Raw genomic sequence first — 288,358 nt, 5'->3', positions numbered from 1 at the left:
ACCTGATTGACTTCTTGTCGGAGCCCCATTTCGCAACAAAAGACAACATCTTCTGTAATTTGAAAACTGATTACAGACCTGCGGTCTTGATTTGCTTTTTTTTTTTAAAACACAAATGGAGCTTCTCTTTAGGAGTGAGCAAAAGCTTGTCCAGTTGATTCGATATGTTTCCAAGGAGGTTTCTTTGCCAACCCACTCTTAAGAATCTACTCAGTTACAGTAACTGATCTTGAAGATACAGCACAGGAGAAAAGAGCACCATCTGCATTCCATTTCCATGCATTAGGAATCCAGGCAGAATAAAGGAGATGTACCATCATAAACAGTATTTATCCCATTTTCTTGTGTATCTGTAGTGGTCTGTTAACAAATTCTAACTTTAGAGTTGGTGTAGCTGAAGTCCCAAACAGCAAAGGGCTGGGAGGATAGATGAGAACACCGTGAGTGGCCCTGAGCTCTACATTCCTATTTTGGTCAGGGAAGGGAATTTAAACAAGGATCACCAAGGCAGGGAGACCAGGTCAGTTTCCATAGAAACGACTCCTTACAGTGACTCTGAGGCATCACCCAAAGCAGCGGGGAACATTGCCGCCTCTAGTTGAAATCCACTCTCCAAGTGTGCACATCTGAAATTCCTCGCCTTTGGCCTCAGATGCTCGTCGTGAGTGGTCGTGCTTGTGAGAAAGAGCACGTGGCTCCAGAACACAAGGGGTTAGGATCTGTGTCTGTGTTATACCCCTATTGGTGAAGAGAACGGGATCTGAAATCGAACCAAAGAGGCTCCTGTCCTGGATCCAGAGCCAGAGTCTGCAGAGGGCAGTGGCCGGCAGGCAGAGTCCTGCTCACTGCCTCTTTGTGGATAGTCACAAGCTAATAAGAGCTTTTGCAGTTTCTAATGGTTGAGGAAAAATTAAAAGAATAAATCACATTATACGATGTATTAAAAAAAAAAGTCTATGAAATTTAAATTCCGTTATCTGTAAATAAAAGTTCACTGCAGTAAGACCCCGCTGATTGGTTTCCATGTTGTCTCTGGCTGAGTTAGAGCAGAGACCACGCGGCCCCCAAAGCTGACAATATTAGCTGTCTGGTCCTCTGTAGAAAAAGTGTTCTGACCCCCTCTCTAGATTCTAAACCTCTCATCTAAAAGATAAGATTAGGGGTGCCTGGGTGGCTCAGTCGGGGAAGTGTCCAACTCTTGATTTTGGCTCAGGTCATGATCTCCGGGTCATGAGATCGAGCCCCACATCAGGCTCCACACTCAGCGTGGAGTCTGCTTCTCTCTCTTTTTTCCTCCCCCTCTGCCCATCCCCCTGCCCCGGGTTAAACTTGCTCGCATGCACATGTGTACTCCCTCTCTCTCTAAATCTTTAAAAGAAAAAGGTAAAGTTACTGCTTTGTACCTCAGTTTCCTCATTTTGAGAAGAAGGGTGAGTAATAGTCCCTTCACAGGAGGTTGTGCAGATTGAGTGTGGCCATAAATGTCGGTCATGGAGCCTAGTTCTGGCACACAGTAGACACACAATAATTGCCAGTTGATGAGCGCATGACTACAGTCAGGTCACTTAAACTCAATGACTTCATCTGTGAGATGGAGCTCATATTACCTACCCCACAGGATTTTTCAAGGGATTCATGGGGTAGCCTGTCCATAACAGTACTGGACAATTGTTATTTAGCACTTACTTGACACATGTGGAAACTGAGACAAAAAATGGTTAAGTGACTTGCCAACCCACCCAGGCAGTAAATGACAGAACTGGACTGTGAAACAGGTCATATCCAGAGCCCACCACTCTCAGTAACTCTGTCCCCTAGCCTGGGCACTGGACAGGCTGTGAGTCTCTATCCATTTGCTTCCTCCTTCTCCTCCTCCTCCCTGCTCCCACATTGGCCTATTCTTCATGCCCATGTTTGACGCTACTGTCATTCTATCTTGTATGGTCGCTAGTTCCTGACATTGTTGTCTCAAGCATTCATTTATAAACGTATTATAACTGACCAAATGTGCATTTACCATCCTTCCTAAGAGGTGGTTTTCTCAAGCTTGGAAACCACATTTTTTCATCCTTGTAACCCTGTTGTCTGGCTTGGCACCTGGCCCGCTATTGGTGCTGAGTTCGTGTTTGCTAATTGAATGAATGAATGAATGAGTGAGAAAAAATGGATTTTTTGATACTGTGTGTATATTTTATTACGCTAAGTGTGTGTGGCTTCTTCCGGTGGTGTGTATTGTAAAGCATTCGGCATACAGCTGACCGGAGCGCTGACATGTGCAAAGGAACTCAGGAGCAGCCTCTGTCTGACTGGCCCCTTGAGCTTACAAGAAATTTTAAGAACACATATTAGCCTCCTTGTTGAAAAAGATCTTTTCAAGTTTGCCTCCACATCTGCTTGGCAGTTTCATTCATAGGTGCTCTTTGAAAGCCCAGCAGTATTTTTCAGGCAGAAGATGGCATTAGGAACTGCTAGGCAAGCCCTCGGATCACCCCCCTCTTGGTGATGGCTCACCCACTGGGCTTCAGCAAAAGAGCTGGGTAAGCAGTCTTGTGGGTCTGTACCGGCTCAGGATGGTCTGGCCCGGAGCTTCACAGTGGGGGTGACCATGGCCCCTCCTCGGCTGCGCATCTTTGACCTTCTGTCTGACACAGGTCCCTGAGGCTGTTCTGTGCTTTGCCCCTCCCGGACTGGAAGCAAACTCAGATGGGTGGAAAGGAATTCTGAAATTAAGCAGATCATTTCACTTCCTACCTGAGCCCCTAGAGTAAAAGAAAGCGTGACAGCAAGAATGTCATAATGACATCACAGACTCTTAGGCGGTGGAAGCTTTTAATTGACCCTGACGTGGTTAATGGGAGCATCACTACCCCTTCTGGGCAGACGTTGAAACTGAGGTCTCAGACGAAGTGACTGTACGTGGGCAGAGTTCCAGAGCCTGGAGCAGAATTTAAGTGTTCTGACTCCTGGTCCTCTAACCCAGTCTCACCACAGATGCCTCCTACATTGGAGGTGGAGATGATTCAGTCATTTCTCTATTGGACAACTATGTATCGATCACCTAGAACAAGCACTGAGGATTCAGCCTCCGAGTGAACAAGACAGATGAGGCCATGTCCCTTATTACCTTCAGTTTTATTGGGAGAGTCAGGCAATAACCATGGAAGTAAATAAATTCAGTAATTTCAGATCGTGATAAGTACTGTGATTTTTTTTTTTTTTTAACTGAGAGTAATGTGGTAGGGAGTGACTGGTACAGGTACCAGACTAAGATAAGAGGGGTCAGGGCAGGTCTGTGATGACGGGACCCTTCAGCCAAGACTTGAGCTGTAGAAGGAGGTATGAGGAGAAGACGGGAGGGAAGAGCCTTGGGGGTGGATGGGGACTTGTACTCACGGTTGGAAATGATGCAGGTGACACAATGGCAGCTGAGTCCCAGCCCTGACGGGGAACAAGGACTGTGCTGTCAGTTCCAGGGGGGCTCAGCATTCAGATTGGCAAGCTTCCCCTTCCTCTTGCTCGCAATTCCATTTCTCCCCGTCGCCCCCATCCAAAGCCCGCCTGTCTCAGCTCTTCTTTCCGACACCTGCCACGGCTGCAGCCCCCGCCCCTGGGCTTCCGTCTCCCACGCCCTTTATCTGCACTTCCCGTTTTCATCTCCTGTGCATCTCCTTCTCTGTGTTGCCTAGATTTCTGCCCATTCATCAAGACTGGGGCGTAGCCTCGTCCTCGAGATCAGGGCACTGGAGTCAGCGCAGACACTGAGTTCCAGCTTTCTAAGGTGTGATTGAGGCAACTGCTTGATCTCCCTAGAACTCCTCACCCCTAAGTGAGCCCAACTACAGTGCCTGTAGCAGAGGTTTGCTCAGAGCTGAAAAGGAAATGATAACCGTAAAGCACTTAGTTCATTGTAAGCACTCAGTAGACACAGATTAATCGTTGTTATTTTAACGTCAAATTAATGGTTATCGCATGCCTCCTGGCCAGCTGTTCACATGCCTTTATTAGTCTCCGGTGGGGGCTGTGTCTGGGCAGCCTTTGTACCTGCCTGGCCTATCCCACTCCGTGGAACAGCGGTAGTGCTCAGGACTTGTTTGGAGTGAATGGGTGAAATCTTCCTTTTGTCTGCAGATGGAAACACTATGGTGGTGTAGGACTTTAGTACCGGAAGGGACCTTAGCTGTTACTGAATGAATTCAGCTCCTTAATTTAAACAAAAGGAAACAGAGGCCAACAGGGTGTTAAAGAGTGGAGCCCAGAGTTACAACACCCATGGATGATGGATCTGAGAACGCACCTGGTTTCCTCCAGGACAGCCGTGTACTCCACTAGGAGGAGGTTACTGATAGCTCCTCTTCTCCAGGATGAGCCCAAATTTAGAAGACGTTGTCCCATTGGAAAACTCCTTTCTCTTGCACATGTTAGCCTAGTTTTTATTTGAAATAGTGGCAGGGACGGGTGCTGTTCATTTTTTTTCACCCCTAGCAGAGCACAGACCTTTGGATGGAACAGATGCTCTACACACAGGTCATAAGTGACTGGACACGTGTGGCCGCCTCACCGAGAGCTCATGTGTGTCAAAGTGTCTGTGGGCAAACTAACCTTGAGTTCAGCCTCAACATGGAATTGGGAATTGTGCTTCCTGTGTCCCAGAGTGACTTCTATAGTCTTAGCTTGCCCCAGCCCCATGGCTCATCTGATGAGGGAAGCAGTACATTTCTGCCTCCCTGGGAGGTAATATGCATTGATCCCTCCATGATTTGAAAGCTCGTGAGCATTTAAATGACACCTGGGGTTATTGATCTCAGAAGCACAGCAGACTACATTTAGAAATCATTTAATGGGCTAGGATTCATGTTCATACTTATTCCTATTCAACCAATACCAAGGAATACCTACTATGTGCCAGGTCCTCTCTCCCATCCCCAGTGGGAGTATATGAAAGACAGTGGCGTCTTCCTCATAGGGTTTGTTGGAAGGAGGGCTGAGTGAGACAATGAATGTGGAGCACGAAGCCGGGCACATTTTGGGGGGAGGGGAGGAGAGGGAATGCCCAGCACACTCTAATTCCTCAAAATACCAACTAGTAGTTACCAAATTTGTGCGTTCACAAAAATAGGATGGTGACTACGACAGTGAGGGAGAAGCAGGGGCTACACTATACTTTAAATTGTCACATTGCAAAGCTGCTTCTCTTCCTTATTTTTTCAACTTAACCTTACCATGAAATCACTTTATCTGTAAATCAGGGATGGCAGAGACGATGATGCCTAAAATCCTTCCTAGCCCCATGACAGCCTGACCACCTCTGCGTCGACAGAACCCTGCCCCCATGAGTCTCTAATAGAATTGGTCATTCTTCCTCTTTTCTTTGTCTTCCTGTTTTTACTCTTTCTTTTTTCTTTTCTTTTTTTTTTTTTCTTTTTTTTTTTTTTTTTTTTTGTCCCATTTACCTGGGTCTCACCCTTTATCATTCTGGGTCTTGAGAGCGAGAACAGGGTCTGACCCATCTTGGTTTCCACTGAATTTAACACATGGCAGGTACCGAGCAAAGGAAGGAGGAGTGAATACGTCTCTTGATTTCATTACTAACTTTACGCCTTTAAATGTGTCCCACTTTTTCGACGATTCAGTCAAAAGGAAGCTACTCTGGGGGCAAGTGGTGGCTCAGTCGGTTGAACATCAGCTTTAGGCTCAGGTCATGACCCCAGGGTCCTAGGATAGAGCCCCTTGTCCAGCTCCCTGCTCAGCAGGAAGCCTGCTTCTCCCTTTTCTCCCTGCTCATGCTCTCTGTTTCTATCTCTGTCGCTATCTCTGTCTCTCTCAAGTAAATAAATAAAATATTTAAGGAAAAAAAAAAAGGAAGCTACCCTGTATGTCTCAGGCACTTTAATATCTTGGAAGGCCTTGTAAGATATAAGTAAAAATTCAAATTTTTATGATCTCTCATCCTTCGTGGGCCTCCCTAGACCAGGAACGGAGCAGAAGCTCCACCCCACCAACTGGATCGCTTTGGGATTGATCCAGACCCACATACATCAAAGGTTGGTTATGCTTGTTGCTTATGAAAGAGCCGTACACCCTGCGGAACATGGGAAATGACCTAAAATTTGTGATGAAGCATTTAAATTGGGCAAACAGAACATTCGCTCCTCCCAACCCCTGTGTAGAGATGGACTTAATGAGCCTGTGTGTAGTTGAGATTAAAGGAGCTCAAAATCCCTCCCCTCAAACGTTCAGTACAAAGAGAGAATACGGGGGGAAATAAATGAACAGGAAGAGAGATTTCCAAACATCAAATAAAATAGCAGACACTCCATGTGTCATCTAAGATCTCGTTTCTGTTTTAGAAAAGGTTAACCCAATGTGATGTTAACCCAATGTGATGACGGTTGGCTAAGAGAAGGGGAAGCCCAGTGTAGTAGGACGTGAGCGCCTACTAGGGGCCGCAGAAGACATGACAGCCCAGCAGGGGAAAGGGAAGGACTGGTTTCAGTCTCCGCACTTGACAGATCAGGACACAGAAGCTGAAGTGGTTACGGGTTCTGCCTGATGTCACCCAAACCAGGAAGCATCTCAGCCTCAATTCACTCAGGTGTCCCAGCTCCACACGGAGGCTGTCTTCTCCCAAGCCATTCCAACAGGAGCATGAGGGATAGGACCTGAACCTGCTGGGCTCCCAAGTCCCATGTATGCCCTGGAAGGAAATAGGACCGCTTGTAAAATTAGAATATGAAAATAGAAACGGAAAAAGGAAGAAAACTTTAAGGAAAATCAAAGTAGCCCAGTGAGATCACGCTGGGTTTGGGAGGCTGTCCTTGCCCAGACTGTTTAATTGGCGTTGTATTTTGAGGGTTAGATTAAAGGAAGAAGAAAAAAGACAGTGTTCAACCTGATTTACATGAAAATGAGAAAAAGGGAAGAAAGTGGGGTATTAAAATGTGTGAGTTGAATCCTTAGATCTCTGCATTGCGAGTGGTGCTGGGTAAAACTTTTAAATTGGCTACATTGCTTTAATTGAAATATAGAATTGTAATAACACAGTGTGACAGGCACCTACTGAGGGGGGACTGCGGCTGCTCCCACCTCTCCCTGGAGCAGCAAATAACAAGGGGATGGAAAAAAAATACACACCGAGAAGCACTTGAAAGGGCTTTGTTCTTTTCCAGGCTCTTTGAGGTTTGCTTTTTGAAAAATGCAGTTTTTACCCCACATTCGCTCCAGGGTCCAATTAATCCTTACCACCCCATTCCCATTCCCAGCATGTTCTTGCCATAAAGGTATTTTGCATCAATTAGGGTGTTTGTTGTATACCGGATGAAGGAAAATAATTTGCAGAATATCCAGATTTGCCCACAAAACCCCAAATCTGTTGGTAGCCGGAACCAAACTGATGAGTGGGATGGGCATCTCGCTTCCCGCTGAGGGTTCCCTTCCGTCTCGGCATGGCTGTGATCATTTTCAAGTGTACACAGGTGGGAAGTTTATTGCAAGGGTACTTGGCTGAGAGGTAGCCCCAGGAGATGGGCTCAGGCATCAAAGAAAGATGTTCAGGAGGGCAGACTGCGATGTGATCTAGGACTGGTGGGTAGACTGCCAGTTCTGTCTCTGACCTGACCTACCAAATCCTGGCTCACCCCTTTTAGCAGGATTCACTACAGTTAGGACCATCTCGGACTTGCTCCCCCACCCCCCACCCAGCATTCTCCCAGCTTTTGCTACATTGCATCACATGCTCATGACCTCAGAATCTCGACCTTCTCCTCTTCCCATTTCCTAACCTGTATCTCAACTAAATGCCATGATGTCCAAGTGTCTGGGTGAAGTCGTCACCAGCCCCAACCTAGAGGTGCAGGCAATGCATTAGCTCCATTCTCTGTCTTTCCCCATCTGATGCCGAAACACAGGTCCCCTGAAGTATGAAGCTTTCCTCAACCTTAGTGCATGGATTCTGTGAACAGCCCTCCCTGCCTTAGCTCCCAGCACACCTTGTCTTGGTGTCAACCCCCTTTAGAGCTAAAATTAGCAAAAGTTCTTTGGGAAGTTTTAAATTGGCAGTTAGAGATGATAGTGGTGTTCCTCTTTAACTATTTGTAGGAAAGGACTAATTCTCTTCCAGTCCGTCGAGGACCAAGATATGGTTCTCCAGTGCAGGGCACACTTTCGCCTCACGGAACAGACCACGTGGGCTCCGCAGTGATGCGTCTCATCCTTGCCCTGCTCAGCAGGATGGGTCCCCTGAACACACCTCGCATGTTATACCCACCTTGCCACAGGAGTTTCTAAACCAGCATTTTCATACTTACCACAGATCAGTAATCATTTACAGACCCATTTCCAGCCTGCAGACCTCAGTGTGCCTGTTGGGGACATTATTATCTTCTCCCTGTCCAGGGCAGTTGTGCTTGTGAGGTGAGAGAGCCCACACCCTCTGAGGCCCCCTGCCTCTGGCACCACTGTTCATCCATTCGCACAAGCCAGACCTTTAGCCCCACATCTACCTGGGAGAAGTGTGCTCCAGTCGGCCTCCGGCCCGGCTCTCACCTTCCCTCCCCCCGCCCGCCATCATGTTATCTCAGCCCCTCCTCTCACCTGGACTACTGGAGGGGTCTCCTACCTGGTCTTTTCTGCAGCCTCTCTGGATCCATTTCAGTCCTTTCTGCACATTCAAGCCCCAGTGATCTCTTCCATAGAGAGCCGGTTTCTCTTCTGCTTAAAGCCTTTGATGACTTCTCTTGCTCTTCTGCTCACTAGCTTGGCCTATGGGGGAACCCAGTGCCTGCCACTTCCCTAGGTTCCCCTGTCCCCACTCGCTGCTCCCCAGCATGCCTGACTCTCCTTTCGTTCCCTATAAGCCCTCTACCTCCCCACCCTGGGCCCCCTCAGGGCCACTGCCCCTGCTGTCTTTCTGGATTCGGCAGTTCTCCCCACAACCCCAGCACAGAGCTACTCTACTCCAGGCTCTGTTCTGGGAAATTTCAAAGGGTGATCTCATTGAATCCTCACATCCCTGAGATACGATTAACCCTATTTTTGAAATGAGAAAACCGAAGTTCAGAGAGGGTAAGCAACTTACTGGGGTGGGACCTAACGCTGATTAGGGAGATCCAGACCCAGCCTGTCGATGGTGGGGTCGGGGGGTGGGCTGGAAAACCTTTTTGCGTTGAGGTTAAGGGAACGGTGCCGTATGCCTAGACAAGCCTCCTCACTACAGTGAGGCCTTCCCTCCTGGGTTTCCTTGCATTTCACTTTCTTAAGGCCACCCCCCTCCAGCTGACCCTCCTTCTTCCCTTTTAGTGGCTCATCTCATTTACGAGATAATGTTAGCATCCAGCTGTTAGCACCTGGGGATTCAGTATTAGGCAGAGCCTTTAGAACAACTAAAAAGAGCCCTATTTTATCCATTTTCTCTGGAAAGGCCTCGGTTCATGGGCTTCTGAGACCCGGTCATAATTGCAGTGGCCCTCATCTCCCCTGCTTGGGTCCTGCCATTTCAAGGAGAGAGCTCCCATCTAGGGCGTGGTCATCTGCAGCACCAGACAGAAAGCTACCAAGCGGACAATTTCCACAAGAGCCCTAGGCATATTCTGGCCTCTTAACACACGTGAATATGCAGTTAAAAATCCATTTACATGAATAAATGAACTATTCAGGAGATAAAAACCATTTTTTCCCACTTAAAATAAGAGAAAGAGGCCCCTGAACTTTGCAACTTCTTGATATCCTATACTTTGTGTCATGGGCCTCCGCTGGAAGCAAGAGCAGCTCTGAAAAAAAAGGAGAATAAAAGCCTCCTTGATGAAAATAGTTGAACGGGCAATGGCAATTGGAAAAATTCATATGCTGTAATTATAGATTTTTGTTTGTTTTAAATCCTGGCGCTCAATCTGTGAGCTCAGTTTAATAATAAAATACTAGCATTATGTATGCAAGTGCAAATTTGGTATCGTGTCAATTCCAAACACTATTTACAGAATGGAATCATTACAGTGCATTAATATAATGAAGGCAGCAGTGTAGCCTATTTCAAAATAATGTTCTTAAAACCTCACCACAGGATGGTATCTGTAGCCCTTCTCAAGAGTTTAAGCTAAACTCAAGCCATCTTAACAGGCTTTGAGCTTTGTTACTGAACTAATGTGTGCTTGGGTTCTGCTGTTAGCCATGTATATGGCAATCTTTTATGATGGCAGAGAGTAGGAAAGCGAGAAGAGGTTGGGGGGAGGCAGAGAGAGAGAGAGAGAGAGAGAAGCATCCCTGAAGGGAAGATCCTCTGGCCATGGTTTTCTGTAGGCATGCTTCTTTCACTGCAGAAATCATAGTGCTTTGGCATTTGATGGATTACCTGTCTATTACCTCACTAGATGTGGAACTCACTGAGAACGGGGCCCTTGTTTGTTTATCTTGGAAATAGTGAGTGATGTGGCGTGGTGATTAAAAACACCAGCTCTGGAGCCAGATAGCCTGGATTCAAATTGCATACCAGCTTGGTGGCTTTGCACAGGTCTCTGTGCCTTAGTTGTCTAGCTCAGAGATTTGTTACGGGTGTTAAGTAAGTGGAACCCTAGAAAGATCCCTGGCGTATAGAAAATGCATACTGAATGTCAGCTATTATCGTCATGTCTGTGCCCCTCGTGCCCTGTTCGGTGACGGGTGTGTAGAGTAGATGGCCAATAGATGCGGGAGGGGTGGAAGGAAGAATGGATGGGTGAGTGAATAAACAGCATGCCTGTAACCCACAGCGTGCATTGCTTATCTGAATCTATAGCGGTCTGTGTATTTCAGTGGCTCTGCCAGAATCCAGGCCTCTCCTTTATTGGAACTTGAGGCTGCCTGAAGATGATTGGACTTGGTTCAGATAGCTATCGGGAGAGACAAAGAGGTTTGCACATCAGGGACTAAAGTTGAGCCTCTGCGAATGTGCAAAACTGAGAATTGATGCAGAAGTCATTATTAACTCACACATTTAACAGGATGTTTGCCTTTCAACAAAGGGTGACTAATTAATGTAGCAGTTGATTATGTAGCTCCCTTAATTTGTTACTGGTTCTCAAATACCAAAGTAATTACATCATCAAAGGAGGGGGACATTTGCTAGAAAGTCAGTGTATAGAAGAGATTCAAGAAAGAATTGACTAGGGTTCAGAATCCTGCTCGGACATAGGCTATGTTGAGTCTGACTTGGCAGCAGCATATAAGTCCCTGAGTGGAAGGCAGACCCTGAGCCATGGCAAGGGCGAGAATGATGGGGTGGGCATGGCGAGTGGATAGGGAGGGTTGGGGGCAGGGCTCTTGAGATCCTGACTCTGCTGCTGACCACCTCTGGAAACAGGGCTCCTCACAGTGTCTCCCTCATGGCAAGGTAGGAAGGATTAAAGTTTGAACCGGGTCTGGTCTATGGTAGGGGCCGAACGTCACTTGGTATTTCATGATCTACCTTCTGCTTTTCTCTCCAGCCTCACGCCCTAACATTCCCCACCCCGACCCATATAGATCTTATTTCTCAGCCCAAGCCTACGAGTCCTGGCCCCTGGGGCCCAGAGATTCAGTCCCTGGGCACCCGACCGCCCTCACCCTCACCCCAGGTTGGCAAACTATTACTCATCCTGCAGATCCTAATGGAACCCAGTCTTTGCTCAAAGCATCTGCCTCCACCGGAGAGAATTGGGCCCTCCTTCCCCTATGCCACTTTGTTCCTTGAATACAGTATGTTTCCATGATTTTCAGATTGTTTTTCTCACATTTTAACATCTCTGCAAAAAGGATTGGCTTATGGTTTACAGCATTTTAGATTCAGTGTAGAGCAGCCCCTCCATTCTAGTTCATTCCAGGGCTAGTATCATCATCTGCGTGTGTCGGCACCCTGAGGGTAGAGACCACGGTGTATTACCTTTGTGCTCCCCAGCGCCTAGACAGAGCACCAGTCAGTGCCACCGAACAGTTAGAAGAATAAATGAACAGTTTAGCTAGGTGTCTGGTTCTGTTGAGTAGCAGGCTGTCTTCTGCTATGTGCTAACATTTGAAAAGTAACAACAACAGCAACAATGTAGCACTTTCTATGTGCCAGGCACCATCACAACCACTTAGTCCTCATGAGAGTCTGATGAGCTTGCTTCTATTTTTATCTTTATTTCATTTCACCTTTTATCTTCAGTTCACATCATCTTCGTTTTCATCTTCATCTCACTCCTGAAGAAACTTAGGTTAGAGAGGTTAAGCAGCTGCCCAAGACTCTGGAGTGGATGATGATGGAGCTGGGATTTGAACCCAGGTAGTCCGGCTCCAGAGCCTGCAAATCTGCCTCTTTACCCTTGACCTTGTATTGCTTGTGAAGGACTGGTTTAAAACACTGCAGCCAGCATCCAGTCTTTCCTACTGCATCATTCACTGGCTGCCTAGACAACCTGTATAATCCAGTCAAGACAGGTGCTGGATACATTTTTTGCTCATATCATTCCTCTGCCTGGAACTGTATCTGCCTTTGATTTATCATCAGTTGAAATACAGAACTGGATTCAAAGTCCATCCCATTCCAACACATCCCACCCTATAGGGAACTCCCTTTCCTTCTAACACAATATTTATAGCAGCCTTTGAAAACTATTTATGGACTGATTTATGCAAGTACAATGTACCTGTGTCAGAGTTGATGGTGTATGGGCTTGTGTTAACCCCTTTTCACCATAGGGTACCATCTACTTGGGAGAGGGGCAAGTCTTAAATATCTTTAGGGTCCTCCAAAATTCTTCCTATTCCAGAGCCCCAGAAGGAATAAGGATGAAATAAATAGATGCTGATAGATAGAGGATAAATGATAGATGGATTTCTTGTGGGAAACTACACCTGTAGTGTACAACCCACTATATTGACATTGTATTCAAGTATCATTCAAAATACGTGAGTACTCGTAGTGTTCTCAAAACTGAGCTAGTTACTATTATCCCAACAGCTACTAATACTAATAATAGCAGCTGATATTTATTGAGCACTTAGTTTTTCTCAGACATTGTGCTAAGCAATATATACATCATTTCTTTTAATCCCCACAACAACCCTATTATCTTCAGTTTCTAAGTGATAAAACTGAAGCCTGGAGATATTGAATATTATGTCCTACAAACACCGTGAGCACAAGGACTTTGTGTTTATTCATTTTTGTGTCCACCCCGCAGTTCTGGCCCTTATGAGGTCCTCAGTGAATATTTGTCAACTGAATAAACACATGAACCAATGAGTCAGTCCATTTTCTAAATGGCGATCTGGCCCCAGAGTCATAACCGTTATACTACCCTGAATCCCAACCCAATTTTATAGAGGAAGATACTTAGACTATGAGAAATAAAATCACTGTCCCAGCCCATGCAATTGAGAAATAGCTGAAGTGAAAAGCTACCCACGTCTACCCCACTGTCCTTGTTAAAGAACGTTTAGCCCAAAGATAATTGTACCATGTGAGTTATCTCTAAGGTGGAGTTAGAATGTGTCCTTTTTCGTTTCTCAAATAATATGATCCACAGGGCAGGCAACATTAGATATATACAGTATATAAACCTAAGAATTGCCCCAAATGTTGCTGATTATTATTTTGGTTTTCTGAATGGGCCCCATGATTGCTTAATGTCTGATAGAACATCCATCCTTAACTTGCAATCCTCCATTTGTCTTCTCACATCTTAAACGAGGAACAAGCCATAAGTTATGCATGATAAATCAGAGTCTTTTATATGATGCAGTTTGAATTTTTTTCCACTATGGCTTATAAAACGTTTTTATAGGATGTTAGAGGTCAAAGAGACAGTAAAGGAATGTGTCCCAGCAAATCACTTCCTTGTCCTCCAGATACAATGGGCCCCAGGAAGATGGTCATGGGTTCTGGGAACTGTTTTCAGAGAGACCTGAGTTCAAATTCCAGTTGAATCCTTATGATTTTTGTGACCTTGGTCAAGAATTTTAAGCCTGTTGTCAGTTTCCTCATTTTAAAAATTGGAATTTTAATAGTAGCCTGCATAGTTGTAAGGATTAGATATTATAGAAAAAGCCCACCACACTGGTACCAAGTGGCCAGTAATTAGAGGTGAGCTATCATTTCAAAAAGCCCGAGAGAAACTCTATTTACTTTTAATAAAGCTGAAAAGAATAATCAAGTGGAGGGGCGCCTGGGTGGCTCAGCCATTAAGTGTCTGCCTTCAGCTCAGGTCATGATCCCAGGGTCCCAAGATGGAGCCCCACATCAGGCTCCCTGCTCAGTGGGAAGTCTGCCCCCCCCCCGCCCCACCCCGGCCGCTTATGTTCCCTCTCTCGGTGTCTCTTGCTCTGTCAAATAAATAAATAATTATTTCTTTTAAAAGAATAATATTTCTACATTAGGTTAGAGTTATATCATCTCCTTGAAGTCATATTTTATAGCTTATTCAAGGAGAAGGGCTCCACGGATAGTTAACCATGTCTTTGATAAGTAAATGAAAACGTAGACAGCAGTGGACTAAAAGTCATTTGATGACATTTCTCAAAACCTGGAATACGTGGAAGCGTCCGTGGCTGGCATGGCCTGTAGGTGTTCTGCGAGTCCCAGCAATGGAAGAGACATGTGTCACCCCCCGCAGAGCCAGGGCTCCTCCGAATCTCCAGCTCCTGCCTCTAGGAGCCATGGGACTGCATCTGGCTATGAACTGAGGTGACAGCACGTCTAAGCCAAGTTCAGAGCACCAGCTGCAGCCCTCCAGTTCTTTCTCTGCTGCCTTGACAACTATAAGGCTACGGGTTGGGATCTGGAAGCAAAACCAGTATGACTGTACCTCAGAGCCCCTTCCAATCCAGGCTGGATGTGTAACTTGAATCAAAGATGAACGTGGGTGGTAATAAGTAAGCCATTGAGCTTTCATGGTTTCCTGTAGCCCATGTTAATATATTAAGCCATAGGTCTTACAGGGTACACAGGAAGTGCTACAAATTTTAATTTCCACAGGCGAAAAAAATACTTCCTTGTCCATTTTTAATTCTTATATTAATTTACCCATCCATACAGTCATCAGCCTATATTCTCAACAAGCATTTTTTTTTTAAGATTTTACTTATTTATTTGACAGACAGAGATCACAAGCAGGCAGAGAGGCAGGCAGAGAGAGAGGAGGAAGCAGGCTCCCTGCTGAGCAGAGATCCCGATGTGGGGCTCGATCCCAGGACCCTGGGATCATGACCTGAGCCGAAGGCAGAGGCTTTAACCCACTGAGCCACCCAGGCGCCCTGACTCAACAAACATTTTTAACACCTAATTAATCGCTAGATCCTAATCTGTGTGTTAAGGATATAGTCATTTAAAAGGCCCCATCACCCCTACCCTCACGGGTCCAGGATCCTGCTGGAGAAACAGACAAGAAATATCTGTGATTATAATACAACATGGTGAGGGCTCTGATAGGTAAGGGAAGTGTTACGGGAGCCCCACAGATGGACACAGATCTCCATTTGGGGTGGAGGGGATGCTTGGTGTTTGAGCTGAGACCTGGTGGAGGAATCAGAGTTCTTATTTGTTCAACAAATGATTATTAGTCAGCTACCACAGCCAGCTTATAGACACTGGGGATCTGGTGGTAAGCAAGGCAGGTAGGACGATATAAGAACACATGGAAGTGAGGAAACTAATTTCAGAGTAGTAAGTATTATGAAGTCCAGGGTACAGGGCGATGCAATAGGGATTAACTGAAAAGGGGGTACTTTAGCTGGGGTGGTTAGGGAAGGGTCCCGTGAGGAGGCGACCACGGATGGAGTTTACCAGGACCCAGTGGGTTGAAGGCCCTGAGGAGACACAGTAGGACACGGAGCCCTCAGGATGTGGATGTGGAACAGAAATACACAGCTTTGATTTTGTGTCAATATTGCTGGGACACTCAATTTTTCTATTGCTAAATTTAATTTTTCTTTCAGTTCCTTTGCCTAAAATGGGGAGTTTAAATATATCTCCTGTGGTGGAGGTGTATATTATTGGACGTGCGTATTTTTATTTTAGGCATTTCAGAAAGCAGCACTCTGAGAGGAGTAATAAGCAGAAAGCTTTTTAAGCAGAGGCTGGAACAGGAAATTGTACTCGGTGCATTTGGAAAACCCGCAGGTCGTGAGGTTAGAAAGTTCTGGGTATGAATCTCAGCCGCACCACTCCCCAGCTGGCTGGTGTTTGGCAGACAACAACCTCCCTCTACTTGAGTCTCCTCATGAATTAGCTGGGGATGGTAATAATAAGCACCCATCCCACTGACAAGTGAGGGGACTGAAATGAGATCTTGTGTGGGAGTTCTAGCATGGTGAGCAGCGCAAAGAAAACACCGAGTCAACACGCGGTCACCAGTGTCTGCTGTCACTGTTCCGGTGGCTCTCCTCCTCATCTGTGTCTTTATTATCATTGTCACTGTATTTATTTTGGGGGCAGGCAGGATTCCTCCTTGTCTTTGCGATAATTTTTATGAAAGATTTACTTGCATTTAACAAATTACATCAGATTCTTGGCGCCGGTGCACCAAGTCCCAGATTCTTATCCTGGCAGTTGAGGCCCTTTTCCATTGGTTTTCAACCAGAGTGGGTTCACCTCACCTCTCCTTATTATTAACCGGCTCTCACCTCTCACCCCCGGAGTCTTCTCCTAATTAGTTACCTCCATGCCTTTACTCAAGCAGGTCTCCACCCAACACAGTATTCTCTTTCTTGACCATCATAAAGTACATACTCCTTCCCTTCTACTCTGTGCCAGCCACTAGGGTGGGTCCTTTTCATACACCATCCCATCAAGCGTCCCCTCTGAAAAAGCAGCCGAGACGAGAGGAAGGACAGGTCCTGCCAAATCCAGGCAGGTAGGAAGTAGCGGAGGAGGAGGGCTGCTGGTGCCCATGCCCACCCACTCAGTCCTGCAGGATGGGACTGAAGACCTACTTCTTGCATCTTCCTGACCCAAGGTAAGGTGTGCACAGCCTCATGGGCCTCCGTCCACGTTGCCATAAGTAGGAAGATTGAGCCCAGCACGGATGAACCAGGGGCAGAGGGACAAACCAGCAAAGCACTCTGAAGAGACAGACTCTAGTCTCGGTGAGTCCCACCCAGTGTGAGGAACCACTGGAGGCTCGTGCCAAATCTTCTCAGCTCAGGATGGGATCCTGCCCTGGGTCCTGGTCTTGCTAAGCCATGCAGGGTAGACCCAATTCATGGGTCCAAGAGTTTTCTCCGAGCTGACTGAGTCACCCCAGCCTGAAGGAGAGTGTGAATTTTAGTAGATGGAGAAAGTATAGTTCAGTTGTGGAAATGTGTAGCCAAAGAAGGGCTTGTAATAGGAAGCTCTCAGGAGGTCAGACGTGAGGCGGATCAGGATACAGAACACAAACAATTCCAGGCAAGTGACTGAGGTAGGAGGCTGGCCACAGTGCCTGCCAGGGTGGCTAGAAGGTACTGTTCCATGACACGGAAATCGGGCACACCTACTCTCCCAGAAACCAAATCTGTAAAGCCCCATCATGGCCTGACTCCCAAACAGCCTGGCCTCGTGGGAATTAGCAGCGGGTGACCCTCGTGTGGTCTGGGGACGAAGGCCAGCCTTGAGCCCAGGCAGTGATGAGGCCCTCCAGGGGATGTCCGAGGTCCACCCACAGGACTTGCTCTTTGTTACCAGCTTTGGAAACATTTTAGGAGACATAAAGGTGACAAACTAAAATCCTGCTGATCGTAAGAAGGTGAATTTGCCATGGGCCCCTAGGGATGCGGCTGGCCGATTCCAGTAAGACTGGATGCAAGAGTCACCACTCCAACTTCCGGCCCTCTGACAGCTGTGGTGGGCAACTGAGCGGCATATCTAAGGAGCAGATCTCCACATCTGCATGTGAAAGGACAAAGGTGTTTGCATCCTGCCAAGAGAACTGCTCAGACTCCTGTAGAAGGGAGAATGTTGTAAAGTTTCAAGAGCCAAGGTTGGGCTCTGTCCCTTCCTTTGGAAGTAGCTGACAGCAGGGACTCAGCAAGTACCACAGGGATGGAGAGTTCATGAACATGGGGAAAAAAAGAAACTGCACTCAGTTAAAAAGGAAAAAAAGGAAAAGAAAAGAAAGGAAAAATGTAACTTTTAAAGATGTCAACTCCAAGGTGTTTGGCGCGTGAGCCCGCCTGACATTCCGGGCCCTCTTCTAGGCACTTAAAGAAATCATCTCCTTTGACTCCAGCTTTACAGCGTGCAATTTATTATCCCCACTTCGCAGACCAGGAAACTGAGGAAGCGAGAAGTGCAGTCATGGCCTGGGGTCCTACTGATTATTTGAAGACAGTGATTTACTCACTACCACCATTTATTGGAAGCTTACTACGAGCCCGATACTGTGTTTTATATGCATTTCATATGCGGCATCCCCCCAGTCACGCTGCAAGGGAAGTGTTACAGTGACCCCCTTTTGTAGATGAGGAGACTAAGGCTCGGTCTCACGGTGCATGTTAGGCGAGTGCGGGCACAAAATGATTTCGAGGACTGGATCCCCGGCGTTAGTCTGGGCTGGGTTCTCTGAACATGAGAATTTTGGCCTTGTGGGCTGGTACCTGCTGTTTCTGGTGCTAAGAAGGCTGAGCCAGCAAGGGAACCACACCTTTGGACCAGGAGAACCTCTCTCTCCACTACACAAGGTGTCCAGGCTCTGAATCTGGTGTACAAACTCTGCGATACAGAGAGGGAGTGAGTGGGGAGCCACCTACCTCGGCCCGAACCACTCCGTCGCTTTATGTCCTCTGTGCTGCTTACCGGAAGCTTCAGGAGCAAGCCTGAGAAAGAACAACTGGGACGTGGGGCCCAGACCTCTTTTTCCTTTCCTTCTGCAAATGACATGAGTAAAGCCCTGTCCAGCCCCTCTCGGTCACTCCCTTCCTGAACAAGAAGAAACGGACTACTTCATTTTATGTCTGGGAAAGAAAGACCCAGGGAGGACTGATTGATTGATTTTTAAGGCTAGGGAACTCAACTGTATCATTTCTAATTGTTTCTCTTCATTCTCAGAATGCAGGCACTAGGATTTACCCCCACCTCTATACCAGTCAAAGGCATCCCCCATGGGTTCCCCTGTCACCCTGTACTTGCCTCTCAGGGCACCTAAGACACCACGTTGCTGGTTCTCATGCAGGGCTCCCCACTAGACCTTGAACTCAGAAGGAGTGGGGGCCACGTCTGTTTCAGCATTGTGTAATACCGTGCTTAAAACATAGGAATTATTCAATGGATAGTTTTGTTGAATGAAGACATATGTTTATACACTGGCCATAACAATATCCCCCGAGGGTATGTCTTTACAATGGCATGGTTCCCCCAGATGCGAGTCCTTGTTCTGGGCTGGGATAGAGGGAATCAGCCTGGGTCCTCTTCTGCACCTATCCCATGTTCCAGGGGGAGAGGAATCTAAGTTAGAGTCGTCTTGATTCAGCTGAAAGAGTCAGGCCTGGGTTCAAATGGTAACTCTTTCCTCTCCTAACTAGGTAGTGTTGGGCCAGTTACAGGGTCCTCTCAAACACAGAATGACATTCTACAATAAGAGTACGTGACTGTTCTTAAAGAAACAAAACCCAAGCAAATAAACAAAAACCCAGTACTTACATGATGTTGACTAGGTGCCAGGCACTATTTTAAGAGTACGGAATACCATAATAAACTGAATACTCACACCTCCAGGAGGTCTAGGTACTCTGGTGGCACTGATTTTACAGACGAGTAAACAGGGGCACAGGAAGGCTATACACTTGCCAACGTCACATTCCTGGTAAGTGGCAAAGTCAGGATTTGCATCCAGGCAGTCTTGGTCCATTGTCCGCATTCTTAACCTCTGCGGTTAAGATGATACCAGTGATACTGGAAGAGCCCACATTTAGGGTTTAGAAGGTCCTTGAGGGTGCTGATTTCAGATCTGCTGCTTCCTGGATGTGAGTTTGGGCAGATGACTTAGCCTCTCTGGGCTCTGTAACATCCTCGTTTTATCCTAGGGATAATAAAACAAGGTAATGAATGAGATAATAAATTAGATAGAGCTTCAAAAGCTATAAAGCTCTTTGCACATGTTAAGTATGAAGTGGTTATTAACTGTTGGATGCCAGAGAGCCTTGAATGATAAAATGAGGTGCTTGCTTTATAGGCTACAGGCTGTGAAAGCATTGGGAACTTTGTATCAAAAAATGTTTATTGGGATGAAGGGATGGATGGATGGAAGGAAGGGAAGAAGGAAGGAAAGAGTTAATCAGTGTTTTAGAAGACAGAGTTCAAGTAGAAGACCCTTATGGAAGTACATATTTAAGAAGCAATATATTATCATGCTCTTGGATTTAGGAATTAGACCATCGGGTGGGAGTAGGGGTCCAATCTCAGAACTTGCACCTTCTGGCTCTTTGAACTGTAACTTTACCTGTCTGTGCCTCAGCGTCTTCCTCTGTCAAATGAATGAGAATAAAGACTTCCTTGTTGGCTTGTAATGATAATTAAATTTGATTCTATAAGAAAAGCATTGTGCTTGCAAAAGACGCTCCAAAGCGTCTGTCCCCCTATCCACTCTGGCCTAGTCCCTTGATGTTTTCCCCGTATCCACATGATACAAAACTGCTAGCTGCCTACGTTGGGGAATTAATTTCCTAAAGTAGGGAGAGGGCATCCAGAGTAAACACGCTGCATTTTCATCCTGTTGCTCACCTGCTTGCAGGTGCAAGTGGGGAGGGAGGGGCCGTTCCCTTCAGCAGGGGTCTTTGTTCTGCTGCAGTTAAAGGCGCCTCGCTAATCCTTCCGCTTCCCAGATGCTCTGGGAGCGGCTGTATTTTTAGCTCATCTCTGTTATATGCTTCACTCCAAAGACATCTTATTATTCATTTCAAAACTTGACAACTCCTATCACTCTGTCCCGCCGTTCCATTCTCATACACAAAGGGAGCACGAAATATAGCAGTCTCCAGCCAAGTTTTGCTTCTGCTCGCTTGAGTGTGGAGCAGCAAGGCTCTCTGCTGGCCCCGTTGCACGTGGACCGGACGGGGCATCTGGTGCATGTCCTGAGCTCTCCCACTAGTGCTCATCTGCCCCAGAGTGTAGACCGTGCAGGGATGTGTGTGTGCGCTTGCCCTCCAGGGTGCCGCAGACACTGTCGTCCAGAGGCAACCCAGCGGCCCCAGTGCAGTCCCGGGACCAGACTGAAGAGTGGGCAGTGGTGAATAACAGCAAGGATAAGCAAACCCAGCATTAAGTTGTTGACTCAGCAAACATTAATGAAGCCTTGACTGTGCTCCAGGATGTGTGCTAGGAGAGGGCACACACTCTGCATGAACAGAGGAGAGATCCCCTGGTGGGAGACGCTTTGAATGGCTTGGAAGTAACAGATCACATTTAGGAAGCACTTGCTGTGTTCTGGGCACCAAGCTGGGCATATCATGAATGTTCCTTCATGGAGTTCTCACGACAGCTGTGGGAAGGGGAGACAGTTGTTCCCAATACACAGGAGAGAAAGCAGAGGCACGGAAAGGGCTGCAACCTGTGAATCAAGAGGCCAGGCTTTGAGCACTGGCCCCCGAGCCTGTGTTCCTAATAAACACTCTCCTGTATGGGCTCTTCCCAGTCTGCACCCGGACTGCCTCCAGTTAGAGCATCAGAATACAGGAGAGAGCGTGCATCACCCACTTAGCCCAGGGCCTCAGCCGCACACTATATGGAGATTGTGATCACCTGTACAGTGTCCAGAGGCGAACATCCATGGACCATAAAGTGCTGAACACAGATTGTACTCAGTACCTCTGGACAGTAGAGCTGAGAGCTCCCTTCCAACTTACCCAGGGGTGACTGGGCATTTTTTTCAAAGATTTTATTTAGAGAGTGTGTGTGAATGGGGGAAGGGCATAAGGAGAGGGAGAGAATGAATTCCAAGGAGACTCCTTACCGAGCACAAAGCCCATGTGGGGCTTGATCCTACAACCTGAGGCAGAATCGAGAGCAGGACCCTTAACTGACTGAGCCACATGGGTGCCCTATGACTGGGCATTTTAAAGGGACAATGAGGGAGGGGCAATAGGAGAGGTTTCCTGGAGACAGATCGGAATAAACTTGGAAAAAATTGCAAAGTGTGGGGAGAGGAGCTGTCGGAGCACGGGAAACCTATCTGGATTGGCAGGCTGGTGCTTTACCCAAGCTTAGGCTCCTACCCTCCCGCAGCTGCTGGGAGCCGGCGGCCCGTCTTCAGGTGCTGGCTGGAACAAACAGTAAATTCTTTTGGTAGCCTCACGTTTTCTCAGGCAGGTACTTCAAGTGGGGTCATCCTTGGGATCCAGCCCTGAGCTGTCTGAAGCTACAGGCAACCACATTTTATTGTGATTCACGTTACTGCACTGTACAGCTCCTGTGTTTTTTTACAAATTGGAGCTCTGCAGCGACCCTGCATCCAGCAAGGCTATCGGTATCATTTTTCCCAAGAGCATTTGCTCATTTTGTGTCTCTTTGTCACATTTTGGTAATTCTCTAATATTTCAGACCTTTTTATTATTCTATTTGTTATGGCGATCTGGGATCTCGGATACATGATGGTACTATTGTCCCTGTTTTGGGGTGCCACTAACCGTGCCCACATAAGGTGGCAAACTTCATCAATACGGTGTGTGTTCTGCCTGCTCCACCAGCCCCCCACCCTGTCTGTCTCCCTCTCCTCCCGCCTCCCTTTCCCCTGAGACTCAACAGTACTGAACCTGGGCCAATTAATAATCCTCCCAATGGCTTAAGTGTACACGTGGAAGGAAGAGCTGTGTGACTCTCACTGTGAATAGAAGCTAGGAGTGACTAAGCTTCGTGAGGGAGGCTTGAAATCTGAGACAGGCCGAAAGCGAGGCCTCTTGTGTTGGTTAGCCAAGCTGTGAAAGCGAAGGACGAGTTCCTGCCGGAAACTGAGAGCGCTGCTCCAGGGGACACACGGATGATGAGAAGGTGGAACAGCCTTACTGCCGACGTGGAGAGTGTGTGAGCGGCCTGGATAGAAGAGCAAACCAGCCACCACATTCCCTTAAGGCAGGTCTGACCCCGAGCAAGGCCCGAGTTCTCCTCCATTCTGTGAAGGCTGAGGGAGGTGAGGAAGCTGCAGAAGGAAGGTTGGAAGCAGCCGAGGTGGGTTCGTGAGGTTTAGGGAAAGAAGCCGCCTCCATAACGTAGAAGTGCAGGGTGAAGCAGCCAGCGCCGGTGTAGACGCCGCAGCAGGTGGTCCGGAAGCTCCGGCTCGGATCATTTGTGAAGGTGGATGCACTGAACAACAGATGTTCAGTGTAGACGGAGCAGCCTTCTGTCGGGGAAGATGCCGTGTGAGACGTGCACAGCGGCAGAGGAGTCAGCGCCTGGCCTCAAAGCCTCAGCGAGCCCCTCCCACGAGCCGGGCTGACTCGCGTGGGAGGGGCTCATGCAGCTCGTGACTTTATGTTAAAGCCGGTGCCCATGTGCCATTCATGGAGCCCCAGGACCCTCAAGATATAGACCCTCAAGTATAGATAGCTAAATCTATACTTTCTGTGCTCTGTAAACAGAACAAAGCCTGGATGACAGCATACTTGTTTACAAGACGGTTTACTGAGTATTTTAAGCCCCCTGTTGAGACATCCCCAGGAAAAAAAAGATTCCTTTCAAAATATTCCTGCTCACTGACAGTACATCTGGTCACCCAAGAACCCTGATGGAGACGGACGAGGTAAGTGTTCGAATGCCTCTGACACGGCATCCGTTCTGCGGCCCATGGATCACGGAGTCATTCCGGCCTTCTGATTAAGAGATTCAGTTCATAAGCCTGTCATTGCCACAGTGATTCCTCTGGTGGCTCTGGGCAAAGTGAAATAAAAACCTTCCGGAAAGGATTCACCATCCTAGAACATCCATGATTCATGGGAAGAGGTCAGGATAGCAACATGAGCAGGAGTTTGGAAGAAGTTGGTTCCAGCCCTCATGGGCGACTCTGAGGGGTCAGGACGTCAGGGAGGAAGTGACTGCAGATGGGGCAGAAGGAGCAAGAGAACGGGAAGCGGAGGCTGAAGGTGGGACTGCGCGGCCGCCCTCTCAGGGTAAAACTTGAGGGTGAGCAGTTGCTTCTTACAGATGAACAAAGAAGGTGGTGTCCCGGGATGGAATCTACTCCCGGTGAAGATGCCGTGAAGGTGGTTGAAATGACACCAGAGGATTCGCAACATCACAGAAGCTTGGTTCATGTAGCAGAAGCAGGGTCTCAGAGGACTGACTCCAATTTTGAAAGAAGTTCTACTGTGGGTAAAATGCTATCAAATGGCATCGCGTGCTACAGAGAAATCGTTCGTGGAAGGAAGAGTCGGTCGATGCAGCCAACTTGCTGGTGGTCTAATTCTAAGGAACTGCCGCAGCCACTCCAGCCTTCAGCCATCACTGCCCTGATCAGTTGGCAGCCATCGGCATCGAGGCAGGACCTTCCCCCAGTGAAAAGATTGTGACTCGCTGAAAGCTCAGATGATGGTTAATATTCTTTAGCAATAAAGTCCTTTTTAATGAAAGTATGTGCATTGTCTTTTCAGACATACTGTTATCGCACACTTAATAGATCGCTGTATAACTCTTATATGCCCTGGGAAGCCAAAAATTCATTTGACTCGCTTTATTGTGATAATCGCCTTATTTCGGTGGTCTGGAATGGAACCTGCACTATCTCCTAGATATGTCTGTATGTTAATGTTCAAGTCTCTTAGGCGAAGGTTGAAACTTTGCCAAGAAGAGGCCACGTCAGGGGAACCTGGCTGGTGTTTGGGGAGGAAGACTTGTCGTTGGTGCGTGTCACTTTCTGTCACTTGTCTGTGTGATCCCTGTGCCCGCTCTGCTGGGCGGGCAAGCCACTGGCATTTAGTCAGGCTCATGAATGGGCACCCAGAGAAATTAAAGCTAGGTGTGTCAATATTAGGTTGTTGCAAACGGGCATCACAAGTGTTCTGCACACAGGGACAGCAGACGAGAGGCTCGGGAGGTGGTCGGGATGGGGAGCTAACCCAGCTGGGAAAGGTAAGCTGTGGGGCATCCCAGGAGCAAGGGCTTCAGTGCCACATCTTTGAGTCTTAGTTGAATCCTCAAAAGGACACGATGAACCTCCACACTTGGGCCCCGGTCTGTCTGTCCTTTGCATTGCACTGGGAAGTTGCTCTAGAAAACATGCACAAAAGGGAGATACAGAAGACCTCACACCCAAACCTCTGAACACCCGGCCTTAGAACCCCTCACCATCTTTTGAGGTTCCCTGATTCTGCTCTGGCATTTGTGCCTTGGAATGTGCTCCCCTTGCTACCTTGTAACTCCACATCTTTTGTGAATTTGCCCTCATGCCTCCTCTTCCTGGCAGCCTGCCCTCATTGCGTGCTTCCTTAGTATCTCCCTCTCTCTGAGAGTGTGCCACACCCCACACGATCATCTTCGGCACCTGGCTGTATCCTCCAGACTACGTGTTCCGGCAGGACAGGGACTGCCTGGCCGTGTATGTGCATTTCCTAGGCCCCGTGCCTCCGTGGGCCCAGCGCACCATGGGCCTTCTACGACTGCTCTCAGAAAGGACAATGGGGGCAGGAATCCAGATGGCTCAGCTCTGCACCCAGCCTGCTTTCTGGCCCTCCCAGATCCTCTGTCCTTGACACCTGCCAAGCACCTGACAGGTCATCCTGCAGTGTTCCCAGTGGCCCTCTGAGACAGCAGCTCACAAATGGAGCCCCCAAGGTCTAGTGCAGGAGTAGGACTTCCCTAGGGTCATGCAGGAGAGGAAAGAGGCAGAGCCAGGGAACGATCTAGAATCTGCCACTGACACACACACACACACACACCATGCCGTAGATGACATAAAGCTATCAGGTAGGAAAAATCCCGCAGTTTCCCAAAGCTACTAGCATGGCTAAGGGAACAAAGGCACATCATCATCACCACTACCACCACTAGCACTCTCATTCAGTGTTTCATACAACCAAATCCCCATCCTCTGGTGCCAGGAAGATTTGAATGAACTTCTGCAGGTCATGCATTATGGGCCAGGGAGCAGGGACTGTGGGGGGAGGCTGGTGGAAGGGGCCCATCTGTGGCCCTTAGACATTCTGCCAGACCATGTCCAGTCCAGAAAGCCCAGGGCAGCAGGTGGTTGACCAGGTAGAGTCACAGTCTTGCCAGGGCCCTGTTCGTGGTCCCTGCCCGATGGCCACCAGCTGGGGGAGTCTGCTTGGCTTGCTGTCCTTCCCTAGCCTGAAGGAGGACTCAGTCTGCAACTGGCTGATGGCCGAAATTCACAGCAGAGTTGAGTAGAAAGGAGCTGACAGTTCTGGGCACCCCAGTTTTTTAAAGTGGCCTTCGGGGTCCTGGATCCCTTCACCCCTGCCTGCTTTTCCCATGCTGTCTCGCACTTTCCGGCCTATTGATCCCGAACTGATCACTGTTCCCTCCCCATCATGTGTTGTTTTATGGCTTCATGTCTCTTTGTTATCCATCAGGATGGAACGTCATAATACCAGCCACCCCCCCAGTCACTAATTTTTACCTAGTCAGGCTCCTACTAATCATTGTCAACTCAGGCCAATTCCGACCCTGTTCTTACTTCCATGATGGCATGGACACACTACTCACTCTTTCATTCCGCAGATCATCCCTGAGCCCCCAGTAAGTATCAGACACTTTGTACAGTGCTGGAGATGCATGGATGAGCCGGGAACTGACACAGGGACTGCTCTCCTAGTCTTCACTGTCTAAGGGAGATGTCTTAGGTATATCACATTAACCAGGTAATCCTGAAAGTGAAGGGGTTATTCTAGACCGTGGTATTATGGGTTAAGAAGAAAGGGAGAGTGTTTTGTTTTGTTTTGTTTTTTTAAACATTAAATAAAAACACCTGACTCCCTGTCTCGCCAGAGAAGAGGAGCTCCTCAAGGGCAAGGATCTTGCCAGCTCTATCATTATGTCCCCAGCACCCAGCACAGCACCTGACACAGTTTCTGGCTCCAGGGAGATGCCCATTGCTGGAATTGAGTCATGGAGATGAGTCAGAGCTGGGCCAACAGCTCGTGGTATTTGATGCAGGAAGCACTGAGTCACGGAGCCAGGGCTCCCTACATCCACTCTCACTTGCGTGCAGCTGTCTCCAAGTCTAGCACACAGACACATGCCAGAAGGCAGGGGAAGAAGGGATAAGTGAGCAGAGAGCTGGGCAGAACCCGATGCTCACAGCTCTTAAGGAGGCACCTGAGGGACTAAAATGGGCATGAACTTGGCCATCCCACCGACTTCTCGCACCAGCTCTGAACCTCACCGTCGATTGCACACTGATTGGGCAAGTTGCTTCATCCCTCTGAGCCCTAGTTTTCTTGTCTCAGTGGGAAAATGACAGAGCCAAGGGTTAGAAGTGTATTAGTTCATGTCAATTTCCCCCCTAAAATTTTAAGGTGAGTTGAAGGAGCCAGCTGCAGGGGTGGTGCTCGGTGCATTTCCAGTGAAGGGGGCAATTTCGTACTAATTTCTTTTCCTGACAGCTCATTCTCCAAGGCAACAGCCTAACAAGTCAGAGGACCAATTAGTGTTAGAGAACCAACTGATCCTGGTACTCAGGGAGCTCAGCCCACCACCTCAGTAGTTTGGCAGTATATTTGGGGAGATGCTGCACAGTACCTTCTCATAATTGGGAAATAATTGGACAGGTGCCGCTGTAAGTTGCACAGCGGTGCACTACCCCTCAGCTCCTGTTTTAAGTAGCAAGGCCTTGCAGCAACAGGAGACTTGAAGGGCTCGCTCTCCTGCCTAGAAAAGCATGAGCAAAGCTAGCAGGAACCAGGCCTGCCCGCTCATTCTATAGATGGGAAAATGAAGGCTTATGGAGGGAGCAGATGGGGCTGGATACCGAAGATTTTGTTGTTTCACCCCTGTATTCTCTTGGCAAACCCCTCAGACACAACGGTGTGGAGAAGGCTGGCTGTATTCCTTTCCTAGGGCAGCTACAACAAATAACCATAGCTGAGAGGCTTATGCAACAGAAATGAATTGTCTCATTGCTCAGAGTCTGCAAGTCCAAGATCAAGATTTTGACAAGGTGGATTCCTTGTGAGGACTCTGGCAGAGGATCCATCCCAGGCACATCTTCTAGCTTCTGGTGGTTTGCTAACAATCTTTGATGTCCCCTGGATTTTAGAGACATCACCCCAATCTCTGACTTCATACTTTCAGGGTCTTCCTCCCATGCACATGTCTTGTCCAGATTTCCCCTTTTCATGCTGCTCAGCCATATTGAATCAGAGGCACACTATTCTAATATTACTTAATTTTAGGTAATTACACCTATAGGGGGCGCCTGGGTGTTGCAGTCAGTTAAGCGTCTGCCTTCAGCTCAGGTCATGATCTTGGGGTCCTGGGATCGAGCCCCATGTTGGGCTCTGTGCTCAGCGGGGAGTCTACTTCTCCCTTTCCCTCTGCCTCCTCCCCCCTGCTCATGCTTTCTCTTTCTCAAATAAATAAAAATCTTTTTAAAAAATGAAAGTAATTATGCCTGTAATAACACCATTTCCCTATAGAGCCACATTCTGAAGTCCCAAAGTTTAGGACTTAACCATGAATTCTGGGAGGACACAATTCAGCATGTGAGAAGGACAAGCAAGTTGGATCACAGAATCTTGGAGCTGGAGAGGAAGCACCATTTCTTAAGTATCACTAGGCGCTGGGTTGGGATACTAGGAATTTCAGCAGAATGATCATTTTAGTTCTCTCACCCAGTCTGATGGCATTCTGGATGAGCGTGCCACGGTTCAGAGAAGGGAGGTGATCTGACCCAGTTGGCACAAACAGTCCATGACAGATCTAGATTTCAGAGGCCGACCTGTGGCTGTCCAAACTCATGTGTTGCTTCAGCACCCGAGTGTCTTTGTAAAATGGATCTTAGAAACCATATGCACCACCACCACCACCAGTTACCCACCTCAACTTGTAAACGAAGGTGCCAGGACCTGAAATCCAGCTGTCTCACTCCGAATCCAGTGTTCTTTCCATTGGCTGCACTGTATTTAGTCAATGCCCTTTTTGTAAGTTTCTGTCTGGCATGCAGGACTTCATTGTGACCAAAGCAGAGGTTAATTTCAGATTGGTTATAACACAAAAAGTAATTTTCCATTAAATATAATGACCTCGTTTCTGCAGTGACTTGTAGCAAAACATGCTGTTTCATTTCCATTCATCCACCCTCATTTACCTACTTGCCATGATAATTTTATACCATAAGCTAAAATGTTGAAATCATTGGTTATATTACTAAACACCTACAATGGTTATTAGGCTTCTTCATGCAGAAAGAAACAGAAATAAAAATAAGAATTTTAGGAGAATGAGAATATGAGCAGTTAAAGTACTTTCAAAGCTGTATTCAGTGCACAGAGGCTGTGGGGCCTGGAGCCATACCTAGCAGTAATCTAGGGTTGGTCTGCCTTGTCAACAGTGAGACCCCGGGTTAGTTATGTTGGGTCCGTTATCAAAGGAACAAGACTGAGACAAAGTGAAAGTTATGTAAAGCTTTATTCTATGCCAAGCATTAGAAGTCAGACTGACCGGCCAGGGCCGTCTCAGAAGAGAGCAACCCGCCTTGGTCTTACAGGCTAGTTTTTATAGGGCACAACCGCAGACCTCTACGTATGTGGCTTTGGCTGACTGGGTGTCTTTTACCTATATGGCCTTATTTTAGCAACGGTTACCCGGAACCGATACCACTAACTGCTGAGGCATTTATTAAACAACAAAATGGCTAACCTAGGCAACATGGAGTCACTCTGGCTAAGCAGGCCCAGGTAGGCCCTAGGGGTTTAACAGGTTTTAACATGGAATTGGCCCCAACAAGTTACACAACCTCTCTGTGTCTCAGTTACTTCAGCAGCAAATGGGAAGAAACGATATGGAAGGTAGTTGTACGGAGTGGAGTAAAGGAAACTTGCATACATAGGGTGCCCCGACATGGTGCCTAGCACAGAGAAAGCACTCAGAATGGAGCCTTTTCTCTTTAATATAATGAAAATAAAATCTGAATTCTTAGGCATAATCTTCTAAGTTTTTTCCCCCACAGTTTCAGAAGTATAAATTGTGCCCATATTTCTCCAACCTGAACTTTTTTTTTTTAAGATTTTATTTATTTATTTGACAGAGGTCACAAGCAGGCAGAGAGAGAGAGAGAGAGGAGGAGGAAGCAGGCTTCCCGCTGAGCAGAGAGCCCGATGTGGGGCTCGATCCCAGGACCATGGGATCATGACCTGAGCCGAAGGCAGAGGCTTTAACCCACTGAGCCACCCAGGTGCCCCTCCAACCTGAACTTTTAAGAGTGTTGTTGTTGAAAATGGAGGTAGTGGTTGGTGTTTGTTTATGCTTGGCCATGGGAATTCAGGGAGCAAAGGGAGCTGACTTGTTGAGGTGGGTAACTGGTGGTGGTGGTACATCTGGTTTCTAAGATCCATTTTACAAAGACACTTGGGTGCTGAAGCAACACATGATTTTGGACAGCCATAGGTCAGCCTCTGAAATCTTGAACTGTAAGCACTTCAGAGCACGCTAAAGGACCCCTTATGTTTTGGACCCATGGTTGCTTGGGGCGGACTTGATAGAAGCGTTTTGTCTGCAGCCTACTTTCAGTGAAGCTCTTGAAACCATCAGTGCCTTAGTTTCTCCTGTTCTCAGAGAAAGGGAGAGAGAGTGAGAGGGAGAGAAAGAGGCACGCTAGGATCTTGTCACACTAGGATCTAGGTCTCTGACATCCCATCATGAAAACGTTCAAGCAAACAGAATGTTTCACCTTTTGCCATATTTGCTTTTTCGGACTCTCTCCCTAGAGAGGTTAGAGAGCAACAGATGACTAGATAGCTAGGTAACAATAACAGTAGGTGTGCTCATTGCTCCTGGGCCCTTTCGGCAAACGGTGGTAGGAGTCTGGTTTTAAAGTCTTGTATTCATATTGACATTTCCGAATTCACATTTAAAATTATCAGGTTATTTCTTAACTTTTCTATTTGTATCTCATTTTTCTTTCACTGAAAGGCTTGCTTTCTAGTAATGGTGTTTTTCTGTATTTGTTTTATCCTAATACGTGCCCAAAGCAAATTCAAAATTGCACTTCTAGTATTAAGGACTACTATTAACCAGGCAGAGACTTGAGTGTCGGTGAGACTTGCTTAAAGCCCAAGTATGAAGAGTCTGCCATCTACCCGATAAACCGTTAGATACCTCAAGTGATCTTCCTCATTTCCTCCCTATGAAGGAGCGAGCATTCCCATTTTACAGGTGAAGAAACTGAGGCTCAGGGAGGTAGGGTGACTTACCCGTGGCCACGAAGCCAAGATTCAGATCCCACCCTCACCCTACATGCCTTTTAGAAATGGGAACAGGGACAGCGCAATATGCAAACCACTCCAAGTCTTTAGCGGACAAGGAGACCCTTCCCTTCCACACACGTACCCCTAGGCTGGCTTTTGAGAGCCCAGACTGTTCCTTGGTCATTGCAGAGTGCCTGGTCCCAAAGGGCTTTGGGGGACGAATGTGGATTGACTAACAGAGGACAGCGAGTCCAAGGCGCCACCAATGGTGACTATGGGGAAGCCCCATCCTTAGTCATGGGATGCTGGCATCTGGTAGAACCTCAGGGTTAGGAAACTCATGTTTCACACAGAAGTCAGTTTTCCTGTTTCAGGTGGTTTTCATGTCTCTGGAGCGGAAATCTATGTTGTCGCTTTGGTGATTGCTAATTAATGAGGCACACCTGCCTCCACTTTGCCTGATAGACAAATTTGGGCCCAAATCATAGGTCTAGGATGCTCTCAGCTGGTTAACTAGCTCATCTCCCTATTTTTAGGCAAGGACTTTTTACTCACATCTTTCTGGAGCCACATGTTTATTTTGTGTGTGTGTGTGTGTGTGCTAGTTTTTATTTAAATTCCAGTTAGTTAATATACTGTATGATATTAGTTTCAGGCGTACCTTATAGCGACTCAACACTTCCACGTGGCACCTGGGGCTCATCACAGCAAATGCCCCCCTTATTCCCCATCACCTTTTTAAACCACCCCCCAGCCACCCACCTCCCATCTGGAAACCACTCGTTCGTTCTCTACAGTTCAGAGTCTGTGTCTTGGTTTGCCTCTGTCTCTTTTATTCCCCTTTACTCGTTTGTTTTGTTTCTTAAATTCACACCTGAGTGAAATCATAGGGTCTTTGTCGTCCTCCGACTAACTGACTTCACCCTAGCATTTATCCACATTGTTGCGAACGGCAAGATTTCATTCTTTTTACGGCTGAGTAATAGTCCATTGTTTATAGGCCGTACCTTCTCTTTCCATTCATCAAGGAATGACCCTTGAGCTGCTTCCATAATTTGGCTATCGTGGCTAATGCAGAGCTGCGTGTTTATCACATACATTATGAGAGCTCCTTAGAAGCTGTGTGTCCCATCTGTTGTGCTGTTATAAAATTTTAAAAAAAGGAATTAAAGAAGTGTCCAGAGCAAAACAGGACATAAGTACTTACTGAAAACAACCTCCTCATTTTAACAGCTAAGGAAGGAAAGCCTTGGTGAGGAAGACAGTCCTAGAGCCAGTGGGTTTGAGTGGGGGACTCAGGGAGAGAACTTGGACTCGGGATCCATCCTGCTGACGGACTCATTCATTCAAATGTTTCATTTAACACTATGTGCCGACAGTCTCATAGGGATAGGAAGTAGAAGGTGGTTGCCAGGGGCTGGGGGAGGAGAGGAGTCGGGTAGTGTTTAATGGTACAAACGGTCAGCTTGGGAAGACAGTCAGCTTGGGAAGTCTATAGAGATGGATGGGGTGGTGTCGAGCGTTGGGACTATACTGAATGCCGAAGAACCGGACACTTAAAAATGATTGCAATGGTCAATTGATGTTATGTCTGCTTTACCACCATAAAGAGTATATATGTACTGCTTTCTGTGTGTCAGGCGCTGTGTTTGATGCTCAGAATGAGAGGAGGGAAAGAAGATACTGTTTCGGCTACCATGGAGCCATTAGGTGTGTGTTTCCGTATCCAGATGACACATTCCACGACTGCCCCCCATGGAAAAGTCCAGGAAGCCAAGAGGACTTAGAGCATAGGAAGCTGGTCCACACTGCGGAAGTCAGGGAAGCTTTAGAGGAGAACAGACTTATCTATGCTGAGGTGTGAAGGAGGAGAAGGAACCGAGCACTGTAGGCGGACGGAATGGCCGGTGCACAACCTTGAGGTGGGAGGGTGGTGCTTGCGAGAGTCTGCGTGATGGGCAGGGTGATGGGAAGCAAGGGGGGCTGTGGTGAGAGACCCTGGGGAGGTGGACCAAAGCCCTGGCAAAGATTTTGTTCTTTATCTCAAGAGCCGTGGGCAACCTTTGATGTGGTTTCAGTTCGAGGCAGCCTTGATCAAATTTGCCAGTTTTCTCTCAGCCCCTTCATGTGTGGTAGGACGATTAGAGCAGAGAGCAGCAGAAGAGGACAACTGGGGACCGAGGCTACTGCCCTGATCTAGGCTGGAAGTAGCAGCTGCTACCTGGTTCTGATAGTGGAGAGGGAGAGGAATGGACAGAGTGAACGATATTGGGGGATGTGCTTGACAAGTCGTGGTTGTGGGGCAGAGGCCGGTGGGCTCAAGGACGACTCTAGAAACGCACAGATGGCATTGCACGCATTGTTCCCTGAGTCCAAGTCAGAAAGAAGCATCTTACGTTCTGTCTTCATTTTAATACTTACTAATATTTCATTATGTATCGAATGCTTCGTACTTATGTAATTGGTATAATTTTTTTAATTAGTATAAATAAGCAAAAAGTCAGATTCTAAAAATCACTGTAGTAATTCCACCACTCGAGACAACTCTCGTGAAGATGGTGCTGGACGTACTTCTAGACTTTTTATACACATACGTAGATATGCATATTTTTTTCCAAAAATAGGATCATATTAAACATACTGTTTTGTAATTTTTTTTTAATTCAGTGGGATGTTGTGAGTATGTTTCCATGCCGAAAATGCATACATTCCCCAGATGATTTCCAGTGACCGCGTATTACTTCATCGTTCAGCAACAAAGCAGCTCCTACAACCAGTCAGCGCTCAGCATTTCGAGTATTTCTAACTTTTCATGATTTGAACAGCCCTGCAGGGAATATCTTGTGTCCAAGCCTTTGCCCTACACATCTTATGTTATTTACAGATAATTGAATCCCTAGGAGAAGAATCACGGGTCAAAGTTTATGCATGTCTTTAAGGCTTTGAAATATACAGCCAGTCTGCCCTCCAGAAAAGTTGCACCAAATCACACTCCCACAAATAATAAAAATAACCATAATGGCCAACATCTACACAGCCCTTACTACATGCCTCACACTGTTGCAAGCCCTTTCCATCTCCTAAGTCATCAATCCTCCTAACAGGACTGTGAGAGAGTTATTATTATGACTCCCATTGAACACTTAGAAAACCAGTGCTTCCCCACACTTCTGTCTACACTGGGTATTTCCTTTTTTTTTTTTTTTTTCCCATTCTACGGGGGAGGATATGACATCTCATTTATATCTGGTATGTTTTATATGAATTAATTTAATATTTCCTACAACCTTTAAGTTTCTCTGTCATTCTTCATAACCTACGAAGAAAAGAAAATAAGGCTCGGAAAGTCAGAGCTACCCAATAGGGAAATGATAATGCTTAGATTCTGGCTCCAGAGTTTGTATCCTTCCCTCTGCTATCACACTGCCTCTTCGGCTGGAGACTAGGGTATTTGGAAACGTGGTTTTCGTCCTTGAATAAAACCTTCCAGAAGATTTCAGGATGGGAACTCAAGGAAGAATTCACTCTGACCGGCTACGTGGAACATTTGATGATGGGGTGCTCAGAGGGTGGTACAGAGGTTGCTTCCCAGCCTCATTGGCACTGTGATGCAGCAAACGCATCCAAAAATATGTTAGAAAAGAGAAAGGACTTTATAATGAGCCTGGGCCTGCCTTTGTCTTGTGAGGTTTTAACTACTGTAATTGCCTGTAGTGTGAAGTAGTGTATTTTTCATGCATCTATTTTTATTCTGTGTCTCTCTGCATATCTGCTTTTTTGTTTTGTTTTGTTTTGTTTTGTTTTTCTGTTAACTCACTTGAATCCTGGTGGGTAGACATCCCGTGAATAGTATTGCCTCGGGGAAGCGTGTACTCCCATGTACGCACACGCACACGCACACACACGCAAGTACTATGAAGGCGAAATGGGATGGAATTTATTCTTTAAAAGAAAAGCGAGCGGCAAAGTCTGAGCAGATGACTTTGCAATCCATACTGTATTTAATTGGTTGTATTGAACCATACTGCAAATTAAGTTTCCTCTGTAATTTACCCTGTCAAATGGTAACCCTCCAAACAATTTGATACCTCATTTAAACATTGGTAAATGGCTCATGGAGATGATAAGGGGAAAAAAAAAAAGATTTAATGATGAGCAGATAAGAAAGCCTCCGTTCCCAGAACGAATCCTCTGCGAAGATGTCATGAATTAACCTGTGCCATCATTCCGTGAGCATTTATTGAGCAACTACCTTGTGCAGAACATTTCCTTCAGTTGGCTTGGTTCTTCCTTCCTTCCTTCTTACACTCTTCAAATGTCATTCAGCACTTACTGTTCAAAAGTGACAGTGTTATGAGCTGGGATGAGACCAAGAAGGTAACATCCCCAAAGGAGAGAGGAAACAGGTGTGCGGATACGTTCTCTAGGTGTCCTGTTCTCAGGCCCTAGGGACCTTTGCAAGTTTACTTCTTTCTGCCTAGAATGGCCTTTGCCTGATTTTCTGTCTGCCTAGAATGGCCTTCCGCCACTTTCCTGAGAACTTCCCCTTTCTCTTCCCCTCCGAGATTCAGTTCAAGCCCAGCTCCTTTGCCACGTCTCCCCTGATGCCCTTCCCTGTCCCTGCACCAAGCCAGTGTCACACCCCATGCACGCCTTTAATATAAGCTCGTCTTACTCTCTCATGGTTGTTGGTTTCTTTGCCTGCCTATTCTGATTGCAAGGTCCTCCAGGCAGGGCCTGTGTTGTAATCCCCGGGTGGATACAGTATTACGCAGGAGACCGGGCACCTACCAGCTACTCAGTAAGGACACACGGTTTGAATAACTAGATGAAGGGGTAAACAGGAAGCAAAATGAATACATGGGAGGCATCCTGGATAGAGGAGCAAATACAGTGCCACGAGAACTAGGGACAGGAATCATCATGGAGGGGAAGGGGGCGTCAGGGAAGGTTCCTCGGACGAGGGCGCTATTAGAGCTAGGCTTCGAGCCTCTGTATGAGTTAGTCACAAGGATCACAAAAGCACAGGTGAGGGGATGAAGAGGGCCATCGGCAGAGAAAAACATTGTGAACAGTGGCACGGAGGTGGGGGGAAGTACAGAACCCAGAGGGGCAGTCCTCAGACTGTCCATGGTCTGGGTCACCGGAAGTTCAGTGGTGGGAGGAAGGTGCTCATCTGCCTCAGAATTCTTCAGTAACAACTCTCATGCCCAGAATAATGAGGAGGGTTCACAATGGGAGAAACGGACAAAGCTGTGGCAGACAAATGCTGGGTTATTAAACACTGTTTCTAAAACCAAATACCTGCTTTGATTTTTCGTAGTACTTTAGTATCTAGACCATTTTATTAAGACCTAAATAAATAAATAAATAAATAAACAACAACAACAACAAAAAACCACAAACCTCTTTTCCAAAGGAAGCATGGAAGGATGACCAGACTCTGCCTTTCCTCTCGCCTCCCCTCCCCTTCTGGTCCAGTATTCTTTCCCCATTGCAGAACAACTCATGCTGCCCCAGGAGGTCTCTGCAGAAACCCTCCTGGGATGAGGCAGTCTTCATTTCCCATGACGAAGGGCCTCGCCACGCCTTTCCAGCCTGACGGCTCAGCAGAAACCACAGACAGCCACAAGCTCCCAAGTGCTCGCTCCCAGAACATGCTGTCTTGACCTTTTTCTTTGAGATCCTTAAAGCAAAGTGTCCTTCAACCCAAACCTTCTGATTTATGACCCTCTCTGACCTCCGATACGTGCCAGAAGCCAAAACGACTTCGGCTCTGCCTCCTGGCCAGCTGTCCTCCTTCCTTGTCCCAGCCTCTCAGGGATCACGGCTTTGTTGCTGGACTGGGAAGTCCAGAAGCTGAGGAACGGAGACCCTGATCCTACATCATCTTGCTTTCTCTGTTCAGTGGCTTGTCATCCTTTGTAGAGGGAGCGGGGGCTGCATTTAAAACTGGTCCCGCCAGAACTCTCTGACCCTCGGTCTTTCCATAAACTCATTCGAACAATATGAGGTTCAGGATTCCTTTGGCTTTGATGGTGCTAAAATCTGCTTGAAAACATGGAGCAGGGACGCCTGGGTGGCTCAGTGGGTTAAGCCGCTGCCTTTGGCTCAGGTCATGATCCCAGCATCCTGGGATCGAGTCCCACATCGCGCTCCTTGCTCAGCAGGGAGCCTGCTTCTCCCTCTGCCTCTGCCTGCCACTCTATCTGCTTGTGCTCACTCTCGCTCTCTCTCTCTCTGACAAATAAATAAATAAAATCTTTAAAAAAAAAAAAAAAAAAAAAAAACATGGAGCAATTTTGAGCCTCAGTGAAGAAGTATTTGCAAGATTCTCCGGGTTGCCAGGACGAATGCCAGTAATACGACCCTATGGGTTAGCGGAATTCGGATGTATCTGTACTATGTCTGCATAGTTGAGGTTGGAGAAAGTGGAGACATATCCCCTCAATGATTCTTCGTTTCCAAATAAATGAGCCACTTTCACAGTCATCCTTTTTAACATGTCATAAAATTAACTATGGGAAAAGATAACGTTACAGATCTCTTTAGGCCCTTCAAGCATGCACAGAGCTATACTTGGCGAGGCAATATGAGGTATCATCAGGCATTAAAAATGTTTTTATTTTAAAACACTTAATGAGGATTCCCGGATAAATTAATGCCCCTCCATCTGCTGTCTTGCATCGTAGGTGATATTTTATCCTTGCACGATCATCTCCAAATCTCATTCCACCAGGAAGACTTCTAATCACAGTTTAATTTTAGAGCAATATTCTACTTGGCAATCAATAAGCTTCTGTCATCAAACTTTGCTTTAATAGGAGATGCGGATAACATTGTCCACGTTACACAGAGAGAGGAACACTTTCTGGAGAGGGGGAGAGGAAGGATGTCTATGTCTCCCACTTTCCCCTGCCGCATACCATTCTAGTTCATAGAAGCCTATAAATCAGTACCCCGTGTTGCATGTATATTAGTCTCATCAGTTTTACATCATTAACACCATGAAGAAGCCATCACCCTTTACACAGCTTTCCTCCACCAGCTAAGTACATCCTCTTAATAAAGGAAGAATAAATGTATTCTGAGTCTGTTACTAACAAACATTTCCTTCCTCACCAACTTTATCTGGGTCAGGATTCATGAGAGTTATACAATTGTCTTATGGCCGATTAGGGGCGAAGGTGGCCAGACAGGGATACCGCCCTCCAAACATGATGTCCATTGGGCAGTGGGCAACGTGACAAGGCAAGAACCTAAAGAGAGTGTCCCAAGAGTAGTCAGAGAGGTTAGTGAGTGATCAGAACCTAGAAGCTTAGGGTGCAGCAGCAAATTCCATGGCAGAAATGATTAGTGAGTTTAGAATCCTAGAAAGATGGGGCACTTGGGATTCTAGCAGAATCCTAGAAAGATGGCACCAGTCTAGAGACCTAGGGAGATGGTAGCAGTCAGCATTTCGGAAGGTCAGGGCCAGTGTCCAGAGCTAAGGTGCTAGCCACCACATGCCCACTGACCTGAGAGGCTAGCCATGTGGTTCAAGGTCCTAATGGCTAAAGGATCTGGGGTGAACCTTCTGGAACATCTATTCCAGTGATTCCCACTACTTTTGTAACTAAGTCCCCTTTGTGGTACATGTTTCCCTCCCTCCATGGACTCAGTGGCAGCGAAGAATTTTGTCCACCAAAAAAAAATGTATTTATAGTCATTCGGTTTCCTATTTGAATTATTCAAACCATAACTAAAACACTAAAGAGAATCCTCTCAAAGATGAACTAAGGAGTCCAACAGTAACCTGATGCAATTCTAAAATGAACTTGGCATTTTTATTTGCATGCACAACGGAATGTGTTGTCTTAGTTAAGGATAGTTACACATTTCTGTTTCACTTTTTGAAATGCTGAAAAGTGCTTAGGACTTCTTTTTATTACCTTTAATGACCCAAGGAGATGCTGGGCTTTGGGTTAGGAGCCACTGATCTGGTACAAACTTCTCATTGGATAGAAGAATTGACAAAGGTCCGGAGAGGTACAGTGAGTGCCTTCTGTTCACACAGTGGCTAGAATTCAAGCCTCGAAATACCTAATATAATAATAATTTTAAAAAAGACCCCTTATATAAGGACTTGAAGCACATCATAAAATGCCCAGCTGCCTATGTAAGCCTATATACAGGGTACTGTTTACTGAGGATTGCTTTAAGTAGGTTTAATGCAGGACGATGGTCACAAAGATGATCATCGCCAAGGATGGCCAGCATTATTTGTGGAGGCTTCGGCAATAAAGGCGGGAAGGTCGGTTTCAGAAGGTTTCCGAATTACTGGTCAACTACCCCAATTTACTCTTGAGTCAGCAGCTATGCGTCAAACACAGCACAAGTTTCGAGGATGACAGAGTTGAGGAAGATGGAGTCTGGTGGGGAAGACAGATAAGGAATCAGGCAAATCTATCAGAGAAGGAAGGTTTTTCAGAGCAAGATTATGGGGGCCTGTGTGTGAGGAATCGGTTAGGAATTTGGGCATCAGTAGAGACTGAAGTTTTTTTTGTTTTTTTTTTTTAAGATTTTATTTATTTGTTTGACAGAAACACAGCGAGAGAGGGAACGCAAGCAGGGAAGTGGGAAGAGCAGGTCTCTTGCTGAGCAGGGAGCCCCCCCCACCAAGTCCCAACATGGGGCTCAATCCCAGGACCCTGAGATCATGACCTGAGCCTAAGGCAGATGCTTAATGACTGAGCCACCCAAGTGCCTCAAGACTGAAGTTTTATGGAATTATATATTATTTCTGCAGGGAGAGGGAGAGCAGGCCTTGTTCTGGGGGGATTTTGCAAAGGTGGTGCTATTCAGATGTCTTTTTTTTAAGATTTTTATTTATTTATTTGAGAGACACGGAGAGAGAGAAAGAGGTGAGCAGAGGGAGAAGGAGAAGCAGAGGATCACCACCTGAGCCAAAGATACCCGCTCAAACCACTGAGCCACCCGGGTGCCCCTCAAATACCCTTTCAGAAAGGACCAGGATTCAAGCAAATGGATAGAAGAATGGGCATTGCCCACAGAGCAGCCAGCCCCTGAGAAGTCTCAGAACGAAGGAGGTCCACCTGTAGCCCAGATGGTGACTCTGTATCAGACAGAAAAAGGTGTTCGTTCCTCAAGATACTCTGTCACCATCTCTCAACTAAGGGTTGCACCCGTATGCATTGGCGGTCCTGTGGCTTTGAACGCACCCCCCACCCCCACTGCAGTCTCTGCACAGGGCACTCCTCCTGCACCGCATGCAGAGGTCCTGGTGGGGAGTTTATAAATATCCCGCCCGAGCTCCAACTGGGCTGTGTCCGGAAGCCAGCTGCAGCGGGGACCTGCCCTGCCAAATTGCGGCGACCGGCCCCGGCAAGCCGGGAGGGAGCCACTGCTACAGACGCGCCTTCAGCGTATGAGCAGTCCTGTTTATCTCTCCGGTCACGGCGCTGAGACCATGGAGGGAAACCTCCATCTCTCAAGGGCAGGCGCGGCTCTTTTTCCTTCCATCTGGACCCAACAGCTTTCCCAAAGCCCTTCGGGCTTGTTCACACGTAGCAGAAACACATCTCTTATTGATCAACAGCTCGGAGGGAAAGTCCCGTGAAATATGCTCTTCCTTTTGTCTCCGACAGGCCCTTCAGCATCATCATGCTGTTCACGAAATTTCCTACATCGCAAAGGACATCACAGATCACCGGGCCTTTGGATACGTTTGCGGGAAGGAAGGGAATCACAGATTTGTTGCCATAAAAACAGCCCAGGCGGTGAGTATCCCCATCCGAGGAGGACGCCTCTCCTCGTAGCTGTAGGGGACGGCATGTCCGGTCATGCTGTGGGTCTTTGAAGGCCACCTCTGATGGAGGACGAGGCCATGCTGATGCTCAGGCTCCCATCTCCAGAGCATAAGTAGCCTCAGAGCAAGGAAACGGCGAGCTCAGGCCCCATCCGGTCTTCTTGTTGTTTTCCTAATGTGTATTTCGTAATGACTAATTATTTCCCTTTCTGACGAAGCTGGATGGAGGCACGACTATACAAATAAGTTTCCTTGTGTTCATAGCCTCGTTTAAAAAGAAAGTAAGAGAAAACAAATAGCTGTTTTGCATAAGGCCTACCCTAATTTTATTGTATTCGAAATTACTAATAAATAAAAGCAATGCCTTTTATGCTTATGATTATTATGAATTTGCAAATATAATTAGTTGAAGAAATGAACTTTAGCCTAGATGCAATTTGCTAAACCAATATAAACAAGGTAGAATTAATTAAAGATGGAATGCTTTCAGTTTAATAGGAATAGGAAGGGCTGTGGGTTGTAGCAGGCAAAAAAAAAAAAAAAAACAAAAAACCAACAAAACAGGCCGCTCAGGCTCAGAACTGTTCCCGTACTCATGCGCTTCATCCCCCCCTTTTACTCCAGGCTGAACCTGTTATTCTGGACTTGAGAGATCTCTTTCAACTTATTTATGAATTGAAGCAAAGAGAAGAGTTGGAAAAAAAGGCACAAAAGGATAAGCAGTGCGAACAAGCTGTGTATCAGGTATACCTGCGAATTTATCGGAGTGCCAGAGAAGACTGGGCCTTAAAATAAACAGATGTGAAAACTGACAATCAGGGCTTGTCCTCCTGCTGACAAGGAGAAATAAACAAAGATGAAAGGTTCCCGTGTCAATTACAGGCACCGAAAGCAAACCATTAGAGATGATCTTTTATTCTCTGAAATTCTGGACATGCACGGGAGAGTGAAATTTTGAATTCCGAGGAAGATTTCGGGGCGGGTGGGGGGTGGTGGTGGAGTGAAGAGAAGAGACACAATTGCCTTTTTTTTTTTTTTTGCTGTTGTTAAGGGTGGGAGTAGGGTGGCTGCAAGGGTTTTCATTTCTCCTCTGTGGGTTGTTTTCTACCTGAAATGACCCAGCAGCCTCTCCTCCCCAGAGCTGGTTTCTCGGCTGTCCTGTAATTTCTGAATTCAATCTCATATCTCTCCCTTTGTTTATATCCTCTGCTTTTCAACCTCTCTTGTCTCGCTCTGCTGTAGACAATTTTGGAAGAGGATGTTGAAGATCCTGTGTACCAGGTAATTTCTGAAAACCATCGGTGTTTTTAGGATCAGGAGTGGCAAGGCCCGTGTTACAGACAGTTGGTCAGAGCCCTAAAGAGCACCCTGACCACAGAGCCTGGAGAGGGACCAAGACTAGTTTCAAGGCTGAGGGCTGCCAGCCCCTCGGGGGGTGGATTTCTATAGAAAATGAACAGAAGTTTGGTTGGCCTCAGTTACATGGGATCTGGAGTTGTGCTTCTCCCTTCTTAACCCTGCATTGACCCCCTCCACAATCTATAAATATTTGATCCCAGAGCTGGATGTTTTCGGCAGTCTCCTGAATATTCCAAGGCCATGAGGAGGCTTCTCTGACTTAGGAACTGGGGCTAGGGACTGAGTTTTGGCGACTTGGAGTACAAGCGCAAAGGGCAGTTTGTATGTTTTGGGAAGGCTGTGGGGGCAAGTCTCTGGCCCCTCTGATGAGCCAGCTCGTGCCATGGGGGCTGTTGGGAGGAGGGTAAGGGTGATCATAGAGACAGCCCAGCCCACAGTTTTCTCTGAACTCTGCAAGGTTGCCACCCAGTGGGGCTGGAGAGATGACTTGTCTAGGATCCAAGTATGTGCTCTGTACAAACAGATGCAGAAAGAAGGGAAGAGGAGGCCTCCCACCGCCAACCCCAGGAGCCCCCTCCCCGCCTCATGCTTATTCCCAAGGAGAGAAAGGAGCCAATAAATGGACTTGTTGGATGTAAAACCCTGAACTTGTATTTCTAACTGGACATACCTGGGTTATATGTGTGTTTGAAGTAGGAGTATCTAGCCTAAGTGGCTTTTAACAAAAGCCAAAGATGTGCTTAACAGCATGGCCTCATGCTAGAACGCTGAGGGCAAGGATTTGTCTAGAATATGAGCTCGGCCCCTGCTAACAGACAGCACAGAGAATGAAGAATATTGCCCTGTTTGAAACAGCCTGGTCCTTTAGAGTCTGAAACACGCACAGGGGAAAAAAAACAACAACACTGATTTTCAATACTTAAAACTAAGGATGTAAAATCAGGTGATATTTATGGGATGGGGAGATTTGGGGTTTCTAAGCACTTAAGGGCCGAGTTAGGACATTGGTCTTGAGGGAAGCAAAGGGAGGCAATCACTGTAACCCAGATTATGAAGCTGGGCCCCTAGATGTTCCTAGGAGATGTCATTTGCACTCAGCAGTGCGGAACACGCAGACATTACTGAGATCCAATGTCACTGAATAAAGAGGCCACATCTCCAGAAAGATACGCAGGGGTCCCACACATTCGCTGCTGCTTGACTGGCCTTCAGACCCTTGCTGTCTTCCTTAGCAAAGGCAGGAGCGTGCAAAGCACGTGCCTCGTTTTCAGTGATCTGCTTGCCCCTGGAAGGTGTGTTCTGTTGCGACTGTTTCTTTAATGCTCACTGTGATTTGTATCCTGAATTCCAAATGCCTTTTTTTTTTTTCCCTCTCTCTTCTTCCTCTCTGACCTTTCCTCTCTGGCCGATCCATAATAGTACATTGTGTTTGAGGCTGGACATGAGCCAATCCGTGATCCTGAAACGGAAGAAAACATTTATCAGGTATAAAATCACTTCTCTCTCCTTCCATTGCACCACTGCCTCTGGCTGTTGCACGGAGGGGTCCGCAGAACCTGGGGCGCTGCCCTCATAGGGTCACTCCGTGTCCTCAGTCATCCAGGCTTGGCCAAATACCTTCCTCTGAGTTGGCTTTTACAGATTGACCAGTACTTTCTACACCTTGCTGTGGAAATGTTCAACAGCCCATTGAGTGCAGGGTTCTGATTGCGAATGGGTCTTCACTATTTTCAATAGACTCCAGAATCAAACATTTCCACTGGAATAAAGTAATCCATTGGAGGGTTGCTGTCCCTGATAAAGGAGGGTCCTTCATTTCTCCAAAAAAGGTGCACATCAAATTTCTTTAAAAATCCAACTGCACTCCTGAAAATCAAGGACAAATTCAAAAACGCTGTTGCTAAACAGCACTGGGAATATTAACCAAATAAAAGAAAAGTACAGCTCAAGGTTTTACCCCTCCTAAAGGGAAGGTAAATTAATATTCTTAAATGTCTGCTCGTGGGAAGAGCACTGCACACACTTTGTGATTCATTTGGTTCTGACAAACATGCTATATAAAGTAGGTATTTAATCCCACTTTTACAAGGGGAAACTGAGACTCAGAGATGTTGAATAGCTTCCCGGGGGCTGCCTAGCTATGTAGAGCTGAGATCAGACCCAGTGTGAGTGAAGGCAAAACTCACACGTCCTCCCCCATACCTTTCCATCAAAGAGTTTGAGAAATTGCACTATAGCAACACATCAAACAAATATGACAGCATCCAATTTTTCACTAATTAGAATTTTAGCCTTAATTTGAAATATAAACATTATGGAGGAAGGAAAAAATTTAATGTATTTAATAAGTGATTTTAATTTTCTTAATTTACTCAGTTGTGCGGTCTGCTTTTCTGCCTTGGGCATGTATTACTTGTGTAATAAAAGTGAGACAGATTTTCAGTTTCTGTCTAATGCACAGAATTCTAAACGACCAAAGTATCATATCAGCTCTGCCGACAGCTCAGTTTAAGCCAGTCCTGTGGAATAATAATCGAAGTACTTCTCTCCACTGGGTCTGTCTGGATTGGATGCAAGTGGGAGGTTGTGGCTCTGTTTAAAATCATCGCTCACGAAGTTTCCGATCTTTACACAGAGGACTTGCATATTTGTTCTCGGTGTCAGATTTTAAATTACTACAATCTCGTGGTGTCTGAATGTGGGGCCAAAGGAGCCATTAACCAGTCATCCTCTGAAGAAAAAATACCTTTTAAGACAAAATTAGGCTCTTCAGTGCAGGGTTTCTGAATTCCGACTGAGCAGTAGTTGGCGGGGCTCCCGCTGTGCCCTGTGGGGGGGACTGTTCGGGGTGTGGGACATCCTGTATGCAGGAAGGACTGGTTTAGGCTGGCAGAGAGCTGGGCTCTAGTTCTGGCTGCTCACCAGCTACCTTTGGCTGAGTGATGGTGGGCAAGACTCTTGCCCTCTCTGAGACTCCCTTTCCCCAGTGATAAAGTAGGGGAGTAATTTCTCCATAACCCATTCTTGACATGAGAAGGAAGCAAAACCGTGAGAAGGATGTACAGAAGAGACTCTGTCCTGGGTCACACGGTGTGTGGATTCAGGGTCTTAGTCCAGGTACCAACCCAGCCATTCATCCAGCTTGTCAAGTCTCTTTCCTTCTCTGAGCCTCAGTGTACTCATCTGTAAAATGAGCAGATAAGACCAAAGGGTCTCTTAGGCCCTTTGCTGCTTTTTGCAACTCGTGCCTCATCACAGGACAGTGATTCTTGAGAGATACACGTTGGCTTGCTTTACAGGGCAGCAAGATTCTTGGAGGTGGTGTGTGTGTGAGCGTGTGTATGCCTGTGTGCGCATGCACGCACGTGTGATGTATAGCTATTTAGCATTTTTTGATTGTTGACTTCGGGCCGGCTCTGTGAATGGGGTTTACATGCAATATCTAATCTCACAACTGGCTTGAACCATCATTCCCACCTTACAGCCAGAAGAGTGGGGCTCACACAGATAAGGTGCCTTGCGCGAGGTCACAGAGCTAAGAGAGGTGGCACCCTCAAGGCACAGCTAGGTCCCTCTGACCTTGGTAAATAGATAAATCCTGAGGTTCTTTTCTGCTCAGAATATCCATGAGTGGATTCTGTGTAGGTTTCAAGTCACTATCTAAAAATCACACTTGTGTGTTAACAGTCCTGACCTCCGGATCTCCCCGTCTGTCCATCATGAGCAGGAAGGTACCATTTAAGGAAATGAATATTTTATCACCCTCTGTTCTCCTCGCTTGCTTTGCCAGTCAGCTGAGCCCCAATTTGCTTAAGGAGAGATAAGCTCGTGGACCTGAAGATAAGGCTGGGCTTTTAAGGAGCTGTGATTAGGAGCCTGGCTCCTCTTTGTGTTCTAAGAACCTAGGAGTATCCCATAGCTCTTCCTCCTGAGTAGATGCCCCTGTTTTCTTCTTCTTCTGCTTGGCCCAGGGGGGGTCTCAGATTTTCATCCATTCCGTTTTCCGGAAGGAGGCAGACCTTATCACTGGGGCGGACGAGGCACCTGGGGCCTACTCCTTGAGCTGTTTTGTGGCCTTGGATAAAGTCCATCATTTCTGTATCTTGGTCTCCTGGGCTGTAAAATGAGGGATGCTATGTCATCTGCTTCTAGAAGTGACCTGAAGGTATAAAGCACTGAGTGTATAATAGGTTCTGTGTAAATGTTTGTTCCCTTTGCTTCCTAAGAATGTCATCAGTATCCGATGCTCTTCAAGATGTCTCACGATGATGCATTAAGTGCAGTAGAACCTGACTCGCCTGCCGCCTCCTGTCGGAGAGCCTAGTGGAAAGTTGCCACCTCGCCTGATTGCTACTTAACAACTCCTGCGTGAGGGAGGGAGAGACTCTTGAGTAAATGTAACCTCTCTTTGAGGATCAGTAGTCTCATTTCCCAAACCGGATTAATGATAATGGTCTTCCTTTTTTGCATGCGTCAGAAAAAGTTATCCGTCATCTTTTTACAAACAACACAGAACCTCGAGGCACAAGGATTTTTATGCCTCACTTAACGTTGACCCTCGCAATAACTCAGGAGGATAAGAATAGCTACGATGACTATCGTTTTAAACCATAAGAAAATCAAGTCCTCCGATTCAAGGGCCGGGCCTGAGGCCAGAGCCTCCGCTTCTAAACCCGGCATTCCGGAGCGAGTTAACGACTTCCTGCGCCAGCAAGACGGCGGCCTTCCACGCGGGCACTTTTCATGTTCTTTGGTTTGAAAAATCATTTTTAATCGCCCGTGATGTATCAAGTACTGTTGTTTTAAGATGATGAGCCTCTGCTCTTACATCACTCAACCCTTAAACTGCCTCTCTAACACTATTAGGATGTTACTTAGCCGAAAGCGTCTTCTGTGCTTATGGTGGTTCCCGTATAACTTCCACAGTAATTCCACATCTGTTAACTCCTTCATTCAAATCGCAGTTCTGTATGGAGCACCTAGTGTGTGCCAGGCACGTAGAGATGGAATGGACCGCGGCATGGTCCCGACCCTCCGGGACTTTCTAGGCACCCCCTTGCATGCCTCCGACAGCTAGATGAGAAGACTAAGGTTCAGAGAACAAAGGGACCCTCTCAGATCACACAGCCTGTGGCAGAGCCGGAATCGGGAACCAGCTCTCCCGCTTCCGTTTGGTTCAGAACTGTTCTCGCTCGTTCTGCAGTGTCATGTTAGGAAATGGTCTACAGGCAGATGCGACCAGGCAGGCAGCGAGGAGAACAGGGACCAGGCTCCCTCTGGCCTTCACCCCTCAGGCACTGCTGCCGGTGTTCTGCCCTTAGCACACGCCTGGTAAATGTTTGGTGCTTAAACATTGCATAACCGGTATTTACCGATGGGGAAACAGGTAGTGAACTATTCCGCCCGGCCCCAGCTTAGAACTGCAGTGTGGTTTGACAGCTCCCGTATAAGATACAGCACATTTTATGCTCACGGGAGCAGCCCGATTTCTTTTCCACCTCCCCCGAATAAGACAAGCTCCATTCTTTCGGGGGCCATACCCCAGCTTGTTCTCCATCACTGTCCCGGGCAGTGCACAGAGCATGACGCATAATTGGCTCTTGGCCGCTTTGATTTTTTTTAGTGGAAGATCGTACCAGAGGTTACAAAGGGTACAGAGGAAGGCTCCCACCAGGTATAGAGCCAGGCGAGGCTCCCAAGAAGACATCCCAGCAGATATAAATCTTAAAGGACAAACAGGCAGATTGATATCTCACCCATGGGAGAGCCGAGCAGCCAAGCTTTTTCAATTATGCACAGTTTGGGTTTATCCGTCCTGCCGCTTCTCCATTTGCAGGGATAATTGAGAGTCAGCCGTGGTTCAGCTTGCTAAGTGCTCATAGTGAGCCGTGAATTACGGGGCACAGAAATGCAGTTCATTTGGCTCAGGAAAGGGTGAGCTAGTAAAAATACAAGTGCGGGCTGGTAATTTACTGGCCCTTGTTAGCAAGGACTCGGTAGGCATTCTTAGAGGATTCTTTTCAGATGGAGGCCCGTTATCAGGAGCAAAGAAACTATATTCTTCATTGACGACCAGCTGAGGTTTGCAAGAGCAGCTCAGAAAGTGCATCTCCATGCTCCCTTGTTGTCCTCTTTTCTGCAAGAATGCGCACAGCCTTCTGAGAGTATGGTAGTGATGTCCAAGGAAAAGATGCCATCAGAACAGCTACAGGGATGGGGTACGGGCGTGGACGGGGGGTGAGATGCAGCTGTCTGTACAGTGGAGTAGTTAAAAAGCAGAGCGCCAGGATTCCGACTCTGGCAGCCCACCTGCAGGAGCCCCTCTGGGCTTCCTTTTCCTCCTCTGCACCATGGGGGCAGTTGTCATCCTTACCCAACTGACTGGTCCCAAGAATTACATGAGAATACGTGTAAACACAAACATTCAGAACAGTGCCTGGCACACAGAAGCCACCCTGTCCATGTGAATTCATGCCGTTAGTCATAAATGTCTCATCTGGCGGCCAGAAAGAGCTAGGTTTGAATCTCATCACTTAACTAGCTTGCAGGCTTTGGAAGGGTTTCCCTAACCTCTCTGAGCCTCTCTTTCTACTATGTAAAGTGAAGATTCTGATACCAAGTTCTTAGGATTATTATAAGGGTTTTAAGTTGAGCTGATGAGAGTTCAGATAGAAAGGGGGACTCGAGGAAGGAGCCGAAATTCCTCCTTCTTCTCCTCAGTGGTAGAGTTGGCTGGTCCAAGCCTAAGAGATACTTTTTCTGTTTCCTCACTGTTGCCCACGTTTCTGATGATACATTTACCCTGAAGACATTTACCCAATGCCTACTGAGCTGTAGGCACCATGCTGGCTCTTAAGGAGCTCCCGATCTGATGAAAAGGGACACATTTGTAAAGTTACTATAGGCTGAGGCTACAGGCCATTGGAAGTTTGAGCTGTGCTGTGTTGGGAAGTATGAGTGATTGCTTGCAAGCCGGAAGGTTTCGGTGTAAAGCCCTTGATTGACTCATTAGAAAAGCATTCAACGTATCTATGGTTGTTGGTATTACAGAGTACATTCTTATACTTACATGAGGTATCAGGAGTGAAAGAAGCTACCATCCTAACACTTCACAGGATTATAGCTCCCAATAGTTTATATTTACCTTCTCCTTTCTCCTTTGATCCCCACAATAACCCACCCGAGAGGAGAGCCAAGAGCACCCATCTTATAACCATGAAGCCCAGAGAAGCTAAGTAGCCTGCTCAGGACGGTGCAGTTACCAAGTGGCCCAGTAGTGAGACCAGACGGACGAGTCAGAGGAGAGAGGGAGGGAAGAAGATGTAGATAGATTTTCAAAAGCAACTGAAATTTTCCGGATTCTCGTCTTACGCGTTTCATACCACTGATGGCCCCTTTTCTCGGAAAAAACGTTTGTGACTATCACATGGCTTATCTACAATCCCAGCAGAAGCCATTCTTGATACTGAGACCTTGATATTTGCCATATTTTAAATAACCTGGCTCTCAGTCTTTGCACCAAGCAACTTAAGCTCAGCCGCACACTCATTTTAATCGCTTTGCACGAGTCAGAGCGCCTCCCTGGGTCCCATTTCTGTCCTTGGTAAAATGAGGATTATTTCTGCCACCCCGTGAGCCCTGGGGTCTCCGCAGCCCCCTGTTCTGTGATTCTGGGAGGAGCCCAGTGGCAGTGAGCCTCTGCAAATATTTATGAAGTGGTCCACATGCTCCTCCCTCACCCAGCTGTCCCCAGGGAAGGAGCCTGGCCTGCTGTCCCTACAATCCCAGCAGCCCCTTTGATTTGGGACCCTCAGGCTTCAGGGGCCGTTCCCTTCCACACCCAGCCAGCTTGGAGTTGAAGTGGGGTTGCTTTGTTCTTCGAAAGTGGAATAGCAAAGTGTTTTAATGGTGTCGAATTTGATTTTTCCACAGGTTCCCACCAGCCAAAAGAAGGAAGGTGTTTATGATGTGCCAAAAAGTCAACCTGTAAGTGTAAGTACACCTTCTCTCTTCTGCCAGGTTCGCATAACCTGCCTTCTTAAGGAACTGTGTCTACCAGCTAAGGAAAGGAACCCCTCTTCTGGATATAAGTGTCACAACAGGTAGAGCTCTGCCGGGGTCTCCATGCCAAGGACTCCTCAGTGAGTTGGAGAGAAGGAGGCATAAGGCAGAAACGGTGGGCTGAGGAAGGGGGGCCAGTCTGGACCTGGGTCTGGCCCTATGAGCGGCAGTGAGTTGAATTGTGCAAACCACTATGTCTGAAGGCCTCAAGGTCTCAGGTGTGTGATGCCAAAAGTCTCCCACCAAAGACTTCATTATACCTGGGAAGATGGGGGCAGTGTCTTGATCCTGGGACGAGGGTCAGCCATCCAATTTGAAAAGGGTTGACAAGTCTCAGAGGGACAGCCGGAGAGGTGGCCAGGGCCTTTGTGGTGTATGTGGGTCCAGCCAGTGGACAGACCACTATAAAAAAAAGCCATGTATAGTGCAAAGAACTCTCCGCTACCTCTAGACCCCAGCAGCTGGAGGGACCTCTGTAAACGGGAAGTCGCAAGCTCTGTGACACTGCCTCATGCCACTGCTAGGCCAGGCCTGTGTATATGACCTCTGGTTGGCACTCAGAAGGTAGCTTCTGTCCACAACTTGGGAGCACCGGGAAACTTTTGCTCAGGGGGAGTGTGACTTGGCCATGGTCCTTGTGAAACGAACTAGGGTATTTAGTCACTGTTGATTTCAGCTTAATAATGGATAGAAAAAGCACAGGCTGTGAAGACAGACCCTTAGAAATTCCAGCTCTGACCCTAATAGGACGGTTGTGAGGCTGAATGATGCTATCTGGGACATTGGTTTTGGTCCTAGGCCCCACCCCGTGAGAGATATGAAAGGCACCCCTGCGTGTTTCAAGGTCAGATCGATAGGGCAGTTTGAATCCGCATTCCCAGGGAGGCCGCAGAAGGACCTAGAAATGCTTGGCCTAGAGAAAAGAAACCATAAACTTGGAGATGGGAGCACCAAGGGCCACTGGATGGAAGAGGGAGGACGCTGTTCTGTGTTGGCTGGTTCATGGAACTGAGACCAGTGAGGGGTCCTACAAGAAGGCTACCTTCCGCCTAGAGGGAGAATGACCTTCCTGAATGGTGGTCAGAGCTGTTAAGGGTAGAAATGCTGGCATATAAGGGAGTGAGCTCCCCATCACTGGAGCTGTGTGAGCAGAGGCTAGAAGATGACTGGTCAGAAAGACTACAGGGGATTCAAATGTGGAGTGGGTAGAGGGTGAAGACGAGCTCTGTTGTCCCTTCCAAACCTGAGCTGCTGTCCTCTCGAGTTGAAAGTCTTTCTGGGTTCCTACCCTCCCCTGTCCTCACTCCCCTTTTACCTGGTGAAATTTCTTCCTGTAGACGTCCATTCCTTACCCACTATCTTGCAACTGCCATACCCCACCTAACTACTGCTTGCCGTGGTTAGATTTTGCAAAAAGCATATCTGAATGCATGGCCTTCTCAAAAACTTGAGTCTACAATGTAGTAGAGAATGTACCACAATGCTGTTTGGAGAAAAAGCCATGTTTCTCCTTGAGGTCTCTGCATTTGTCAAACCTCCTTGTCACCTAGACACGGGTCTGTTTTCCATATTTCCATTTGGTTCAGCTCCCATCACACAGCTCCCCACAATTCAATTTGTGCCGGCTTAAATTGCCTCACTTGCCCTTAACAGGTTTAGATATATGAGGAAACATGCTCCATTTGCCGCCTTGGTTTTTCTGAATTTATTAACAGTCTGACCACACCATCTCCATGCTTAGTAGGTTTAAAAAAAAAAAAAAAATCCAAGCTCCTTAGCCTGCCATACACAGTACTCTGATGCTGGCCTCAGCCCGTACCTCTGGTCTACCTCCGTCCTGACCGGCCCTCCCTGCCCATCCTGCTCTCCTGCACTCTGCAGCCTCCTGAGGGAGCCACATCCTCCCCTAACATCCCATCTTAGCTTCAGGCCCTGGGGGCCCAGGGAGACTTTCTGGTCTTCTGCTCTACCCAGTGTCAGCAGATCACCCCTCCCTCTGTGCTCCACTCCATATCATTCCTCTGTTTTAACAGCACTTAGCACACAACGTTGAAACTCTTCTCCTTGCCCATCACTTCCAGGAGCTTCTCCAGGTCCCTGAACTACCAGAAGCAAGCCCAGGGCCCAGCACATAGAAGCTGGGCATGACACAGCCATGCTAGGAGTGTTTCATAAACATACAAACAACTCTGCCCTATAGAAGAAATTGATGAAAACCCTGCTTTCTTTTAAAGGGAATTAATTTCCTGTTTTTCTGACACTGGAATAGGCATTAAGTAAAGATGCTAAGGTTTTTCTTGGGAACTATCTGGGCTGCCTGAGTGGCCTGCAGAAGCTCCCAGCCCTCTGTTCCCAACAGAGTCCTAGAAGCATCTGGGTGATTCTGGCTTTTCCATAAACAGTTTCCACATTTTTAAAAGCCGAAGAGAGGTCGCCAGTCAAAAGCACCAAGGCAGGTGCTTGCATTTGGAATCCCAATTCCTGCTCTTACAACCTGTGGGACTGCTCATAAGTTCCCTTGTTTCTGTGCCTCGTTGTTCTCATCTACCAAAAAGAGTCACTGAACCCAACTTACTAAATGGTTTTGAGGAGAAGATAGCATATGTGTTGGAAACTTGATCCCACTTGCCTAAACTTCTTAGAGGTCCTTTAAATATCCCACATCCCTCCCTGTTCGGGGACCTTCCTGTCCTCCAGGCTTGCCTCTATGGACCCGCCTCTCTGGTGAGTGCGTACTCCCTAGGATGCCTCTGTGCTCTGAATATCCCTGCTGTCAGCTTGCTGTTTGCTCCTTCGCTACCTGCTCCTTAGCCAGAAGCACAAGTAAACCAAAGACAACCAAATTGTGCTTATTAAGCAGCTTCCGGGCCGTTTGGGGCCTTCCACAGGTTTCCCACAAGAAAGGAAACTGCCCTGTGGTCTGTTCCTCTAGATACCCCTGGGTTTCTTCTTCCTTGGGTCCAGGTCTGCCCAGAGCCGAGTAGGAGACTCAGTATGAGGCAGTCACTGGGGCAAACCACAAATCAGCCCCAGAGGAAATGGCCTGATCTTCAGCATCAGACCTGGGTATGCTCTCATCCGGGCCACGTACCAAGGGTCTTTGAGTATCGTTTTACATCTCTAAACCTCCGTGTCATCATCTGTAAAGAGAAAGTAGTGCCTGCCTTGTAGCTTTGTTTGAAGGCTTTATGTAAAACCCTTAACAGGGGACATGGATTAGATTAAATGAGAACATTTCAGAGTGTTGCCCTTACAAGTAATGTGCCAGCAAAGCAGGGGATTGCGAGTGTGCTAGGTAATTGCACACCTCCTCCGGGAAGCCTTCTTTGCCCCAAAGTAATAAACCACCGCCCACCCCACACTGGGAGACCTCTCTGTTCCTCTTTGCCATGACCATGATCGCAATGCGTTACTTTTTCTTAATGAATCCACATGAGCCATTGACTTTGATTTTCTTAAGGGCCTTGGGTTTGGGGTTAGTAACAGTACCTGCCTTAGAATGTTTGTGTTAAGGACTAAATGAGCTGAAGGATGTGAATCAGTACAGGGCTTGGTGCAGAGTAGGGATTAAACAGTGTGAGCTATTCTATTCTATTTGCTTCTCTTACTTTTCTATGAGCTCCTTGAGGACAGGAATCACTTTTATTCAACACTGTCTCTAAAGTTACTCCTCTGGGGAGTTGGGATCTCTTTGAGCTTTTGATGGTAGACCCTTTCCCCATGAAAAAACAAAACAGAACCAAAAAACCCACAGGTGTGCGCATGGAAATTTTTGTGGGTATGGAGCCAGTGGGATGTTTGACTGCAGCTCCAAAATGTCTGTCATAGAGCTTAGTCCCTGGCTCATTGTCACCTTCCATGGTCAGAGATCCCCTCACCAAGGTGTGACGTCAGGTGTATTGCATGATAGAGTCTGGCTCTGAAGTTAAGAGTTCGTTGCATTTCTTGTGGGTCATACCTACCTCAATGCTTCAAGTTATAGGACCGCAGTTTTGTCTTGATGAGCTGGGCTGCAGGTCCAGAGAGAAAGCCGATTCCCTCTCTTCACTCTCCTCCCCCAGCTTCCTGCATCCATGCTCTAGTTTACCCCACCAGACCCCATAACCGTGGGGTGCTGAACTGTACCTGCACTTTCCTTGTTCCCCTTTCACAGGTAATATGCTTGGATGCTTTTGTTGGCTTGTTTTGATCCAAACCTATCATGCTCCCTTTTTCTAGCAGATTTGCTCTTAGGGTCATGCTATGCTCCCCTCCACCCTTTCCTAGGACTCAGAACCAGAAGAAGGGTTATTCCCACTCACTCCCGCAAATGCACATTTCCTCTCCGCCTAGTCAAGGCAGCTGGTAGATTTGCACACAGGCTTGTTTATGTTTGTTTGTTTGTTTGTTTGTTTATGCCTGGGTCTCTGAACTCCCGATAGCACAGATGCTGACTGATAGGGAGTGTTAGCCGGCTAGAGAGACAGGAAGGAGGTTTCACTTGGGCAGAGCCTTGAAGGATGAACAGGATGTTGTAGGCCAAGTGCCTTCTGGGCATATCACCGAGGTCCTTGGGCTCCTGAGTTTCCACTGCCTCTACTTAGCAGCTCTTAGAACAGATGAATTTATCATCAGTCTCCTCAAGGAAACAAGGAACATGAAGGCAGTCTTCCTTTCTGCCAGCTGATAATGCTGCTCATGTTCTTTAGACAAACATCCTGGCCTCTCTGGGGCTGTCAGGAATGTGCAGTCCTGAGTGCAGAGGAAGGTGTCTGCTAAGCTGTCCATTACCACATCCATTATTCAGTGCTTTTTGCACTCTGCCAGTCTTTGAACATGATTCTGGTTCTGCAGGGGGACCTCAAGTGGAACAGTGCATTCCCAGGTTGCAGAAGTGCCTCTTTCAGACCCTGCTATGCCCCACAACCCTGAACTTGGTTGAGACTTAACCTTCATGGTCAACTGTTTCAATGACTCAGACCTAAACCGTAGCGTGCCTCATGTCATTGTCACATGAGAAACTCCCAGCTCCTGTCTTCTCCCCTCCCCTCCTTCCCACCGCGTAATATGCTTAAGGCTGAAAAGGAACCCTTCACCCCTTAATTGTCCAGTTTAAAACCCCATGTAGTTGTACTGAACATAAAAGGCTTTCTAATTATCAGTAATAACCAGTCAACGGACTCTAGCTGAACTTTCTTTGGCCTTCAAAAGAGAGACTCCAAAGTTTGACATAGTGGTAAACAGGAGGGACACACGCGTTGTCAAATTGATAAGCTACCATCAACATTCTTTTTTTGGGAGGGGGGGTGGAAACATGGATTCAGAAATTTGAAGGAATGATCGGACTCCCCCTGAGCTGCCTTCCTCACTTTGGGCGTGATCTGTGCCAATCACTTCAAGTTTCCGAGACTCATTTTTCTGTTCTGCAAAGTAGAAATGACCACCATCCTCTACCAACATCTCAGGGCTTTTGTGAGACTCAGGAAGCAACATGAGCATTTTCTGTGAGGATGAAGGGTTGCTTTCATGGACCCCAGGGGCGGAAAGATTGAGGGATAGTGTGTGTTAGTTGCCTCCAGTTGTTTCATAGGCTCTCCTAGGATTACAAGAAAGGCTCAAGTTTTATAACAAGAGAGGGCACATCTGTGCTTAGTATAAGGAATAAAAAATGAGACCATCTGAGCTGATTTTTCAAAGGACAGGATAGTTCTCAAAGCAGTGAGGTCCCTAGGAGCATTCCAGCAGCAGGTGAATGTTTCTGTAGGGTCCTCGTGCTATGAAGGTGAGTGCAGGAATGGATCTTAGAATTACGCATCTGTCTGCATGTTCAGTTGCCCCCATGTTTATTACATCTGGTATTTACATCATCATCTTGCTCCCACTTTCTCAGCTGCCAAGCCAGATACCCCAGAGGCCCCATTCCCATCTCCATCCTCCTCTTCCTGGCTTTCATTGCACAGCAGTAAGTGGTGACATTTCCCTATGAAGTCACTGCTCTGGCTGGAAACAAGTTTACCAAGCCTCGTAATCAAGGCACCACACTGAACAAGCATTAGGCACAGAGTTTGTACTTAGATCAGTTCCTCCTTTGTTTCCTTCTGGAGAGCTTGATATCTGCACTCTCCATCTGTCTGGTGTGTCTTGAAAAGGAGCCATGCTGGGAGAAACTGCTAGAAACCCCAGTATCCGGATCTCCAGTCCAGGCCTCCCTTCATTCCCTTTCTCCATGTCATAGCACCAGGCCACTGGGCACGCATACTGAGAGTCTACGGGAACTTGGCTGGGGAAAAAGCAGGTTGACTTTATGGAGCACATGCTGTGAGGCACAGGTAGCCTGGACTGTGGTTCCAGCCTGTCTTGTTCGGATCACAGCTGGGAGATCAGTTAACACATACGGAAGCTGAGGCTTCCAAAGGTCACATCGCTCACCCACAGTTACAAAGCTGGTAAGGGGCAGAGCCAGGAGATGAACCATTCGTTGTTCCGACTCAGGCACCCATACAATTTCCACTAAAACCTATTGCCTTTAGGACTAAAGAAAATGCCAAGCCCCCATCTCCTCTTCCTCACTGTAGACAGAAATAGTACTCAGGCTGGTTTCTGACTTCCGTTATTCATTGCTGCTGAGGCCAGTCCCCGGAGAGGCTGTGAACACCCCTTTCCCCCTTTAACCCGAGTTCCATGAGGCATGCCTGTGTCTGACTCATTCCAGACCCCTCACACTGTCTGTGCACTGTTTTCTTCATCCTGATGTTGAAAAAAATAATTGGGAACCCCAAAGAATAAATCCCAGTGAAAGCTGCCTCCCTCTGAAAATCAGGGAGCTGCTCATTTGGCCTTCCCTGCCTCCCACCCTCCAAATGCCTGTGTTTCTGTACAAGACCACTGTCCCCCAACGATCAGTATTCAGTTGATTTTGCTTGCCCTAGATTTTTTAAAAAGCTATTTTATTTATTCATTTATTAGAGTGAGCAAGTGAGAGAGCAGAACCAGGGGGAGCAGCAGAGGGAGAGAGAGAAGCAGGCTTTCAGCTGAGCAGGGAGCCCCATGTGGGGCTCGATCCCAGGACCCTGGGATCATGACCTGAGTGGAAGGCTTAACCCGCAGAGCCACCCAGGCACCCCTTCCTTGCCCTAGATTTAATTCAGTTTCCCTGCTGCAAATGTAGGAAGAGTCAATCCATTGATGTGAAGCATTGCCGAAATTCTCTGGACAACTGTTCCTACCACCCCCCACCCCTCCACCCCCCACCCCCGCCCATCCCCATCTTTCATGGCAAATAAATTTTCATTCACAATTCAGCAGTTGGTTTTTCCTTTAGTTTGAAATCTGGATCAAGATGTTTCATAATTGAATTAAATCTAGTCTGAACATTTGTCAGTTTCACTTCCTCATTAAGCACCACATTGTAGAGAAATGATAATCATCGGAGTGCAGTTAACACAGATGTCACACAAGAGGAGGTCTTCCTGAGCTAGGGGAGAGGAATCTGAATCTGCATATTCCCACGAAGGAAAAAGAAGTTGGCCCCATCTCACGTTTCTCAGGCAGGCTTTCTTATTGCAACACTTAGCAAAACCATCCTGAGATAGAATCCAAAATTCCTAGAATCTCAGAGTTAAGGAGAATGTGGAAAGCTGCTGGTTTAGCCTCCCCACCGGTGCAGGAATCCCTCCAGAACACTTGTGGTGAGCGCCAGTGAACATGGCTGCCTCTGGCCTTGGCCCCGTACCTGCAGTCCCAGACCTTCAGGACTTGTAATCCCACTGCTCAGGGGCTGAAGTTCCCTTACAACTTCTGTTCATTTATTGATTCCTTCATTCATCCCTTTGGCAAATACATACTAAGGACCTCCTACCTGGCAGAAAGTGTCCCACTCAGTAGAGATAGAGAGGTGAATAAGGCTGGCTGCTTGAGAATCTTAATGGTCTCAGGAAGGGAGATTTATGCAAATAATTGCAATCGATGTAATCCAGGTGGTAAGAGGCCTTCTAGAAGATGCTATGGGAGCACAGTGGGGAGGCAGCACCCTTTGCCAGAGGGAGTTCACAAGGTCTTCACCCAGGAGGTAGATAAAAGATGAGGGGAACTTGGCACTAGAGGAAGGTGGAACAGTATTCAGAAGAAGGAGCTGAATGTTTAAAGGCACTGAAATGTGGGAAAACACACCATATCCCAGGGGCTGAGGAAGAGTGGGGTGGTGGGACCACAGGATGCCTTCAAGGGAGCAGGAGACTAGGTGCCAGGGGAACCCAGCGCCCATGAGAGAAGGGCCTGGAATGTGGCTTAGACACGGGGATTGGCTGGGAAGCCACTGAATGTTCTCAGGTGTGGAGTGGTGCTGTTGGAGTTGCGATTCTCACCGTCACTTTGGTGGCCTGCGGCAGGTGGCTTAAGCCGATGGAGAGACTGTTAAGAAGCTAATGGGATTAACTCTGTGTATCCATCAGGATGAAGTCAGGAAAACAGAGCCCACAGGTGGTAATTTAATAGAGGGAATTTAATGTGGAGAACTTGTTACGAAGGTGTTAGAAGAGCTGCAGAGCCAAACAAGACAGTGGGGCAACCCAAATTAGTAAGTCAGAAGTTGCTCCCATCCCCAGGGCTGGAAGGACAAAGGGAGGGGCCCAGGCTACCAGCAGGCCCTGCAGCTGTTGAGGGAGCGGTCTAGCAGGAGCAGGGCCTTGGCCAGCCCAGAGGGACGAGACGTCTGGTGGAAACTGAAACCATGCACTTGACTCCACCACTGCCAGAATCCCGCCTGAAGAGAGCCAGCAAGAAATTCAGTGCTTCTCCCTTCCTCCCACCATCCAGCGTCCAACTACCATCTCCTGTTGGCCAAGTCTAAGAGGAAATAGGTTGGCAAGTGAGCTCAGGCAATGGAGCGGACAGGGATCAGCCCCCTGTCATACCACAGGGAGGGCAGGAATGGGTCTGAGGGCAAAGAGATCAAGGGATAGACAAGTAAGGACTACTGTGGGTCTAGACTGAGGTGAGACCCTGCAGACCAGGAGAGGCACGGAGGTAGGGAGGTGTATAAATTTGAGTGAATGATGGGGTAGATCTGGAAAGATCTTGCTGATGTGGGGGGTGAGAGACACTTGATGTCTATGCTACCTCCAAAGTGGCCAGCTTGGGGAGGTCACGAACCAGGCAATAGGGCCCAAACGCTGGGTCTCCTCTTCTCCGGCGCTGTCATTTATATCCGTGCTATTTTTTTTTTTTTTTAAGATTTTATTTATTTATTTGACACAGAGAGAGAGATCACAAGGAGGCAGAGAGGCAGGCAGAGAGAGAGGAGGAAGCAGGCTCCCTGCTGAGCAGAGATCCCGATGCGGGGCTCGATCCCAGGACCCTGAGATCATGACCTGAGCCCAAGGCAGAGGCTTTAACCCACTGAGCCACCCAGGCGCCCCGTATCCGTGCTATTTTTTATGTCTCTAGGTTCTAGGAGTGTTTGTAAGGTCAGCCTTTCCATCCTCTGTCTTCATTTTCTTGCCAAAGACAGTAGTCATCCCTTTCATCCCCCTCTCTGTTCTCAGTCCCTGACTCGCATTTTGGTGGTGTCACATTATCACTTAGAATGATATTTGGCTCTTTCTTCACGGTTTGGAAAACCGGGCTGTCATGAATGGAATCAAGCAGAGTTGTAGACAGCTCGCTGTTAAATCATTCCTGAAACTTCTTTTCTACAAATGCAAATGTGGAAGGGGATAAGTGCTTGCATAAGCAGTCGCCTGGCGTCCCGTTTGCTCAGTTGTGTGTTGGCAGTAATCATGTCTGGACAAAACAGGGATCGCTCCATTGCTATGTGCAGATACCTGCCACTGAGCCCCTAGAGGAATGGTCTTCAAGCTTTTAATAAAACCCCGGGACTTTTATTCAACTGAAATATCCCAGTAGCTTTATATGTAAACAGATCTTAGGGGAGTTGTGGCTGAAGCAGGGCTGGGCCTCAAGGCCTACCCACCTGGAATCCTTTACTGAAGAACAGAAGCTTCTAGAAAGGAAGAGATCCAGAGAGAGGGTGATATGAAAACCACTGTCAAAAAAAATCCACTAGTTAATTCCATGGGTGGGAGAAATGGGGTGTTCAGAAGAAAAGATCCTTCATGTTCTTTTCCATTGGCGTCTTTGTTATTCTATAATTGAATTCGTGAACACAGACCATGAGCCTCCTCTTTTGAGAGAGAGGAAAGCAGCAGAAAGAACACAAAATTTGAAGTTAATCAGAGCTTTATGCTTCTTAGCTGTACAATTAGGCAGGGTGCTTTATCTTTTGGATTGTTCAGAGTGACCGTTAGCAACATGGGCAGAGCACATGGCAGTCAACTTGGAATTACAGTTAGAGGTGTGAGCCTTTCAGCCCTGCTACTTAGGCCTTACATTTTCCTTCCTCAATTATAAGTTGTGTGAACCTGGATGGTCTGTTCACTCATAAAATGTGAGTACTGACTATGGTGCCTACCTCATAGAATTCTTCTGAGGACTGAATAAGAGGGTATGTGTATAACATATAGATCAGCACCTGGCACATAGTAAGTGCTCAATAAATGTTAGCCATAATGATTATAATAATTATTATTAATAATTATTATTATATATTATATTTTATTAATTATTAATATATATTAGTAGTAGTAGTAGTAGTAGTATGAGCTATTACGGCCATAGGACTATACCAAGTGCTTCGAGAGACAGGAGGAGGAGTCAAACCCAGCCCAATCGCTAGGGCGCTTGTGGTCTATGGGTGGGAATAACTTTGGTATATAAGGCAAGAATGCCTTTTTTTTTTTTTTTTTTAATCTTATGTTACTCACCATAAAGTATATCATTAGTTTTTGATGTAATGTTCCAAGATTCGTTGTTTGCGTATAATACCCAGTGCTCCATGCAGTACATGCCCTCCTTAATACCTATCATCGGGCTACCCCATTCCCCGACCCCCTCCCCTCTAAAACCCTCAGTTTCTCATAGTCCATAATCTCTCATGGTTCATCTCCCCCTCCGATTCCCCCTCCTTCATTTTTCCTTCCCTTCTCCTAATGTCCCCCATGCTATTCCTTATGTTCCACAAATAAGTGAAACCATATGATAATTGACTTTCTCTGCTTGACTTATTTCACTCAGCTTAATCTCCTCCAGTTTCATCCATGTTGATGCTAAAGTTGGGTATTCATCCTTTCTGATCACTGAGTAATATTCCGTTGTATATATGGACCACATCTTCTTTATCCATTCTTCTGTTGAAGGGCATCTTTGTTTTTTCCACAGTTTGGCTAGTGTGGCCATTGCTGCTATGAATATTGGGGTGCATGTGGCCCTTCTTTTCACTACTTCTGTATCTTTGGGGTAAATACCCAATAGTGCAATTGCTGGGTCATAGGTAGCTCTATTTTTAACTTTATAAAGAATCTCCAGTTTTCCAAAGTAGCTGTAACAACTTGCATTCCCACCAACAGTGTAAGAGGGTTCCCCTTTCTCCACATCCTTGCCTATATTTGTTGTTTCTTGCCTTGTCAACTTTTGCCATTCTAACTGGTTTCAGGTGGTATCTCACAATGTTTTGATTTGAATTTCCCTGATGGCTAATGACAATGAACATTTTTTTCATGTGTCTTTTAGCCATTTGTATGTCTTCTTTTCAGAGGTGTCTGCTCATGTCTTCCGCCCATTTTTTGACTTATTTGGGGATTTTTTTTGCATGTTGAGTTTGAGAAGTTCTTTATAGATCTTAGATATCAGCCCTTTGTCTGTAGTGTCATTTGAAAATATCTTCTCCCATTCCATGGGTTGCCACTTTGTTTTATTGACTGTTTCCTTTGCTATGCAGAAGCTTTTTATCTTGTTGAAGTCCCAAAAGTTCATTTTGCGTTTGTTTCCCTTGCCTTTGGAAACCTGTCTTGAAAGAAGTTGCTGTGGCCGATGTCAAAGAGGTCACTATCTATGTTCTTGTGTAGAATTTTAATGGATTCCTGTCTCACATTGAGGTCTTTGATCCATTTAGAGTTTATATTTGTGTATGGAGTAAGCGAATGGTCAAGTTTCATTCTTCTGTATATAGCTGTCCAATTTTCCCAGCACCATTTATTGAAGAGACTGTCTTTTTTCCATTGGATATTTTTTCCTGCCTTGTTGAAGAGTATTTGACCATAGAGTGCCTTTAATTCTCCATGGCTAAGCAAAGTCAACAGGATCAGTTGTAACCTGAGAGCCTGGAGTAGAGCTGAACCTGCAAGAGAGTTTCTTGGCTATGGGGTGGGGATAAGGAATATTTGTCACTACCAAAGCAAGGGACAGCAGCACTTAATGCATGACTGCAGTATTCTTCCAAACAACCATGAGAAGTAGGTCTCTCTTCTACTACGAAGGTTATTAGAGATCAGAGAAGTTAAATCACTTAGCATGCCCAGAAGAGGCATCACTAAGAATCTAAGCCAGTTCTCTCTGAACTTAAATCTAAGGTGACCTAGTTTATCATTCAAACTGGGTTACTTTGGAAAGCAAAAGGGGTCTGCTGTTAACAATGCCATCAGCACAGCCGGCATGAACAGGAGCTGTTCTTAAGCTAACCAGGATATAGGGCCACCCTACCCAAAGCCAGTGAACATTCTTCCCAACAGGGCCAACCTGTCTCAAAGACCAGAACACATGGGATTTCAAACAGAAGGCAGGAAGAGTCTGTCCCTCTTGTTCTTGGCACTCTGTAAATTGTTTACCTGGGCTGAAGCAACCACGGTACTAGCCACAAGGTAGAGGTGCCCTGATACCCTTCAGTGGGCATAAATCAGATTGTTTGGGGATGTGTTACATGGTAAAAAAAGTGGTCCAGCGGTTATCTGTTAACTGCTGCTGCTGTGAGTCCATCATTATTCCTCTAATACAGACCATTAACATTCACAGAACCTTAACTACAGCATCTCTAATGAGCACAGCTATAATATACCGTTTCCCCATAAATATCCATTGAAACTGACACTCATTCTCTCTTGGTACAGTAATTTAGCTTTTCTGGATAAATCATCACACGGAGGCCCTTTCTCTCTCCCTAACTGCCGTTATTAGTGGTTACCAAAGGATAATGAACAAACTCGAGTTGTAAAAAAGGAGAAAGAGATGAATGATCATGGAGAATTCAGAAATACATGTTGGTGACCGCTCCACCCCCAAACATGCAAAACCTGTTTTAGCCATGACTTAGAAAGGAGGCAAGAAAAGAACATTTGCTGAGCACTTGGTGGGGGCCAGGGAGCATGGGTGTTGCTTGGCAAAGCTGTAGCTGGTTCAGTGATTCACAAAGACACGTTGTCTGAACGACCATTTGTGATACTTATAAAAACTCAACTTCCTTGGCCCCACCCCCAGATCTGCTTTGGTAAGGCTCCCGTGCATGTGTGTGTGCACGTGCATGTGTGTGTGTGTGTAAAGGGAGACTGAGAAAGCTCCCCCACTGGATTCTCATACTCCACTAAGTTTATCTAGTTTAATTAACATGGAAGCTGTGATTGTCTCCATTTTATGGAGAAGACGACTGAGGTTGAGATGTAGGGGGAGAGGGCAATAAGGTCTGGTTCTGAAGGAGGCATCCCTCGCTCCTGACTTGTACATAAAGAATGGCTCTTGTGAAGGTGACATTGACTCCCATGTGACACACTCTCCCTGCCCCACCTCCCCTTGCCCGCCTTTCGGAGAGCTCTGTCAGTGCCTCATCGTGTTTCTCTCTGGCAGGTTAGCAGCTGCCCCGGTCTCTGTTACTCCTCCTTCCCACCGTTGTGTGCTGTCAGCTCAATACTCCGGCTTCATTCCTGATTTCTTGTATTTTTCCACCTCCTTGTCTCTCTGGCTATTTCTCTGTTGTTCTTTCCGTAGTCATCTAGAAATTTCCAAGTCGACCCCCAGTCGTCCTTACTTGCCATGTGGTCTGGCCAGGGTCCTCCAGAGAAGATCGGGGTGGGCTGTAGCAGGGCGGGCTCCTAAACTGCCCACTGTGGATACTCCTTCCAGAACCCTTAACTTTCTCCCTGGTCTTAAATCACAGATTGTCTGACACCTTTTGTTCCCCTCAGCATAGCTTAATAGTTAAGAGCACGTATTCCAAAGTTAGCCCACTTTGGTGAAAATTGTAACTCTACTATTTACTAGCCATATGACCTTGAGCAAGTTAAGTAATCCTTCTGTGCCTCAGTTTACTCCTCTGAAAATGAGGAGAGCAATAGCACCTACATTTGTTGGAATAATTAAAGGAATTAACATGTAAATATTAATGAAATTATTAATATATTAATTAATATATTTAATTAAATATATATATCTGTACACACAGACGAAGTTCCATCTGAACAGCAACCGTTATTATTAATTTGTCTTGCATGACTCCTGCGTGGCCAAGAAGGGATGAGGTCTTAATATTAATATTAAAACCATCCCTTCTACTTCAGACCAGAATGGACTGTCCGGGATACATTCTAGAGATAGAATGACCATTTCTTGGTTTTTTTTTTGGTTTTTTTTTAAGATTTTATTTATTTATTTGACAGAGAGAGGGGGGCAGCAAGAGGGGGAGTGGAAAAAGGAGAAGCAGGCTTCCCGCTGAGTAGGGAGCCCGATGCGGGGCTTGATCCCAGGACCTTGCAATCATGACCTGAGCCGAAGGCAGGCACCTGATGACTGAGCCACCCAGGTGCCCTAGAATTACCATCTCTTAATGAATGAGTGGATGTCACAGTGGGGGAGAGAGATGAATCAAAAGTGACTTATCCATTTGGGGGTTTTAGAAATCTATCAAAACCAGAAAAAATGATCTCAGCCATTGACCTAATCAAGGATATATGGACCAGTTTATATGAAAAAGGTCTTTCATAGAGCAGACATAGCCAGCATACAGGTAAACAAGGTCTCTGCCTGGGAGGTCCGCGCTGGATCTCATGAAATACGCCATCTTCTTGCCCTAGCTTCCTGGTCTTCAGAGAGCGGGTGTCCAGCACCAGAAAACAGGCAGGGAGAACAGCAGAGACCAGAGCAGTGATATCAGAGTAGCAAGCCTGGAGTTCCCTTGTCCCTGTAGTAGCATGCACAAAGTGTCCCTGTTGTGATTGCATAGTTTCTGTAATCCTGGAAGGTACCTCCTAGAACCAGTCTCTGCTCACTTATGCATTGTTACGTTCAGGCATTTATTCCTTCATCCATTCCACAAATACTGCCTGGTGTCCACTATGCGTCAAGTGCTGTGCTAGGCCCAGGTGCTTACAAGCCAGCCCAGGTCCCAGCCCTTGCCCAGCTCACATTCCCCTGGGGAAGGCTGCCAGCAAACAAGTTGAAAGGCAGAGCATGAGCGCAAGCCACAAAACCACACAAGATGATGTGCTGAGAAGTGAGGAGCTGCTCTTCCAACTAGGGAAATGGCCACACAAGATGATGTGCTGAGAAGTGAGGAGCTGCTCTTCCAACTAGGGAAATGGTCACAGGAGGCCTCCCTAGTGAGGTGTCACCTGAGATGAGAACTGAATTATGAGAAGAAACTGATGGGACAGGGACAGGGAAAAGCAAGGATAAGGTCATACCCCGGTGATCCACAAGGAACAGAGGGAAGCCCCGTGTTGACCAGAGCACAGCAGGAAAGGGGGAGAGCGGAAGATGAGTTCAAACACTGGGATGGGGAGCAGCCGGGCATGGACAGTCCTGCAGGCAATGATGGAGAGTTTGGATTTTATTCCAAGTGTAATGGGAGACATGGAGCATTTTAGGCACGGAAGTGAACCTAATCTGATTTAGTGCCACTGTGGGTGCTATATTGGAGATGAACTTAAGGGGCAAGAGTGAAAACAGAAGTCTAGGCCAAAGAGAATGCAGTGGAAGGGATGTGGAGAAGCAGGCAGAGCTGAGGTAGCTTCTGGAGAGAGCAATTTTTAATGAATGATTGGATGTCAGGGTATGGGAGAGGAGGGATCAAAAGTAGCTTCTGGAGAGAGTCAGCCATTTTTAATGAGTAGTTGGATGTCAGGGCATGGGAGAAGAGGGATCAAGAGTACATGTGAACATCTAAGTGCTCGAACATCTAAGTGCTAGTTGGTGGCCTTTCCAGAAATCAGAAGGCAAGGAAAGACCAGGTTGGGGGAGATCCAGAGTTCTTTGGACACGGTAAGCTTGAGAGGCCGAACAGTATAGCATAGGATCTCTTCACCAATTTCTAGCAACTGAGGGGGAGGGTGATAAGATCAGATATTGGCTCAACTTCAAGTAATAAGGAATGTCACAGATCGACTACCACCCTTTAGCCACTGATGGATCTCACTAATGGGAAGGACTTGAAGAATTCGGATGAAAATGCCAAATAAATATTAGAAGGGCCAGAAGGATAGCATATCTCTGTTTTTGTAACTTTCTTCTGGGACATCTCCCTAACATTTCTTTGAAATCAGAACAAGGGCCATTTACCCTGATTGCAAAGCCTCAGTGGGTCAAGTGACAGAGTGGATATGTCATCCTTCTAGAGTTTATAATAGTAAATGCCAAGTCTTTGTGAGTGAGCAAGTGTGTGTATGTGTGTGCATACATGTGCACACACATTCATGCCGAGCATTTGGAAACACCATATGGACTACCATACCCTCCGCTTAGTAAGTCATGCTATAACCAAGTTTCTTTCTGCTCAGTTTCCTATTCTCTTATATAAACATGTTCATCCACTCAGTCATTCTGTTGTTTTTTTTTTTTTTTAATTTGCCAATTCAATATAATTTCCTTTTGTGCACCAGTCACTGGGCTATCTAGATATTAGGAATGCAAAAATGAGTAAGATACAGTGTCCCATAAGAGGAACTTAGTCTCTACAAGGTCATATGTCTGTAGTGGAGAAGAGAGAATCAACCATTGTGAATGGACGTATGTGATGCCCAGGGGAGGATCATATAATCCCTTGTTAGGACCTTGGAGAAAGGCTTGGAAGAAGTAACTAGTCCCAAGTCTCTAAGGTTATGTTGTGGTTCTCCTGATGAGCAAGGATGGGAAAGGCAGCCAGTCATAGGGAGTAGCTTGCACCAAAACCTGAAGGTGAGAAATGTATTGAGAGACCTGTTAGGAAGACATGCAAAATTATGACATAAAGTTACAAACTATTTGTAGGTTGGGCAATTAATCAGAGACAGTTGAGGATAGCGCTCTTCTGCATTTCCTGACTTCTGATCTTTAGGCTGCCATCCCAAGTCTGTTCTCTTGGTCAGCATTGCCTCATGTGATCTTCAGAGGTCTGTGAAGGCCATTTCGCTCACTGTTTTACATATGAGCAAGCTGGGCTTTCCTTGGGGCCTTAGTATCCTTGCGGTAAAGTATGCACTATGTTTCTCTGCTCTGACTTACTGTCTCTTAGTCTATACAATTGGAAGGGGAATCATGATACGGATTTGGAGGTCCTCACTAGACACCAGGGGCCACGCCAGCAAAGCTACTCCCTGAAGCCTTATCCGAGCTAATCTTCACCATTCCTCACGCTCCAACCTGAATTGCACCCCTCCAGTTGGCCTAGCTTGACTGTCACAGCTCAGAGAAGGGACAGCATCTCTGCCTGTGCAGTGTTGGCTCAATACCCTGCTCATCGTGGGCACTCAGGAAGTTTATTAATTCTTAAACAAATGCCTTGAGGACCGAATCCAGGAATGAAGGAGTGACTAAGGAAATGAATATGCCTGAGCATATAAAATCTGCATTCTTCTAGAGAAGAAAAGGAAAAGCATTTTGCCCAGAACGGCTGTCAGAGCAGCAGGCGAAGCCCTCCTGACTATTTTTTTCCTCTGCTGTGACATCTTTCCATTTGTGACTTCCTCTGATGTGCTCCGTACTCAGCCTGAGCCTCTGCTACTCTCGCTTGATTTCCACTCCACTCAGTATTTTTTGTTACCGTCCGGGTGCCATCTGGATCCCAGGAGTAGCCTCTCCAAGAGACACAGCAGCAAAGAAAAGAGAGGGCTGACTCTCAGAGAAGGTCCCCTGCCCTCCTCCCCACGAGCGTGTGGGGATCCTGTCATCCCGCTGGCAGGAGCCGATTTCACATTACTGTGATTCTAATTCACTCCCTTTTCAAAGGACTGAACTGATGCCAAGTCTTGTTAGGACTTTTGAAAAATCTTCGAGTTTTTGCTAATGTAGAACCAGAATAATGGATTTTTTTTTTTTTAAAGGAGAGGCAATAAAGGAAAAGATCATTAAAAATAAGTAATTACCAGCTTTTGGGAAGTTGTTTCCCAGCAGCCTCCCGTCTTCTCTGCACCTCTCCACCTGCGCACGTGTATTCACTTGCTGACGACCGCTCAAGGAGCAGAGCCATTTTGCTTCCTGACAAAGGAGCTGAAGGAATAAAGGGGGACTCCACAGTCTAAAATTCTCCTTGTCAAATGGCAGCGCGTTGGGGTGAGGTCATGGGTTGGGACCAGGATCTGGAGGCTCGGAGGCTTCTAGGAGTGTGAGAGCATGAACTTCCTGCCAGTGCTCTTGTAGAAACTCAGTGGCCAGGCTGGTGTTCTCAACCCATCACTGGCCCCATTTTGGCTGCCACCATAGAAATAGCTCTACCGTGATGTCTCTTTCTGATCACTGCCTCATGACAACACTGATCCTCTCAGACCCCTCAGGATGGAGTTGGACCCCATGTGTTTCACAGTGGAGACAACAGTAGTGGGAACCACAGGCATGAGCCGTGTCGTCACTCTGAACCAAGCACTCTATACTGATAATTATCCTAGGATAATTGTCTGTTTTCTCTTCCGTCTCCCTCAAGTGAGGTTAGGTCAAGGACTGTGTCTTACCGCAGTTGCTCAGTAAATGGATGTGGGGTGAATTAGCAACTGGCTATCACAGTCATAACAGATGTCCCTGTCACCACCACTGTCACCCACATACCGGCACTGCCGTGGTGTAGGCCTCATGATCCACATCTCCTACCCCCATCACTGTTCCTGAGATCAAACGTACTTAGCTCTGAGTATCTTCTTGCGTAATCCACCCTCTGCCTGCAAATCGTGCCACCAGTTCCATCCTTATGTTTTGGGGTGGGTTTTGTTTTGTTTTTGTTTGTTTGTTTTTTCAAGAAAATAATGGCTATGTTGTAGAAAATTGGGGTGTGAAAATGTAGAGCTGCCAACTGGATTCTAAACTTGGGATGGAGAAGAAGAGTAGAGAAGAAAAGGGCATGGGGTAGGAGGGATGGATGATGGGGCCGACCCCGAGTGGTCCAGCCTCACCAGCGTTCGCACACGGGGAGAGGTATGGGCACAGGAGTCTGCCGTGTCGGTGTATCTGCTGTGGGAGGGTCATGTCACTCCTTCAGCTTCTCCGCGTGACTTTGCCCCTTCCCCTGGGATCATTGTTTCCCAGCCTTTTACAGTGGCCTGGATTCTATCTACTCTCACCTACCAAGTAAATATTCCATAGTTACCTTCCTTCGTCCCTCCCTTCCTCCCTTCTTCCCTCTTCCTTCCTTCCTTCTTCTGTCCCTCTCTTCCTCCCTCCTTCCTGCTGCTTTTCTCCCTTCTCCTTCTCTTCCTCCATTCTTCCCTCCCTCTCTCCCTCTGTCCCCCCTCTTTTTTCCCTTTCCTTTCTCCCCCTCCCTCCCCATCTCTCTCTCCCTCCCTTCCTCCCTCCGTCTTGTCACCCTCCCTTCACCTTATCCCTCTCCCTCTTTCTCCCCTTCCCCCTTTCTTCCCTTTCTGTAATTTCTGAAGGGGAAATGACATCCACTAAGATTTTATTCTGCCAGTTACGGTGCTAATTGTATTCCTACACAACAGCCTTCTTGTTGCTTCCTCTCAGCAAGCCTACACTGCCCTATTTTTTGAGGAGAAAACTAAGGTTCAGAGTGAGGAAAGAATTTCTCCAAGGAAGGGCCAATGATGAAGCAGCAGTTCGAACTGATTCTGCGTCAGACGTCCCTCTTTCCATCCCCCACCTTGCCCAGCCTAAAAACATCAAACTTCTCACCTAGAAACTTCTGTTATTTTCAAATGCAAGCAAATTGGTTTTCTTAACATTTGATTGAAATTGGGAAGAGCAAGGGTTCAGAGTCAGATTCCTGAGCCACAGCAGCTTCCTGGTCATCCACAATTAGCCCGGTCACCTTAGCACCCGGACCTTCCAAGGGGTGTCTGCCTTTCTCCTGCCACCTGAATGAATAAAGCACTAACAAATTCTTTTTACCTCCAGTCCCCATCCTGATTTTCCCCTTGCATAGTCAGAAAGACCATTTCAAACTAAATGTCCACTAAGGATGAATGAATTAAGAAAATGTGGTAGAGGGGCACCTGTGTGGCTCAGTCTGTGAAGCGTCTGCCTTCAGCTCAGGTCGTGATTTCAGAATCCTGGGACTGAGTCCTGCATCAGGCTCCCTGCTCAGCGGGGAGCCTGCTTCTCTCTCTGTCTCTGCCCTTTCCCCCATGCCCCCAGCTCATGCATTCTCTCTCTCTCTTCCTCTCAGCTCTCTCTCTCTCAAATAAATAAATAAAATATATATTTTTTAATATGGTAGATCCACATAATAGAATATTAGCCTTTAAAGGGAATTCCTGTAAAGCCTTCCATATGTGACAGCTTGGCTGAACCTTGAGGACATTACATCTAAGTCAAAGAAGCCAATTGCAAAGGACAAATACTGCATGATACCACTCATCTGAGTCTATGAGATAGCCAAACACAGAGGCAGAGGGTAGAATAGTGGTTGCAAGGGGCTGGGGGGAGGGGAAAGTAGGGTGCTGCTTTTCACCAGCAGAAGTTTTAGTTCTGCGAGATGACAAAGTCTAGAGACATGCATCACACCTGTAGTTAATAGTACCATCTCGTACTCTCTAGAATTTGTTAAGATGGGAGATCTTATGCCACAGTAAAAAGAGGTGGCAGGTTGGGGGGAGTGGGCATACAGAGGTTGTTCCATGGACCAACTTCATATTTAGGAAACCAGTTGAAAATATTTCACTGTCCAAGGATTTTCAGATGTATGGCCCTTGAAGATGTTAACTTTTCATTATAGGGTCTAAGTATTTCCCTCCCCCTCTAACTTTCTGGACAACCTCTGGGACCCTCCTGAAATGGCAGCTGGGGAAAGGAGGGCCACCACCTGCTAGAATGAGGCCCAACTTTGAGTAACTACAGGCAGCTTTTCAGTCACTACAGAGACATGTCCTCCAAGCAGCACTGATTGCTCTATGAGATTGAGACATTGGGTCCAGGAAGACCATTCAGCCCCAGATCTCAGTGGGCCTGGAAAATTCAGGCATTAAACAGGACTCCGTTCTATTGTAATGATGATGAGGCCTCCTGGACTTCCTTTGAAACATGAATCTTAATTTCCTTTAAAAAGCCCCACAAATATCTAGCACGTGCCTAGCTCAGCCATGAAAAAAAATCTTTCACACCAGAAGGTGGCTGTTTTTGCATACTGAGTTTGTTTTTGTGGTGCTGTCTAGACAGTGCAAAGAATTCTGAGAATTCTCCCATAGAAACTTTTCAATCAATACCAAAGTAGGATATTCCTTAAAAGAACAGGAAGAGACTGTATAAGGAAGCAAAATGTCCCCTATTCAGAAAATTCTCAGTCAATTGGAATTTGTTTTTTTTAAATATATATTCCTTAGAGCTGAACTGTCAACGTTAGCCACTAGCTACATATTGGCTATTTAAATTGAAATTAATTAAAGTTAAATAATTGTTTAAAAGATTGTATTTATTTATTTGACCAACAAAGATCACAAGTAGGCAGAGAAGCAGGCAGAGAGAGGGGGGGAAGCAGGCTCCCTGCTGAGCAGAGAGCCCGATGCGGAGCTTGATCCCAGGACCCTGAGATCATGACCTGAGCCGAAGGCAGAGGCTTTAAACCACTGAGCCACACAGGCACCCCCTAAGCCATTTGTTTTTAAGATTTTATTTATTTTAGAGCAAGAGAGAGTGAGTGCCATCAGGGAGAGGGGCAGAGAGGGAGAGGGAGAGGGAGAGAGAATCTGAAGCAGACTCCGCACTGAGTGCAGAGCCTGACATGGGACTTGATCCCACAACCGTGGGACCATGACCTGAGCCGAAACTATGAATCAGATGCTTAACCAGCTGAGCCACCCACGCACCCCAAAACTGAATAAAACTTAGAGCTCAGCCACACCATCCATATTTGAAGTGCTCTGTAGCCACATGGAACCACACAGGCTACCATATTGGATATTATAGACATAGAACTTCCCATCGCACCGAAAGTTCTACAGGGCAGTGGTGCTCTTGGGAGAAATAATTTATTACATTTTCCAGTCCCCATCTCAATTCCACCACTGTCCCCACTTTGTTCTTCGTTCGCCAGAGTTTTTCCTGTCTCTCTCTGCCAGAAGGTAGGAAAGCAGCTGTTTACTCTTGGCTAACGGTGATAGAAAGCTCAACTCCTAGATACCACAGAGGGAATTAGTCTTCATTAGCATGCACCTTCCGTGTTAGATCACTCACCAGGGAAAGGTACGTACATTCGAATGCCTGGAATCACTAGGTGCCTTAATCGTACCCACTTTGGTGTGGTTACAAATCACTTAATCCATTTCTCCTGAGCTTTCTAAATGGATAATTGAGTTCATTCTTCTGCAGTATTGGCTTGAGTTCTGAGTTGAGATCTAGGTGCCTTGCACCCTCCCTGCCCCGCTCCTGTTCCGCTCCCAAACTGGAATGATTGTATATCCTGGCTCTGCTCTGAGCTTTGGAAGAGTGAGGTCCGTGTGTTACTCATCTTTGTGTCTCCCGCGCCTTGCCAGAGTTTGGCATGTGAAAAGCACTTAGTGAATGTTTGTGGAAGAAATTAATTAATCCATTACGTGATCAATCAAGATGTCTTCAGTTTTCCCAGTAGGACTTTCACTAATTATTCCTACAATGCGTTCATTCCGCAGCACAGTGATTCCAAAATTTGGCTGCACACTGGAATCACCTGGGGATCTCTTAGAACCTACTGATGCCTGGACCCCACCCCAAACCCAGACAGTCCAAATCTCTGATAGTGGGGCTTAGGCATCAGTTTGGCAAAGCTCCCACCCAAGCATTACACTGTGCAGCCCGGGGTGAGATCACCACGGGATTCTGATCTGGCAGCCATGATACATTTTCATGCTCTGTGACGCGTTCACCCACCGCCCACCTCAACCACTGTCACATTCGCTGTAAGATGAACAGGAGTCTGGCCTTAGTAGTTATTTTGTTCAATTATGGGACTACAGTGTCCCCCCTCTGCTCCAAAAAGAGACTCTGGGAAGATGGACTCTCTGCGGAAGCTTTCTTTCAATGTCTTCATGAGATTCAGGCTAGAACGGTCTTGAAACAACACCAGAGAATCTCTTCTGTTAAACCCTTGCTGGAAATGTACCTGATGAGTAAATTTGAGGTCCTACTGAGTCTTGAGAAGCAGAATCCAAAGGTGCATGCATCCCATAATAATACATGTGAGAAACATATCTATAAGGGGAAAAAGAAGACTTGAAAATGAATGAACAAAAACTCTTAGTAGTAATGGTGGGTAAAGCAAGCTGGGGATTGATGGGGGGTTGGGCGGGGCACGGTGGTGGCTAGGGAATAGTTTCCACGTCCTGACCATGAGACTCAACAGGGAAGAAGTGCCCTGATGGCAGGGTCTCCCCACCGGCTGGATCAAATGCACAGGGTGTCCCTGAAGCTTGCTCCCGACAGGAGGATGGGGTTCCAAAGAATGACTGAGCCACGATTAAAAGAAGAAGGTCACCACCAGCACCGGAAACAAGAGGTGTGTCCTGGAGGGTGATTGGGCAAGACTGTGGCCAGAAGGGAGACATGAGGAATAAGACAGGGTCAAGGACAGACTGAAGGGTTTCAGGGCTAAAGGCCAGGAAGTACGGGGCAACCTTTTACATGGTGTCTGGTCTATCCTCTCAAGCAGGGGTAGTTTCTAAAGATGGGCCTCCCAGAGGATTGTTTTTTAATTTCTCTTGCTTTTTCCAAATATCATCTAATAGTAATTTTCTAACATTAAAAAATGTGTGCCTGTGCATTCCAAAAGTGTACCAGATGAGACAGGATGAGAAGATACTGGGAACTGCTGCTATTGATTGAGCACCTACTATGTGCCAGGCACCAAACAAGACCTCACACACACACACACAGCTCAGTTAATCCTCTCAATAAACCTGAGTCAGCATTAGCTTTATCACCTGCACTTTAAAGGTGAGGAAACAGGCTGACTAGCCTGTTGTCCAGGATCCCTCAGACTGTATGTGGCACAGTTGGGGTTCGGTCCCCGTCTGTGTGACTCCAGAGAGGTGCCTTTGTTCACACGCCCAGACCACACTTCGTCCGAGTGGACGGAAATGGCCTCCTCCCACCGCAACTCCACTCCTCACCAAAGGCCACCCCCTCTGTCACCAGGGAAGTGACAGACTCACACCAATGCTGGTTATCCTCACACATTTTCATTATGTGGTGGGGGTTTTATGAGACTCTACCACAGGCTGTTTTTCAGATTTATTTAATTCATCCATCATGCTCTGAAGCCATTTGCTTTTTTATATTGGACAGATGTAATGAGATTTTGGACACTAAAAAATGTTTTTATTAAAAGTTATGACCCAGAGCTAGTTGGTAGGGGCTGTGCCATAAATCCCCAGAAGTGTGGGAATTTATAAAGGATAGTAGCGACATAACCTTAACCTTTCAGGCCACACCATAGATTACGGGATCACTTAGGCTAATATGGCCTCCCCCCACCGTCCCCACCACTGGCCAAATAGAATCATCATAATATAATAATTTATGTGGTTAGCTGATGTGGTTACTCTTCCTTTCCTCTTTGCCATGGTTGCTTCCGGTGAGCAGGACCTGGTGGAAGCAGGCAGTTGAGAACAGACTTGGTTGGGGGATGCCCAAAGGCCCTGCTGTGGTGGGCATGAGCACGTTGGTTCTGCCGCTCTGCTCTGCAGCTCTGTGACTAGGGCTGACTGTCCTCACACAGTCACCTTTCCTCCAGAGTGGGGTGGAAGTGATGACAGGGGATGGTTTCTCCAGTCCTTCATCGCCAATAGGAAGCTCTCCTCAAAAGCAGGGAATGATTGCCACCATTTCTGTTCACACGTAGTAATTCCATTTTAATGTCAATATCGTCAGGTTCATATTAATGTTGCGCTGCTTGGAAATCATCCAAAAAATAATCAGCTGGGGCATATTGACCGAAACATAGTGACTAAAAAACATATATAATAGGTATTATGTGCATTACTAATAATATATATTATCAGTGTGGCTTTGGTAGTTAACATTTGTTAAGCAGGGTGTCAGACAGTGAGCACAGTATACCAGAAGACTGAAAGGGAATCACAGTAGAGAAGTTTCTTACACATCCTAGAGGAGTACAGAGCACGCCTCAAGAGGTCATCTGGGAAAGTCAAGGAACATGGAGAAAGTGCAAGTGGAGAAAGTATGGCAGGACCTGAGGTGTGTGCCTTTATTAAGGCCCACAAGTGAAGTGCTTCGGGGTCCCCAGACTAAGGCTGGATTGGTTAAATCACACGAAAAAGAGCAGGGTTTTGGTAAGCTCCACAGGGGTCTTATCTAAGGGGCACATAGGAGAAGGAGGGGGGAGACTGCTGATCACAAGGCCTTTGGGGAAGTCACATTAGGTGTTTGTAATTACTTGCGACTCTGCAGGTGGTTTATCTGGGGCCTACTAGTGGGCAGGGCTGGTGTCCATTCAGGGCACCTGAAGTTAGCCCAGACACATCAATGGATGCCGATCCAGCAATACAGAGTCGTTTGACAAAACCCTCAACAATTATGAACAATAAAATACAAAACTAACAAAATTAGATTCAGTCAACTGCCAGCTACTTTTGAAATACACATATAGGGGCGCCTGGGTGGCTCAGTGGGTTAAAGCCTCTGCCTTCAGCTCAGGTCTTGATCTCGGGGTCTTGGGATCGAGCCCCCCAAGGGCTCTCTGCTCAGCAGGGAGTCTGCTTCCCCCCCATCTCTGCCTGCCTCTCTGCCTACTTGTGACCTCTGTCAAATAAATAAATAAAATCTTCTTTAAAAAAAATACAACATACACACACACACACACACACGTATATATATACATATATACATATACATATATACATATATACATATATATTTGACAGAGAGGCACAGCAAGAGAGGGAACACAAGCAGGAGGAGTGGGAGAGGGAGAAATAGGCTTCCTGCTGAGCAGGGAGCCCAGTACGGGGCTAGATCCCAGGACCCTGGGGCCATGACCTGAGCCGAAGGCAGCCGCTTAATGAGTGAGCCCCCCAGGCACCCCTCTTTCATATATTTTTGAGCACTGCTAGGTGCCATATCCTCTGCAAGTGGCCAGGATTTGGGAGCAAAGACAGCATGGTCCTGCTTCCAGAAGCACAATGTAGCCGGCACAGGTGATGTGTTATTACTCTGATGATTTCCAGCTCAGAGGATCAAGGGGAACTTCATGGAAGAGGTGGCCGTCCACCCGGGTTTGAGAGATTTGGTGCTTCACGCTTGCAGAGATGAGAAGAGCGTTTCCAGCAGAGGGGACAGCATGCATAAGTGCCCTCACAAAGCAGCTGTTCACATACTGCTCCAAAGAGTTAAGAGTTTGGCCAAACCACATGATACTATTTTTCTGCTTTTAAAGCAAAAATCTTGAGTGTCAATAAACACCATGCTCTTATCTGTTGCCACCATCGAGGCAGGCTAGGTAATGTCTGGAATTGCGGGAAGATAGACTTGAAACCTACAATCTTACCACTATGGATTTCCTCCAATCAGGCCTGTGTTTTATCATCTGCTTCTGCTGGGAGCAGCTCCTGCCCAGGGAGACCATGGGAGTGGAAAGCATAGATCCCATCATCATTAAACCCATAAATCCATGCCATTGTGTGTCCGACTCTTCATCCTCATTCATCATCCCTTACACTTTCAGAACGGTCACCCATTTGAGGATTTTGAAGAACGGTTTGCCGCCGCCACCCCGGTAAGAACGAGAGGGCCCTTTCTGGTTAACTCTTCCTGGTCATTATCCCATTGTTCATTTCACGCTCATGAGTCATGCCTTGTGGTTACAGAACAGAAACCTGCCGATGGACTTTGAGGAGATTTTGGAGGCAGTGAAGGTAAGGCCTCCAGGCTCTTGGTGAATGAGGATCACTATGGTCATTCTCATGCATTCCATGTTCTTCACATCCAGACTGCACGAATGGCAGGTGCCAGCTCTGTTCTCATGGGCATCTAGTCTAATGTTCATGGGCGGATTATTGGTGAGCCCCGTGGTGAGGTCAGAGAGGATGTGTGTCTGAGTACACGTGTGTTTGTGTTGAGATTGTATATTGGAGAGGAACTGACCTCGTGACATTCAACAAATATTTTTTCAAGCTCCCAACATGTCCCAGGCATTCTGATAGCTGCTAGACATTCGGTAGAGCAGGAGGACACAGGCACTGTCCTCAAGGGGCTTACAGTGTCCCCATGCAGCAGTGCACAGCATGGGAAAGATGAGGTAGGTTAGTCTACCGTAGTGTAATATGATAGTACCCCGGGGTTTTGGGCGCATAAGCAGAATGTGCTGGGTGCTCATAAGTGAAGAAAAACCAAGCAAGGTGGCCATGTGGTCGGTATACCCCGGACCAGATGTACTGGATGACAGCCAGTGTTTATTCAGATCGGTCGATACACAGACCAGTGAATAGTATCACCTCCGATGGGAGGGTGTTGGGTCTAGGACAGGGGTCCTCGACCTTGGCTGCAAATCAGCATCACCAGGAGAGCTTTTAAAGTCGCAGGTACTAGGCTATACTTTCAAACCGACTCATTCAGAGTCTCTAGGAGTGGAAAGCAGACATTAGTCTTTTCCCATAGGTACATCCAAGGTTGAGAACTGCTGATCTGAGTATCCTATAAGCTGTTCTGGACAGTGCCATGGGGTGCAAACTGAGTTAGGAAACACTTAGAGAAAGAAAGAAAAAAAAAAAGTCCTCTAATTTCTGTCCTGAAGGATGGGTAGGAAAGGCAACTGGGGAAGGAATAAATGTTCTCAGTAGGAGGAGGAACATGTGCAAAGGCCCTGAGATGGTCCTTCCTGTTGTAACCCTGTGTCTGTCTTCTCCATTACGCTGCCTTGATCCTGTTGACGAGTCTGACTTTCCATCAAGCAGCCAGCCCATGAGAGTAGGAACAGGAACAGGTTCTTGTCCCCTGTTCTTGGTACAACAGCTGATGCACGCTAGGGTTCCCATACTTTTCCTACACGAAGGAGCTCCTGATGCCAAAACGTAAGGAGTGGGCCTGTGACAGGCCCAAGGACATCTCTGTCTTCATCTGTGGCACTTTTAGGATTTCTCTGCAGGAGGGGGCCTCAGAGTCCACCTGCAGCCATTTAGTTGAAAGAAGGACCAGGGTACTAATCTCAAAACAGCAGTGGCACAGTACTCTAAATATTATTCGAAAACTATCACTGGTTCATGTCAAAAAGTGGCTGTGAAAGGTTTGGCCCGAGGGAGAGATTGAGGGCTTTCTTCCTCAACAGCCAAGCTATCCTTCTCCCCTTTACTGGATGGGGCAGCTTCCAGTATCCCTCTGCTTACCCTGGGAGATGCCCAGGGCCTGAAGCAGGCAGAATCTGCCATCAGCAGCCTCATCACTACCTGCAGACATCTGAAGAGCTGGTAATGGAAAGGCCAATAGGTACCTTGAACCTACCTTCCAGTTGAGTTCTTCAGATGGATGTCCATTACAGCAGACCCTTTAGGAAACCTAGCTTCTGGTTAGAGAATATGGTAGCCACACACCCACCATCTAGGAAGGCTAACTAGGGCTTGTGTAGGGATAGATAAATGAGGTGTTGTTTGGCCTTTGGGTCAAGCCCAGCTTCTTCTGGCCCACCAGCCATCGGAAAGTCGTGTCACCTCTTGGTCTCTGCTCACCGTGCGAAGGAAAGCTCGAGAGACAGCTATGCCACCAGTGAGCTCAGTGAGCATCAGACATGATGATAATGTATTGGAAAATGTATTACAAACTATAAAAATGTTTTACAAATGTGAATGGTTACTTTTAATTCTCTTGAGGCCATTAAAGTGATTAATTACAACAGTATTATCAGATGGAACATAGTTCGTTGGGTTACAAATGAAAGCACTAGGGCTAACATGGTGGGGGGAGTGGTGTGAACATAGATATTATTCCAGATTCTCAAACATAAATGCTTATTAGAATTATTTTTAATTTTATGGCCTAAGAATCCCCCTTTTCTATAAAATTTAATTAACTCTAGTTTCTATTTAAACAGCAAATCCAATGGAATGAAATAACAATCTATGTTTTCTGCCTCTGCATGTTTTTCTCGTTTAATCCTTCACTGAAAATCATCTGGCAAGAGGAAAGTCTATATCTCAAAAATGAAGGTTATTTTAAAAGTTGTGCTTAAGGAGAAAATTAGCCAATAAATTATATTTATGATGTTAGTAAAAGTGACACAAGTTCAATACATTTGAAATGTAAATTGTGTGACTTAATTATTAACTTCATTTTATTATTTTCCTACCTCTGAAAATAGTTGTAGGCCATTTTAAAAGCATTGAGTCCCAATTGCAAGGAAGCCTAGAAGCTTCACGTTAATTGATTCAATAGAAGTATTCCTTAATAGTAATCAGGAAGAGAGAGCATAAGGATTGCCATAGTTTCACCAAATAACATAAAATGTTGTAAACATGGTCAAGACTCTTTCCCTAAGACAAGAGAGGATCTAGAGTCTAGCCAAGTCTGGTACCACTGAGAACTCACCCTGTCCACTTTGCTGGCCTCCTCCTGCTCCCCCCCACCTTCATACTTGTTACAAATTGCTCTTCTGCGCACCTGCTCAACTCTTCAGGCCTCTCTCCTTTCTGCTATGTCCTGGCTTGCACCAGACTGGATTGTCCTTCCTCTTCTTGTTTGCCCGGCTAACTCCTTTTCATCTTCAGAATTCAGATCAGGTCTGTTCTCCTTTAGCAAACACTCCTTAAGGGGCGCCTGGGTGGCTTAGTCAGTTAAGCATCTGCCTTTCGCTTGGGTCATGATCCCAGGGTCCTGGAATCGAGCCCCACATTGGGCTCTCTGCTCAACGGGGAGCCTGCTTCTCCCTCTCCCTCTGCTCCTGCTCTCTCTCTCTCCTACTCTCTCTTTCTCTCTAATAAATGAGTAACACCTTTAAAAAATAAATAAATAAAACCCTCCTTAAGTTTCTTTGCCAAAAGCTGGCAGACTCCCTTTCTCTGTCCTCCCACAGAGACCTCTGTTGCCATCCCCGCCACATTGCCTTGAAACTGCCAACTTCTGTGGATCATTCCACCAGCCTACAAGCTCCCGGCAGGCTGGGGCTTGGCCTGTCTCAGTATTCTGTTCACCCGGAACACCTCCCAGGTGTTCTGTGTGTATGGAAAAAGCATTGTGTAGTTGGGAAGGAAATTAATATGTGTGTAGGGCCCTCCTGTGTGCCCAGCACCACGTTACTCAGTCTGAAAGCTGAGGGGGAAGAGTTTAAAGTTCATTAACCAAGCTAAACTTCTTTCAGCAAAAAGAGCCTTTTGTGCCTTTTTAACCAGGCGTAGACAAACTTCAAAAGAAGTGCTGTTATGAATATTGTCAATAAATCTGAAGGAGGTATTATCATTTTTACTGTCCAGGTGAGGGAACTGTAGCCCCAGGGAGTTGCAGAGGTTGGGGCTGAATCTATCAACAGGTGTGGGACCTTCTCCAGCGCCCGTAACTCGCTCACTCATCAGAAGGAGAGCATAATCCTTTTTTGGCACTAAGTGTAGCGATCTAGCCATGCCTGGTTACTGTAGAATTCAGGGGCAGGGGTCCCTGGAGGGCAGGCAGGCAGACTTTTTCAGTCCTTTAAATTGATTAATATTTTTAGGGTCCCCCAATCACAAGCTGTCACTTAAAATCCAGAGGTGAGACAAAAGAGTTTTCTCCCCAGTGGGCAGATTTCATACAAAGCATATGATCATGTATTTAAGGCAGGCCATTTGGTTCCTAGCCATAGACTCCCTGCGGTCTCTGAAGCTCAAAGTGTATGCAGATTAATTTCTAAGTATATCTTAAAGACTTTCTTCTGCTGCTCTGGCTGGCCTTCCTCAGACAGTCCTGTATGATGGATGGGGATAGAGAGGATACAGTGTCTGCAGTGGTGAAGTTCCTAGCAGTGATTAATAGTGTATATACTGGGCTGTTTTTGATGCCTTTCTTGGTATTAAATGATATGTTTTCTTTTCCTCCAATGATATTTTTTATCCTGAAGACTGACTCTTTCAGAGACTGTCATTTGACTACATTGCTCCGTAGGTGGAACATTCCAGTCCTGGCCTGGGTGACTTTGTGGTCACTTCTGTGAGACTCAGTTGGTTCATCTGTAAAAATGGGGATGATGATCCTTTTCTCACAGGTTCATGGTCTTGGGAGCATTTGCTGTGAGAAGTGGCTACGAAGTGTCACATCTCACTGTATCTGGCACGTGGAAGGCACTTTGTACATGTGTGTGCACGCAGAGAAGGAAAGCAGTGAGGGAATCGCCCTCTTGCCTTTATCTCCTGGAGAAGAGAGAGTATGCTGCCCTTGATGGCGAGTCAGCGCGAAGCAGGGTGATGGGTTATGGGAGGTGGATAAGCCCAAATTTCCTTAACTAAGCCCAGATATGCTGCCAGACACACCGAAGCAAGAATTGATTCTGGCTGCCTCCCAGGTGTTGTCTTTAGCATCAGGAGGTAATGGCAATGACCAGCTGGGCTTATTGTGTATACAGTCATGATGACAAAGGAACAGGGGTCCTCATGTCATACGGTTTTAAAGCAGTGCCCAACAGCCTCGACTTCTCTTGTGGTGACATCACTCTCTTTTTGTCTTTTCAGGCTGTGACCCAATTAGAACTTTTTGGGGACATGTCCACCCCTCCTGATATAACCTCTCCCCCCGTAAGTATGCACTGCAGCTCAGCCCTCCGTCCTGCCCCTTTCCTTCTCCAGCAGCATGGTGACAAGAACGTGGGCTTTGGGCCAAAGAGGGCTGCTGGTGGGTCTCACCTCGGCCTCTTGCAAGCTGCGTGATTTGGGCAAATTAACCGGCTATCCTAAACCTCGGTTTCCTCTGCTGCTTTTTAAAGGAATTATGATACCTGCTTCTGTTTCGAGAAGTAAGTGAAACCATGCATCAGCAGTTAGAGGACCCCACGGGGTACTTGCTTTTCTGCTGGGCAGGGCAGAAAGACCTAAACGGGATGAGGTCCTTGCTTGCAAGGACCACATGGTCCAGTTGGGAATATGGGCAAGAAATTCAACAAGACCACAGGTATGGTGGGCCATTTGTCGGTCCCCACCCAGAGCCCACCCAGCCAGGTGTTCATCCCAGGAAAGGAAGCACCTTCTCCCCCAGTATCTTCTGCCTTGTCCCGCCTCCTGCCTTCCTTCCGTCCTCTCTCCCCTTCATTTTATCTCCTCCTTCCTCCCCTGCCCCCCGCCACCCAGCTGAGCTGAGCTTCTCCTGAAGCTTTGGATTCCCAGGTGGCGTTGCAGCTGGGGTATCTATCCCATTGCTTGTCGTTGTAAGTCACTGCTTGCAGAGGAACAGAGATTGCGGGGAACCCTAGCTGAAAAATGAAAAGAAGAAAAAAGAATGAAACCCGAAGCAAAATTGAATCCCAGTGCTTTGAGAACTGGTTGCATTCAAAGGCCACAGAAAAGAACAGAATGGAAGTGGTCCCTCCAGGTCCTCCCCTGCCCATTCCCCGGAGTTGGGGGACGCATAGAGAGCAGGGTGCTGCACTTGTACCTGCAGAAGATGCTGGGAAGGGGGCAGCGCCTCTGGGCTTTGCGCGGTCCTGCAGACCTAGGGATGGTGCTCGGGTTCATTGGCGAGATGCGCCTCCCAGAGGAAAAGCTGGAACCTCACCCCTGGTAACAGATGGCACGAGACTTTACTGCCCACAGCTGCCACCAGGGGCTCTAGACACAGCTGCCCTGCTCCAGACACCTGATGTCCTGAGCAGATCTGACTGTGCAGAAAGCAGCTCCTGTCTCCGGAGAAGCTGGGGTGGCTCTAACCAGTCTCTTTCTCTCCTCTGTCCCGGGGGTGACAGCTGCATCTTGGGCACTGAGAAACTCCAGCTGTGGAGCTAGAAAGGCCTGAAGAGACCTTCTGACCCATCCCCTTCATTTTACAGATGAGCAAACTGAGGCCCAGAGGGGGCATGGGGCTCCCCCAGGGTCACATGGGGAAAACAGATCCGCGTCGATTGTGTTTAAAAGTGCTTAATGCAGCAGCGCACGGCTGTGTTTCTGGCCCTGAACCCAAGGGCAGTCCAAATGGGTATTAAATAAACCCCAGAACAATGCCATTCCTCCCGCAGGCTGCTGGTCTAAAAATGGCCTTGTCTAATTGCCATGGTTTCGGGATTAATTGCCTGCCCCAGTCTATTCCAAGGGGAAAAGAAAAATAAGGATATTATGGCATCAAATAGACATACTTTGTAGGCAAAAGCCTGTTGTGAATGGGTGTGGGCCTTTACAAACCCAAGTACTGATGCTCAGGGTTGAGCATCAAGGATACCCCTCAGTATCCCTCCCGTCTGTCGGATTTATTTCGGTACCCCTCACCTGACCCGCCAGTTCCTGCAATAGACCTCTCAGATCCCAGCATGGGCTGGGCATGTCACATTCCCTGATCCTCAGGCTTCGGGTTTTTTTATCATCTACTTGAAAATATTTCTTTTTCTTTGCACGTAAAGATTCAGGCAGAATTCTGGGAGGCACCAGGAGGCGAGGGTCTCTGCTCTAGTCGCTAAGCTTTGTTGGTGCACTTAGTCAGGCTCTTTATTTACCACACCTTACGTGACAAGCCCTGAGCTAGGCTCACAGTAGGTCCTGCACAGGTGCGTGTCAATTTCAGCTGACCACCTCTAAAGGCTGAAAACCACATATCGTGGTATAATTTGATGGCTGGAATAACACCCCCAAGGGGCAGGGGCTCAAACCGAAGAGTCGTGATACTGGTCCCTGTTTGCTGAGCACCTGCTAACGTGCCTCAGCCCGGTACTAAGTGATATAAATGCATGATCTCCCTTTATGATCACAGCTGCTCTAAAGGTAGGTATCATGTCTCCTGTTCTATGGTCAGTGTCTACAGCCAGCTCATGGGCTGCCCACCACATCTGTGGCTTGGACTGCGGCTGGCTTTGGCAGCACATCCCCCTTACTTCGTGCACCTGCTGCCTCCCAACCTGAATGAGTGCTGAGCCAGGTCTCCCAGCAGCCTCACACGCCCTCTGCCTCTCTCTGTCTGACAGACTCCTGCAACTCCAGGTGATGCCTTTATCCCGTCTTCATCTCAGACGCTCCCGGCGAGTGCAGACATGTTTAGTTCTGTACCTTTCGGCACTGCTGCTGTACCCTCAGGTAAGCTGTCCTCCACCTGCTTCCCTTCCTTCGGTCTCCGCCCGCCAGGGGAGAGAAAGGGTTGACTTAAACCAGCTGTCCAGTTACACCAGACACCTGTGGAGCCACCAGCCTCTCCTCGTGACTCTTCAGTGACATGGAGAAGCCACCATTGGCAGGTGGGAGAGTGTTTACAAATCTGTGGGACGCTGTAGGCTGGGATTTGGGCGTCTTTCACCTGGAAAGGTCAAGATTCTAGGGCACTCAGTTCACAGCTTCAGGGAGCCCAGGCCATACCTGACCATGCCACATTCAACACAAGTTCGTTTCCTCCTGTCCATCTCAGCCAGAGGAAGGGAGGATGGCAAGTGGGGGACAGGAGCCCTCCACAGACCTCTGGAGATCTGATTGATGGGACGTGTCTGCCTCCTTTGGTAGAGACTCAAGAATGGGGAGGTTCTCGGTGCAAAGTGGGATGCTAAGGGGAGAGAGCAGATTGCTAAGAGTGAATTAGGAAGGTGATGGGGCTCTTAGTGATTTTGAAGGTTTTTGTTCTGTTTTCCAAGCATCTGTTAAAATATATATACTACTTTTACAGCAGGGTAAACACATATAACTTGTTTCCATGGCATCAGGCACTCCACATAGCCGGGCCACTCTGCTTGGGATGTGGCCACAGGTGGTATTCTGCTCTTTACATACATGAGAGCCTTAAAGACTGTTCTCTTTCTTTAGTACATATTTGAAAATCTGTGGCTTCATCTTTCTATCTTATTCTTATATACAGCCAGGAGAGCCTGAATATTTTCTTTTTTCAGTGTTATGTATGTATTTATTTGAGGGAGAGAGAGTGTGCACATGCAAGCAGAGGGAGGGGGGCAGAGGGACAGGGAGAATCATCAAGCAGACTGTCTGCGGAGCGTGGTGTCCGATGACGTAGGGCTCAGTCTCACAACACCCAAGATCAGGACCTGAGCTGAAATTAGGAGTCCCCAACGCTTAACCGATTGAGTCATCCAGGTGCCCCAAGCCTGAATATTTTCAATTACACATCTTCTGGCATTTTTTTCTATAAAAAATTAATTTTCATTACATAATGTTAGAAGCAAATTCTTGCCACCAAATATGAACCCTGCTGTTATTTGAAGTGAAGTGAAAATTCGTACTCTCTTCTGAAGTAGTTAAAATTATTCCCCACGAGCCCAGAGATCATTAAGAATTTTCAGAAGCAACAGAGATCGGTAGCCATTGGCTCTAACACTTTAGAATCTTCAAGAAACCCAGACATTTCATTGCTAAGCTTCCCAGCCAGATCTGTTTTACCCATCCCTAAAATGGGACAGTGGTGATGACTAGTCTTTCTTACCTAAGATGGATATTAAAATTTCCTTGAGAATAGTGTGATAGAATACAGTCTTTTAGAGAAAAATACCAGGGGGTCCTGGGTGGCTCGGTCATTAAGCGTCTGCCTTCAGCTCAGGTCATGATCCCAGGGTCCTGGGATTGAGCCCGCATCAGGCTCCCTGCTCGGTGGGGAGCCTGCTTCTCACTCTCCCCCTCTCCCCCTGCTTGTGTTCCCTCTCTTGCTGTATCTCTCTCTGCCAAATAAATAAAATCTTAAAAAAAAAATAAAGAAGAATAAGTTTTCTTTCAGAAATGTGTCACCTTCCTGCCTTGAGACTACCCATGCTTTGCCCTCATTATCTGACCCGTGAAGATGTCCTGGGACAGGTCATGGGAACTCGAGACCCCAAACTTGGCAGCTTGCCAACATGTTCCTTACATAAGTATTCACTGAGTGCCCACACGAGTCGGGCCCTGTTCTAGGTCCATGAATACAACAGACACGGGGCCTGCCCTCAGAGAGCTTCCCTTCTACTGGGGAGACAGGCAACAACATAAAAGTAACGAATTTCTGTAATATGTCTACAAACGGTAAGTGGTGTGGCCAGAAGAAAATGCAGAGTGGAGTGCGGGGGCCTCGGCACAGGTGGAGGACAAGTGTAAATGGAGATTGTGGTCAGGAGGGACACGTGCCAAGGTGAGCTGTGAGCAGATGAGAAGGGGTGAGGCAGGAAGCCAGGAAGGTGTCCAGGTAAAGCGTACTCTAGGTGAGGAGTCTCCATCTCCTTCTCTGTCAATGCGGGTGACACAGTCACGTGGCTCCCAGCCCTAACGTGAGTAAAAGCACCCAAGGACCTGCCCACGCCACTCACACCACCACTCTGGGCCTTCTCCTGAGCCTGGGTCACATCAAGACTTGAAGACCTGGGTTCAATCTTGCTAGTTGACCAGCTGTGTTGCAAACTATGGACAAAAGCCACTTCGTGTCCAGATTCAGTTTCTTCAGCTGCTAAAGAAAAAAATCGGTAGATTACCAGTAGATTACCTCCACAACCTCTGTGTTTAGAATGGAAGTGTAAAATTAATTTCAGTGAACACATTTCTGCTTCGCCAAGTGCCTGCTTCTGCATCAGTTAGGCTGAGGAACAAAAGTGGACTTCAGGGAGTGGTCAGCCAGCAGCCTTTTCCTCCTTGAACAGGCTCTAAAAATCTCTGCAGACACTAAAGAGCCATCTACCTGTTCCCAGTTGTCCAGCCAGGGGTGGAGAGCCAGGGACACGAACAGCGGTACTGATGGACCCCTGGGAGATTTTGCATCCAGTGCAGTGGGTTTGAATCTGGGCTTGTCTGTGGACATTTTAAACTCCTGAGCAAATTACTTAACCCGCCAGAGCCAGAGTTTCTGAATCTTTTTTTTTTTTTTAAGATTTTATTTATTTACTTGACAGAGAGAGATCACAAGGAGGCAGAGAGGCAGGCAGAGAGGGTGGGGGGGGGGCGGGGAGCCGGCTCCCTGCTGAGCAGAGAGCCCCATGCGGGGCTCGATTCCAGGACCCTGAGATCATGACCTGAGTCGAAGGCAGAGGCTTAACCCACTGAGCCTCCTAGGCACCCACAGAGTTTCTGAATCTTTATAAATGAATCGAAAATAATACTTCCCTTGCAATAATATCGTGAGAATTGAATGGGAAAACAAAGTGAAGCACCTTGAAATTTGCTGGCACCCCGTAGAGGCTTCCATCAGCAAAGGCAGCTCTTGTTGTTACTGTTATTATTATCATGACTCTTATTTTTAAAGTAGAAGAAAATGTCTTGTCTGACCTATATTTTTTTTCCTTTAACCTTTCTGGAATATTTAGAAAAACACCCATGTAATGAAGTTTAGATCTTTGGCCTCTTTTGTGCATGGCAGAGCTGGCCTGGGGGCTTAGAGAATGTACTGTGATTAAATACGGACGCTGCCACTAGCCAACTGTGTCACGCTCTGCTGAATCTCTTCTGAGCCTCAGGGAGCTTATCTGTAAAATGGGGATGGTCATTCCACCGCGTAGAGCTGGTCTGACGACTGCATGAGTTAATACACATAGTGGAACATTTAAAACAGTGCCTGGCGGTGTTTCTGTAAGTAAGCAGTCAACAGATGTTTGCTAGCTTGTCCATTAGGAGCACTGGCTCTCCCCACTCCCCGCACTGTGCCCTGTGGTCGCTGCCTCAAGCCGTCCTCTCTGCCTGCTGCAGCATCTCAGACACAGAGTAAAGAAATACCGATACCAACTACACAGAGGCTCGTTGTGAGGATCCATGTAAACTCCACAAGGGCAAGGGATTTTTTTTCTTTAATGTTTTGTTCTTCACTGCATCTGCAGAGACTGAAACAGTGCTTCACACCCAGTAGGGTTCTTTTCAAATGAATGGATGGATGGATGGATGAATGGATGGATGGATGGATGGGATCATGTAAATAAGCATTACCATACAAATTCTGCATATGTGTTGGGGAAGTCCCTTAAATGTCAGTGTTTTTCTCACATTTTAGTCTACTTTTTAAAATTCAGATAATAAGGTATCCCCAGGTGCAAGCATCTGGTTATAAACTGCAATTTCCAAGTCTCCTTCGAGATCTAACTGCGAGGCAGTAATGCAGGTGTTCCCTTTCACTTCGCAGCAAGGAGATTTATGATTGATCTGAACTCCGTTGCATAAACAGATGCTCCGTGGCACCTCCTCCCTCCACTGTCGAACATTAATGAGTCAGTGTTATCAAGCTGCTAAGTGGCTTCTGTGGCAGCCACCAAGTGGCTTATCTTGTCCAGTTCCGCCGCAGGCGGCTACCAAGGGGTCCCATCAGGCATGTCCAATGCCACATGGCTGGAGAGCCTGAGCTCACGGGTCTGGGGAGGGCCCAGGCTGCAGAGGAACCCCCACCCGCAAGGAAAAAGCGAGTGAGACCTTCAAGGTCCCAAACATGTACCCAATTACCCTGTGCTTTTTTTTTTTCTTTTTTTTTTTCTTTTGGATATTGTACTTGGGTCTGAAGCAGATGGCATGAAGCCAGGGAGACATGTTAATAGCTCTCTCCAGAAAAGTGTGCACAGCCCATCTGTTGGTTCCTTGTGGGGGGAAAAGAAAGACAGTAGGAACGAAAAACCTGCCACCAACAGTAGAATTATCAGAGATCACAGCACTTACCGATCTTGGAGTTTAATTGTTCACTTGGCCAAGTGCGGGGAAGGCATTGATTCTGCTATGACTCACTCACCTTTACAGAGAGACTTCCTCCAGGCTCAGGCGTTTATGGAGCAGCTGAGTAGCGTCCCAGACGGCGCTAGACACAGAGGACAGGGAATGAGAAAATAAAGCGTTCCTACTAGCAGGTGGTTGCTTGTCTAATAGGGAAGACAGAATAACGGGACAGTTACAACTCAGTGTGACACGTGCCATCGGAGAGATGAACACTGGGGTCTGCAGAAGCCCAGAGAAGGAGAACCAATGGAGTCCAGAGGGCAGGGAAGGCGCCCGGCAGAGGTGACACTGAGCTGATTTTCAGGGAGTCCGTAAGGCATAGCCACGTGAAGTAGGGGTGGCTTTCCAGGCAGAAGCACGAGCAGAGATTGATAGAGTGAGGGACGGTGTGAGGGGTGTTTGTGTGTGCGGCTGCTGCCCTAGGGAAAGGTGCCAGGGAAAATGGCATGGAGAGCTGGGAAGGGGCCTGATCCCTGAAGTCTCCGAAGCCGCGCTTGGGCATCTAGACTTTTTACCCCCGACAGTGAAGCACTCTATTTGCATTTTGGAGCAGTCCTGCGATGGCATCGAGGGGGCAGAGTGGAAGCAGAGTGAAAGATAGCCTGGCTGGAGGCTGAGACCTTCCATCCCGCCACCAAAACGGGTGTATAGATTAAGGTCATTAAAAGATCCGTGTCCACCCCGTCAGACCCAGTGCCCCCCTTTTAGGATAGATATTTATAAAGTTTCCTTTAAATTCTTGAACTGAAATTCATAGATATATAACTTAACTCACAGTTTTTTAGAAGTCGATACGATGCCATCATTATGCAGGAGGAAATTTATAAAAGCTCATTTATAATAAAAAGACACCGATTTCAATAAGGAAAATACCCAGGTGCAACCGCACTAGAGGTCCTACGAAGTGGTCAGATGTGTAGACCTGTCTTCAGAGTCGCCGCAGGTGCAGACGGACCCAGGAACGCTGTGTCGGTTCGAACACCATGGGAAGTATTTCTGTCGGGAACCACAACATTCCCAAATGGTGAACAACTCTTGGCCGTGTTCCAAACAAAAATAAAATACAGTCTGCCCTCAAGGCACACAGTTGTTACAGTCCTGAAAAACTAAGTGCACTCAAACTGTGCAAAGAAACTTTGAATTTCTAGGTAATTCAACGTCCTGCCCATACTCAAATCATAGACAGAACATGGGGGAATTCTTTGTTGTGCATGTTGGTCTCACACATTATAGGATAACCCGCCTCTTAAGTGCGGGTAGTGTCTCCCTCTAGCAAGTTATCCTGACAGCCAAAATACGCCCCGCTAATGTCCTGATCACCGCCCCCCTCCTCCATTGAGAACCACTGGGCCCCATCAAAGCGAATCAGAAAATGAGAAAAGCAGTTACAGAGTGCTGAGTCTGTTGGTGGGCTCAAGACACTGCCTTATTATGTGGCGTGTGAGGTGAGAGGCAATGCACGCCCCTCTCCCGTCTGAAACGCCAGCCCCAATGCGTCTTCACTACTCGGTGCACTAGGGCTGCGTGGTCGCGGAAGGATACGGTCTGTTCGAGATGTCCGGCATACTGCTGACTTCTTCCGCAGGAAGCCCTGGTGCCCTGTCTCCGCTTCTCTGGAACCCGCTGTCACCTCGCAAGGAAGTGGCGGGACGTGGAATGTTGTCCCCACTCCTTAGCCATCAGTCGAGGGCCAGGGGATCTGAGGCTGGAGCCTGAGTGAGGCAGTCCTCATGAGTGAGGTTTCTCTGGGCTCTCCAGAGTCCCTGACATCACCCACGACACGATCAGCCCCACAGTGCCTGCCTGCCTTCCCCCTGGAAGTTGCTAGGATACTCTGCACCCACTTTCCTTCCCTGGCCTCACTGCCGTACACCTGCAAACTCCTTCTGACAGCCATGAAAAGGCTGGTTTTGGGAAGTCAGGTCAAGCCAGCTTCTCCCACTCTTCTCTGCCTGGCCTGGGCATCTGTGTCCTGGGCTCAACTGCACAGGCATGTGGCCACAGCACCCTCTGAGAAGGGCAGGGGTCACTGGAGGCACCTAGGAGTTTCCCTGGGCCCGCCCACAGTTAGCTGCAACCTGAGGTGGGCGACCAGACCAGATGTACTTACGGTGCAAAGTAGGCCATCGGGGTGGGACAGTGTCATGCGGAGGGAAGAATGCTAGCTCTGGGGACAGGTGACCTCAGTTCAGGTCCTGATCCCCCTTCATGCTGGCTGTGTGACCCCAAGCACACACTGTCCCTCTCTGGGCACCACTTTCCTTATCTCTGGAGTGAGGATGGTCATACCTACCCTGCAGGGATTTTTGAGGATGTGAAACACCTAATACTGAACCTAGAAGTTAGAGGCATGTAGCAAGTGGAAAAAATTGTGTTACTGTTTCTGCTCTGAAAAGTGTTAACTTGTGCTCTTCTAAAAAAATGATTTTATTCTCACCTGAAAGGAATTAGTACCGCCAACAATTAACATGGTAACGGATGTGAGTAGACCCCCTGAGTTGCACAGTACCCAATGTAGGCCACTGTACAAGGGGCTCCTGCGTAAGTGGACAGTCACCTAAAATTGGCATAGTAACAATACGGAAATAACATATGACAATACCTGGAGCTACCATTTATTGCTTGGCTGCTATGTACCAAGCAAGGTATTAAGTACCTTCCGGGCTCTCTCTGATTCAAATCCCACTAACTGCTAACATTTACTGAATGCTCATTCTGTGTCAGGTGCAAAACTCCACATCATATACATCATCTCCGTTTACCTTTAAACCAAGCCCCTGAGGTAGATGGTATTTTGTGCCCATTTTACAGATAAGGCGGCAGAGCTTGGGAGAGCTTGTGGAGCTCTCCCTAAATTCCAGAGATATGAATCATCAGTCTGAGTGTTAACCTAGGTCTCAAAAACCCCAGCACTCCTAATTCTTCTTCCTTTGGCACACAGCTTCAGTGTTTAAAATGACGATCTTACAACCTGGCTTTCTAACAAAGAGCCTGACTTTTAGAGAACTTATGCCATCAGTCTGGCAAGAAGTGGAGGCAGGATTCAAACCCATGTGTGCCCGACTCCTAGTCCTCTGCCTTTTCCACTGAGACACACCAGCTCCTGCGCCTGAGTGGGGTCAGAAACCTTTAATGATTGTAGCAATGTCATCATTATCTCTCAGATATATGTCTGGCTTGCTCACTCACCACATTCCAGTTTCCGCCTACAAATCAACGCCTTTGAAAGGTTGACCATTGCTCTAGAAGGAATGCTCCATGAGAGCAGGGACTTTTGTCTTATTCATCCTTGTCCACGGTCTGCAGCACAGAGCCTGACATGTAATAGTGGCTCAGTATCTTTCTGCTGATCCCTTGAATCCATGAATTCTTTCCCAGGTGCCTGACTCTCATTTTTCACCCTTCCAGGTTATGTTGCAATGGGCGCCGTCCTCCCATCCTTCTGGGGCCAGCAGCCCCTCGTCCAACAGCAGATCGCCATGGGTGCTCAGCCACCAGTCGCTCAGGTGATGCCAGGGGCTCAGCCCATCGCATGGGGCCAGCCGGGTCTCTTCCCTGCCACTCAGCAGCCCTGGCCAACTGTGGCCGGGCAGTTTCCGCCAGCCGCCTTCATGCCCACACAAACTGTTATGCCTTTGCCAGCCGCCATGTTCCAAGGTCCCCTCACCCCCCTTGCAACCGTCCCAACCACGGGTGACTCCACCAGGTCAAGTCCACAGACGGAGAAGCCCAGACAGAAAATGGGGAAGGAAATGTTTAAGGATTTCCAGATGGCCCAGCCTCCACCCGTGCCCTCCCGCAAACCCGACCAACCCTCCCTCACCTGTACCTCAGAGGCCTTCTCCAGTTACTTCAACAAAGTCGGGGTGGCACAGGATACGGATGACTGTGATGATTTTGACATCTCCCAGTTGAATTTGACCCCTGTGACTTCTACCACGCCATCAACCAATTCACGTGAGTGCCCTTCTTTGGAGACATACATCCACTGAGAGTGATGCCTTGTTTTTGGAGTCAGAGAACTCATCTCAGTTCACATTCAGCAGGCTTCCTTGTTTGTGTTACTACGAATAATAGTAATAGCTACAAAGTATACATATCTTCTTCGTATACATTGTTTTTATTGTTTTATACTCGTAATAATGCTTATTACAAGTTTTGTTAGACCTGTTTGGCCAATAATGAAAGTGAGGTTCAAGGACGAGGAAAGCAGTAGATTTAAATACAAACCTGTTATTTTTCTACCAGTCACTCTGCTGCTTATGTTTTTGTTAATTTGCTCATCCATCTGCCCATTCTTTCATTACCCCACCTTTATGAAACACAGATTTTGGTATGGGTTATTGAAATGGAAATGAATGGTGAAAATGAATTTCAAAAGTCAGGGGAACAAGGACAAAAAAATTAGAGTAGAAAACGTAGGGAAGAGACAGAGCAGCCGTAAGGTCTCACCCAATTTGTGGAGCTGAAGCCAGATTTTGGCTCAAGGCTTTGGGTAGTCAAAGAGGAAAAATGGCAGGGAAGCAGAAAACTCTAGACCGCGAACCCTGAGAACAGATTTATCACTTCCTAGTCTTGTGCCTGTGGGCAAGTCACTGCTGTGAGCCTCAGTTTCCTCATCTATCTTAGGCTAAGGGATAATAAAAGGATTCAGTGGTACATGAAACACTGTGTACCTCACTGACTTTAAAACATTGTTTTCACCATTATAATTGCATATTGAGTGATGCTGTGCAGAATTCCTGGACCAGGATTCCAGCCTTGGCTCTTCTCCTATAAAGCAGCGTCTTTGGGCAAATGTGTGACTTTCCTTAACCTCAGCTGTGTCATGGGTAAAAGGCCTGCTTTGGCTTGGACAGGCAGTGTGCCTCCTTCTAATTCAGGCATTCGGTGATTCTGTCCTAGCTCACTTTTCCATTGCAAGCATCCAGAAACCGTAACTACACAGTCCATCAGAACCCAGATACACTTGAGTTCACATATGCTTGGAAAGATGTCCAGTAATTCAGCTCGGGCCTTGACGCTTGATAGGAAAGAGAAAAGTCTCGTGGAACAATGAGTTTGGCATTTTGATTACTGTCACAGATGATAGGGTTCACTGCTTGGCCAATCGCAAGAATCGTCAAAAAAATCTAATGTTAACACAATTAGGTAATGTCATCTCAGCCAGGTTCGGAAGGCAGTTCTGAAAAGGAATGCCTTCTACATGTATAAAAGAGCTACTCCCACTCACTCAGGCCATGTGATCTCCACAGTGGAGGCATCTCTATTAGCTCTAAGTCACAGGGTTTCAGTGAAGAGTAATGAATAAAAAATGAAATGCTGGGAGAATGAGAGCCACGCATAAATAAGAAAGCATCTTTCGAAAACAAGTGTCTCTCTTGCAATGGGCTTGTATGCCAGCTGCAAATAAAGGGGAAGTTTCAGTTCCTTGAGGACAGGAAATGGGTCCAAACCATTCATACCCTTCTCATGATGCTAGCGTAGCATCTATCTAGTGCATGGAGACATTTGGGAGAAGTCACAGAGATTGAAATGAACAGAACAAGGACCCCTCAGCCACTGTCGTGTCTCAGAGCATGGTTTCGCAACCTGGGCTTTATTGATATTTGGGGCCAGATAATTCTTTGTTGTGGGGTGTCCACTGTACTTGTAGAATGTTGACCAAACTACCTGCCCCCTGTCCATGAGATGCCAGAAGCACACATCCTCTCTCCCTTGTCCTGAGAGTCAAAAGTTACCCCAGATTTTGCCACACGCCCCTAGGATTTCAGCTGCCCCAAATTTAGAACCACTCTTAGATTATACAGATACCCTAGAAAAAACTTCTAAAGGCTAAAACACTTACATAAATGAACCCCTAATTATACTTCTGATTGATTTCATCTGATAGGTAGGACCAGTACAACCTCTCTCAGATTGGCAGCTCAGCCCGGGTTCTCAGCCTTCAGGAAACAATAAGCCACTTCAAACCCAATTTGAAATCCTGTTACGTTAACACTTCTTCAACAGCTGTCAGGCACTGAGGTGTTCTCATACTGCTTATCTCTCTTAAACCCACTAGTATGAGTCTGTTCCATAATCATCTCACAAAACAAAACAGACTTCCTTTTATCCATGAGCGTCACCTTCAGAATGTTTTGAGTGGCGCAAAGGCCAATGTCAAGTAGAAATAGCACTCACAGCTGGCTGGACAGTGTAGACAGAGCTCTGTTAAATCTCAGCACACCTGTTCCATGGCTCTGTTGGCCCTGAAAAAGCCCCTTCACCTCTCAGAGATGCAGTTTCTTCATCAGGAAAGAATAGGTCCAACACCATTTTGCCATATTTGCATTAGAGAATGCAGTGAATACAAAATGCCGAGCAAATAGCATCGTTCTTCTAAATATAGATCCATCAAGGCAAAAGGTACTTACCAAGTTTGATAATCACTTGCTGTCTGATAAGCAGCCAGATTTTGGAAATTCTGGGCAATGATGGCGGGGGAGGGGGCCTTATCAGTGCCATTCGAAATTTAGCTACTAAATCAAGCCTCACCACCTCCTCACTTGGGGCTGAGCCAGTGACTGGCGTTTTCAGAGCCAAATTAGAAATTATTGAACGAAGAATAGTTTCAAATGGCATATTTGTTATAACCTCTGGACCAAATGAGAGGAGGAACATGTGGGAAGGCTAGGACAGAAGACTCATGTCCTTATGGAGTGAGGCATAAAGCTGCCAGCGGCTCCCTCCCATTTTCCTACGTCACGGAGGCACTCTTCATTCAACACGTGTTCAACGTATGCCTACCATGTGTAAGGATACGGGGCCTGCCTCAACCAGTCACCAACTTCAGGGCCTCGAGCAATTTCACGACCTCACTTCCCTGAGCTGTGAAACTGAAATCACTCTTACCTCAAAGAGGCTTTATGCGGGTCAGAGGTACCGTCCATAAAATGTCTGATGGCAACTGAAGGTGTTCAAAACGTGCATCCCTATCCTCTGATCTGTTTATTCAAATATTTATACGAATAGAGTTTCTGAGCTCGTCAGTCTGGGGCAGGGGTCCAAGATGGCATCTGTAACAAGTTCCCGGAGGTACTCGTGCTGCCGATCCAAGGGCCATTCTTAGAGAACCACCACCTGCCCCAACCGTGTGCACCCACTCCTTCCCGTCAAGTGTCTGACAGGACGAGATCAATATATACAGGGGAGATGTTCGGGATAGAAAGCAGAGTGCCGGACTTGAGTTGATCATAACCAGATCCCCGAGGTCTCGGTGGGAGGTACTCAGGTGCAGCCAGACAACCTAACGATGTTCCCTCTTTGTGCCTGGTTTCTGTGTAGCCCCAACCCCAGCCCCTCGACAGAGCTCTCCATCCAAATCATCTGCATCCCATGCCAGCGATCCCACCACAGATGACATCTTCGAAGAGGGCTTTGAAAGTCCCAGCAAGAGCGAAGGGCAAGAAGCTGTAAGTGGCCGGTCTGTTCTTTCTGGGTCTGCTTTTTCTTAAAATTAAAACTGCTGTATGTGAAATGGACAGTGGCCCAGGAAACCCGCATAGGAAAGAATGCTGGCTCAGTCTCTCAGGTTCTAAATGGGGCCCTAGGGGGCGTTTTCTTTGATGATCAAATGAGCAGCTGAAAAACGTTGTCCTTTCGTGAGTCGCTCAGCACGCCCTGCATGGGTGGGTGTGGCGTCCTCCAACTGCTGTTGCTGCCTCCTTTTAAAATAACTGATTATATGTATGCATGAAATTATGCCCAGCTGTCTTCTGCTTTCCATTGTTGAAAAGACCAAAAAAAAAAAAAAAGTGTTATCTTCTTGTGTTCTAGCCTGATGGATCACAAGCCTCATCCAACAGTGATCCATTTGGGGAGCCCAGTGGGGAGCCCAGTGGTGATAATATAAGTCCGCAGGCCGGTAGCTAGATAGCACAGGTCTGGGTAGGTATCTGTTCTTTTTATCTACTTCACCCTTAAGCTCTCTGCTTTCCCTTGGCTTGTCCCTCCATTTCCAAAGTCACCTCCCCGATGTTCGCTCCGTCTCTCCTTGCCTGAGCCCATCCCTGATGTTTGCACCATCTCTCCTTGCCTGCTGTTTGCCATCTTGTGTTTCCTCATGGATGCATGACCTTTGACATATACTGCTAGGTAGGGGTAGGGGTGAGGAGTGGGGAATGGTCATATTCTTTTATTAATGATACGTGCTGAGTGGATGGTGGTGATAGAATGAGGCACAGTCCTCATTCCTCGACATGGATTCAGTTTCAGAAAGCATCAGCCTTCCAAGATGGACATGGTCCCCCCACCCTGATTCCTCTCTCACTGGGGTGTGATCCAGATGCTTTCATCTTTTAAGCAAAGCGTCACCGCATTTGCCTACACTCTACAGATCTAAAGAGGTCACCAACCAAACATCCCAAGAAGCAAAACCAAGCAGTGCTTGAAATTAGATGGCTAGAGATGTACGATCACGGTAGCCCAGGCACCCCCCTCACCCTTCCTAACGTAAAAGGGAAATTCAGAGCTCAAAGACATGTAGCATTTGCTTGAGGCTCTGCTGTTTGCACCTGTGCTGTGGCGTATGGCTCATCCCCGAACCACTTCAGATCCCATCACCAGCTACTTTGAAAGAAGTGTACTCACATACACTAGAAGTGGCTTTTGGCACTCGAATTTCAATACCTCTGATTTGATCAAAAGAAAGAGGAGCTGATGAAGCAAACCTTCTCGGGAGACAGAAATACACCTCGTTCCCCAGGCATGATTCCGGAGGTCACTCCTTGACAAATGTGTTCAATTTTCAGATACTTTCCTAGTTTTCCATAAATGTGTAGGACTGCAAGGCTCTACCCACAGAGCTCCCCTTCTTTAGTCCTGAACAGCGTGGTCAGAGCCATTAAAATGGTAAATAGTTTTCACCATTCACAAATGTATTCTGAGTCTGCCTCGAAATCATTCTCAGTTCACGTGGAAGTTATTTTGACAGTTCCTGAAAGTTAATACAGTGTTTGGAAAGTGTATTTTGCTAATAGATTTTATGATTAAAGAACTTAACATACTGTATATTTTGCCACGTTTTCTATCAGTACAACAGCATATAATAACACATCACGCCATGCAAAGCCATGTACAACCCCTCTAAAAATTCTGTCTTGCAAAGCTATTTGGGAAGCTGGTGAATTAAAGACAAAGTCAATGTTCCAGAAAAGAGAAGAGCTGGGGATTATGGGTGGACGCCTTAGAAAGATTCCCCAAGAGGTTTTCTACCCCTTGTGTATGTTTTATTTCACGTGCTCAACCTTGTCTTGAAAAATTTCATGAATGAACTAGAGGTGACAAGAGCCATTCATCAGTATAACAGCTAACATCATCCTAAAATTGAAGCTCTTCTAGAAAACAAAGATGACTTACACCATTTGCAGATCAATGTATCAGTTGTCTTCATGAGCCTGTTCAGCTGGAGACAAACAAGCCCAACTCTTTCTTGGGGCCTCAGGCTGTCCCGTGGCGGAGTTGTAAATGGACGGACCATGGGGCAGTAGAAGAGCTCGGAATTTGGAACTTGGATCCAAATTCCAATTTGCCCAGGAAATCTTGGATTTCCTGGAACTTGGATCCAAATTCCAATTTTTCTAGGAAATCTTGGGCAAGAACCATAATTTCTTTTGAGTCTTGGTTTCTTCACCTGCTAGAAGAGGCTTATATCATCTGCTAGGTTAGCAGAGATAGTGATTCAGTCTCTAAGAGGGAGACAGACACTCAGCCCTCAGCTCAAACTCAGCTTAAAAATCTGGGCGCTGGAGGGAAACTGAGTTTAGAATTGTAAACCCTAATGAGATTTCATAGTAATTGTCTATCTTATTTTTGAAAATAAGGATAAAAACAGTGTCCTCCTCAGAGGATTATTGTTTGGACAAAATGAGGTGAGCACAACATCTGGCACATAGAAAGCCCCCAACAGGTCTTAGCTGTCATCAGCCCTAGCATCACCGTCATCATCCTACATGCTCGATACCTGTTCCCCAGTACCTTAGATTTTATATATTTTGCCTTGATATGGAATGCATTATACCATAAGGACCCAGGCCATTGGCTGGGAGGTTTTGCTCTGTATTTCCTATCTTCAGATAATTAATTTGCAATATGCCTCCGGATAGAGATGGCATCTCCATGTAGAGATGCCAGAAGGCTGCTGGATTTTATCTGGAGGTCATTTTCAATATGCCTTAAAACAGTTTCAGAGGGAAAAAGAAGTAGGAAAAGAAAATTTTGATAACTAAGCTCTCTAATCAGAATGATCCCCATGAGGGTCTCACAGACCACCTCTCTGTTCCAAAAAATGACCAGTCTCCAGTTGACTTATAAGTCACAGTCAATAGCTCCCACCCCAAAAGGGCTGGACTGTAATCTACAATGAAACAGTTTTCTCCCTTTGAACACTTAGCTTAGCAATATCACGATTTCCTCTCAAGAATCCCATGCCAACAGGCTGATGCCAACCTTGCAGACATATCCCCAAAGACCCCCCCACCCATCCACCCCAAGGGAAGTCCAAATGAGCCTCCCTGGGCCCTTCTATCCCTAGCAACCCAAGCCAAGTTTGACCCTCCCGCCTCTGTCACATTCACTCATCCACCCAACTGGGAATCTCCTGACTGCAATCCCTTGGTACCTTTCCAGACATTTGAAGAAGGGATACCATGGAGGGAAAGCCACATCCGTGGCTCTCTTTTCCCCTTTGTCTTCATACAGCTGGAAAGCAGGAGTCTTGTTCTTATCACCCTTGCATTTTATCCCAGCTGCTTTTTATTAGAAATACCCACACAGTGCTTAGTAGGTAGGGGGGATATATATTGATAAGTGAAAGCCATCTCGCACCACAGCAAGAGGAAACAAACAGACTCCGTCTTCACCGGTGGAAGCTTCAGGACCAATCTCACACAGCATTTCTGTTTTTGCAATAAAGGGAAATATCTTCAATTATTTTGTTTTCTCCCCCCTGCCCTCCCTTCTGGGAGAATCACGTGTCTTTGAAAGACTGGGTCAACAGGGGCAGGAAAAAAGAACCAAAATAATATTGTAATGGCTGGTGTGGGAATGGCAGGTAATTTATACTCCACTGACGTGTTGCTGGAGCAATTTTAAGGGCGAAATGTTAGCTTTTGAGGAGATGAAAGAAAAATGAAAACATTTATTTGGTTAAATGGCTAAGTAAATAAACTGCCTATCAGACTTGCCCAGCTGTCAAGTCAAAGTAGCATCTGTAACAATGGGGAATTGTTTGGTCTGTCTCCCTTAGTAACAATGGATATTGCCATAAATAATATGTCGCTGTCATGTTTTTAATACTGATCTTCGTAGCGGGAACCCAAGACATGGGAAATATTACCTGATGGATTTCTGGTGTTCGAGGGAAAAGAAGGCTGAACTTCAGATGCCTTAGGAGGAAGAATCTACAAAAACAAAAACAAAATCTTTTTTAAAAAGAGAGAAAAAAATGCGCAGAGTCGGGGACTTAGGTCTGGATTATGGTTTTAAAGCAGGTGACCTTAGGCAAGCATGTAACCCCTTTATACCCTGGTCCCTCACATGGATGCATGTGGATAATTAATAATAACAGCTCCTTCCCCAGGCTGTTCCAGAATCAGAAATCATGAATATGAAAGTGCTTTATAAGCTTTGAAAGCAGAATACATGTATTTGGAATTATTGTTGCTATTTCAGTTTTAAATAGAATGAAGGAACAGAGCCTTAAATCAGAGAACCGCAAATAAAACAAACCAACCAACAAAAAAAAAAACAAAAAAAACCCAGAAAATAATCTGTCCATCTCTTGGACATAGTGCTCAGAGCCAAGTCCAAACCAAAGTGTTGGGATCCTGGGGGTATAGCTCAGTGGTAGAGCATTTGACTGCAAAGTGTTGGGATTCATGCAGTCAGGGGATAGGAAGGGTCCAGCTGAGGGCCTGGTCAGCCAGGACGGAGAGGTGGGCTTGGTGCCCAGAAATATTTTAAAAGATGAAATCAAGAGAAGGTTAAGTCTGAAGGGAAATGGGAAGTGAGGATGAGGACATCACCTAGGATGAGCCCCACATTCCTGATCTGGGGATCTAGGGGATGCCGAGTCACTGTGTTAAACAGCACAGGACGGCATGCTTGACCAGAGAGAGGGCAGTTCACTTCCGAACTCCAGCTGCACTTGAGATGCCTATGAGACACCCAAGTAGTGATGCAGAAGGCTGCTGGGTTTTATCTGGAGGTCAAAGGAGGAAACCAGACTGGGCACAGCAAGCTTTCAATATGGTTTTAAGCCACTAGCAGAGTGGGCACAAGCAGGATATGCTGATCATTTCGCCCAGAGGTCAGCAGACTCTTTGTAACTATCTATGCCTTGTGGGCCAGGTCTCCGTTGCAATGAATCTACTCCACCGTGAGAGAAAGAAAGCAGGAAAAGATAGTGCGTGAAGGAATGGATGTGGCTCAGTTCCAGTAATACTTGAAATACTTTATTTAATTAATTATTAAAAACAGAGGGCCACCAAAATTAGCTGACCTCTGATTTAGATCCCACTCGCTGTTTCTAGAATCACTCTGCAGAAGACAATCACCATGCCTTTCGTTTACTACCACTAACAAAGTAGATCTTAAAATTCCTAGCATGTTTATAACACTTTTGATAAACATCACCTAATTCAATCCTCCAGGGAACCCACTTAAGCATTTTTATCATTCCCATTTCACAGATAGGACAGGTGAGGTGGAGAGGTTAATGGCTTGCTGAAATCATAAGATTCACTCATAATGGGGCTAGGATTTGAATCTGTGCCCAGATTAAATAACTCAAGAGCTCTCATCCAGACCAGAATACGGGGGTTTTAGCAGTTTCGCTTCGACTTAACAGCTCTGTGACTTGAGGCAGATGGCTTCATTTCCAACCTTTGGTCTTCTCTTCTGTAAAGCAATTCCCACATGCCCTCCCGGCTGATATTCTCGGGCCTCCTAACCTGCCTGGGTCACCGGCTCAGAGCATCAAAGACCCAATCCGCAAACAAGATCTTCTGCAGCACCCCTCCCCCCAGCTTTCCTTATTCCAACAAAGGACAGGACAGAGGACCGTTCAATATGCTGACTTGATTAGGGTTCCTAGGCATCATTGGCCTGAGACCGAGGGCCCACTCCCGATGACCAGGAGTTTACTTTGGACAGCACCCTTGCTTACAGCAGAGAACTGGCGTCGGCAACCTCAGTGTCTCATCTGCTGTGTGACAGGGTCAAGAAAGATGATGCATGTGTTCAAAGCAAGTAATCAGTGTCCGTCATTGTTGGAGAAATGCAGAATTGATCAGAACATATGCAGGACACCCCCCTCCCACCCTGGGACTCAGACTCTGCTTCTCTGGATTCACCAAGTGGGTTTCAGCACCGCGAGACCTCAGGAAGCAGGTGCACTTGGCACTTAAATCCATCCTGTGTTTGAAAGACTTTCCTATCCTGAAAGGCCGACCTTCAGGCCGAAAGTGATCAGAGAGTGTTGTGGGTTTTTGCTTTTCATTTTTATCCAAAGACTCCCAGCACTTGTTAAAATCGTTTATGTCATTTGAGCTCATTTATTACTTGTCACAATCCCTCGAGGTAGATATTACAAGCCCCATTTTACAGATTAAGAAACTGAGGCCCAGATAAAATTTTTGCCTAAGTTCATGCAGGAAGTTAGGATTGATGGGCTCTTCCCGGCTCTGAGACCCCCCGTGTTTTTGATGACTGTCTTCATGTCTTCAGGTAAAACTTTAAGTTCTTTATTTCAGCCTCGTGTCAGCTCTCTGGCTGTACCACTGGCTTTTATGTTTGTGAGGAGAGGACATGTAAAACCCCACAGAACCGGGCCCCGGTGTTGGGGCTCATGGTTGCCTGGGCAGGGTGTTGCTGAGGGACTCGAGCTTTGGCTCCTGTGTGGCTCCAGCTGGAACCCTGGCTTGGCTAGATGTTGCTCTGCCCCCCAAGCTTAGACGGGCTCGCTCAGCAAGCAGGTTGCATGGCGCCCTTTGCTCTCACATCGGAGACCCCCTTTCTCGGCATGCCACGGCTTCTCTCCGCTAAACGTTTTTTCACGGGACGTATCTTTGATAGCTGTGGCCCAGGTTTCCCAAAACGCACGTAATAAAATTGAAAGGGGTGCAGAGGACTAAGCTTAATTTAGGTGCCTTTAAAAGGGGGCCTCATTATAAGGCAGGATGGGAAACTATTTGCTTCCACCCATCAACTCAAAAAGGTGGGGCCACCTGGATGGGGGAAGTGAGGAAGCACAGAAGTGGGAGACCCTACCCTGGGCTGCTGCTCCCCCCCACGACCCCGTTTCTGATGCAACTTTAAGAAAAACAGCTTTCAAGTCTGGGGCCTCACTTTCTTCCTGCAGGGAAGAAGGGTCAGGCTGAGGGCCCTTCTCGCTCTAATGTTTTACAAGAGGGAGCACATGGTAGTGGAGAGGACATTGGGCTTAAGGACACCTGGATACGTTTCCCTGAAACTATAGGAAAGGACAAATCTAATCTGTAGTGGTCAAAACCAGATCAGCGGTTGCTGGTGCCAGAGTGAGAGGTTGACTCAGAAGGACACAGGGAAGGTTCTGGAAGTTCTATAGCTTGAGTGTGGTGAAGAGGGCCACACGGTGTATATGCTTGTCAAAACTCATCAAACTGTACACTTAAAATGAGAACGTTGTGGTGTATGCAAATCATATCTCAATGAAACTGATTTTAAAATGAGAATAGGAGAAGTCATAGAAATGGAAGGTAAATCAGAGTTTCCCGGGGGTTGGGGCTGTGGAGGAATGGGGAGATACTGCTTAATGAATACAGTCTGGGGTGATGAAAGTGTTGTCCAACATTGCAAACATAATTAACGGCACTGGATTGGACACTTAAAAGTGATTAAAATGGCAAATGCTATGCTGTATATATTATACTGCAATAAAAAAGAAAGCTAAAAAAAAAAAAAAAAACAAACCTGGTTACATCCAGCTCTGCACTGTGCAGGCTGAGTGACCTTGGGCAAGTCACCAAGCTTGGAAGAGGCCTGCTTCTTTGCTCTAAGTAGAGATAGGAATATCCAGTGTATAGTCTCCGTGTGACACCCAAGTGAGATCTTGTATGTGAGATAAGAATGACCTGACAGACTGCCAGTTCTTCTGTAAATAGAAGCTTTTATTACCCTAATTCTGTGATTCTACGCGGCTCCTGTACATGAGACCATAATTCATACTGGAAATAGTCTGCAAACATGTGGAAGTCTCTTATCCACAGAGCAGTACAACCAGTTTGTTTAGATTAACTCCACATTCTTTCTGCACCATGTCCCTGGGTACCCCAGCGCCATTATTACACTTCCTAACGGAGCCCAGGGGCAGGAGCTCTTAGGTGCTGTGAAAGAGAAGCCACCTTTAGGGGATCGTCAGGCCTGAAACCGTCTTCTGCAAAGGAAGGATAAAACCACATACCCATTATGGACATTGGGGAGGGTATGTGCTATGGCAAGTGCTGTGAAGTGTGTAAGCCTGATGATTCACAGACCTGTACCCCTGGGGTTCATAATACGTTATATGTAAATAAAAATAATTTTTTAAAAAACTATTAAAATTTAAACAAGAAAAACATATACCCAGGCAAAAAGGAACTCACCTTTCTGTAGCAGGCTCTGGGCTAGATAATAGATATATTTTTTCTTCTTCAATCCTTACCACAGCTCTGAAAGAGAGGATAGCCTCATTTTACTAGGGAAGAATCTGGAACTTAGAGGAGTTAAGTAACCTACACAGAGTCCCTCAGTCCTAGACTCCTTCAGTGCCCTGTATAGACCTCTGTCTGCACTGCATCCTCTGATCTTCTAGTACGTTCCACACAGTGAGCTCCACCATGCCCCAGTTCTGAGTGAGAACAGAGTGGCCCACATCACCTGCAGAGTCCAGGAAGCCTTTATATAGGAGCTGGGTCTGAAAGTTGAACTCCCGTTGCAGTACAAAGGGAGTCCCCCAAGGCATAAGGAACTGCCTGAACAGAGTCTCAGAGCCAGGACATTCCTGTCATGTGAGGTGACCGGAAGGTGGGGCATAGGAGAGAGAAAGGAAGCCGATGATGCTGGCCATGTTGAAAAGTATCCCTGTTGTGTACCATCCCAAGGGGGTTGCATTTTCCTTGGGGTAATAAGGAGTCAGGATGGTTGTTTTTGAGAAGGAGAATGGCATGACCAAATCCATTTCAAAAAGATCATTCTGCCAGAGGCATAAAGACTTTGAAGAAAAAAAAGAAGAAAAAAAAACATGATTTAGGTGACTGAAGGTTGAGCTTTGATTCACGCTCTAGAAGGGGCATTTATTAGCTCTAATGGACGATAAGATGAATGGGACTCATGTGCCCAGCTAAGGAGATTTGACTTTACCCTGTGGGTGATGGTGAGCCTCTGAAGGATTTGAAGGAGGCCAGAGATGTGGTCAAAGCTGCCAGAAGAAAGCGAAAAATGTCAACAGAGTGCTGTGTTAATGTATGATTCCCTTTAGGCTTTTGGAATATTGAAAATAGCCTGAAGACCCCATCATGACCTTGCCAGAAGCCAGGTCAGAAATTTCTGGATCCAATGATTTCTTACTCCCCTCCAGCTCTGACAGTCTAAGATTCTGTAACAGGGAAGGTAAAGCTATTGCCAAAACATATAATGCATCACGGTGTCAGACTTTGGGATTATCTGCTGCTTGGGGTTTTCCACACCACTGCTCCCCTTCATTAGTGGGGATAATTGAGAGTTGACTACAGTCCTTACTGCTGTTGTGATGGGTATTTGAAGCTGAATTCCGCCAAGCAGGAGATGTGTGAATATTTATCTCAGCGGCAGAAAGTTAATGCAGTGTGGCATTAATTACCCTGTCTGAGCCTGCTGTCTTCTTCTGTTTTTAGGTGTTGTTCTCAGTTGAATAAATTAGTTTCTAGAATTAGAAGAGAGCAAACTGTAGGGTGAGATCAAGGCAGCCTGACTTCTTAGGGTATCCAAAAAGAAGAGTGGGCTGAGCAGTTCTACCCAAGAAAGATAAAGATACATCCTCTAGCCTGGTGCAGGCAGACCACATTTCTATTCCCCTGAACTTGTACTTGACATCACTACTCTACCTTGGCTCCACCCAGCCCCACCTGCAGAACACAAACACACAGTATCACGGTGGGCATTGGTCTTCAAACGGGGATTTGAAACATTTCAAGGCGTTGGCAGGGGTCAAGTGTATAATAACTCGCTATAGATTTTGCTAGATTAGATTTTGAGAGAAAAAAGGCAAACTGCAGTGTATTTAGGACAAAGTGATCAGAACAGTGAAGAAAGTAGAAACTATCATAGTCATTCGTGAATCCAACCAGCCTTCATTGAGCACCTACTATGCTAGGGCAACATATGTGGACAAGCAGAAGGGCCTGCCAAGCAGTAATGCAGAGGTGGGATATGGAATAATGGGCTTCCATATTTTCTGTCATCAGGCATTTGGGCGAAGGATTACACATACTTTTTACATTCCCAAGAGTAGTATGAAGTGTCACGGGTGGAAAGCTTGGAGGAACAAATCAGTATTCTGGGTAGTCTGTTCTGTTGCAGAATAAGGGGCCTCAAAGGATAGGAAGATGCTTTTCCCTGGAAGAATTGTCATGATGTGGTCCAGGAGAGGTCATCTTGGATTGGATGGCAGGAGTCTTGGATTCTATCCATGACATGGTTTCTAAGTAACCTTTGGCTCTAGAGAAACAAAACTCCTTTCTCTAGGCTTCAGATTCTTCATCTGTAAAAGGATGGATCTGGACAAAATTATCTCCTAGTCCATTCCTACTTTATAGTAAAAGCAAGCAGAATGATCTATTAAATGCATGAAGTGCAGCAGATGACTTTGCGATCACACCCCTTCTCTGACCTTCAGTTGTTATCTGCAAAATGAGACAGATAGAATAAAAGCCACTCCCAGGACCATTAGGCAGATAAAATAAGACACGAGGGTGCTTTGTGAACTCCAAGCACTCTGCAACACTACAGACCCAATGATCGGTCTTTCCTTTTATGTGACAGTTGTCCTAATAGACTAGAAAAAGCACTGGGCCCCACTTTTGGATCTCATGTCCCAAACTCAAGAGCTGTAGGACCGTGAAAAAATTACTTAACTTCTATGTATGTGATTTCCCATTTGCAAAGGAGATAAAGCATCTGTTTGCTACGGCTGCTGTGATGAGTTAAAAAGACAATGTACTTGAAGATAGCTAGCATGGTGCCAGATACATGGTCAGGGCTCCCAGAATCTCAGTTCAATCTGATGGTTCAAGAAAATAAGCAAATAGAAAGGATCTATACTCACATGGCAAGATGCAGGCCAATAGAGAAGCATGACAGAATGAAGACGTCACCGTGTCCATTTAATTCCAGCACAAATATCCAAGAGTGACAGCAACATGTCGGCTTGAAAGAAGGGCCTATGTATGCTTAAGACCAGAGTCCTGATCTGATCTGCTTGGACAGCACATCTTGGGCCATTTCAACATGAAGAAGTCTGAAGTAGTTCCAGCAGGGCTGAACACCATTTCCCATCTCCCTTTGGACTGAGGGTTTGCCTTATTCTGTACTGGTGAAAATCCTGGTGTCTGTCTCAGGACAGCCAGTTCCACAGGTACAAGCAAATGATGGGCCAACCCTGAAGTGGGAAATTGGTTGGAAACCAGTCTAGGAAGCTCTTAACTAAGAGCTAACATCCTAATTGCTCTTTCTCTCACTCCAGAGTGTGCCCCGTCCTCACTGCTTGTGGAAACCAAAGAGCCGTTTGAAATAGAATTTCTGCGGTTTCAAGTAGACATTCATAAAGCTATGTTGGAGAAATGTGCACTTGACTCAGGATGATTGTTACCATTTTCTGAAGACCTCTTACCGCCAAGCACTGTGCTAGATGTTTTACATATATTATCTCTAACTCTCCCAAGAACCCCATAGGAAGAACAGTATTTTCCCATTTAATGTTTGGGAAAACTGAGGCCTAGAAAGGCCAAGTATCCTGCCCACACTGCTTGCTCGGGTATACCATGCTTTTTTCCCTCACTGGGAAACCAGTCTCAGTTTGAAAACCAAAGCAAAACTGGGTGAGTAGTTATTCTTGATGATTAAAACAAGTTGCCAGAACGACACGCATCATGATCAAATAATCCAAAAAGTACCTAAGGTCATCCATCATAAACTGTCATCTTTCTGTTCTTATCCCAAACCCTCCTTCCCTCGCTGTCTCCAAAAATCCTATCTGGAAAAGAGTGGGTCTCATTTTGTCCCTCTGTCCCCAGGAGCTGGAGCCTCTCTATGCGCAGATCAACAGACCTAAGAAGTAGCATCGAGGTGAGCTCACGGCCGGTGCTTCAAGACTGGCATGGACATCAGCATCGCGACAGGCTCTCTTGTATTCTTCCACCTCACCTCATCTCACGACGAAATTCATGATTGCCCAACGGGACTCATTTGGAAGAGGGAACTAAGAGTTTTTGGCAACCAATGGCAGATAACTATGGCAGCACAAAAAAAAAAAAAAAAATCAGAAAAGTATAAAAAAATTATACCCAACATTCAATCACAAATCAAGCAAATCATGCTTACCCGATGAATATTCTGAGCTCTTTTAGTGTGGGTTTAAGATGACCCAGTATGCGAAATCATAATTCTCTTTTTATTTCTTGACCTGTTGACCGCTGTAAAGACATCAAGTGTGGAGTGACAGGCCTCAGAGAGTGACAACGGGGTTGGCACTGACTTCTTTTAGACAAAAGCAAGAGGTCCTCCGTGACTACAGTCTCCTCATCCATATGCCTTTTGACATATGACGATGTCTTTTCATCACTCCACAGGGCCTGATCTGCCGTTTTTCCCCCTCTCCTTTGTCATGTTTGAAAATTAATGGGTGTAAAAATTTTTGTATTGCTTTTGACTTTTTTTTAGTTATGGTGAGGAAATCTAACTGGAAAAGAAAAGCCTCATATGAAATGAATTTACTTGAAAATCACAAGACAAATAAGTGGTTATTTATGATCAAGAATGTTGCCAAAACAACCCTTTAGCTATTCCGCATCCTGGCGAAGAGAGACAGCTTTCTGTTGGAACCTTCATTCTGTGAGTAGGAAAGGACATTGGATCCCACTGATGAGAAGGATGGAAAACGCATCTGATTTTCTCAGAAGCTCTAAACTCTAAGTACCATAAAATGATATTTTTTATTTTTCCGATATCTTGCTGCTGTGATGCTATGCAGACAAGTGTCTTCTTCACGTGCCATTTTCAAAGAAAAGTCATTTGCCAAATAATTCTGGTACAATCCTGGTAATGTGGTTTTGGATCTTAAAACTGACCTTCTAGTAGAACAATGGTGACATGAATATTCAGAATAACAAACTGATTCCAGGATCACAATGGTTCATCTCTATCTCTTTTTGTACATCAGAAAATTCAAATGGGATTTTTATTTTATAACTTGAAAGAAAAAAAAAAACCTTACCATTAAACTCTTTAAATATTTAAGGGAAATGGCTTTAAGGAGTTCTAATGAAAAAAAATTGCCAGTTTTTTTTTTTGTAAATATAAATGTTAATGAAAATGCTTTTTAATAATGCCATTACACTGTAGAGAAGGTAGCAGATTGAGTGCAGGATGTGACAAAATTGATGGATGGGGCTCCCTCTCCAGATGTTATTGTGGAGCATATGGGAGGAAGCTGGAGTTCAGGGACAGCTGGCAGGAGCATGTGGCCGATCAGCAGCTAGTGAACAGGAAGGGAGCACGTGACCCCACCGTCCACTCCAGCCTTTCCACAGGAGTACCCGCCGTCGGCGGAAAACAAGAAAATGTTCACATTCTGAAGGCCTGGCCTTCAGATTCTGAAACTCCCTCCCACATCTTCACTCCCATCCACCCCCCACCATAGAGATCGCTGGACTGTTTGTATGTGAAACAGAAGAGTTTAAGCTTCCTTTTTTTTACACTTATGAGACAAAAAGTGCAGTGTTCAGTTTGTATGTTTAGCACATAATTTTCATAAAGAATCTATATATTTTTGCCCTACAGAGAATTGTTCTACAGGTCACGTGTGTTTTCCTGATGTTCCTATGCAGTTCCAGTATGTCGAATTTAGTGGTTTAACACTAAGGAGAAAGCGTTAGAGGACCGTCTGATTTGGGGTTACCTGTTATTACTTGGTTTTCAAATTGGGAAAGTAGCATTCTTTTGACGCTGATCTGATTGACTTAAATAGGCCTGTCTACTGTGGCTCTTCCTACCAATAGAAAGTAAAGTGATTGGAAAGAAGGTGTACTTGTTGACAAAGAGAAAATCGAAATCAAGGTAATCATTACTGCTCGAGGCCCAAATTGTACACCATCAGGTCACTGGAACGTGATATATTTTTTTTTTTCCAGTTAGGTCGACTGACCAAATGTCCTTAAGAATCTATGTCAATGTCATCTTAACGTGGAAGGTCCAAGGAACCAGAAAAGTGAGAAGGGCCATTTATCCCCCACTGTAACTATCACCTGTTGGTCCATGTGATTTCTCCAGGAATGTGCATCCATTTTATAATTAACTCATCCTTTCACAGGAAGGGGACAATGGGAGAGGTGTGATGACCATGAGAGTCGTCCTGAAACTGGTTCGATTCTGTTTGCTGGGGATTGGGTAGGATAGGCTGTTCCCCTGAGGGAAATGGCTTCCGCTGCTCTGCTGTCCGTGGTTCTGATTCTGACCAAGTGGTGCTATATCTTCTCCCTCATGGTGGCTGTCTGGAGTTTGTCTTGCAGCATCACACCATTATACCGATTCTTTGGGTGGCTTGTGACACGTTCCGAGTGAACGCTGACTGATGTTGCTGTTTCGGGTACACCGTCTGGAGTTAATTTCCCAGCAGAAAGTGACAGCCCAGTGGACTTGTCATCATTCACTGAATGCGACTGGACGTGTAAACTGATTCTGGACTTAACAAAGATGCCCGTGTGATGCATGAAAGTAAGGGAAATAAACTCAAGATTTTTTAACTGCCATCCTTGTGATCATTGGCAGAATTCTGAGTTTTAACGAGCGCTGTTGGGTGAGCTCAGAATCACCATATCCTATCCCAAGAGTACAGTGGAATTCCCAAGTAAGAGCCGAGGAGCCAGTACCAAAAGGCCATAGGGAGTCTGCCCAGTTCCGGTTAGATCGATAGAAAAATCTGTGTGTGCAGCTGTTAATTCCTCATCCTTCACTAGCACTAAATTTGTCACTTTAAATTTTGAAACCAGGGAAACGCCACCTGTCATTCTGTCCCCATGACCCGTAGCTCTTTGATCTCCCCGTACCACAAGACTTCCTTTATGATCCGTACTCATCCCAGTGTCTACTGAAACCCCATCATGTCATGTACCGGGCACCTTCTTTAAAAAAAAAAAAAAAATGTTTACTCTGTGGGTTTGGTTCATTTCAATTTCTGCGTTCTGACACATATTTTTTTAATAAAGATGAGAAAGAGAAAATGACTGTTTGCAGTACATTTCTAGACCTACTTTAACTTTACCTCAGATGACAGTTTGTTAACATATATGGACACATTATTTTTAACTTTATGTACAATACATTCAACAACAGTGAAATTTTTAGAAATTTTCCATTAATTTCTGTAACACGCCATGTATAACTGTTAACAAATAAACATGTTTGAGAACAACAGCTTAGCCTGGTTTTATTCCACAAGTTTCCACTGGATACTTTGGCAAAGGATTGGAAGATGAAATTGCTTCTCTGTAAGCTTCCATCTGACCAGGCAAAGACCTCAGTCTTCCTGGCACTGGGCCAGAAAGAGAAAGCTTCATGGAGTAGTTAGATCAGCTCATCTTCCATTGACTTCAGACACTTGCAATGCTTGGAGAAGAATTACAGTGAAGAATGAGGAGAATGTGTTCAGAAAGTCACACCCTGTATCGTTGTGTTGATTGGACTTCCAGGTAGCACCAGTCTTCCAAAATTGGGAAAGACCCCAGGACTAGATCTGTGAGTTGTGTCTTCCTCTAAAAAACACCTGCTAAACTGTTGGTTTGAACACCAAGGTTAATCTTCACCCTCAAAGAGTGTGCCTTCATTCAATGCAAGGTCATCTGCTTTAAGGGACCCAAAGAAGGAAGCCTATATCTTCTTTCATATTCCCCCACATACTCCACGTCAAAAAAAAAAAAAAAAAAAAGACACCATAAGACCCCCCCCCCAAAAAAATAGTTTGAACCTGGACCTTGACTTTTATGTGTATTGAAGAACAAAGGGTAAATGTGTATATGTATATATATGTATATTTACACATGTATGTGTGATTGTGTATGTGTGAGATCTTTATTTAATTTTATAACTAAATTAGTTTGTCTTTCCAGTAATTATGCAGATTACAGATTGCAATTAGATCACCGAGTTGCCAAAAAAAAACACCCCTGTCTAGGAATGGTTATGTTCATGATTGCATAGACACATGTTCTCAGTGTGACCTCATTATATAAAAAGCATTAGCAGAAGTTTTGGCCACACTGAGAAAATGAGGGGATGGGCCAAAATTCCAATAAAATAAATTTGAGGCAAATAGAAGAAGCAACTTTCATACAGTAGAAAATGCTCACTCCTGGATCAAATTGCTACAAAATGTTACACAAGCTCTTCTGAATAAGAGTGGCTTACACTTTTTTTTAAGATTTTATTTATTTATTTATTTGTCAGAGAGATACTGAGAGTACAGGCAGGCAGAGGAAGAGGGAGAAGCAGGCTCCCTGCAGAGCAAGGGGCGCGATGTGGGACTCGATCCCAGGATGTCAGGATCATGAGCCGAGCCGAAGGCAACCGCTCAACTGACTGAGCCACCCAGGCATCTCGAGTGGTTTACACTTTTTGAGCAACTAATGATGTGCCTGGGAGGGGCTACATGCTTTTTGTCCATTGCCTCAGTTACTTTTCTTTTTTTTTTTTTTTTTTTTTTTTAGTTTTTTTTTTTTTTATTTATTTGACAGAGAGAGAGATCACAAGTAGGCAGAGGCAGGCAGAGAGAGAGAGGGAAGCAGGCTCCCGGCCGAGCAGAGAGCCCGATGCGGGGCTCGATCCCAGGAACCCGAGACCATGACCCGACCCGAAGGCAGAGGCCTTAACCCACTGAGCCACCCAGGTGCCCCTCCTCAGTTACTTTTCTAAACAACATGGGTGGGTATGTATCTTCCCAAATTAGAAATTTAAAAAGACACAAAGAGATTGAGTAACTTCCCCAGCCAGCAAACGGTAGTTGAGGTTTGACTTTTGAGTCTGCTTACTCAACATAGTTGATTTTAATTGTAAAGAATAGTTGGATATCCACTCATTTAAATAGTTCTGCACAAACAGTATTGACTTTCTCTCCCAGAACTTCAGTTGATCTTTGGTAGTAAGTTAGATTTCTAAGTTCCTCCGGTTTAACGTAAAAATAAAAATCCATTTGATGTTACCATCTTAAGTATGTGGCTAAATACATAATTTCTTTTTTAATTGCACTTTTGAAAGGGTATATGTCTGAAGGATAAAGAATATACCTTTTGGTCCTACTAGTTTCAGTTTAGCTGAAACTAAGCCCTGGTGATTTACTTTTCCAGTGTAAATGAATCCTAAAGAAGCGACAAATTAAGAGGTGTCCTATTTAACTGCTAGGCGGATGCCAAAATAAATCAGGCAGACAGATCTGCTTTCATTCTGTGCTGGAGAGCAAACCCTTGTTGTTTTGACAGTAACTGTTTTTTTGTTTTACTGAGAATGACAGTAGGAAAAACGCCTAGAATAAAAACAGGTTTCATTGAAATCAACCTTCAAAGCTTTGAAAGCTTTTAAAAGGTATTTAAATTCAAAGGAAATGTGAGCAATGGTGCCTGAAAGATTAGGGGGAGGAAAAAAAAACCTAAGCAGATCTAAATGGCTTTTAAGTCATTTAGTGACCAGTCCTCAGTATTTCTGTGAAAATATGAATTATCAGAATTCAGATCAGAATAAGCAGATCTAAATGGCTTTTAAGCCATTTAGTGACCAGTCCTCAGTATTTCTGTGAAAATATGAATTATCACTGCCACTCTTGTGTTCCTACTCAATGTCACTCCTGTTCTAACTCTGATCTCTAAATCTTTATGCAATTGAAGAAACTATGCAGTCCTCATTTTACAGCCTAGGAAACAAACTCAGTGATGTTCTGGAGAAGGTATCGATGAACAGAGCCAAAGAGCTCACCCAGAGGCCGTCACAGTGCCCAGGATCCAATTCCCAGATCCCTCCTGTAGTTCGTTGGTGCTTCTGTCTGCATGGTGTCTGTGACGTTGAAATGCCCATGCACCCCCTATAAAATACTTGGGTTCTTTCTGCGTCCAATTCTTAGTAAGGACTATTCGATTAGAAAAATCACACTGAGCATTACCCTGACTGATTCTGGACAGAAACTGATTCTTAAGCAAAATGACTGTAGTTGTTTTAAAACAAAGGGGAAAATTCGGTTTTATCCCCAAGAACAGTAATGGCTCTAACCCAACCCAATGAATATTTAATTTCAAAACAAAACCCTAGCCTTCACTTTATCTTCCAAGGTATGGAGATCTGAAGAGGGAAGCTTTTTGAACAGGGTTTCTGTGCATCTTTTGCTGGAGAATATTAATGACTGCCAAGTGGAAAACGTCTAAATATTCTTGAGAGACCACAGCCTCTGGTGACTTGGGCCTTTAATCTTCTGAACACCTCTCACCACCTCTGTCACTTACGCTGGGGTCACAGCCTGGAGGGGGACACAAGCAGGTGGGGTTGGAGATGGAATCCTTGGCAGTCCTGGCTGGGACACTGTCCACAAGAAAAGTGCTGAACTCCTCTTCTTCACACTCTACTCTTAACACTTCTGCTGTGTCTCCCCTTTGGGGGTATGGGGAACCCTAAAATCTGTCCCATTTCAGATCATATGTCACTGACACTCACTTATAGCTCAGGGCCAAGAGCTCAAGAATGCAAGAACTTAATAGTTAAAGGAAAGTTGTCTCCTTTTACCTGTCTTGTTCGCTTCATAGAAGGAGAAAGAGAGAGGATCCACGCTCACATAGTCTCATGTGTATCCTTTTTGGGATAAAGCAGCATCATAATGTAAACTAAAAAGAAAGGAAGCTTTACTCAATGGCGCCCACATTCATCAGAAGAGAGGCAGATGATACCAAAGGCAAACAGGTAGATAGTATCCTGAGTTACTGTTGTTTTGTTGTTGTTGTTGTTGTTGTTTCTCTCTATTGGGCACTAAACTAAGACAACACCAGAGAAGTAGAGATTTGATGGAATCTCCACCCTTTGCTTATCATTCATCTCTTTTGTCACATAAATGGAGCATACCCTCTTTACTGATGGATTGATACAAAGCAGCTTCCTGAGAGTGGACTCTGAATTCCAAAAGTCTTGGTTTTGGTTCTGGCTGCCCAAGTTGCCCATTGTCTGACCTCAAACGAGTCACTTGAGCTCTCTAAAATTCAGCTCACTCACATGTAAAATTGAGACAAGAATGTCTACCTCATTGGGCTATTATGAGAAATAAATTTGATAATTCCATACCTGGAACATAGTAAATGCTCAGTGCACATCACCTATTATTAATATCAAAGACAGTCTGATAGCTATTGTGTATTTTTATGCTTAATTCTTTGACTTTATCCTTTATCTTTTCACATCCATTCTTCCAGCACAGCATCTCTGCTAAGTGTGCAGAATGACAGTGAGTGATTATTATCTCTATTTTATTGTCAAAGAAAGGCAAAGAAGCATACACATACCTTCTTTGAAATTTTTTCACTGGCAAAGCTTAAAGCAAAATGTACCATGGATTTGTTCATGTAACGAGGAGTTATTAAACACCTGCTGTGTGCCAGGTCCTGTGATAAGCACTGGAGATTCAGAAATTTCTCTTTTAAATGCATACATGCCTGTCCCTACTTCCAGAAGCTCAAAATCTGATGGGGAAAATAGGTTAATAGATGAGTGAATTATAGTAGGGTTAGTGCTGGCATAAAGGCACATGCTAACATTATGGGAGTGGTTGGACAAGGCTATCCAAAAGTATTGATCGTGGAGTTGGGTCTTAGTAGATGAATACGGGTTCACCCAGAGGACCTGGCAGCAGAGGGGAGGTCTTGGCGGAACTGGCTGGGAAAATGAGCATGATGTGCCTGCAGTGGCTATAAATGAAGGGAGAAAATGACTCACTATTGAAGCTGTTGAAAAACAGAAAAACACAAGGAAAAAAAATACAGTTTCTCAATTCATATTTCAATGCTAGAATAATAAAACATCAAAAAGTAGTGCAAATTATATCCCGATCTTTCTAATGAATAATCAAATTCCTAAATTAAATATTAACAAATTAAACACAGCTGTAAACCATGACTAAATAAAGTCAATTCTTGGAATGCAATTAATAGGTCAAGAGAAACTGTCTCATCTTAGTGGATGCCAAAAAGGCATCTGATAAAATTCATTATCCTCTTCAGTTGGAAACTGAATTAAAGAATTCCCTTCACATGGGAAAGAACACCTATGCCAAACCAGCAGCGAGTATGAAATGTAACAGTGAAACTTGAAAGCATTCCATTAAAATCGAATGGAAGTCAAAACTGTCAGCTGTCAACCTCTATTATTTAACATTATGCTGAAATTTGAGGCAGTGCAAGCACCAATATAAGAAAAAGAAATCAAGTATTTAAAATGAGAAAATTAGCAGTGTTTACAGGTTATATATACTTTTTTAAAAAGATTTTATTTATTTAAGAGACAGCAAAAGTGAGAGAGATTACAGAGGGAGAGGGAGAAACAGACTGGCCAGTAAGTGGAGAGCCCAATGCAGAGCTTGATCCCAGCACCCTGAGATCATGACCTGAACCAAAGGCAGATGCTTAACCCACTGAGCCACCCAGATGCCCCAGATTATATTTTATAATGAGAAATATCTATCAGAAGCTGTATGAACTAATAAGAGAATTAGGATGGTTAGTTTAAGTATATAAAAATATTTTCAATGTTGTTATAAATAACCTTTTAGTACCCTTAAAGGCATAAATAGATTCCATTAATTATAGCCATAAAAATAAATACCCAAGAATAATCTTAATACTATAAATGTAAGATCTAGATTAAAAACTTTACAAAGTTATAAAACTTTGTCAAAGGGCATGAAGTAACTAAACAAATTGAGGAAGAAGGTTCAACATTATAAAAATGTCACTTCTCCCTGATTACAGGTGGTCCCTGATTTATGATGGTTCAACTTCTGATTTTTCAACTTTTACTATGTGTGAAAGCAGCACACATTCAGTAGAAACTATACTTCGAGATTTAATTTTTTTAAAGACTTTTTATTTATTTATTTATTTATTTATTTATTTATTTTAGAGAGAGAGAGAGAGAGAGAAAGATGCTGGGCAGGTCCCAGGCAGAAGCACAATCACAAGGGTAAATAATTGATGCACTTAAAACCATCCTGTTTTTCAGATTCAGTATGGTATTTAATAAATTGTTGGAGATAGTGAACATTTTATTATAAAATAGGCTTTGTGGTAGATCATTTTGCCCAATTGTAGGCTAATGTAAGTATTTGAGTGCATGTAAGGTAGGCAAAGCTAGGCTGTGCTACTCAGTAGTTTAAGTGTATTAAAGGCATCTTTGACTTACTATATTTTCAACCTAAAATGAGTTTATCAGAACATAACCTCATTGTATGTTAGGAAGATCTGTAATTTATAGAACTACAATTCCAATCTATCTCCAGTCACATATTCATGTTCAATCATATTCTGATGCAGATCTGAAGGAGAAAAGCTAATGAGAATATTCAAAAATATAAATTTAATGAGAAGAAATTTATACTATCAAGAAGATCTCAAAACATAAAGATAAAATAATTTAAAATTATTGTTGAAGTGCAAAAAATAGAATGATCAATGAAACAGAATATAAGATAAAAAAAGCCCAAGAAATTATAATTAATTAATATGTAATTGAAAGTATTCGGATCAGTTGGGCTGAAGACTATTCAAATAAATGGAACTGGGATAATAAAGACTACTAAAAAAAGTTAGATTCCTACCTCATACCATATTGTTAATGAAATTCCATATAAATGAAATATCAAATGTATATAGACATGAAAGTGTTTGGGAAAACATTAATATTTATATAAGGGTAAGAAAGCTACCATAAGTATGCAGAAAATAAAAAAATGAAAATACAGATAGATTTAACTTCATAAAAATTTATACTTATGTAAAAAAATGCCATAACATTAAAAGACCTTAGAAAATAAGGAAAATATTTATAGTATACATTATAAACAGAGCTTTATGGTCCTGACTATACAGAAAGTTCCTTAAACATATACAAAGAGTTTATAGAAACACCGGTAAACAATATGAACAAATAATTCCTAAGGGAGAACTACAAAAGGCCCATAAACAATAGCTAGATACAGAGCAACTTAATGTTTCAGTAGGGAGCCCATTAATTGGAGGATGGTATTATGCAGCATTTTTTTAAAAAAATGAAGCAAGTCTAAACATATGAAAAAATGTCAAATATACATAAGAAGATTGGGTTTGGTAAGTTCATGTTTCTATTAAAATGTAAGAAGTATGCATGTAGGTGCTTATGTATCCATAGAAAATATTTATTATGGTATTCAGGAAACTGCTCATTTATTTAATATATATTGAGTGCCTGCTATGTGCTATGCATTGTTCTATATGCTGAGGAAGCCAAGCCCTCCCCCTCATCTAGCAATATTAGGCACATGCTAACCTTGGGGGAGGGCAGCAGGGGGCTGGGGGGTACTTAAGGGGAAGAAAACAAACTTCTCATCTAAACCTAATTGCACTTTTTGAAATGTTATATTACTAAACACTTTATGTTTCCAATATTGCTAATGGCCAAAAAGTATGTTTTAAATGCATACATTTTTGTAATAAAAGAAATTCAAATTAAGTCAGGTTCATTGTTGGCTATCAAATTAGCAGTGACTGAAAAGGTGATTGGTAAGGGTATGAGGAAACAGACACCCTCGAATACTTGGAGTGCTTAATTCAAAGATATTTTTAAATCAAATCACATGGTAATGTTCCACATGGTAATTCCGTGCCTGAAACTGGAATTTTTAAGATGGGAATTCCCATGGTAGTGAACGTGTATGAAGATGTTCTTCACTTTTGTAATATATAAGGGAGAAATACTGGAACACTAAATCACCAGTGCTATGAGACTGTAAATGTTATGTATGCCCAATGGGATGCTGTTCCCAAATGATCAGTGATAAGCTCCTTGAAGACAGGAGCCATATTTCTCATCTTCAACATCAGTAGTTAAAAGTTTATGAATATGGACTGTGCAGTCATTAAAATAATGTTGTAGAACCTGTATTTTGTCCTAGGGTTTCCCATGCCACTTGTTTTATTAACAATTCAATATAATAGAGTGTAAAATCATCTATACATTATGATTCTAATTTCGTTGTGTAAGTATATGCATTCACATACATTCATTAAAAAAAAAAAAAAAAAAAACCTACAAAAACCCAGGTAGTAGGACTACATATGACTTCCATTTTATCCTTTGTGCTGAATGTTTTTGTTTCATTTTACATTTTCCCGATGATGAATATCTCTTACCTTTTTAAGCATAAACAAATAAATTTTAAGAAACATGGAGACAAAATGTGTTAAAAGCAGGCATCACCATAATGGGTACTATTAGGTGAGCCATTTTTGTTTTGTTTCAGAGACAGAGAAGGCAGAGGGAGAGAGAGAATCTTAAGCAGACTCCATGCCCGGTGAGGAGCTCAATCTCTTGACTCTGAGATCATGACCTGAGCCGGAATCAAGAGTCAGACCTTAACCAACTGAGCTACCCAGGCACCCCATTTGTTGAATTTTTACCTTGTGCCAGATACTGTGTGAAATGCTTTACATAATGAGTCCATCATCCTCACTAAATCTCTAAGGTTTAAATTCCTATTGTTTGCGTCTTTCAAATAATGACAGTAGGTTTAAAAAGAAAGCACCCAGGTCACAGAAGCAGCTGTTGAAAGAGCTGAGATTCACACCCAGAGTCTGACTCCAGACCTCGAGCTCTTAGTGATACCAGCTTGACTTTTCACTTAGCATCAGTATGGAAAGTACCTACTGGACTTTTCAGAGGTGGCTTGGTGATGTTGGACAATATGGAGGAAGAAGAGGGTTTGGAATCAACTAAGTCAAACACGTAAGCAATTTTTCACTCTATGCTTCAAATCACCCTAATGAAGTAGTTGCTTGCAATCTGTTCATCCTGTTCTCGAAGGAAGCTGATCTTTGGACAAGGTTTAAATGACTCATGATCATCCTCTGAACAGGTTCAAAGAAGCCATAAGAAAGACCCAGCCCTCTGCCCTGCATGCATTCTTCGAAAAGGTAAGAACAGTTTGGGGAGGACTGGGCCAATGTGCATGTTGCCAGCCATGAGTGCTAACACAGCACACACAAAATTCCACTGTGAAATCCCTAAGAGATGGCAGCAGTGGGTGAGTTGGAAGAGGGCCCAGAGGTTTCTATTCCTAAGCAGCCACCATCTGCCTTTCTCCTCATGGCTGCCCTAGTCCTACCACCACCTGCCTCCCCCCACCTCAAAAAGCCATGCCATGATCAAGGGAAAACATCTAAGTCAATCTATGGAACCCATAATTTATGATTTACAGTTTCTAACAACATTCTCTTTCTTTAGTATATATTCTTTTAGTAAATATAAAAATGAAAAACACAGTAAAGATAAAATATGTAACTATAAATCTTGCTTCTAACCTGTACTCACTGCCACCCTGTTTTGCTGTTTGATTTTGAATATGACAATAATTTTAACATTATGGAGAAAACTAACTCTTGACCATGCCCTTCCATCCTTGATCCTTTCCCAGAGAAAACCAATTATTCATTCAGCCTACTCTTCTAGACTCTTCTAGGTATTTATACCCACAAATGTTGACTATAGAAACACATAGTTTTATCTCATAGGTGTTTGCTTTTTAAATATGTGAACAGTATGCTATGCCTGTAACTTGCTTTTCTTCACTGAGCCATGGATTTGGAATATCACCCTTCATGAACACCTAGATGAATATTGATAAGTGCATACGTATGTGTGGGGGGGGGGAAACTGAGGTATAGTGTTCCTACAGTAAAGCACACAAGTCTTCAGTATACGACTCAAGTCCAAGCTGCTCAGATCTGTCACCTAGTAGCCCTATGACATGGGGTGAATTAACTTCTCTGAGCTACCATATTGTCATCTGTACAATAGAGATGGGAATATCATTCTGATGAGGAACAAATGAGCTGGTATCTGTCAAGGGCCTAGCATATGCCAACTCTACGTTCATGCCTGTTAAGTATTAATGAAGCACCTGAGGTCACGGTGAGGACCAAAGGTCGATTTGTTCTCACAGCCCTCCCTGGCTGCTGGTGCTCCTTATTCTCCATTAAAAATCCTTTCTTGGAAGCAGGAGTGGTGACCAAGCTCACCCTTCTGATGGGAAGCAGGAAGTGGCTTTAAAATCAACTATGGAGTGAGCCAGTGTGACCTCTCCTACCCTCCTTCCAAGGCTCTGCCTGGGCCACCCCATGTGGCCGGCTTCTCAGCCTTACCCCTTCTTATTACCCCAGTGGGCTTCTCCATTGCAAGGAAGAGTAGGGTGGGTATAGCAGGCCAGCCTTTACAGGAGAATTCTGGCAATTCTCCTTGAGCACTTGAGCACATGTGTCCTTCCATCCCTTCTCCATCCCGCTACCACGGCAGGATATGCCTTCTGAGTGGTCACCTTGTCTTTCCTTCTAAACACTGTCTGATACATATTAAGCACGGCTCTGCCCATTGACTCCAGTCTTCTAAGAGTTTCCGTGGTTCCATGTTGTCTGAAGGAGTAAGTCCAGATGAGTCAAATATTTCCACCCAGGCTTTCAAAGATGGAAGAATTAAAATCACCATAAGCGATAAAGTTTCTGGAATTTCAACATGAAGTTATACCCTGAGCCGTTGCTGAGTCTCCTCCTCAGATGTCCCAGAAGCTTCCTCAGCACCACCCTGCTGCACACTCAGCCCGTTCTGAACACAGAGGCTATTTATTAGGGGTTTGGAGCTGGCTTTGCTGTCCAGTCAGAATGGATCCCCTCAACCCCTTCCTGGTCAGGTCCTGGCCGCGAGAACCCAGTGCCAGTAGTGGGGTTTTAGTTCCAATATTTGATGCCTACACCAATGCTGCAAAGAGACTGGAGTCCCGCCAGGGTGGCAGCCAGCCTGCTTAGTGTCCTGACATGCTTACCCGACCCAAGCCTCTGATCCACACCCCCGGGAGATAGGATCCCATCCTGTCAGGATGGAGGGCTGCTTCAGGTCTCTCCTCAGTCCCCCAGAAATCTCCCTCTGACTCATTCCGAGCTAGGGCAGACCCAGTTGTCCGCTTCCCCTAGATGTGGTAATTTGACCTTGGCCATCAGCCCCCTCCAGCTCCTCACCCTTGAATGTCCAGCCCAGGAGTCTCTTCCTTGGCCAGTTCGTTAGTTATCTCTGCCATCCATGTTTCCCCTTTTCCCCCAGCCCTTCTTCACCACTCCTCCTTATGATCAAGTCTTTTTCGTAGACACAGGTATTTGGGGCGAGGGTTAGCCTACCCACATTTTTTTTTTGTTTGTTTCCACACAGCTCTCTCAGATGAGTGTTCTTCACTAACATTTTATAAAGGCAGAAACTGAAATTCAGGGTCAGGAGCACTCCTCCTGATACACAGAGCAACCAGGATTCAAACACTGCCCCCACAGGCTCTTCCTATCTATGCTTCCTGGGGAAAGTGAGAGTGAGGTGACTGTCTTTCCCCTTCACCCACCTGGCTTTCAGGAGGCTCCTTGGCCATGGTTGGCTCTGACACCTTTCACCAGTTCTTTCCCATTTACCTGAACAGAGAATGGGAAGAGCTTAGCTAGTATCTGCTATACTCATATGTGAGATTCACCACTAACAATGCCAGGTTCTCTCAGTGGAAACATCTGGCTTATGGATCATGAGGAAAAGGTTTTATCAAACTCTGCACAAGCTTACCCAAAAAATAATATTCTACAAAGCCATCCACGCTCTACCCTGATATCATTTTAGGTAGAGCAAGGATTGCATTTTGCAAATGGTGCTTTAATTTGCAAACCAAGTGCTGCGCTGGAAGCCATCATCTCAAGAAAAATGTGCTGTAGCAGGTCTGCTTAGCAGAATCCTCGCAGATTCATTCTCCACTAAAAGAAAGCTGACATTGCCAGAGACACAAAGAAAGTGGCCAATGAAAGTATCTCTGCAATTGTGCCAATTTCAAGTTAATTTCATTTTGTGGATGCTAGTGCTATCCCAAGAAATAGGGAGGAGTGTGGCAGGGGGAGTGTGTGAGGCTGAAAGCTACAGGAGGGAGCCTTTATCAAGAAAGCAAGAGACAGATTGAGAAGAGCCTCACGATCACATAGAAAAGCTTGGGTACAAAATGTCAGGAGGAAGAGTCAGACACTCCAGAACAGAGGTGAGCAGAGGGCAGAATGTGGACAGAAACAGCTGTCAAAGTTAGAATACAAAGTGTTGGGTTCAGAATCAGGGGCATAAGGCAGCTCAGCACACGTGAAGACAGAGCAGTGTTCCTGAAGGAACATCAGCTGGCCTCTGTGACACTTTGGAGATAGTACATTGGGGGAATCAGTGGGGAATATGTTTTCATGGACAGTTTAGATGATGTGGGGGCGTGGCTTTGCTCTTCTACTAGACTGTAAAGCTGGTGGAGTAGGGCTTGGGAGCAGGAGCCATGGCATGTTAATTCCATTGCCCTATACATAGCAGAGCCCAGCACATAGTAGGTGAGCAGCAAAGGATACCAAAGAAGCAGGACCGAGAGAAAGGCCCAGGACCCAAGTAGGAGTCCTGAAGTTGATGTGCAACTCTGTGTCTGCGTCGCCGGCTAGCCTCGGGTCAATCACTGTAGCTCTCTGAGCCCCAAGTTCTAAATTAAGCACAGAGGTTGGATGATGAATATAATGTGTTTCCATGTTATACAACAGTCCTAGTCTCTGAAGAAATCCGTCCATGGATGACAAAGGCTTTTTGATAGGGTTGTTACCATTCTTACCAACAAGGCAGTATCAAAGCCAGACTTCTCTATAAGTGCTCCGGGTATCAAGTGAATAAAGACATGTTCCTCCCCTTAAAAGAGTGAACAGGTGGAGGAAGGTGCAGGAACAAGTAGCTAAGGAATTCCAATCCAGTGTCCTAAAACCTGTCCTAGAGATACGGCTGTGGGGCCAGAAGAGGAAATGGTTTCTTTTCTTGGGCTAGTCAGGGAAGGCTTTGCAAAGGAGATGACCTTGGAGGTGGATCTTGAAAAAAATGGACCTGAGTTCCCAGACAGGGAATGAAGTTCTGAATAGAAAGTCCATCAGATAGAAGGCACCAGGATTCAAGCCAGAATATAAAGCATTTTCTCATAGAAGGAAGGGAAGGGAGGGGTAAGAAAATGTCCTTTGATGCCATGGGTACATTTGTTTTTGTCTTACCTACATTGTTGAGTAACCTTCAAGAGCTGATAAAGTCATCAAAGAGCATGGCAGTGAATTTCAGTTCTGGTGCACTAAAGCCATAGAATGTGAGTTCTGGAAGAAACTTAAAAATCACCCAAAGTAACATTTCCTAACATGAGCATTTCTTCTTTCTTTTGTGCATCCTTCTCCTGCAGCCTTCTTCTTCCTCGCCCTCATTTTTGAGATTAGAAAGTGGGGGGCTGGAATTTAAGTAGTTTTTTGTTGTTGTTGTTTTTTGTTTTGTTTTTGTTTTTATTTTTGTTTTTTAGTTTCCAGCTAAATTTGGGCTAGGAAACACAAATTACAGGTGAACGCTCTCAATTTAAACAAGAGAAAGCTGGTGCCCGATTAAAGGAACTTTCTTTCTCAAGGCCTAAGAAGTAGTGAGTGGCAGGGCTGGGAAGAAAGCCTCAGACCCTCCACTTTCTCGGCTCAAGGCAATGATCCTCATAACTTCTCCAAGCTACAGTGAGAACATCTGCACGTCCCATCAGCCTTTCACAATGGAGGACAATAGCATGGGGAGGATGCGTCCAGGGTCTGGAATTGTACCACTGTAGGCCAATTCCCAGACCAATGGCTGGAATCCTGCTCTAGAAAGATTCCAGGGTATTGTTACCTATCCCATGGCTCTTTTTTTTTTTTTTAAGGGTTTTATTTATTTATTTGACAGAGAGAGACAGCAAGAGAGGGAACACAAGCAGGGTGAATGGGAGAGGGAGAAGCAGGCTCCCCACTGAGCAGGGATCTTGACACGGGGCTCCATCCCAGGACCTCGGGACCATGACCTGAGCCAAAGGCAGACACTTAATGAATGAACCACCCATGCAACCCCTGTGGCTCTTGTTCTTTACCCTTTGTTTTTTACCCAGCGCCCACAGAAACTACCCAGGTGTTCACCGGAAGAGCCTTTGGTTTATCGCCATTCCCTGGGGGTTTAAAAGTTAGGGAAAGAAATGAGAGAGAGGGAAAGAAAAACCAGACCCTAGTTTCTGCCCAGCAGAGGAGAACTGAGGTTTGGCATAAAGCCCTTGGCTAAAATCCTACCTTTATTTTATAATTAATATTACCATCATTTTAATAGTAATAGCTAACATGTATTGATCTTCTGCTATGTGTCAGGTGCTATGCAAGTGGTTTACCCACAGCATCTTTAATCCTTACAAAGTCCCAGGAAGGTTTCATCATCTCTGTTTTGTTTGTGAAGAAAGGAATGGGCCACGGCTTGTTTAAAACCCTCAGCCAATGGTGAGTGCTGTGAAGTGTGTAAACTTGGCGATTCACAGACCTGTGCCCCTTGGGCTAATAATACATTATATGTTAATTAAAAAAATGTTTTTAATAAAAAGAAACACAGCAAAACCCTCAGCCAAAGTTACCCAGTGAGCAACTCGGCCGCGTCAGGATTTGAGTACAGAGGCCCCTGACTCCAAACCTTATTTTTAAGAGTGGTGTGACCTTGAGCAATGCAGGTTCCTCATCTGTGACACAGTGGGTAATAATAAAAATTCATGTGGTGGAAAGACTCACAGAACAAATAAATCAAAATAAATACAATAACTCCTACCTATCAGGACGGCTGTCGGAATTAAATGAGTTGATATGGGAAAGTGCTTTGTAAACTGCAATACACCATACACATTTTACCATTATTATTATTTCAAAAAAATATGGCTGCTCCCATACAATAAAGCGGTCCGCGGCATATATGACAACATGCCGAAGAAACAATTTCCATTCTGATGGGTTGCCTCCCTATCATGTTATTAAAAGGTTAAGGAAAATGAACGGAGGATTAAGATTAGATCTTTCACACATGAAACCACAAAATCAATAGAGCCCCGGTAATCCATCCGGTGATAGGAGGAAATATACCCGACGCGCCAGGAACGATTACTCAGAGAAATGTCAACAGGTATTGACAAGAAATCTGGCAAGACAGCCTTGGCCTGGGCGTAGCCCCTGCCTCCCTCACTCTAGCGGCCTCCTGGCAACCCGAGCCTCAGACTCGCCTTCCGGAAGGCGGAGCCCTGAGGGGATTGGGGGAGAGGGGGTGCTTTTCCTTCTCCCAAAGTTCTGCAGAGTTCGTTTTTCTGCAACCGGGTCAGAGCCGCTTGGGAAAAATGACAGCCTGAGAAGCCCCGTGGGGACCATGTGATTACACCTTCTCGTGGTCGCTGTGAAGCCCAGTTTTTGAAACCTGCTGTGATTATCCTGACGCTTTGATGTCATTATCGCTATCGTTCTTATTCAGTATTTAGAGGACAGCGGCGCTCTTCCTGGACACCTGTGGGATTCGGGTCCTTGGCCAGAAACTCAAAGCAGCAAGTTCTCTCCAGAGGGTTTCTTCTTCCTGCCCAGCTGCAAAGGGATGCCTGGAGATCGAAGGAAAGACAGAGTTCTGTGGTCAGGTTTTCTGTCTAGTCCGAGATTTGGCTGAGTCGCCGATCCAAGTCTGGCCCCGGGGTACCCTAGGGCAGGGTGACCTGTTGATTGACCTGCGTAGCTGTAGGATTCCGCATCTGCCTGAGCCCCCTCGCACCGTCCTGGTCATGGATTGGTCGTTGTGGATGATAATTTAGTAACGGTTCCGGTAGGAACAGCAGCAGCGCGCACTGAATGCCTCCTGCGCGTCAAACACCGCAAAGGAAATTTACTCAGATTGCCTCAATCCTTTCAACCCCCGTACAAGTACTGTCCTCTCTGCTTTATGATGGAGAGGGCCAGAGAGGTAAGGAAAACTGCCCACAGTCACATAACCAATGAGTGACAGATCTGAGATTCCAGCTGAGACCGTTGTGCCTCCGACGGCCACCCTTTGCCCACTCTTTGGCACTGCCTCTCAAGAGTACAGATCCTCAGAACAGAAGCAAGTGCTGTGACTGGGCTTCATACCGGGGCAGAACTGACCTCTCAGCAAAGGGACAGCAAAGCTCACGTGTTCATGGGCAGTGGAAGTAACCGGAATAGACGCCAAAAAGAGCAGAGGTTCAGAGCAGATTGGAGAGGCCTGGGATGATTCTCGAGGGCTTCAGAAGGAGTCCCGCGACTGAGGACTGCATGGGAAGGACAGGGCAGACTTGGAAGCTCGCTTACTAACCCTTAACCCACTTGCCGGCTGTCCTCCCAGCCTCTGGGAACACAAGCTATTGGAGGTAGGGATACAAGACAACTAAGGCACTTGCTCTGCAAGCCTGTGAACACAAGACAGCTGGTGGCCAGCCTCTTTATGGCTTTGTGTCCCCTGGGCCCCATATCTAGTAGCTGGGCTCTAGACCTCACCTACTTTCAAGTTTCTAAGGGAATCCAGGGGACTCTGGCTCAAATGCCTGGACAGGTTTGCCCCACCTCGGTGAGTCTGCCTGGATCTGCAAAACCCAGGCGTCCTGTCCATAGGACGTTTCATGCATACTGTGCAGCTGAGAACCTGAGACTAAAAAGGGACATGCACGGGGGCATGCAAGTGGCAGGAATGAGTCCCGAGTCCCATTCTCTAGTGCAGATCCCAGGACTTTCCCTCCCCCTCTGCTCTGCCTCATAGAAGAATCTCAAAGCTCGGGCTGGCCTCTAGGCATTGAATGGAAATCCACATCTGGAAAGGGTCCCCTCGCTGTCCCTTTCACACGTCTCCAGGGAAGTCCTTGGAGTTCAACGTCAGGGTCCATACAGGGGAGGCCTGGGGACTGGGATAAACCCCTACACTTGATGTAGAAGCTGAATAATAATAATGACTAATAGATATAAAAGGTACTCATCACATGCCATGAATTGTTCTAAATGTTCTAACTCATTCACCTTCAGAAGGGCCCTATGAGGGAAATACAATCAGCCCCATTTTCCAGACAAAAAAACTGAAGGGAAGGAAGCATAGCTAGGAGGTGCCAAAGTCCACTGCCATAGACTGAACGTCCGTGCCCCCATCCCCCCCAAAAAAGTAATACGTTGAAAGCTAATCCTCAGTGTGTTGGTACTTGGAGCTGAAGCCTTTGGGGCATGATGAGGTCATGAAGGTGGAGCCTTCTGGAATGCAATTAGTGCCCTTAAAAAGGAGACCCCAGAGTGTGCCCTCATCCTTTCATCATGTGAGGACCCATGAAGCTGGACAAGGACGGCATATGATCCAAGAAGGAGGCCCCCATCAGACGCTGAGCCTGCTAACACTTGATCTCAGACTTCCAGCCTCCAGAACTGGGAGAAAGACATTTCTGTTTTTTCTTCACCGCCCAGCCTGTGGTATCTTGGTTTGAGCAGCCCAAGTAGACCGAGACCCCCGATGCCCCACTTTTGCCCCATGCAGGTCTCTTGCAGAGTCTGTGCCTCCCACTGCCCCACGGGGCCCTTCTCCGGAGATGGGGAATGCCCCCACCCCTGGCTCACGTGTCGGGACTGTGACGTCAACAGCCGGGGTCCTGGGAGCGTCTGAGGAGGGGCAGTCACACACCTCAGGGAATGTAGCTATTCAAATGTGGGTCCGGAGCTAACAGACTCATGTACTCAGGATGCATAGAAACTTGCAAAGCAGTATCTGGAATCATAATCAAAGCTGTCTATCTACATTCACATAGGATTCCTAAAATATCTTGTACATCAAACCAACATTAAAAAAAAAATGTGTTGGGTTAGTGAGCCGGTATGACTTAGATACCCAGACAATTCAGCCTTGACATCGACCCTGGTGTTTATCAGCCCCGCGCAGGCCGCCGAGCTCGCAAGGCCAGGCTTTTCCTGTTCCGTGAACACCGCAAGGTTGCATGCCGGCTGTACGTTGACAGGTATTCCTGGTCCCTTCTGAAAAGAGGGCTGCTACTCTGCTTTTGCCCCTCCGGGTGCCAAAATCTTCACATCGATGGGCAGATATGGTGGCCCATCCAAGTCCAATATCTAGCTGGGAAGATACATAAATTGGAAATTATGAAATTAACAACATGAATGCTAGCAGTAATGATAGTAAGAGTTAACATTTATCAAAATCCTGTTCTATGTGGCGCTGTGCTAATAAGCACCTTGGCAGAAAAGGGAGGTAGCTTGACACAAGGCCACTTACCCGGTGAGGAAAAGAGGCGGAATTTCCACATTCTCTGCTCTTAACATGGATAGAACGGGAGCCCAGGATCCCATGTCTTGTCAGCTACACAGTTCAGTGAAAATATGTAGAAATGACTATGGGGATGCTAGGCTGGGGTTCTGATGATGGAACAGACATCTTCCTCAGCTAGGGGTCCAGTCTCTGTCCAGGGAGGACCAGGTCTCCTGCTTTGATTTACTTTTAATCTGTTGATTCACTTCTGAATGTCCCTGCTCTTCTCCCCCATGCTCTGTCTCAGGATTGGCATCATTTCCATGGATTGGGGTCCTTAAACCCTTTGAAGGAATATCTTGGCCTTTACACCTGCCAATTCTCAAAAGCCAGCGTAAGTCCTGATCCCAAATGAGACTGGAGACGGTGTTTCCCTGTGGGTGCTGTTACACTGGTGTATTTAGATCTTGGTTCAAAAGCTCTGCCTATTTCTAGGAGCTGTATTTTTTTTCCAGCAGCAGTAGTTAAAGAAAGGTACTTCCAGACTCTTTTGGGGGAGAAAGAGGCTCTTCCTCATTAAGACTTCTGTTTAAAAAAAAAACAACAACTCATTTTTTAAAAGATTTTATTTATATGAGAGAGAGAGAGAGAGAAAAGCAGAGGGAGAGGGAGAAGCAGACTCTGTGCTGGGCAGGAGCCCGATGCAGGACTTGATCTTAGGACCCTGGGATCCTGGCTTGAGCTGAAGGCAGATGCTTAACTGACTGACCCATCCAGATGCCCCCAAAACCAACCTCATTAAACAATGTCACTTCCTGAATATGGTACCTGTTCTCCAAAATGGTTCCCAATCAACCACACCTCCCTGTATTCATACCCGTGTACAGCTCCCCACACTGAATCTGGGCTAGTCCTGTGGCTCACTTTAACCAGTAGAATGTGATGGAAGCAGCGTCACACAGCGTCACACCCAGCTCCAGGCTAAAGCCTCAAGAAGGTCTGGAAGCTTCTGCTTTTATGCCCTTGGGAACCCTGAGCTGCCACGGAAGAGGTCCAGCCAGGTGGTGGAGAGGCCTTGCTGAGTAGCCGCCTAGGTAGGCAGAAGCCCTGAGGAGGACCAAGGGCACAGTCACCCTGACCCAGCCAGCCCTGAGCCGTCCAGCTTCCCAGCTGAGTCACCAAACATCTGAGTGGTCATCGCCACCACCCCTGTTGTGCCGCCTTCAACTTCTTGCCCTAGAGTCCCAGTAAACTAATTGATATTTTCAGCCACGAGTGTTGGGGTTGTTTTGTGCGGCGATACCAGAGAGCAGAAATGCCCTGTGACCCTGTGTCACTTCAGCAGCTCAGAAGTCTGACAGTGCCCTCACTCCCCCCTTTGGTTTAGGGCTTCCAAGTGCAAGGGAATTTCCCAGAGTTCCTTCCATTCATCCCCAGCCCCCACGCCCACAATGTCATCAGGAAAGTCTCCTTTACGACTTCAGGTTACTCATCATTACAGGTGGAGGTGTGACTCCTTGTGCGTATTTCTTCAATGAAACCGGAAGCTGCACGAGAGCCAGGAGCCAAGAGCTGTATGTACCTCTGCGTCTCCCACTTGGGCACGGTCGGCAGTGAAAATCTAGACATCCGAGTGAATACTGGTATTGGTGTGAAGTCCAGAGTAGCCGAGGCATAGAGATTGAGAAGTCATTCATTCACCGGGCCGAGGAGTTTGTGCGTGACCCACTAGGGAGTGAATGAACAGATGAGCGGGGTGGCTGAAGTGTCCTATTTGCCACAGTTAATCCATAATATCAATGCAACTACATAATCCATCAGGTTGTCCAAAGTCCCCCAGGTAATTAGTTGCCTGGCACATTGCCAGGTGGAATCCCATTTCCCCGCCTCACGTGTTTCTAGCATTCCTGGAAACATCTGACGCAGAAAATGAGCACTCAACATTTTATTTTTAAAGAATCGCCTGCACTTGAATATCACGACATTTATAGAAATGGGCTGCTCCGAGTTGAACTCGAGATGTTTCCTTGCCTGTGCCAATGGGACCAATGGTTGACGTGAGGTCAGTAAAAGATCCTAAGACGGCGGGAACCAAAAAAGTGTTTACGAGAAAACATGATGTGCTGTGCTCCAATAATAAACAGGTAATGATGGATAGACCCTGGGAACCACAGGTGACCTGTCACTCACCCACCTTGCCCACTGTGGCTTCATGGTCTATGCCTGAAAGCTTTCCCCAGTTTGGGAACTCTACTAAGAGCATGATTTTCACCACTGTCATGGCTCCCCTGTCTTCTGTGGTGTCTTCTTTATCCCTCTTCTCACACATACTGTGGGGTCCTCTCTGATCAGCACCCTGGTCAGTGACCAGGAGCCAAGGGACATGCCCACTCTAGGCCCTCAGTCACCAGCACCAAATCAAATGGCACTTAAAGGGCTCTCTCCCTGGTCTTCCCAGTTGTATTTGGTAACAGCCTCCCAAATGTTGGAGACAAAGCCTGCGAAATCACTTCTCACAGCATGCTGGCCCTCCCTCACCTAGAAGCACACTGCCGGCTTCTTCTGCCGACCTCTCTTCACAGTGCTGGCCATCATCCTCGATGCTGCTCAGCTGTTCTTGGTACTCTTTCTTCCTTGTCGTGAACTGCGTGCTGCATACTTAGTGTCCTGTATCCATGCCTCTCAACTTACAGCCAGAGAGAAGTCTGTATCTGAACTTCAGACCGTATGCTATATGCATATGCCTGTACAACAGGAGAAACATGGCAACTGCACATCTCTGTGCAGAAATACATATCCATACTTGCGTAGAAAGATACACATGATAGAGGGCATAGAATTCCCACATCTGTCAACACAAAGGACACACAAGACCCTGGAAGAGACCATGAGCCTCTCCTGCTAAGAGGATGCCATCTCTCTGCTCCCACTAGTGCTGCATCATACCGTGAGCTGCTTGGACGACTGTCTGGAGCCCCGACTCCTCCAGCGAGTGCTGGCCCATTCCTTGGAGTAGGGAATGAAGATGGTGAGGAGGGTGTATCCGTGTAGATAGTGCTAGCCGCCATCACAGGGAGACACTGGAATGTCCACAGCTGGAACGCAGGAGAAGTCTAATTCTCATGGAGGCGTGTTGTACCAAGCAGGGAGTGCAAAGGACTCAGCTCCACATGGTGACGCAGGAGCCCAGGCTGCCAGCTGCTCTGCCCTCTAGATGCCAGCTTCCAAGGTCACCCTGGAGTCCCCATTCAGCAGGCAGACTCAGGGAAGAGAGGGTCAGATGGCACAGGGGAAGGAGTAAGGGCACACCTCGCTTCACTTCTCCCTGTATTCCACATGACTTTCGTCACAGTGCCAACTCGAATCACCAGGGGTGCCTTGCAGGAAGGGGCAGGGACCCCAGAACTGTTATTCCATTTGCCACAAAACAAGGAGACTCTTCATTCATTTTGCTGGCTCTTTTTTTTTTCCCCTTCTTATTCCTCCCCTTTGGAAATAAAGGTCTTCTTTTCTCCTTTGGGTTATTTTTCCCCGCTTAGTCCTCCAGAGACCTTGCTGCCTGTGCAACCTGCCCACCTTCTTTCTGGCCCAGTTTTGAACTGCAGCAGTGCCCATACCCTGTCCTGGGGAAGGAGCCCCAGTGCATATAGCTTCCTCCAGCAAGGCCGTCATCACAGCAATTCTGCCATGGGCTCTTTGAAATCAGGCTCCCAGGGCCTAAGGAAAAGCCTGCAAGTGAAAATCCCATAGATCAGGGGATCCCAGACACTGATTAGGACTCTGGAACAGTAGGACACCCCCAGGGGACCAGGGAAGGTGAACCTGGAAGGCACTTTAATCCACAGGACCCTGAGTGACAAAGAAGGAAATGGGTGACATGGGAGCCGTGTGCCTGTGAGCAGCTGCCAGGCTCAGCCCTGGGGACTTTATAGACCTTCCTTAACACAGAACCATTATCTCAGTCATAATGACCCCACCCGTGCCAAGCAGCACTGTCCACAAAGCCCTTTACAAATAGCGTGTAATTTACTTCTCTGGACAGCAGAATGCAGACATGAGATGCATGCCCTCCTCCCTGACGGCTGCTGTTGCCCGGGGTCAGCCCCCAGCTCCCTCAGCAGATGGTCGGAACCACCTCCCAGCCAGGCTCTCTGGGCCAGTTCCCTCCCTGAGATCCATCTTCCGCACCGCAGCAAGAAGCAAGAGTAATCTTCCTCCCAAAGAGAACTGTCCCCTTCCCTCCCCTCCCAGAACCCTTTAGTAGCTTCCCTGGGCACTTAGGATACAAATTCGTATCATTAGCACTGCCCATGTGGCCCTCTGTGCCCTGACTCCTGCTGGCCTCCAGTCCCATCGCCTCCTGCCACTCAGGCTGAGCTCTGTGCTCCCAGGACACCATGTGGCAGACGGTTCCCTGAACGCTTGTGTCTTGAATTTGCTGTCCCTTCTTCCTGGGAGAGGAAGTGCCCTCCTTTGGTTTGCTGACTCGTCCTCACCCCTGAAGGGCCAGCTCAAACATCGCTTCTGAGAAGTCTTTCCCTCTGACCATGCACACGCACGCCCCCACACTCACATGCACACACGTGCACACACTCATCCACACACACTGTCCCACGTCCATCTATGCACACATTTGTGCCCACGTTATACACGCGGGGCTCGAGCACCACTTTCATCGCACTGTGCCGTCCTGATGTATTACTGTGTCTGTTTCTCTCGCCACGCTGTCAGCTCTTACGGGGAAGGTTTATTACATATTCATCTTTCTACCCGGGCACCTAGCATTGTGCCTGACATGTAGTAGGCTTGCAATAAATGATTATTGAAGCATTATTTCAACAAGCCTGCATTTTAAACTAGGGAAACTACTGCTCGGAGGGCTTAAGGGATTTGTCCAGGATATAAACTCATAAATGGGAGAAATGAAATGCTAATCTAGGTCTGGCTGATGCCTCCGACACTTGCAACTGCTCCACACTCCCTCCAAAGGGAGCACATGATTCTGGGAGCTGAAAAAGTTACGTCTCTTGAGGGAATTTTGCCTTTTTGTCTCATTTTTACTTCTTTAGAATCTCGGATTTTTTGTTTGTTTGTTTGTTTTTAATCTGAGGAGACCTGTGGACTTTTTTCCTCAGAAAATGTACATGCCCACCAAATTTGGTGAAACAGAGGAGTAGTGTCAGTCAGAATAGGGTAGCTATTGCTGCAGTAACATACAAACCACACAACATCATTGATGTAACACAAGAAAAGTTTAATCCTCAGTCCTAAAGTTCTCTGTCAGGCAGCAGGGGCTCCTCTCCGTCCAGCTCCCTCAACCGTAAGACACTCACCTCAACACATGCTTCCAAATCACAAAGACAGGAGAAGAGAGAAATGAAGAAGGCACATTGGCTTTTTTTTTTTTTAAGATTTTATTTATTTATTTGACAGAGATCACAAGTAGGCAGAGAGGCAGGCAGAGAGAGAGGAAGGGAAGCAGGCTCCTTGCTGAGCAGAGAACCCAATGTGGGACTCGATCCCAGTTCCCTGAGATCATGACCTGAGCCGAAGGCAGCAGCTTAACCCACTGAGCCACCCAGGCGCCCCAGCACATTGGCTTTTAACAGCTTTTGTGTGAAAGTCACCTGTCTGTGGCAGACTGCAAAATAGCCACAAATTCCTTCCAGGCTTGTCGCTGCAAAGTGACTCTGCTCTTCCTTCTATCAACAGGTATGATCTTTGTCTCTGTCTCTTGAGTGTGGATTTGGTCATCACTTTGGTGAATGGGACATTAAGAAACAGAATTCAAGCAGAAGCTCACAAGTCACTGCCTTGGCGTCTGTCCTTTCTTGCTGCTCTTTGGAACCATGAGATCACCATGAAGAAGGCTGAGTTAGTCTATCTGGAGATCTGTGGCTCCTTGACCCCATCATGGCAGCCAACAGCCCGCACTGGTAAACAGAATAGAGGAATCCTCAAGCAGGTAAGGCCGTCCTATGTCAGACCAGCCCCTGCCAACACACCAGCTGGCTGAGGTTGCGTGAGTGAACCCAGCAAGACCAGCAGAACCAGCAAGCTTAGCCCAGAACTACTTGATGACCCAAAGAATTTGGAGCTAGTAAATGATCATTGTTTTATGGTATTAAGTTAAGATTACTTGTCGTGCAGCAAAAGCTAACTAATACAAAAATGGGTACTGGGCTGTGGGGGTAGAATACTGCCATGACAAAACTTAAAACATGTGGAGTTGATGATGGAAATGGAGGATAGGAAATTAGTTATCAAAGACTGAAAAAAGTGATGTCCTGTTAGTGGATCCATAGACCTAAAACTGTGGATTTTTTCCTCATAATCATTTTTGAAAGCTCTCTCTTGCTCAGAGAAGAGAGCTATGGCCAGAGAGTGGTGAGTTGTGGCCATTGTGCTGGGTCTGAATCCATCCTGGAACCTCCTAAGAGGAAAACAAAGCCTTGGAATTACAAACAGAAGAATTTGGGAATCAGGGGGAAAAATTGTATATGCCCATAGATTTGCTACTTAGCAACCTTGGAATCAGTTATGGAACCCCATCTCGGAGACATGAAAGATGACCCTTAGTTTTTAGCTTATTGTCAAGCTCAAACAAGATGATATATGGGGAAAACTGTTGGATTCTAAGAACTGCCCATGAAGAACACATTTTGTCATTGAGACCTGAGGCCACTGTTCTCCTGGCCTGACGGCAGGTGAGCCACACCTGAAACCACCAGGGGGCGCCATGAGGTTGGAATGCCCGGAGACCAACTGGAGCCAGCCAATAACCAGAGAACCCTTGCAGAGTCACTTGGGAAGGCATTCTTGAGAAAGTGACATTAGTATGAAACATAAGTAATGAGTCCTGTTTAGCCAGGTGGCACCCGTTCCGGGTGGAAGAAACAGTATGCACAAAAAAGTCTGGCAAGAGAGCACCTAAGTCATTCAAGTAACTGCTCTCTACGACGTGCAGGTTCCTCCACGAGCCCAATAGGTTGAGGAGTGGAAGGGAAGCCTTATCTTATAAGGATGTGGTTTCTCTTAAATGAAGGCAGGCACAGGAGAGGACATGGATCTTTCTTTAAATGCAATTTTCTGCTTGTTTACCAATGATTAACTACCACAATCAATTGCGGCAAAGTTCAGGTCGCTGCATCCTTTGGGACAACAGCGAGATAGTGCCTGGTGCTTGGGGTAATGATAACTGGGATGCGCCCAGGAGGGTCTGACAGCAGGGTTTGTGTTCTGTGTTCTGGACCCAATTAACGGGAAGGCATGGCCACCCTCTGTGGCTTTGCATCCATCCCCTCACTGCTCTTCCTCGTCTGCTTTTCCAGCCCCAGCTGGGCTCCTTGGGTAGATGTGGCAGGAGGGGCAGCAGGCTGGCGCTCTTGAGTACACCAGCCTGTGTCAGGAGGCAGGCGAAAGGCTTAAGGCTTTATACATTCAAACCTGAAATCCTTATGAAATAGATACTCATGAATTATTATCCCCATTTTTCAGATTAGAGGACAGTCTTAGAGAAATTGCGTAGCTTGTGTAAGGAGACAAGTGCAGTCTTTCTCCCAGCCCACCCTCAAGCTGCCTGCTGTCTGGCCCATCCCGAGTGCCCTCGTCTACACCTGCAGCATTAGCGGCAACAGGTGGGTCACCCACCATGTTTATCCAGTCCTTCATGAGCTGCAGATTGGTTTCGTAAATGCCAGCTCAGTCAGTGCTGTTTGGACTTTAATCTGTTGATTCTGAGGAGTCAGGGATGGTTTTCAGGGAGCTGTGTTCAAGAGCTTGGTCATTTGCACATTGCCTCCAAGTGTGTGCTGGCCTGCTCCCCACCCCGCCCGCCCATGCCTGTGCTCCTCACTACCCGCAGGGCAGGTGCCTAGCTGAGAGGTGCTCCTGACCTTGGGTTCATGCTGGAGCTGAAAACCTGAAGACACCCATCCGACATGGGGTCACAGGGCCTCTGGGAGTCATTTCTGGAGGTATTGCAGTGCCCTTTTGCTTGGATTAGACCATTTGCAAGAGAGCCCTGGGAGACGTTTTCCTTTAATCCCACTTATGGGGGAGGCCACATAGAAAGGACAGGGCAATTGGCACACTCTTCAGAATAATAAAGAGTCCGAGGGGAAACATCCATTGAGGCTCAAGGCAAACGTTGGTTCACCATACAGGAGTGGCACCTGTCTTTGCAGTGTTCAACCTTAGCGGGAAGACAGTGAGGCCCCCTGACCCGTAATGTGGGAGAGGTGATGGGTGAAGGGGCGTGGTGTGGATGGAACTCTCTCCAGGTTGCTACTGACTGGCTTGTGTAGGGCTCCTAGCAAATATGGGAGACGTGGGTAAAGTCGACCAGTATCAGTCATCTACGGCACTTCTCAACGAGCTCAGGGAAGCTCTGTTTCCCCCTAATTACAGTCAAGCTCCACGTAGATTATGTAATAACAACACCACGTATTTGGATGATTATGCTCTTCCAGTTATCATTTTTAGAATGCCTACTTGGAATCAGAGACAGTCAATAAAAATACCAGTTGGCTCATAGAGAAGGCACCAAGAATGTGCCAGGCACTGTTCAAAGTGTTGTAAAGATTAAGATTTATTTAGTCTCTGCAACAACCTTGTGAGTTGGGTACTATTATTATTCTCGTTTTATAGATGAGGTTAAGTCGGGCTCAGAGAGGTTAATGATTGGCCATGCACGGCTCACACAGCTAGCGAAACACACAGAGACCGTTGCAACTGAGGCAGACAGGTTCTAGAGCTCTTACAGCCTCCTGTGGGCTTGGCTGGCCTTCTGACCCTGCCTTCCACTTCGCAGTTAGAGCTCACATCCCTGAGGGTTTAAGGGCCCGTTCTGCTCACTTCGGTTACTTTACTTAAACCTACCCACTTTGCAAGTGAGGAAACTGAGGCGTGGGGGTGAAGTGACTTGCCCAAGGGGACAAAGCAAGCAAGTGGCAGAGAAAGGATTGAATGAACCCAGCATTCTGGACCTCAAGCCCATTGCCTTCACTAAACAGCCTGTCCTCTTGGCTGATCCCCACTTAGAATTTTCCACTGTTCCCCCTGGTGCCCAGAGTCAGAGGTAAGTACCCATCCGTGCAAAGTCTAAGGCATTTCCCGGTCACTGCTGGCTTTCTGTTGACTTTGCTGAACTGTTTGCTCTGTGGGGACAGAAGCTGACGGCAGTGCTCCCTGTGCAGACCTTTCGTGGACCCAGGAGTCCCAGGGGAGCTCGGTCCCAGACTGAAAATGAAGACATCTGGGCCGCAGGCGTGGAGGGCCCTGGCAGAGCTGGTTCTTCTCTGTGCTGCTCTGGGTGCTGTTGGTTTGCCTGGCTCCAGGTAAGTGATGGTTACAAATGATTCCCCAATCAGTAATGTGACAGGGAGTATCATGCTGACCGCCTCTTTGTTGTGGGCCTATGGAATAAGGAAGAGCTCTTGAAGCAATTTGCGTGCATTTGATAAACGAAGATCAACAACTGTCTTCAGATTATTGTGGAACCAAGCATCTGACTTCAACAAATGTTCCCACAAGAAACTGACATGTTTAAATGTGTTTTGTCACGCTGAGAAGAATGGGACACTTGTTCTGTGTTCTGAACAAAGGCCCGGTGTGACTCTTTATGCAAAAGAAGGTTTGTTATGTATGGAAAAAAGAGCCAATTCATGTCAATGATTTTAATTTATGAGAGGGATCCACTGTACCTGCTCGTCAACCCAAATTCTTTGGGCTCTTGGGTGTTGTCAGGCTCTCTGTCTCTCTCTCTCACACACACACACACACACGTACACACACAGCCACACACACACACACACACACACACACACACACACACACACACACACACACACTCGGTATGTTCCCAGCAGATAAATGCTAATGGATTTATTTCATCAATTTTTGTATTGTTAGTAGGATATAAAACAGGCTAAAGAAAATATCTGAGTGAAAGCTCAGACTTGGACTCCAGTGAAGAAAGCGCCAGTGACCTGGCCATGGGGGAGGGGGGTCCTCCCCATACAGAATGCTCCCCTACCTCATGGTAGGGTCCTCCCCTACCACAAATGCTGAAACACTCAGGTATCCCAGGTCACTTTGCGAGCAACCGTCTGGGAAGAAGGACTCTTAGGGCCATTCCTTTTGTTCATTCCATAAATGTTGTCTAAGTACAACTTCCCAATACCCAATGGGTACTGGGGCTCTATTGAGCCCCCAGCTGTCACTGGGCACCACCCCTGATACCAGGATGGCGCGTGTTCACTACACACTGGGTATTCAAAAAATTGATAATATTATGATTATCAAGATTATCAAGAATCTCAACTCGGCCCCAAGAAGAACCAAGCTGCCAATGCCTGCCTTATGTGCACACACTATGTATATGCAGAGTAGGAAAAAAGACCTATGGAACTGTGTCTGGAATGCAGGGTGTAAGGGGCTCGTAGCAAACTTTTGCATAGCAGTGATGCCTTCACAAGGCTCCTTGTCAGGCTCTGAGGATAGAGATGAGTCAGACACAGAGTTCATGTTCCCATGGAGAAAGCCAAGCTGTGAGCACACACTGTGTGTACTGTTGCAAGAGATGAAACAGGGACAGGTGGGAAGCAAGAGAGGGAGTGACCAGCTCTACTGGGAATGCAGGGGGCCTGGAAAGGCTTCTAGAAGAGATGGTGTTTGAGCTGAATCTTTCTATAGGAATAGGTGTTTGCCAAATGGCCAAGGGGGTGAAGGATGTTCCGGACGGAGGAATCACCATAGACAAAGGCACAGAAGTAAGAGAAACTTGGTGTGTTCCTGAATCTTCGAGTCTATTTCAGGAGGCCTTGAGCACAGGCCAAAGTGGGGTGCTGCCAAAGACAGGGTCAAGTGGGAGTAAAGCAGGATCAGAGCAGGGAGGTGCTGAAGAGCCCTGGGGTGCCATCCCAGGAGCTTGAACCTTACCCTCTAGGCAATGGGGAGCCATTGAAGGGTTCTAAGCCAAGGAGCAACACCATCGTATTTATGTATTAAAAGTTCACTCTGGGGGCGCCTGGGTGGCTCAGTGGGTTAAAGCCTCTGCCTTTGGCTCGGGTCATGATCCCAGAGTCCTGGGATCGAGCCCCACATCGGGCTCTCTGCTCAGCAGGGAGCCTGCTTCCTCCTCTCTCTCTGCCTGCCTCTCTGCCTACTTGTGATCTCTGTCTGTCAAATAAATAAATAAAAATCTTTAAAAAAAAAAAAAAGTTCACTCTGATGAAAGAAGTGGAGGTAGGAGTGGGTAAGTACAACGCCTTGTTCAATCCTCCAGCCCTGTCCGGAGATGGGTGTTAATCTCTATCCACACTATGTAGAATAGCAAAATAGCCTCAAAGAGAAGAAGAGACACCCTCAGGTCTCATCAGTCTCAAACCCATGCCTGGATCCAGGTTTGGTGTTCCGGCGTCTCCCCAGGATTTCCCCTGGGATGTCCCGAGCACAGCATGGATTCGAATTCCACGCTTGCAGTGGAAGAAGAGCCTTCAGCTCTGGAGCAGGAGAAGCTGAGAGCTCCCTCCTGTTAGCCGAGGAAGTTTTTTGTCTTTAGTTCTTATAATCAAGTCAGATGGAATCATCACATTGTCAGAAAACCGGTGGTTGATTTATTGCCCCTCTGGGCCAGGCGCTTAGAAGCATTAGTTCTAACCCCCCGCAACTATTTGAGGTAAGTCCTATTGTTTACGGTTCTACAGAGAAGGAAGCCAAGACGGGGCTATAGTGTAATTCACAAGGCTACTCACTTCATCTGGAACAGAATATGGATTCACATCCAAGTTTTTTTTCTGGTTCTGGGGCTCCTGGGTATCCCTGCTCTGTCCTGCCTGTCACACAAGTGATTCCCTCCCGGACTGCAATGTGTCCCTGACTTGCTGGGTCCCTGTGCCGTTTCTCTATTGCTGGACCACACGTTTGTTGCCTTCAGATGTTGCTTTAAATTTCATGACTACAACCACCACTGACAGAGACAGGAGAAATTGAAAACCTGCCACCCAGAAGCTTTCCCTTGTAGCAAGGAGGAAGGATGCCAGTTGCGGAGGGAATGAGGCTGCCTAACAAACTGTGTGTGACAAGAAAGTTGTTGTGTCAGGGGATTTCTACAGAAAGCCAAAATATATTGACACACCCCATCTATATAAGCTGATGGCTTGCAATTTACTGCTGACCTAATCCTGCCTTACTCGATGGATCCATCTTTATTTTGATCAGAGACTCTGGTTAGAAAGAGACGAGGAAGACAGGGACCTGTGAAATACGTCCTGATGTCGGCCATAGCCTTCTAAACACCTTGAGGAAAGGTGCATCCCTGCCATGCCTTATGTAGAGGGATACATTCCAAGGGCTTGGAGAAGGGTGTTTATTGCAGCATTGTTTGCAACTGCAAAACGCTGATCAAATGCAAATGTCCTTCAAAAAGAAAAAGAATAAATTGGATGCAATTTATGCCCTTTGATGGAAGATCTAGGTAAAAGAAATGAACTAGCTCTCTTTATGAATCTGCAGGCATTGGGCTCAGACCTAGAGTGTTAGCTGGCAACAGCAACTTGCACAGTAATATACATGGTATGAGGAAAGCAGTGCTATGTGTTGCGCATACGTATGCATATGTAAAAATATCTAAAGGACTCTAGGGATACATGGAAATTCCTGACAGCAGTTTCTTCTGCAAAGGAGGAGAAGGAAATGGAACTGGGGCTGGCATCTCATGCAGATGCGAAATGTATAGGGTTATTTTTTATTTTAAAAAAAGAAAAGACTAGGGGCGCCTAGGTTAGACTGGTCGGTTGAGCATCCGACTCTTGATTTCAGCTCAGGTTGTGATCTCAGGGTCATGAGATGGAGCCCCGGGTTGGGCTCTGGGCTCCGTGCGGAGTCTGCTTGAGATTCTCCCTCTCCTCTCCCTCTGCCCCTCCTCCGCTCATGTTCAAATAAATAAATAAATAAGACTTGAAGGTAATACTCCAAAATGTTAGTAATTGGCAGTCTTAGGCCATGAGTATGTGAATGTTTATTATTTTACTTTCTGTACTTCTCTGGGCATGTTTAAGTGTTCAGTACTAAAAAAAAAAAACACATTTTGAATGACAGAGTCAATTCAGTGGGCCAAAAGGTCCATCTGATTTGTTTCTGTAAAAATCCACGGGCGTGAAAGGAACGTGCTGTATCCCTACACAGAGGCTGGGATGTACAGATGTGACTTAATGCCAGCCTTTCTTTCAGATTTGCCTTCTGCAGTACGAATAACCACGCGCATCTTAGCCGGTGTAACTGACAAGCATTCAATTTATTCAGCTGATTACTTCATTAGGCTGACACCTCCATGATGAAAATGGGTGCAAAACGGAGAGATCTGGGGGCTATCGCCACTTTTTAACCAAGTCCCTTCTGTAAACGATCGTCTTGCCTATTAACGGGCTTTGAAATCTTAGAGAGGAAAATAATTGTGATGCTTAAGAGTGTGTGTTTATGCATTACTTATCTACTCAGTCTCAACTATGGCCCAGAATTGGGTTGATAGTTGCTGAAAACACAATGTTAACGGCGTCTGAATTGGAACAGGAAAGGGGTACCCTGCCGAGCTGTCAAATATATACTTAGGAGGAGCTGAATCACAGACAATATTGTTTGTCAAACCTGGGCAGATGAGTAGGTAAGAGCTCATTCTGAGCCCCCCCACTGGTATGCGGCATCCTGCCTCAAGTAACCATTTTAAAGCATCCACCTGTGGTTTCCAGGAGAGTCTTTGACCTTTCGTTAAAGATCCAACTTTACTAGGCAATTGATTTTTGCTGGTCTCTGGGGCAGTTGTGGAGATGGATTTCACTGTAGTTAATATTATCCTCTTTTTAGGACTTTTGCCAAGTGAGAATGCATTGTTAATGACCTTGTCTGGAGTATATGTATTTGAGTCGGTGGAAACTATGTGATGCTTTCCCTAATGACTCAATCTTGGACACGGGGATGGAAGAAGCCCTGCATAGAGAAGGAGGGCACAGTGGAGTGGGTGTTGGCCCGGTTCCTTTGTGGGTAGCATGGGGAAATGCATACAGAGGCTCTCGAGTCAAACCGTGAGCTCAGACCCCACAATCACCCACCGGCTATGTGACTCTCGGGCATTTCGCTCATCTGTACAAGTGGCAATGTCTTCTCACATTGCTGTGAGAACTCAATGGGTCAAATATCTCTCACAGGTCTTGACAAGTCCTGGGTGCTCAGCAAATCTGTTTTCTTTCTCATCTCTCATGCCTTGAAAAGGAACACAGATTACCAGGGATCTTACCTTGTTATACACTCTTTTTGGTGGAAGAAAATTAAAATCATAATACGCCCATCATGTTATACGTGGGGGAAATGGGACACCTAGACAGATTCACTGATGTGTTCTTTTATTCACCCTTTTACTGAATGTCCCACCAAGTGCCAGGAACTCAAGAAAAAGTGTTGCCTTACCTTTTAGACATATTTCAGGTCTTCTGTCACTTGACTGTTGTACAGATGTGACACTGTCTGTCTCCCTCCCCCCCCACCCACCATGGCCTCACCGACATCCCCACTCGGCTCTGCACTACCCATGCTCGGGACTGGAAGGGCACCCGTCTTTCTTGGTCTGCTGGTGGTGTTGATGTTCCCCAAGGACTTATCTCTGGCCTGCCTCTCTTCTCAAGAACAGTCTTATCCTCTGCCATAGCTTTGCACGATCCGATCTGTATCTCTGGTGAAAATCTCTCTTTTATATACGAAACCCACATGAGAACTAATTGCTGAATTCTCGACATAGGTGTTCCACGAACACCCGGACCTCAGCAAGCCCCAACCGCATCTTCTCCAACAAGCTCTTCTGCTCCTGTGTTCCCCTCTCATGCACACACTCACACTGGAAACAAGCATCAGCCCAAACCCCTTCCTCTCTAACCCCTTCCTCTCACTTTCTATTTATTTCACCCGAGCAGGGTCTCATTTACCAGACCTCTCCATGTGTTCTTCCCTAGACACTGCCAGAGGTCAGGCTCACATCACTCTTCAGTGCCACTGCATGGGCCTCCTACATGCTTGTCCTACATCCAGGCTCTCCCCACCCCTGCTCAGTCTCCACACTGTAGCCCCCAAAGCAAAGCTCTGGCCATGGAGCCTGTGTACTTAAAAATGCTACCTACTGGATAAAGTCCCAAACAGCTAAGACATGAGATGTGTCTCTCTTTTCCTATCCTAAGACAAACTGTGAGTTCCAGAAGGCAGAACCTGTGTTCTATATTTCCCTGGGTCCCCTATAGCACAGTACCCTGAATGTTGCTGGTTCTCAGCAAATGTTTCATGGACTCTTAACATGAGAGGGTGCCTTAAAGATCATCAAGTCCAGGGCACCCAGGTGACTCAGTTGGTTAAGCATCTAACTCTTGACTTCAGCTCAGGTCATGATATCAGGGTTGTGAGATTAAGGTGGGCATTGGGATCTGTGCTGGGCATAGAGCCTGCTTAAGAGTCTCTCTCTCCCTCTCTGTTCCTTCCCTTTCCTCTCTCTTTCAAAAAGAAAAGAAAAAGAAGAAGAAAAGAAAAAGAAGAAAGGAAGAAAAAGAAAGAAAGGGAGGGAGGAAAGGAAAAGGAAGAGGAAGGAAGGAAGGAAGGAAAAGAGAAAGAAAGAAAGAAAGAAAGAAGGAAAGAAAAGGAAGAAAGAGGGAAGAAAAGGAAGAAAGAGGGAAGGAAGAAAGAGAGAAGAAGGAAGGAAGAAAGAAAAGGAAAGGAAAGGAGGAAGGAAGGAGAAGAAAGAAAAGAGAAGGAAGGAAGGAAGGAAGGACAGAAGGAAGGAAGGAAAAAGAAAGAAAGAAAGAAAGAAAGAAAGAAAGAAAGAAAGAAAGAAAGAAAAAGAGAAGGAAAGAGAAGGAAGGAAGGAAGGAAAAGGGAAAGAAAGAAAGAAAGAAAGAAAGAAAGAAAAGGAAGAAAGAGAGAAGGAAGAAAGAGAGAAGAAGGAAGGAAGAAAGAAAGGGAAAGGAAAGGAGGAAGGAAGGAAAAGAAAGAAGAGAGAAGGAAGGAAGGAAGGACAGGAGGAAGGAAGGAAAAGAAAGAAAGAGAAAGAGAAGGAAAGAGAAGGAAGGAAAAGGGAAAGAAAGAAAGAAAAGAAAGAAGAAAGAGGGAAGAAGAAAGGAAGAATGAAAGGGAAAGGAAAGGAAAGGAGGAAGGAAGGAAAAGAAAGGAGAGAGAAGGAAGGAAGGAAGGAAGGAAAAGAAAGAAAAAGAAGGAGAGAAAGGAAGGAAGGAAGGAAAAGAGAAAGAAAGAAAGAGAGAAGGAAGGAAGAAGGGGAAGGAAGAAAGAAAGGAAAGGAAAGGAAGAAGGAAGGAAGAGAAAGAAAGAAAAAGAAAGAAAAAAGAGAGGGAAGGAAGAAAAAAAGGGAAGGAAAGGAGGAAGGAAGAAGAAGAAGAAAGAAAGAAAGAGAGAGAGAGAAAGAAAGAGAAAGGAAAGGGAAGGAAAGGAGGAAGGAAGGAAGAAAAGAAGGAAGGAAGGAGATAAAGACCATCCAGTCCAACCTCTCCTTTCCCAGGGCATAATGCAAAAGTGCACAATGAGGGGGAAGTTGCTTAAAGTCCTGTATCCAGCTGTGGTTTTATTTCTTGTATATCTATAGCAGGTTAGAGTTTATAAAGTGCTTTTATGTGTACTTTCTTAGATAACCCTAGAAATAGCCTTGCGAGATAGGCATGACTCTCCCATTATAGAGATGAGAAAAGTGAAAGTCACACAGGTGGACAAAGCAGACCAAGGTGTCCCCGCCCTGACGGACCGCCTTCTGCTCCGAGTTCAGTACTCTTTCAGCCATAGCTAGCCAAAGTGCAAGGCACTCAAGTGTTCAGTAACTGTTTGCTGCATGAATTAGGCGATACTTGAATGATAAACGAATAGCCTCGCACAATTGAGCACATACGTGTTTATGGAGTGGGGGGGAGGTGGCGGTATGTGTTCTTAATTCTCTTCTGACCCTGTCCTCTCGTGATGACCCCTTAGAGGTGAAAGGCCACACTGTCTGGAGTCGAACGCAGTCAATAAGAGCCTTGCCAAGAGCCGACAGACGCGGAGTGTGGGTGTCGTGCCGATGCCTCTTGATTGTGAACTCTCCAGCTGGTCCTCCTGGACCACGTGTGATCCCTGTCAGAAGAAAAGGGTAAGTACCTTGGGGGAGCTCTAAGCTTCCAGAACCCGTAACCCTCAGCAAGACTGGCTGAGGCAGTGCTGACAGTGCCTGGTACATAGTAGGACCTCAATAAATGCTGGCTTATTTAGTTAATGCGTTAGTTTCCTCTGTGCTGCCTTTCTTCGATCCTTTCTTCGTCCTTCCAGTTATTCTCCTGGCATATCTCTCCTTGCTCATGTTAACAGCCTCCTCGTCAGACTCCCTGCCTCTGACTGCTCTTTCAATCCATCTTCGTGGCACAACCAGGGGAGCTATCAAAACAACAGAACACTTGTCTCTCTCTGACCATTTCTCATTCTTTCTCTGCCTTTATTCATGCTATTGTGACCCTTCCCACTTCCATCACTGACCAACACCTACTCATGATTTGAAACTCTATTTACAAGCCACCTCTTCTGAGACCTTCCTTGACTTCTCAGCCCGCTGCACAGTTAGATGGGCAACCTTCTTTGGGCTGTAATAGTTCCCTGTTCTTCCTGTCATTTACTTTTCCTTAATTATTTACCTTTCCGTGAAATGAAGGTTTATCCAATTCTATATCTTCAGGGTAGTCCCAGTTTCTGGAACATTTTAGGTGCCCCATAAATCTGTGATGTTTGATTTCATGATATTTTCTGACAACTCGAAGGAAGGGGAAGACAACTGTGACACTTTCCATGAGGCAGGTGGGCAAACAGAGACTCAGAGAAGGTGGTTCATCAGGTTCACTGGGTAATAAGTAACAGACCTTGTACTCAGGCTTCTGTCTTCTTGTCTAGTGTTCTCCCACCAAAATAAATATAATAATAATAATAATAATAATAAGCCACGAGGTCTCTGTAGTATTTGTCCTTCAGGTTCCCTTTTCCTAAGAGGGGCTGAACCAGGATCCCAGGTCTGAGCAGAGCAGACTTGTCAGAGAAAAGAATGGCTGCCATTTCCCCAACAACTCAGGACATCAAAGCAGCCATGGACTAAGACCCTAATGAAGCTGTAAAAGTGGGTCCAGGATATTTACACAGTTAACAGGATCTTTATGGAGAGCCATGCAGGAACCTTCAGTTCCCAAAGTGAGCTTTATTGCTGAAGTTACCAACATCGATCCAATTATCTGTAGAATTGCTTCATCTGCACCATAAACCAGGACGACTCAGCATGAGTCAGCCAGCGAGCCAGCCAGAGCTCTTTGCTCGGAGTCCGCGACGCACTTGCCTGCAGTGGGTGACATCACTCTCTGCGGGGTCACTGGCTGGCGGCTTATCAAAACCTTTCAACCGGAATTTCGAGATGTCTCCCTTCCATCATTTCTGCACTCCTCAAACCCATTTTGTCTTTGGGGCCTGGGGCTGGTCTTCTAGCTATCTTCTTTGCAGACCTCATCTCTGTCCTGCCAGCCTCTGTCTTCCAGGAAGAAGGACCCTCTGGAAATGCAAAGGGGTATGGGTGAATGGTTGTCTGTATTTTGCTGGGTGGAGGAGATTGGATTTCCAGATGCCATACAAGTAATAATGGTGGTTGGTTAACACAGCATTCTTCCAAGGGGCTGCTATCCTGGTTTGTATCCTTTTGTTGCATCAAACTCTTACCTACAACTAAGATTTGAAAGCCACTAACTCTACTAATTTTCCCCCCATAACTGTTTCTCATTGCCTCATAATAAAACACTAAATCTAACCTAACTGAAGCTTGGGAGGCCCTGCATGACCTGCCCCCCTGCCTATATCTCCCCCCAGCTCTGGCCATCTGCCCTCGTATACTCGTCTCTCCAGCCATGATGAACTTCTTTTTGTTTTCTGGAATGAGGCACACTCTAGTCTCTCAGGTTTGGTATAGCAATTTTCTCTACCCAGATGACTCTTCTCTACCCTCCTCACACCACCTCTTCATGTTTGCCTGACATCTCTACTCATCTTTTGGGTCTCAGCTTAGTTGTGACTTCACTGTCTCCTGAGTTTGCATCGGGGGTGCCCCCTGTCAACTTACAGAGCGCTCTGTCCCTCAATCATGGTGGCCATTGCACCGTGTTGTCACTGCCTGGTGCTTACCATCATTACCACCACCATCTGCGATGGCCTCCTTGAGGGCAGGCTAGAGGGCAGGACTATGATTAAAAACAAATAAGCAGTAATGGAATGAATAAGTTATGGGGATGAAAGGTAGAGCATAGGGAGTATAGTCAGTTGTATTGTTATAGTGTTGTATGGTGACTGATGGTGACTGGTGTTATGGTGACTGACTCACACTTACAGTGAGCATAACATAATGTACAGAATTGTTGAGTCACTATATTACAGACCTATACACCAATGAGTAATGCTGTCATCTATACTTCAATTGAAAAAAAATGAAGGCAAGGGTGAACACCTACCCTTTTCAAAATTGGGTGGCTCAATTAATGTTCTGGAAATTCAGTATTTTTGGAATAAGCAAACAGGAGGTTAGAGAAATATGGACTGCTAAAAATTATCAATAATAATAAAGAAAAATAAGTACAAGAAACCGTGTGCCAACTATGTACCAGACAACATCATGAGATTTCATATAGAAATCATATATGTCATTGAAACTCTGTAACTGTACATTTAGGTAATTCGTTACCCCTATTTTGTAGATTAACAAATTGAGATCACAGAGATAAGGTAACTTGCCAACATCACGTCACTCCAAGGTATCAGAGTCAGGTGCACCTGCTTTTTCATTTATAAGATATGGAATAAACAAGAATACGTGAATCGACCAATTGGCTTGAAACAGTCAAGCAAAGCCAATTGCAACATGGACCCTTGAGTGTATCCCTCAGTTCCCGAGGCCCCTGAGGCTCTGCCCTTGGTTCACCTTGCTCCTCTCTGCCACAGTACAGACATGTCTACTTGCTCCGGCCATCTCAGTTCTATGGGGAACCGTGTAACTTCTCTGACAAGGAAGTTGAAGACTGTGTTACCAGCAGACCATGCAGAAGTCAAGTGCGTTGTGAAGGCTTTGTGTGTGCACAGACAGGTATAACGGGCTGCAAGAGCGGGAGGGGAAGTCTAGCAAATGAGGTGATGACACCTGATGATGGGGGGACCCGCCGTTACCTAGTGCTCAAGGTCAGGGTCATGTGTCAGGCCGAGAGGCCTCCTTGATCTCCCTTTACGGGTGTTATTTCACAAAAACATCCCTATAAAGTAGGTGTTGATATTATTTCCATTTAATGAATTAGGAACTTGAGACTTGGGGAAGTTACTCGCTCAAGATCAGACAGCAGGTAGGTAGAAGACCTGTGATTAGAAATTGGGGAATGCAAATTACATCCATTGACATGAAGGACACCGAAAGTGTATGTGCTGAAATCAGTAATCCTGAGTCAAGTCTTCTTCTGACTTTGTGACTTATGAGAAGTCATTTAATTTTTCTGCATGTTGGTCCTCTCAGTAGAAAACTGGAAGTGATGTTAACACCTTATAAGCATGCTCTAAGCAATAGCCAGTAAAATTTTTTGATTAAGGGAAAGGAGGAGAAAAAGGACAGATGGATGGACAGAGGGAAGGACGGAGCATACAAATGAGTAATCATCTGCTGTGAAACTAAGTAAACACTCGTCTTTCCAACTCCCTTATCTCATGAATTCAAGCAAACCTATGCCTCTCTATTTTTCCAAGTCTCCAGCAAAAATATGAGTATTTTGACCCAAATTATCTCGATGGGAGTTGCAGCTCTACACATTCACTATACCCATGTAGACTGTGCTCTGGGGGATTTTAAGAAAGAGTTAGAGATTTTTAGAGCTATTTCCAGGCCTTATTGCAAATGCAGAATTCTATGTAATAAATCTGAAAGATTTTACAGCGTGTCCATGGACTCATTATGGCCAGCGTTCCATGATTCTGACCAAAGCTATAATGGTTATTCAGGTAGGCTTTAGTTTAAGTGCCTTGTAAGAAACATTTGAAGAGCAGATTGACATTCTGCTTTTAATATTGGTTAAAAGTGATCAGACATATCTAAGGAAAGAGGGTCACCTGTTTTACAGGCTTTATCTCACAAGAATATACAAATAAGAGAAAGAGTCCAATCGGGAGTTGGGGGGAAGGGAAGCATTTGAAGGAAGAAAAGTGTTACAAATGTTGAACATAGAGTCCAGATATTTTTGGAGTTTAAAAATAAATGGCTGTGCTGTTGAAAGCAGTGCTATTTAGTGGGAAGCATTTGTGATTAGAAAGTTATAATTTCTAATCCTGCTGCAAATGTTTACCAGTCTTGCGCATTTGGCCCACCAAAACAATAAGAAGAGTGATCACACTCACCTAGAACTTACCATGAGCCTCTACTCTTCCTCTTACTCATTTAACCCCCCAACAACCCTGGGAGGGTAGGTATGATGACTTCCCCATTTTACAGGTAAGCAAACCAAGGCAAGGAGGTCAGGTAAACTGTGGAAGGTCACACAGCTAGCACTACTTGTAGGACCCACCAAACCCACCTCACCTCACCAGCCTCAGGGAGAGAAGTCTAGACTTCCCTCCTGTCTGGCCATTTCAATCCCAGCCATGCAGACACTTTCCCTTCCTCCTCCATCAATAACCTCCCATTCAAGAGCATTTAGAAGTGCAACACTGGCTTTTTGGGGGGAATACACTGTTAATGCCATTACTGATCTACCCTGATACACGAGGACTAATCAAAATGGCCTTAAAGGTCCAGCAAAATGTCTGGCACATAGTAGGTGCTCACACCATGTTTGTTCCCCTCTTGGCAGCCACAGGACTATGGGTAACGCCCTTTCTCCTTCCAGGGAGGTGTGTAAACCGTAGACTTCTCTGCAACGGGGACAATGACTGTGGAGACCAGTCTGATGAAGCGAACTGTAAGAAGATTTCTAAAAAATGTCAGCATGAAATGGAGCAGTACTGGGCGATTGGCCGTCTGGCCAGTGGGTAAGTTACTATCTTCCTATTGTGTAGATGGGAAGGCATGGAATTAAATGTAAGTCTGGAGGGGAGGAAGGGAGCAGATATTAACAAGATCCTTTCCTTTCTGAAAAAAGATTGTAATGGAAGTGGATGTTTGTAGCTGCTCTCTGAAGAAGGTTCCAGGGAGCTCCAGGAGCACATCCCAGGGACACATAGAGGCCACACGGAGGGCTGGGTTAGGAACATAGGTGAGGAACAGTAGCTGTGCATGAAGACCATATGGGCTTTATGCCAGGGCTGGGGATGAACGTTTATTTAACACTTACTATGTGACTGTGTTACGTGCTTTCTAAGCATTACCTCTGAATCCTACTGACAACTTGCAGGGGAGACATTTTGTGTGTTTTTTTCCCTAAGATTTATTTATTTACTTGAGAGAGAGAGAGAGAGAGAGCGAGCTCATGATGGGGAGAGGGGAAGAGAGAGGGGGAGAGAGAGATTTTTTTTTTTAAGATTTTATTTATTTGTCAGAGAGAGAGAGAGAGAGAGAGACAGAGAGCACAAGCAGGCAGAGTGGCAGGCAGAGGCAGAGAGAGAAGCAGGCTCCCTGCCAAGCGAGGAGCTCGATGCAGGACTTGATCCCGGGACCCTGGGATCATGACCTGAGCTGAAGGCAACGGCCTAACCGACTGAGCCACCCAGGCATCCCAAGAGAGAGATTCTTTTTTTTTTTTTTTTTAAGATTTTATTTATTTATTTGTCAGAGAGAGAGAGGGAGAGAGAGCGAGCACAGGCAGACAGAATGGAAAGAAAGAAAGAAAGAAAGAAAGAAAGAAAGAAAGAAAGAAAGAAAGAAAAAGAGAAGGAAAGAGAAGGAAGGAAGGAAGGAAAAGGGAAAGAAAGAAAGAAAGAAAGAAAGAAAGAAAGAAAAGGAAGAAAGAGAGAAGGAAGAAAGAGAGAAGAAGGAAGGAAGAAAGAAAGGGAAAGGAAAGGAGGAAGGAAGGAAAAGAAAGAAGAGAGAAGGAAGGAAGGAAGGACAGGAGGAAGGAAGGAAAAGAAAGAAAGAGAAAGAGAAGGAAAGAGAAGGAAGGAAAAGGGAAAGAAAGAAAGAAAAGAAAGAAGAAAGAGGGAAGAAGAAAGGAAGAATGAAAGGGAAAGGAAAGGAAAGGAGGAAGGAAGGAAAAGAAAGGAGAGAGAAGGAAGGAAGGAAGGAAGGAAAAGAAAGAAAAAGAAGGAGAGAAAGGAAGGAAGGAAGGAAAAGAGAAAGAAAGAAAGAGAGAAGGAAGGAAGAAGGGGAAGGAAGAAAGAAAGGAAAGGAAAGGAAGAAGGAAGGAAGAGAAAGAAAGAAAAAGAAAGAAAAAAGAGAGGGAAGGAAGAAAAAAAGGGAAGGAAAGGAGGAAGGAAGAAGAAGAAGAAAGAAAGAAAGAGAGAGAGAGAAAGAAAGAGAAAGGAAAGGGAAGGAAAGGAGGAAGGAAGGAAGAAAAGAAGGAAGGAAGGAGATAAAGACCATCCAGTCCAACCTCTCCTTTCCCAGGGCATAATGCAAAAGTGCACAATGAGGGGGAAGTTGCTTAAAGTCCTGTATCCAGCTGTGGTTTTATTTCTTGTATATCTATAGCAGGTTAGAGTTTATAAAGTGCTTTTATGTGTACTTTCTTAGATAACCCTAGAAATAGCCTTGCGAGATAGGCATGACTCTCCCATTATAGAGATGAGAAAAGTGAAAGTCACACAGGTGGACAAAGCAGACCAAGGTGTCCCCGCCCTGACGGACCGCCTTCTGCTCCGAGTTCAGTACTCTTTCAGCCATAGCTAGCCAAAGTGCAAGGCACTCAAGTGTTCAGTAACTGTTTGCTGCATGAATTAGGCGATACTTGAATGATAAACGAATAGCCTCGCACAATTGAGCACATACGTGTTTATGGAGTGGGGGGGAGGTGGCGGTATGTGTTCTTAATTCTCTTCTGACCCTGTCCTCTCGTGATGACCCCTTAGAGGTGAAAGGCCACACTGTCTGGAGTCGAACGCAGTCAATAAGAGCCTTGCCAAGAGCCGACAGACGCGGAGTGTGGGTGTCGTGCCGATGCCTCTTGATTGTGAACTCTCCAGCTGGTCCTCCTGGACCACGTGTGATCCCTGTCAGAAGAAAAGGGTAAGTACCTTGGGGGAGCTCTAAGCTTCCAGAACCCGTAACCCTCAGCAAGACTGGCTGAGGCAGTGCTGACAGTGCCTGGTACATAGTAGGACCTCAATAAATGCTGGCTTATTTAGTTAATGCGTTAGTTTCCTCTGTGCTGCCTTTCTTCGATCCTTTCTTCGTCCTTCCAGTTATTCTCCTGGCATATCTCTCCTTGCTCATGTTAACAGCCTCCTCGTCAGACTCCCTGCCTCTGACTGCTCTTTCAATCCATCTTCGTGGCACAACCAGGGGAGCTATCAAAACAACAGAACACTTGTCTCTCTCTGACCATTTCTCATTCTTTCTCTGCCTTTATTCATGCTATTGTGACCCTTCCCACTTCCATCACTGACCAACACCTACTCATGATTTGAAACTCTATTTACAAGCCACCTCTTCTGAGACCTTCCTTGACTTCTCAGCCCGCTGCACAGTTAGATGGGCAACCTTCTTTGGGCTGTAATAGTTCCCTGTTCTTCCTGTCATTTACTTTTCCTTAATTATTTACCTTTCCGTGAAATGAAGGTTTATCCAATTCTATATCTTCAGGGTAGTCCCAGTTTCTGGAACATTTTAGGTGCCCCATAAATCTGTGATGTTTGATTTCATGATATTTTCTGACAACTCGAAGGAAGGGGAAGACAACTGTGACACTTTCCATGAGGCAGGTGGGCAAACAGAGACTCAGAGAAGGTGGTTCATCAGGTTCACTGGGTAATAAGTAACAGACCTTGTACTCAGGCTTCTGTCTTCTTGTCTAGTGTTCTCCCACCAAAATAAATATAATAATAATAATAATAATAATAAGCCACGAGGTCTCTGTAGTATTTGTCCTTCAGGTTCCCTTTTCCTAAGAGGGGCTGAACCAGGATCCCAGGTCTGAGCAGAGCAGACTTGTCAGAGAAAAGAATGGCTGCCATTTCCCCAACAACTCAGGACATCAAAGCAGCCATGGACTAAGACCCTAATGAAGCTGTAAAAGTGGGTCCAGGATATTTACACAGTTAACAGGATCTTTATGGAGAGCCATGCAGGAACCTTCAGTTCCCAAAGTGAGCTTTATTGCTGAAGTTACCAACATCGATCCAATTATCTGTAGAATTGCTTCATCTGCACCATAAACCAGGACGACTCAGCATGAGTCAGCCAGCGAGCCAGCCAGAGCTCTTTGCTCGGAGTCCGCGACGCACTTGCCTGCAGTGGGTGACATCACTCTCTGCGGGGTCACTGGCTGGCGGCTTATCAAAACCTTTCAACCGGAATTTCGAGATGTCTCCCTTCCATCATTTCTGCACTCCTCAAACCCATTTTGTCTTTGGGGCCTGGGGCTGGTCTTCTAGCTATCTTCTTTGCAGACCTCATCTCTGTCCTGCCAGCCTCTGTCTTCCAGGAAGAAGGACCCTCTGGAAATGCAAAGGGGTATGGGTGAATGGTTGTCTGTATTTTGCTGGGTGGAGGAGATTGGATTTCCAGATGCCATACAAGTAATAATGGTGGTTGGTTAACACAGCATTCTTCCAAGGGGCTGCTATCCTGGTTTGTATCCTTTTGTTGCATCAAACTCTTACCTACAACTAAGATTTGAAAGCCACTAACTCTACTAATTTTCCCCCCATAACTGTTTCTCATTGCCTCATAATAAAACACTAAATCTAACCTAACTGAAGCTTGGGAGGCCCTGCATGACCTGCCCCCCTGCCTATATCTCCCCCCAGCTCTGGCCATCTGCCCTCGTATACTCGTCTCTCCAGCCATGATGAACTTCTTTTTGTTTTCTGGAATGAGGCACACTCTAGTCTCTCAGGTTTGGTATAGCAATTTTCTCTACCCAGATGACTCTTCTCTACCCTCCTCACACCACCTCTTCATGTTTGCCTGACATCTCTACTCATCTTTTGGGTCTCAGCTTAGTTGTGACTTCACTGTCTCCTGAGTTTGCATCGGGGGTGCCCCCTGTCAACTTACAGAGCGCTCTGTCCCTCAATCATGGTGGCCATTGCACCGTGTTGTCACTGCCTGGTGCTTACCATCATTACCACCACCATCTGCGATGGCCTCCTTGAGGGCAGGCTAGAGGGCAGGACTATGATTAAAAACAAATAAGCAGTAATGGAATGAATAAGTTATGGGGATGAAAGGTAGAGCATAGGGAGTATAGTCAGTTGTATTGTTATAGTGTTGTATGGTGACTGATGGTGACTGGTGTTATGGTGACTGACTCACACTTACAGTGAGCATAACATAATGTACAGAATTGTTGAGTCACTATATTACAGACCTATACACCAATGAGTAATGCTGTCATCTATACTTCAATTGAAAAAAAATGAAGGCAAGGGTGAACACCTACCCTTTTCAAAATTGGGTGGCTCAATTAATGTTCTGGAAATTCAGTATTTTTGGAATAAGCAAACAGGAGGTTAGAGAAATATGGACTGCTAAAAATTATCAATAATAATAAAGAAAAATAAGTACAAGAAACCGTGTGCCAACTATGTACCAGACAACATCATGAGATTTCATATAGAAATCATATATGTCATTGAAACTCTGTAACTGTACATTTAGGTAATTCGTTACCCCTATTTTGTAGATTAACAAATTGAGATCACAGAGATAAGGTAACTTGCCAACATCACGTCACTCCAAGGTATCAGAGTCAGGTGCACCTGCTTTTTCATTTATAAGATATGGAATAAACAAGAATACGTGAATCGACCAATTGGCTTGAAACAGTCAAGCAAAGCCAATTGCAACATGGACCCTTGAGTGTATCCCTCAGTTCCCGAGGCCCCTGAGGCTCTGCCCTTGGTTCACCTTGCTCCTCTCTGCCACAGTACAGACATGTCTACTTGCTCCGGCCATCTCAGTTCTATGGGGAACCGTGTAACTTCTCTGACAAGGAAGTTGAAGACTGTGTTACCAGCAGACCATGCAGAAGTCAAGTGCGTTGTGAAGGCTTTGTGTGTGCACAGACAGGTATAACGGGCTGCAAGAGCGGGAGGGGAAGTCTAGCAAATGAGGTGATGACACCTGATGATGGGGGGACCCGCCGTTACCTAGTGCTCAAGGTCAGGGTCATGTGTCAGGCCGAGAGGCCTCCTTGATCTCCCTTTACGGGTGTTATTTCACAAAAACATCCCTATAAAGTAGGTGTTGATATTATTTCCATTTAATGAATTAGGAACTTGAGACTTGGGGAAGTTACTCGCTCAAGATCAGACAGCAGGTAGGTAGAAGACCTGTGATTAGAAATTGGGGAATGCAAATTACATCCATTGACATGAAGGACACCGAAAGTGTATGTGCTGAAATCAGTAATCCTGAGTCAAGTCTTCTTCTGACTTTGTGACTTATGAGAAGTCATTTAATTTTTCTGCATGTTGGTCCTCTCAGTAGAAAACTGGAAGTGATGTTAACACCTTATAAGCATGCTCTAAGCAATAGCCAGTAAAATTTTTTGATTAAGGGAAAGGAGGAGAAAAAGGACAGATGGATGGACAGAGGGAAGGACGGAGCATACAAATGAGTAATCATCTGCTGTGAAACTAAGTAAACACTCGTCTTTCCAACTCCCTTATCTCATGAATTCAAGCAAACCTATGCCTCTCTATTTTTCCAAGTCTCCAGCAAAAATATGAGTATTTTGACCCAAATTATCTCGATGGGAGTTGCAGCTCTACACATTCACTATACCCATGTAGACTGTGCTCTGGGGGATTTTAAGAAAGAGTTAGAGATTTTTAGAGCTATTTCCAGGCCTTATTGCAAATGCAGAATTCTATGTAATAAATCTGAAAGATTTTACAGCGTGTCCATGGACTCATTATGGCCAGCGTTCCATGATTCTGACCAAAGCTATAATGGTTATTCAGGTAGGCTTTAGTTTAAGTGCCTTGTAAGAAACATTTGAAGAGCAGATTGACATTCTGCTTTTAATATTGGTTAAAAGTGATCAGACATATCTAAGGAAAGAGGGTCACCTGTTTTACAGGCTTTATCTCACAAGAATATACAAATAAGAGAAAGAGTCCAATCGGGAGTTGGGGGGAAGGGAAGCATTTGAAGGAAGAAAAGTGTTACAAATGTTGAACATAGAGTCCAGATATTTTTGGAGTTTAAAAATAAATGGCTGTGCTGTTGAAAGCAGTGCTATTTAGTGGGAAGCATTTGTGATTAGAAAGTTATAATTTCTAATCCTGCTGCAAATGTTTACCAGTCTTGCGCATTTGGCCCACCAAAACAATAAGAAGAGTGATCACACTCACCTAGAACTTACCATGAGCCTCTACTCTTCCTCTTACTCATTTAACCCCCCAACAACCCTGGGAGGGTAGGTATGATGACTTCCCCATTTTACAGGTAAGCAAACCAAGGCAAGGAGGTCAGGTAAACTGTGGAAGGTCACACAGCTAGCACTACTTGTAGGACCCACCAAACCCACCTCACCTCACCAGCCTCAGGGAGAGAAGTCTAGACTTCCCTCCTGTCTGGCCATTTCAATCCCAGCCATGCAGACACTTTCCCTTCCTCCTCCATCAATAACCTCCCATTCAAGAGCATTTAGAAGTGCAACACTGGCTTTTTGGGGGGAATACACTGTTAATGCCATTACTGATCTACCCTGATACACGAGGACTAATCAAAATGGCCTTAAAGGTCCAGCAAAATGTCTGGCACATAGTAGGTGCTCACACCATGTTTGTTCCCCTCTTGGCAGCCACAGGACTATGGGTAACGCCCTTTCTCCTTCCAGGGAGGTGTGTAAACCGTAGACTTCTCTGCAACGGGGACAATGACTGTGGAGACCAGTCTGATGAAGCGAACTGTAAGAAGATTTCTAAAAAATGTCAGCATGAAATGGAGCAGTACTGGGCGATTGGCCGTCTGGCCAGTGGGTAAGTTACTATCTTCCTATTGTGTAGATGGGAAGGCATGGAATTAAATGTAAGTCTGGAGGGGAGGAAGGGAGCAGATATTAACAAGATCCTTTCCTTTCTGAAAAAAGATTGTAATGGAAGTGGATGTTTGTAGCTGCTCTCTGAAGAAGGTTCCAGGGAGCTCCAGGAGCACATCCCAGGGACACATAGAGGCCACACGGAGGGCTGGGTTAGGAACATAGGTGAGGAACAGTAGCTGTGCATGAAGACCATATGGGCTTTATGCCAGGGCTGGGGATGAACGTTTATTTAACACTTACTATGTGACTGTGTTACGTGCTTTCTAAGCATTACCTCTGAATCCTACTGACAACTTGCAGGGGAGACATTTTGTGTGTTTTTTTCCCTAAGATTTATTTATTTACTTGAGAGAGAGAGAGAGAGAGAGCGAGCTCATGATGGGGAGAGGGGAAGAGAGAGGGGGAGAGAGAGATTTTTTTTTTTAAGATTTTATTTATTTGTCAGAGAGAGAGAGAGAGAGAGAGACAGAGAGCACAAGCAGGCAGAGTGGCAGGCAGAGGCAGAGAGAGAAGCAGGCTCCCTGCCAAGCGAGGAGCTCGATGCAGGACTTGATCCCGGGACCCTGGGATCATGACCTGAGCTGAAGGCAACGGCCTAACCGACTGAGCCACCCAGGCATCCCAAGAGAGAGATTCTTTTTTTTTTTTTTTTTAAGATTTTATTTATTTATTTGTCAGAGAGAGAGAGGGAGAGAGAGCGAGCACAGGCAGACAGAATGGCAGGCAGAGGCAGAGGGAGAAGCAGGCTCCCTGACGAGCAAGGAGCCCGATGTGGGACTCGATCCCAGGACTCCAGGATCATGACCTGAGCCGAAGGCAGCTGCTTAACCAACTGAGCCACCCAGGCGTCCCCCAAGAGAGAGATTCTTAAGCAGACTCCATGTAGAACCCATTGTTAGGCCCGATCTCATGACCCTGAGACTGTGACCTGAGGCAAAACAGGAGTCAGACACTCGACCCACTGCACCCCCCAGGCACCCTGACAACTTGCAGGGGAGGTTTTATCTCTTTCTTTATCTCTAGGCCCAGCATAGGTTCTGATCCAGAGGTTAGGTTCCTAGGTAGTTAGTGAAGAAATGAATCTCTGAGATGGGTCTTCAGTCAGTCAGGGTTTCAAGCTTCTGGGGACCTCTGAGTTGATCAGTCCTCTGGAGATCAGAGAAGCAAGGTCAGAAAGGACCAAAGTAGCCTGGTGTTTGCCCTCCCTTTCTGCCACATTCTACAGCTCTTAGCCTTCAGGAGGAAGAGTGAGAGCCTCCCCTCACACGCACTAGAAATCATTGTATATGAGGCAGTGTGGGGAAAACAGTAACCCTGAGTGGAATTCACCTTCTTCTTAAGCAAAAATCAAGTCTCTGCTTAAAGGTTGCCATTAGAGAGAGAGAGAGTCTCCTACGGATAAGACCTGCTCTCAGCACCATCTTATAAGCGAGTTATTATAATCCACACCTCCTTAGTAAGGAAACTGAGGCCTGGAAAAGGTAAGAAATTTCCTGGGGGTCATATGACTGAGAGGGTGATGGAGCAGACATTCCAAGCCAGGAGTAGAGCCACAGCAGACCGTATAGGAGGGGACAGAATGACAGCTCACTGGCCATGGGACCTCAGGTGAGGCGCACCTCTATGTGGGACTTTGGTTTTGCCATCTGGAGAAGGAAATCAACAACACCCTTCTCTCTAGTTCTATGAGGATCAAATAAGCTCATGGGACGGTAGCAGACAAGTGAGAGGCAGCTTGTGTGGGGGGAAGGATGCCGGCTGGCAGTGAGACCTCGGCAGGTTAGCTACCTCGCTTTCCTCCTCTGTGAAATGGGAATCATCATCACCATCACTGTCTTGTAAGGATTAATCCTTATAAGGAGCCAATATGTGTAAGCTGACTACAATGGCTGCCTCCACGAAGTAAGCACCACACTGTACTGATTAAATAAAATATAGACATTATTACAATACACGAAACTCTGTTACAGGAAAGAGAGCCCAAGACAATTCTGTTACGACCAGAACTGAGGCCAGTGCACAGAGCTGAGAGAAGACAGAGCTCTCAGTAGTAATCAGAGCTGGTCAGGAATGGAAGCCTGCCTTCAGAGGCAGTGAGAAATAAGACTACAGACTGGATTTTCATCTCTTCTAAATTGACATAATGACATCTGCCCCGGGCTTGGCGGGACGCTCTGTAAGGTGATCCGTATGGAGCATCACCCACTGCTGTGTCTGTTTCTAGTTAGCTCCTCAGTAAATGATGATTGTTTGGTGTCTTGTGATGGAGATCGTACAAAATTTAAGATGGAAACCAACACCCTCAAGGGCATTCAAGGTACCATGCTGTCTTGGCGATCACAGCTTTGTATTATAGCTTGAAATCAGGCAATATGCCCCCAGCTTTGTTTTTCTTTTTCAACATTTCCTTAGTGATTTGGGGTTTTTTCTGGTTCCATACAAATTTTAGGATTGTTCGTTTCAGCATTTTGAAAAATGCCGTTGGTATTTTGATCGGGATGGCATTGAAAGTATAGATTGCTCTGGGCAGCATAGACATTTTAACAAATTTATTCTTCCGATCCATGAGCATGGAATGTTTTCCCATCTTTTTCCGTCTTCTTCAATTTCTTTCATGAGTGTTCCGTAGTTCCTTGAGTATAGATCCTTTACCTCTTTGGATAGGTTTATTCCAAGGTATCTTACGGTTTTTGGTGCTATTATAAATGGAATTGATTCTCTGATTTCTCTTTCTACAGTTTCATTCTTAGTGTATAAGAAAGCAACTGCTTTCTGTGCATTGATTTTGTATCCTGCTACATTACTGAATTGCTATATGAGTTCAAATAATTTTGGGATGGAGATTTTTGGGTTTTCCATGTAGAGTATCAACCACATCATTTGCGAAGAGAGAGAGTTTGGCTTCTTTTTTGCCAATTTGAATATATTTTATTTCTTTTTGTTGTCTGACTGCTGTTGCTAGGACTTCTAGTACTATGTTGAACACCAGTGGCGAGAGTGGGCATCCCTGTTGTGTTCCTGATCTCAATGGGAAGGCTCTTAGATTTTCCCCATTGAGAAAGATGTTCTCTGTGGGTTTTTCATAGATGGATTTTATGAAGTTGAAGAAGTTCTCTCTGTCCCTATAATCTGAAGAGTTTTAATCAGGAGAGGATCCTGTATTTTGTCAAATGCTTTTTCTATATCAATTGAGAGGACCAGGTGGTTCTTGTCTCTTCTCCTCTTCTCTTATTTATGTTTTTTATCACATTGATTGATTTACAAATGTTGAGCCACCCTTGCATCCCAGGGATAAATCCCACCTGGTGGAGATGGATAATCCTTTTAATGTACTGTTGGAACCTATTAGCTAGGCTCTTGTCGAGAATTTTGGCATCCATATTCATCAGGGATATTGGTCTGAAATTCTCCTTTTTGATAAAAAGGGCTTCTGCACAGCAAAGGGAACAATCAACAAAACAAAGAGGCAACCCACAAAATGGGAGAAGATATTTACAAATGACACTACAGACAAAGGCTGATATCCAAGATCTATAAAGAACTTCTCAAACTCAACACCCAAAAAACAGATAATCAAGTCAAAAAATGGTCAGAAGACATGAAGAGACACTTCTCCAAAGAAGACATACAAATGGCTAACAGACACACAGGAAATTATTCATCATCATTAGCCTTCAGGAAAATTCAAATCAAAACCACATTGAGATACCACCTTACACCAGTTAGAATGACAAAAATTGACAAGGCAAGAAGCAACAGATGTTGGAGAAGTTGTGGAGAAAGGGGAACCCTCTTACACTGTTGGTGGGATTGCAAATTGGTGCAGCCACTTTGGAAAAACATTGTGGAGGTTCCTCAAAAAATTAAAAATAGAGCTTCCCTATGACCCAGCAATTGCTCTACTGGGTATTTACCCCAAAGATACAGATGTAGTGAGAAAAAGGGACACATATACCCCAGTGTTCATAGCAGCAATGTCCACAATAGAAAGAATGGAGACTCCCTTCAACAGAAGAATGGATAAAGAAGATGTGGTCCATATATACAATGGAATATTAATCAGTCATCAGAAAGGATGAATACATCAACATGGGTGGGACTGGAGGAGATTGTGCTAAGTGAAATAAGTCAAGCAGAGAAAGTCAATTATCATATGATTTCACTTCTTTGTGGACCATAAGGAATAGCATGGAGGACATTAGGAAAAGGAAGGGAGGAATGAGGGGGGAGAAATCAGGGTGGGAGACAAACCATGAGAGACTGTGGACTCCAGGAAACAAACTGAGGGTTTTAGAAGGGAGAAGCATGAGGGTATGGGTGAGCCTGGTGATGGATTTTAAGGAGGGCATGGAATGCGTGGAATAATGGATGTTATATGCAAAAAATGAATCATGGAACACTACATCAAAAACTAATGATGTACTGTATGATGACTAACATAACATAATAAAAAAGCACTCAATATAGTGGGACAACAGATACACAAATAATATCAAATATTTATCATAAGCTGGGCAGTGTTGAACACCTAACAAACACGGGCATATGTAATCCTCACAACAGCATGAAGCAGGAATTGTCCTTGGGTGCATTTTTAAAAATTAACATACAAAGTATTTGCCCCAGGAGTACAGGTCTGTGATTCATCAGTCTTAACACAATTCACAGCACTCACCATAGCACATACCCTCCCCAATGTCCGTCACCCAGCCACCCCATCCCTCCTACCCCTCTCTCCTCCAGCAACCCTCAGTTTGTTTCCTGAGATTAAGAGTCTCTTATGGTTTGTCTCCCTCTGTGGTTTGGTCTTGTTTCATTTTTCCCTCCCTTACTCTATGATCCTCTGTCTTATTTCTCAAATTCCTCATATCAGAAAGATCATATGATAATTTTCTTTCTCTGATTGACTTCTTTTGCTTAGCATAATACCCTCTAGTTCCATACACATCATTGCAAATGGCAATATTTCAGTTTTTTTATGGCTGCATAGTATTCCATTATATGTATGTGTGTGTGTGTGTGTGTGTGTGTGTGTGTGTGTGTATTCCACATCTTTTGTATCCACTCATCTGTCATCTAGGCTCTTTCCATAGTTTGGCTATTGTGGACACTGCTGCTATAAGCATTGGGGTGCATGTGCATGTGCCCCTTCAGATCACTACATTTGTATCTTTAGGGTAAATATCCATAGTGCAATTGCTGGGTCGTAGGGTAGCTCTATTTTCAACTTTTTGAGGACCCTCCATGCTGTTTTCCAGAGTGGCTGCACCAGCTTGCATTTCTACCAACATTCCTTTCTCTGCATCCTTATCAACATCTGTCATTTCCTGACTTGTTAAGTTTAGCCGTTCTGACTGATGCAAGGTGGTATCTCACTGTGGTTTTGATTTGTATTTCCCTGATGCTGAGGGATGTTGAGCACTTTTTCATGTGTCTGTTGGCCATTTGGATGTCTTCTTTGCAGGCAACCAAGGTACAGAGAGGTTAGCTGGTTTGCCTGAGGCCATATTGCTAGGAAATGACAGAACAGGGATTTGACCCCAGGTATCTGACCCCAGAGTCCCTGTTCTTACCTATTTTGCTTAAATATTCTCATATGGAAAGTATACACATACAGAGTGACCCCTGTTGAGGGCACAGGGTCTTAGGAAGGCCTCTAGCTTTAGCACAACCAGTGTTGGTCGAGGCTTCCCATGAGACAACAACAGAGCTCAATCTTGAAAGACAAGTAAGAGATAAAACACTGAGCAGGTGGAAGGGCATTCTGGGCACAGGGAACAGCAGTTCCACAACAGAGAGGGAGCAGAGCAGATTGAAGGAAGAGCAAGCTTCTCCCAATGACTGGGAATAGGGTATATGATCATGGTTTGGAAGGGCCACAGATGAAGCCAGAAAGCTGGTTTGGACCACCTACCGAGGACCTTGAATGCTATACCAAGGAGTTTGGGTTTCCTCCATTAGAGACTGCCAGTGAAGATGACATAGTCTGATGACCCTAACCTCTCCCCCCTTTCCATGCCTTCCCTGCAGGATAAATCTGTTCACCAACAGATTTGAGGGCCCGGTCCTGGATCACAGGTATTACGCCGGTGGATGCTCCCCCCATTACATACTGAACACGAGATTCAGGAAGCCCTACAATGTGGACAGCTACACCCCACAGGTATGTGAGAGCCAGGAAGCCCCTGCAGGGCAGTGGAGGGAGCACATACCAAGGAGCCAGTCAGCAGGGAACAGAGGCCCGGCCCTGTGGCGTGCTAGCTGGGGGCATGCGGATGCATCCCTCTTTCTCTTTGAGCTTCAATTCTTTATGCGTACAATGGACAGTTCCCTTCCTCAGGACAGAGTGGCCAGGCTGGCGTGCCACGTGCGGTCATGGCAAGAGTTGCAAGAGCTGAACTGGGCGAGCAACAGTAGCAAAGCTGGCAGGGAAGACAGAAGTAGGGCTGCGGATTTGGAGTCTCATAGACCTGGTGACTCCGCAGGAGGGCAGCTGAGTCAGCCTACGTGCTCTGAGCCTCCGTTTCCCCCTCTTTCAGTGGGGGGCTGGGAAGGTTCTGCCCCACAGGGAGAGGATTAGTGAGACTCCAGTGTCACTGCGGAACACACACAGTCAGCACGTGGCTCCCTGGGGTGAGGGAGCATGCTCAGCACGCGTAAACTGCTTTCTTGCGGTTACTGCCGAGCCCTCACCTATAGGAACCAGCATTCTGCTAAGGTTTTGAAGTCATAACATGCTCTGTCCATCTAAGCCGGTGTTCCTACAGACATGCCTGCTTCAAAGCAGAGCTCACAGACAGTGGGAGGCTGGGACAGGCTCCGACCACAGCACGTGTGCGTGCGCACCTGCACACACATGCACACGCATGTGCACACACGCACACACACACACGTGCGCGCGCGCGCACACACACACACACACACACACACACACACACTGGAGATCAAGGGAAGGACATGGGTTCCAGGCCTGGCTCTGCCCCGTCCCAGTCTTACTTTAGGCGGAGCTTCTTCTCCACACTGGGCCCCAGCTTCCTTGTCTGTAAGATAAGCAGGCTGGACTGCATATGAGAGAGTAGTTGAGGAGAGTGTCTACTTTTTTTTTTTTAAGATCTTATTTATTTATTTGACACACAGAGAGAGAAACACAAGTAGACAGAGAGGCAGGCAGAGAGAGGGGGGAAGCAGGCTCCCTGCTGAGCAGAGAACCGGATGTGGGGCTCAATCCCAGGACCCTGAGACCATGACCTGAGCCAAAGGCAGAGGCTTAACACACTGAGCCACCAGGCGCCCAAGTTTCTACTTTTAAAATCATGCAGTCGTGAGGGTTAGGTTACTACTTCCTCCTCCTCCCCCTCTTCCTCCTTCTCCTCTTCCCTCCACACATACTTACTGGCCAAAAAAGAGATATGGACAAGCACAGCCTGCCCCACCATGCCCACTGCCACCCACATGGTCTCTCCTTTCAAGGGAGGATCTCAGAGCAGCCATTTATCATCCTGGTTAAAGTAGCCCCCGACTTGCCAGGACACATGTCATTAGTCTCCTCCCTGCAGAGCCCATGTTTTCTGAGGGCCATGTCGGGCAAAGTATGTGTTTTCCCCATGTAGACTCCATCCCCAGAACAAGCCCAATGGGAGGAACAGCCATCGTCTCTGTGTTACACATGAAGAAACTGAGGCATATGGAAGTCAAGTTGGTTACCCAAGGTTGCTCAGCTGGAAAACACGTTCTACCTCAGGCCATGCTGGGAATCCCTTCCTCAGCAGCTGAGTGTTTACGCAACCAGAAGCTGACATGTGGTGGGTAGAGTCCACTGGAGATGGGTCCCTCCAAGGCCATCCAGGCAGTGTCTTTGGCAGCTCCCCTATGCAAGAAAAATGAGCACTGATTTTTGAGCAAACAGCTCTTCTACGTTCTCTGGAAGGCACTTTCCCACCATGCCACTTCATCCCCACCTTTAACCAGACTTTGTCAGCTGTCAGCTGCTCTCTCCTTACAGCATCCTCACTGGCCTGTCTCTCTGACCTGAGATTCATCCCTTCCAGTCCAACCCCTGTGCTCTCCCAAAGGGAACTTCTAGAGGCTCAGCTATGCCCCTGTTAGCTCATCTTTGGATCTAGTCCAAATTTCAGAGCAAGTAATGCAGACACCTCAACATTTTGATGCCAGCACATTCCCTCACAATGCCTGTCCCTTCGCCTCATTGTTGCATCTTCTGGGTCAACCACAACAGAATCCCAGCACTTTGTAGAATACATCCTGTTCTTTTCCACCTATGTGCCTTTGCCTAAGCCATGTCCCCAAGTCCCCAGGTGAACCCAAGTCAAGCCCCCACCTGAGTTTCGCCCATAGTCTGTCTCTCCTCCTGGATTGGGAGCCATGTACTAGAGAACACAGTCAGCCTTGAGGTTTCCATATCCAGAGCCTCTAGTCGAGAGCCTTACCATAAGAATATATTCTTACACCATAAGAATACAAAGGATATCTGTTGACTTGTATGGAACTGATGTGAGTCAAATGAAATAGGAAGCATTTTCTTTTTTCCTCCTTTAGACCCAAGGCAAATATGAATTTGTGCTGACAGAGTATGAATCATACTCAGATTTTGAAAAAAACTTCACAGAGACCAGAGAAAGCAAGTTTAGTTTCAACTTTGGTTTTAAAGTACCTGGAGTAGTTGAACTTGGTTTGAACCTCAAAGATGATAATAACAAACAATTTATTAGAAGAATCAAACGATTCTCTCACACTGTAAGTACCCTTTGTTGCCCTTTAATTTCTGTATATCCATTTGAATTTTCATGCCCAGATGTGTCTGTATTCCCCATTACTACCAGGCCTAGCAACAAGTTGTATTTTTGATATCTTGAAAATCTTCTCACAAAAAAAAAAAAACCAAAACAGCAAGTTCTTACATGAACTTACTTTTTAGAAAAGCCAGGCAGTGGTCTATAATTATTTTATTCTATATTTGTGATCTCTCACTTTCTAATGAGCTTTATCCCATGGTTTTCCTTTTTTTAAAGATTTATTCATTTAAGAGAGAGAAAGAGAGAAGGAGAGCACACAGCAGGGAAGAGGGAGAGGAGCAGGCAGACTCCCCACTGAACGTGGGGTCCGATGCAGGGCTCTATCCCAGGACCCGGAGATCATGACCTGAGCTCAATGGACTGAACCACCCAGGCTCCCCTCTCCAGGTTTTCATTAAGCTTGAGATTGTAGCTTTTCCAGACCAGATCATCTCTGGAGGTGTTTCAGCCCCCAGCACTTTAACTCCTAAATGTTCTGCGGAAGCTCCCTCCAGAATATCACCCCAGACCTCTTCTTCTCTGACCTCTCGGAGCATTTGGTGGGGTCAACTGCACCGTCGCACACCTGCCCCTCCTGCGTGTTTGCTGCTCCTTATCGCTTCCCTTTCCGGGTTCTAATCTCCCCACCTGCTCTTTATTTAATTCATGGCCATCTTCTCTTCTTATCCCTCGACCACGCCAGGTAATGATGTCTTCCATTCACCACCCCTACCCCTATCCCCACCCCCCTGCCACCAGGGCAAGCCGCGCACCTTCCTCACTGTTTCTGACCTTCCTGTTATGCTCTGACCTGCACCGCACACTGTTACAGGCCACATTACCTGAATTCCTCATGGACACTCCAGAGCAAGCTCTTCCTCCCCCATTTTCTCCATTAAATAGCATTTGTTTCATTCCAATTTCCTAGGCAAAGCATTGCAGAATCATAGTTTGCTCTCTCTCTTCTCTTCATTTCCACATTATTGGTCACCAAATCCTTCAGTGTCACTCTCCCATATTTCTTTTTTTTTTTTTTTTTTAAGATCATTTACTTATTTATTGGACAGAGACAGACACAGCGAGAGAGGGAACACAAGCCTCCGGGGGAGTGAGAGAGGGAGAAGCAGGCTTCCTGCTGTACAGGAAGCCCGATGCGGGGCGCGATCCCAGGACTCCGGGATCATGACCTGAGCCGAAGGCAGACGCTTAACGACTGAGCCACCCAGGCGCTCCGACTCTCCAATATTTCTCAATCTAACTCTGGTTATATCTTAACTAGCCTGGACCCTGGCACCTCTTGCTTGGCCCCCCTGAGGGGTCTCCTTCTCCCAACTTCCCCTTCAGATGTATGTGCTGCCAGAAAGACGTTTCTAGGATACAAATCTAACCCTGTCACTTGCTCCCTCTTGCCTGTAAGATGAGGGTCAGAGTCCGAGAGTTGGTGGAAGAGGAGTAATTGGACCAGGAAGTAATGGGATATGATGTCGGAGAAGCAGGTGACAGGCAGCCTTGGGGAACCTTGAATTCCTCAGCAAGGAAGGTGCATTTTATTCTCTTGTCCCCGAGCATTTTCAACATGAGTGCGATATGTTAGAAAATGGATCTGAGCGGACCATGGAGGAGATCAAGTCACCTGTGATGCTTCATAGGAGGAAAAAGAGGTGAGGGGAGCTCAGAAAGGTCTCTGCTGCTGAACTACTGACCAACAGAAAATGAGTAGTAAACGTTAACGAGATTGTTACAGTCTTTGCATGTTTTTCCTTATCTTCTAGGCTCTGATCCACTTGAGGGCACAGGCTATTTCTTTTATCTTTGGACTTAAGATGGTACTTAGTAGGTGCTTAAGACAGAAATAGAGTGATGAAGGGTGGGACTGATGAGAAGGAACGTACTTTGTTGGGGAGCAAAAGAAGGGAGCCATCCGTTTACTCCTTTTCTCCTGCTCCCCACCGCCCCTCCCGCGCCCACCTCCCTGATTCAAACAGCCAGTCACAGTGTGCTTACAGTGTTCTGGGTGTTAGAGTAGACTTGAGGCCTGGAGACAGATCCACTCTCATTCTTGCCTTCAAGCTCACAGTCCAGGAGAAGAGGCAAACGTGTATGCAGGTAACTAATGATTAATATATGTATCAGTTGTAATACAGGAGAGTATGTGCTCTGAAGGAAACAGAAACGAAATGCAGTGCTGTCCTGGGGAATGGAGTGTATGTCTGGGAAATCCAGGGATGGTGTCACACAGGCAGCAGCTGCTAAGCAGTTGCTTGAAAATATAAGTAGATATGCATCCGGCAGAAAAGGCAGGGAACAGCATTTAAGGCAGAAGGAATAGCATGTGCAAAATTGTGTTATGAAGAGAATGGCAGATTTGAGGAACAGTGAGAAGTTGGACTGATGCTGATGTAGGGTGTGGTGGTGGGAAATAGGAAGGTATGGGGAGGCGTACTCACTACCAGGGGACAGAGTGGGAGTTCCTATGTTCACAGTAAGGGAGCGGATTTTATTCTGGAGACAATAATAGAGAGCCAATGCAGGGTTTTGTTTTAAGTCTAGAGGTACTCCATAACCCAGGCATACCTTGAAGATACGGCAGGCTTGGTTCCAAACCACTGCAATGAAGTGCATGTCACAGTAAAGTGAGTTAAGCAAATTTTTTGATTTCCCAGTGCACACACAAGTTACGTTCACGCAATACTGCCATCTCTTAAGTGTGCAATAGCATTATGTCTAAAATAACAATGGACATACCTTAATTAAAAATACTGCTAAAAATGCTAACCGTCATCTGAGTTTTCAGCAAGTCATCGTTACTGATGACCATACCAAAAAATAATAATAAAGAAGATGTTGAAGTATTGCAAGAATTACCAGCATTGGGCACAGAGACACAAAGTGAGTAAATGCTGTTGGAAAATGGTGCCGACAACTTTGCTTCATACAGGTTGCCACAAACCTTCAGTTTATAAAAAACATAGTATCTATGAAGGGCAATGCGACAAGGCATGTGTGGAATACTCCCAGAGTTTTAAGACGTCAGCTCTGATTGGAGCAGGGAAGGCAGGCTGGAGAAAGAAGGGAGATCCACGGGAAGGCTTTTGTCAACATCCGAGCAAGAGAGGAAACCTACAGTATTTAGAAAAATCACAGAGCACTGCTTCACTTGGAAGGGTAAAGAAGAAGGGAGAGTCCTGAGTCTTTGGGATAGGACTAGAATGAGGTGAGCGTCAGGTAAGGGAGCAATGAGGAGCCCAGGCGGTTGGCACCACGGGAGCTGGCATGGCCTTCTAGAACTGATAGGTCAAACTGGCTGTAAGTTTGAAGACTGGGGCAGAAGGTGCCTCGTGAATGCTACCCACTCTCTCACATCATCCTCCATCTACACATCAGCGAAGAACCTCTCACCTCGGACCCCTCGGACCTTCTGCTGCCTACACTTCACCGAGCGTCACCCTCTTTCAGTCTGGCCCCCGCAGCGGAGGGCCCCAAATATTTCCTGTAAAGGGCCATATAGTAAATATTTTAGGCTTTGTAGGACCCTAGGGTCTCTGTCACAACTATTACCGCTCTGCCATTGGGGGGGTGACAGCAGCCATGGAGAGTACACAAATGAAAGGGCATGGCTGCGTTCCAGTGAGACTCCATTCATAACCCCAGTCACGTGATTCGGGGGGCAGGCTGTAGTTTGTTGTCTCGTCATACACTACAGTGTCTCGCCTTCCTAAAACACCTCTTTGACTCGCTCTTGAGAGGCCTTTCTTCAGAATCTGAAAAGCATAAACAAAGAGGCTGCCTTGGCAGGCAGGTAGACCCCACTTCCTCCCAGAGTGGTCCTGGGTGCTCTTGCTGCTCCTCTCCATGTCTGCCTCTGGCCGCCGACCCTTCTCATTGCCGCTTTGCCGCTCTGAGGGGGTGAGTTAAGGGCAAGTTCTCCCATGCCGAAAGGACATCGAAATATTTATGAGGAATGAACCCTTGTCAAACAGGCCCATCTTCCCCCCAGTATCCTCAAGGAATCGTAAGAGTGATGACCCCAGGCCAAGAATGTCGGATGGCATTTGCAAAGTTCATCTTCTCGTTCCAGATTCCTAACTTTAAAGGTCTGGTTTTCCCATGTCGGTCTTTCATTTAGAAAAGCTCATTTCTGCACGCGCGCTCTGACCTTGAAGTAGCACATTACAGGCTGAAAGCCAGAAGCCTCATGCTCCATTACGAGTTCCTTCAGAGAGTCAAGCTGCTGCCCCTGGAGTATAGTTACGGGGAGTACAGAGATCTCTTCCGTGATTTCGGGACCCACTACATCACAGAGGCTGTGCTGGGGGGCATTTACGAATACACACTCATCATGAAAAAGGAGGCCACAGAGAAAGCAGGTACACAGCCCTGGGGACTGAGGTTTTCCTGCTGGGGCCCATGTGAGCTCTGCAAGGTGGTAGGGAGAGGCTTCTCTTAGTTGGTGGGAGAAGAGGTACAGACTCTGCTTCTAGTTCACTTCTCCCTCTCTTCCTATAGTTTCACTAGCAGATCTCCCCTTTTTCATAACCTGTTCCTGTGGGTCCTCTTCTACCCAACCCTCTGTCTGGGTGGTCCTCTTTTCTGTAACTACTGTCTCTAGACAGCATCACCCAAGCTCATGACTTTAGATGCCTCCAACATGTGGAAACCCCCCCCCCTTGCTATTTCCACCCTGGCCCTCTTCCCTGAACCCAAGAGCTTACATCCCAACGACTCCTTGACATCACCATTGAGATGTCCAACATCCAGCCCCACCTTACCATGCCCCAAAAGTCAACTTTTGCTTTTCTTTCCCAAATTTGTGTCTTCCATAGTCACCCACATCTCAGAATGGTTTTACCATCCAACCAGTGGCTCAAGCCAAAGACCTAGGAGTCAACCTTGACTGTATTTCCTTCCTTCTAGTCAATTAGCAAGTCCCATCAGTAAGTTTGAGGTGAAACCCAGGATTCTGCATTTCAAACAAGTGTGACATGATGTCAGTGCTGCGGATCCATAAGTCACATTTTAAGGAGCAAATTCATAGATTATTACACTAGGCTCCAAACTAATATTCACCTCCCATTGCCCCCCTGAAGTCTCTTTTCCCTACATGTATAATTACAGGACTTTCGAACAATGGCAGGCCTAAGGTGTGACTCATGATTCCCAATCCCATGTTCTTTCCTCCAACATAGTACTTGACAGCTGAGCTGCCCTGGGTCACACAGTTCACAAGGGCAGGCAGAGCCAGGGTTTGGTTATAAGTCCATTGTACTTGCAGGAGGACACATGGTATATGATGTATGTAAATTTAAGCCAGCGTGGCCCCCGTCGCACAAGGGTCAAAGAGAGTGTCCTCCATCCCACTGGTTTCCAATGTACTTTTCATATTTCCACAAATATGATCCTGATACAACATTGGTCACACTTACTTGACCACAGAAGCACTTTTTCTTGTAATACTAGTACAAAAATTACAAGAGATATTATTAAGAGATTTGTATTTCAAGGAATGTGTCTGGGGGAATACTGATGTACCCTAACACCACTAGAACAGCCCAGACATAGACTTGCCCTTCTCTCCTTGCCTGGCCTCCAAGTGCCGACAAGTCACACCCAAGTTCTCAGCAAGCCCAGGAGGGGAGAATGCCTTGTGGAGAATTAGGGAAGAGCAAGTGAAAAATGAGCCAAAAAATGAAGAAATAGGAGAAATTGGCCCCTTTTCTTTGCCAGGTCCTAGACTGATACTTTAAATGCATCACCTCAATTAATAAATGAGCAAGCTCTCTCTTCTATAGCCAAGCATAAAGAAGAGAGGGTGAGCAGAAGGGGAACAGATGGTGGCAACCTCGATTCATGGAATCAGTCCCTAGAGGGTTGCTATCAGGAGCCACAATTTTAGAAAGCGACTGAGCACTTCTGCTCTTTGGAGGGTGGCAAAGAGCCTCAGAGCCTCCAAGGACCCTGAGGGGAAGTTGCTATCCATCTCTCATGAGGTCTCTGTGCTGATGTTAGCCTCTCCCCGCATTGAGGTCACCAAGCTAGCCGCCCTTTTATCTGAACCTGAGTCCGTGGGGGCCCCATGACATCCAGGAAGGGCAAGGCCTTTGGAATGGAGAACAGGAGAAGGGACAGGGTGAATTACCTCTAGGTCACGGGCCTTTTTCGTGCTTCCTTCAGATTACTCTCTTAAGGATGTCCAAGCCTGTGCCCAGGTGGGTTTTAGAATCGGCGCTGCTATTAAGGCGGTCTATGTCAAGCTCGGTGTGTCAGTGGAGCGATGCCAGGATATTCTGAGAGAAATAGGAGGTAAGTGGCAGGCGTATGTGACTTCCGTGATCATCATCTTTCCCTTCCTCGCATCCCCAAAACTGAGTCACTCTCTAAGCCAAACACCAGATATTCTAAGACATTTCAATTAAAATAATGATTCATTCAGTAAAAACTTATTCAGCTCCTATGATATGCTGGACATACAAAAATGAATAAAATTGTATTCCTATCCCCAGGGCGCTCACACAAAGCGGGCGAACACTTAAAGAAATAATGACAAGGCAGCAGTAAGCACAAAACCCAGTCTGAAGCATCAGGACAGGCTTCCTAAGGGAGGGAGCTTTGGAATTGCCACTCGAGGAATAAAGCAGGAATGTTGTTTTTAAGGCAGGAGGAAAATGACAATGGAAATTGACTCTGGGGGGCTGAGAGTTTGCCTATCTGGAGGTTGGAGGCAGGGGTGTCGGGGCCAGGTAGAGGAGGTGAGGGAGCAGGTGAGGAGACTAGCCCTTACCTGAGACAAGGGTGGGACAGAGACTAAAAGAGCATGTGAAGACATAAGTCATGTAGCAGAGCCCACGCGGCAGGGGAGACCAGACTGAGGGCTGGTGTAGGATCCAGGATGTAATGCCAAGTGTCCGGGAGCAGGAAACCTGGAGGTCATTCAAGGGAACTGGGAATCAGCACAGCAGGTGGAGTAGGATAGAGAGGCCGATCGACAAGGACTTAGTCCATGACCTCTGCCGCACCCCGAGGAGCAAGCCTCCACCGGCTCTACTTACTGAGCTTCTACCTGGGATGGAATGTGGAGAAAGAGTTCCCCAGCTGAAACAAAACAAAACAACAAAAATGTAACTGCTGGTCTAGGACAATTGCTTGCACCGGTGACTGATGTCTGGTTGATACTGTTTATTTGCTCATTCTGGTGGGCCTGGGTTGGAAGAGCCGTCCGGCCAGAGACGCATGCGTAGAACACAGGTGCTCTTGAAAAAAGACTTATGGAGTGCCCATCTGGCTCGGTCAGTGGGCCTTGCCCCTCTTGTTCTCGGGCTTGTAAGTTCCAGCCCCACATTGGGTAGAGAGATGACTTGAAACTAAAATCTTGAAAAAAAAAATTAAAGAATTAACAAGGCTTGTAAAATAACCCCCTTCCCCCCTACCACCCTGCATGGGTCCCTTGATGGAACATTGCCGAGGACCCCGGAACCCTTGCGACTACAGCTGCTCCATCCCTTTTGGTGAAAACACCATCCTCAATTCTGTGTTAAACACATCCTTCCTGTCTTAATAGTTTTACTGCCATATGTATCCCTGACCAATACAGCTTAGTGTTGCTTGTTTTGGTTTTATTTTGTTTTAAAGATTTTATTTATTTATTTGACACACACAGAGAGAGAGACAGAGAGAGCACAAGCAAGAGAAGCAGCAGAGGGAAAGGGAGAAGCAGGCTCCCTGTGGAGCAGGGAACCTGGTGCGGGACTTGATCCCAGGATCCTGGGATCATGACCTGAGCCCAAGGCAGACGCTTAACCAACTGAGCCCCCAGAAACCCCTGTTGCCTGTTTTTGAACTTTATATGGATGGGATGTGATCTTTTCAGTTCTGGGTGTTGGTTGTCTTTTTTTCCCATTCATCATCATGTTTTTGTGTATAATGATAGTCTCCGTTGCTGCATAGTATTTTATTGTATGAATACAACACTTTGTCCATGCCACTGTTGGATTTGGGTCACTTCCTGTTTCGAACAAGTACAATCACTGGAGCTTTGAACTTTTTCCCGCAGCCGTCTGGTACACGCATGCAAGGGTCTCCCAGGGCATGCACCGCGAGGGGGATTGTTGGGTTGTAGACTGCGTATTTTTTCTGAACTAGTTCCAACAAAACTGTTTTCTGCAATGCTTGTACTGCTGTGCACCCCTGTCAGCAGCATGCAAGACTCCCTGTCTGTGGTCCTCAGGTGTGGCAGGCTCAGGGCTGAATGGTTCCTTGACACCACCTCTTTTGGCATTGGGTCCATGGACAGATGAGAATGCGAAGATTGAATGATATGCTTGAGGGCTTTCTGGGAAACTCCATGAGAGGTCAAAATAATAACCATTTCCTAGTAGACACTCTTTAGTGGGTATTTATCACATATGAAGCCCAGCCTTTACAAATATTCCCGCCTCTGTTATCCCATACACAGAAGCACTATAACTAGAGCTCTGCAGCATTACCTGGATAAACCTTTCCACCCTTAACGCCCAAAATTTCTTATCCGCAAATAAGTGAGTTAATACATGTACAACAATTAGATTACAGGCTGACACATGAATGATCACTAACTCATCTCCCTGTCGACCTATGTGTCTATCTATGACCCGTCTATCAATATATCTGTATTTATATTTATACACGTGTGTATATATTTATCTGTCCATCAGCTCTCTATCTTCCATAGACTCAGTGACATTTATAGATGTCCCTTCCTTGTCCTGCCCCCAACTTAGGTCCAAAAGATTGAGAGAGCTGCCTTTTGCCCCTTGCGCCATGACTCCCTCTGCTGGTAGGAAGCCACCTTGTCCACCGGCACCTGCAGGATGAGTTTAATAAATATTGTGGTAATTAGGTAATTGATTGGGTGGCAGTAAATTCCAAGGTGCTGAAGTGGGTCCCTTGACATGCCAGGTCTCTGTGTCCATTCCAGACAGAAACAAGAGAAACACCATGGTGGAAGACTTGGTGGTCCTTGTGCGAGGAGGGGCCAGTGAGCACATCACCACTCTCGCCTACAAGGAGCTCCCGACGGCAGAGCTGATGCAGGAGTGGGGAGACGCGGTGCAGTACAATCCAGAGGTCATCAAAATTAAGGTACAGCTGGGGACGCCTGGGTGGCTCAGTCGGTTAAGCATCTGTCTTCAGCTCAGGTCATAATCCCAGGGTCCTGGATCGAGCCCCATATTGGGGTCCCTGCTCAGCAGGAATCCTGCTTCTCCCTCTCCCTGCTGCTCCCCCCACTTGTTCGTTCTCTCTCTCTCTCTCTCTCTCTGACAAATAAATAAATAAAGTCTTTAAAAAAAAATGTCCGGGGCTTGGGATACAGAGCTCAATAAGACCCATGCCCCAATCTCGAGGCACACACATTAGAGTGGATAATCCATCTGGATTGGACCAATAACAATATACTGTTCAGCCCCAGCTAGAGACTCTTGAGTCCCTCCCACTCAGGCCACCCAAGTTGCTAAAGGAAACTCACCATTGGCTTCTAGTTCCAGCCCTCTGAAATTGATAGGGTTTCCATTTCAGCAGAGAACCGCCCTTTCCGTTATTTCTTTATTTTAACTTTCATTCATTCAACCAACGAATAGTTAAGTTCCTGCGATGTGACAGGAATTAAGACACTGGAGGAGAACATAGGAAGCTGTGAGGACGAAGCCTGTGGCACGTGCCGAGCTGTAGGACACATCCAGGCACGGCCGTCTTACAGGACAGGGCGGTACCTCACGGTGATTGCTGACGTTTCGAGCACCTTCTACATCCATGATGCTCTGCCAGGGACTTTAGGAGCATTATCTCATCGAATCCTCATGCCTCTGCAGATTGCATACGCTGATTTTCATGGTGGATGAAACTCAAGGTCACAGAGGTTGTGTCTGTCTGTGGCTGCTGGAAAGCCTCTGTGAGGTCTGGACCCGAGACTTTGACTTCTTCCCTCCCCTCCAGACTTTGCTGTGGGTTTGGTGAATAACAACGAATGATCCCAACCACCTGTTACCCATATAGGAGCAGTTTTATAGCCTTAAACTAAGAAGACATTTGCTCGAACAAGACTGTCATACACATCAGCCGCTGTGGGTCCTTGCCTATGGGGTCTTCTGCACAGGGTCCACGTTCCCTCCTCGGCCAAGCTCTTCTTGCTGTTCTTTGTACAGTCACTGGTTGTCCGGCATCCACCACACCCCTGCCCCACGTTGCTCCCGGAGGTTTAGTCTTGCCGCCAAGGAGGGGTGATGAGGGACTGGAGCTCCTGACAGAAAGCTCTGTAGTTCCCAACCCTGGCAGCTTCCCACAGTGTTTTTACTTGTATGTCAAATGTACAGTTTCTGCAGAACAAGAAGTCTGCCATTCAGATCCTCTCCTCTGCTATGTGCTCAGTAGTGACACTTAGGGTATAGCCGCTAACAAGCACCGAGGAGGATAAAGTCAGTCAAAGGTTGTAGGCAGCTCGAGAGAAATCTGGGATTGGCTGAGGTTGTGGTGACATTGCTTGGTATCACAGATGGGTGTGGGAGTGAACAGAGTTCAAGGGAAAAGTAGATCCCTGGGCTTTACATGTCACTTATATTTGACTTGCATCTTTTCCCTAAAACTGAAAATTAATGGAGTTTTCTTTGGTTATCCACCTAAATAGGTTGGGTGTGCCAGACTGGGCATTGGGAACATCAGGTGCCAAGCATGTGATAGGATTATGGGGTTGGGGGGAGGGGAGAGAAGAGGGAGGGAGGAGGAGAGGTAGGGCGGGTCAGCATGCTAAACACCTCAGTCAGACTGGTACGTTACCCTCAGAGGTGCCGCGCTCTACCGAAGGCTAGTGGCTTCCCAGCCTGCGTGTGATACAGTGGAAAGTATCACAGCCACTATCAGTGTAGTGCTGGGAAGGGCTGTGTGGGCGGCCGAGGAGAAAGATGAAAGACTCAGAGATGTGTTCAGGAGCTGGAGAGGAGAGATGACTGGAGGCTCTTAAAACCTTCCTTTGTAAGTCCCGGACCTGAATTAGAAATGTACGTTCTGGGCATCCCACTCTTGCATACACTCTCTCTGGCAGGAGAAAACTGCAGACGCCTTCACATTATCCCCCCATAATTCTCTGTGGAGTCAGCTCACCAGGTGGAACAGTGATTACTTTCCAGGACAGCAGAGGCCACTGGGTCAGCAATTCCTAGACACAAGAGTGTTGGCTGGGGCTTACAGCCATAAACCATGCTTGAAAGATCAAGACCCGAAACACAATTCCTGTAGGAGCCGGGTGGACGGGGAAGAAGAACACGGAAGAGCCCATTCCCACTGTTTACTGGTAAAAATCCATCCTCAGAGAAATGGCTCTTTGCTCAAAGAGCTAAAAAAAAATAGCAGTGACACATAAAGAGAGTCCCAAACACCAAAGGTTGAAATTACGTTCAAGACGTAGAAGAAGAGCCTCCATCGAAAAGTGGGAAAATAGAAGTCAATTGCCTTTGCTTTGTGTTTATAAGAAGATTTAAGAAAATGAACTAAGGAAGTCAAAAAAAGGAAGCTGAGCTATTGAGCCCTCATCAGATGAGAAAGGTAGTGGCTGACTGTAGGAAGCCCCAGGCACAGTGGCAGATGAAAGCCTACATTAGAAACTGTAAAGAACAAATGGAGTCAGTGATGTGGAACGCACTGTAAAAATGTTCTTACATAGAAGCAAAAGACCAAGAGATGAAAGCAATGACGTAAGAGAAATATGATGGAAAGAGAGTACAGAAGGAGACATCAAAAACCCAAGGATTTCTTCCTGAGAAAGCGGCATGATAAGAAAGTGAAGAGTTGACAGATTGGCAAGTGAAGAGGCAGGACGTCCAGTTAAATTTGAATTTCAGACAAATAATGGGTAATTTTTACTAAAAGCATCCCCCAAATATTTCATGGGACATCCTTGTACTATACAAATATTTGTTGTTTATCTAATATTCAAATTTAGCTGGACATTTTTTATTTGACTGGCCACCCTAGTCACCTACTCTACCATCCATGTACATTTCTATCAGTAGTCAGGGTGGCTGAGTTGCGGTCTAAGGTCCAGGCTGGTGGAGAAGCCATTGTACAGAACTTGGGCATTGCCCAGGGTAAAAGGAAATGATATAGTGAGTGATGCTCATGTAGAGGTCAGGAAGGACTTGGTTATGCTGCAGTAAAAATGAGAAGTCCCAAATCTTAGTGGCTTAGTACATCAAAACTTTATTTCTCAATCACACAACATGTCCAAAGCATATTAAAGAGGAGGTTATTGGCAGTGCTCCTCAGGGTACCAGGTGATGGAGGCTTTATGTGGTCATGTGCTCCCAACATCACCGCAGCAGTGGTAAGGAAGGGGAAATGTCATCTCACTCAGCCCTAAAAGCTTCATCCTGGAAAAGACCCTCCCTCTGCTCACTCGCCACTACTCAAAACAGGTCATGTTGCAAACCTGCCCTTCGGGAGGTCAGGGGATTGTAGCCCTGCTAGGTACCCAGAAAGAAAACTAGCTGATCAGCTGGTAACTAGAAATAATCACACCTTTCTAATGGGGGTGATTATCTAAAGCAACGTACTCAAAGATTCTTGAAAGACAAATGATTCTGACCGAGAGAAGGTTTAAAATACAGATGTTGTGGTCATCTTGCCTGGTAAGAAAACGTCACACTCGGGCTGCTGGATCTCACCCCCAAAATAAATTGTGAATTTCAAATAAGGAAACCATGAGTATAAGTAAATGACAGCTAACACACCAAAAAAAAAAAAAAATTTTTTTTTTGCCACAAGTGAAATCCTTAATGTACAAGGAGTGATACAATTTGTAAGAAAGACACATCTCAAAGGAAATAGACAACTTTCAGAACTATGATGGTGAATATATAGGCAAAATGTTTCACTTTTCTAGGAATAAAAAATGAAAATCAAACTAACAACATGCTTTACCCATCAAATTGACAATGATTAAAAATCTATAATACTCGATGTCACTGAGAATGATGAGATGGACACTTTTATAAAATGAGATGAGAATAGAAGTTGATATAAGAGTTTAGGCGAAGAATGTAACCATCTATATCCAAAACATTAGAAATGTTTATAGCTTTTGATCCAATAACCTCAAACGCAATGATCAACTAAAGGCATCATTTTAAACGTTGGCAAAGATGTATATATAAAAAGATACCTTCTTTTATGTTATTTGTAGTAGCAAAAGAAAAGAAGAAAAAGGAAACAAAAACCTAGTAACAAGAGAAGAGATGAATACCTTGTAGTTCATCTGTACAACAGGGTTCTAAGCAGCCCTAAAAAAAAAAAATTATCAAAGAATATTGAATGGCATGGGAAAAATGCTCATAACAGGATATTAAGTGAGGTAAGTGGAAAACAAAACAGCCCTTCTCTTATGCCACCAACCTGTTATAAATACCCGCCCATTTATCCAAAAATATACACTGACAGGACACAACCCACAATGCTAACAGTTCGAATCCTCTTCTGCCACTTACTGATGTGTGACTCTGGTCTATCTGTTTAACTTTGCTGTGCCTCAGCCTTTTCCTCTGTAAAATGGGGAAGGCCACCTTCCTCATGGGATTGTTGTAAAGATTAAGTTAGATCATGTATGTATTTAGTTAAACACCTAATAACTGCAGCCAGTACAATAATTAAGTGTTATCGTTAAGAATGGTGATCACCTGGGGCGCCTGGGTGGCTCAGTCAGTTAAGCATCTGACTCTTGATTTTGGCTCAGGTCATGATCTCAGAGCCATGAGATCCAGCCCTACATCGGGCTCCGCGCTGGGCATGGAGTCTGCCTGAGGATTCTCTCTCTCCCTCTCCCTCTCCCCCTTGCCCTCCCCGCTCTCCCTCTCTTTCTCTCTATCAATCAATAAATAAAATAAAGAAGGAGAAGAATGGTGATTACCAGGGTCTATTACAGGGAACCATGTGAAATTTAATAAATAGTGAGCACCATCCCTTTGCTACAATATGATAAATAAAATTTTCACAAGGGCAAATGGTCAATATGAGGAGGTAAGACTGTATTTGGGGGAGAAATAAGGGAGAAAGGAGGAAAGAGAGAGGAAGAAGAGGAGAAAAGAGAGAGAAAGAAAGATGGGCGGGGGTAGGGCCATCGAATGAAAGAAGGGACAATTACGCCCTACTACGGAGAACAAAAAGGGAGGTATGGAATCCAGGAGTCGCTGCTGCGTCCCAAGGCAAACCATGGTCTGCAAACTTTGGAGAACACCAGCACAGAAACGGGAAATAGGAATAATCAAGCCATTTTTATCAATAATTATCATGAACTAGTAAGAAAAACAAAAGCTTTGGTTCAGGTTCCTGGCTATGACGTTGTTCAAGTCACTTAGCCTCATCTGAAAGCAGCGCTAACCGTTGCTACCTCGTGAGGACGAAGTCCGATCACGTCAACCCCCAGCCCCAGCTGCTGGCGCGCAGTACACGTCGGAGGTTTATTCCGGTTCTGCCTCTGACTTGCTCTCTCTCCTGGAGCCAATCTCAGTGCTCATAGGAGAATGCCTGGGGGGTTAAAGGCAGCCTTTCACGGTGCTCAGGCAGTGAATGCAGATTGTTGCAGGAGCTCACACTGGTGAACAGCAAACTCCCACTTCCCCCCGATCCCTCCCCCACGTGTGGCCTGCAGGCTGGACTGTTTCGCAAACCGCCTCTGGATCAATTCATTGACCACAAAATGGTGAGACAATGGGACCACCAAGGGGCCTTGCTTTGCCCACTGGAGCGAAGGTCAGCATCAGATGCATTAAGAAATGGAAGCAATTTTCTTCCCACTGGAGGCTTCTATTAGGCATGATTGCCTGCATTTAGACAGACCCTAAACTCTCCAGCGCAGGATTAGGGCAGGATCACAAACGAAATCTGGAGAGGAACCTGGCCCTGGAGCTGAAACTAGGGGCAAGAGGTTCCATAGCATTTTTAACTACTCCTTTGCACTTTGCCTCAGACTTTTCCTAGCCCATCAGCACCACCACACTAGTCTGTGGTTTCCACTTGTGAAAACACTGCCATGCTCCCGGGAGACCAGCGGTGCTCTCTCTGCGTCTAGGTCCCTGCTGTCCACTCCCTCTCCTCCTGGCCAGCTGCTGTTGCCCTGGTGAGGCCTCCCATCCCCCATTAATTGGTCCATCCACTTTTTTTTAAAAGATTTTATTTATTTACTTGAGAAAGAGAGAGCACATGGGAGCCAAATGCGGGACTCGATCCCAGGACCCTGGGTTCATGACCTGAGCCAAAGGCAGACACTTAACCAACTGAGCCACCCAGGTGCCTCTCCCACCCACTTTTATTAGCTGTTCTCACAATCCTTGGGGCTGGACCCCAGAGATACAGAGCTGAGCGTATAGAGCCCTGATCTCCAGCAGCTTATCTTCTAACTCAAGAAGGAAAAAGGGAGATTTCAACTCATTAAAAAAATGAATGACTGCGAAGGAGCAAAGAAATAGAATTTGTATCAGTTGAACACTGGGTTGTATGCTGAGCACTTCATGATGGGAAGGTGTTCTGTGAACTTTGGAGCTCAGGGAAAGGCTTCATGATGGTGGCTCTTGCACAACATGAATGATTTTGCCAGTTTTGGTGGAGGAGGCGATGTTGGGACAAAGCTATAATAGTTTCAAAGAGTGTCTTGAAAATCACCTCCTCTTCCCCACCAAAGACAGATTAACTGCCTGCTCCTCCCCTCACATTCCAAGTTTGCACTCAGCCCTGTAATTGCTGTGCTGTAAGCACCGGTTACTATGTATCTCTCTCTCTCCCTCTCTCTCTGGGGATTCCTGTGGATTTCATCTTACTCATTACTTACGTTTAATGCTTGGCATTTGGGAGGTATTTGGTAGAGTTGACCTGAACTTGAAGGAGTTTATTGGTGGCTATGCGGTGGGATGGGACATCCATCTACACACACTGGGGCATCCATCCAGTGCCAGATGAATCCACTCATCTCCAGGCACCAACTCCTTGCTCATTCCTGTGGAACCTTGCTTTGCCTTCTATCTGATGAATGTTTTCTGTTGAAATGCCTGCCTTTCTGCTCCCCAGACAGAGCCTCTGTATGAACTGGTGACGGCCACAGACTTTGCCTTCTCCAGCACAATAAAGCAGAACATGAAGCAGGCTCTGGAGGAGTTCCAGAAGGAAGTCAGCCCTTGCCACTGTGCTCCCTGCCAAGGGAATGGATTCCCTGTCCTGAAAGGTACCATTTCCCCGCAGCTGGCATCCCTGTGGACGACGTCATCTGGAGGGGTCTGTGCCGGGGCCAGAACACATCATCAAATCAGCATACCCTCCAGGGTATCTCAAGAAGAGTTCTAGGTCAATCCCCAGTCCTTTTCAGAGGCCCCAAGGACTGCCATAAAGCCCTCTTCATTTTCTCAGAGGGAAAAAATAGCCCCCCCCAGGCATTTGGAGCCTCTTAAACTGAGCTTCTCCACCCTCATCAGGCATCAGAACTCCCTGAGACCTGCAGAGCTACTGATGTTCAGGCCCCCACGTAGATCATATGAGTCTCTAGAAGGCCCCTCGTCAGGATGGGTAAGCCTACTCCAGGTAGTTCTAATTTGCAGCCCGGCTAGGACTCACACCTGCCCAAGTCCCCACCTCCCCGGAGCACAATGAGGTGGGATGGGACCCAGGGGCCCCCTGGGCTCAGCTGCAGTTCCTGGGTGGAGAGCACAATGTCCCTCTAAGGCAGTCTCATCCCGGGCTGCAGGGGAGAATCCTGGGCCTCAACCCGGAACACTTAAAGTGAATCACTGGGATTGGCCTTTGAAAAAGCCCGACAGGTGATTGCCCTGTGGAGTCGGGGCCGAGAAGCCGATCTACAGCTGAATTCACTAGCCCACGGGATCCATGACTTCACGAGCTTACAAACTAGTGGGAGGGCTAGAGCTGAGCAGAGTTACACTGAAGTGTACCAAGCATTAGAACAAGGGTCAGTCTATCTCCCAAGAAGTCAAAATAGGCAGCTAGGTCGTGCTCCTCCAGCCACCTGAATACCTAAGTTCCAGCAGCATAAAACCGAAGGACCAGGCTGAGAAGGTGCCATCTGCAACGAAGGGGTGGGGATGGACTTGGGGCAATTCTCTGGGCCAAAGAAGAGGCCCTAGGCTCTGCACGTCCTGACCTGCACGTGGTGAGGAGATTGGGGGATGGAGGGATGGAGGGAGTGACAGCAAGGATGGGCCACTTGAACTTGATTCTTAACTTTAAGGGTCATATTTGGGGCCACTGCAATGGGCAGAGCAAATTTGCGGTTGGCTGAGGCAGGGGATCTTATGCGCCTGCAGTGATGGCTGAGGAAAGGTCCAGTCCAGCAGGAAGCCAAAATAAGGTATACAGAGCAACTGGGTACAGCAGATCCCCACCCAGCGGGGGAGCCGCCTGGAGTTAGGACAGAGCCAACTCAACAAAGGGGACACAGGAGAAGACTCACTCCCAACAGACTGAGGAGTATGTGTCTAGCTTCTTGGACAGGGTGGATGGAAGCAAAGCAGAGATAAGTGAGAGCCTAAGGTTGGGAAGTTCTGCCATCAGAATGGGGACCCCCCAAGTGGGGGAGTGGTCAGCAAGAAGTGGGGTCAGCCCATCAGCTCAAGGTCTTGATCTAGAGTTGCTGAAATCCCCATGCCTTTGTGTGAAATTTGAACCCAGAAATTGGAACCCACCTGAAGATGTGCACTGGTGTGAGGGAGACTATGAAGCCAGAGACTGGGATGCTCCTGGGCCTGACTTAGGATGATCCTATGAAGGGATTCTGTGTGACCCAGATGAGAGTAACTCCCAGGTGACAAGTTACAGGTTAGCATATGGACTAACTTCCAAAGGGTCAGAATTGGCCAAAGGTAGGATGAGATTTCTAAGGACAGTGAGTTCCCCATCACTAGGAGTGTTCAAGCAGAGGCTGGACACTTAAATGCGTGGGGGTGAAATTGAGCACCAATGACCAGTGGCCCCAGTGACCTGTAATGTAGCTTCTAGTACTGGAAGCTTACAAGGCTGGGTCAAATGTCGGCTCAGAGTAATTTTCCTCAGGAACGCTGTGTGAATCCTCATGATGGTAATAAACACCCTTCGTGAGCAAAAGGCCCTTAAGGAAGGAGTAGGTATTCTTGGCCCTGAACCTTCTTCTCTGAAACCATCAACTAAGTGTTTCTCCTATTTTAATCTAATGGCAGTGTCACCGCTGTAATGAGGAGGGCTGAACTCTGGAGTTCTGTTTCACATGGTGTGAGTCAACGTTCTCTCTGCATTGTCTTTCCAGAATCACGCTGTGAGTGCATCTGTCCTATTGGAGTCCATGGCACAGCCTGCGAGGTCACCCATGAGAAAGGTAAGCAATCTTTGAGAATTGGTCAAAAAAGGGAAATCTAGGGAGTTCCAGGGGATAATTCAAAAGGGCATAAAGAGCACTGGGAATGTCAGATTGGGAGCTGGGTACTATGAAATTTCCATCCTGGCTCCTGATTTTATAATTCATTGTTTTCACACCTAAAAGTGCTTTGTGTCCTAGGACTATCAATGCATGGAATTTGCAGGTTATTTCTTTGAATCATTCTGGAATGCTTACCTTCCTTTTTTTTCTTTTTTTTTTTTTTAACTGAACTCCTATTCAGCCCTCAAAATCCAGCACAGATGTCCCTTTTTCGTAGAAGTTCTAACCCTCGACCCCTGAGTAAAATTAGTTAATTCCTCCCATGCACTCCTATAGCACTTTAAACATATGCCTATTATAGCTCTTAGCATATTATATTTTGGATTGTATCTGTCTGCATCCCCTCTGTGTGTAAGCAGAGATCATGATCCATTTATCTCTGTGTCCCCGTGGCCCAGCATAGTTGCTGCTCCGTGGTAGGGGCTGAATTAACAAACAAAAGACTAGGCTATCATTAAGATCCTTTCCAGCTCTCAAATTCTTTGGCCAGTTTATTATCTGAGTTCTCTACATGCTCTCAGCCCCTGACTCCTCCTTCTCTTCCCTTTCTTCTCTTTTTGGTGATACCATTAAAAAAGGAAATGATGCATCCAGTGAAAACAATGTACTACTATGTATTGGGCACCTTGCTGAGTGCTCAGACTCAGTGTGGGTTCAAGTTTCACGTCTGTTGTTCAGTAACTGTGACCTTGAGCAACTTATGTGACTGCTTGGTGCCTCAGTTTCCTCATCTGTAAAATGGGGATGATGGAATTAACTACCTACTAGAGCTGTCTTGAGTTTCACCTGAAACCTATATAAAGCCCTTGGGAGGAGGCCTAATACATTGTAAGGGCAAAATAATTGTTGGTTAGTTTGTTTTAGAGCAAAATGAATCCTGTCCCTTCGTATTTGACATACATTAGATCCTTTGGTCCTCACCATAACAGCACAAAGGAGGTACTATCGATATCCCCATTTTACAGATGAAGAAACTGAGGTGCTTTGTAGGTCACTAATGAACTTGCCCAGTGGTCACACTGTAAGAGCAAGACCACAGGTTCAGATCTGGTGTGCCTGCCACAGCCTTTGCTCTGACTGCTGCCTACACTATTCTCCACAGTGAAATGCTAGGATTGTTCTTACCCACCCCACCCCTGCCGCCACATTGCAACCAGGCCCCACACAGTGATATGCCCCCACCAGGTAGTGCACAACCACAGGATTTCTCCTGGTTGGAGGAGACCCTGGACACCTCCTACTGGAACCTTCTCATTTTATGAGTGGGCAGGCCCAGAAGTACCAAGCAATGCACGGGGAAGGATAACTGCCATCAGAGACTCCGACAGACACCTGATGTATTGTGGTGGAGAGAATCAGTTACTTGTCAGTGTCATCACAGCCGAAAAAATCCTCAAGGGAAAGGCAAATATCGGGAAGGGGAGAGTGCCGTGTCTGTTCTTACTTCATATAACACGTGATGCTCACCGATCACAGAGCTCCTAGTTTATACATTGACAAGAAGCAAACCACCCAGCATCCTGTCACTAAGAAGTGACTAAGCTGAGAGCCAGTCATGCAACAAACGTTTACCAAGGCCTCCTATGTGCCAGCTTGGGTGTGAGGATTCAGTGGTGAGCAAATCAAGTAGAGATCCCGCCATCATCGAGACTGCTGTTCAGCAAAAAAAGACCTACATCATTTGAATTATCTCAGAAACGCATTTAAAGTTTTAGTTGTAACTGCTATAAAATGGCCGGCGAAAGCTTAAAATACGAAGAACTGGTGGGGAGTTAGAGGTCAGGGCAGTTTCCCTGCAGAAACAACCCTCTTCCTGAGATCTGAAGGCTGAATGCGATTGACCAGATGAATAGAGGAGGAAAGAATATTCTGAACCAGGGAAACAACATCTGCAAAGGCCCTGTGGCAGAAGGGAGTGTGGCAAGTACCATGGTGTGCAAGAAAGACAGCTCACTGAAGGGAGGATTTGAGAGCCGACTCCCAAAGCCTTTTGGCTTCTACCCCCGACCCCTCCATAGGGCACCAGGTGTAACAAGGGCTAATCAGTGTTCACTGACCTTCTTTCTTCTAGATGTCCCCATTGACGGGAGGTGGAATTGCTGGTCAGACTGGTCTCCATGTTCCGGAGGACATAAAACAAGACAAAGGCAGTGCAACAATCCACCTCCTCAAAATGGAGGCAACCCCTGCGTGGGCCATGCTTCAGAAACACTTAAATGTTAAGGAAGAAGTGCTTCTTCCTACCGTGGGCTGCCCGCTGTGAGAGCTCTGAGCCCTTAGGAACTCAGGCCCAGTTACCTCCTACCAGCTCCTACCGGAGGCCAGCCCAAGGGTAGAGGGCAATGCCATTCAGGGGGGTTAAAATAAAGATGTTATTTGCAAGATGTACATGGATTGAACCAAGAGTGAGTTAACCATGAACTACGGGTTCCTTAAGGGCATAAGAATCTCAGTCATGCTCCCTTTGCTCATCTGTCTACTTTTGTTCCACTCACGTGCACTACTAGCCAGGAACCGTGTTAGGAGCTGTTCCCATGGAAGTCCTTCTGTCTAGCAGCGACTGGTGTAGAGTAGGTGCCCAGTAATGAATCAGTGACTAGATATGAAGTTGTTCCTCCCTTAAGGACTCCATGGACTCATGCAGTGACAATGGCGGTGAATATGCATTGAATGAGGACAACATCTACAATGGTGCTTGGTGTGTTCATTCCTTCCAGCCTCATGACGGCCGTACAAGGCCGATGCACATCAGGCCCATCCAACAGCCTTGGGAGCTGGGGTTTAGAGCAGTTACGTGGCTAGTCCGGGGCTGCGCAGTTAGGAAGTGGCGAGCTGGGCTGCAGAATGGGCGCTTGGGCTCCAGAGGGTTAGACTTTTACTGTCGTGTTGTCTTCCCCTCGGTAGTTAGACATTTACTGACGGAGGATTTTTAGGAACTAAAATGTAGAAGAACGTGGGGTGTGTGTGGTATTGACAGCCTCTACCCACTGCATCCTGAGGACAGTGAATCCTGGTTCCTCCGCTCCCTTTGATGCTGAGCAAAGGAAAGGTTATGCATGTCAGAAGCAGGAGTTCTGGAGCAAAGCTGAATGATTGTGACATGAGTAGGTACCCAGAGAAGGTCCTGAGCTGGAGAAAAGAGCGAGGGAAATTAATCACTGAATTAAGGAGGAAGGGAGGAGCGGGGGAAGAAGGAAAGGGGGAGGGAAGGAGGAAGGAGGAAAGGAAGATGTAGTGTCTGGAAGAGGAAACATACCAAGGTGAAGTTCAACTTGAAGGCTCCAGGCCAATGTGCAATAGGTACCTTCCCCTACCTCTGTACGTTCCACTTTGCTCACTCCTGCTTTTGTCCAAATCCCACCTGGGTGAGGGGGTCTGCTTGAGGAGGGAGAAAAAGAGGGCAGTTAGTTGATCTTTGGTTACCAAAATCCAAAATATTTTGATTTTTTAGATTGAATAGAGTGATCCTTCAGACTTTAGGGCTCTCATTCATTCCATCGCCTCGAAACAGCCCATCGGATTTTGTTTGCTCTTGGATGCTCCCCATCTGGTTGCAGAACTTTATGTGAATTTGTTGAAATCAAACTGATGGTGGGGGAGGGGGGAAGTGGTTGAAGGTGAACCGGTTTTGTTCATTTTCAACCAATTTGTTCTCCACCGCATCAACGGCTTCCATTTGCCTCTGGGCTAGGTGCTGGGGCCTGAGACCTTCACATGTCCACCACGCCATGGCATGGGTCACCGCCACCTGCCAGTGTGGCCCGCCCAGCCATCTGGGATGGAGTCAACAGAACCACCCTGGGAAGGAGCCGATTCGGACGGTTGGGGTTGGGGCAGCAAGTGCGCTGGTTCTCCGGCTGCCCTCGCCGGTCCCCGTGGCCCTCCCGCTGAGCCGCGGGGCCAGGGGGCCCTTGTTTGCCCTGATATTATTGCTTTGCCGTCTGCTGTTATTTCAACAGGCTAATCCAATAATGTTTTATCTCTTTCATTATACCGAAGCCGTATAATTTTCTTGAGTTATCATCTATCTTCTTTTAAGGTTCCCCAGAGACGGGGAAGAGTGGTTCTGTCTTGGGTTGATGGGAGGCTCCCAGGAAGCCTGCACGGGCACGTCGAAGCCAGCTCCGCCAAATTAAATTCCGAATCTCAATCACAGCCACCGCTTCTAATGGGAAATTTAAGTTGATTATGGAGATGACAGCCCAGGTTCACGATTATTGCATTTAGCAGAAATTGTTTATCCTATTAAATACGGTCTTGAAGGAGAAACAATTGAGTTTCGGAGCCCCGGTGAATACCCAGGTGAGGCCCAGGTACTGCTAAACTGTGTAATAATTATATTCTTATTTGTGGGCTGAACTTCCCCTCGTGGCTCTTTTTGCAAACCCATTTAGGAGGAGGCTGAAACACGGCGTTAAGAATTAAGCAGGATAAACGCAGGCTGGGGGTTTGGCCCATCTCGGTGACCGTAGCTCGCACTGGCGTGCCTGGGAGGGAACTGCGGGGTCCGTGGGGTGCAGTCCAGGCAGGGTAGGTTGGCAACGGTCCTGGAGGCTCGAACACGCCACAAGATACCCGGATGAGGGAGGGTTTTGCATCTAAGAGCGTGAATCTCTGAAATGCCATGGGCTCCACCATGTGCTTGATGGGAGGGGAGGGGAGGGGTCTCTCCCTCTCTGCTTCCTCCCTGCGTGACCTTGGGCTAATCACATAACCTCCGCAGGAATAATTATTATAATGATTTTAACCGTAGTAATAATAATAACAGCTGCTGATTAGCGAGCTCGGTCTATGGAGTCTTTTAACCGAAATGAGCTCAGTTCTTTATCTGAATAGGACGGGGTAGAGAGATTCATACAGTCCTGAGGTGACTCGTGGAGAAAGCTCCACGGGGAGACACGGTCCTTACTGCGAATGGGCTCACTGTGCAAATCAAGGTGGGATGCCAAGGCTGGGGGAAACGGCCCCTGCTGGCACAGAATCCAGAGGAAAATGCCATCTTTGTTTTAAAGAGGAGAACTTTGGCCTGTTCCCAGGCGTTGATTTGAAAAGCTCTCAGGAAAAGAGTGGGCCTGCGGCAGAAAGCCCTTGGGACACCAGCCAGGTCTCCCTGGGGACCTTCTGATTAGTGTCTTGATGGAGAAATATTTTGTTTTACAGATTGAAGATGTCCTTAATGACATTATGTCTACTTGCCAGCGTCTCTGGGCTCTGAGGACATTGTGTTATAATTTACTCGTTTACCATCTCCTCTTCCTTCTCACGTATCTTGTCCTGGAGGAGGGCTAGTGTCTACTGCACTTTTATGTCTCAAGAACCCAGCGTCCTGTTTGGCACAACGAGAGACAGCAAATAATTGTTGCATGAATTCATGACTTAACAAAAAGGATCGTGAGAGGGCTAAGGGCAGAACCTTTGCAGGCCGGTGAGAAACTCGAGGGAATTAGTGGCTCATGGTAACGCCATGAAATCTGGGATACAGCAACCCTGAGTAAGAGGGGCAACGCCCATAGCAGGGGCTGGGGGAGGCACCTTCAGCCAGCTTTGTGGGCAGCATAATGAACAAGAGTGAAAGGAAAGAGCGAGAAAAATAACCACTGTCAGGTGGGGGCTGATGGTACTTGGGGAGGGGTGTTGGGGACACCCCCTAGGGACCACCAGAATTCCTCAGAGAAACATTACAGAGGAAGAGAGCAGGAAACTCTGCAACCATTGGTGGGGGAAAACTGAGAAGCACGTTTACAAATGGACGCCCACAGCAAGACCCCAGAGGATTAAGGGCCAGCCCAGTCTGTGACAGAGGTAGGAAAGGAACAAAGAAGAACCCCTTCCCCCCTCAAATGTTGTCTCCTGGCATTCTGGTTCCACCTTCTTTTTCATCTGCTGGTTCACGCGAAACCTGGAATGCCCACCTCAGAACGCAGCCCCTGGAATAGTACACCGTAAGGCTTGGAGATTCCCTCTTTATTGAATGCCGCCGCCAGGAAATCAGATTTTTTTGTACAGCGTTTTCCTCTTGGAGTTCTCTTTCTTAAACGTCAGGCCAGATTTCATGCTGAGGTAATCAGAAATGTAGGGTTTACTGAGCCATCCAGGGAACATCACAGCCTCCTGGGCTGACCTGGAAACCTGGATGAAGAGAAGCCAAGTGGTGGGTTCTTAGGAGCAGGTGCTTTGGGGCTACATGGCCTGTGTTTGTGACGTTGTCTGGCTTTGCGGCTTGTTAGCTTTGTGGCTTTATGCAAGCGCCGTACCCATCTGTGCCTTTATTTCTCCATCTGTAAGAGGGGGATGGTTGCAGTAGCGACCTCCTGGGTCTGGGGAGCACACCAAAGCCGATTCACCCACGTTGTTTCTGGGGATTCTCAAAACATCAACAAGAACAGAGGTTTGTTGGTTTGTTTGCCGGTTTGTTTTGAAAAGTCATTTAAAACTACTTTAAAAACATTTCAGTGCTAAACCCGCTATAACGATGAGAACAAAAAAGACATAAAATAGCTTAGCTCCTAGGAGATGTCTTCATAAAGGACATGGAAGGCTTTTCTAGCCCAAGCTCTGGGTTATTAAGGGAAAATGTAACAGCATAATAACTAATATTTGCAGAGGGCATTACCAGCTACAAAGAACTTTCACACACCTAATCCAGCTTAATCCTCTCAATGGCTACAAGAGGAAGGATTTATTATCTGCCTTTGACAGGTGATGAGAAGGCGCCTGGGAGAGACTGAGCCATTTGCCCAAGACCACACAACAGGAAAGGGGCAGCCCTGCCTCAGTCCCAGGGCTGCACCCTAGTCTCCTGCTACAGCAGAAGTGGATCCAGCAGCATCATACAGCTGGTGCCTGCCCACCTGCCCCCTTGCATAGAAGAGGCAGAGAGAGGGCCCCAGTCTTACATCTCTGCAGCAGGGAGGCCGAGCTGTTTCAAAGGACTTGCAGGCAGACGGATAGAGGTGTAGGACCCAAGGCCACCACTTCCTAGCGGAGTGGTCTTGATCAAGCCATGGATCCCCTTTGTGCCTCGGTATCCCCATCAGAATATGGGGCCAGTCCTCCTTGAGGCACACTGTGATGATTGAATGACATGACATACGCAGACGGATGGCTGTCACCCCAAGTGCCTGGCACGTGGAGGCTGCTCGACTGCCTTTCCACTCTTGGGTGCTAAACGATACAACCCTCTCTACCATCTGCCTCTTCTCACCCGGCCTAGCATCTGTCCCTTTTGGGGCATGTAGATTGCCTTATACAGAAAGGAAAAGGAGAAGAAACGGGGATTGTATTTACAGTGGGAAATCCTTGGAGGATTGTCAAAGGGAGGCAAGTGGCTGGCGTGACATTCACCTCTGTGCAGGAGACCGCCCCAGAGCCCAGGCGCTGCCATTAGCGGCGGCGGCACCCACCAGTTATCTCGAGTCTCCACCTTGCAACCCCAGGTGTTCCTTCATCCATCACCCGCCCTCGGCCAGGGTCCACTCCCCCTCCCCCCTGCCACCTCCTGCCTGACGGGCCTCCTTGTTAATAAGCCGGTTTGTTCATATCCTGAAAACTATCTGATTCTGGCCCCTTTTACCCCAAACACCATCCATCCATCAACTGCTCACTCTACATGCTTGGTTAGGAAAATGGGAATGGGGGAGGGAAGCAAATAATAAAACTTCTTAGCTGCTATCTCTAAGGAAATAGAATGGATAGATAGATCCATCAGACATGTATCCTGGCACTGGACAGCCAAGTCCATTTGTTACAAACTGGTTAGGCAGGAGGATTTATCTTACATTTTAAGCTGCTAATATAGAAGGGAAACAGTTTCCTTTATCTCTCCCAGGGGAGTTGGGGGAGGGGACCCCGAGGCCACTGATGCAGAATTTTTAACTCGATTTGATGGGCTTTCCTTCACAAATGTGGAAAAGGTGGTCTCTCTCTCTCCTAAGTTTATACAGCCTCTTGGAAGGGGGTGGGCTGTCCTCTGATGCACGAGGAAGACTGCAGGATTGGGAAGTTCTGTGAAAACCTCTTCCGTGGGGTTCTCTCTCACAAATCCCTGACCCTGCATGCTAAGGCTGCTTCAGACACTTTGTTTCTAGCACGGAAGGAGAGACCCAGAGAGCGAACAGCAGCCAACAAACTTTTATCAGGAAGCTCCTATGTGCTGGGTGTTCTACTAGGTACTGGGGCTCCAAACATGAGGATAAGTTTCTGTCTGCTCTGCAAAAGTCACTAGGTGTGGGAGACAGACAAGTAAGCTACGGTGATAGACTAGAACGTGCTGGAATACAGAGCCATATGAAGTAGTGGCACCTGACGAAGTATGGGCTAACCGGAGGGGTCAAGGTTGACACCTAACTTCTCACCTAAAGATTACTGGCAAAGAGCTAAGAGAAGAGGGAACTGGCAGGCAGGGCCCTTCTAGGTAGTATGTGCAAAGGCCTGGCGGGGACAAAAAGCCTGACCTATTTGAGGAACTAAACTGGAAATCGCTCATTCAACAAATATTTTTTGACCCTCTATAAGGCACTGGGGATCTAGCCATGAAAAAGTTTGCATATTAACAGGGGGAGGCACACCTAGAAAAATAGAAGAATAAACAAATCTATAATCTCAGTGCTAAGTGCCATACAAGAAAACGAAGTGGGAGTAAGGCCTTTGGAGGGGTAATATTTGAGCAGAGACTTGATTGAAACCAGAGTGTGAGTCTTGGATGAGCTCATTTAGAAGATGAGCATTTCAGGCGGAGGGGTCTGTAGATGCAAAGGTCCTGAGGCTTGACATGTGTGAGGAACCACAAACAGCCTTTCATGGCTAGAGCAACACGATTGAGGGAAGGAAAGAACAAAAGGAAATGGAAGTCGGAGAGCCAAAGGTAGACGCACAGGGCTTTGTACATCCTGCAAGGGCAATAGATTTTTAGTACAAGTGCCTCATAGAACCTAAAAAAGAAGCTGAGGTTGGAGTGGCACATTGGCATCCAATTCTAGAGAACCTTGTGAATCCAATTAAAAACCTTGGGTTTTCTAACAATGGCTGTGGGGTGTTGAACAATGGCTGTGGGGTGTGAGGTGAGCAGGAAGGTGGCATCTACAGAAGTTTCCCTAGTTCCAAGCACCAGCTACCCTTAGGAACATCTTGGGGACCAGACCAAAGTTCTGAACTCAGCAGTTCCCAGCCTGAGAAAGTCCAGCACTCAAACCCAGGAGCCGAGCAGTGAATCACCACCCACACCACCTGACCCCATGCTGTTTCCTCTGCGGTGTCCTGCCCCTTCTCTGCCTTTCCTTCTTTGTCTAACTCCCATTCATTTCCTAGACGCCAGTCCATCCTCTCCTCCTCTGTGCTGTTCTCCCTGCTCCCCAAGCTGGGGTAGCCACCCTCCAGGGTTCCTGCTGGCATGGGACCTCTTGCCATCTCCAGCCCCCACATTCTCATAGGGTCAGAACCACGTCTGACTCATCTCTGTGTCTCTGGCACCTGGCACAGGAGCTCCCCAAGGGGCTTTGCCCATTTCCCAAGTGAAGGGGAAGCAGTCCCCATTGCCTTTGTGGAAGAGAGGTGTCCTTCCACTAATCAGCATCACAGCCCCTTCCTGTCGCGACCCCCAAGAGCTTCGTTCTGCCATCTCTCATTTCTGTAGTGCGGTTTTTGAAGCCTGCCCTTTCTCTGTGTCCATTCTCTTCACCCTAGAGGCAAATAGAGTTCAGAAGAGATTCATTGAGTGAACTCTTTAGATCTTCCTCTATCTCAAAGAAGAAAAAAAGTGAAAAAGCCTCTCCTTAATTGCTTTCCCTTCTGTCGTTAATTTACTTTCCGAAAGACACCTTGTCAAGCTGAAGATTATATCTTTAAGCCGTGTTTTTACACCCACCACCTACAAAGCCCTAGATTATAGGTCTCCTGAAAGGACCTGAGGGAGAATATGTTTGACGAGCTTTATGCCTTTGCTTGGCAAGAGAGCCAGGCGTACTCGAAGAAGGAAGGGTTGCTGCTTCTGAAACTGTCCCTGCCACTGTATTGTGATTTCTGAAACTGCTGGGGAGGCAGCATCGTTGGAGGAGCGGGGCAGATGCTGGCGTTGTTTCCCTGGCTCTGGTGACAGGAAGACAACTGCATGGCTTGGGTGGTGGTTGGGGCTTACAGGTGATCCAAGCAGTTGCTTAACCCCAAAATTCTCATCTCCCACCTAGATGACTAGCTTTTTTTTTTTTAATTTTTTATTTCTTTTCAGTGTAACAGTATTCATTGTTTTTGCACCACACCCAGTGCTCCATGCAATACATGCCCTCTCTAATACCCACCACCTGGTTCCCCCAACCTCCCACTCCCCACCCCTTCAAAACCCTCAGATTGTTTTTCAGAGTCCATAGTCTCTCATGGTTCACCTCCCCTTCCAATTTCCCTCAGTTCCCTTCTCTCCACCTCCCCTTGTCCTCCATGCTATTTGTTATGCTCCACAAATAAGTGAAACCATATGATAATTGACTCTCTCAGCTTGACTTATTTCACTCAGCATAATCTCTTCCAGTCCCGTCCATGTTGCTACAAAAGTTGGGTATTCATCCTTTCTGATGGAGGCATAATACTCCATAGTGTATATGGACCACATCTTCCTTATCCATGACTAGCTTTATCCCTGAAATACCTTCCTTGCCCCTGCCCTTTTGTTTTGTCACACGCTTGTTCCCATGAACACGTGATGACTCCCCGTGCTCAAGGGTTCTCTGCTTTGGCTGCTTTCTTCTTGTTTTATTTATTTATTTTTTAAGATTTTTTTATTTATATATTTATTTATTTATTTATTTATTTATCAGCCATAGAGAGAAAGAGCACAAGCAGGCAGAGTGCCAGGCAGAGGGAGAAGCCGACTTCCCACTGAGAAAGGAGCCCGATGTGGGACTCCCTCCCAGGACCCTGGGATCACGACCCACGCCAAAGGCAGCAGCTTAACCAACTGAGCCACCCAGGCGCCCCTTCTTCTTGTTTTATTGAAGTACAGTTGATAACAGCTTTAAAGCTCCTAATATCTGGCTTGTACCTCCAGACATTTGGACTTCATGGGTCTGGGGTACAGCCTCTGGACATCAAGGTTTTTTAAAACTCCCCGCCCAGGGGAACCTGGGTGGCTCAGTGGGTTAAGCCTCTGTCTTTGGCTCAGGTCATGATCTCAGGGTCCTGGGATTGGGCCCTGCATCGGGCTCTTTACTCAGTGGGGAGTCTGCTCCCCCCCACACCTGCCTGCCTCTCTGCCTACTTATGATCTGTCAAATAAATAAAATCTTGAAAAAATAAAATAAAAATAAATAAATAAAACTCTCCGCCCAATTCTACTGTGCAGATGAGTTTGAGAACTACTGCTTTCATGAAGACCAAGCTTCAGTGTCCTCTGTAAATTGCACACTCGACCTCCTCCAGTTACTAGCATGTAACTACCACTCCCTAGTGAATAATGAATGGAAATTAATTACATATGTAAATTAACTTTTAAAGAAAAAGCAAATTAATGACAGAATGAGAAGGAGTAAAGGAGTCTTCTTCTTTCAGATGGAAGATCTAATGAGTTCAGAAATGAAACTTACAAACTATGTTTTAATTAATAATAGTTACAATAGTAATAATAAGGGTGATGCTAATAATTCCATGTGCCACAGGCACTGTGCTGTTTTATATGACATATTTACTTTCACCTTCTTCCCCACTCTCCATTCCTAACACGTGCACCTGCACGTCCCCCCTCCAAGGTTCTTTCTCACCTTCAAATTTTGTTATGTACTGAATTTCTGTCTTAAAGTCCTCCTCCTTCTTTGCCTAGTTTAAAAAGCTTCAAGGTCCAGATCAAGCCCCATTCCATATATGAAATGCACACACACAAGGAAAGTAAAACTCTCTCCCACCTGGCGTCCTTTGACACTTACTTTGGCATTAACTCAGCAATTAATTCCCTGTGTCCCTAAAACCCCTTCTCGTTGTTTCATATCTTTATGTCTTATGATTACCATAAAAAGACTGAGGAGTCTGGGAAGACAGGGAACACCAATATATATCAATCAACAGATTTTTTTTTTTTTTTGTCTCTATTGGAAATGCAGAGTCTACCACCAAGGAGCTCCCAACCTATAGGAGAAACTTAGAGGTAAACAGAAACATCAGTGAAACACAACTTGTTCTCTATTTGAGGCATGACTGGAGTGCTGTGGGGATACCAAGGCAGGCTGGTGCTACTGGCTTTCCCACAGGTGACAGGGAAAGTACACTGATCAGCATTAGTTGGCCCTTCTGGACCCATGCTCCAGTCTCAGGAGCTGACCCATTTGGACCACATGTTTGAACTGACTCTTGAGTTCAGCCCCTCACTTTATCCAGGGATGCTTTTTAGGTCCCTCCCAATTCAAGGCACAGGGCTGGCCTCTCCAGATACAGCGCTACAGCAAACAAAGCTGATCTCTCACAATTACCGTCCCAGGGGAGAAAAGTCATAGATAGTAACAGGGCATAATGGCAGTCAGTATAGAATTATTAAGTGTGAAAAAATGCAATGAAGGAAGAGGGTAGTGTGCCATGAGATGATAACTGAGGGGAATCTGTTATTTGTGGTAAGAACTTAACCAAGAGAGATTAAGTGAGGGAATAAAGGAAAATACTGTTGAATCTGGGTGAAGGAAAATTGAAGACACTCAAGTCAGTCTTCATTTTTTTTCTCATTATTTTAGTGTGCCTGCTTATTTTGTCAACTAGGAATGGTTCTACGAATGAACAAATATTGTACTCAAAGAACTGAAACAATTCTCATCATACTTTGTTTTATTGGCCATTGACGATTTCAACCGCACCTGCTGGCCTCATACCTTTAACGTCCCATAAATCCCTCTAAGGCATGGATTGAGATTTCTCCCTTGGTGTTTTGGTTTTCTGGATCATCTGAAGTGCCGTGAGCAGGACCCAGCCCCTAGTTAACCCCCAGCACCTGGTTGTCTAATGACTAGAGTAATAGGACGGTTAGTGGCTTGTAGATGGTGCGGGCTGGTCCTGGGCTCAGGAGTTGGCAGAACAGAGAAAAAGTTCATGTCGATTTGCATTTTCCCTCAGCTGAAGAGAGTCTTTATCCAGCAGTCGGTGCAGGGGGTGACATCAACGGCGGCATCGGTGCGCAGAGGCCCTCAGCAAGCCCGGGTCTGCACTTTCCCCCCCGGACACGAAGCGCCTCCATTCTGGGGTGCAGGGTTGTTGCACTCCCTCCTCCTCTCCTGGGTGCCTGCTCTGCAGGCAGACCAGGAGCTCCAGCAGCTCTAGCGACCATCTGCCTTGGCTCCTGCACAGATAATTTCCCAGGGGAGGAGGAGGTTAGCCTACAAGAAGCAGCTGGGACTATGAGGAGGGCAGCCCATCCCATTGCCCTGGAGTGGTCGGCAGTCTCTCCTTGGGGAGAGGCCTGGTGCAGCCAGCCCAGACCTCTGTGCTCGCTGCCTTGCGCTTAATTTGAAACTCTGGATAGAGTGAGAAGAGGCCACTGAGAGTGGTTCGATGGAAGATAGATAGGCGAGTGAGCCGGGAAGGCGCACTCCTCCAGAAGAATGGCACAGAACCACTGGAGGGTGTGAAGAGCAGGGACCACCACCCGGCCAGGGGTTCACAGACAAGAGCTAGCCTGACAGCCCAGTGGAGAGGCTTGCTGGGCTTTTGTGAGAGTTGGCAAAGCAGTCCCCTTCCAGCTCTGATGGTGGGGCCACAGTGGGTGACAGAGGCTCTGCATAGAGCATGAGAACATAGGCACTGATCATGGGTTGCCCCTGGAAATCCAGCTTGTGCACCCTCCTGGCCTGGAGCTGCTGCCTCCTACTGGCTCTGTGCCTTAGGGAAGACCCTCTCTCAACCTGAGTTTTCACTTCTGTAAATGAAACGGCTGAACTAATCTGGTGGGGTTTTTCCATCATTTTTTTCATTACTGTTTCTCCCCCATACCACCCCCCACCTGCCCTGTAAATGAAATCTCATATGAGCCCCAATATGGCAGCCAGATGAAAGTCGGGCTGTTTTATTTGAAGCTGGGGTGTCTGTCAGGTTTGCTCTGCTCCCCTGGGGCAGCCCCTAAGACTGCGGTTTCCTCAGATCCCAGTGTGAATATCACTGGATTAGATTATCTTCAGGTCCCTTCCAGCTCTGTAATTATACTCCCTGGTGGGACAGCCACAGCAGAAGTCTACATCTCTATTTTTCTCACTTCCATGACTTGGTCCCCATAAGCAAAGGTTTGCAGGGAAAATCCTTAGGGACCAATGTCAGTGGGTGTCCACGGTAGCTGGCTTCCCAGTCTTAGATTTCCTTACCAAATTAATCTTTGTCAGGCTGAACTTCAGTCTGGTGTCCCCGAGGCTACCTGATGTCCACACGGTGCTTGTAACAAGGTTGATGGGATACCTGTGTGCTGCCTGCAATTGACTGAAAGTAGTCTTGCAGGAGAAATGGGCTGTGAGGAGGAGGACCCATCCTCTGTGCCCTGCCATCACCCCCAGATCTTTGGCATCATGTCCTCCTTCCCATTGTGTGTACATATGACTCAGCATGGCCACAACTGAGCCCAGCACTGGACCATTGAAGAGGCATAATTAGGTAACCCACATTTCCTATTCCTTTCTATCTCTGTGGTCTCAGACAGGGATCCTAGGAATCCAAGCAAGTCACTGGGACTACGGGCCTATGCCGTAACTGTAATTAGTTAGGCAGGACTCTTTGAGTCAGAATAGACTGATAACCATGTTCTAGGACATAGCTTCCCTTCCCTCTCCCCAAAATAATAGTCAATGCAATCATCTCAGGCCCCCTGCCCCCATCTCTGAAACTTCCCGACTCTTACGATGTACATCAGTAGAATATGAGATAAGAGCTTGAGTCCTGGCATGCGTCCAACCCCCTGGGTCCAAATCCTGCCTATGACAGTCGCCAGCTGGATGGCTTTGAGCAAAGTATGTCTCCTTCCTCCTACCCCAACTTCTCATCTGTGAATTGGCGCTAATAATGGTACTTATAACATTTTTGAGGGAAGATATGAGTTTATGCACAGGGAGTGTTGAGATAGTGCTGGCTCAGAATAAGGATGTTATTCTTTCTGTTCACTGACCTGTGGTCCCTCTGGAAAAGCTTCCTGGCCAATGGGGAGAATGAAGGCTGAAACCCAGCCCACACTTTGCCTGAAAAGTCAAGAAATCCCAGGACCCAGGAACTGGTATCTCTCAGCCCTAAGAAGTTTCTTTGTTTCTTCCCCATTTACCCATCCATTATGCAGTGCCTTTATTCAGTTTCCATGAGAAAACTGTGCCAGTCTTTGCCCTGGTAATGAGCCTACTTGTTTTTCATTCTCTGCACCCTCCTTCATAAGGACCCTGGGATTCACTCACCATCTTGGCTCACCGTTCTCAGAATTCCTCCTACAAGATACAAGGCAGCTCTTCTGGATTTAATTAACTAATCCCTTCAACCAGCAAAGGAGGGTTTTAGGCAAGGCACCAAACCAAGATAGATCCTCTCTTGGTGGAGTGGTCTCTTCCTGTTACATATTATAATAGAGCCTGCCACGTGTGTTAGTGTCACGTCAACACAGCCTGTGAGGAAGGTGCTGATACTATCCCCACTTTTCAGGGAATTCTGGGATGAAAGTTGGCAACATTGGTATTCAAAAGCCTATCTGCCAAAAGAGCGCTGCCATCTTGCTTCCCATTGAGAACTACGCCCCCAGTGAGGAAATTATAACCCATCATCGCCTCATTTTAAAACAAGGCTCCCACCCCATCGACTATGGACATCAGCAGTTTCTTTTATGGACCTAAGAGTAGTACCTTAAATATACCTATCCAGACTTTCTTTTTTTTTCCCCTTTACATTATCTTCATTGCACTTGCCAGTGGAGATGGGTCTATGTATTAGTTGGACAACCCATGTGTTTTTGTCATCATTCCATGCACGACATAGGTAGCTTTGTATGTGCAGAAAATTGAAAGTTTAGGAATTTGAGCTAAATTCTTGGAGTAGAGATTCTTGAAGCTCCAAGGAAATTTAAATGAGTGAGATGAGCCCCAGAAAAAAGAAATGGCTTACCGGTGTCTCACAGGAAGTTAGTGAAGTGGTTGGGACACACATCTAAGTCCTCAGACTTGTTCATCTGTGAAGGATATGGATTCCTAATCCTTATTTGAGGGCTTTCCTCCCTGGGACCAGTCAGTTCATGCTATACCACAGTACTTTGAAACCCGACTTGCTCCAGCCCTTTTGAGTTTTCGCCATAGTTCTGAGTACTTTAATGCCAACTATTTAACTCTTGTCATGAGTTGGATTGTGTGCCCCCAAAGGTAGGTTCAAGTCCAAACACCCATCCCCTGTAAATGTGACCTTATTTGGAAATAGGGCCTTTGCAGTTTATATCATCTTAAAATGAGGTCATGATGGAGTAGGGTGGGTCCTAATCCAATGGCTGCTTTTTTATAAGAAGAGAAAACACAGATGGATAGTGGAGAACACCGTGTGAAGATGGGGCAGAGATTGGGATGGCACATCTACAAGCCAAGGCCTGCCAGGGGTGGCCAACAACCACCAGAAGCTAGGAGACAAGCCTAGAATAGAAGTATCTTCAGAGCCCCTGAAGGAAAGCAGCCAATATACCTGAAGTTTGGACTTCTAACTCCCAGAAGTTTCAGACAGTAAATTTCTGTTGCTTCAAGCCACACAATCTGTGGTAATTTGTTACAGCAACCCTAGGAAACTAATCTATCCCTCCAGAAATGAATCCTACTGTCCATACACACCTTGGCAAACAACAGATCTCATCTGAGAGAGGGTCTTGATAGCAGGAAGAAAGCAGAAGAACCATTAAAGAGGGGAGGAGGAGTCAGCCATAAAGCCAGAGGTCACGGAAAAAAGAGGCTGGGAACCCCAAGGTCTTTTCTGTGCTGGTCCCCCTGAGCTGGGCCAGGTTTGCAACTGAGCAAGGTTGCATGGGCCTTACCCTTTTGCTCCATTTTCTCACAGGCAGAGCCCTTGCGACCTATGGGGCACAGGCACTTGCAGCTGGTGCCCTGGAGGATGGGCTCCCCGTTATTGAAGCAGGGCCCACAGCGGCAGGCGTTGAATTCCATCAGGTACTGGTCCAAAGCCAGCTGCAGGTTCCGGCGTTTGGTCTCCAGGGGCCCCAGGGTAGTGTGCCTCAGCACCTCATGGATGGGCTGCATCTGTGGGTGTGAAAAGAACAGAGAGCCTCTCCCTGGGCCTCCAGCTTCCCAGAGCCCAGGCACTGGCCATCAAGCCTCTGGAAGGCCTGCTACGTGCCAGGCACCGAACTAGACACTCAGCTCTACCCCACTGCATTGGATCCTCACTGCCACCTAACTCCAGAGACTCCGAGTGTTCGAGTGACTCGCTCAGGATCACATAATTAAGTGTAAGAGCTGTTCTGGACATGAGACTGCTTAGCTCTGAAAGCTGTGGTCCCCCAATCCCAGAGGAAGAGAGCTCTGCAGCAATCTATGTCAACTCTTCAGCCCCCCTCCCGCACTTTTAGGAGGCAGAGAGAGGGTAAAGTATTATGTGTATTTATGTGTTTTTTTTTTCCTTGATTGCTAACCTTCAATGCAAGAATTATTAAAGTCCTTGATAGGTAGCTGTGGGGGCAGTGCTGAACACTTCTCCTATTGGTATCAGCTTGGAGAGGTGTGGGGGGAGGGGGTCATTTGCATTTGAGGCCACCACCTCCCTGTTCCAGGAATGACTATAACCCAGGGTTTCCCAACCTCAGCAGGACTGCATTTCCGGCTGGCTGGATAATTCTTTGATGGTGGGGGAGGGGAGTCCCAAGCATCGTAGGATGTTTAGAAATATCCCAGGCCTCTACCCACTAGATTCTGGTAATAACTTCCGATTGTGAAAACAGAAACTGTCTCCTGACATCGCCACCTGTCCCCTGTGGGGCGAAATCAATCCCAGATTGGGAAACAGTAAATGTGGTAGAGAGCCATGAATCTGGAACCAGAAAATCCGGCTTCAAATCTCAGCCCTACGAGTCCCAGCTATGCGATCTGTCTGGTTACATGGGAGCCTGCCTTCTTTGTCTCTAAAATGAGAACAATCCTCTTGCCTTACTTTTACTATCACAGAGTAAAAGTTTAAAAAATGCTGCTCCCATCCTAGTTATGTGGTCTTTCTTGTCTATCTCTAAACCTCAGCCTCATTTTCTATAAGATGGGAACAATAACCTACTTCCTTGAATTCTTATGAGGATCTAAAGAAGTAGTGAATGAGAAACCATTGCGGAAGGGAAGAACCATATAAAGTAAAGCACCATTTTTATTCGTTAGATGTGATGATGGGGGGGGGGTAAAGACGAAATCCTTCATAAGGTTGTCTTCGGCATGCTTTTAAGGCTATATATTTTAACTCACAGTCATACAGTGAAAGCTCCTTTACTGATTCCTCATTTTTATAGGACAGTAACCCAAAACCCTGAGATGGGAGTGATTTGCCAAGGTCACAGGGCAATTCAGAGATAAGACTGAGCCACACTTGGGCAATCTCTCTTCTCTGGAATCAAGAGTCAATAGAGGGCACATGGCACTAGCCTTGAGTGGGTTCCTGGAAATGCGTACAGAAAGACCTGTGACCTTGGCTTGTGGTCTCAGGTTGCAGCAGAGGTTGCCAGCCATGTCATTTCAGAACTGGCTGGGCTGCTAGCCAAGGGCAGATGACCACTTACTGGAAGCTCAGAAAATTTGGCCCCATTATTAGGAAGTTAGTGCAGGATGTGCTGCCCTCTGACCCTCGTTACAGATAACTCTTAACTCCAGGGAAGGTAGGACCATTGGGCAACTTCCCTGTGACCTTCCAGTAGGGCTCAGCACTCAGTTCTCTGCCTCTTACTCCTCACTCCCAGAACCCACAGGAAGTGGGAAGGAAGCATTCCTTAGGAAGAGCGGGTAGGAACTTAAAGGAGGGAGGAAGGGTGGAGAAAAAGAATCTTAGAGCTTGAAAAGATATTGGCCATGGTTTTGTTCCCATTTTATAGATAGGAGCACAGATTCAGAGAAGGCACGTGGTATGATATGAGCAACTCAATATAACCTAACACATAATAATATATAACATAGCACAAAATCATAACATAACATGATTCCCATATTCACTCAGTCTAAGGACCTGCCAAAACCCAGTACTGCTAAGCTAAAGGGACATGCAAGTGAGTAAGCCATTGTCTCCACTCTGAGTGTCAGGTTCCGAATAACCCTGGCTGGACTCCTTGCCCATTGTCTGTCTGTCTGTCTCCTTCTCTCCCTCTAGCCCTTCAATGCATCCTTCATATATCTGTAAGCATCCTTTTTTAAAAACACAGCTCGAGCTGTGTCACCTTCCTGCTCTGTAATCTGTCACCACCTTAATGCATCAAATCCAAACTGTCCAGGGGGCAGCCTGTGATGTGAAGAGACCATGGGTATTAGAATCTATTGGACACAGCTCAAGTTGGGTTCTGCCATTTACCGGCTATGGTATCTGTCTAGCTTCCTTAGCTTCCATCAACGTATCTCTTCAACTGACACTCACTAAGTACCCACTACTCTTTCCCTAACCTTGTGATGTAACATTTTATTATCCCCATGTTGTAGAGCAGGGAACTAGGGCTCAGAAAATAAAGTAACTTGTCCAAGGTTATACACTGAAAAGGTGCCGAGCCATGATCCAAATTATGTCTTTCTCATCCCAAATGTAGGTCCTTTCCCCCAAAGACAATATTTGGGCTTCTCCAAATCATTAATAGCAGACTTCCCCTTGGAGGCTTTGCTCAAGGTAAACACAGAATTCACCTCTTGCCCATGAAAATTTATATATTGCCCCTGATATCAATTTTACACTTTTTGCCCAAATGACTAATAGCTTGATGATAGCAATTTTCAGACCCTATGTGAATTACAGGTGTGTGAAAATAGTCCCTTACTTATTGGAGAAGAAATGAAATCAGGGTTAATCCATCTGACCTCTTTCTTCATGGAGAGCAGGGTATTATTACAGACTTTTAGGTTCAACTGTTGGTATATATTTTAAGAAGAGGAATGTATCTATACCTGGGATTTTAAATATACTCAGAAAATGGACAAGAGTCAAGAGAAAATGGGCAAGAAAACAATAATATTTTGTTTTAAAACCCCAAAATACAATTCTTTCCTTAATGGACTACCCTTGCCTATGAACAGAAATAGTTTGACAACTGGTGGAAGAGTCCGTTTCCTTTGCACTTTGAGTACAATCTCACTGCCTTTGTGAAGTTAGGGATTTAAGGCAGGGTTTCTCAACTTCAGCACTATTGATGTTTGGGGCCAGACATTTCTTTGTTGTAGGGGCTGTCCTGTGTGTTGAGAGATGTTTAGCATCATCCCTGGTCTCTACTCAGTAGATGCCAATAGCACCTTCCTAGCTGTGACAACCAAGAACCTCTCCAGATGATGCCATATTTCCCCTGGGGAGTGAAGTACCCCCCCACCGCCATGGTTGAGAACCATGGCTTTAAGGAGGGTGCTAGGGTAGAGGGGTGTGAGAACAGATTGTGAGGTCTGAAGGTCTGAAATCCAGGCAGCTACACATGAGCCCTGTGACTATAAATGGCTCACTGGTGTCTTAAAGCCTCAGGTCCCTAATCCTTTCCATGGGAAGACTCACATCTGGACCAGAGGTTCATTGTGATGAGGAGATGGGATCCCTTAGAGCAAAGACAGCAAATACAGCTGGGGAGCACAGCTCATTCTTGTATGGCCTTTGAGCTAAGAATGGTTATTTCATTTGTAAAAGTTTGTAAAAAAGAAGGAGGGGAATTTGTATGACAGAGATTGTATGTGGCCCACAAAGCCAAAAATATTTACTATCAGTTCCTTTACAGAAAAAGTTTGTGAACCCCTACTTGAACAAATGTGATTTTAAAGTCTTTTCTGTATAAATACAAGTTCCTATTTTTTTCATGTGGCCTAATCCTGAAGAAATTCTGGGCCTACTGGTGTAAAACTAGGCTCTGCCCAGATATTAAGCCTCTGCTCCCAGTGGTCCTGTGGCCCCGGGGTTTGAAGTCACGCACTCCCTACAGTCAGGCGTGGGGAAGGCCACCAGATCACTGTGCCGTTACATTTAATCTTGTTCTTTGATGGGCTCATAATAAGAAATATGAAATGATCTGGTCTGCTTCACTTTCATTCCTCATGGACGTAGAGTTTCTTCAAGTGCGAAAAGACTTACCTCAAAATCAATAACAACAGGATTATACTTTAATGACCTCCCCCAGGAACGATATGTAATGGTGCTACTGTTTTCAGATAAGCCACCGCCCCAGCCAGAACTGCCACCTCGCACCCGAGAAATGATGTCTTCCACACCCATGGCCGTCAAGTTGTTTTCTGCCATCAAAGAAGATAACTGCATTAGTTCATTTTCCAAAAAGCCAAAGGACTGGTTGGCAAGCCCCACTAATGAGATCTGGGACAGAGTTCCTGTACTCCTCTTAGAGCTGTCTCCCACACCTCTCCCTTGCTCAGTTAACTCAGGGCAAAGCAGAAGAGAGGGACCAGAGCCTAGAAATAGACCCATCCTCTGAGTTAGAGCAGATACTGGGATGAAAGCCCAGCCCTGACCAGTATGGCAGAGGGAGAGGATGGGAATGTGGAGGATTCATTCATGCAGGCATTTATTCATTCATATGCCCAGTGCTTACTACCTGTCTACTAGGCTCAATTAAATATCATTGGTGCTAACAAAAAATAATGATTATCAGAGGTGCGGCAACAGGTATCTCTGTGGGGCTCAGAAGGGGGAAAGATTTACAGTAGAGGAAGGAAGGTGGTCAGGGTGAAAGGTGAGTTGTCTAGAAAAGTGAATGAATTTTTGCAGGTAAATGGAGAGAGGAGGGAAGGACGTCACAGAGAAGAAATCATTTAACTTAAGGCCCTGGGGCATGAGTAGTCTAATACAATGGGAGTAACTTGAGCCTGTTTTATGTCTACTTCATCCACTATATTGTAAACTGTTTCATCATCCCTGTACCCTCGGTATCTCCCACCTGAAAAGAAAAACACCCTGTACATTTGATGAATGAATGCATGCATAAGTACTCACACTAACTTGTTCAGGAAATGCCACAAAATATCTGTGTGCAGTCTTTCTCTAATAATTGTTCCTTGATTTTGGTAACTATGTGCTTCTCTCTCAGAAGACTTGTCTCCTCCCTCTGGACTATAAACTGAGAGGCCTTTATCTCAATAGTCAACTACCCAGGTGCTATCTACACATTCCTTTTTTTTTTTTTTTTTTTTTTAACACATTCCTTTTATCCCAGTTCTTTCTTTGATCTTTATCTAGTGCTCAAAATCTAGAAGGGGGCACTTTCTAAAATCACATCTTTCTAAGATGACCTTAGCCCATGGTGCATTCAAAATAGAGCCACAATCAGTCACTGGTTTGGGGTATTTAGTACCTAGATAGCACGACCATTGACTGAAATGGAATCAGCTGAGGGGGAAAATCATGTCCATGCCCCGAGTGTATGTCCGAGAAAAATCTATCTTCTCTTTGGGAGACCCAGTACTCAATACTTACTCTCATCGCCACCTCCAGATTTTGCACAGACGCCCCCTGATAACTTCCCTTCAATGTTTAAACGTTCTGAATAGTCATATCCAATGCCCACAAAACCTCCAAAGCATGTCTTGATATCTGTGATGGTAAGACCTGCAACAGGGAGACAGAGACACAAAATGCTGAGACGCTTTAAGACCGTGAATGTGGTTCATCTCCCACTCCTATTTCTCTCCCTTCATTTTTCCCTTCTTCTAATGGGAGATGAAGTATGAGAGACTATGGACTCCGGGAATCAAACTGAGGTTTTTTGTTTTGTTTTGTTTTGTTTTTTGGTGGGGGTGGTGATGGGTGAGCCTGCTGATGGGTATTAAGGAGGGCATGGATTGCATGGGGCACTATGTGTTATACGCAAACAATGAATTATGGAACATTGTGTCAAACACTAGTAATGTACTGTGCGGTGACTAATGTAACACAATTAAAAAGAAATAAAATCTATTTTGATAACTCTGCCAAAAAAAACAAAAAAAAGACAGTGACTATGGAACAACTCCCTCACAGCAGTTATAGCTAGCTTCAGTTTTGGAGTCCAAGAGATCTAGGTTGAGATCCCAGTCCTTTAACCCAATTTCAGTGTTCTCTTGTATGACGTTCAAGCCCAAATAATTATTGAAATGAGAAGGAATGTATACTGCACATACTGGTTGCTCAAAAGTGTTGGTTTCCTTTCCTTTGCACATTCTCCTTGAGGTTCCTTGAGGCAGGGGTTCTGCCTCATCCATCTCCATATCCTCCTCACACAGAACCTGGCCTGTGATTGGCACCATCTTCACTCCGCCATTTTGCATACAGTACCCCTTCCTTTCTCCCTTTTTACCATTTTTCCAAGGTCTACTCAAGCTCTCGTTCAAATATCATGTTCTCCATGAAGCAGATTTGGATCAGAATACTTTCTTCTTTCCTCAGAGCTACCAATGTGTTTTGTCCAGGCATGAACAATCAGATTTGCACAATTCTTTTTTGCAATTCTTTGTACCCCAGAAAGGCCAGAGTGCTGTTAGATGACGGGGTCTCCATGGGCAGTCTGCCTGCCTTCTGGCCCCATAATAACTGAGTCCCGCATTAGCTGTCCCCATATTTGTCTACATCTGGGGGCCCTTGGAGGAACCTGAATCTTGTAGATGAGGAGCATAATTCTCAAAGCAGTAAAGTCATTTTGTCACAATCCCTCACTCTGTAAGTGAACAGAGCTGGGTTTCCAGCCCTTCACTGGGCTGGCAAGGTAAGGCTAGAAAAGTCAGCTAGAGCAGGGTACTGACCATTTCTTCAGAGTCCAGCTTTATCTGCAGCTCGGGTTTTCTGAAGGTTATGAACTGGGGTTTGTATTTTTTGAAATGTCATTACTTTTTAAAATTTAAATTCAATTAGTAAACACATAGTACATCATTAGTTTCAGATGCAGTGTTCAACAATTCATCGGTTGCATACAACACCCAGTGCTCATCACATCACATGCCCTCCTTAATGCCCATCACCCAGTTACTGCATCTCCCACCCACCTCCCCTTCGGCAACTCCATTTGTTTCCCATAGTTCAGAGTCTCCCATGGTTTGTCTCACTCTCTGATTTCTTCCCATCTAGTTTTCCCTCCTTTCCCTTATGGTCTTCTGCACTGTTTCTTATATTCTACACATGGGTGAAACCATATGATAATCGTCTTTCTCTGATTTACTTATTTTGCTCAGCATAATGCCCTCCAGTTCCATCCATGTCAATGTAAATGGTTAAGTATTCACCATTTCTGATGGATGAAAGATATTCCATGTATCTATATACCACATCTTCTTTACCCATTCATCTGTTGAAGAACATCTCGGCTTCTTCCAGAGTTTGGCTATTGTGGACATTGTTGCTCTGAATAGGTACCCCTTCGGAATCACTACATCTGTATCTTTGGGGTAAATACCTAGTAGTGCAATTGCTGGGTCATAGGGTATTCTATTTTTAATGTTTTGAGGAACCTCCACACTGTTTTCTGGAGTGGCTGCACCAGCTTACATTCCCACCAACAGTGTAAGAGGGTTCTCCTTTCTCCACATCTTCTCCAACACTTGTTGTTTCCTGTCTTGTTAATTTTTAACCATTCTGACTGGTGTGAAGTATTTTTAACTGCAATTATACAATAATTCTTACCAGCCCTGTATTATTATGGCAACCACAAGGGAAAAATAATTTTCGTCGATTATTCAATTGAGCTATGGATTAGATCTAATATTTTCAAGGAAGTATCAAGTAACCAAGTTACTAGTATGTGTCCCCGTCAAATTGCAAACTCTGTGAGGTCAAAGATTTGTGCCTTATTCACTACCTTCTTGTCAGCATGGCAGCACAGTGTCTCCTGTGGAGGAGGCGCTCAGTAACCATTTTCAGAATAAGTGACTGATGAATGAAACAAGTGAGCGAATAAATATATACCAGGAGACCCGTGGCACAGGCTCCTTACAGAAAAAAATGTCAGAAGTCAGGAATCCTGAATTCAAATTCCAGTCACTTGGATAGATGGATGAAGAGGTTATGGTATGTGTGTGTGTGTGTGTGTGTGTGTGTGTGTACACACACACATATATGTGTGTATGTATGTGACTATTATGTGTATATGGTTATTATATATGATATATATATATATATATATATATATATATGATTATTCAGCCTTTAAAAAAAAAGAGATCCTGCCATTTGCGAGAGCATGGATGAACCTGGAGGACATCATGCTAGCATGAAGTAAACCAGACACAAGAAGGAGAAAATGGCATGATCTCACTTATATGTAGCCTCTAAAAATGCCAAGTAAATATACGGGAGCAAAGAGTAGAAAGGCGGTTGCCAGGGGTGCAGAGGTGAGGGACCATGGGGGGAGTTGTTGGTCAAACAGGACAAAGTTGCAGTTTTGTAAGATGAATAAGTAGAGACATTTGATGTGCAGCCTGATGAAGACAGTTCATCATAGCACGGGGAGTACTGACCGCTTGTAAAGAACGTAGAGTCCCATATACATCGGAAAAGGGAACTGTGTGAGAAGATATGTTAACTAGCTTCACTGTAGTCGTATATCAATCATCGTGTTGTACACCTTCACTGTGGACCCATGTTCTGGTTTTAAAAAGCAGAACTAAACAAATCCCGGGCCCAGGCATGCTGTATGAGTTGAGAAAACTCCTGTGGTCACACTGGGCTGCAGTTTTCCTGTTTATGGAGAGAGGGGCTGGATTTGTCCTTCTCCAGGCCCCTCTGAGCCGCTACCCGCCGCCCCCACCCCATGCCCCAGCGCCTGCATCTCTGAATCACTCCTGAGCTGGGAGCGCCTGGGAGGCGGGATGCTGTGAGGCTGCGAGCACCAACACTCAGCACTGAGCCCGGGGCTTCTCCTACCACTTCTGTTTGAGTACTTTTAATTGTTAATGCATTACTAATTGAGGAAGATTTAGCATATTTAATTGTTTTGATTAAAAAATGCTTTACCGGTGATAAACAAAAGTGGGGAAAAGCATTCACAGGCAGAAGCCAGTGTGATTACAAGGGGAATGGTGGTGGAGGGCTGCCGTTACGGTGACAGGGCAGGCTGATTACAGGGGTGAGGGGTTGCTGGAGGGCACCTCCAGGGCCCTTATGCTCACACGGGTCTGCCGCAGCCTGTAGGTTTGAGCAGGACCGCTTGAGTGCAAAGATTTGCCTTCCAAGAACACCAAAGTTGGGTACCAGCCAGCAAGGGAAGATCTGCAACTTCAGAATCCTCAGATGTGAGAGCGCTGAGAGCATCCTTGGACACACCCTTCTCATTCTTAGATGAGATGCCTTTGGTTCGTATAGGTGAATTATCTTACATAAGGTCACACGGCTAAGAAACGGTGGAGGTGAGATTCAAACTCAAGTCCATCTTGCTTAGAAGCCTGTGATATTTTCATTAATGCCAGCTATCACATCCAACTAAAGAATTCTGCTCTCAGAAAAATTGAGTGAACGCTGACTGGGTACCATCCCCATCACATTGTGTTAGGCATTGCAGACACTGTGAACTAAATAGAAATATGATGAAAATCTGAATAAGCAAAGTCTTGTCCTTGAGAAGCTAGCAGGGCTGGGGTACATACTAAACAAAAACTAAGGTGCACCCCAAGAGTCGCATGTTTCTATATAGGAGGGTTAGGAGAGGGTCTTGCATCAGAAGCTGTGGGGGGTGGGGTGGGACGTAGATCAGAGCTGTCTGCGAGGACCCGTGGGAAACCAAGGCCAGTGAGCTTGGTGGGGGGTGGGCATAGGAGGTCAAATGCCGTGCCAAAATCCAAGACGTGAAACTAGTACTGAAAGCCAAGACACAGAACCACACACGCCTTGCTTCATCCATCTAGTAAAGAGCAGAGGAGGGAGAGGGGAGAGAGAACAGAGAAAGGTCTGGAGCAATTGTTTGGCACTTGACCAGATGAGTGTGTGGCCTGAGTGGTGGAGTGACTATACCAGCTGACCTTTGAACAACACCGGGGTTCGAGACGCTGACCCGCCACATGGCTGAAAATCTAAGTATAACTTTTCACTCCCCCAAAACTTAACGACTCATAGCCTACTATTGACAGGAGGCCTTATGGTTAACATAAACAGTGGATTAACACATATTTTGTGTATTATATGTATTATATACCATGTTCTGACAGGAAAGTAAGTTAGGAAAAACTGGCATTATGAAAATCATAAGAGAAAATACATTTACAGTACTGTTCTGTATTTATTGGAAAAAATCCACATATAAGAAGGCCTACATGGTTCAAATCCATGTTCATAAGTCACGTGTATTTATAGAACCAAACAACGATTAGCCATGGCTCCACCCCACCCCATCAAGGCTGGATTCCTTAGATGTCAGCTTGGACCATGTCATACTGGCATTTGTTTCGGGGTCTTGAACTCAGTGAACTCTGGAGTTGAGGTTCCCAAACCCGGTTACACAGTGAGATCATCTGTAGTGCTTGTAAAAAATACAGGTTCCTGTGTCCTACCTCTATAAGTCTTATGCTGTATTTCTGACTCATCAGCAATCTTTATTTAAACAGATGACCCAGATGATTCCTTGTCAGTGCATCTGGGACCAGATATTGAGTACCATGGTTCTACAGAGAACTCTGGTGGCCTGTCCCAGAGCACCAGCCTCGGTCCTGTCTCAGTCAATGCCTTTGTCAATGCCTTGGATATGGACTCAGCAGGCAGGCTCATCTTATCCACCCCTAAGAGGTAACTAGGAAAAGCCAAGGATCATTCAGGTAAAGAATCAGGGTTGAAAAAGCCCTCAAAAGGTTTGGAAGGATAGACAGACCAAACATAGCAAAATGACGCTCAGTTGGGAAAGCTGTAACTTCCTTCCCTAGGGAGAAAATACCATGCATGAACACAATAGAGAATGGGCACAGCTTAGAAAGCAAGAGAAAAGGCTGTGGAGTTTTGGATAACTTCCAGCTCAGGAAGACAATGAAACCAGGTGAAAAACCAGGGGAAGATTATAATCAATAAAGTAAAGGAGGGGATAATCTGTGTGTGTGTGTGTGTGTGTGTGTATGTGTAGCTTAGAGAAACACAGAATCTGATACAAAGTTCTAGAGTCCACATTTTTGGAAGGAAATAAGGAAAGACGACTTTCACTCAACATTGTTTAGACTTAAAAAAGAAGGAAATCCGGCCATATGCAACAACATACGTGAATGTTGAAGACATTGTGCTAAAAGAAATAAATAAGGAAGGACAAATATGTATGATTCCACTTATAGGAGGTATATAAAATAGTCCAACTATCAGAGTATAGAATGGTGGTTGGCGGGAGGTGGGAGAGGGGAAATGAATTGCTAATCAATGCGTATAAGGTCTCAATTATGTAAGTTCTAGAGATCTGCTATCCAACATTGTCTCTATAGTTAAGAAAACTATATTGTACACTTAAAAATTTGTGAAAAGAGTAGATGTCATGTTAAGTGTTCTTTTCAAAAAATTATTTATTTATTTGAGAGAGAATGCATGTGCAAACAGGGGGAGCGGACAGAGGGAGAGAGAGAGAGAATCTCAAGCAGATGCCCCACCAAGCACAAAGCCTTAAGGGGGCTCGATCTCAGGACCCTGAGATCACAACCTGAGTTGAAATGAAGACTTGGATGCTTAACCAACTGTGCCACCCAGGCAGCCCTCATGTTAAGTGTTCTTATCACAGAAAGACTAAAGAGTGAAAAAAGCAAGTAGGGAATGATTGGGGAAGAGTAGCATGAGGGTGAAGAAATTCAAAACCATATCCTTTGGGAATGTTTGAGGGGATGGGGATGTTCACCTGAACAAGAGAGGAAAGTTCTCTAAGAGAGATCTGTGGAACTAGATTCAGCTCTCCAGAGGATTGTCTTGAGGAAGAGGAGTTAGGCTTACTTGTGTGGTTGCAAGGCAAGAACTAGGACCCAGAGGGCAGAAACTACAGGAAGACAGATTTAAGCTCACCATAAAATAAATCTTCATGAAGGTCATAGGCCAAGGAAATCTGAATTGTTTCATAGAGGCAGTGAGCTCCCCATCCTGGGAGGGTACCAAGGAGAGAATAACTATTTGCTTGTACGGGGCATGGTGGAAGAGTTTGAAGAGTTGACCTGTGGTCTCTTAAGGTTTCTTCTAAAGCCATGATTCTGAAACTTTAAGAACACACCAGAACACATGGAGAACATTTGAAACAAGTGTGATAAGTACTTAATGATGTGTGCTGGGCATCTAGGAAATAAGGATGAAAGAACATTTGCTCTTCGTGAGCTCACAGGCAAGTGTGAAGAAGTGGAAGAGAACAAATACTGCCCTGTGCGAGGAGAGGTGTGAAGGAGGCCAGCATAGTCAGAGGAGCCTTCCTTGGAGGTCAGACGAAGGATATCAGAGGCAAGTCTGAAAGGATGAGTAGGGATTAGCCAGATAAAGAGGGCACATTGGGAGCAGAGGGAGACCATGTGGAGGTCTTGTGTCTCTAGCAACAAGATTCTGCTCAGAAAGGCCAACCTGACCTAAACTCAAGAGTACAAAAGAGGGAGAGGGCAATCAGTGGGGCAAGTACTGGGAGCCCTTGGGTTCCTTCCCACTCTAGTCTGAACCTGAGAAGAACTATTGGGATGTCCGACTGGCAGGCCAGGAACCTAGAGGACATGTCTCTGGCCACTGTGTCTACTGCTCCTTTCCACTGGGTCTTGGCAGTGCTACAGGTGCGAGAGATGTTCTCACTGTTCTTTGGAGAGGCTCATCAGTGTGGCTCAGAGGCAGAACGAGGAAGCTTGACTTCCGAGGTGCCAGAAGGCAACAAGTCTGTCACTCCTCAGATGAAAAGCATCAGGTGGAAAACAGCAGGTGTAATACACTATTTATCTCTTTGCAACAAACAAATGTCATTCAGGTTGCTATGATCTATTTGCTTTGTTGCTTTGCTACATTGGTTACCTCCAAAGACAGCTTCAGAAGGAAAGGGAAAGACTCATATAGCCTATTTCATGCCATAACATTGGAAAAGATGATTGTTGAGCTTGGAAATGTAAGCTAACTTCACCTGCTCCCTCTAGGCTGCTGTTTATCCATTAAAACTCATGCTTCTTCCCAACCGCCCAAGAATAACAGTGTAAGTACCTCTGTGCCTTTCATATGCTGTTTCCTCTCCCACTCAGTTCTAGAAAGCCTTCCTTCTCTCCCAAGGGCCCAAGTCTGTGTCCCCACAGAATCCTTGTGTGTCCCCCACAGTATCCCTCTACTCCCCTCCAGCATAGTATTTAGCAGACCTTAGCAATTGTCAGTTTCTTGGTCTGTTCTTCCAATTATCCTACAAACTTATAAAATTGCCTCTTGGGTTTACAGGTCTTGGCACAGAGCCTGGCGTGTGATAAGCCCCCAGGAGTGCTCAGGGATGTGCTGGTTCCACCCAATCTAGACAATGCCTCTAAAATGTTTCAGTAGTCACAGATCTCCTTTTTGGCTAATGATACAAATCATATCTTTGTAATATCTCACACTTGGTTAGGAGATGATATTTTATAAAGCATTTTCATCTGTATTATCTCATTGGAGGCTCACAACAGTCTTAGGGAGACAGGAGGAATTCTCTATTTAAGAAAAAGCCGTAATTATGGTGGTTAAGAATGTGAACTCTGGAGTCAGGGTTTTACATTCACCAGTAGTACTGGATGAGTTACCTGAACCTCCTTGGGCCTTATTTTCCCCATTTGTAAAATGGAAGCGATAGTTTCCCAACATGGGTCCCAGAAAACAGTGTTGGACACAATTAAGTGTTCAATGAATCTTCACTATTATTGTGAAGTTGCTTGGCCCAAATGCCATAACAAACAGGCCCAAGAGTCAGGGTTGATGTACAGTGTGTTACACCCAAAGATAGTACATGCTTTAAGGCATCACACCAGTGTTAACTGTGCACAGAAATGCTCCTCGTGTGGCACAGGAACAGTGGTCCCCCCCCAACCCCGGGTTCCATGATCACCCCATTGTACAAGGCTGCTCAGAGAAAGGAATCCATGCTCCCAATGGGCAATGTTGGGACTGTAGTCTCATGTTTCCCTCCTGATTACTAACAGGTATCTTCAGAGACTCTGGCCCTTCTGGATGATTTTGGCCATACATATCTATTCAAATGGTGGGCTAATGGAGCCATGACAAGAGTCAGTAGAGCAGAGATTCTCGGTCTCTCTGGGATGGAAACTGCCTAAGCCAAATTCACTTATGCACACTTACTATCTGGGCAAATTGTCTAACCTCTGTATTCTACAAGATTCTCATCCATAAGGTGGTGGCTTTTGTGGTACCTACCTCATAAGGTTGTTTGTGGTGGTTAAGTGAGTTAAGCTGTAGTGTGTACAATGCTTGGGTTGGTGCCTGGCTCAGAACCAGCAGTAATGGTCAAGCATTACTGTTATGACTACTGCCCTGAATGCGACAGTATCCATAGACTGGGCTACTGGTCCCTGATGCTGAGCCTGGAAAATCACGGAACAGTGGAGCCTGAGGAGTTTGCCAAAATAGATTTTTTTAAAAAGATTTTACTTATTTATCTGACAGAAAGAGAGAAAGCACACAAATGGGGGGAGGGGCAGAGGGAGAGCGAGAGGAAGGATCCCCACTGAGCAGGGAGCCAGATACAGGGCTCAATCCCAGGACCCTGAGATCATGACCTGAGCCGAAGGCAGACACTTAACTGACTGAGACATCCAGGCATCCCAAAAATCAGATTTTTTTAATCTGCATTTCTGGAGTGTGCCATGAATAAGTGAAGATTGAGGAAACACCCACATTTGATAAGTACCTATTATGTGCTAGGTAAATCTTTCCCATGTGCTATCCCGTTTCGTATTCACACATCTCTCTATAACAGGTACAATTTTTCCCATTTTTGAGATGACTAAACGGAGCCTTAAATAGTTGAAGTCCCTTGCCCAAAATGATAGAATAAGTAAATAGAACCGGGATTGAACCAAAATCTATGTCCAAAGCCCATCTCCTCCATGCCACATTATGTCACCTATGGGAGAGAGGCTAAGTGTGGCTCTGGGGGTAATTTTGACATGATCACACCTTTTTCTCCTTTAAGTCTGGGGCTGTTTCAGTGACAGAGGTGGAAATTCAAAATCAGGGCAAGATCAGGAGAATGGTGTCGAGAGTGTCTCAGTTCCATGTGTATGTAAATGACTTAGGGGGGATGGGGACAAAGCCAAGACATCAGGAGTCTGTCAGTCAATCAATACCATCCATCACTGTGAAGTCTGGTTGTCATGGTAACTGGGGATAAAGGCTGGAGCCTGTTAGAATCTAGTGCCTGTCTGTTCAGGGTGACTGGTTGGTTAGCAGGCAGAGCAAAAGACCCTCTGGGCCAGGCCAGACTGCTTAGCCATAAATATAAGACCGTTCACAATCAGATTTTGGCCCAGCTTACCCTCTGCACTGTCCAGTCCAGCCCGACTATTTAGAAATCTACCCCGACTCTGCAGAGTGTTGGAAAGTTCCAGAGAGGGCCCAGCATAAATGGCTTGGATTCTGAGCCTCTCTTGCTAGGAAGACGCTGAGCCTTTGCTGTGGACCAGCCTCCGCCTATGTGCAAGACTCTGGGAACACCTCGTTAACAAGATGCATGATGGAAACAGACAGCTGCAAAGTGTGGTATATCTAGCTGAATCCCAGGTGCACTGAAGTACCTAAGAAGCCTCCCAACCCAAAACTATAGAGACAGAAAAGCTGCCTGGAAGGGTCCTATCTAAGCAGAGATCAAGGATGGATAAGCACTAGCCAGGTAGAAAAAAAAGGGTATGGGGAGGGGAGCAGAAATCCAGGTAGAAGAAACAACACATTCATTCTTAGAAAGCCCCAGGGAGAAGGAGGGTGCGATTAAGTGGAGGGACCACAAAAGCATAGTATAGCACAGCCCAGTGCTGAGTAATGGGGCTAGAGGGCTGGGCAGGGCCAGAGCATGCTCCCTTGAATACTGACCATCTTATCCAGGGCCAGGAACTCTCCTGTTCTCAATAGTCACCTCTGCTTGGGTCCAGCAACTTGCCATGCGGGAAACTGCATTCTCTCTGTGGCTCTCTGGAGCCCAACACTGACTCCATTTCCAGGTTACTGATATTATCACTCTTCCTGCTATAACTCAGCCACAGGATTGCTCTCATTAACACATTGGCCTCAGGGGCAAGTCCTCCACAACAGAGTGCGACCTTTGGGTGAACCTGGACACTTGTCTCCTACCATTCACCCTCACCCATTTGCTGCTTCAGTCACGCTCATGAGACCCTCCACCCAGAAAGCCCTAGCTCCCTTCTCTGTTAGGCAAGCTCCTACTCCTAAATTTTGGAAGTTCAGGTTTGAATGTCTTTGGAGTCTAGAAAAAGGGAGGGCAGGAAAGGGAGGGTTGCTTTCTCCCTTGTGTTTCTACTGTATTTATTTTCATTTGAGCATTTTCACATTGTATTTTTCTTAGTCCCCAACTAACTGTACATTTCTCCAGGGCATGGAGCTGTGTCTTTCATCTCTTGGTCAAGGGTTCTCGTTGACTGGATGCGTGGTTGGAGGGATGGATGGATGGATGTATGGATGGATGGATGGGTGGGTAGAGATTAGATTAGGAGAAGGGTTCTCCTCAGAGATTAAGTATTTCCTACCTCCTATTTTGGATAAGAAGGAAAAATGTTGTTTTCTACTCAGCACCTTTCTGAAAGGGAGTTATAAGCAAGCAACAGCAATAATATATAAATGTGGTGGAAAACATGAGAATCTGAGGGACTTAAATTACACATTCATCCTACTCCAGTGACTACACGTACACAACTTAATCACCTGGGCTGCCTTGTCTCATTCTCTTACAGGAATAAAACATGCACAGCCCACATTCCCTTGTTCCCCATCTGCTGTCACTAACAGACATCACTAATTGATCACAGCATTGTTGGGCTGAGCACATGTCCTGGGTCATAATCCTGCTAGTATCTGCTATTGAAGCCAGCTGCCATTGCTGGCTTAGACCATTTTTCTGGCCTTCAAGGCTCTGAGGTTCACCTCTTTGAGTGCCATACATGCCAGCACACTGTGCTCGTTCCCAGCCCCATGATTGTACCTAAGCTTCAGAACACACAACCACAAGCTGGGCAGGGGAACCCTTCACAATTCTGCCAGTAACAGTTCCTGATCAGCAGGTCAGTGACCCCAAACTGCATTTAGGAAAGAATATTGAGTATACTCCTCTCCTAGTAATTTTTAAAACCTGATTTAAACAATTTCAAAGCCATCACAACCTGTTTATTGTTTTTAAAAAAAGAAGTGAAGAAATAAAAATAAAAAGGTAAATGAAATAAAATATCAAGATGGACCCCAAGAAGCATGGAGCTGGAGTTAGAAGTCCTCGCGTTGGACCTCACCCTGCTCCTAGACAATGGTTTCACCTTGGACATTACATCCAAGGTGAAACCATGTCCATTCACCTTGGACATGACATCATACCTCTCAGTGCCAGGTTTTCTTTGTTTGTAAAATGGGGACAGCCATAAGACAGCTCAAAGCATTGCCGAGAGGCACGAGTGAGATGATATTCATGGCAGCACTCGGTGCTGCCTGCCACAGAGCTCAGTTAGACCTCCCATCTCTCATTGCCATTTGGATAAACTGTCTCAATAGATGAGACTTTCCAGACCTGTCTTGGCAATGATTACTTACATCTCCCTCTAACTTTCTACCTTGTCTGCCTTCCTGTGATGATTACTTTCATGGGTTGATTTGACCAGGCCATGGTTGTGTCCAGATATTGAGTTAAACATTATTCTGGGTGTTTCTGGGAAGGTGTTTTTGAATGAGATCAACGTTTACTCAGTAGACTGAGTAAAGCAGATTGTTCTCCCTAATGTGGGTGGGCCTCACCCAATCAGTAGACATCCCAAATAGAACAAAAAGGCTGACTGTCTCCTGAGTAAGAAAGAACTCTTGCTATCTGACTGCATTCAAGGTGGGACTTCAATTCAGCTTTTTTTCCTGCCTTTGACTCATACTGAAACATCAGCTCCTCCTGGGTCTCAAGCCTACCAACCTTTGGAGGAAATAAACTGTCAACTCTCCTGGATCTCCAGCTTGCCACTTGGAGATCTGGGGACTTGTCAGACTCCATAATTGTGTGAACCAATTCCGTAGAATAAATATCTATCTCGTATTGTTCTCTGAAACCAGTTAGTTAGAACTTCAACTAATAAACCTCCTAATGACTTCCTTATGGCTACTTATGATTTTTCCTTTATTTAAAGTAATGAGGTATGTATCTATAGTCAGTGGAACATACTAGATGGTATTTTTAATGCTTTCTTTACTACCCTGAAAACTAAGCAATTCTCATTACTCCATGATCCAGCCCACATACATCCAGATAATACAAGTTTCAATACTTCATCGTACTTTGAAGCACTCAGATATTTCCACCCTGTTTTACTCTGTTTTGTTTTGTTAAATGCTCATCGTGACCCACTAACTTTCTTTTACAATCTACTACTGGGCTATGACCTGAAGTTTGAAAAATCCTAGGAAAAACATCTCTGAGACATTATAGCATGTTGGTTAATATCACAGGTCCCTGGGTTTGACCTCTGGCTCCACCAGTGAATAGCACCATGACCTCGAGCAAGTTATTTAACATCACAGAGCTTCAGTTCTTAATTTGTAAATTGGGGATTATAGGATCTTCTTCCCAGGTCTTTCCTGAGGATTAAATGAGACAGTATGCTTAAAGTGTTTAATTCCGTGTCTGCCACACAGTAAAATGCTCAGTAAATGTTGACTGTCTTGTCACCTCTGCTAGAGCCTGAGCCTCTCGTATACAGTATCAGAACGAATGAAAGAATGTGTGAGAAAACGGGGCGGGGGGGATAAACATTTGGACAATATACAAACTCTATACCAGAAAATGTTGATTCAGTACTGACTGAATCCTGTTGATTGATTTACTTAGGCTTTTTGGATCTCAGTTTTCTCTCCATAAAATTGGGGAAAATACTAATACACTTCCTCATAAGGTATTATGAAGATTATCTGGAATATTAGATGTGAGTATTTTACCAATATCAGAAGTTATTATATGTAAATATATTTTATTAAAACCAAATATTTCAGGGGTGCCTGGGTGGCTCAGTGGGTTAAGCCTCTGCCTTCAGCTCAGGTCATGATCTCAGGGTCCTGGGATCGAGCCCTACATCGGGCTCCCTCCTCAGCGGGGAGACTGCGTCCCCCTCTCTCTCTGCCTGCTGCTCTGCCTGCTTGTAACCTCTCCCTCTGTGTCAAATAAATAAATAAATAAAATCTTAAAAAAAACAAACAAACAAATATTTCAGTTAGCTCTAAGTACAATGAAGTTTAAAAATTAACTTATTTTAGGTGGCAACCAATTTGGTTGTCTACACAATAAATCATTCCTGACTATAATTGGATGATTATGACAAAGAGAAGCACTGTTACCTTCTATACACCCTTGATGAGAGAAACCATGTGGTATCTAGACAGCGCTAACCATGTTTGTGTGCTTAATAAATGTTTGTTGAATGAAAAACTGAAGGAATGAGTAAGTAAAGGAAGGGAGGAGGCAGGGAGGGGGAGCATGTGGAATTATAACTGACATCAACTTCAATGCTCACTTTGGCATCACATGTACTAGAATTGACATGAAATTTAGTGAGTTTTAATTGTGTTTCTGTGGCTTTTTCTACCCTGTGAGTTAGGTGGTAGACCAGCTAGCTGGTCCAGGGCACCTAGCCAGAAGGGGATGATCAGTGGCAGGCAGAATGTACTGTGCTCTTGCTGGAAGGGTCTTTCCCAGGGTCACTGTTATCTGGCTTCCATCAAAGGGAAGAATGATGGAACACAGGCACTGATTTGGGCCAAGTTGTTAACACTTTGAAAGATAGTGATGAGAATTCAAAGTGACCTTGATGAATGGGAGAAGCAGTCCCTCCAAAACAGGATGAAGTACCAGGGACATAAATGAATGATCTTGATCAAAAAAATGGGCAGGTGGGGGAGAAGGCATGATTGCTGAGGCTCCAAATCTACAGCAAAAACATTGGCCACTGCAGGCTAGACACAATGATAATGATTTCCTTTCTATTTGAACAGTGTTTCAGAGCTGACCAGTTGCAGGGCCTATGAGACAGGCTATCTTATTCTCACTTTACAGATGAGAGGGCAGTTAACATTATAGGGTTAATAACTGAAAAGCTGGGAACAACATAAAGCATGCGGTAATAAAACCACCATAGTACAACAACTACAGGTAATGTCTTTTAACTCTTACTATATGCCAAGTGCTGGGCCACATGCTCACATAAATAGTTTCATTTCATATTCACAAGAATACTATAAAGTAGGTACTATCACTGTCTCATCTAAAAGAACAGAAAACTAAGACACGAGGAGGATAATGAATTTGCCTGAAGGTCACTTGGCTAATAAATGGTGGAGATGAGATTTGAATCCAGGTAAAGGTTCTGAAACAGAAACTTTTCCAACAATTGACATTTATTGGGTGCTTGTTAGAGGCTGAGCACCGTATTAAATATTTTCTGTGCATATGTCCATGCATTCCTCATAACTATTCTGTGAGATAAATGCCATGAATTCTTCCAGCTTAACAGGGTAAGAAATTGAGACTTAAAACGATTAGATAACCTGCCCATGATTACATAGCTAGTAAGTGACAGAGCCCATGTGTTCAACCACGGTACTACGCTACTATTATCCTGCATTTGAGGGGGAATGAATATCTAAATACTTACACGGAAGATGCAGTTAGAATTTTGCTCCAACAAACCTTGATTATCATTCCTCTTGGGTCCTGAAAAACTGAGGTTTAGAGAAGTTGTGTATCCTGATCAAGGTCATGTAGCTACTAACTGGTGGAACCAAGATGTGCACCAAGATGTGTCTGACTCCTAAGTTTAGGTTCCTTCTTACCATGACACTAGCATGTGTTTTCCTTCTGTAGTCTTTGATCACATGACTTTACGACTTGCTGACCCCACCTGGAATCTGTAATAGTAACTACTTGGTCACATAGTAACTCCTTGTTCACATGACTTTATGACTAACTGACCTCAACTGGCATCTATAATAGTAACTACTGTTTGGACAGTGTTTTACTTATCACAGTGCTTTTAAAAAATATTATCTAGGGTAATTCTTCTAGCAGCCTTTAGAGTAGTTTATTGTCCCATATTAGTGATGGGAAAACTGAGACTCTGAGACATAAAGTATTAGCTTTCAGATGGCAGTGCCTACATGAAAAGCAAAGTTATCTCAGTTGGAAAAAATATTTTTACTTCCACGCTGTCTGCTTTCATAGGTCCAGACAGTGCTGCTGGTTTCCTTCACAGGCAAAACACCAGCAGAAGTCATTTTCCTTAAGGTCTTTGCAGAGTCTTGCAATATGGCCAAAATCCATATAATCATGAACCTTAGAGTCTTGAGGACCATTCGTTTACTTTCTATTGCATGCATGGTTTCCATTACAGCATCCCTGATAAAGGTATCCAATCAGATTTACTTAGATTCTTTGATGTTGATAAGACACTGTATTTCCTGTTACATTTTGAGAGACAAAGGGCACAGAAACTGAAACAGATGTGTTAGGACCTATCTACATTAGCCACAAAACAGGAGTCCAGAGTGGACCACTACCATGTTTGTTCCAAAGGTGTTTATGGAATATCCACTAATCTCTGATACTTTTCTCGTTTTACGTGTCAACATGGATAGAGGGAACTGACAGAGAAAATATGGCATAACCCAGTGAGCAATGACATGGGGCTGGAAAGGAAGACCCAGAGCATAGGTACTGAGGAGGTGACTAAGGAGACGTGTGAAGAGAGAGGAAGTCAGAATTATTCCCAGATTGTGAGTCTGGAAAAAGGCAGCTTGGATAAGAGGAGAGAAGCCTGGACTATAACTCAAAATAGCTCCTGTATTTTTTACTTACTAATGATAGAACTTTTCAGCCTCATTTCCTTCATCTATGGAAGTAAGGAAGCCTCTTCTTTCACAGATCTTTGGAAGATTAAGAAGATACACAAACAGCCAAAGGCATGAAAAGATGCTCAACATCAGCCATCATCAGGGAAATGCAAATCAAAACCACAGTGAGAAATCACCTCGCACCTGTTAGGACATCTATTATCAAAAAGATAAGTGATCACAAATGTGGGTGAGGATGTGGAATAAAGGGAACCCTGTGTGCTGTTGGTGGGAATGTCAACTCATACAGCCACCATGGAAAACTGAACGGAGGCGCCTCAAGAAATTAAAATAGACGATCCATTGATTCGACTTTTGCGAACACATGCAAAGGAAATGATATCGTTATCTAGAAAAGATATCTGTACTCCCATGTTCATAGAAGCATTATTCAGATTAGCCAAAATATGGAAACAATGTAAGTCAACAGATGAATGGATAGAGAAAATGTGGTGCAGCTATACAACGGAATATTACCTAGCTTTTAAAAAGGAGATCCTATTCTTTGTGATGACATAGATGAACCTGGAAGACATTATGATAAGTGAAATAAGGCAGACATAGACAGACAAATACTGCATGGAGGAGCCAAAAAAAAATCAGCTTCATAGAAACCAAGAGCAGAAAAGTGATTACCAGAGATGAGGGTAGAAGAAATAAGAAGTTGTTGAAATGGTACAAACTTTTAATTATAAGATGACCAAGTTCTGATGTATAACATGGTGACTGTGGTTGATAGCACTGTATCATATCATTGAAATTTGCTAAGAGAATAAAACTTAAAAGTTCTCATCAAAAAAAGATAAACATGCAAAAATGATATGGGGTTTCCTCAAAAAATAGAGTTACCACATGACCCAGCAATTCCACAACTCAGTTTCTATCCAAAGAGAATGGAAATACTAATTAAAAAAAATAGAGGCACCCTTATGTCTTTTTGATAACAGCCATTCTGACAGCTATAAGGTGATATGTCATTGTGGTTTTGACTCGCATTTCCCTAATAATTAGTGATGGCAAACATCTTTTCATGTGCTTGTTGGTCATCTGTATGTCTTCTCTAGAAAAGCGTCTTCAGATTTTCTGCCCACTTTTTAATTGACTTGTTTATCTCCTTGTTCTTAAGTGGTATCAGTACTTTATATAGCTTGGGTATGAACCCCTTATCAGATATATTTTGCAAATATTTTCTCCCATTTAGTAGGTTACCTTTTCATTTTGTCAATGTTTCTTCACCGTGCTGAAGCTTTTTAGTTTGGCCTAGTCCCAATTGTTCATTTTTGCATTTGTTTCCCTTGCCTTTGGCATTAGAGCCCCCAAAATTGCCAAGACCAATTGCTTCCTGCCTATATTTTCTTCTAAGTGTCTTATGGTTCAGGTCTTACATTCAAGTCTTTAAACCATTTGTGCTGATTTTTTGTATATAGTGTAAAACAGTGGTCCAGTTTTTCCCACACTGTTTATTAAAGAGAATTTTCTTTCTCCATTGGATATTCTTGCCTCCTCTGTCATAAATTAATTGTCCATATATGCGTGGGTTCATTTCTAGGCTCTTTATTCTGTTCTGTTGATCAGTGTATCTGTTTTTATGTCAATACCATGCTGTTCTGATTACTTTATCTTTGTAGTATAACTTGAAATTAGGGAGTGCTATGCTCCCAGCTTTGTTCTTCTTTCCCAAGAATGTTTTGACTATTTGAGGTCTTCTGTGGTTCTACACAATTTTTAGAATCATTTGTTCTATTTCTCTGGAAAAAAGGTCATTGGAATTTTGATAGGGATTGCATTGTACCTGTGGATTGCTTCAGGTAGTATGGACATTTTAACAAGATTCTTTGAAATCCGTGAGCACAGAATATCTTTCTATTTATTTGTATTTTCTTCAATTTCTTTCATCAGTGTCCTGCCATTTCAGAGACTTTTACAAGACCTGTACACTAAAAACTATAAGGCATCCTTTTATTTTTGATGCAAGGTTTCACTCTGCCTTTGAGGGAGAAGCATTTTATCTAAAGGATACATTAGAAGGAAACAGCCTTGTAAATCCTCTGGGATGAACTCAGAGAGGATCTGAGGCAAATCCAAGGACAAAAGATTCCTCCAGAGCTAACCAGCCAGTGTGTTCACTTAAATCGCTCCATACCAAGCTCATCTCTTTGAGGACATGCATGTACACCACACGGTGTGTTTCTTAGAGACAAACACTTTAGAGAATATAAATATTATTATTTGATATGGATCAAAGATACACAGAAAAAGACAGTAACAAAGAGGACAGACAGAGAGAGAAATAAAATCACCTGAAGAGAAAGGAGAGACGGAGGATGACAGAGACAAAGAAGAAACTAGACAAATATGAAACATGGAGAGAAGGGTGTTCATGATTCTATTTGTCAAAGGGAAAGAAGGTAGATATTTTTGTTCTTTGTAGGTTAATATGTAAATGGAATTCTGATTTATTAGCGGTCTCCAGCAGATGAGGTGATGATTAGCACATTTCCATATTTATAGAAAAGCAACACTAACTTTCCGGATTTATAGAAAATCAGCTCTTCACAAATAGCAAATTGTGCTATTATCGACATATGGTTTTCTATAAACAGAGCTGAGGTAATTATCCTTGGGACAATTTGTTGGTGGGCTCCTTTTGAATATTAACCACATTGGAAGCCCATCTCCGCCTCACAGATTTTAAAGAGGAGGGGCCATGAGACACCCCAGACAATTAATTAGTAATCCAACACCAAAGACAGAGCCCAAATGAAAGGCTCTATCCAGGACCACATGGTGGAAAGACCATAGGTCCAGGGTTCTGACGCCAGCTTCCTGTAGCCCTGGGCAAAGTAATTAACCTCCCTGAGGAGCCCCAGCATTTATGGGCTAAAACTGGGATAATACCAACCTCCAAGTGTTGTCAAGAAAACGAAATGAGAATGTACACAACAACACCGGAACCTAGTAGGTCCTCAACAAAGGTTAACTGTGCTTCCTTCCTTACATTTTTGAATGATTCTTTAAAAAGTTGATAGACATTTTTCAAACTCCTTTTTTATATTGACCTATCATCAATGGTTTTGTGTCATGACTCCATATGGGTATAGCTGGAAAAGATTCCTTGAAGCAATAACTTATATTCACTACCTGTAAGCCTTTATAATATTCTCTAGTCTCTTCTTTGTTGTTGTTGGGTAAAATGTTGTTAGTGATCCATACATTGATTTTAAGACCTGCTGTTAGGAAGGAGGTACTCTGCTCCCGGAGGGTGGGGACCATGTTTGAATTTGCTCACCATCGTATCTCCAAAGCATATACATAATAGAGACTCAAGAGATACTTGAATTATAAAGAACTGGATACGTGGCTAGATGGATGAATTAACAAATGACCCAACCAGCAATCTAAATGAATGCCACCTTTCAAACTCCATGTCTTGTTTTATATACTCACTATGTACTTAGTGCTGTGCTGAGAGTTAAAGAGATAAATAAGTGTCAGACCTAATCCTTGCTTTCAAAGATCTTGCTATCTAGATGAGAAAAATATTATAATTTGGAAAATTTTATTTTGAAGATTAAAGAGTGTGGAATTTATGTGAAGGTGTTAAAGGAAAGAAATGGACAGCCTGGGCTGGTGCGGTCAGGGAACCTTCTTGAAACTGGGAATTTGCTTTGAAATAGGTATCGATTTCTCAGCCTTCTACTCACTCCTTGACGAGGTCAGTCATTCTCAAACCATAGTGAGCACCAAAATCACCAGGAGGGCTTGTTAAAATACAGACCCCTGGGTCCTCCACCAGTTTCTGATTTAGTAGGTTTGGGATGGGGTCCTGAGAATTTACATTTCTAACAGGATCCTGATGCTGCAGTTAAAACCCACACTTTGAGAATCACCTTTCTAGCCATTTGGCATAAGACCATGAAAGCTCCTGATGCCATGCTAGGGAGTTTAACCATTCAGCATTTTAGGCAAATAAGTGATATCTTGTATCCATAAAGTAGAAAGATCATTCTGGGAGCAGTTTTGAGACTGCATTGCAGAGGTGGGCCCTCCCCTAGATTTAAGAGCCAAAGCAGTGGTAAGTGATAGGTGGGAACCCAACCTAGCCCTGTAAGAGTGAACAGGGAGGAAAGGGGCAGGGTGAAGGCTGCTCTGGAGCCAGAACTGAAGGCTCTTTGAGATCTGCAGGGTAAAGGAAGGGGAGGGATCTGGGATGACTCCAGGTTTCTAGCATCACGGACTGATTATATAGCTGTTCCGTTAACTAAGAATCTATATTTGTAAGTTTTAACATTTTAAATAACAAAACCCCAAGTACCATATGTTATCAAGAAGGTTAACAGTAGTGTAATTGAAAACACGTAGTTTTGGGGAGCCAGACAAGTCTGAGTTCAAATCTTGTTTGTGATACTTCCTAGTTAGTCTTTGCGCCCTTCTGGACCTCAGTTTCCCATAGACAGTAATACTCTCAACTGGGATGGCTACTACAACATACTTCTTGGTTCTTCTCCCCCTGTTCTGCCCCCCAGTCCATTGCCACCTCCACATATCTCCCTTCTGTAATTGCAGCACTGCACTGTACCACCTTCTACACAAGTATTATGCCTGTCACCTTACACTGCTGTCCCCCAGGAGATCACGCATGGCTCCTACTCAGTGCTCAGAAGACTGCAAACCACATCCCGACGTATGCATTGGCTGCTGTTGGCATAAAGTTCTGTTCTACTTACCATATGATTTCATTTTCTCTCTGTTAATTACCAGGATATATTCATAAACGCCGCCCATCGATCCAGACGTTATGTAATGAGTGCCGTAGTCATTGATGAACTTGGCATACATGCCGTAATTGTACTGCTCTGGGAGCTCCATTAACGACTGAAGCATGCCTTCATCCAGCATAATATTGTCCCTCCTCATCTTAAAATGAGCAGTCTGCACCTTTGTGGAAATTCTCATGAAGCTATATGTCTGCCAGAACCACCACCATGGAATAAGGGAAAAGAAGAAAGAGAGGCCACATTTTACTACATAACATAATGCAAAAGGTAGCATTTAGTAGCTGTGGGCAATATGTATATTTACATACAAACACATGAGCACAAATACATTATTAGTAGTCTATTTTACAAGCATCTGTGAACCATTGAGGTGTGCCTGGCTGCCTTTCCCATGCCTGTGTCTCTGTTCTCACCGCCCCTGTTCAGGTGCCCTTCTCAACTCTCATCTGGGTTGGTCCCTGCAGTGTGGTTCATGGTGCTGTTCACTCTGTTCTGGCCCCAGTCCATTGTCACCTCCATACGCCTCCCTCATCTAATTACAGCACTGTATGAAGCAACCATCCACTCAAGTATTCAGTATCCGGTTACAATAATGCTTAGGAGCATTTTGATGACATCGCAGGAAGTGCCGGCCTTATCCATTGATGTAACTTACTGAACAAATACATGTAGGAGCCCGTAGTCACTTGCATTGTGCTAGGAGCAGAGAACATGATCTTCAATGAGAGAGAGGTCCCTGCCATGATGGATCTTACGTTCTAGTGGGAATCTTGCACTGTTAAGGAATAAAGTAAAGCAGGCTCCCGAGATAGTAAAAAAGAGGCAGGGCTTGGGTCATATTGAGTTGGTTTAAGAGGAAGGGAATTGGGGCACCTGGGTGGCTCAGTCACTTAAGTGTCTGAATCTTGGTTTTGGCTCAGGTCATGGTTTTAGGGTTGTGAGATTGAGCCCCATGTCAGGCTCCATGCTGGAAATGGAGTCTGCTTAAGATTCTTTTTCTTTTCCTCTGTCCTTCCCCTGCTCAGGCTCTTTTGTGCGTGCACTCTCTCTCTCTCAAAACAAAAACAAAAACAAAAACAATTAAGAGGAAGAGGGTTGTGTATGGGCATTATTTCCAAGTAAACCTTAATCCCAAGGGATAGTGAAATTTTGAAAAGACCATCTACCTTGAAAAAAGTCCCCATGACCATGTGATAGCCAGATCTCAGAACAATACTTTCCCTTCACAGTGACAGCTGACTTGTGGCAAAGCTCCAGAATGTAATTTATATATTGTTAACTAAGTTAACTTTCATAAGTCCTTCATTTTCATCATCCAGAATAATTTTTAAGCCCCAACTAAATCCACGTGCTGGTATCAATATTGTTGTGGCTTTTCAGTATACTCTGAATCAGTTCAGTAAATATTACTCTGGCTCCTGACGATTTCTCCATCCTCATTAATCACTACGTTTCCTTCCCACCCTATGCATCAGCTGGTTGAAGGCCTTGCAATCCCGTTAGTGTGAGGCAATCTGTCATCTCCAGGCCTTCACACACTGCTGTTTCCCAGGCCCAGAGTACCTCTCACTGACTCCCGCCTCTCTTCATCAGGACAACCTGTATTAGTTTTTAGACCCCAGTTTAGGTGGATGGATGTCCCTTCCTCAAAGAAGCACTGCCTGGTTGCTCAGATTAATAGGGAGTTAGTGGTGAACATTTGATGAATCAGTGAATGATGGACGGAGCATACCAGTCCTCCAATCTATTCCGAAAAGCAAGGCTTGCTTCCGAATTCTTCCCAACCTAGTTTACATGGCCTGGCTGTTTCTCTTTAAGACATTACTATTCTAAGTATTTCCCTGTTTGCTCCAGGTAACCATGAAAAAGAATGGGGTGAGGTGATAAGAGTTCTCCTCTTATCATTCAATTTTATTCCCTTTGTGATGATTCTGTGTGCAAAAGCATAATAAGAAAAACAAACATGATTACCACTGATCAGACATTTCCAATTACCCAAGCAAATGCAGGTTCAATTACTACTGTACTTTTTAATGCAATTAAGGTAATACATGTTCCGTGTAGATTATGGACTACTGTTTGACACAGGCATTATGCTGTAATACCTTCTCATTATACTTGTTTAACTTCTCCAAGAACAAAGAGTCTCGTGACCCAGATGCACCCACATCCACGGTCACAGGAGTGCGTACGGAGCCCACACCTAGAGTCACTCCGACCGACACTGACATGTCATTTTTTACTTTAGAAAGAAGGTCACGTGCATCATCGTGCAGCTCTGAGGAGAGTCTGGTGTCTGCCAGGGCCTGAAAAGGAGCAAACAGATGTTAGCTTTGTACACCCAGTTATGTTCTGATTTGTGCTTAATATTTAAATCTTTGCTCTGTAAAATATCACCAAGCAGATTATCATTGATAATTATGTTAAAAGGCTACTCCAGGCATCCGACTGATGCTCACTCACTAAAATGCCGAAAATACGGCAGTTAGTTTAGGTATCGCTTAGCAGCAGTGCTGAAATATTTATTTAAATATGCACACACACACTCATGATTCTGATAAAATGCTGTATTGTTCTGGGTATGGATTTTTTCCAACTGATTCATCCTTCCTGTAGAGAAAGTCGCCCATCTCTGCAATGGAGGCATCCAGAAAGCCACATCTGGGTGCGGATCTGGGAGGAAAGGAAGAAGGAAGCCGAGCCAGTCGGGGGCGCTCTAAGCAGACTTATGCTCTCATGCTGCCCCATATGTGGGATTCCTTCATTCCAGGCAGGCAGTAGGCTTGTATGATTCTGCCAGCTTGGACTGAGGCATGGTCCTGTGCCTGGCCTGAGCTGAGAAAGCAAGGGTTAAGCACACGAGTGGTTTGCTTGGCCATCACAAGAGCATGTGTTGAGATGGAGCCTAATTAGTTTGGGTCCCGAGTATCTGTGACGATGAGCTCCCCTTCCACCTTGGGACGGATGCACAGCATAGGACACTGTTGCTTTAAAGTGCTGAGATTTTGGAATCCTTTGTTGCGCAACATAGCCTCGTCTGTCTTGCTGGACATGTAATCCCCAGACAATCCTTGGGCTTAGGGGAATGGCGATGTCTGTGTCTTCCTCCTAGGCTTACCATAGGCTTGATGATAGTAGTGGAAGCCCAGTGGGTGGTGGGGGGACCCCATAAACCTGGCCTTGGCCTTCTCTTGAGAAAACTGGGGGAGGGGGAGTATGACTAATAATTGTCCATAATCCTTGAATCCTACCATCTCTCTGTAAAGATAGAATGCATATGACTACATGCGTATAATGTGTATAATCTGTCTTCCCTTCTAAACGACATAGAGCCGGGCCTTTGCCGAGCTAGATCTGGGTTTGAATCTTGTCTCTGCCACTTAGTGCAGTCCACCTTTCAGCCTGACACTTTATCCCTCTAAGTCTCTGGGTCTTTTTCCTTTCTAAAATGGGGCAGTGGTAATCTCTACCTCCTTGTATTATTGTGAGATTAAATGAGAGGCTTTGCATGGAGATATACGATCTGGGGCATAGTGAGCATCCAGGGATGTCTGTGTGTCCCTCTCACCCAGAGGGGAAGGGCCATGGAAAGGAATGGTCGGGAATGGACTCTGGAACTGGTCATGAGCCATGGGGTGCTCCGAGTGCCCAGGAAACCGCAGAATTTTAGAGATGGAGAGGATTTAGGGATCATCCGTATCTGGCAAACACTTCTCAACAGCAGAACCATTCTGTAAACAAATCCCATATGGAAAACCAAGATAGGAAAGTTATCAGAGGAAGACAAATACCATGTGTGGCATACAGGAAAAAAGAGACGAACAAAACAAGATTCTTAAATATGGAGAACAAACAGGTGGTTACCAGAGGGAAGGTGGGGGAGGATGTGAAAAGAATTACGAGTGCATTTATCATGATGGGCAAAAGGTGTTGTATGGAGTGGTTGAATCACTGTATTGTACACCTGAAACTAACTAACACTCTATGTTAACTGTACTGGAGTTTAAAAAAAAAAAGAAAGAAAGAAAGAAAGAAAGGAGATGACCAGTGGGCAGCTGCCCTTGATGAGACGGGGACCTTGGGCTCAGAACCCTGCCCAGCTACCTCCTGTCCTGACCCCCAATTTATACAGAGGGAAACTGGGTCCAGGGAGGGACAGGGAGCTTCTCAAGGTCTCAAATACTTCTATTCTAACAAAGCACAACTGGAAATAGGTCATCTGACTAGCAGAGAACTGGACCTCGAATCTGTTTCATTGATTATGGAATGGAGCCAAGATGTGGCAGGTGGGCGGCCACACTTCTGTTCTGCCTCTCGTCGGCCCTGCCCTTGCCTGTCAGTGCCCTTCAGCACAGAGCATGTGTGGGGGCAGACGGAAAGGGAGCTTCAGCCACCAGCAAGCTCTGCGGGAAGTAGAATCTCCAGAAGCTAGGAGTCCATGTCCAGCAACAGGCCTCTCTCCCTCCCCGCCCCCACCCTGCAGTGGCCTGCGAGTGCCCTGTGCAGACTTACCTTAAAGTGGTACATGAGGATGTTGTAGGGTTTCCGGAAGTACTTCTCATCCTCTCCATAGTAAAGATGCTCACAGGCGGGGTCATATCGAAGCTCCCTCCATTCCCCATTGTAGACTGTCTCACACTGGCCGCCAAAATACCTGGCGTCATACACGCTCTGGGCTTCTTCCTGGATCAGGATATTGTACCTAAATCGAAAAGGCGGGCAGCTTCTGGGAAAGAACACTGGAAAGGCAAAGACGGCATCCTCTGGAAGATGTTACTGCTGGTCTGAGCAGTGGCTTCTCAAGCTGTGTTCTGCAGACCCCTAGGGTTCCTCAAAGTACCTTAAACTCCATTTTGGGTAACACTGGAAACCTGAGTGGGGGCTCAGCCAGGCCCCCAGTTTCCCTTTGACCAAAGCAGCAGACAGCTCCATCAGCACCTAGAACAGTGCTCCCATGAGAAGCTACTCTTAAAAGTGTGTTGTGCGAGTTACAGAGGAATGAATATGCATCATTATCAAAACTCCAAGCACAGAGCCCAACAGCCGGAGCCCATTTCCCAGCTCTGCCACACCTAGCTGTGTGACCTTGGGCAAATCACTTAACCTCTCTGTGCCTCAGTTTAGTCATTTGTAAGAAGCAGTTAATGCTACTGCCTTCAGAGAGTTAAATGCAAGTTCAACATGGAAAGGAACCAGAAAGCTCTTAGCATATATTTAGTACTGAATAAACATTGCCATTGCTGTTTTTGTTTGTACTGTTTCAGAAAAAGGCTCTGTGGGTGAAAAAAAAAAAAATAGGTTTAACATATCAACTCTCAGTGCTAAGGTGAAAAGCTAATCCACAGAAAGGCCATTGTCTCCAGGACAGCATGGAATGTTACAGGGTACAATTTGAAAATCATGGAGACTCCTGTTTCATTTCTAGCTCAGTCACGTACTAGCTGTGTGAATCTGGACAGATTCTGGATACATTCTGAAGCCCGTTTTCTGCATTTGAAGAAGAGAAATAATAAAACTACTTCTTGTGGGTTTTGTGACATCTAAATGAGAGTATTAAAGTAAAATGGAAGTAAAGTTGTAGTATAGATTAGGCGCTCCAGAAATGATACTTCCTCTCCCCTAGCCCAGTACTCTTCCAGAAACACTTTCCCTTGCTTCCCTCTCTGGGGTATTTCATAATCATCTGCCCAAGAATTGCATTTTAGGCTATAGATAGTTGCATGGTATTTAGGCACAAACAGTGTCACACAGGTGAAATACAGCCTTAATATTCTAAAAAAGAGAAGGTTAACTAAACAAAAGCATTTCAATTTGGTTAAGAGATCCAAGGCCTAACAATCAAAGCCTCTTATGGTATAGATAATAAAATGACTTCTTGTCTCTGCCTTTCAAACTCCTATTCAGCCTTTAAAACCCAACTTAAACATTGCCCTCTCTGTCTGACCTTCTTTGATTATCCTGGACAGAGAGGTGTTCCTTTCTCTGTGTTTACATGGCATTCAGTGATTACCTTTGGCATAGCATCTGTCATATTTGTTCCTTCCCTCCATGAAAAGGCACAAAGGCAGAAGATGAGCAGGGGGTTAACTATGAATAAAACCTGCCTTTGAAGGGATAAATGGATAATTATAGAGTACCTGACATATAGTACAAATTCAAGGTATGTTACCTTTCTTCTTCACCTCTTCTCTCCGTCTCTTTCTTCATATTAATGGAAGTGATGTAGTAATAGCTATGGTGAATTGAATACACACTCTACCAGACATTTAGCATACATTAACTTTCAACCTCATGACAATCTTACAAATGAGAAGTTGAAGCTCAGAAAAATCAGGTAATTTGCCTATAGTCACAGCTAAATTTTCTTTGACACTAAAATCTGGGTTCCTTCCCTTTACTTTGCCCCTTACTTTTCTGTCTTTCTGCCCATTGAACATTTTTCTGTCTTTAGGTTATAAATACTGGCTCTCTGGTGGGCCAAACAAAAAGTCAAAGGAATAATTAGTCCTAATATTATACGCTAACCTCTAAGCATAAAAGGTTATTAAGCCTAGGTACTCTTAGTAAAGCTGATTGCGGAACCCACCAGATTGAAAATGAAAAGATATAGAGAAATTCCACTTTTTGGAAATCTATGCAGAAATACATGTACAAAGATAACATACAAAGATGTTCATTGCAGCATTGTTTATAAGAGGAAAAAATGGGGAAAATCTAATTATCCTTCAATAGGAATCAGCCAAATAAATTTTCATGTAGTTATACCTTGGGAGAAGAGTCAGCAATTTTTTTAAAAATAAAGGACTAGATATTAAATATGTTAGGCTTTACAGGCCATAGGTCTTTGTTTCAAATACTCAACTCCCATCATTGCAGGGTGAAAGCTGTATCCCAATAAAACTTTAATTACAAAAACAGACAACAGGCTAAATTTGGCCTTGAGGCCATAGCTTACTGACCCCTGTTATAGAACACTGTGTTTCTTAGACAAAGAATAGAAAATGTGGGAGGAAATCTTCAAAAATATATTATTAAGTTAAAAAAAAGCAAGTTACACACCATATGTGTAGTATGATCCCATGTATGTAAAATAGACTTATGTCTATCACGCACAATACCTATTGGCATACCTTCATACAATATATATTGTCAATGCATCGTTTACATGATCTGAAAGTCCTACACCAAACTGTTGACAGGGGTCAGTTCCAGGGAGAGAAGTGGGGGGCGTGACTGAGTGGAGTACAGGTTGGGGATGGCGAAGGAAGACTTTTGGTTTTTACCTCAAACATGTATTCTTTAAAAAAAAAAAAAAGATTTTATTCATTTACTTGACAGTGCACAAGCAAAGGGAGTGGTAGGCAGAGGAAGAGGGAGAAGCAGTCTCCCCACTAACCTGGGAGCCCAATGTGGGACTTGATCCCAGGACCCTGGCATCATGACCTGAGCTGAAGGCAGGAGCTTAACCAACTGAGCCACCCAGATGCCCAACATGTATTAATTCTATAGCAATAAATAAAAATCTAAAAACTAGAACATGCTTAAATTTAAAAAAAAAAAAGGACACCAGGAAAGGCTTCTGAGATCTTGAGCAGAATGAAAAACTGCCAAGTGTCAGCTATTGGGAGTGGAGATGGGACCATCCTGCTGGTCAAAACACCCTCAGGAAGTATATTTCAATGCTCCTTTGACTCACATGAGAGCAAGGTCATGGTCTGCAATCTTTTTGCCAATAAAGAGGGAATTCTTTTTCTCAAGTTAACACCTCACTATTTCATACTTCTATTCTGTTTAGCCCACATTCACTTTAAAAATCAACAAAATCCGGGCACCTGGGTGGCTCAGTTGGTTAAGCGACTGCCTTCGGCTCAGGTCATGATCCTGGAGTTCCGGGATCGAGTCCCGCATCGGGCTCCCAGCTCCACGGGGAGTCTGCTTCTCTCTCTGACCTTCTCCTCGCTCATGCTCTCTCTCACTGTCTCTCTCTCTCTCTCAAATAAATAAATAAAATGTTTAAAAAAAAAAAATAAAAAAAAAATAAAATAAAAATCAACAAAATCCCCTTTTATTAATTAGGGGCTGAATTGTGTCCCCTTAACATTTAGATGTGGAAGTCTGGGACCCCAAAACTTCAGAATTTGATTGTATTTTGGTGAGATGGTCTCTATGTAGGAATTGAGTTAAAATGGGAACATTATTGGGCCTTAATCTAATATGCTCGTGTCCTTATACAAAGAGATTAGGGAGCACCTGGGGGGCTCAGTCAGTTAAGCAGCTGACTCTGGATTTTGGCTCAGGTCATGATCTCGGAGTCCTGGGACTGAGTCTCTACACTGGGCTTCACACTCAACGGGGAGTCTGCTTAAGGATTCTCACTCTTCTTCTGCCCTACCTCTGCTTGCACGCACTCTCTCTCTCTCTAAAATAAATAAACCTTTTTTTAAAAAGAAGATGATGATGATGATGAAGAGGAGCGCTTGGGCGGCTCATCTGGTTAAGCATCCATCTCTTGATTTCAGCTCAGGTCATCATTTCGGGGTCATGAGAAGGAGCCCTGCATAGGGCTCTGTGCTCAGAGAGGAATCTGCTTGAGATTCTCTCTCTCCCTCTCCCTCTGCCCCTCCCCCTGCTCTCTCCCTCTTAAATAAATAAAATCTTTAAAAAACAAAGAGAGATTAGGACCCAGACACCCACAGAAGGAAGGACAAGCCAAGGAGAATGGCCTCAGAAGAAGCCAACCTACCACCACCTTGACTTCAGACTTCCAGCCTCGAGAACTATGAGAAATCAATTTCTGTTGCTTATAAGGCACCCAGTGTGTGGCATTTTGTAATAGTCACCCAAGAGATAGTCACCGAGTGGACCAGTATCCCACCTCAGGGAGACAGTGGGAGCTGCCTCACCAGACACACGGCACTAAGATCTTCTTCTGTCCTCAAAACAATGCTTGTGATTGAAGGGCAACCATTCCCTGCTCCCAAACAACCTGAGGGCAGGACTCACCCCAAGGCCGCTTTCTCTGATCCTGGAATGGGGTCATACAGGGTGCAGTCAAATTCAGGGACCCTGACATCTTCACAGTCATCCTCGTCAGAGCCGTCAAGGCAGTCATTGTCTCCGTTACACACCAGGTGGCGTTTCAGGCAGCGACCTGAGAGAAGGGAGGCTGTAGATGCTTCCAGAGCCTCCCAGACTCTCCCTTTCCCGGTGACCTGCATCCATAGTCACCAAATCCATCCCACTTCTGAAACAGCCCCTCACCCCTTTCCATGATCATCTCTCCATCCTCGCTGCCTCTTCCTTCCAGCCTCTCTGTCTCCCACATGTAGCCCCGCTCCCAGCTCAGGCCCTGCAGCAGGCTCCTCTCTAAAACTCATCCTCCACGTGGCAGCTCCTGTGATCTCTCTAAAATGTCAGCGTAGCCATGTCATCCCCCTGCCCCATAGCCTTCTGTAGCTTCCATTCCCATTCTTCCAAATGCTGCAGTCTGGTCCCCAGTACCCTACTGGACCCATCCCCTGCCTCTCTTCCAAGAGCCCTACCTGCAATCATTCTGCACCTATTGCCAGTCCCTAAATCCCTGGGTGTGTTTGCACATTCTTGTTCTTAGCAAATTCATTGCTACTTCTAAGTCTCAGTTCAAGTGCTATTTTAAAGCCTGTTCTGACTTCCCCAACACAGCTCAGGGCATCCCCTGCCAGTGAGGGTCATTGGACCGTGGGCCTGTGCCCATTACACTGCCTATCACCCAGTATTGCCACCGACTCCCTGTAGGTCTCTCTCCCAAAGAGACGAGGAGTACCTCGAGGTCAGGCACATTATCTTTTCATATCCGGGTCACCAGCACTTAGCACCCTCCCTGGCACATACATGCCCAGTCAATATTTATTCAATGAATGGGTGACTGAGTGAATTGTACCTTTTCTAAACAAGTCAACAGATACTCCAACAAACTCACATCAAAATTACTTGGGCTACTGGGTTGGCTTAAAATGCAGATCCCTGAACCCCATTCCAAACCTACAGAATGACAACTTCCGGAGAAGGGCTGAGCAGTCAGTCTTTTAACAAGCTCCTCTGTGACTGTTTTTCACATTTGGTCTGGTGGGGCACAGCTGTTATCCCACTGGATGCCACTCACCTGTCTCCTTACACTGGAAATCCTCTCCACACTGTGCTTGACTTACACAAGCTGTGGGACTGTGACAGCTGATTTGATCCCAGATGTCGCCACTGCACATGGTTCCCCCAAACTTGTTGGGCTGCAGGAGGCTCCGGTGTCGGTACTAAATTGGATTTCAAAGCAGATACTTTCATTGTCTATCAATCAAACAAGATTTGTGCTGGCGGATCTCAGCTCAACATAAGGACTAACTGTCTAATGATTGAGAGCTGCCTAAAAAGCTGTCTTCTGAAGGGATGAGTATTCCTAAATGGTGGTGTTCAGCCAGAGGGGGCAGGAATATTGAATAGGGCCTCCAAAGATCAAATGGAAACCTTGTTAGGAAGGACCTTCTCCCCCCACCTTCAACCAGTTGGTACCTATCCATCTTTCATGACTCAATAGTGCACCCCCTCTACATATTCTAGAGTTCTGTGTGCCTCCTTCTCCTCTCACTTGTCAAATAAGGTTGTTATTATCCCTGGTCTATTTACTTATTTACCTTTCTCACTAGTTTAAGAACGGTTTGCATGTAAGAGGAGGAGTAGCAAAAGGAGGACCTTGTCTTACTTGGTTTCATACCGTTGACACTTGATCTATGGTCTATGCAGGAGGCACTTTTATAAGCTGTTTATTGCTTTCCCTCTATACCATTTCTTTTGGCCATGGCATCCTCTCTTTCCTTGGGACACATCTCATATGGTTCAGGTGGGGATGATCTCACCCCTCAATTCATGGGAATGTGTGAGTTTGAACCAGGTCCTGCCAACCAGAGCACTGTATCTGCCAAATTGCAATGATTGGTTTAGGGTTTGGTTCATAACTCAATCTTAGAGCAATAATTATTCTCCCCGAAGATTTTCTTTCAGAACTATTGGAAAAGATCATTTCTTTTTGCTGAAGTTGCTGGGAACTATGGGCATCAAGTGGTCATCTAGCCTACTATATAGAAAGAGCCCATCCAAGAGATAGAGACAACATCTGAATCCCTGGGTCCAGCTTTGATTGCACACAAACGAATACCTGTTCAAAGAAGAACAGGAAGAATAAAAATGCATACCAATCTTGGAGCTCTCTGGTTTCATGATACTGCTTTCTATATGGTGTACACCTTCGGGCACTAGTGTAGAAGGAGGAAGTTGAACACTAAGATATTTGGAGAAGTATGAGGTTCCATTCCCACCTTCAAGTAGCTTAAAGTCTACTTGAGGAGATAAAATAGATAATAATAGGAAACATGCTGTGTGGAGAGTTCCATGTCGAGTGTCCACGAAGGGAATTTGCAGCACTGTATTTTCTGCTGCTTCTTGCCTTGGCTCAGCCCACAAGCTCCTCCTTCGAGACTGTTCATAACTGAGCAGGGAAGCAACAGTTTGAGCAGTAAGGAAAGTGGGTTCTTAGCCCAATACACCCACCCGCCATTCTTTCCTCCCTCTCTCCCTCCCTCCCTCCCTCCCTTCCTTCCTTCCTTCCTTCCTTCCTTCCTTCCTTCCTTCTGTCTTTTCTTTCTTTCTTCCCTTTCTTTCTTTCTCTTCTTTCTTTTTCTTTCTTGTTTTGTATAGTTGATGCACAATATTAAATTAATATCAGTTGTACAACAGAGTGATACAACTTCTCTATGTTTTAATATGTTCATGAGCATAGCTACAGTCTGTCACCATGCAATGCTATTACAGTACCATTGACTATATTCTCAATATTGTACTTTTCACTCCTATGACCTACTTATTCCATAACTGGAAACCTGTATCTCTCAATCCCCTTACCATTTTGCCCATTTCCTCTACTCCCAACCCTCTGGCAACCATCAATGTTTTCTCTGTATCTATAGGTTTGGCCTGCTTTTAGTTTGTTTGTTTATTCCTGAATTTATTTCTTGCTTGCTGTATAAAGTATCATTGCCTAGTACTTTGTGTCTCGGTTTCCAAATCTGTAGAATGAAGTGGTCAACCGAGGCGACCTCATTAGTTACAGTTACTAATGATTCTTTCACTTGTGTCCTGTAGATACAAGAGCATAAGCATGAGAGTTTAGACTGACTGGGTTCAGACCCCAGAGTCACTTACCAAGTCTCCAAGAGCAAACCATTTACGTTTTCTGAGTTCCTATTTTCTAATGTCAAGTGGATGTGATGACCCCACACTTTGAAAGGGTGTTGTTAGAACTGAGTGAGAGAATGTGTGAGGAAAGCACCCAGCCCCGTGTCTGGCATTTTATTGGTGCTCACTAAACACAAGTGGTGTCTGCATCATTATCAATGGAGTCTTTTCCAGCTGATTCCACTGGGTGCGTGTAGAACAGGGCAACTTTGCCCTCTCTTTCCTCTTGCCTACTTCTGTCTCCACAATTTCTCATTAGTGAAGAGACAGAAAGGCCTGCAAAAAAAGGTGAAGAGCAAACCTATCCGTTTGCCTTTCCTGCCTCCCAGTTAATAAGATTGTAAACTCGATGGAAAGAGATTATAATTAATGATCAGTTTGGGAATATTAGGATATTTTCATTCTCTTCCCACATCTTGCCAAGATGCAGTACATAAAGGAGGATTCAGCATACCAAGGTAGAGTCAAGTCTTCTCACTCTTCGTAAAGTTCACCAGAGTTTTAAGACCTGCAATTACCAGTATGATGGTGATGGTAGCTACCATTTTTTGAGTGCCTACTACTGGCTGGACACTTCACATTCTTTATCTCATTTAATTGTCACAAGTTGAGGAGGTTAAGCGTCATTCTGAATCCCATTTTAAGCTGGGTTGGAATGCCAGTTCTGCTACCTACTATCTGTGTGTCACTGAGTAAATGACTTAACATCTCTGACCCTCCGTTTTCTCATCTGTGGAAGGAGAGATCTGAGAGTCTTGAGGAGACTAGTGATAAGGCATGTAAAGAAGTCAGCACATTGGCCTGGTTCCTGGAATGCACTCACTAATAATAGCTATAACATCAGCATCATTTTTGTAGCCAGCTATTGGGATACTGCAGAAGGATTTATGGCTGAATTGGGGGGATTGAATTACATGGCCACTAATATCACTTACAACTCTCCACAGGGTTCATGGGGAGGCAATGGAGTGAAATGGTCAGGCACATGGGCATTTGGGGATCAGACTGACCAAGTCTAGGCTGTGCCTCCTTCTTTATGGGTAACCTAACCAAAGGGACAATGGTTTCTATCTATCACAGTTGGCTATGAAAGTCAACTAAGACGATTTACTAAAGCAGGAGCATGGTGCCTGGTATATAGAAATCATTTAACAAATGGTAACTATAAATGCCATCATCATCCTTCTTGTGGTTTCTGTATTGGAATGCTGGTGCAGACACAAGGTTCATTCCCACCAACTCATCATTTTCTGGGTTATTATCAAATAATGAAGACATTGCTCTGCAGAGAGGCTGGTGCAACTACTCCCTTAGGGACTTCTCCGTGCTGGTGCCTCTGTTGGTATCATTAAGACATAATTTTCTTTTCTATCTAGTCAATAATGTTTCTCTCCAGAAATGCACATCTTTGTTTGGGTGATTTTGAGAGAAGGGGGAAAAAACATATTAATAAGAAGAAATTAGGGGTGGTCTTTTGCTTAAGTAATTAACAGAATTTAATGATTTTAAGGATTATTTTAGAGACACATGTGCTTTTTCGAGTCACGAAAGGAGTAATTCAATTCTGATTTAAATAGTAAGCCATTCACCTGTTCTATCTATGTAAACTGCAACACATGAGGAAAAAATATATATTGTTTAGATGTATAATAAGTTAAATAATGGCCATGCAAAGAAATCAAGTCCTAGTCCTTGAAAATTGTAAATGTTACCTTATTTGGAAGAAAGGGTCTTTTGCAGATATTATCAAGGTTTTTGAAATGAAGAGATTATACTGCATTATCCAGGTAGGCCCTAAATGTCATCACAGTGTCCCTATAAGGGGAAGGCAGAGGGAGATTTAACACAGACACACAAAGGAGACCCACGGAAGAGGAGGAGGCAATATGGCCGGAGAGACAGAGATTGGAGCATGGAGATCAACCACAAGGCAAAGATCGCCAATGGCCACCAGAAGCCAAAAGAGGCAAAGAACAGATTCTCCCCTGCAGAGCCTTCAGAGGGAGGGTGGCCCTGCCAGACTTCCGGCCTCCAGAACTGTGAGAGAACACATTTGTTGTTTTAAGCAACCCAGTTTGTGGCAATTTGTTAGAGCAGATTCAGAAAACTAACATAGGCTATCAAAGCAAGATGAGATTTTGGGAGCTAGATAATTTTGCACAGTGCAGTCTAGGATTCCTTGGTGTATCTTAGAAACAGGAGAGGCAGAATAAATAATATCACACTTAGGAGCTGAATAGACTAGGTCCAAATTGTGTTTCCATTTGTAATGACTTTGAATTCCATGTGATTCTGAACAGCTCATCAGACCTTCACAGAGTAGCCCGGCCTCTAGCTGGGGAGTGGGCCTGAAGGCAGAGAACCACCAGCATGCTCTGTACTGCAGAAGCTCAAGGTGAGGGAAGAGCAGGTCTTGATTTGGGCAGTGGGAGTTGGTTGGAGATTGAACATTTATTGTATGCCAGGTGCATGAAAAAAAGGGCCCATTGCATACCTTACTCATTTAATACTCATAATAACTCTATGCTAGGAGTACCACTACTGTTTATAGATAAGGAATCATAATACATGTATCAAAATACATGTCCAAAGTAACACAGCAAAGAAGGTGCAAAGCCAGAATCTAAACTGAAGAATCAGAGCCTGAACCCTTGGCCTTGACAGTAATGTGCCAATATACGTAGTGTAGGCAGTGGTCTACCAACTGGGAGAGGTGGGAGCCTGGAGGTGCATCACCCTGGATGTATCCAGTAAAAGCATGTGTTCTCTGTAGAGATTTTAAAATAGTGATAACCCAGAATAGTAGTTGTTCTGCCTTTTATCATCACCCCGAGCCAGTGATCCTGAACAAGGTCAACTTGAATACCCCCCTCTCTAGTACAGCAGAGTCCTCCCCAAGTCCCTCTTCCCTTGAGATGCCGCTGGCTTTAGTGACCAATTTGGACTATTCAAAACCATGTCAGCAGGCAAGATAGACTCATGTCTGTTCACTGGGTGTGCCAGTCTTTTCAATCCGTGAAAACAGAATCCTCAGGGACATTCTCGGGTTCATCACAGATCCCCATGGGTCATTAGTCCCTCTCGATGACCATCTCTGGAGGGCAATGGACTGACCACGACCCAGAGAGGCCAGAGGGATCAGTGTGCCCGTGTCTGAATGGCCACCTCTCTGCCCACAAGCCATAGCATACATATATCTTTGGCAGTCTCGCCCAATAATGGCTTATAAACAAAATCAGAAAAAGTTTCACCATCCATGTGCCCATGGCTTCCAAATACCTATTTCTAGACCTGATTTCTCCCCAGGCCTCTAACTTTATAGACCTTTTTATGTCCATTTAAATGCCTAGTATGCCATTCAAATATTACATGGCCCCAAACTGGTCACGGATGTCTTACCTTTTTGTCCTGGCATGGTAGGCAGTCTGTCCACTCTGACCAGTGGCTGAGCTGGCAGCTAACGGCTCTGGGGCTGGAGTTCTGAACAGCCCGGCTTACTCTCCTAGAGACAGGGGAGACCTCTGCTTCAATTTTTAAAATTCTTATTATGGTGATTTTTAGTTTTGTTATAAATTGAAAAAGATCTTTTAATGTGAAGATATCTTCTTAATATGAAAACAGATTAATTTTTCCCCAGCTTTGTTGAGGTATACATGACAAGAATTGTATATCTTTTAGATGTATGATGTTATGGTTTGATATACATTGTGAAATGATTAGCACAAGCAAGCTAATTAACACAGCTATTCCCTCACATAGTTGTGTGTGTGTGTGTGTGTGTGTGTGTGTGTGTAGATCTAGAGATCTCCTCTCTTAGCTAATGTCAAATACACAGTACAGTACTATTAACCATAGTCACTATATTATACATTAGGTCCCCTGAACTTATTCGTTTATGACTGAATATTTTGATAATGTGACCAACCCCTCCCCATGCCCCCCTTTGTGGCCATCATTCGACTCTCTAGTTCTATAAGTCAAACTTCTTTAGGTTCCACATATAAGAGAGATCATGCGATATTGGCTTCCCTGTCAGTCTTATTTCACTTATATACTGTCCTCCCGGTTCATCCATGTTGTTGCAAATGGCCCGAGTTCCTTCTTCTTTAGAACCAATCAGATGTTGAATTTTTTAATCTTTTAAAAAATTTTTAAAAAATTTTTAAAATTCAAATATAATTAACGTACAGTATTATATTAGTTTAGGTATACAATATAATGATTCATTAACTCTATACATTACTCAGTGCTCAAGATAAATGTACTTTTAATCCCCTTTATCTGTTTCTCCCCTCTTCCCCACCAGCTCCCCTCTGGCAACCACCAGTTTGCTGTCTGTATTTAAGAGTCTATTATTTTCCCTTTTCCTCTTTTTTTTCTGTTCATTTGTTTCGTTTCCTAAGTTTCACATATCAGTGAAATCAAATGTATTTGTCTTTCTCTGTCTGGCTTATTTCACTTAGCATTGTATTCTCTAGATCCATCCTTGTTGTTGCAAATGCAAGATTTTATTCTTTTTTATGGCCAAGTAATATTCCAATATATACACATGACATCATTATCCATTTATCTATTGATGGACACTTGAGTTGCTTCCATAGCTAGGCTGTTGTCAATAATGCTGCAATAAAAACAAGGGTGCCTATATCTTTTCAAATTACTGTTTTCATATTCTTTAGGTAAATACTCAGTAGTATAATTACAGGATCATATGGTAATTCTGTTTTTAATTTTTTGAGAAACCTCGAAACTGTTTTCCACAGTGGCCACACCAGCTTGCATTCCCACCAACAGTGCACAAGGGTTCCTTTTTCTCCACATCCTCACTGACACCTGTTGTTTCTTGTGTTTTTTATTTTAGTCATTTTGACAGCTGAGAGGTGATATCTCATCATGGTTTTGATTTGCATTTCCCTGTTGATTAGTGATGTTGAGCACCTTTTCATGTGCCTGTATGTCTTCTTTGGAAAAAAAAAAAAGTCTATTCATATCCTCTGTCCCTTTTTAATTGGATTATTTAGTTTTTTGATGTTGAATTGGTGTTGGATATTAACCTTTATCTAATATATCATTTACAAATATCTTCTCCCATTCAGTAGATTGGCTTTTTGTTTTCTCGATGGTTTCCTTCACTGTGCAAATACTTTTTATTTTGGTGTGGTCCCAGTAGTTTCATTTTGCTTTTGTTTCTCTTGCCAAAAGAGACATATCTAGAAAAATGTTTCTACAAATGATGTCAAAGAGACTGCTGCCTATTTTTTCTTCTAGGAATTTTATGGTTTCAGGTCTGGCATTTAGGTCTTTCACCCATTTGAGTTTATTTTTGTGTATGGTCTAAGAAAGTGGTCCAGTTTTATTCTTTTGCCTGTAGCTATCCAGCTTTCCTAGCACTATTCATTGAAGAGACTATCTTTTTTCCATTGTATATTCTTGTCTCCTTTGTTGTGGATAATTGACCATAAAGGCGTGGGTTTATTTTTGGGTTTTCTATTCTGTTCTGTTGATGTAAGTGTCCATTTTTGTGCCAGTACCATACTGTTTTGATTACTGTAGTTTTTAGTATATCCTGACATCTGCGATTACGATATCTCCAGTTTTGTTATTCTTGTTCAGGATTGGTTGGGCTATTTGGGGTCTTTTGTGGTTCCATAGAAATTTTAGGATTATTTGTTCTGGTTCTGTGAAAAATTATCTTTTGCATTTTGGTAGGGATTGCATTAAGTCTGTAGGTTGCTCTGGATAGTATGGACATTTTAACAATACATTTAACAATTTGACAATACTCTATACAGGTGTGATGCTGGTGGGTAAATTATCTCTTTTAATTATCTCTTTTAATTTTAATAGATTTCCAGTAGTTCTATGTATACTATCATGTCATCTGAAAATAGTGACAGTTTTACTTCTTTCTTACCAATTTGGATATATTTTATTTCTTTCTCATCAGATTGCTGTGACCAGAACTTCCAGGACTACGTTGAATAAAAGGGGTGATAGTGGACATCCTTGTCTTGTTCCTGGTCTTAGAGAAAGAGCTCTCCGTTTTCACCAGTGAGTATGTTAGCTGTGGGCTTGCCATATATGACCTTTAGTATGTTGAGGTGTGTTCCCTCTGAACCTACTTTTTGAGAGTTTTTATCATTAATAGATGTCAAATTTTGTCAAATTCTTTTTCTGCCTCTATTGAGATGACCATTTTTATCTTTCATTTTATTAATGTAGCATATCATGTTGATTGATTTGTGAATATTGAACCATTCTTACGTCCTTGGAATAAATCCCACTAGATCATGGTGTATGATCCTTTTAATGTGTTGGTGGATGTGGTTTGCTAATATTTTGTTGAGGATTTTTGCATCTGTTTTCATCAGAGATAGTGTGTACTTTTCTTATGTGTTGCCTTAGTTTTTTGGTATCAGAGTAAGGCTGGCCTTGTAGAATGTATTTGGAAGCTTTCCTTCCTCTTCTATTTTTTGAACTAGTTTGAGGAGAATAAGTATTAACTCTTCTTTAATAGTTTGGTGGGATTCATCTGTGAATCTGTCTGGTCCTGGACTTCTGTTTATTGGAATTTTCTGATTACTGGTTCCATTTTGTTAGTAATAATCAGTCTGTTCAGATTTTGTTTGTTCCCGATTTAGTTTTGGAAGATTGTCAATTTCTAGGAATTTACCTATTTCTGCTAGGTTGCTCAATTTGTTGTCATATAATTTTTTGTAGTAGTCTTTTATAATCCTTTGTATTTCTGTGGTGTCAGTTCTCTTCTTTCACTTTGGATTTTATCTATTTTGGTTCTTTTTCTTGATGAGTCCAGCCAAAAATTTACCAATTTTGTTTATCTTTTCAAAGAATCAGGAGAACTAACAATTGTTTTTGAAGACTCAGAGTAGCAGAAATCCCAGTGGTTAAGAACATGGGGTTTGGGGTGAAAGGACTAACTTTGAATCTTGCCACCTGCTGACTTGGAAATCTGGTTACTTAACATCTCTTAGCTACAGCTTTCCCATCTATGGGAAATTTTTAACTATGCTAAAAACAACATTACCTGATGGAATTATTGACAATATGTTAAAATACTTATGAAGTATTTGTTAAAGGTTGGCTTTTGTTATTACATGTTAGGATGTTCCATGAATTACCTCATCATTTAATTCTCTATAATGATCCTAGGAGGCAAATATCATTAGCCCCATTTATATATAAGAAAGCTGAGATTCCTAAGAGCTAAGTAGTCCCAGAAGTCACAGCCCAAGGGTGACAAAGGCAGAATTTGACCTAGTTGGTTTGATGGCAGAGCCCATGTTCATTTCCTTATCATGCTGCTGTTTCTTCATTTCACAGACCAGCCAACAGAATTGAGAGAGTGAGAGCCTTGCCCAGGGTAGTGCAGGTAGAAGGTAGAAACTGGTCTTTCTCCAAGGCCATGTTCTTCCTGTTACCCCATGCTGCCTCCTCAGAGGTTAAAGAGCTTGTCCAGGTCACACAGAGTGAGGTGGACAAGCCACAAGCTTGCCTAGCTCCAAGCCTGAGCTTCTTCCCACAACATCATTGCTGAGACTGCAGTGTTAGAGCATGGTCAGCCCACTGAGCAAATATTGTAGGAAGACTGTCTGTTACCTCCAGTATTACCATAATTTCGGAAAGCCAGGCAGCCTCTGTTGTGACGAATGGCATGATTATCCCCCTAGCGTAGGAAAAAGGGTGCTTCACATCTCATACTAGTTATTCCATGAGTCACTAGTCATGATGAATGATGACACCCAGGTTGAAACCCAAGACAAGGAGCCATGGGGAAAGCAATGTTCATCTTTAACACTGGTTTTCAAACTTCGGTCCCAGGACTCTTGTACACTCTAATATATCAAGGAGGACTCCAAAGAGCCTTTGTTTAAGTGGGCTGCATCTACTGATACTCACAACAGTCAAAATCAGAACAGGAATTTTAGCAATATGTATTTATTGATCTATAGATAGATACATACTTAGCAATATGTATCTATTTTGATTTTAATACCAAATCCATTACATGTTACAAATATATGCCATAATTTTATTTGAAAACAGATTTCCTTGAAAAATAATTAGTGAAAAGTATGTCATTAGTCTTCATGTTTGCAACTGTATTTAATGTTTGAGTTAGTAGAATGCGGTTGGAGTCTCATTTCTGCTTCTTCAATATGTTGCTTTATGTTGCTTTTGTTGAGGTCTTTGAAGAAAATCAACCTCTTAGATGTATATAGTTGAAAATGTTACACAGTTGAGGGGAATTTTAACATTCTTTTCAGATCACTGTGGGTATTCTTCTTTGATACTACACCACAACTTTGACAAGTGGTAATTTTTAAAATGTTAGTTACAATATGGAATCTGAAATCATGTCAATGAATTTTTTTGCACCCTCTTACTTCAAAGTCCACCGGTCTATGTGTATTTTGAATGGATCTGGCACTCCTACATGATTTTTGTAACACCAGGCGTTGGAAATTTGGAAAACAATGGTTCACTATGCATATCTTAACAATGTTAACACATTTCACTCTCCAGTATAAATTAGTCAAATTTGTTAATATCACCAGTGATCTCATCAAGCTCAGTGGGTATGTTTTCCAAAATTTTAATTTTTGTTTGAAAGCTCAAAAATTTTATCATTGGTAACAAATGCTATTATTTGGTTTCCTTGAAGCGATGGGCTCCCTGTTCATTTTTGAGACAATGTCTGCCAAATAAGTCAGCCTGAATAACAATAGGTTGGCAGCTATTTTGTTGAGAAAAAACAATGTTCAAGGGGAAAAATGGCTAATTGCTTTTTCTTAAGACAACCATCATACTTCAGTACAACAGAAGTTCATTCTCCCCATTTTGTCACACAGAATATTTAAATAACTTGTATTCTAAGATTGAGGCGTTTTTCTCAGAGATTGAACTTTACTAACATTCATGATTTTTACTGTTGCAAGAGGGACTTTTTTAAGTCAGACTTAACTTCTTTCCTGTGAGTTTGATATCACTGCCTTGATTTGTACCAAGACCACAGTGTTTTTATCTGCCATAACTTCTGCACCATCAGTGAAAGCATTAACACAGTGGAAATGGCAAATGTCTTAGTGTTACTATGATATTGTTGTGAACCCACAGAGCCCCTCTGAAAAGATCCTGGGGACTCCCTGGGATCTGCAGACTACTGTTTAAGAAATGCTGATTTATAAAATGATGTTGGTATGTCATACTAGTGCTCCTGTCCCTCCAAAAGCTTCAGTGCTCAGCTCACAAACTTCCTCTCTATTCCAATTCCTTCCATCCCCCTGGGAAACCCTGTCAGCCCCATAAATGAGTTATTCAACACTTGCCTCTCAGTCACTCCTTTTCCTTGCCTCCAGGGACCTTTTTCCTCACTCCACTATCTTCTATGGTCAATCCTGATCCTTCTCACTTGCTAAAACAGCTTCTTCTCCAAATCACTAGTCCGTGAGTCATCTGTGAATGGTTATTTGGGGGTTATTCTCCTTCTGTATTATATGTTCAAGGATTCCCAGTTCACTTTCATTTGAACTTCTTTGAGACTTTTACCCTTGTGACACCTAAGCTTTCTATAAATAATATCCCCTCCTATTTTCATTTCCCTTTGCAACTAGTTTTGAGTCTATGATCTATCATTTTCAAATCATAATTATGTCCTAAATTTCTGGACTCTACTGCTCCTTTAATCATGCCTACCTCTAAAACCCAATCCTGAACAAATCCAACTCTCCCTCTTTATCTGGTTAACTCCTAAGTATCTTTCAATGTCATCCTAAAGTTCATTTCCCTAGGGAAATATTTTTCCTCCCCTCATCTGGTTTGATCAGTCTCTGCACATCTTCTCAACATTTAATTATCACCCTTGTAATATTTGTCTAATTTCTGTCTTCACCAGATTGTGAGCTCTATGAAGGCAGATACTCTCTGTATATTTGTTTACTGTCCCTATCAGGGTGCCAGACCCAACGAAAGTGTTCAGTGAATATTTAGGAAAGGGAAAATAAAAAAAAATGAAAGGAGAAGAGCAGGGAGGGTGAGGGACAAAAAGGGAAGAGAGGAGGGAAGGGGGAGAGAGGGAGAGGAAGGAAGGAAAGAAAGAAAAGAAGGGAAAGAATGAGACCAATTTACAGGAAATAGAGTGACATTGTTTAGAGACTTACTTGAACCTAATCTAGGGTTAGAAGCTAATTAATTAATTCTGATAACTAGACATTCAAATGGCTCAAGATTCTGTCTATGTGTCATTTTTCTGATAGACCGTCTTAAGAATAAAAGTTTGAAGTATAGGGACATGGAAAAAGACAGGGTTCTAATCATCAAAAGAAGGGTAGAAGATACATGGTGAAGGTTTGGGAACAGAAAATGACTCCAGGATTAGTTTTGCATCTCACTATGGAATTGTCAAGATAATGTCAGTGTAAGCCCACAGAGACTGCATTATGATGTCAAAGTGGAAGGAAACAGTATTAATGGGTGGAAGCAGAAGCCTAGACAGAGCAGGTCTGTGTTGCTGTAGTTTTTAAAAGCTTTGTGACATGATGTCTAGACAGAAGCACACATAGTAATGCTATCACTGAAGCAGGAGTACAGAAAGTACGCAAGGACCATTCATTAAGTCATTATAGGGCTCCAACCTTTTAGCCAATATCAATATGTCCAGCATTTTCTCGTATCATTCCAATGAATCTTTAAATGGAGTTTATTTTTTGCTTATTATAAAAGTAATACATTCTCTTTAAAGAGAACATAAAAGAAAAAAAATGCCTCCAACCCTCCCACGATTAATATTTTGTTATATTTCCTTCCGCTCCATTTTCATAATATAATTGAGGTCATACTGAGTATTACATTTTACATCCTGATTTTCCACTTAATACCATAGCAGAAATGTAAAGTATTTATGATGGCTACACATGGTTCCACTTGTCTAACAGCAAAAAATTAGATTATTGACCAGCCAGTATTTCCATATTCTAAGTTCCTTCCTGAAGACACTTCCTGTAGAATGGGATGGTTGGGTTGAAGGATACAGGTGATTTTAAGGCTTATGACACTATGGCCAAATGGCTTTCCAGAAGAATTATATCATTTTTTTTTTTAGGAAACCATGGATAAATCTGTGATCTAGTAAAGCTCAGCAAATAGTTTTAAAGCATCACCAAAAAATAAAAAAATAAGAAAAGCATCTCCTAACTGCTGAGAATCTACTCATGCAATAACACTGAGAGTCAGGAGTTTTTTTATTATAATTTTTAGTTTACATCTACTTTGTTATGCTACAATGAGCAAGTTTCTTTACCTAACTGGCTTTTAGGTTTTTTTGTTTTGTTTTGTTTTGTTTTAATCTATAGAATCACCACAAGTCAATATAGTACTATGGCAGGATTTCTCAAAGTGGTCTCTGGGGAGTGCTCAACCTGGGGTTGGGAAGGAAGAGAAGAAAATTTACATGGTCAAATTTGGATAAATTGCATACAACATCCTACTCTTAGAAATATAAAATGCAACATATTAGAGGCCCTGAGAAGTTCTGTATTCTAATTTGCACAACACAGCATTCCCCCAGTTTTTGAATACATCATTTCTTGTTTCATGTAACATCTGTAAGATTGTGTAATGCAATTGAGGGCATACTGATCTAACACAAAGTGGTTTGGATTCCACCAAGCATGTATTACAATCCAGTTTCTGCGACCTACTGAATTTTGATTTCCTTATAAGTGAAAATAGGATACTAATAACTTGTGAGACTGTTTTGAATATGGGCTAAGATCATGAATATAAAGCCCCAAGCACAAGCCCGATGTACATGTCAGTTCCTTCTCTCTAACCTTCTCAACCCCATACATGCTCATCAAAACTCTCCATCTGTATCAAAATGGTATTGAATGCCTACACTGTATAGGGCTGTGAACTAGTGACATCCTACCCATTTGACTTTTTAAAGAGGTTCGCACAGAAGGCAAAGGGCCTAAAACCTGGAGTTGAACATGCCATCTCTGAGTCAAATGCTTGACCCTGCAAAGTGGCTACCTTAGCAATTGAGATCACATAATAATTAATTGTCTAAAAGGTTAGAAGGCCTAACCCTGATTATTGCCAGGGGATCATCCTATTAAGTTGGCTCAGCTTATATTTAAGACTGATTATCACTAATTATAACATCTTGAAGCAGATCCATTCAGTTATTACATGGAAATTACATCATGAAACTGAGGTATTTTAAGTTGACTTTGAAATTTGGCTGAGTCCCTGGTGACCTCCATATTGCTAAATCTGGTGGAAAGTTTTCTGACTTGGTCTTACTTTCCTCTGTTAGCCATTGTTCCCTTCTTGATATTGGCCTGTCTTAGACAACTTCAGCACCACACTTCCTGCCTCCCTCCTGACCTCTGTGGCCAGTTCTTTTTGAGTTCTCTACGAACTAGAAGGCCTCAGGGTGCAGTACTGCCTTTCTTTTCTCTTTCTGCTTCTCTCACTCTTAGGAAGTTGAGACCATCTCCTGGGCTTCCCATGACTTTATGCTAATGCCTCCTCACTTTAGATCTTCAACCTAGACCACTCTGTTGAAATTCTGTTTTCTTTATCCAACCGCCGCATGTTAGATCTCCACCAAGTCAGTGCCTCTGAGGCATGGCAAACTTTCAATGGTTCCAAATATCAACTCTTTATTTTCTTCTTCTTTTTTTTTAAGATTTTATTTATTTATTTGTCAGAGAGAGAGATCACAAGTAGGCAGAGAAGCAGGCAGAGAGAGAAGAGGAAGCAGGCTCTCCGCTGAGCAGAGAGCCCAATGTGGGGCTCAATCCCAGGACCCTGAGATCATGACCTGAGCCAAAGGCAGAGGCTTAACCCACTGAGTCACCCAGGTGCCCCTTAACTCTTAATTTTCTTCTAACCAGTTTCTCTCTCTGTTTTATCCACATCCAAAAGTGGAACCACCATAACACACAGTTGCTTATGCCAGATACCTGGCCATGGTCTTTAACTACCTCCTTCCCCTAACCTCTATATCCAATCCTTTGGAAATTTCTGTCATTTTACTTTCAAGATATATGTCAAATATCTTCCCTTCTGTCTCCCTCTACTGCTACAACTCTAATTTAAGGTACCATTATCTCTCGCCCAGATCACTGCTATGGCCTCCTGTGGGACCTCCCACTGCAGCTTCCTCCCATTCCTTCTCTGCACAGCCACCAGGATGATTTTTTTTTTTTAATTAGAAATCAGATGATCCCTGCCCCCCATTATAAGGCCCTCTAGTGTTTTTTGGCTGGCTGGTTGGTTGGTTTTTAGTACAAATATTCTTCATCATGGTCCCAAGGTCCCCTGTGATCTGGTCTCTGTGCACATTTTGGACATCCTTTCAGGGCACAATCCCCTACTCTCATGCTGTTCCCATCCTTCAGGGCCAGGAGCATGATGGGCCATTTACCACTGGAAGGTCTTCACCGAGGTTGATCTCTCCATTCTCCCTTATTCTTCACATGGCTTCTCCTTACTGTCCTACATCCCTCAGCTTAAATCCCACCTCTAGAGAAAACCTACCAGCCACCCTGTCCTTTCATTACTATAATACCCTCTATCAAAAGGCCTTATTAGTTTCCTTCATAGTACTTATCATAGTTTTTTACTGTAAAGTTTTGTTTACATGTTTATCGACTCCATCACTACACTGTAAATTCCATGAGGGTAGGAACATTATCTGTCTAGCACCTAGCATACCTGGAGTGTGTACTGAATGAATAAATGGACAAACAAATGAATGGATGGATGAAATGAACAAATGAAAAGTATCTTCTCTGTGCTGGGTACATACAGAATTCCACACAGAACTTCTGGTTCTAGGCACATGCCAGGTTTTCCTGCGGTGTGTTCATAATGCTGTTTCCTCTGCATGGAATAATCACACCTCATTCATCTGGCTGAAACTTCCCAGTTCAGTTAAGCCTCTCTTCCTCTAGGTAGCTTTCTTTGACCTGCCTGCCCTATGTTAACATCATGCCATATACATAGAGCTTCTCATACTTTATCTCCATCCCTACACTGCACCTATAACAAGACAGAGGTCACAACTATATTGTTTGCAGGCCAGTGCTAAGTGTAGTACTTTGCATATGGTAGGAACTCAGAACAAATGTTGGGTATAAATATAGTTCCTCATTCACTTTTATATTATTTCATTTAAATAATATAAGAACCCTGTGGGGTGGGAACTATTACACCCATTTGATAGGTAAGTAAGACAGAGTCATAGGGAGATGAAATAAACTTGCTTAAAGGTATATAGGTAGTAAAATGACAAAGTAAGGATTTAAATGAAGGTTGTTGGACACTAAACATATACACTGTATTAGCATTCCAAGATACACTATGAAGGATTTCTGACAAAATGGAAAGAGAGTAATAAAAATAATATTTAAAAGCTTACCATGTGCCATTTTTGTGCTAAGTACTTCGTATGAATTCTCCTAACTCCTGAGAAGCACTCAGTGAAATATGTATCTCTGTTTTATAGATGGGAAACTGGAGTCTTAGTTTAATTTGCCCAAATTCTAGAGCCACTAAGTGGTGAAGCCAAGACGTAAACCCAGGTTGATCTCCCTCCAAATCCCACACCCGATGCCACTTGAAGTATAGTTAACGATTAGTTAACCTGAACAAAAGTGTCCACATTCACATGGCTCACTTCTGAGTCACACCCACTACTCTGACTGTTCAAAGTATTTAAAAATGCACATAGCTTGAATACATACTGATTTCCAGTTATCTGGACAACCTTTGAAAATAGTCACATGGCCTTAGCCCAGGGTATTTTGGTAAACACACTCTGATGCCTGGTGAAATAAATAAAACAGAGAAGGATCATGATTTAAACTTCTCAGAGTCCATGACCTCTGTGTCCTATTTAATAAAACAGAGGTCATCCTCCATGTTTGAGATTCTTACTCATGTTTGCATCAGTCCTTCTAAAGCAATTTTGTTCATTCTCCATCAATGGAAATTTTTGGTTGAAAATGTTATATTTGCATTACTTATCAAAATGAAGACTTTTTTTGTCTTTTTTTCTGGTGGGTGAGGTTAGCAGGAATGGTGGAGATAATAGCCATTTGGCAATTAGAAGAGCTGACTGTTCCACTAGGTGGCCAAGGGATTTAGAACCTGTAAGACTGCTTTCTTTCCTCTCTGGCTCTGGTCCTCAATCAGGGGATAATACTTAAAACAAATCTTAGGGGGACATGATGAGGCTTAATTGGCCAGTATTCTTAAAATGCCTGGCAGAGAGGTCTGGTTGTTATGTAATATGCTCCTTCTCTCTCTCTCTGGGGCTCAAGTTTTCTCCTTGCCACACGAGTGGATGGATTAAACCAGATGTTGTCTGTGTCGATCCTAATTCCAAAGGTCTGTGATATAGAAATGATGGAAGCAGCAGACAAGAACATTAGAAGAGTTACTGCACATATATCCACGTATGGAAGGAGACTCATGAACATGATGATAAGTGGAAGACACAAAAGAATACCAAGGAAACTTTTAAAGCTGAAAATCATTACACAGAAATGAAAAAAACTCATTGAATGGCTTAACAACAGATTAAATACTGTGGAAGAAAAGATTAGCAAACTTGAAGAAACAGTGACAGAAGCTATCCAAAATGGAACAAAAAGATAAACAGACTGCCAACAACAACAAGAGTACAGCCTCAGTGGGCTGTGGGATATCAAGCAGTCTAACCTATCTATGACTGTACTATCAGAAAGAAAAGAGATTATGGGGCAGAGAACATATTTAAGTTAATAATGGCAAAACTTTTTTACAAATTTGCTGAGAACTATAAACCTATAGAACCATACCAAGGTGTATCATAATCAAATTGCTGGAAATCAGTAATAGAGAGAAAATTGTAAAAGCAGTCAATTTTTTTAAAATGACATATTACACAAAGAGGAAAGCATATTTTTCCTCAGAGACTGTGCAAACCGAAGATAATGGAATGACATATTTAAAGTGATGTGATAAAGGCAAAATAAAGACATCTTCAGGCCACTGAAAATGGAGAATTCATCAACAAAAGTCATTCTGCATTGCAAGAAATGTCAAAGGAAGTTACTCAGTGAGAATAAAAATATCAGAAGCTGTATCATATTATTTGAAAGTAGGCTGTGATATCTTAGGGATATATGTTGTAAATCTAAGAACAATAACAACAGCAACAAGAAAGCAGAATAGTGAGTAAATAATTTGGAACTAGAAAAAATATTAAATCTAAAAGGTAAAAACCAGAATTAAAGAACAAATGGGACACATAGAAAGCAAATAAAAATGTGATAAGCAAATGCAGAGTTATCAGTAATTACAATTTATATAAATGGTATAAATACGTGATTAAAAGACAGTGATTGTTAGACTAGATACTGAAGCAAAATTCATCTATGGGCTATCTACATGAAGCATGAAAGTATGAACCTTAAAGTATGAAGAATCAGATAAGTCAAAATAAAATAGTAGAAAAAACTCACCATGCAAACAATAATCATAAGAAAGCAAGAATAGTTATACTAATAATAGACTACAGAACAAAACCAATTGCTATGGATAATGAGAGCCTTTCATAATGATAAGGAGGCAAGTCATCAAGAAGACATAATTATTCTAAATATAGATAGATCATAGGTAGGTAGATAAATAGAGAAACAGAGTTTGAAAACACGTGAAGCATAAACTGCTTCTTTTTGCTTTCAGGAACTGAAAGGAGAAGTAGACAAATCCACAGAGATAGCTGGAGACTGCAACATCCCTCCCTCAGTAATAAATAGAACAAGGAGATGAAAACTTGAGCAACATGAACAGCCATCTTGATTTAATGACTTAGCACTACACCCAACAACACAGAAATACACGCTTTTGAGTGCACACAATATATTCACTAAGAGATCATATATTCTTTATCATAGAACAATCTCAAGAAATTAGAAGGACTGAAAATTGTTTAAACTTTTTTATTGGATGCACATTATTTTATTTAAGAATGTGGCTTTCTTTTTTTTTAAGTTTTTTTTATTTATTTGACAGAGAGAGAGAGATCACAAGCAGGCAGAGAGGCAGGCGGCAGGGGGGTGGGGGAGCAGACTCCCTGCTGAGCAGAGAGCCCGATGCGGGGCTCGATTCCAGGACCCTGAGATTATGACATGAGCTGAAGGCAAAGGCTTAACCCACCGAACCACCCAGGCGCCCCAATTTTCTTTAATTTTCATGCGATCATTTTATACATAAGTTTAAATTTATTTTACAAATAACATGATCATGCATATATTACATTTTTTTAGAATTAGATTATTTCTTGCCCAACATTATCATTTAATATTTGGAATTTTTGAAATTATTATTATTTTTTATTATGTTGTGTTAGTCACCATACAGTACATCACTAGTTTTTGATGGAGTGTTCCAAGATTCATTGTTTACATATAACATCCAGTGCTCCATGCAATACATGTCCTCCTTAAGTTGTTTAAACTTTTTAAGGCAACACACATGCTAAAATGTATTATTTATATAAAAGATGTAATGGAGATCTATTGATACTTGAGACTGGATATTACAACTGGTTTCAATCATCACAATTTTATTTTATTTTTTTAAAGATTTATTTACTTATTTATTTGCCAGAGAGAGAGAGAGCGCGCGCACAAGTTGGGGAGCAGCAGGCAGACGGGGAAGAAGAAGCAGGCTCCCACTGAGCAAGGAGCCCAGGCGGGACTCGGTCCCAGGACCCTGGGATCATGACGTGAGCTGAAGGTGGACACTTAACTAACTGAGCCACCTAGGTATCCTTCATCACCATTATTTTTAAATGTTTTTCTCAATCCCATATTTCTATTAGGGGTTGATAATAAGCAAATGGTAAAGAAGAGCTCATAAAAATAAAAATGTACTAAAAATTTTAAAAATTAAAAAAATTAATTTAAGTGTACCATTGAAAACATAAATGTATATCATCTGTTCTTCTCACTGTTAGGTTTCATATAAGATTTTATTTGGGGCAAAAAGTGTGACACTTAAGTTTTGTAAATGTTTGAAAGCACTGACCAAACTTGCTGATCCAATGCCAACTGGCACATGATACATTTGTTCTATCTAATTTTTGTCAACCATCTGAGAGAATGGAAAGACCAAAATATGACAATAACAATCACACAACACCGCTGGCAGTAGTTTCCACTGAATGCTTGCAAAGGCATTGTCTTAGGTACTTTCATCCATTTGTTCCTCTGAATTTCCTTCCATTTTACAGCTCAGAACACTTACGTAACTTGCCTGAGATCACACCAACAGTCAATGCCAGGGCCATAATTCTAACCCAGTAAAATCATTTCACCATGTAATGTTCCATTTTCAAAGCCTGGGTCAGATAAACTGGCATTAGACACATAAGACCTCATGATTTCCTACTTCAGCACTTTGTGAAGTATTTAATTGGTTCTCTTTTGCCTTGACTTCAAATTTGCCTCTTCACTGGTCTGTCTTCTTTGATAAGTTCATCAAACATCAAGAAGCTTTGTTCATTTTCAAAAAGGATTACAATGATAAGTTTTATAATTAAGAGTATCTCAGCAGAGATTTCCTTTACCACTGTTCTCTTGCCTTTATCTTGTAATTATTAGAGGTGAATTTTCTGATTTTTCAAAAGTGTATTTGCTTTAAATACAAGTCGCAAATGAACTACTTGTAAAAAATGCCTTTCCCCCTCCTGATCTGTTATGTAAAGGAAATCTCTCTTGCTCTAGCATTTAAAAGCAATAATGATTCAAAATTAAATCACTCAACAAGAACTTGAATAAAATAGCTCAACTTAAAATCTTCAGTGTTTGGGAGACAAGGACTGCTTTCAAACTACCCCAAAGCTAAAATAAGGGGCTGTTTAAGCACCATAACATATTTGATGTTATGTAAAAACCTGAAGCCAGGCTGGACAATTCAAGGAAATGAAATGAGCAAAATTGCAATGTACCTATGAAAATATCACTTCCATTCATTACCCTACAGCAAAAGGTAAACTCATTTTAAGAATGAAATGACCCAGCATCTCTATAGTCTCTCGCCTTTCGCAAGATGATGTTATTAACATTACCTAATTGTATCTCCCCTCAAACACTATGAGATGGGAATTTTCAAGATTCACAAACAGATGAGTAGCGGTTAGCTGTCTGACATTACTCAAGAGAATTATTATTTATTAAACCGAGTATACTTTATATCTGGGACCTTATTTCATATTCATCAGTTCTTACAGATGAGACATTATTTTTCTCATTTCCAGCTAGGGAACCTGAAGCTCAAAGAGATTAATTGGTGCCCTCCAGATTGCCCAACTATCGAGTATTAGATCTCAGATTAGATTAGACTGAGTGATTTGTATCTAGGTCCATCGGACTCCAAGGACATGCTCTTTTCACTGCCCTGCACTCCTTCACTGGATTGGTAATAATATGAAAGACATCACATTCCATCCTAAAATCACCTGTTGCAAACACGAAAGGGTCTTAGCGCCCCACTCGGTGATCCCTAGGTACAAATCTTGCAGAATTATGATCAACTCACCGGTTCACCTTCTCCTGAATGGTTACCCCAGGCTGACAAGTCATCAAAGACAAGATGAAGAAAGCAGCAGCAAACATCTCATCCACCCTATGTTACTTAGAATGAATAAAATTATTCAGAGAGCTGGAGTCAAAGATGTCTTCAGACTGGGACTGGTAAGATCAATGCAATGTTTGGAACCAACAGAACTCACTCAATTCTCATTGAGATGTGGTTAATTAGTGACTAAGGTATTGATTAGCCAAACACCCTAAAATCTCAGACACCAAAGGCCACTGTCCTTCAGACCTTTTGAAAAATAATATCCATATGGTTGAGGAAAGGAGGATTTGCAACCAATACCAGTCTAGCAAAGAGATCTTATTTTCAGAATGAGGCAAAGCCAAATTAAGAGAGAGTCGCGGAATTCACTCGGTCTTTCTGAGTGGCTCTTGGAACTACTAAAGTCAGATCGATTTGCTTTTGAAGACTGAAACAAGGCTAACACTGGTGTATCAGCTTGGTCATAAACAGCTGCCCAAATGTAGAAAATGCTAATAGTTACATAAAGGTTCTACAATGTGTTGCCAAACATTGGGAGCCTGAGAGCTGTTGTAAATTAATGGACTTTCTGCTTTTCTTCCAGATATTAGATATGAAGACCCAGCATATTTGTGTCTTGAGGGGACCAGATGTCTTCCATAGACATCTCCAGAAACGTTCTTTAGAATTACAGTGACAGCTACACAGCTGCACCAATGATCTCATACCTACATACATTCTCTTACTCTTCCAGACATATTCATAAATTAATTAAATAAGTAGAGATGGAGAGACAGGAATAACTGAACATGTGGCAGGCCTGTCATATGTCTTATTTTACTGAGCCCTCACAAGTCGATGATAGAGGAATGATTAATTTCATTTTGCAGTTGAAGAAATGATAGTTCAGAGAAGTTAAGTAGCTTGCCCAAAGGATGTACAGCCATCTTGATCTCTTTGGGAATATTTAAATTCTCTCATTAGCAGGATGACCTGATAGTATCATTATTCATCTCAAATAAAGTAATGAAAAATTTTAATGAACAACTTGTATGCTTAAGAAATATTTAGTTGTGGGGGCGCCTGGGTGGCTCAGTGGGTTAAGCCTCTGCCATCAGCTCAGGTCATGATCCCAGGGTCCTGGGATCGAGCCCCGCATCGGGCTCTCTGCCCCGCAGGGAGCCTGCCTCCACCTCTCTCTCTCTCTCTGCCTGCCTCTCTGCCTACTTGTGATCTCTGTCAAATAAATAAATAAAATCTTAAAAAAAAAAAAGGAAATATTTAGTTGTGGAGATTTTAATAAGGCACTCAGTTGGTTTTGCCTCTACTTTTCAGACATTTAGGCAAGCATTTGACAGAAGTGGAGACTGTTATGGGTCCTAAAAAAACCCCTGACGTCCCTGATTTCTGTGTCTTTCTCGCATGTGCGAAGGAATTTTTGAGTGATGTGAGGAGAAAATCAGAGGCCCACTAGGAGTCTGTAACAGTGGTGTCAATGAGGAGTGATTTTGCCCTTGAGAGGACCTTTGGTAACATCCAGAAACATTTATGGTTGTCACAACTTTGGAGATTATGCTCCCCGCAAGCAGTGGGTGCTAAACATCTTACAAAGCATGGGACAGCACCCCACCCCTGGGGCCCAACAAGGGATTATCTGGCCCCAAATGTCAATAGTGTCAAAGTTGGGGAACACCACCCCACAAAAAAGCTGGTTTGCTTTCCCCTGATGCCTGGGATTCTGGGGAATTCATTTTCTTCTTTTTACATGTAGATAACATCATCTTTCTTCCCAGACCAGCTCCTTCTTGAGATTTCCCTGATGGCTTTTCTCTTCACCCAAGACTTTAGTGGCCTTCAGGGCTCTTCCTTAACCATTGCTCACCTCTCTCACTCTGCACCCCTCAACATGGTCCCTTAAATTCTGTCATATTTCTTCTGTAATGTTTTTCCTCCAAAGCTTCCCTCATTCATTCTTACCCTTGGATCCATTTCATGGCCTGGGGTCTTCCTGAAACTATCACGACAGACTCCTAGTGGGCCTCTGTTTTTCTCCTCAGACTAGACCTGCCTGTGCATTACCACTGGACTCATCATCGAGAAGACAGCTCCTAACAACCTAAATCTCCTGCTCGGAAACCTTCAGTGGCTCTCTCATCGTCTATCAAATTACAAGTCCAAATTCCTCCACACATGGGTCCAAAGCCATCCTTGCAACCTTCATCAAACATCACCCTCAAATTATTCCTGACATTCTCGGCTAGATTCTCCTGACCTTCTTCACACTATCTCACTGCTGTGACTTCGTCCATGCTCGATCCTTACCTGGACTACCTTTATCCATCCTCTTGTACCCTTCTGCCAAGTGTCTTCCCAAATAGCATGCCCACCACGGATCCTTGGCTGATGGTCCCATCTGGAAGGTAACTCCATGTTATCTTTGAACCTTGCAAATATATACCAGCATTTTCCAGTTTTGACTCATACTATGTTTTTCTAGGAGCATGGGGTACATCTCAGTAATGAAAGTTTCTCTAGAGTAAATCCTGTGTCTGATTCTTCTCTGTAATCACCCATATCACTTAACACTGAATCTTTAATAAGAAATAGTATTTGATTGAGTGAATCTGTGAATCAACTAAAGAGAGTTTACTATTCACAATACTTTCAGGTGTATTTTCTCATTTACTCTTCAAAATAATCTTGTGAGATAAATATTATCCTCAAGAGAATCCTGACAGAGAGATAGTGATTAAGAGGGAAAATGGAAACAAGGTAGATAGAGTATCAAGCCCTGTACCTGCCACTTTACATGGTTTTTCAATAATCTTTTTCAATCTATTTAATCTTCACAGTGATCTTCCAAGGCCCGTAGTCATGGTGCTATTTTGAAAATGAGGATATTGATGCTGTCACACAGCTGGTGAATCTCAGAGTCATGGATTGATAATCTTTCCAATTTCAAAACCTGAGACCATTTTTGGGTGTGGTCACACAACTACCATGTGGCATATCAGGACAGGGCTTGGGTCTCCCAGCTGTAGGTCCTGTTCTCTGTCCATTATGCCTTAGCTCTGAGAATGAGTATCATTTCCCAGGGATGAAGAAAGCAACCCAGAGTGAATGGAGGGATAATCACAGAAGAGAAGCAAGAGAGAAGCTAAATCAAATGGGATCATGTCATGCCTCTATGACTCCGTGTGTGTGTGTGTGTGTGTGTGTGTGTGTGTGTGTGTGTGTGTGTGAGATGATCTTCTGCCCTTTCGCTGGAGAAACCTACAAAATATTCAACATGACATCAGGCACAATGTCTGCAGACGATGGGTGAGCAGCCCCAGTCCACTGGCTTTCCTTCCCCGACCTCCTCTCTCCATCCTTGGTGAGACCCAATGTCTGTGATGTCTGTTTTCCCTCCTGATCCTTTCATCAAGCCAGGTGGGGGATGCAGCCAGCCGACAGTGTGGGTTTTCAGCTGGAAATGAAGTGGGGCTGGTTTAAGTAATTGATCTCAAGCAGAGGCTTTATAAGGGGTGGGCTAATGCGTGCCTCCTGCTTCCCAGTTCATGTCCAAGCTCTGCATTTGCATTTAAGGGGTAGGATGAGAAGGAGCCAGCGTCGGGCTCATTAGCATAAAAATGCAAGACCATTTCTCAGGTTGGAAGCAGCTCACGCCAAATCTGGGTGGTCCTTTGGGAAATTCAAGAGTGTCCATTTTACACCTGAGCCAGTTCCCCAAACTCCATGGTTGGATCTGCTTTCTTCTCTGAGATGCCTTTCCCCCCCAAGCACGGTGTGAGCCGTACCTCACCTCCATTCCCCCTGCACCCTGGCCACAGCTCCCACCTGGGATTTCTTTTCTTTTTTTTTTCCCCCAAAGATTTTATTTGTTTATTTGACAGAGAGAGATCACAAGTAGGCAGAGAGGCAGGCAGAGAGAAGGGGGAAAGCAGGCTCCCTGCTGAGCAGAGAGGCCAATGCAGGGCTCTATCCCAAGACCCTGAGATCTTGACCTGAGCCCAAGGCAGAGGCATAACCCACTGAGCCACCCAGGCACCCCCACCTGGGATTTCTGTGAACGCCTGGAGACAGGGCTGTGCTGGCCCAGAGTCCATGTGCAGCAGATGTACGAGTCTGGGAATGGAGCTAGCTTTCCACAGCAGGCCAACCCCACGTGCTCCAGGAGCAGGCAGTGAGGGACTGCCATGTGTACACAGATATTAGAGACAATTCAACGCTCCATTCCTGCCAGCATCCCACTGAGGGATCAAGATAATTTCTGTTCCCCCAGTGCACTGGGAGCTTCAGGAGGACAGGGGCTGGTTTTAAATGACTTGTACCCCAGGGCTGGCACTACTAGATATTCCATACTTGGGTTTTACGAAGCCCAGTAGGAAAACTACAGCTTTCAAGTACAGCATACCTGGATTGAAATCCAAGTGCCACCATTGATCAACTGTGCCACTTTGGACATTCTGCCTTAATTACCCCTCCTGTATAATGGGCTTGATGGTTTCATATATACAAGCATAACAGATATATATATATTGCACACACATCATACCTAACAAATATTCATTATGGATGCCATTTCTCTTTGTAATCTCCTTACTTCCTGCCCTTTCTGTCACGGCCTGTGCTCCATAAACACCCTCCCGGGGACATTCAGGAGCCTGTTCTCAGCTGGTACTCATGGTGCCATCTGAGAAATTGGTAATGGAGGGAGGGTCACTGAGAGACAGATGCAGTAGACATTCAGGTGTGCCATTTTCCTATATATTTTAGGCATCTTTATGCTATCTAGCCAGGTATTTACTGCTTAACTGATGCTTTGTAAAGATATTGTGACCTCTCAGCCTCAGACCACCAGTGACCAAGTGGACTGGTCCGTCAGAACATAAGCGCTGGGGGGCTGATCAAGCCCATCTCGTTCACCATCACGTAACAAAGTAGCTGCACATTCTAAGCAATCGGGTATTACATTAGCTCCACTGGGGGTTGGGGTTAGGTACAGGGAAGGGCACTAAACGCCCGGAGATGAAGAGAACGCAGCCCGGCACCCCCGTCACAGTGCATGCCCCAGACTGAGTACCATGGAGATCAACAGGGACCACGTGGGGAACATCCAGAAACAGCTGCTTCCTGCGGTTTAGTCTTTGAAGGAGGCAGGTGGGCAGGAAGAAGTGTCTGCAGACAGAGGAAGGAAGGAAACAGCATGAGCAAAACCACGAAGATGCAAAAGGGACACCATCAGCCATCTGGTGAGCAAAAGGACAAAGACCAGGTTGCTTGCTTGCTCGCTTTTATTTTTTATTTATTTATTTATTTATTTATTTATTTGCCGAGATGATTTCAGTTCATTCCATTGCTGAGGATGTGGAGGAGCTGCTGAACAGACTGAGGCAGCAGAGCCCCATGATCCGCCTGTACTTGGCACTCTGGGGGGCCCACTCTGGGGCAGGATGGAGAGGAAACAGAGAACCCAGCTTGGAGACAACTCCCAGACGCTGGAACTCCGTGCACCAGACACGCGAGGGGAAACGCTGGAGGACAAAAGGGAACAGTGGGAATCCAGAATCTCCCCTGTCAGGCCTCGGATCCGTGTGCAGGCCTCACCAGGATCACTCCGCATGACCTTGGTACGGTCACTTGACTTCTCTGGCCTTCAGTGTCCACACTTGCGGGCCGGCTCTTCTCCACTGCCCCCTGCAGGCTGAAATCGTGTGCACGGAGAGCTCCATCTAAGCTGCTCCCTCTAGAGCTGCAGCACTAGGGAAAAAACAGCTATTTCCAAACCAGTCAAGCCTCTCTTAATACTTTTATTCAGGACTTGTCTTCCCAGGAGACACTCCGGGCTGTCAGTCTGTAATTAGACTTTCTCCCGCTGGGAAAGCCGGGCTGTGCGGAGCGAGAGACGGAGCCGGATTAGCCCACTGTAAACAAATGTGGTCAGTCCCCTTCTTGCCCGTCTCGGTTCCAGCTGAGTGGATTTCTGCAGCTCCTGGGTGAATGTTAATGCCTCCGACGTACACGGCTGCAAGAAAAGAATCGCGTGTGCCTCCCTTTCTCGAGAACGCTTCGCGAGCATCTCTGTGACGCAGCGTGGGGCACGGGGGCAGCCAGTAGCGCAAAGAACTTCAAGAGCCTAAGGCAGGAGATGGGCACCTGTGTTTCAAAGGAAGCTCAGCCGCTAATTTCCTTTGTAACCTTGCAAGAGTCACTTCAGCTCTCTGAGCCTCAGGTATCTCAACTGTAAAATGAGGCTGAGAACACCCGCCTCACAGGTCTGCTGGAAAGTGTAATTGAGATAATGTACATGAGAGCTTTTGGTAAAGCTCTGCAGGCAAGGGGTCAGTGTCAAGGATGGCGGGCTCAGCTTTCCAGCGCCAAGGGGCAGGGAGTCAGGGTAGGTACAGAGCAAATGGGAGGGCCAGGTTCCAAATTCTCATCAGCATCCGAGTCCTAGAGGATGGGGACAGGGGGACAGAACCAATGTCCCCCTGAACTGCCTTCTGATGAAGATTGCCCTGAAATCAGATGCAGGTTTTCCCCCATGGGAGCAGAAGAAAGAGTGCTACTGTTTATGAGCATTTGCTCTTCCTGTAATCTTGACGGTGGCTTTAGAAGAGAATTCTTATACCCACTCCACAGATGAGGAGGCTGAGACCAGAAAAAGAAGATGGGAGGGAGAGAAGGTTGGAGGCCAAGTTGCTCTGACATTTAGCCTGCTGAGGCTTCCTGTTTCTCAAATTATAAGCAGATTAGAATCAGCTTTAAATGGGGGACAGATATGTTGTAGTTCATTACCACAAATGAAACAATTGGGGGATCATCACTAATATTTTCACAGGGCATCAAGGAGGATGAGTTCATGTCATGAACCATAAGCATCATGAAGGCAGGGGCTGTACTTGCTGCGATATCCCAGGACCAGCAGCACTGCTGGGAACAGAGCAAGCGCTCCATAAATACTTGTTAAATGAAGACACCACCTCTATGAGACTTACTGTCATCCCCTGGGTTTTTCTGGGTGATCACAACAGTAAGAAAGGAAAAGCAAGTCCTTCATGTAAATTGCCTGCGGAATCTGTATGCATTTGTTCCACTGGCATTTCCATTTCTATTGCTGTGTAACAAACCACCACAAAACTCAGTGGCTAGAAACACCATGGGTTTATTATTTCTCAGGATTCTGCAGAAGGTCACTTATGGATGGGGCTGCATTCAGCCGAGAGCTCAGCTGGGGCTGGAACGCATGCGATGCCATCTCCTCACACGGTAGTCTAGCCCAGGCTTCTTCCCAGCCTATCCATTGACTTCCCAGAGAGAATGCTTCTGCTTCCATCACACTTGCTAACATCTCATTGGCAAAGCAAGTCACATGGCCAAGCCCAGATCAGTGTGGGAGGGGACCACACAAGGCTGTGCGGATCTGGAAGTAAGGTTCATAGAGATCAGTTTGTCACATGGATCTTCATGAGCTACACTTAGGAATGAGCTTAAATACATACAGCAGTTAGAAAGGTGCCTGGCACTTAGTTTGTACTCCTGAGGTATTAGGGATAGCTAAATCTGATTATTACCTAATTATAGTATATTACCATAATTATTATTAAGTTCCTTACTGGGACTGCCGTTATTTTTTGGAAAATGAAACGAGAGCCCCGTGCTAGGGATGCTTTGGTGTACCCTTCAAACTCTGAGCATATTAACCCTCTGTATTTCTGAAGCTCCACAACTGTGTTTGAGCAGCTGGGTCAGCAGCAAAAATGAAGATGAATCCCTCTTTCTCCTCTTCCCCTGAGCCCTTCATTTTTAAATGGTTTCCCTAAACCTGGGTATACTTTTTGCTTGTTCCTAAAAGTGATGTTGGAACGTAAAGGAGGATTACTCATCTCTGTAAGAATCCATTCACTCAATCAGCATTTTTCCTAAGCCCATCATGGTAATCTCCTTCCCTTTTCCAGGGATACATTTGGAGGTGGATGTGGGATCCAGTTCTGGCAGATGAGATGTGGATGAGCTGCAAATCTGTTGGGTAACTTCTGAGGAAGACTGTCTCCCTTGATCCAAAGAAAAAGGTATGCCTTGTGTCCCTTCCTACTTTTGGACATGGTTGCATGAGGGCATAACACTTGGAGATTGGTTTTACACCTGTTGTCATATCATGACAAGAATATGCTCTGGATGACCCTCTAGTTCCAGAGGGAAAGAAACCCATGTACTGAAAATCTCAGCCAGTCTAGAGACCTTCAACTTGAAACAGAATTATTCCATCAGATCCACTCTCTCTCACTCTCACTCTCACTCTCGCTGTCACAGCTTGAAGCAGAGCTCCGTAGCTGACTTCAGAAAACTGCCGAGTTTGGGGATGGCTGTTATGCAGCATTATGTAACAACAGCTAACCAATACAGCGTCATATCCCGTAGTCTGCTGTCAACTGAGCTGCAGCATCGAAGGTGTCCGCCCAGGACCACCCTAGTATGGAAGACAACATAAGAGAAATTTTGAGAGAGATTGCCCTTGGCCTTCAGTAACCAGAGCAGCCCATGCAAGCAAGGTTAAGAGCCATGGAGTGGTGTGGTTGGGACCAGGAAGTTAAAATACTAGATTGAGTCTACCCTAATTGCTGAAACTGACCGAAAAGCTACGAATCCACCAATAAGATGTAAGAAACTCTGTCTAAACAGCTTAGCTGAAGGCAGTGACAGGAAAATAGGTAAAACTCTATATCTGGTTTATACCCTTCATCCCAAGTGTTCAGTAATTCTGCTCCACTTAGAAATTCTCTCCCTTTAAAAATCAGTGTTGCCTTTAACAGGGCAATGCCAGTCTATGCTCTTTCCTCTAGACCATATCTAAAATTATGGACCTTCATCTCAATATATGGCTCCCTTTTTGTTTCCATTATATTTCCTTGTTTTGTATCAGTCTGTTGCTCATATACCTCACTTTTGCAAGAGAAATCTTTCAAAGGATGTTTGACTCTATACATAATTTAAACCTTGTCTTATAGAAACTTTCAAGGAATATTAGGAATTTATTCAAGTGTGATCAAGACTGTTACTGCTAAAATTCAAATGATTCATGGCAGCGGTAGCAGCTACCATGTCCTGAGCACTTTCTACAAGCCTAGCTCTATCGAGGTGCTCTGTGTGCCATTTATCCAGTCTCATACCCGTCGATTAGGTGGGTATGATTATCCCATGTTCTTCCAGTAATAATACAGCAACATATGTTTGGCTCTGCCTCTACATTGGACATTGAATGGAGCCCTTTGCATGTCTTGTCTCAATGCCTTCCCACAACCCCTTCCGCTGGAATGGTAATTTTCCCATTTGTTAGAAGAGAAGGTTGATCCAGTGGGTGAAGGGGCTTTCTCACACCACCCAGTCAAGAAGTCATAGTGTCAGTATCTGAACTGGTCTGCCATTTTCTAAACCCCTGTTCCTTCTGCTTCATGATTGTCTCCCAGAAGCAGAAGCCATGTTGCTATTCCTGCTACACCGACCTTTTGTCCCTAGTTGAGACTGGCTTGTGCATCTACTCCACAGATCTTTTTTAGCACCAAAAAGTTGGAAGGCAAGATTTGAGTGGCATCCCATGTAGATGAAATCTGGTGACCCCAGGGCAAAGGCAAGCACAAAAAGAAAGGAAAAGTCCAATGACTTTTAGTTAATGTCTAACTAACAGCCCCTCACTTAGCTTCTCCCTGGGAGACAAGACCGCCACAGCTTCCAGACAGAGGGGACACTACCCTGCTGATGGTGGGCCTTTGGGGAGAAGCCAATGGGTGTTAGCCAAAGAAACACAGACATTATTCTTTCATTCACAAAATTTAGAGTTTACAAGTACCTCGTATATATTTTGCATCCACTGTATATATCCTTGTATATAGTCTTGCAGCCACCCTGTGAAATAAACATCATTATGCCCAAAGTATTGGCATAGCTCAGATTTCAAATTCAGCTCTCCTTTATTAGTGACCAAGAATATGCCAGGGAACTTTCTGGGCATTTTCTAGTATAAGACCTCATTTAAATCTCACCAAGCACCTATGAAGTAGAGATTATTATTCTTATCTTGAAGAAAAGGAAATTAAGGATTTGGGTGACGGTGTGACACATTCACTGCTGCCCTTACAATCAGTGTGTTTGAGCCCAGGCCATCATTCATCAGACCTGTGCTCAGTCCACAGCATGAGGACGTGGCCAACAGGCTCTGACTGGCAGCCTGGCTCCCACTGAGCTCTGCTGTGCTGATGGCTTGAGTCTGTCTGTCTCACTGTCATATGTGGAAGTAGATGACTTGTCTGTGGTTGGCAGGACTTCTGAGCAAGAGGGAGCTGTATGTGAGGAACTGTATCCAAGGAGATTCACGACACCTCAGCCAGATTAGGTGGCGAGGCCCTGAACATTGAGCCCAAACCTAACACCATCATGGGGTGAGACCTTGGGGGATATTGGGAGGTGCTGGGTGAAATTAGTAAAGAATTACATAAAAATGTAAATAATTTGCTGCCTGTGGGCAGAACTGTGCCATGGCTGTTTTTAAACCTGACTCCAACTTGTTGATAGTCTTCCCTTAGGAGTAGAAGGAGTCTCTGTCCCCTCCCACTAATTCTGGACTCTGGGACCACTTGACCAATGGACTACGACAAAGGGGGGCTGTGTTAGTTTCAGGGCAAAGATTTTTTTTTTAAGATTTTATTTATTGGGACGCCTGGGTGGCTCAGTGGGTTAAGCCGCTGCCTTCAGCTCAGGTCATGATCCCAGGGTCCTGGGATCGAGTCCTGCATTGGGCTCCTTGCTCAGTGGGGAGCCTGCTTCTCTCTCTGCCTCTGCCTGCTTGTGTTCTCCTGTGCGCGCTCTCTCTCTCTCTCTTTCTCTGACAAATAGAATCTTAAAAAAAAAAAAGATTTTCTTTATTTATTTGGCAGACAGAGATTACAAACAGACAGAGAGGCAGGCAGAGGGAGAGAGGGGGAGGCAGGCTCCCTGCTGAGCAGAGAGCCCGATGCGGGGCTTGATCCCAGGACCCCGAGATCATGATCTGAGCCACCCAGGTGCCCACTGAACCACCCAGGCACCCCACAGGGCTAGGATTTAATGAATGGACAGTTTTCATTTCCTGTCTTTTGGGTCACCTACCCTTGAACTTAGCTGCCACACAGTGAGGAAACCCAAGCCACACTGTAGGGAGACCCACATGGAGGGGAGCGGACAGGCAGCTTTGCTAGTGCTGGGAGTGAGCTGTCTGGGAAGAGGTCCCCAGATGAGCCAACCCGGCCAGCACAGCATGGAATGGGGGTCTTGGCTGATCCCTGACCAAACTGCAGATTCATAAACAAAATAAATGATTGTTATAGTTCTACACCACTGTGTTTTGGGGTGCTTAGATACACAGCAATGGACAATTGGAAGAGAGATGAGCCTGATTATCTGTGGAGTCTCTACTATATGCCAAGGTCATACCGTTGACAATCACTTTGCATTCTTAGAGCAATGCACTTAAACAGACGAAGAAACCAAGGATCAGGAAGGATACAAGACTCGCTTGAGACGCCGTGTCTAGTGAGTGGCTCAACATGGATCAGAATTCAATCTGAATAAATTCTCCAGTCCCCTGAACCATGGGGCAGCGAGGTAGAGACAAACCACTCTCCAGCTCCTGATCACCTTCGAGGACCTAAGTATAAAACAAGTGTACAACCCATTCTGTTTTTAGGCTGCATGATGCTTATTTGGGAATAGTAAATGCATCCAGGTTTGAATTCTGGCATAATTCCAAGGAGCGTCCCCCCACCCCACCCCCGCCAGGTTAGGGGATCAGCTAAGCAACTGTCCGGCTGGGCCCATCACTTAACTTCCCTCATCGTCAGTTTCCCCACAAACGCCATCAGCCTCATAGGGTTGTTGCAAGGATTGAATGAGGACATATTGGTAAATGACTCAACACAGTAACTTGCCCCAAATAGATACTCAAGACATCCCATATTCCTAATACTGAGGACTCAGAGAGAAGGCTTTTCTTCACACATTCCTCCTGACCCTAAAGAGAGAGCTCCGTAGGGTTGTGATGAGACAGATGCATCCCACCCCTGAGCCTCATTTATTTTAATCTCCTCGAAGATTTAGCCCTTGTTCCTCCATTCCTGCAGCCCCTCCGGCCAAGAATAAAGCTCAAACCACAGCCTGTAAGCTTTGCTCACAAATTCCTCCTTCACGACTGACTGAGCCCCGATACTGGAAAGAAACATTCTGTTGAATCATGTAAATCCCCACTCATCTCCAAATTGGGTGCTGGAGTGCCTCGGGGAAGTGATTTTACAACCTCACTGACTTCAGCCAAGGTAGACTCCAATTGCTCTTGCAAGATAATTCAGCCTGCATCTGGCAGCAAGACCACGCAGGGGCTCCGTCCCTTCTCCCCTGGACTGAAGGGGAATAGTTTCTTCCTTAGGGAGGCAGAGGAGGGAGATCTTAAACCTCCCCCCCCGGTGGCCCCCCGAAGTCCTCTCCAGATGGCACAGGTGGAATTCAGAGACTCATCGCAAGCTCACCCTCTCACTTGAACAAAGGATCTTGGATACGGGCAGGGGTGGGGAGGGCCATCTTGAGAGATGGCATCAGCAGTATGAGGTCAAGGTTGCCTGCGCTTTCCCTGACAACCTCCAGGATTTCAGAGGCAGGGTACTGCTGTGATTCAGCTATCCTGACGTCCTCACGTGGGAAAATGCTTTCCAGTCTGCTGTGCCTCTGGGGAGAACTGTACTCTTTTCTTGTACCCCTGCCTTTTTTTTTTTTTAATTTTTATTTTCAAATCTAGACCTTGCAATAGATCATTCCACCCATAGCCAATGGAGCTGCACATAGTACACACCCAGCCCTGTCTGTCCCAAGATGCCGTGGCTATGTGGTCACAGACGGCACAATTCCTCAGGCTGGTTTGCAAGATGACTGTCCTTCCAGTGGCCCAAATCCCACTGCAAATATTAGAAAACAGGTCAGCAGCTCCACCGGTAATCATAATCATCGTCATAAAAATCACTATCTGTTTTTGAAAGCTCCATCTCCAAGGGCTTAATAACCACTATGTTATATGTTTGTTGCTTCAGCTTCAAAAGGTAGATCTTATTGTCTCTATTTCATGTATGCAGAAAGAGGTTCAATAACCAAGTTATTTGTCGAAGGCCACACAGCTAATATGTGGCAGAACTAGAATGTTTTTACTGAAGGATAATTGACATACAACATTGTATTAGTTTTAAGTGTGCAACATAGTGAGTCGATATTCATGTACATTATGTGATGATCACCACAATGCACAGTTGTTACAATATTATTGACTGTATCTTTGATGCTGTACAGTATATCCCCATGACTTATTTATCTCATAACTGTAAGTCTGTGCCTCTTAATCTCATTCACCTATTTCACCCATCCTTCCCATCCTCCTCCTCTCCAGTAACCACCAACCTGTTCTCTGTATCTATGAGTCTGTTTCTGGTTTTGTTTGTTTGTTTATTTGTTTCTTTTTTTAGATATCACATAGACGTGAAATAATATGATTTTTGTCTTTCTCTGTCTGCCTTATTTCACTTAGCAGAATACCCTCTAGGTCCATCTATATTGAAACAAATGGCAAGATTTCGCACTTTTTTATGGCTAAGTTATGTTCCATTGTGTATATATTCTCCATCTTCTTTATCCATTCATCTGTCAGTGAATACTTGCATTGCTTCCATATCTTGGATCTTGTAAATAATGCTACAATGACCAGAGGGGTGCATATGACTTTTTGAGTTCATGTTTTCATGTTCTTTGGAAAAATACTTAGAAGTAGAATTGCTCGCTCAAATGGTAATTCTATTGTTTTTATTTTTTGAGGAACTGCCATACTGTTTTCCACAGTGGCTACACCAGTGTATAAGGGTCCCTTTTTTGCCACATCCTCTCCAACATTGTTATTTCTTGTGGTTTTGAACAGGGATGAGTTTATTTCTCATTGTGGTTTTGATTTGCATTTCCCTGCATCTGTTGGCCATCTGGATGTCTTCTCTGGCAAAGACAGAGTCAGAATTTCAGGTCTTCCATCGTCAACCATTGCTAACTATCTGGGGAAAGTTTTCTGAAAGTTTTCTGAGGGCTGTCCACACTCCAGAAGAACATGCTATCCAGACTGGTTGAGCCTTCCTCAGCCACGCTCAGCAGAAAGATCTCCAGCCATGGTTCACTTTCTCTATGTCCTGAGACGGTTCAGAGCAGGCTCTGTCCTCACCAGCAGATGATCTCCATCATCTGTCTTGTAACCCACAGCTCACTTTCTGGTGTGCTTGGGGACCAATGACCTCACCAAACCCAAATGCCTACTCTTTTGGCCCAGGCTGCATTCCGCCTGCTTTCTAGGTCCTGCTTGCAAGACTATAGGTGGATCAGAAGAATTTCTGAGAGGATTGACGCATGATAGAGACTCCCAGGAGCTTCAAGGGACCAGAATCCACAGACACTCACAAATCATTCACAATGTCTTACGAAGAGCATACATGATTTCCAGTGTCTTCCTTGTCCACCGTCCTCTTCTAAAGGCAGCGGCCCTGCCCGCACACAGCATGACCCCTGAGCTGCCATGTTCAGCATTTAACTCCTTGGTAGCTCCCAACTGTGCTAAGTGTGGACACGTGACCCAGGGCTAGCTAAAATGTGGCCAATATGAAAAGCTCTGTCCAGAGAGGGGTGAGCCAGCCAATCAGATTTCTATTCAGGGAAAGTGAATGGAAAGATGTAAGGAAAATATAGTTATTTGTAGCAGAAACCAAGGCTGGCTGGATGCCCAGAGAAAAGCTATCAGGTAGAATAGAGACCCTAAATAAGTTAATATGATGTATAGATAAAAATTATGACAATATGAAAACACAAGTAAGCAGAGGCTCTGAGGAAGACCAAGGACATGTGAGGAAACCAGTTGTTGGTGGGAAGAGAAGCAGAGAGAAGGTAGCACTTGCATAGAGCTAAGTGCTGGGATGGAGATGCACTGAGCCTTTCTGCCCTGGATCCAGGTGCCTTGACTGGGAGTCCTGGCCACACTCTGGTTCCTGCTCTTGGACTCCCTGTATAGCTCCTTCTCCCTCATTGCCAAAGGCATCCTTACGGTGACACCTGGCCCTCCTCCTTCCTTCCAGTGCTCTATATAAGTCTCTTTTCATTACTGCTATGAGAGTGTTACTAAGACTTCCATCTCCGCACACTTGTAGTTGTGTGGGGGAATGGGCTTATTTGTATTTTATGGACTCTGACCTTCATGGATGCTACACCGTATCCACAGGCATTTGGGGGAACATAAGAGGCTACAGGTGTGGCCTGTCAGTAGTCAAGTGGTGAGGGGATGATGCTGGGTAGTTTTCATGGTTTTGTCTTGGCTTCCAATGTATGTGTTTGTTCCTGCTTTTTTTAATTCTACTTTTACTTTTGGTGCTTTCACATTTGATATCATCTGATAAGCTCCTTTCTAAAACATGAAAAGTCAGAGCCCTGGTGGAAAACAGAATTCCCCTCAGGTGACTCAGAAGGAGAGACTTGAACACGGGTCCTCTCATGGAGGTCTGGATGAGGTGGATGGAACGATCAAGGGATGTTGAGGCACCCAGAGATTAGCAAGAGCAGGACGTCATTATTGTCCAGACAGTTGGAGGAATGGGAGAGGAAAGATAAAGACTGGAGCCCAGGGGGCTTTCCTTCTAGGACCGTCAGTTTTGTCCCCATGGCGGAGTGCTGACTTGATCGCCGGCAGTCTGGCACTCCCCGAGATGCCGGTCATTCATCCTGGGCCCAAGCCCTTGTGCTTCAACATCTCCAGATACTAGCTGAGCCTCTGGACTTGATCAGCTCCTGTCGTTCTGCTTTCCACACCATCAGGGAAAGGGTGTCTAAGTGGTCACTGCAGCTGGTGGAGAGCTCGGGGTTTGTGTGTTCTTGTTCCTGCTCTCCGCTGCTTTTTTCCCCGTCCTTGAGAAAACACTTCTCAGCTCGGTGAAGTGCCCAGTTCTCTGGAGAACACACACCTCCTCAGAGGGCCTGCCTGTTTCCATGCTAAGGGGTTCAGCGACACAACGTCCCCACACAGGGGGACCCCTCTGTCCCCCACTCCTTATTCCTGCCGTAGCTGCCACAGGCCCACAGATGCAGAATTTCTGAAGATGTGGACTCAGACTCAGTTTGAATTTATTTGTTGCAGTCTTTAGGCAAAGGAGAACAGATGAGAGGATAAAGCTAATATTTATTGACCGGCCATGATAGGCTAGGTGCTTGTGTATACCATTTCATTTCATCTTGATGTTCATTCTGTGAGATGAGTACTGTAGAAATGGAATAGCGGAGAGGTTAATTTGCCCAAACTCTCATATTTAATGCTCCACAGAGGCAAGATTCAGGCTCGGGCTCTCTGGAGCCAAGCCCCTCCAAGCCCCTCACTCATCCCATTATATCATACTGCTGTTTGGCAAAAAGTATATATATAAGATAAAAAAGGTGCTGATCGTTGGACTGGTTGGGGAGGATACAAAGGCTCTTTCTCCCACAGCAACCTGGCTTATGAAAGCTCCATTGTATTGTATATCTGCGGAGCTGAAAATCATAAAACTGTACTTCCTAGGGGCGCCTGGGTGGCTCAGTGGGTTAAAGCCTCTGCCTTCGGCTCGGGTCATGATCCCAGGGTCCTGGGATCAAGCCCCATATTGGACTCTCTGCTTAGCAGGGAGCCTGCTTCCTCCTCTCTCTCTCTCTCTCTCTGCCTCCCTCTCTGCCTACTTGTGGTCTCTGTCTGTCAAATAAATAAATAAAATCTTTTTTTAAAAAAAGAAAAAACTATACTTCCTAAAATAATTTTATAATGTTCATCATTCAGTTGTTTGGACAAGATTATTCTGACTCACCTCCCTTGTGCTGGGGAAAGGATAAGGATTCACATTTACTGTGATAGCACACACACCCAGGCGCGCACACACACACACACACACACACACACACACCCTTCTCCAGCCACCTCCCCCATGCCCATCAAATTCCACTGCCTCCAGGCAAATATCTCCTGCCCACCAGGGCCAGAATTCACATCCTCTGATTTGAGTTTTAAAGACAGAGATTTACACAGGATTACAATTTTTTTGGGTGGGTGGGGGTGGGGGTTGTGGTTGCTTCCAATTTCCATTGTCTGAATCATAGCCATGGAATAAATTGAATCTTTTTATAACATAGAATATATTACTCTTGAAATAGTAGGAAATGTTGATAATTGCCTTTTATTGGACTCACAAATAATTTATAAGTTGGTCCAGTTTGAAAAAAATATATATATCTTGGTCTTTTATTTCTTTGGCTTCTTCCTTGAGGCTAGAAGCAACCTCTAAAAATAGCTGTTTGTGCGGGGGTGGGCCTAGCGCTCCGCCTGGTGGCCATTGTGTGACATTGCGGGCTCGGTAACCAGGCCTGAAGCTGCAGACCCAGCGTTTGAATAATTCTTTCTCCCCTAAGTACACAGAGAAATTTGATTTATTCTTCACAGCCATGTCTGCATTACAGAGCACTTCTCCTTATAAAGTCCATCTGCTTTGAGGATAAGTAAATGATCAATCCCTCATATACATTATCATGCAGTGAACATTTCTGTGAGTTAGTAACAGCTTCTGTGGTTCTACCAAATGTCAGGGAGGCTGGGGGTTTCTTCTTCCCTTAAGAAGATACTGAGAAAAAAAAATACAAATTGATCTTTACATAAGCAGGGTAGCTGCTTACTAAGGGTATTAAAGAAACACAAATGTGTGTAGGATGCGGGTATGGCGGGGGAAGGGTTAGCAGAAGAAAGAGAAGCCCATGGAAACGCCATGCTTAGCTTAGAATCCTGGCTCCAGAATGCTGGGCCAGCATCCTAAGATGGCCCTCCACGAGGGTACGGACACCCTCCCTGTTCCCCTGGGCACACTGGAAGGCTATCTCCCAGCCCCTCTTGCAGCTAGAAGCTGTGTGACTGAGTTCTGTGGGAGGGGAGGGGCCTTGCCCCTAAAGCAGCTTTAGTCATTTTTCCTACACTTCCCATCTCTGTGTCCACACCACTGGAAACGAAGTAATCCAAGATGTCAGAGTCACACCAGAGAAGTGAGCCAAATCCATGACTCATCACATAAAGGACACTTGTCCAGGAGAGTCTCCTGCTTCTCTTCAAACTATGATGTGAGCGAGAATACACTTGTATCTGCTAAGCCACTGAGATGTGAGGGCCATTTGTTACAGCAACCAGTGTTAATTACCCTATTAAAGCAAGTCTTAGCCACAGTTTCCTCACCTGAAAACAGGGACGTGCAGAAGATTCGGTGAAACAATGTATGTGAAAACATTTGGCTAACTTGGGATTGATAAATGCCGGTCAAAGCAATTGTGTCTCACAGAAGCAACATTTTCATTCTGAAAAAATATTTTTGTTGGTATCCCACAGGTTCCTGATGCAAGAGAAAGAAGGCCCGACTCCAACTGGCAAACCAAATGGTGATTTCACAGGCTCCCAGAGCTGGAAACTTCAAGGGTAGGTTAAACCATAGGGCTGGTTGAATCCAGCCAGCAGCTTGAGGACCCAGGTCCTTTCCATGGCTCAACTCCTTCTTCTTCTGCCTGGTAAGTTTCATTCTAAACCTGACTCTTCTAATGGTCAAAAATGGTTGTCAGTAGCCCCTGCTACTACTACTGTATGTTCCTAGCTTACTCTGGGAGCAAGAAGATATCTCATCCCACTACTCTAACGAAGAATCTTCTGATTCCTCTGATTCCGCTGGTTTGGATCACATGCTCACCCTAGAATCAATTACTTTGTTGGGTGGAAAACATGCTGATAACCTGCCTATCAGGACCCATGCCTAGAGCCAGAGCTGGGATCGGCTTTCTTTGAATCACATAATCTGCTGGGGAAAGAATGAGAGCATGCTTTTTTTTAAAAAAGAATGTTTTTAAGCAAAGGAAAGAAGCAGCATGGGGGCATGAATGTTAGGTAAGCTTCCAAACCTGTGGTTGCAATGGTTATATTAATTTCCCTTAAGGCAAAAAACAAGTTGTACCAGTGCATGGTAAGTGTTACTTGGTGATCACTTTCAGCGATCAACCTTTCAGAATCCTGTAAGTTAACTGGACGTTATGGTTTTCGACTTCCTAACATCCGACGATGAGTTCCCTAAAATATCCTCAGATATTGACTTCTTGAAATATGCTCAGATATTGGCTTCCTGTCTTTCTTGACAGTGCAGTGTTTAAAAAAAGGTCTCTTAAGAATAATTTACTTTCTCCCTCTTCTTTACTTTCCCCCCTCTTTGTTTCTTTGTGAATTCCTTTGATTTCGTGGAAGCATTTTAGAAAGCATAAGACGCTATACAATTGGGAGGGATTATTTTTTCGTTGGCTCTTCATGCCTAAAGTAAATCATATGATACATAATCATAAAATATGAGACAGATTTCAAAACCGACTACGTAGCTGTTTGAATGTGTGCTGCTCTTCTGAGCAGTCACCTAAAGATACACTTTTCGTATTTCAGCGATGCAGCTGTAGCTCAAATAGTATTGATTACACCTCAATTTTAACCAAAAAAGTGCAGCGACTTGATCGACCCATGCTATGTATCCAGTTCGGTTCTCAGTCCCTTATAAGACCTTCAACAAAATGAATCTATCTTCCAAGCAAAGATTTGTCTTTTCAAATGACATAGCTTGGGACCAGAAGATAATTGTTACTGGAGGATTGCACACATATTCTGAATAAACAGTAAAGAGTGAGTACTGAGGAAAGCACGTGAGATTTACGTGGTGGTTCTGCTCATGCCATCGCCTACCCTGACCTCCTCCCGGGTTTGTGTCAGATTCGTGTCTCATTCAAGACCCAGCTCATCTCTCCTCTCCAAAATTGTTCTTAATCCTTTGCTGCCACAATAAAAGGATTTTGTTGCTCTTTTTTCTGATCTTGTTGGTTAAAAAAAAAAAAAAAAAAAGTCCATATAACACTTACTTTTTCTCTTATACTATTTTCATTTATCACATCTGCTTGGCCTAGGGCACATTCTCCAGAGATCCATTGTTCACCCCAGCCCAGCAATTTTCTGTGTGGCAGGATGACCTGACCCCTGAAGGCTGCATGGCTCAGGCTCCTGGGTCAGCTGGCTGCTCCTGGATTTGGCCAGTGGGAGACACTGAAAGGAGACTGAAGGACGGGAGGAAGGGAGAAGCCTGAATATTTCGTCCCTTCTCTAGAAGCCCCAGGAGCTATATGTGCTCATGGCCTGTTCTCTCCTCCAGTGGTTCTAATCTCCTCTAGGTGGTCCCAGCTTCTGGGCTCTGGTGATACCACCTCTGCTTTGTCCCTCCAACCTAGTGGCTTCCAGTTGTTGCTAGTCCCCCAATTGTTGTGGTGACTGTTTCCTCACAGTCGCCATCTTGGTTCCTTACTCCTCCATCCCTGATGTAACCAAGCCTCTGCACTAAATCCCCTCTGTTTCAAATGTTTAGAGTGATTTCTGTGGTCCTGACTGGACCCTGACTAACAAATCAGTTCTTCTCCCCCACGTAACAGTTGAGGATGGTTGATTTCAGGTATGACCCGTGAATGGATAAAGAGTCATGTTTACATGTCATACGCAGTTTTTTATATGTCTGCTTTCTGAGATATTTTCATGGCTCTTCCTGTCTATCTCTTTTTCCTCCCATGGCCAAAACTATCTTTTTCCAAGCTCTATCCACTTTTCCTAGCTGGATTTCCCAACCTCAGAGTCCTGGTCCAAGTTTCCCCATACTCGGGTCCTACATGGCATCTGCATTACTGACAGATGGTGAAGACATTGGGTCCAGAGTGAAATCATCAAGATTAGAACAGTTGCAGAATCCAAAAGCCGAGGTTGTTGGCTGCTACGCACAGGACAATGGTGAAGGATTCATTATCTTTCCACTTTTCAGGTCTGATATATGACTTAAGCCAGAGCCAGGCCAATTTACAATTATTCCCAGAGCCCAGTGCAATTTGCAGATAAAAGGAGGATGCACATTTGTGGCCAAAGTGGAAGATGTGGGTATTGGACCGGGTGCTAAAATGCTCCCCAGTGCGTAAGGCCAGCCCACAGCCTGATGGTCTCCACACTGTTGCCCAGAGCTTTACTTTATTTCCACAATCTGGAAGCCAGGTGAATACAAAATAGCATTTGGAAGGGATCTAGGAATGGCTGGGGGTTAAAGTTTCTGCTCCAGTGAAGAAGATGGTCTTCACTGACGAGGATGGTCTGCCCACCTTTCTGCCCCCTCCCGCCCCACGCATCTCTCAGCTCACCTTGACTCCTCCTGGGCTTGGCCAAAAATGAGGTTGAGCAGCTATTGAGAAGACTCTTAGCACTAATGCAGGAAAAGGAAAATAACACAATTTCTTGAAATCTCACCTGAGAGGTAACACATTTATTGTGCTTTGCACTGAGTTCGATACAGAGGATTAGAATAAGTAAGAACCAACTCTTGCTCTGCTGTCTACTGCTGAGAGACAAACACAGACAGAGGGACAAAGGCAGGTTGATGGGCTGAGCCAAAACCCAGATGATCTTATGACTTTAACATCTCTGAGTCTCAGCTTTCTCATCTCTAAAGGAGGATTTGGTGCCTGCCTCACAGATTGTTGTGAGTGCAACATGAGCTTAAGCACAGAAAGTTCTTCATACCTTGTCTGATGCAATGTGAACCCGAGGACACTGATGTCGTCATGAGAGGCCCCCTCGATGATGGCGGTAGTGAGACTCCACCAATTGCTTCATGGGCTCTGGACGTTGCAAGGAGGAACCAGGGCTGGAAAGGAAGACCATGGGGATATCCAGTGGTGACTGCGGCTGACAGCCTGCTTGGTGGGCACCTAGGGAACCCCTTTTGAACATCCTCAGAACTCCTGGGAGCGTGAGGAATTTATAAAGCATTCAGAGATATTATCGCAAGGACCTAAACAGGACTAGTCGTGTGGTCACGGTCGGGTTACGAGATCAATGATGCAGGAATTATGAGAACAGAGGCTTTAGTAAATCACCTGGCCTGCAATTGTCAGGAAAGGCTCAAGGCCAACGATCACCTGCACTAGTTCTGAAAGGTTAGGGAGGACGCATGGGTGGATGGCAGGCATGCCAGGGCACAGCATTCCAGGCCGAGGAAATGGGAGAGGCAAGTGTCCAGAGGCAAGAAATGGCAGTGTGAGCCCAAGAATGAAGAAATTCAGTATGGCAGGTGCGTAGGGAGTCAAGTGACAGGAGCTAAGGCTGGAGAAGCTCCACGGGGCTAATCAAGTCTGAAGAGCCTTGTGAGTCCTGGGACAGAGTCTGGGCTTTTTGCTGTGGCATGAGAGAGTCAAAGGAGGTTTTTAGTGGTAGAGAACACGGTCAGATTTGTGTTGGGAAAGATCTCTCGGGTAACACTAAGAAGGCTGATTTGGTGTCAGGTGGGAGATCGGAGGCAGGGGCACCACAACCCTCAATGGACCACCCGCTCCTAGAGGCAACAGGGAAGCAAAGTGATCGAACAGAGGTTTCGGAGTAGTCTGGTCATTTCCTGAGGTGAAGCTAGACTAGAATTGCCTTGATGGAGAGAACTATGCCTCTTCTGTGCCAGAGAAGGTCCAGTGCCTCACAGAATGGGCGGGGAGTAAAGATTTGCGGAAGATCCCGGGATGAAACACAGCCGGCTGCATTTGGGAGGTGAAGTTGAAGGACTGATGGGGGTCGGGAAAGTCCAAGGTTCGTTTGGGGAAATGGATGAGCTTGGTTTAGGAGATCAAGTCGTTGGTTCAGTTTTGGTTGTGCTCGAGTCCGAAGCGTCTCTGGAAACCGCAGGTGAGCGGTCCAGTGGTAGCTCTGCGGACACACGCCGTGAGTCCTCACCACAGAGCGCGTCCTAGCTCAACGCACTGAGTACGTACTCGATAAATACTCGTTGGCTCAGCGAATGAGTGAATGGGTCTGGAGTTCAGGAAGGACCTAGACTCCTTGAACACCTTCTACAGAGCAGGGACCCTTGTCCTACTATTCCCTGCCATTTTCCTTTGTAGTACTCAGGTATTACAGGTGTGAGTGATCATACAAAGGCTCACCGGTGTGATGTCTGACTCCCTGTTTCCCTAACTGTGCTCGTTAGCTACGTCTTGGCCTAACCGAGCCCATGATAGAGATTAGGTAAACAGTTGTCAAATCAGTGAAGGGCTAGGGGCATGGACGTGTGCATGGGCAGGATGGAGACAGAAGCCGAAGGAATCTATGGGGCACAACAAGCTGGTGACGGGATCAGACGTGGGGCTTCCGCGTTCTAAGTGACGTGTTTGTTACAGTCGTCTTCAAATGTCACATCCCCCGTCCGCCTCCTCCACGCGCCGCATCCCCAGAGTCCAACCTGGAGGCAATTCTCTCGAGTCCCTCTTTGAGCGGCTGTTCTGTCATCAGTGAAAGGGGGATTTATTGCGTACCCTTCCCCGCTTTACTAGACGGCTGGGAGCATTAATGGGCTCATTCCGTTCAACAAATGTTTACGTAGGTGGTTAAATGCCACAGTGATAAATACCTTAGAATAAAGTCCTTGACCTCCACACTCCATCCCACTTGGCCTGGCACAGCATCCTCTGCTCTGGGAGGCAGTGGGAAAGAAGATCTCTTTGATACTCACCACCTCCCTTCCCCGGAAGCCCTTCATTTCAATACAAAAGACCCTCACTCATTCTGCAGCAGGAATGAGGGCCAAATGGCCTGTCGCGTCCAGCGCTGCATTCAGAGCTGACCGAGATCTGTTCCACTGGGGCCATGCTAGTGGGGCCTGGCTACGTCCTGCCTCCCTGCGAGCTGTTGCCCGGCTCCTGGCAGCCTGAGCTGCTGGCCACTCTGGTAACGGGGCTCGCAAGCACAGAAAGTAGACCCTAAAAGCCCAAAAGGATGCACAGCCCCAGTGCCTGCTGTTGGGACAATGAAGGGTCAGGGACAGCGACTCCTGCAAACAGAGACAATGCTTCTTAAACTTTTAAAACCCTGAAGGGTCCACTTAGACTTTATTGTTGATGGTAGCTCTTTGCATAAGCTGTTCTCTCCCTCTGGACTACCCTACCCCCGAGGACTTCAGGACGAAGATCCAGCCTTGTTCCCATGATGAAGCCTCTCTTCCCCATCTGGGCAGACACAGACACCTCCCCTTCTATGGACAGGAAAGCGGGGACCCATCCAGGCTTTACCGAATGTCAGTTAGGTGTCGATGACTCTGTGTGATTCTTCATGTACCTTCTACCTGTTTCATACACAGAACCATTGGCAAGGTGGAGTTTGCTGGCCCCATTTTACAGATTGGAAAGCTGAGGGTCGAAGACACAAGTTGCTTGGTCAAAGATACATCTAGTGAGGGGCACCTGGGTGGCTCAGTTGTTTAGCCTCTGCCTTCAGCTCAGGTCATGATCTCGGTGTCCTGGGATCGAGCCCCACATCGGGCTCTCTGCTCAGCAGGGGGCCTGCTTCCCCCCCCCAACCCCCGCCTGCCTCTGTGACTACTTTTGATCTCTGTAAAATAAATAAATAAAATCTTAAAAAAAAAGATACATCTAGTGAATGGTGGAGCCAGGATTGGTCAAAAATCATAGGTACACAGTGTTGACACAGCTCTTTCTCTGTATTTCTAATTGGGCGCTAATTGTGTGGTTTAGTGAGGGTCTTGGGGCAAAGATCCTCTTCTGAGGTTGCTGCCAAAGGGGAAGAGGAGAAGTAGACAATTGAGCAGATCTTGGAGGAACATTCATTCCTTCTTCCACAGCCCATGGACAAGAACATGATCACAGAGCCAAGTCTAATCACAAGGGAGGTTGGAAAATAGAGTCTTATCACATACCCAAGAATGGGACTTGGTGAGCACAAAGCATTTTTCTCTGCCCATCTTACCTTCCTTAATAAAACAGCCTCCAGAAGCCTGGTGAGGAGAGGTAGCTGTGCGTCGGTGAGCCTGAGGCTCCCATCAGCTCTTCTCCATCTTGTCAGCCCTGTGGAGTCTCTCAGGAACCCGTGCTGTGGCCAGGCTGACCTCAGAGGCTGCATCTCCCTACATCTTTATCTAGCAGTCCATCCTAAAGGTGGACCAAGCTACTTCCTTTTTCACTCTGCCAGAGCTGAGGTTAAATGTCTGATTATACTAGATTTTACCAAAGATCGGCGAATGATACATGAGGAACAGACAGAGAGTAAGCTATAGTTGCTAATTTGCTTATTATTTTAGGATTTTTAAAAAAGATTTTATTTATTTATTTGAGACAGAGAGCCTGCATGAGCAGGGATCGGGGGCAGGGGGTGAGGGAGAGGCAGACTTCCCACTGAGCAGGAAGCTGGACCTAGGGCTTGATCCCAGGACCCCGGGATCATAACCTGAGCCAAAGGTAGTTGCTTAACCGACTGAGCCACCCAGACACCCCCACTAATCTGCTTATTTTTTTTTAATAGTGTTTATGCATCCTCAGCTTGAATCTTCCATAAGGCCCCCTTCCTGCCACACTCGTGTCCTGCAGCTCCAGGTGAGAGATCCCTGACCCCAACTACACAGGAATGCCCGCACACGTGTCTTAAGCCCACAAAGCATAGGCATGATATTTACAAGGGAGTGGTTAGAGAAGGGGATATACCCATGGGTGAAGGAAAGAAGCTATGCCTCCCTTACTCCTTGCAAGGAAAGTGGTTCTAACTCTTCTACTTAAATAGAGCTTCCAGACACATAGGAAATCAGCTCCCCAAATCAGGATTCACAAGTCACATGCCAGTTGGCCTGGAGATTTCCTGGGGAGACC

At 45.3% G+C, this 288,358-nt stretch overlaps 3 protein-coding genes across 3 annotated transcripts in view; 2 read left to right on the top strand and 1 right to left on the bottom strand.

Moving 5' to 3' along the window:
- LOC111143422 (DAB1, reelin adaptor protein) overlaps window positions 1-108,913 on the top strand; it is a 270,575-nt gene extending 161,662 nt beyond the window's left edge. Inside the window, exons 4-14 of the mRNA XM_022497154.1 lie at window positions 40,956-41,087; window positions 41,741-41,860; window positions 42,359-42,397; window positions 43,895-43,960; window positions 50,408-50,461; window positions 82,423-82,485; window positions 84,852-84,960; window positions 92,935-93,483; window positions 96,853-96,980; window positions 97,345-97,455; window positions 108,855-108,913. Of these exons, the coding sequence (XP_022352862.1) occupies window positions 40,956-41,087; window positions 41,741-41,860; window positions 42,359-42,397; window positions 43,895-43,960; window positions 50,408-50,461; window positions 82,423-82,485; window positions 84,852-84,960; window positions 92,935-93,483; window positions 96,853-96,980; window positions 97,345-97,440 (1,356 nt within the window). The 3' untranslated portion in view covers window positions 97,441-97,455; window positions 108,855-108,913. The remainder of the gene's footprint in view (window positions 1-40,955; window positions 41,088-41,740; window positions 41,861-42,358; window positions 42,398-43,894; window positions 43,961-50,407; window positions 50,462-82,422; window positions 82,486-84,851; window positions 84,961-92,934; window positions 93,484-96,852; window positions 96,981-97,344; window positions 97,456-108,854) is intronic.
- A 30,470-nt stretch (window positions 108,914-139,383) lies between these two features.
- Window positions 139,384-189,066, top strand: LOC111143455 (complement C8 beta chain). The gene is made up of 12 exons (XM_022497212.1): window positions 139,384-139,553; window positions 147,223-147,379; window positions 150,244-150,385; window positions 152,163-152,304; window positions 165,450-165,582; window positions 167,976-168,173; window positions 172,338-172,578; window positions 174,383-174,511; window positions 177,162-177,325; window positions 184,289-184,442; window positions 186,510-186,578; window positions 188,752-189,066. Exons 1-12 carry the CDS (start codon window positions 139,462-139,464, stop codon window positions 188,901-188,903), a joined length of 1,773 nt encoding a protein of 590 aa, XP_022352920.1. The 5' UTR covers window positions 139,384-139,461; the 3' UTR covers window positions 188,904-189,066.
- Window positions 189,067-199,828: 10,762 nt separating this feature from the next.
- LOC111143421 (complement C8 alpha chain) lies at window positions 199,829-262,669 on the bottom strand. The gene is given in 11 exon segments (XM_022497153.1): window positions 199,829-199,980; window positions 203,665-203,887; window positions 207,924-208,081; window positions 209,277-209,408; window positions 230,567-230,807; window positions 232,723-232,923; window positions 235,130-235,319; window positions 239,621-239,768; window positions 240,759-240,903; window positions 246,278-246,380; window positions 262,499-262,669. Coding segments are annotated over 11 exon segments (1,770 nt in total). The 5' UTR covers window positions 262,576-262,669.
- Window positions 262,670-288,358: the final 25,689 nt, after the last annotated feature.

This window comes from Enhydra lutris, unplaced genomic scaffold, assembly GCF_002288905.1.
Source record: "Enhydra lutris kenyoni isolate GAN:26980312 unplaced genomic scaffold, ASM228890v2 scaffoldscaffold9, whole genome shotgun sequence".
Lineage (NCBI taxonomy): Eukaryota > Metazoa > Chordata > Mammalia > Carnivora > Mustelidae > Enhydra > Enhydra lutris.
Note: the sequence above shows the minus strand (reverse complement) of the source record. Positions and strands in the feature narration are given on the sequence as shown.

Excerpts from the sequence above, each read along its gene's own strand:
- LOC111143455 (XM_022497212.1), top strand. The coding sequence starts at position 139,462 with ATGAAGACATCTGGGCCGCAGGCGTGGAGGGCCCTGGCAGAGCTGGTT. Across the intron at positions 168,174-172,337 it reads TCAAACGATTCTCTCACACT|AAAAGCTCATTTCTGCACGC; the intron begins GTAAGTACCCTT and ends TCTTTCATTTAG. Across the intron at positions 174,512-177,161 it reads TATTCTGAGAGAAATAGGAG|ACAGAAACAAGAGAAACACC; the intron begins GTAAGTGGCAGG and ends TGTCCATTCCAG.